We start from the raw sequence: 285,219 nt of genomic DNA on the forward strand, positions 1-285,219 counted from the left end.
GACAGGCCATGCCACCAGGACGGGAGGAGGCAGAAGAGGGGGGAGGAAAGAGGGGGGAGAGAAGCAAACAGGGGAAGAGATGGAGAGGAAAAAGGGAGGGAGAGAAGGCAAGGTGGAAAAGACTGCTTTTGTGACTGATTACTTGGGTTATTATTGGTCATTTTGAGGCTTGGAAATTCTTCGCTCATGTTATCGTTCCAGGAAAAAGCTCAGATTTAATAAACTGATCGCTCGCTGGTTGAAGCTCTCCTTCTGTTTGATCGCTGGTAGAGAGTTACTGGTTTGAGTGGTGCCTGACTGCGAGTGTGTGTCTGTGTTCGCATGCACGTGTGCTTGAGGGTGCACCAGTTCATGTGTTGCATGCCCACAGATCTGTGGCTGATGTGTGTGTGTGTGTGTGTGTGTGTGTGTGTGTGTCTGTATTTAAAAATTGGGATTTTTGATTGACACATGTCGAGCCCCTCCGCACCTGTCTCTGGCATCACTAATGGAGCTGTGAACACATGAGGTGGAGTAAGTGTGTGTGTGTATGTGTGCACTTTAGCCCCCTGGGGGCTGCTTGATGGAGTGGTCCTCTGTGACACACACACACACACTTGGGTGGGTGGGGGCCTCCTCCCTGCTTGTTAATTGCCCCTACTCCATAACCCATTGAGCCGCCATGGGGGAGGAGAAGGAGGAGAAGGAGGAGGGGAAGGAGAGAAAAAGTAGAGGGGGGGAAGGGCGGCAGCAATGTCTGCCATCTGCTCTGACTCCTGACCCCATCCCCCCACCCCCAACCCTCAACCACACGCACACTCACCACCCTCCTCTGGTCGCCGCTCATCCACGTCTCCCGCCTTTTTCAGGGTCCTCAGAGGATTGTTCCCTTTATTCCACCGTGAAAAGAAATCCCTGTGTGTGCATGTGTTTCTGGATGTGTGTGTGCATGCGTGCACAGCTGCCACCTTCAATGAACAAGTGACCCACCCCCTAATTACATTCACACTCTTTGCAACCACAAATGATGCCCACGTGCCTCTGTGTGGTTATTAGAAAAACACACGCACACAATGCACAATGTACACTCACCGACACAACAATAAAGACAGTCCCTCATACAATACTAAAACCACTCACATGCTCTTTACACATGTGTCTGTGCAGCTGTGTGTGTGTGTGTGTGTGTATACAGTGGCGGTGGTGACTCATGTGCACAGCGGCACGCGTGCAAACACACACACTCGCAGTTTGAATCAGGGCATTCATTGAATTAAAGGATGGAAAAAGCACCGCCGCCACAAAATACACAGCGGGAAGAGGGAGAGGTAGGTAGAAAGAAAGGAAGAGGAAAAAAGTGAGGGTGAGGGAGGGTGAGGCAGAGAGACAGGATCCTCAGTGAGAGTGGTAACAAGTGTCTGGCTCTTTGTGTCTTGATGTATTGTTCCAGTGGCAGAAAGAGACAGCCTGTCGTGGCTTGTGATTGACAACTAGATGAATTGTGGATCAGCCTTAAAATAGGTTGGCCGGCTGTGTGAGTGTGTGTGCGCACATGTATGTTCCATTACGGAGCAGCTCCTCATCCATTATTGACAGTGGTGCAGTGCCCGTTCAAAACATGCCTGTTTGGAACAGTCTGAGCGCCTGGCCAGCGGATTTCTCAATATCTTCGACCCACAGAGCCGGAGAGCCCCTGCAGCTCCAGACCCACAGTTTCCTTTTTGAAACTTTATTAATATCACAGTGATGTTGCAATACACCACCAGTTTTAGACAATTGTTGAAGTGTTCCCAAAACATGAGCCACACCTAAATCATTAAATCAAATAATGATCATTTTTGTTATTTCTGCTTCTTCGCTGAGTGGCATGTAATTGACTGAATGTAGGCCAAGGGTTAACCCTAACCCCGTCTCTGCATGGCTCGACATGACACAACATAATCACTGACTGGCGCGTGCAAAACCATGTTTGTTAAGAACTGCTCATTCAAACCACTTCACACTCAACACTGCACTTCCTTCAGCCCTCAGCAGTACACCGGCCAAGTGTCATGTCAATGAAAGACAAAGATTCCTTCCACTGCAGATGTAGTTGTCACTGTATATACATATAGAATAGAACAGATTAGGAATCATACAATCCATGGTAAACCATTAATACTGAAGGATGAGTTTGAGGCAGGATAATCCTGAAGGAATTCAATTAATTTGATGGTGAAATCACTTCACATTGTTGTCACTGTTGTGTGTTTGCTTATGATGCCCCTGAGAGGGATGCCTTAGCATTGCTTCACTATATTGTAACAGAAATTAATGAATGTAATCAAGGTCAGCAGCATGGCTCTGTGGATGGCAATGTCAGTTGACTGAAATATCTGAACGACTGTTGGATGGATTGCCATGAATTTTGCTACATTCGTGCTCCCCATACGATGAAATGTAGTGTTTCCTCTAGCGCCATCAAAATTTCTATTTGTCAGATACATTGATTTATGACTGAAGACATGCAGATATAATGACCCATCAGCCTAAGCTCTACTTTGTGTTTAGTGCAAATCAGCAAATGTTTGCATGCTAAAATGCTAAGATGGTGAACATATATGATACCTCTAACTACTGTACTAACATCAGCAGGTTAGCATTATCATTGTGAGCATGCTGCCATGCTAGTATTAACATTTAGATAAAAAGCATTGTTGTGCCTAAGCACAGTCTTACAGAGCTGCTCGCTGATGGAAAATGGAAAAATTTTTATTTCCTCAGCTGTTATTGCCGCAGATAGGACGCTCTGCATGTACAGCATGACAGCTCAGCATGCATACATTGTTGGGGGAGGGAAAGAGTGGATATCTTATTCCGCTGGAAAAATGGAAAAACTGGAGAGAAAAGAAAAAATGTGAGGCACAGCTGATGTATAATACGTTCAGCGTTACTGAAAATGCCACCTCAGCATCTCTGAAGGTGTTGGTGTGTGACCTCAACTACCCCTCCTCCCAAACGTCCACCTCTCCAAAATGGCAATTACGAACAGTCCATCAGTGCTTTGGCATTAATGGGCTAACCCCATGCCCCCATGGGTATTGTAGTATAATTACAGGGCATTCACCCTCAGGGCCACTCTGATGTCCACGCCGGCAGCTTCTCCCAAGAGGGACATCACAAAATGCGCTGATAGGACTTCCACCGTTTGAAATCAGGTTTGTTTAAGCTGAACATGGCTGTCAGCTGCATCACACAGGCAGGCCAGTGGGCTAGACAGTCACAGAGCATGACTAAAAAGCATGCAGAAATATCACAGTATCCATACATGCATACATCACAGCGAAGCGTACGAGTTGTAGCTGCGTGCTCCCTGAGGACGTACGCCTCGGAAAGGTCTGAGGGCCAACAGGGCCAAATCTGGCCCCTAAGGTGACAATAATAATAACGGCTCAGCAGCGGCAGTGCGGCTTGTGAGATGGGGGGATCCAACCATCATGATTACAGCAGAATTGAATTCCCACAGGGGCCCTATATGTGAGAGGACACAGGCCGGAATATAGGCCAACCATATGGATATGCTGTGATGATGAAAGACATTGCTGTGGAGGTATACAGTGTTCATCCCTCAAGCTAAACAATGCGGTGGTCCTCCTTTGTTTTTCACCATTTACTACATAAAGGCCAGTGAGTTCATCTGCCTTTCTACCAGTGCTGCAGTGTAACTGTAGTGTGTGGTGGCTGCCAGGGCGCCCTGCCAGTACTGTATTGCATTGCATATACTGTAAGGACTGGAATGTTGGACGAGACCCAAGCTGAGTCACAGGCTTGATTTTCCTACAGGAGATTATCTGCAGGAGAATAAACGTTTAGTGAACCTTAAAGGACAGACTCACATTTTATTAAGTCAGTCTTAAAACAATGCTCGCATGCTGATAAGTGCATTGAAACAGAGGCTGGAGAGCGGCTATGAAGAGACCCCTCCCTGAAGCCATTTCAAAGAGGGAATTTTACACTAAAATGCAGTAACTTTGGAAGATACCCTCTTTAGTTGTCTAATTGAGACTGTTGAAGCCTCAGATCAGCAGACTTTTGAATGCATTTTTGTGCAGAACTGTGGATTTAGTCCCCTGTCACTTCCAAATCTGTGAAAGAAAAAAGGGATGTTGATGCTTTTTAAGAATATGTCAATATTGATCTTTAAGCATCTAAAAGCATCAGATAACAATACATCAACCAATATATGTTTTATACACATATTGTAGGCAAATATATGTTTAAGTGATGAAAAATAAAACACAAACTATCAATACTTGACTGATTTCTAATGTATGAGCTGAACGGGATTTGTTTTTTACTGTTGAAGAATAAACTTGTCAGTGCTCTTTCCTGCACGAATTATGTAATGAGACACTGTATCTTGTTGGTATTCAGCCAACTTACACACTGATACTGAGCGATCTGTGAAGAGCTAAAATCAGCCAATAATTGCAACAAGACAGATGTATCATTTGGGCTCTGCTGGAAATTTGAAGCAAAGAAAAACTGTTGGAAATGCTTCTCTTCAGAAAAAAAAAAAAAAAACCTGCACCAAATGCCTATATTATGTGATATGCATTAAAAAAAAAAATCCCATATGGAGGTTTCAATGCATCTTTGGCATTGCCTTGGAAATAAAGACTAGCAGTATATCACATATACCATATGTGAATACCAGCAGTGAATTCCTCCATGTGTTATAATAGAATGACATGACGTGTGCGTGTTTGTGTGTGTGTGTGTGTGTGTGTGTGTGTGTGTGTGTGTGTGTGTGTCTCCCAAACTTCTTCCAGTTGGTTTCTCTTTCACAGTAACCTCTTTTATCCCCGTCTGATTTATCTTTTCCAGCTCTAACTTTTTTCTTTCCCTCCCCTTGTCTCTCTTTTTCTCCCTCCTGTTAATAACTGGTTTCTCTTCCTCTCCTTTTCTCTTACCGTTCTCTCTCAATTACTCAGTATTAGCGCACACACTCTCATCTTTCTTTGATGGGATCCTGGCATCTTGCATAGAATATGACTGAGGTCTGGTGCAGTGGGCCTGTACCGACAAAAGCCATTGTGCATGGGGGGTTGGCAGATCCCTCTGAAGCCATGCCAGTTCCTGTGCCAAGCACACACATGCAAACACACACACACACACACACACACACACACACACACACACACACACATCAGTGATTATCAAGCAAAGCCCGACAAGTGGGGAGGTTATAGAACAGCAGGAAAGGCCTGGCACTCATCCACCCACGGGCCTCTTACCCCCACCCCCACCCTCTCTGCTTAGCACACAGTGGGGGGTCAGTACACACACATACACACACATACACACACATATACACTCTGTCCACCCCCTGCAGAAGAAACTGCTTCTGTATTGTGTTTCCGTGTTATTCTTCTTTTTTAGCCAATCCCAGCTCTCGCAGTGAAGACCGGAGTGATGTGCACTGGCTGAGCTTTCATTCTGACAAAGACGTCTTGACCAGATTAAAGTATTTGAGGGCTCACACACACACACACACACACACACACACACACACACACACACACACACACACACACAAAACAACAACAACATGCAACATGCTCTAATCATGTTGAGTCACATCAAAACGTAACCAAAACACAATGACATATCTTAATATGAAGCCATGAGGTGATGGAGATGAAAGGGTCACATAAAGTACAAAAATGTCAGATTTCTTTCCTTGAACTGGTTTTGCAACACAATTTCTGTCTCAGTTTTTTCTTGTAACCCCAGGATGCTCAAAGTGTTAAAAAATTACATTCAGGAGAGTGAAATCACGACATAATAATCCACCTACCAGCAGCAGATAAGAATGCTTGTTGCCTGGCAGATTCACAGGCTAGCTGCCTCCAGTCTTTGTGCTAAGCTAAGCTAATCAACTGCTCACTGTAGCTTCATATTCAACAGACACATATGAGAGTGATATCAATCCTCTCATCTATCTCTTGGTAAGAAAGTGTATTTCCCAAACTGCCAAACTATTAATTTACGGTGTTTGTCCTGACATCATTGGAAAGGAAACTTTTGAGTCCAAGTTTGTAGTTTGCCCTCTCTTTATGTGCTGAGTGAGCTCATTGTGTCCTACACATGTCTTTACCATTGTTTTGTTTCCTTTATAGTACTGTACTGGTACCCCTGTCCACCTGCTCATGTCTCACGCCCACACACACACACACACACACACACACACACACACACACACACACACACACAGTGGAGTGTGGAACCTCCACAGCTGGCCAATCGGCACGTGGCCTGACCTCAACTATTGAAATGTCAAGGGTCACAGGTTGCCTTCCAGCAGATGGACTCTCTCAGTGTGTGTGCGTCAGGACTGATTGTTGGTGTGTACTCACTTGGATTCAACGTGGCAGCAAACTCAACCTACGGGAGGGGCAGGAGTGGGGAGCAGGCCTGGCGTGTGCCGGGGTCACGACAGGTCAGAGGTCAGTGAAGCTGACAAAGGCCAGTGACTCCACTGAGGTCACTAGCCAAGGGCTTCATTTGGCTTTTCACAGCCTTTTATTGCTGTGCGACCGGTGACCTGGCATTTGTGGTGCGTTGCCTGATGATTTGACCCAAGTCCTGTCAAAGATGAGTGAGGTGAGTGCTAATTAAAAGGCAGGAGGTAAATCTAAAGGTTAGGTCCCGTCACGTGTGCGGGGTATATGCGCGTATCAGGGGAAGTGATACATATTCAATGGCTTTGATTTGCATTTACTGAGTCAAGGGATGGAAAGAACCGCCACCACGGCCACAAAATATTTCCCCCCTGTATAAACACTGAGCAGGGAGAGAGAGAAAGAGCGGGAGAGCGAGGATGAGAGGGAGTTGCCGGTGTGAGAAAGGGAGGGTTTTGGAGAGACGGCAGAGGGGTGACAGAGAGATAGGAGCCCATGGAAAAGGCCTTGTTTGCCAGCTGGGAGAGGCATGAGATCATTGCCCCGTGCTACTCTGCACCATTATCCCCCTAAACCCTGCACTCCTCCTCTCTCTGCCTCCTATTATCCCCCCCTCCTCAACACACACACACTTACACACTCATCTGACTGTTCTGTTTATTGATGACTCAAGCTTGCCGTTTCTTTCCGGATACACAGTCAACACTGGAGCTCTGGCACCTCAGGGCCTAATGGACTGATCTCGACTGTTTACAGCTGTGCCCTTTCTAGAATGACTCACAAAGGAACAAAGAGGCCTCTGTGTGCGAGAGAGCTTTTCCTATCCCCGTCAACAGGACCTACCGACGCGCACTGTACTTTTCTTCGAAGGCCCTCCTGTCTCCCCTCGTTTGACAAGTTTGTCGTCTTCTCTCCGGGCAGCCTGTCTGCTCGTCCCCTCAGTCTGACAATCCCTGTCTTTCATCCCATCATCCGCTGGAGGTTCTTTACCTTGTCATCTGTCACCACTTCGACCCACGGCACCTCTTACCCACTTCCTCCTCCTTTTATCCATCTATCCTCTGTTTATTACTCACATTTTTCCCTTGTGCATTTCACCTAATAGCCTATAAACACAGTGGCCCCAAATGTGCAGATCTGGACCCTGCAAGGCCTAAAATCTTATGTGTTGCTTGAAATGATGAAACTGCAGATGTAAGACAAGTTTACCAGATAGCATATTCATCGTGTCCCTTTAAGAAGTAATCATTCATGAATGTACATTATAATTTGGTTTTAAGGCACACTTTGCATCTATTTTAAATGTTAATCATCAGCATGGCCTCTCCCGCTAAAACCAGATTCCCCTGCTCCCATCCCCCCATCCATTCTCTTTTTTTCCACCCTTGAACCTTTCACCTTTGTCCCAGTTCCCCAGCTCTCCTCCTACGCGCACCTATGTGTTCTACGGATATGTGTGTTTCCATGCATACTTGAGGGTGTGTGCGCTCTGTGTGTGAATACTTGCCTGTTTGACATCAGGTTTCCACTCTCTGCGGCTCTAAAGGCCCGTGTTTGTTTGTGCAGCGCAAAGCCCCGGCGCGAGCGCTGCGTCGGCGCTCACCGATTAGCCCGCCCGGGAACAACACCCCATCGGAATGTCTGGAATTATACACAACAAGGATTAGCTCATCCCTGTCTGTTGTCTCTGGCTCTCCCTGTTTGTCATTCTTTCACTGCATGGGCTTAGAGACAGAGATGGACTGACAGATAGACAGAGTCCAACAAAGAAGCATGGTTGTTTTTTAGCCAAAGGCCTTAAGCATCATCTTATGAGCCACAGCTGAGTTGAAAAATGCTTCGATTTTTTTTTTGGTTCGTGCTTTATTTTCTAATCATTTTGAAGGAAAAGTCCGACAAAGACAGCTGTTGGCACTGCACCTGGCATTTTTATCCCCGTGGATAACCGGCCATGCTTAGACAGCATGACATCATGTTCAAATCATTCCAGCAGAGCTACAATAGAGCTTCATTTTAGGAAACGTTTCAACAATCTAAAAAGATCAAAGGTGAGCACTCAGACCGTGTTCTTTGGTAGACTTTTGCACTGAGAAATGCACATATAGACACGAATGTAATTCAGCTTCAAGACAGAATGTATCTGGGATATGAGGTGCAGTTGTCACTTTTTCTTAAGAGGAAAATTCTCACTTTCCTCTGCATTGGAATCAGTATTCCTAATTTTCTATCCATCTATATGCAAAACCTGCTCCATGAATGTATTCAACCGCGTAGACATTATGCAAAAGCATTCTGGGAAATATAGGAAACCCCTAATTGAGGTTAAAACACGCCAAGAAGGTTAAAGGAAATTTAAATACAGAACTTCATCACAAAAGGCTAAATTAAACAACACAGACTGATATGTCCATTGGATTTTTATCTTCAGCATCGCAGTCTGGCTGTCTTCAAGGCGTTTCATTGTTCAGAGGTTTCCTTTAAGGTTAAATGCCTTGCTCAGGGGCACTTTCAGTGTAAATATTCAGCAGTAGCTCTACCTCAGACAACACCTTACAGTGGTTTTTCAGTTGGTTCCTCTGGTTCAGCTGTCCTAGTTTTCTCATTAGTCATCAGTGTGACAGAAACCATCCACGTCTTGTGCGTTGCCTTCACGCTCAAATCAAGACTTGGTGAACATCGCCATCTTGTGGCCATTGTGGAACAACATGTAAGGACTGAAGACCTACTGGACAGTGAAAATGTGGTTAATGGTAAAAATACATAGAAATAAATAATTTATTAGTCACACACAACTCAGAGGCAGCACATGAGCATGGAATCATATTCACAGCAAATATGTTTGTCTTTCACAGTATAAAAAGTCTTTAATCCATATCAACTACTGTGTATGAGACTTTTAACATATTATGCTGCAACAAATCAATCAAATCTTTTTGGTCTATTCTTCTTTCCAGCATACTGCATTATCATTTGCTTTGGGACTAATGGACAATGGGTCCGTCTGAGACACATTGTCTCTGCTTTAAAGTGTTCTCATATTGGAGAACTTCAGGGGGAGCCCGTTAATATTTATAGCTGTTTAAATGGCCAGAAGCACGATCGCGTAAGAGTAGTTCTTAAAGAATAAAATGAAAAGAAACAAGCGCTTCTGTTAAGTAAACACTGGCCTGAAGATGGCGCCATTCACCATGTATTTAACAAACTATATTGTACAGGCCTGCAGCGTTTTCACCATTTCTCATTAGGATACCATTAATTTAGAAGTTAGAATCATGAAATGAAGTTAAATTTTACATCCACATAAGAAAAATAAAGTTTTGCTCTAAGTTTCAGAATTTTGTGTGACCTGTGCTCATTATTTTGTGTTTTTAATGCTGTTTCCCTGTTTCACAGTACATCCTTATACATACAGTACTGTGCAAAAGTTTTAGGTAGGTGTGAAAAAAATGCTGCAAACTAAGAATGCTTCCAAAAATGGTAGTTTATTTTCATCAATTAACAAAATGCAGTGAATGAACAGAAGAGAAATCAAAATCAAATCAATATTCGGTGAGACCACCCCTTGCCTTCAAAACAGCATCCATACTTCCAGGTACGTTTGCACAGTTATTGAAGGAAATCGGCTGGTAGAACTAACCACAGATCTTCTGTGGATGTAGGCTACCTCAAATCCTCCTGTCTCTTCACATAATCCCAGGCAGACTCGATGATGAGATCAGGGCTTTGTGGGGGCCACGCCATCACTGCCAGGACTTCTGCTGAAGATAGTTCTTAATGTCATTGACCTCTCTGGACAGTAGATGGGTGTACCTGGGTCCCACGGGTTTCTGCCAGTTCTGAGCTGATGGCCTGGACATCTTCTGATTTCAAAGGGAAAAAAGTTTGATGTGTTTTTCATCTGCTGTCCTAGGTCTCCTTGGCTGACCACTGCATCTACGATCCTCAACGTTGCCCGTGTCTTTGTGCTTCTTCGAAAGAGCTTGAAGAGGACACCTTGAAACCTCAGTCTGCTTTGAAATCTTTGTCTGGGAGAGATCTTGCTGGTGCAGTATTGTGTCTTGTTGCTGTCCATGTTGTATGACCTGTGACATGAAACTGTCTCCTACAGTCTCACCTTGGAAGCAGAGTTTGTCTGTTCCTCTCCCAGTTTAAAGCCTCCTACACAGCTGTTTCTGTTTCAGTTAATGACTGTGCTTCAACCTACATGTGAAATTGATGATCATTAGCACCTGTTTGGTATAATTGGATGATCACACTGAGGATAGTAACACCAAATATTGTTTTGATTTAGATTTTTCTTTTGTTCGCTCACTTTGCATTTTGTAAATTGATAAAAATAAACAATTATTATTTAGATTTTTGAAAGTAATCTTAGTTTATAGCATTTTTTCACACCTGCCTAAAACTTCTGCACAGTACCGTAAATACAGACATCATGTTGTACACAAAGCATGCCAGCTTTAGCAGTGCAATTTTGACCCCTTTTTGTGCATTTGGTCATAATTCCATTTACCTGCAGCCTTACTTTCACAGTGTGATAAGACAGTGTTGCACCAGCACGTACCGACCTGCACCTTTCCTTTGACTGAGTGAGACAAGCATTGGAGCATTCAGTAAAGTGATGCTGTGTTTATGATACAGTACCTGATGATTGCTCTGCTTTTATCAGTGCAAGCTTTCATTTCAAATCTCACACAGGTGGGTTACCAACCGAGCAGAACGATGCTCTGCTCCCTCTCCCTGACTTCCCAGAACCGCAGTGATTTCACTCCCTTGAACAATGCACTTGGAATGTGTTTTTCCCAAAATGTTTCTTTTATGCATTGAGTCTTTGCGACATTTTTCTCTTTGTTGACATTTGTTGGTTGGTGTTTTGTTCAGGTTTAGACGCATCTTTCTTTCTTGCGCTGATTTCTATCTTTCTGTCTTCCTTTATGCGAGATGTCTGTCCTGGTGATTCTCTGCCAGGTGAGGAACATTAAAACAAGACCGGAAGTTACCGGAAATTATTATTATTATTATTATTATTATTATTAGGCAAGCATGGCTAAGAACAAGCAATATGCATCTCCAATGTTCTGTTTTTTTCTACAGATTTTTGTTGTTGTTTTGAGATCTGTGGAGCTGCCTGAACAAACAGGACATTGATTCTGGAAAGACAGTTTCCTGTTGAGTTGATCAAATATTGACTAGTCAAGGCTCTCAGCAGCACAAGTCCACCTCTGATGAACTGGCCTGGTAGATATCTCAATGGCAGCTGTCCAAATAAACACTACATGCATGTGATATCACACATAGTCAGCAGGAAACCTTGGTGGACTCATGCTTTAAGAAGGTGAGCAAACAAAAATCACATCCGGACCATTTGCCAACATTTGTTTCAGGCCTGGGATCCTTCGAACACACGACCCCTGCTGTGGATTTCTTGCTTTGTCATGATGAATCCTGACTGCACTGTCAGTCAGATGGGCGTCAAATTGAATCATTTCCTCAATGTGACTCAGTTATGATTAATAATGACACACTGATATAATGTGAGATAAAAGTCATTGACATTTTCCCAAGATACACGTGGCCATGTTTTACAATTCAGCTCTTCTGCTATGAGGAAATGTTCCCTGGAAATACAGGTTTTGGGAAAAGGCCACATGAGCACACATGACGTTATCATGCAATGTTTTCAGTCCTTGTGTGTGTGTGTGTGTGTGTGTGTGTGTGTGTGTGTTGCGGGGGGAGTGGGTGTGTGGTCTGTGAAGTGTAGAAATGGACACTTCATTTTCACTCTCCTACTTCCTGTGAGGTGATGAGTTGCCTCAGTTCAACCTCATTTTCTTCTGGTGTCTCATATTTCTCTCACCATGTATTACGTTCTTGCAAACTACGCATTCAAAACCAATCTAACAAGGAAATCTGTTGGAACACACCAAAGATCTGACCCACATAGCGTTTTACAGTAACCAGTTCCTCCTGCATAAAAGCCTGGTCACAGGGTGGATTCTGTGCTTGTGCATGCCTGCAGGCCTTCTGCATAAGTATTTTCACACAGGGGCCTCTGTCCACTCCCTAGTATTGGTGTGCTGTTTATAGCATTTGCCTACGCAAACCAAGCAGAAATCATTTGCGTACAGAGAGAGATGTGGGTAACACAGTAAAGTGGCAGGGGAAGAGATTATAGCAGGAAGGGAGAGATGTAAGCACCTTTCTTTGCAGACAGCTAAGATCTTTGGCTGTTCTCCAGAGTTCTGTGGTGCACCAGAAGTCAATCTTTACATCCAAACCATCAAAGCTAAAGCACTCGACTGGAATCAACAGGAAAAAATAGACTTCATCAGGTCTGAAATTATGACTTTGAGGCTTGTAGCTGACTTTAAGTGGATGTAATGAGGGCCAAAGCACAGCAAGACAACTTAAAAACTGCGTGTGTTTGTTGGGGGGGGGGGGGGGGGGGGGGGGGTGTCATTCAAGAAGTTCAAGAAACAGAGATAACTAAGTCACATAAACCCAAATCTATAATGTCTCCACCAACCTCAGATTGCCTAATATCTAAAAAACAGTGTGTTTCAAAGCTTGATTTCATAGCTGCCATCATAACAATCTACATCTCCATGAATCATTTGCTCATCATGGGTATATATGCATCAGCTGTATTATTTAAACCTGCTTTAATTGATTTTTCTGCCACATACGATCATCTGTCAGGAGATATGGTGAAGACGGCAGCTAAGAATTGCTTATTTATACATTCAGCAATCACAAAACAGAATTCATCTTGACTTGTGTTTCCGTAAATTATGTGAGGGTAAGAAAAATATGTATGCATAGCATGAAAGGAGTCACTTCAAAGGACATGACTGACGCTGGCTTGTCTGAACAAGTGTGCAAACAAAAAGGTGTGAGAGCTCCAGTGAAAACTCATTTCTTGGAAACTGATATGTCTATATACCAAAGAATACCTGTTGCATGTGGGTGTGCGCAAAATAATGCACTACATTTGGACACAATAGTCGTAAATCCCAGTCTGGCATCACCCTTAGTGGTGATTGTGTCGTATTTTGACATTTCTGTGACATAATGTTGTGAGTGATCTGCTGCATGTAAGGCTGTAGCCACTGTGTGCTTTTAATACAAGGAAAATTAAATAAAAATAGATCAAAATAAAATTAAATGAATTTAAAAATCAGATTTTCTTTCAGATGTAACTTTTTTTTATAGAAAATAGACATTTAAATTAGGACGGAAACTGGCTGTTTAGCTGCAAGCTGAATGAATATTTTAACTTTAAACCTGCAGTGAGGAACTTTTGTCTCCCCCTTCATACAGTGGAAGTAATTACACAAACGCTGTCAACGCACTCTTCAAATCTTCCTCCGGCAATTTCCGTTTTTATGCGAAGCATCAGAAACCTTTCCTGGAGGCTTCATAGGTTTTTCCGCCACAGTCGCGTGCTCCATCGCTACGGTTGCTCCGCCCTTCAGCTCAGGCAAACCAATCATTGCTGGTTGACGTAAAACACATCACTACCGCCGTGAGAGATTTACCTGGCAATGATAGGCTTAATCAGCATTGTGTGAACTCCTTTAGCAGTGAAACTGATCTTCATTTACATGCAAAAGTTACACACTGCAGGTTTAAGACACATGAACTTTCACCTGAACACAGGATACATGAACAACAGCCAATAACTCTAACAAGCATAATAAGCAGCACATATGTATACAGTAACATGCGTAACATTTGAAATATCTGTATCAACATTGTACACTGTGTTCAACAGAGAACTTATCTGGTTTGTGTAACATCTTTACAGATTTATACTGTCACATTACAGGTAACGTTTTTGACCTGAGCACTGTTCTTCCGTCAGTCAGAGATTAAGTTGGCCCTCTCGGCGTTCACGTACTGCAGTGAATCAGGCACGAGGACCCCTCCGTGGAGAACAGGTTTAGTTTGTAATACAGGGACCACACAGTCAAACGCAGGATCTGACAAAACAAATGAGGAGGTTCAGGTTGTAGGTGTTTGATAGCGCACATGTTGTGTAGTCAACAAAAGAAAGCCTGTGGTAATCTTACCTGTTTGCTTTTCAAATGCACATCCTCCATTTCTTTTTTGTTTCCTCCTCTGATGCACTAAAATAGAACACAGTGAGAAATGAGGAAATAGAGCAATATCATGACAAATTCAGTGGCTGGTTGTCATAGAGTTCCACGGTACCTGGGGATTTAGGTTACCGTAAGGTATCCAAGTCCTGCTAACCTCGGTCTATTGCAAAATGGACTTGGATAATCAAGCAGCTAACACTTTGCAGACACAAATGTTCCGCTAAGATACAATGCCCCAAGTCTAAAGAAGGCAACAGCTATGTTAGCTCTGGTATGAGATATACAGTGATGGAAGTCCCTGTTGGACTGATCAGGAGCGTAGAGCGAAGTCTGTGAGCTTGAAGGGTGGACACTGTATCAGCACACACATACATATAACAGTATGTCTACAAAGAAGACAATACTGCAGGCCTGAGCATAGCTGTCTTCATACTACTTACCGGTTAACAGAACATGAAGCACCACAGTGACAATTATGATGCCAGAGAGGCAAACACCAGCTGGTACCACCACCCAGGTCAAGCTCCAAGAGGACTGACTGGAGATGACGGGTCTGAGCTGCGATGATTGATCTGTGAAGAGAATTTATCAGCTTTTGTACATGTTAACCAAACCAGACATAACATGTACATTAGTGGGCATTAAAGGTGCTGATAGTTGGAAGCAAGTAAGTGAATTTCCCTAATTTGTGAAGTATTCCTATAAATCAATGTCTCTTGAGGATAATGAAACAATTCTCCATTTTCATTAGACTTATGACACAAGCAGTCTGCTCCTGTTTCTCAGTGTTCCTCAGTAAGGACTGAGGAAATTGGAGCTCAAATGAAAACAGTGCATCAAAGATCCTCTGTGTTTATACATAATGGTGCGATCCATCATTACACACAAAATTTAGGCAAAGGATGCTCGTACAAAGATTCCTTTTATTTTTCAAAATGATGCCAAGAAACCACTTAAGGCGAACTTCAAAGGCTCATACATTTGTGATTACCCTTTTAGAAATAGCGTGACGGTAAACATACGGTCTATTACCACCGAACTACGTTTAAAAAAAGAAGTGGAAACCATTAACGCTTCAAACCGATGTGGCGCCTCAGGGTGTGAATATTTAAGGAGAAAGGGAGGAAAAGAAAGAGTTAGGATGAATGTGGAATAGACCACACAGGATGAAACCAAAGAAGAAGAGAAGAGGAAAGAAGAGAGGGATAAGTCATCTCTAGGGAATAAGAAGCAGGAACGCCACACTTACTGCATTGCTGAAGACAGTGAACGACTGTGGCAGCGAACTCCACATCGAGCCTCTTCACCTATGCAAATACAAAGTGTGTATTCAAAGTCATTGCCTGTCTAAACGCGAAGGAGCACTTTACCTCAAAGGATCTATGAACTGGGCAAACATACCTGGAGACAAGAGTCGCATAGTTTCCCTGCCATGTTTAAGCCAACAGCTTTATTTTTCTCCTGAGAAACAGACAGAATACACAAAGCTCAGCGGTGCAGGTGTTATTGAAGCTGTCATGGCTGGCATTCTGTTCTGCTTTTGGTTTCTTTTATGTGCTGGCAGCCATGACACTATTTAATAGTAGAGATGAGAGAGATGATTGATTGATGAAGCATTAATGTCAGAGTGGAAACATATTTCCTGCAAGGAAAATACCCGAAAACATGTTGCATCTTTTATGTGGTCGATGTACTGACAGAAAGACAGTATTTCCTATAAAACATCATTTTAAAGGAGTTATTACCTTTGGCTGCTTTGTAATTACAAAAATGGGTTGGAGCTACGACACCGTCGTTAAAACTTGTTGCTTCCCAGCAACAGGAAGGAAATACAGAACAACAGTAATTGGATACGCAAGAAGCTGTCGTGCAATCACTGCAAGCATGTTGTGGCAGCTTGTGGAATCAGCACCGCCGGCATCCCCGCGAAATTCACAGCAAGTGTGCGATACCTACCACATGTATGGTGTGTGTTTCGGTGGTCTGGCACACAGCAGAGCCTTTGGACTTCTCACACAGCCCCACAGAAAACGTTGCAGTGATCTGTGACAACATCTTCACGTCCTGGTGACCTTGTCCTCTGGTCACAACCACCTCCCATGCTGTAAATGATTGCACAGTTATCGTTATACTGACAAATCGCCCCATTGCATAACCTCTGTCATATCTTCAAAACATAGTATAAAAATGATTCTGAAATGACTCTCAGGTTGATTTACTGCCACGCACTGACAGTGTGGCGCCACAATCGAATGATAATCGTACGTGATTTGCATGCGAAGTGACAAAAAGTGACACCTTGGAATCTTGTTTCAGCAAAAGGGCACCTGGTCCAGGACTGAGCACCTGCAGTAAACTGAGGAAGACAGAACAATTAGATTTTGCAGCAATCTTCATCCAACATATAAAGCTCATAAACATAACCCTTTGTTTCGAAGAGGTGTGAGAATGAGCAGCAGGGAGCCTATTAAAAACAGAATTCAATACCCATAGAAGACAGTTCCAGTGAGCAGTTTAACCACTGTTGAATCAGTACAAGGATCTAAAACTACAAACAATAGAAACAGTACTTCTGCTTTATGACTGGATTATCAGTTAACTCTCATTGCTGCAATGAGCTGGAATGGATGAGGATTTGAACACAGCTTCCCCTTTTTTCTCTATAGTTACAACAGTAAACACATGCTAACAGACTGTGGGGTGTCCTTACATAGAACCGGCTTCACAGAGGAAATGCAATTAACAGAGGCATCTGATCGTTTTTATATAATATCTGCTCAATTTTAGCACCCTGTAGCTCTATACCACCAAAGATTAACATGTAGTTACATTTATGTTGAAGTAAAGTGTGTTTGAAAGTGATCATTACCTTCATGCACAGTTGAGGATGCGGATCCACTTTAGTGAACGTTATCTGAAAAGCAAAGATTGATTAAACTGATGACAGTCTTCATACGCAGAGCAGTGTCACTACCACTTTAGTGGATACTTTTAAGTTTAGAATGACTAAAACATACACTGCTCGTGTTTTATTTGGTTTCATGCGCAATCAAAATTTTTATTATTTGAGCTTTCAGATAGGAGACTCCATGTGTCGCTTTCTATTTTTATATTGTATTTATCATATCAGAGATCCTCAAGCGACGCGTCCGGGTTTATTGTGATTTCAGTCTCTGATCAGAAGAGTGCATGTCCTTTACAGGACAATAAAAGAAAGATGAATCAAGTAATAAAATCAATAAAATGTTATTGAAACATAGCACAAAAAAGGTGATAAAGAAGTACAGTATATAAAGTTACATAAATACACACATGCACACACACACACACACACATTGTCGTACATACTAAAGACATACTAAGCCATACTAAAAGGATGTTCATCCCAGAGTTGTGGGACCCCTGCAGTGAAAGCCCCATCTCCTCTACTTACAAAATCAGAAGAAGCAGTCCATAAAAAATCTATTTCATACTCAGGGGCCAGTCCAAGATGTGCTTTAATACACAATCAATTCTAGAGAGAGCCGATGGCAAGAAAACTGCAATCTTTGTGTCACCTGAGGACTCCCAGCTGTGCAAGCTCTCCCTTTGCTCTTGCAACCACACTGTGCATGTCAGCAACTGTTTGGAAAAGCTTTATGTAGGTCTGGCACTTATGATAACAACATAACTCAGCATCTATATGAGCTGAAGCAAGAGGGAAGATAAACTCACTTTGATTCTTTCCTCTGTATAATATATATATCTTCTGTATACATATATACATATATATACATACACACACACAAACACACACGTATGTATGTGTGTGTATATATATATATATATATATATATACACACACACACATTTTAGCATCAGTGACTAATCTGTGTGTTATGACCTGACACAAGACACGCTGGTTTCTGAACCCTCAGTCTCACAGAATCTTGATCCATTCGTTATCTGTGTGGCATTTCTGGCACGCCTAGTATGTGCAATGATTGTGTGCATTGTTGGCTCACATGCGCACCAGTTTCAAGTGACTATAACAAGCTCGCAAGGTAAACACAGGTGCTGCTTCAACATGCCGGAGGCTTGTACCTTTTCTCTGCTGACATTCTGGGACGCGTGAGGCAGATCCACGCACACGCCGTCCTCTCCTTCCTGACACAACACGACCGCAGCAGTCACTCGACAGGCGGGCTCCCACGACAGCGTCCCCTCCAGTGGGTCGAAAGTTATCCCAAACCACAGCTCCTCCAGGCCTGTGGGCAGGTTAGGTTAAATCTTTTCAGCTGATATGGCATCAGTTTTAAAGTGCTACAAGCACGTGCTCAGTTTACAACCAAATTGAGACTAAAAGCAATCAACTCACGGTCTTTGAAGGGGCAGACCTGAACTCTGGGGGCATCCGTCACAGCTGACCATCCCTGTGAGGAGTTTGTTTATGAGTTTCAAAGGTTCAGTACTTTTTTGTGGAATTGATTACTAATTCAAACAGATGATAAGTGCTTAAAACCCAAGAATGTTGCTGGAAACTTTACCTCGATGCAGAGGCAGGGCAAAGGTCGGGAGTACTGGAGGGTGGTGCTCTTCACAAGTTCCTCCTTCTTAATCTGGAAGGTAAACAAAGCTTTACAACATTCATTCACCATTCTTCCATCCTCCTTTGGCATGTGTGCACGTGTGTGCATGGGTTGTTGTTTGGCAACTTTTTGTGATTCCTGAGTGAAATGATTGATTAGCCACTTTCTTCCACAGACGGAGTCTCACACTGTACGAGCAACCTATGAGTGTTTTCAAGAGCTTTCAGACTGAGCATCCCTTTTCTCAAGTGGAGAATACTTCTTAATATCAATAGCGCATCAGGCAACAGCATCGCATTCGTGGCAGTCACGTTTGGCATCATAAAATTAACAGAGAAGTAAAGAAGGTCAGTGAGTGATCACGTTTCAACTTTATCTCTGCTGCTGATTTACAAAGGGGTTAGCAGGAGAACAAAGGTTGCTCTGACATTAGAAATTCATTTATAGGAGTGGTGACAGTTTATAAAGGATAGGGTAATTTGTGTAAAATGTGAATTAAGATATATAAGTGTTATCACATCAGAGGCAGGACTTCTACTACACACAAAGTCATCTATGCTTCAACTGTACCAACATGTCCTGTTCAGGGTTGCAGGGCAGAGGAGGCTTCCCAGCACCCAGTGGGTAAGAGTACACCCTGCACAGGTCACGCATGGGCACGCAATTTAGAGTCTCCACTTCACCTAACTTGCAAGCCTTTGCAGGGATGTGTCCAGCAGGTAGCCACCCCAAGTGCCACATTATTGTCCTAAAGTATGATTGTCTATCTGCCCAGTGTATGAGTACTATTGAATGTGCACATATGAGTGTGGAAGGTTTCTATAATATTTGTATGCTGCCACTCAATTGGGTTGAGATTGGTAGGACTATTTATCTTTTCAATAAAAATTAGAAACCCAGGGATGTAAGAAGCTGTAAGATAATGTGATGTAGTAATTAAAGTAGATATGAGAAATGGTAAATGAATGCATGTTCATTTCCAATAAATAGCGGGACTTACCACTGTATTCGCCCCTGTGCCAATGCATATGAAATCCTTATGGCACAGACGGAGGTGGTAGTTGTGGTCTTCCAGCATGTCTGCCACGCTGACACTCAGCTCCTTCCTCTGTGGGTTTATATCATACGACAGCCTCCCAGCTGAAAGAGACATTAGTTAGATGTTAGTGTCTGAGTGTTGGGGGGGGTCGCAGAATGAAGAAAAAATCTGACAAAATTAGATCTTTCTGTCTTATCTCTAAAATGTAACCATTGTATTGTTACATATTGGGTAGTTTTACCACATTAAGCCTGTAAAATGTATTCAAATAAAACAATCTCAGAGGAGAAAGTCACTCTTTAACTGACATATGCAAGACTTATAATACTGTACATTAGACATAATCATGCATTGCCTTGTTCACTGGAGAAAAAATATGTACTTACTGATGCATTCTGGGACATGTCTTTGCAAATCTCCACTGATGCATTCTGTGGAGAAAAGCAATAATGCGTAACTTTTGCATAATATCCACCTACTACAGTTTCCTCCTGATGAATCATTGATCTTCATCTTAACATAACTGTGGATCAAAGTGTCAGTAATGGTTTTTATCAGTTATCGGGAGATACTTGGGAGCTTAAATGACATCCATTTATTGACTTTACTTATTTCCTTTTAATACATTGCGGCTCATGAGCCCATGAGTGCGTATTCGCAGAGTTTTGCAAACATGTTCTTACTTGGAGCTTCATAGGTGCCCGTCCAGGTTATGCCGCAGTAGCTTGGCACAGTTTTCACAGTTACTTTGACTTGTTGGCTTGGAGAAACAACAGTGCAATCATTCTCAACTTCCACCTTCAGGAAAAGGGCAGATAAAAGCACCCATGCCGTCACAATTTAGCAATCACCATGGGAAATGATGTACGTGTTTGCTCCATGTCAGTCTACAGAGATGTCATGATTCGGTGTCAAATATGCAGCTGTTGCTTGGAAAAAATATTCCAGATGTTACAGAAAAATAATCAATCTGCTGTTTTGACAATGTAATTTCATCCCTTAAACTATTGTTTCCTATGTGCATTTGCTTTCTTACTATACTGGCAAAACATGAAAGCCTACTCCAACGAATAAAGTCACTTAGAAGTTAGACTTAAAAGTCTGTTAACAGTACCTGCAGTCCAGACATTCTCTGTCTGGATGCTCTCGTGAAGCTGAGGATTCGGCAGGTTGACATCATCCCTGTGGTGACAGTGCAGATGGACACACCATGGATGGACTCTGGGGAGAAAATTATATCAAACTCAGAAGCCAGACGATGGCTTGAAGACCCAAAACCAAGTCGTCAAACAGTAACAGTTCATCAGTTAACCATTCAAAAACTAGTAATGCATTTCAGTGTGAATCAGCATTACTTTGAGTGTCATGCAGGAAGAACAACATGTGTCATACTTTATTGGCCAAGTGGATTAAAAGCTCAAATCAAAGGGAATTCCCCACTGCAGCCCAGACAGTGAGGAAATCCTGCTAATGAACGTGTGCCTTTACACACAAGTTATCAGATCATGTGTTCCATGTGCAGAATCAGGAAGAAAAAACGTCAGTCCACATATTCAGTATGCAAAAGCAGAAGTTTCATGATGGAAAGTGTTGGGTTTTTATGAATGAGACTTCCTTTACTGTTTATCTGCGTGCTTTAAATGTCTTATCATGCACTGTTAACCATTCCTAACCATGCCTAGTCGCATTTTGGTGTGTTTACAGGCAAAGAGGTGTCTGTACTCAATAAAAAGAAATTTCCTCTTCATGAGAAAGTTAAACAAGTGAAAACTTCCGTAGCTTTGAAGGTCAGTTATAGAGAATCTACGTATAGGAGGTCACTGATTACTACATCCTGTTAAATCCTGTATTTACTTTAAATTGCATTGACGTATTATCATGAAGTAAATGCTGATTGCACAATTTAAGGGCTATAGAATAATGATGCCATCAGCGTTTAGGTTGGTTCCCTATGAGCCCCACTGTCACAATACGATTTACATCCATCATAGATTAAATGAATGAATGAACCTACGCTTTTCTTCTACTCCCCCCTCCACCTCTACGTCATCCCAGGCTGTAGTTACTTGTTTGTATTACACATCACACATTGAAAAAAGTATTCAGTTATATTACTGTCGTTACTTCCATCAGGAAGTCTTGGCACGGACAACATGAAACATTAGCCGCTGTGCCCACAGGATAAAACATTACCAAAGGGTAGCGTAGAGGTTAGCAAGACTGTATCAGCCAACCAAGCAAATGTTACCAATCCACTGGTTTATGGCTAGGTGCCAGAATCTAGTTTCAATAGCGATAACTAGATAATTTCCCTGAGAATTTCAATTAATTAATGAGTTTCTCACCTTGCGGATGGAAGTTGAAAATGGAATGAGGTCAGCTAGATGGCTAATTAAAGGACAGCTCAGCACTAACAGAATGTCATGTTTAATAAAAGCATCTACGTAATGCTGTGTGTGTTTCAAGTGATCAAATCTACATACCATTAAGATGTAACTTGGCTTTGATTCTGAGGTGTAGCGAACACTTCTGCCTCCCTTCGCACCTCATGACTGTGGAGAGGTTGACGTTTTGGAACACAGAGGAGGTGCTGAGACCTTCAGCTGGGTTCTGACATGGAGGAGGAAACAAATCTGCACAGGGCAGAGCCAGAAAAACAAAACAAAACATGTAGATACCAACTTTGAGAGCAGTCATACCAAAGATGGCCGAACTTTTTCACTATGGTCCAGGTGGGCGTTTCTGCTGTCTAAACTGCCAATAATATGACATATGCATTGAAGTTCAGTGCAAGTTATCACATTGGGTGTGCACCCTCATGTCAATTGCGCAATCTAATATTTGCATTTCAGTCAGGCAATTGCGCAGTCAAATGTTTCTAATATCTTATGATTGGTTGTGCACTCTCACTTCTCCCACAATGATTTCCATGTTTCAGTAGGAGGTTTGAGTGTGACATGATGGTCTTTATGTGGTTTTACATATTTTTTCAACCCTGCAATTGCCATCATTGAATACAGTCTCTTTGGTAACATAACAATAAACACATGCATATTAAACTGGCTCTTGGCAGCAGCACACAGTATTTGGTGAGTTTTTGTGCAGAATCATGTGTGCGTGTATGAATGTGGATGTGATGTAACAACCATGCATGTCCATACTTACAATCTGGCTTGGTCTTGCACTGAAGGCCCTGCGAGGAGAGCAGAGGAAAGAAGAGGTACTCAAGTGAAACAGGTTGTAACTCTTCTGAGGATGTTTGTGAGGAGCTGCATTGATAAAGTAATTCTTAACAAACAGAACAAAGGCAACAGCTCTGCAGAACAGGGATTTCCCAGACAGCCAGGAGCTTTTTACATCCTCATTGCTCCATCAAGTGAAACCCAACCTGTCTGTATTTTTGCTGCTATTTTAGCTTGTTATGGTCCAACAAGGAGCCAAACAGACAATCTATCTGCTAAAATCTATCTATGAATCAATTACTCCACTCTTCCTGTTGTGCTTTAAGAAGGCAGTTGCAACAAGATCGTGTGCTAATTTTAAATGATGTTAAAATGACAACATTCCAGACAGCGGTGCAAACACGCAACAATGTGCATCACCAAAGTAGGCCACAGCACAATTTGCCAATACGCTCACTTCCAAAACTTTTTAAAATACATCCTTGTTTATTCATCATCCAGGAAATAGGCTGCTAGAAAACTATTCCAAATATTCAGATGTGCTCCTACTCCTGCCCCCAGCGATGACTGACATGGTTTGAGTATGTTTTCTCTTGAATGACGTGGAGAATGCCATTTATCAACTGAATGCTTTGGGATCTGTCTAAATATGGTATGTTATGAGACCAAACAGTATTCCGTATCAGTACATGTGGTAATTCATATGACCTCACAGGTAAGTTGATAAAATGATGTTTTGAAAGTCAACACAGCTCACATTGGAGTTTCAAACTGTGAAAAGATGTCTGGAATAAAATGTTGGGATTTTTGGGAGGTTGTTAGCAGCTATTGAGCACATGCACCTGTAGAGACTTGCAAAACAGGTAGAAAGGTGACTTTATCGTGCATGATTTTTTTCATGGAGCGCGATGTTTAAACTGAAGTTAAATTCCCTGCATGTGCACAAAGACACTTTGCCAATAAAGCCGACTCTGATACTGATCCTGATGAAGAAAAAAAAAGATATAACTAAAATCTACAGAGATTATAATTCTGTTCAGGTCACTGTAGGACTGGTGGTAGAACTATTCAGATCCTTAAGTAAAAGTATTAATACCACACTGTGACAATACTTTACATGCAAAAGTCTTCAGTATTATCAGCAAAACATAATATGAAAAGTAAAAGTATTCGTCATGCTCTAAAATCAGGGGCAGTGCCAAGGGGTGGGGACGGCCACCCTGATACAATCACCGGCCTCTTCAAGCAAGCAGAGTTTTCTCCACCCATAAAGAAACACTTAATCCTTCAGTGTATAAGAAATATTCCAAATCAAAATAACCAAATTCATGGTTTCCATTGGACAGGAAACTTATGAAAAAATGATATCTGTGAGTAACTAATAATGCAATGGAGTAAAAAACACAAAGGTGCTTGCATTTGCGCTTAAGTACGTCACTTGAGTAGAAGTGCTCAGTTACATTTCACCACTGCTGAGCGAGAAGTAAGCAGGCTACAGCAGATCAGCCTTACCCGTCCACACTCCACCCAGTTTGATTGGCAGCTGTTTTGTTTTCCTGCTAAGGCTCCAGTAAATGATTAAGTGAGTATGGGATTAGAAAATGCCGCAACTTTCAAGGACCAGGCGCCGGCTCCTGAAACGTGAGCTCAGCTGCTCGTACAGCGTGCGTGCTTCAGTTTACATGCCAACCTTTGGTGCATCCCTGGACTTTAAAATGTTTAAGTGAGTCAATAGGTGAGTCACACAGTGTCAGGAATTGACTTTATGGCAGCACACAAGAGCCCACTGATTCTTATTTAACCACTCGCATCCTGTTCGGAGAGCCTTCTAGGAAATGCACAGTCATGGTTTACCTCAGAAGCCCTGTCACCCAAAACTGTGCAAAAGAATTAGCAGTATTAGTAGTTGTAGCTGTAGCACTGATATTATTAGTTGTAGCAGTAGACTCAATCACAGCTGTTGTACTGTAGTATGAGCAGCAGTAGCATCAGCAGTAACAACAGGACACATTGACATTTAGTAACTCCAATCTGTGAGTGTATGCTGCTGTTTGGTTTTTAAATGTTCCTGATGATGTGATGCACTTTTACCTGAGAACACCTGGTGTCACATTGCTCTATCCTCCCCAGTCCTGTGCTTCCTGCTGCAGCTCCATTCAGCAGACCCAAACAGCAGAGAGACATCAGCAGGGCAACCCACAGGATCATTTTCAGCAGCCAGCACTGAACACAGACTTCTCCTGTTGCTCTTCTTCTTCTCCTGTAATCTGTTTCTTCTTCTTCTTCTTCTTCCTCTTCTTCTTCTTCTTCTTCTTCTTCTTCTTCTCCCCACACCTCTTATTCTTCTCAGGCCAGGCTGAGTGGCAGGGTCAGATGAGGGTCAGCTGGGAGACTGCCTGGTCTGGGCAGGTAGTTGGATGGGGTGGAGGGTTATTTTGCTCCAAAATGTGTTCAAATCCAGTGTGTAGTGTACTGGGGCAGAGCCAAGCACACAATGTGACAGACAAGCAGCTGAAAAGTGTGGATTTAAATATTCCTCAGTGGGGGCGGGGCTTGAAGGTTGTGAATAAATTTGTTACTGCCTGTGTGTGTAGAGAAACAGATACAAACATGAGGGATTTTCCTCTTCAGCAACACTTCCAATAACTGAAACTCATGACACCCCTTAAAATGTCTACTTGACTGTCAAAGCAATGAACTCTAATTAAGGGGAAGTGGTACTGCCACAGATACTCACACAAATAGTAAAAGGTGTAAATCTGTATCAGGATTTACTGGAAAAGAGAAGAATTTCCAAACATTACAGTATTGCTTCAAGTCACACTGATTCATTCAGGAAAACAAAGCGTACCTGGTACAGCTTTTTCCTGACAGAAGACCTTTTAACACTTGCTGTAATAACTGTAAATCGGGTTCAGTCAAGTCGAAGAGGGAGACGTGGTGGCTGAAACTTGATACAAGTGTAATGTTCATTACGCTGAGTTCACCCTGTGCAACCTTTTTTGAAAGCCAGAGGGCAAGGTGGGGTGCAAAAACAATATTGTTGCTTGAATCTGGAGATTGGGGGCAGGGTTTTGGGTGCTTAAATGTTCATAAGCGGCTCGTGTTTCTTAAGGTTTGGTTGATAATGTCACCGGCAGAAATGCTTTCACCCAGGGCTTCAGTTAGTGACCGCTGACATTTAACTCCCCAGTGGATACATAAAGAAAACTTCCTCTTGGCATTAAGCTACAAGTGCATGACCTTACATGGACAACACACTGTGTGGCTGAACGTAGCTGGAAGGACTGTCTGAAACTGTAAAATCTGAGGAGTATATATGTACAATATAAAAGAAAAATCATTTCTTTAACTTGCAGTGATTTCTTGTTTGGCTATTGGCAGTAGAAACAAGTAGTGAACACTGACATGTTTTTAAGCTGATATGATAAATCTATCCTTATTTACACTTATAGCAGATACAGATTAGCAACATTAGTGTTTATGTTGACTTGTGTTTGTGGGAAAAGTCCAATATTTACTCTCCTTTTAGCTTTCAACCAACACCAGGGGGAAATATCTGGCTGTCTAGCTGCTAAATGCTCCAGCTGCGTTCACCAGGTAGCTGCGTACACTGGGTTTTTAGACGTACGTGTCTGAGAACAGCATCTGCCAAAAACTGCACTAGTAGAGCAGCTAATGTAAACCAAGACAGCAAAATTGTGGGCCCAGAAAACAAAACAAGGAGCTGGAAGAAGCCATGAACTCCATAGAGCTGACGGGAACTGCAGAGTTGGGTGATAATTCTCTGTTGGTTCACCACTACAAATCACATTATACAGCTATTGGACGAACTTTAAATCAATCATTCTGTGTCTTTAAATGATAGGAACGTTCATTGTTTATGTTTTTTATACCATGCATCTTGTATTTTCCTCCAATATTGAGTAACATGCTGCACTTAAACATGTCAAACAGGAACATTTCTCACACCAGAACGATGACATTGCTTCTCACAGCCACTCATAAACAACTAGTACAGCCAGAGGCACAGTGTGCTGTATAGACATGAGTCGTCCACAAAACAACTAAAAGGAAATGTTCTGAGGCAACTTCGTAGCAATCTAATGCTGGGAATGAGACAGGGAAGAGGTTGTCATGCGGCTTCCAAGCACTTTCATGTTACTCTCACTTTATTTGATAGTATGAAGGGCCGCCAATCATTGGTCATTAACATTTAACATTAGGGCCAGCACTGGTGGAGAGTGTCATATTAAAAGTCTGTGTGCCAACAGCGTCCCCATAGCGCTGCAAGAGCAATAGCTTCAGTTGTGTTTTACTGTCAGGCACTGCACTTCTTCTAAATGCTGCGTTGTGCAATAACATCAAAGAGCAGGACCATCAAAGAGCTGAGACGATGGGACAAGTGAACTGATTACTGCCACGCTTAGTTTCAGTCAGGCAAACCTGATTCTTGGAGTTCTTGGCATTAAAAACAGATTTGATCTTTTCACCATATAAACACAAAAGAGTTTAATCTCAAGGATACAAGCACAGAATAAAGAACAAGACATACTGACTTGTTATGACTCAGCTGAACATGTGCCTAATAATAGAATAGTGGCAACTATCCAGCTAGACCAACCACTGTGCCAAACAGGAACCACATGTAAGACAAACATGCACACACAGTGTGAGGAATCACAATCTATTATGTAGATAGCAACACACAGACACTGTGCCAGATAGGTGTAACTTAAGGAGCAAACAATAGGCAATAGAGTAGTTTGCATTTGGCACTCGTGTCGGCTTGTGACTCCTCTGAGCTTCCTCGATGAAAGCTAAAGTGAGGTAAAACAACACGTGACTTTGACCAGGAGCGAAGGTTAACCAAAGAGCTATTGACATAAGACCTTTATTTATTTATTGTAGTATTTCTTCACAAACCTTGTCACTATTTCACAGAGGAGTACGTTAATATGATTTGAAGCATTTCCTGAATAAACACTGTTTTGGCACCTTGCACAGTCATAATCAGTGGTGGGTTAAACCTGCTCATCTCCTTTTGAGTAATGGCTCTATCTGCTGGGATTCAGGGTGTATTACAGTCATGACTCTCGGGAATATTTGCTTTGGGTTTCTGTGTGATAATGATGAAGCTATAAATGTTAGTAAGCCATTAATAATTAGTCTCACGGGTTTTTATTCATAGTGAGCCCCAAGTGTGTAGTCATAACTCTTGGTAAGTTGTTAATAAAGACTCGGGAGTTCTCGTTTTATAGCCACATAGGACACGCAGTCTGCAGATTTTCTATTGTAATAAGTGATTTCTCCACTGGAATAATCTGTCATGGCTGCAGTTGAGGATGTTATTAAACGTATTTTCAGGCTCTGCAGCAATTTTCCAAAACGTGAGAGGTCAAATAGAACATTGGACGGATTTTCCTGCCGAATTAAAAAAAGCTCCATAAAGCAAGTTCTGCTAGAGAAAAAATTTGATGTACAACAATTAATGACTCATTAACGTTCCTCGCAAGTTATATAAGTAAGAAGGAGGCTTATCCCTAATACCAGCATTCTATTTAAGCTTTTCTCAAACATAATTTTAAGAATAAGAATAACGAACGACGAAGAAGAATTTACAAACTATTTGTTTTCAACGTATTACAGATGTAAATGTTTCCTCTTACCTGCTTGTATATGAATAAAATTCTTGAATAAATATCCGTAGTCATCAAATAGAAGTAGAAATTATAGCTGCGCTCTCTCTGCTTTACATTCTCAGGAACGTGCTGCGCGTAATTACGCACGGCTCAAGCAGCTTGGATCGTAAACAGTTTGTTAAATCGACTTGTCCCCCGCGATATCACAAAAACAGGTCATTCCACATACCAGCCTGGAGAGCTGTTTCACAGACAGTGAACACGTACATACATACAGTGAAAATAATTTGGAATAGACTGTAGGATACGCCCTAGGGGTGTCCCCAAAACTGCACCAAAGACTTAGGGACTTTTTCATGGGAAAACTCCAAACCAGTTTCACTTTGGTTTATGAAAATGATTTCTGTCATGATCCTATAGCTCATTTCAACCGTCATGTAAGCGTCCAGTCAAGTGTTTCACTGTAAGAATAAAGTTATTTTCGTTAAGGGGAAGTAGGCAATATGGGGGTGGTCTACTGGACAGCGCGGACTGCAGAGCGCTCATTTACTAAAGGTCAACGCTCCTGTCACTGCGCTTCCGGCACAGACTTGTCTGAGTTTCTGTATAATATCTAAAGGCCTGACTTACCTTTTAACTTGCTGTCCGCCGCCGTAAGCTGCTCATCCCCCAAGAATGATCAATCTTTGCTCATCCTGCGCTGCAAAAAATAACAGTCTAACAAAGTCATGTTACCCTAAAGAGCCTTGAAATCTTGTATTAGAGAAATAAATAAAAATTTGCTCTTAAAAGGTAATAAATTTAATTTGTTTCAAGTAAAGTGGTTTATTGTTTCCAAAACAGAGCTATCATGGTGCGTTCCTCCTCCTGTTGCAGTTGATGCCTGAACATTTGGTTTGGTAACAATTCACACTGGCAAACGGCAGCAAATTACATATATGTATTAAAATTAAAAAAAAAAAAAACAACAACAACCTGACACTGCTGCATATTGTACTTTACTTTATGTGTGTAGTTTTGTATGTAGTATTTCTTTATAATTCCAGTTTCCAAGTACACGAACCCGGAGACCAGACACGGAGGGAACATTTTTTGCAGTGTGCGTCCATGGTTGCATCACATGACCCGATAATCTTCTGTGTATTTCCGCGTTCACGTCGGCCGAGTCGTTATCAATGACTCTCCATGGGGGTGTGCAGGGCTTTACTTAAAGCATCATTGCTGTTTTCATCATCCTCCCCTCCGGCTGCGGCTCTCTGCTCTGAATGAATGAAGCTTTAACCATCTGAGGGTCTCCTCCTCCTCCTCCTCTTCCTCCGCCGCCGCCGCCTCTTTATTCTCCATCGAGCCTGTCGTCGACCAGCGCGGTCGAGCTGGGGGGCAATCCGGGGAAAGGGAGCCGCGGCGCCGCGCACCGGCCGACGGACGCCCCGCCGCGACGCGCCACCAACATGCTCACCCGGGTCAAGTCCGCCGTGGCAGGGTTCATGGGTGGAATCATGGCCGGGGGCGGCTCCGGTGGAGGGAGCAACACTGGCGCTGAGCTGCCGCTGAAATTCCCGTACATGAGACCTCAGTTCCTAGGACTGTCCCCGGATGAGATCGAGTGCTCCGCGGACCACATAGCCCGGCCCATCCTCATCCTGAAGGAAACCAGGAGATTACCGTGGGCCACCGGATACGCTGAGTAAGTAACCCGACAGCAGCTGCTCTCAAAGCGGCTCTTGTTGTCTTTCAGGTGTCATCGCAGCGGTACTCAGTGTGAAGCATCTACTTTGAGGAGGCCCAATAAGTGCTTCCAGGTGATCACCAGGTTCAAGTAAACAGGCAGGTATTCTGGCTGCACCTGTTGTCACCTATACATCCACCTCCTGTGTCAAACTGAAAGTGCGTGCTGGTAGAAATGGATGACAGCTTTCATCCAAAGGATCACAGCCCAAGCTGGTCTTCTCGTGCAAGAGGATGATGCACCTTCTACCAGCAGCATCTGGGAATTAGTCTGCAGCTAGGCTCTACTTATGGCTGGCTGTGTGTCAGTGTGTGATTGCATGTGAGCAGCCTTCAGTTGATTTACTGCAGGAAGCCAGTTCATAAAGATGCAGCCTCGCGTTGTAGCTTGGCCTTCCTGACTCTGGACTGCTGAGTGGTTTTAAATGCAGTTAAGTGAAGGGTTTGTTGTTGCTTATGTCCATCATGGCTGCCTCTCTCTGCATGTAGAGCAATCAGCAGAGCAGCACAATCATGTCACATGTTCCACAGAAGTTTGCTCAGGCACTAATAGAGAAGCTGAGAGAAACCCTGGAAGGATACTGAGGTTTCATACTGAGGAGAATTCCTGAGTCCTGTGGAAAATTAAATGGTAATACCTAATTATGACATGAGAAATGCCAGCAGTCGGTTTGTGAGCCCGTCTCCTGTCATTATTGCACCACTGTTGTGCATGATACATGGCACAGTAGACATCTGGTTGTGTCATTCTGTTGAATACAGTAAGTCAAAAACAATACATGACAGACACGTAAAACCTACGCCTGACACAGAATGCGTGATATGATTAGATTTGTTCATTGCGGAGGAAAAAATGAGGAAAAGGCAGCTCAGAAGTATCTGCTGTGTGTGTTGTTTGCTCAGCTGTTGGAACTGTTTCCACCCTGGGTTAATTTATCCCAAACGTCGCCCCGTCTCCACCCTGATAACAGTGACCTGTGTGGTTAACATTTCACAATAAGTCTTATAGAATATTGAGTAGTAACCACGGACCAAATCTGGACTCAAGTGCCAAATAGTTATTGCATAGCTGCTGAATAACTCTACTATTACTTCACTATTATCGCGCTTAAGACACAAGGAAGACGAAAACCTTTCAACGTCCCCAGATCGCTCAACACAGAGTTATTGCTGCGGCCCGTGATGCGTTTGTGTTCAAGAATTTTTTTGCTGCTTCCCTTCAAAAGGAGGAGATTGCATCGGAGCAGTTTTAAATAGTTCTGCTGTAAAGTGAAGGTCCTTTGAACTGAACTGAAGAAACTTGCTCTCGTTCTGAATCCTGTAAGGTTGTTCACAGACATTTATTATTAGAACTACTCCCACCCTTCCTTCTCTCCCACTGTAACAGAATAATACCTGAATAGTTGGAGAGATTTGGAAAATATTTATTCCTCAGTATGCAAGTCTGCAAGCACACTACAGCCCAATCACTATGAATGAGCAGGTCACAGTATCGGTTTCATTAAAGCGTTAACAAGTTTGCATGATTTGTGTGTTAAACTGTATCTGTGGTCACGTGTTCCTTTTGTTTTCTGTCTCTATTCTTTTTAACACACACACACAGACACACTCAACACACACTGATACTCAGAGCAGCCATGAAGTGTCTCTTTGGGACCAGTGTGGTTAATGAGATCAGCTCGTGTCAGCATTTATCTGTAATTAAGGCCTCCTGTGTTGTCATTACAGCAGCCATTTTGGCTCTTTTCTCTTTGTGGAATAAAGGTAAATCCAAGACAGTTCAAAGTCATGTCGTCACATCTGCTGTCACGGTGTTCACAATCGACCCTTCCTGAACTGTGACTGTCCAGCCATATCTTAGCAACCATAACTGGCCTGTCAATATATGGATTTTTTCCATGTATTAAAACATTGTGTCATGGGGCTGTAAGTCAGAGCAATAGTTGGTATATAAAGAGTTTGGAATGTTTAAAAACCAGTAAGTGCAGAAGTGTAACGAATGTTTTTAAGTTCAAGTGTTTGTCTGCTTCACACCTCAGTCTGGAATCAAGGACCCAGTGTTTCACACTCCATGTGAAGGACACTATCTAATTCCATTCAAACTCTTGTTTTGCCATTTTGTTTTCTTATCTCATATATTCAGGTGGTAGTGCAATTCTGACCAAAAACCTCAAGAAAAGTATGAAATTTGGACTTTTTGAAAGACTCTTTTAGCGTTTAACTCGTAGCTCTTTGGCTGTTATTGTTCCTTTGATGTTGCGAGTTAAACAGATGCAAAGCTATGAGCCATTGTGCTTCACCAAATAATTATCTCATCCTTGGGGCCAATGTCTGGCCCAGAATCTGTTGCCGAGGGTAGAGAAACAAAGAGGGCATTAGATGTCTGACAATGGAGGGGAAAATTAGGTTTTGTTCCTAATGGGAGGAAAGCTAATTGTTCCGAATGGAACAAAAATTTGATTGGCAGGGAATTGAAATGACTATCATTCTTCCTGCAAATGGTGAAACGAGGACAAATTAGAAGCAAGAGCACTTTCAGCCACACACACACACAATAGTAGCAGCTGCAGCGACCATGAAATAGAGTAACACTGAATGATCCACTATTGATTTAACCTATTAAATGCATTGTAGTCATGAAGGATGAGCATCGGATTTGCTAATAGTTTTTACGTTCCGGGTTCAAAAGTTCATGTAAACGTATTTTTTACACACAGTAAAATTATCAGGATTATCAGGAGCGATCACATCATACACACACATGCACAGGTCATCACATTACTGGGTTTGCTGACAGAAGATTACATAAACCAGACAAAGGCTTCCAGGATTTTTGTGTATCAACGAGCTCTAAAGTGGTCGATGCGTCAGAGTGTTTTATGACCGTAATAACTCAGAGGGCATTTTCTGCTGTAATTATGGCTGCAGTGGGAACAAAGCCGAGCTGAGTAATCAGAGCGAAGACCAGCCCTCTGGACACGGTGACTTTTACACAATGCAAGCATGGTGAAGGACACGTTTTAACCAAAGTTGTGACAGTTTCAGCTGAAGGGCTCCCTCGATACCACAAGACTTAACATGGCAACCAGTTCCTGAGTGAATACACTGTGCTTCATGGGAGCTATTGGTTTAGTTGAAGTGCAGATTCTTACTTGTTGCTGCCATTCGTAGTTGTCAGTGTGCAAATATGCATAGTTATTGTATTTCCACAGTCCTTTCAACCTCAGCAGAGGCTAATTAACCATGTTTCAGTAGAGGATTTTAATAGTCTAACATGAAGAATAGCCTCATTTTGAAGAAGACTGATCCCTCTCTTTCACGTCCACACAGGTGCAATGGACTACGCATTGTAACAAAGGAAAAACTGGAAAAATCAGATATGAAATGCAGATCTGCTCATGTGCATAAATATTACATATATACATACATGTATACTCATGTACATGCTATCAATGTATGCATAAATGGTGTGACTTCTGCTTAGTATCTCTACCTCTCTCCTTCAGTCTGTGCTTAAGAAGCATTTGAGGCAGAGAACCAGGCAATGATGCTGCCTAGCAGAAAACATCCAGTCTGTGCCTATAAATAGACCAATTTCTCAACTCACACACACATTCACAACACCCTCCGGAGATGTCTGTCAGACTTGCCAGTCTCACTGGAGCTGTCGCCACGATCTCATTTTTTCACTATTTATATGAGGCTCAAGTAGTATCATTAAGTACTATTCAGGAGGTTTCATGACTTCAGAGATAGCCAGGAAAAGATTTGGGTGACATAGAAAAGCTATGTGCCAGAATTTTAATGTAGAAATTTTTACTCAGTTGTTGTTGTGGGTAGAAACAGGATTATGGTCTTTAAAATGTTACTGCAGTGTGAACAAAAGTCTTAAGTAATGTGACGACTTTCATAGCCGGGGCCGCAGCTGACATTGTGGACATCAAGGTTATGTTCTGTTATTTTGGGAGGGATTTGGAGGGTTTAGCAACCTTTGGGAATTATATTGTACAATTTGATGTAAGACTAAAAGTCTACAGCCACACTAGCAGCTCTGAGCAGTGATTTGAGCTTAATATTACTGTCAGCATGCAAACATGCCGATGTTCAGCAGGTATAATGTTTACTATGTTCATCATCTGAGTGTGTTAGCAGGCTAACATTTACTAATTAGCGCTAAGCTCAAAGTACAGCAGAGGCTGATGGAGGAGGCATCTTTAGTTTTGTAGGTTATTTGATCATGAACCAAACTGAAATTTTGGCTTGATGATGGTGTTTGTGACAATCCATTTGATAAGTGTTGAGACGTTTTATTTAACAGGTGCAGTAAACAATTCTGGACAAAGATAGTTGATTGTTTAGTCTCTTTCCCAGCTCGTCAAATACCTCAGCAACTCCAGCCACCCCAACCCCAGTATCTGATGACCTGGGAAACCCAAAGCGTTGGTATCTGACAACCTTTGAATGACACTCTACAGTCAACTATCTGTCTCCAGGGTTGCTTAATGCACCTGTAAAACCATAAACATCAACTTGGCCTGACCCGAGCACGATGGATCGGGCAAAAGTTTAGAAAAGATGTTCAGGTTCTTGTCGGGGTCGCTCACGTTGGCTGGGCGAGCCAACTTGACATGGTGCTTTCAAGTTCATTTAGTGAAAATATAGGCTTGGAAAATATACAGGGAAATCGAAGTTATAGAGGCATTTGAGTTAAGTCATCAATGCAGATGATAACGAAGCCGTGGGATGTAAAATGTAAAAGGTTTGGGGGCTCTGAGGAGATATGACAGGAAGGACTGGGAACTCAGCCTTGTAGCGACATGTGAACAATTGCGTGGCGGGGTAACACAAACACAGCGCCTCAGCTTACATTAACTGCATCAGGCTCAGGTCTAGTCCAAACATGAAAAGACTCATGACCTCAGTATATCAAAAATCCTGGCCAAAGCCCTGCTCATACATCTATTTCAGGAGTTGTACCCTCTTGTGCTGATTTTGACAACAACACCAAAAAGCTTAAAAGAAATAGAATTTTTCACACGGTTATTGTGCAGCTGTCTTTAATTGTTACTGGGTTACATCTCTTCTTGGTTCCATCTCTCTCTGTGGTCTGCCTAGTTGAATATGGCACAAAAGATGAATAAGGCAACACACAGCTTTGGGCTTTGTATGTACAGCCACACACAAACAAAGACATCTATTTCACCCAGAAGCGACTGTCCTGATGCATCAGGACCCTCCCAGCAGAGCAGTACCGCAAATGAGCTCTCCTCTTTGATCTTCATCAGGAACATGAAACATGCTTCACTGGGCGTACAGATAGGAACCTCAGGCTGTGGCTCAGGCTAATTGTTGTGATCCTGCAGTGAGCCACAATAACCGTGAAAGACTGTAGTAGCGTTTCATCCAACAGAAAGCATCAGATGTCTGCTTTCATTCAGCCGCTTGTTCCAGACCACAGCTGTCAGACTGGGAAATCACAGCAAGTGGTGCATCTGTTGCTTGTAGCAAAATTTTAGCTGGAAAATATGAATCCCGAGAGTGTGTTGCCAAATGTGACTTTTATGTAACGGGACCTCCGAGTGACTGCAGACAAGCTAACAGTCAGAGCTAAAATATGATATTTACTGTCACTGCAGGGTGATCAATGCTGGTAAGAGTGCGCTGAATGAGGACCAGGCCTGCTGCGAGGTGGTGGTAGCAAGGAGGAGGCCAATGAGCTACTGCCCTCCGTCCACGCCCAGCAAAACCCCCACGGCCAAGAGACGCAACTCCCTTCCCAATGGAGAGGGCCTGGGGCTCCGCATGGAGCACGGCAAGCTTGGAGAGGTAAGAAGACACTTAATACATGTAAATACACACTCCACTGAACATGTTGGTGTATGCACAAAGGGTATACAGCGTGCATACTGCATGATGCACTAAACAGGCATACACAGTGAGCAGTGACCTAATGAGTGGAGCTGCCCAGTAGTAAACAGTTAGAGTACATGTTCTCTTAGAGGAAGATCGTAACTAAACCCTCACCCCACGAACCTCACGTCTTTGGAGTTCATTCAGATCTTCCAAAAGTTTGCGTCCACAGTAATCTGTGTCAGTGGATACACCCTCTGCGCTGCGTGGGAAACTTGTACGTACAGTCAGGAATTGAGCTAACGTGTGTTTAAGGTCAGGTAATACCAGGCAGAGTGTGTGATGGCACGGACCAGGTGTGAGAGGGGCCCCTGCGCCGTTCCTGCCTGCAGAGAGAAGGAGGTCTGACCTCTGCAGCTCCCACTCACTGCTGGACAGGATGAGTCATGATGTTTTCTCCTGGGTCTCTCCTCCCAGAGATGACTCACACATATGAGAAATTCAACAAGCAGCATCAGTCCTTTAGCTTGATGGGTTTTTCTTTTTTTCAAATTGATTAAAATAATTACACGATTTTAGCATGAGTGTGGTATGATGAGCTGGAGGAAGGTTTTTTCATACTTTTGTCAGGTTATTTAGATCGATTGGGGTGTTTTGGGTCATTTGCGTCTGTACTTATGTTGTTTTATGATCAGCTCAAAAATGTAATTAAAATGCACTTTCTTATTACTGCAAAATGAAAAAGGCTGTCGGATCATTTTTCCATCAACAGTGATTCATATCAGCTTTGATGCGGATTGATTTACAGTTACTTGTTTTCCAAGGGAGTGACCAACCCATCGACGCAATGCTTTCATTGGAATACAGTTCGTTGCTGCTTAGGAAGGACTGCCCTTTTGTTTTAGCTGACAGCCAGTCGGGGCGTTGAATTTATTGCTTTGGCTCTCGCGTTGGTCCTGCCTGTATTATGCAGATTTTCCACTGTAACTTTGCAGTGTTTTGACATTTTGTGCAATGGCTTCTCTTCCTTGTAAATACGTGGTCAATGGGCTCCACTCCAACTGTTACAAAGTCATAAGAAACAAAATAGTCGTTAGAGCAACACTTTATTAGTCAAAATTGGAAGGACTTTTTCCAGTTACAGCCTTTGAAAAAAAGTATGTTACATGTGGGCGTGGTTTAAGGTCAGACAGATGTTTCTGGACAGCCGCAAAATGTTCTTGAGTCTGGAATTACATGCTATAAAAAACTCCATAATGATTTCTGTGGGACATTCCAGACTCTATATAAAGCATTGTGTATGTGTGCTAAAAGCCACTGGTGAGTTTAATAAATAGTGGTTCTGATCGTCTTATGGATCCTCTCCGTGTGAACTCTGATCTGGTGGTGACAGGCAGATGGTGGGTGTGAAGATATGCAGCTCTGAGCTAAAGAAACTATAATCCCTTTATCATTATTCTCATGACGGTGTGGTTGGATGTGATTATGTTTAACTGAGTTGTTGCTTTGCGTGCTGTTGACACTGTCACCAGATATGACATAAATCTGCGTTTTGAATGTGTGCCTGCAGGACAGTGAAGGACTGGTGTTCCACTACTGGGCCTTGTTTGACGGCCACGCTGGTTCAGGTGCAGCAGTTGTCGCCTCCCGCCTACTGCAGCACCACATCGCCTGCCAGCTGCAGGCCGTCATCGAGATCCTACGCAACCTGGCCTCCCTGCCCCCGACCGTCCTGGGCGAGGAGCCCGACAACAACCCCTACCTCCAGGGAAACACCCCGGTCCCTCACCGAGCCCTGACCCGGGCCGCTTCGCTGCGCGGGGCCGCCGGTGCGCCGGGGTCCCCGTGCAGCACCCCGCCTCCGCCGCGCTTCTTTACTGAGAAGAAGATCCAGCATGAGAGCCTGGTGATAGGAGCCATAGAGAACGCCTTCAAAGAGATGGTGAGAGACAGGCGCAAGGTCGGGATAAATTTTAGTCCACCCGTCCTGATGATGCTTTCACACTCACTGGATTCACTCTGTCATGCATCATTTAGGATTTTGGTGGAGGCTAGAGGAATGTGCTCTGAGGTTGTTCATTATCTTCTTGCAGGGATCAGTTGTCTGACCCTCATCTGTACCACCTATATAAAAGAGTTTTTTAAGTCTGGTGTCCTGGGTGACATTTCCGCTCTGGTGCACTAGCAGTGATGCTTTTTATGTCAAGCAGCAATGATTGGGTTGTCAGAGCCTGATTGGCGACACACAAGACGGTGAAGGGCAGAAAGTTTGACCGAGCCTGTGAATAACGTCTACAACTTATGAGTACAAAAGGAAAACTTCATAGAGTCCTGTTCCCGATATTGTTTGTATATTCCAGCTGTGTGTCACACTTCTTTCATACGTCACTGGTGCCGTAAAGACTTCCGCAAGGTATAAAACTGCATGCTCACTCATTGCTCCTTCCAGCAAGCCTCCTCTCGCCCCTAGAAGCATTTCAGGGCTTGAAACCGATCGATTTCCCGGTCACAGGCGGGAGGATGGAGCAGAGAGGAGACGAGGAGGCGTGGCGGAGCTCGTGGCAGCATAAGCACGCCGACAGTGTTTATGAAGGGGGGGACAAAACACACTGCAGGTTTAAGATATTCAGGCTGCTATGATAGTTTGATGTGTCATAGCAGGAAATTAGAGGTGTTGATACTTCATGAACGGGTTTTAAGGTCCTCGTTCTGTGCATTCATTGTTCAACAGATGTTTGTGTTTGTGTTGTTAGATAGCTGATTCAGTGTGTTGATCTATTTAATTTGCGTAGGAAAGACTTGGAATTGTCTCACCATGAGTTCCATTTTTTCTTATTTGAAGAAAATGAATACCACTGGAGTACATGACATATAAAACTGTATATTTTTGCTGCAGCAACACATGTGTACGCAGTAAACATTTGCACGATATGGAAATTTAGTTCGTAATGGAGCCAGCACATGCAAATAAGCACCGATAAACAAAAGCTGCTATCAGCTGCTGAATCCCTGCTTGTATTTGCTTTCACAATATGACGGATGCTGCACTTACGAATATTCTGACCACATATTCACCAACACACGCACTTGCACAGAGAGATGATTGACCTTTCGCTTCTCTGCTTACAGTTTATTTAGACATCTGGCCTCAGAGAGCTGGGTTATGAAATGAATGCTGCTGGCTAAATGCCACTCAGCCGTGCACACGAGGCCGTGGATTTCTGTCTCGCTGTCAAGTTCAAAGGCAGCATCTGACTAAATTATGTCTCAAATAATTTGCTGTTAAATTCGAGGCACTTAGCCGAAATGTTTGTCTGTTATTGCAGAAGCAGCTACAGGACAGTCAGTTTTTTGTATGTTATCAAATGTGTCCCAAAGTCTGATCTTTTACAGAGATCTGCAGCCCACATCTTATCAAACAGAAAGTCTTTTATACTGTTCAGTTTTGTCTTTCCTCGTTATTTCTCTTGCCTTTTATGCTCCTTCACAAGCCAAAGTCTACCCAGTATTACCACTAGATGGCAATGGAAAACAACCCACGCTGCTCAAGCTGGACCCCGCGGTACCCAGATTTAACAGACCACAGAAAGCTCCTCCCAGATCAACCCCGCCACCCTTTCCCTTGTGGAAAAAGAAGAACTCATACATTCGATTTGACGCTCTCTGAAGGAGACGATCACTGCATCAGTTCAGACTGTGACTCCTGGAGAACCTGCAGGAAAAGAACACATAAGAAAAACACAGATCACTGTCTCTATAATTCGCAGAAGACATATTCGTGTGAACTTACATGAGGCCATTTAGGTGAAACTGATCAGTCGTCCACAACGATGCCGACATATCGTCTGTCTTTCCAAAAAACTCTTAATTCTCTGCATCTTTACCATTCAACCTTATAATCATGTTATGTTATTGACTCAAAGGCCCAGACTTATGTCCGTGTGGGCTGCTTGCTGTGTGGATTTTGACTGGTGTCTTCATTTTTACTGTCACATATGGGCGGATGTGGGTTTTTAAAGCTTTTCATCTCTTGTCTTCTTAAGCAATGCTTTATTAAAGACTGACAAAACTGCCCCCCCCCCCCCCCATCTCTGCCTTTTCCAGGATGCCCAGATTGAGAAGGAGAAGCAAGTCTATAACATTACAGGAGGATGCACTGCCCTCACTGTGGTTTACCTGCTGGGAAAACTATACGTTGGGAATGCAGGTGACAGCAGGTGTGTATGCTTATCTTCTGTTCATGCAGTGAAAGGGTCTGCACAGCAGCAGGATTAAAACAGAATGAATTAGGTTTGTTTGAAATTAATCTCTTGCCTCGTCACATTCCCCGAGCCACTTTGTGACAGAATGAACATGCCGGGGCAGAGGCAGCGAGATGTTCGGCCTGCTCGTTCTTTTGAAAATACAGGCTGCATGTGCATTACTTTCACCTCTTTCTGTGTCCGCAGGGCCATCATTATCAGAAACAATGAGATCATTCCCATGTCCACGGAGTTCACACCAGAATCAGAACGACAGCGGCTCCAGTTCCTGGTAAGAAAACTCTGTATGACGTCTGGTCTTTAGTCTAAAGTCCTTACAAATATATGTAAAAAGGTTATCACAGAAATCCATGTTAGCCGACCTAAAGTTACACACTGTCCACACAGTCAGCAAGCGGACACCCCCGGTACTTCAGCTCAGTTTATTGAGTTGACCAGAGGTTCGGTGCTTGTTGTCAGCCAGTTTCTCGCTGTGTGTTCACACAACAAGCAACACGATCAGCAAGACATTTGAAGTCCATCAACTTCCTGTAGAGCTGCGAAACAGCTCAACAAGCTTGTCAGCTGAGAATAGCTGGCTGTGATTGACCTTTTTATAGTCGGTGGCAATGCGCAGTGACTCATGTGTCTGCACTTCCATGCTCCCTTTTGATTTCATGAATAAATGTCTCACAGGCGCTTGGATAAACAATGCGCACTTTAGTAGGAAGCAGTTGAAAGCTCGTCACCGAGTGCTTTTCTTTCTGCACAGATGTCTGTGTACACAGGATTAAGAAAGAGTGAAGTGGAGCATTTTATCTTATCACAGATATATCAGTATCAGTGTGTCTGCTTGTAAATGAGGAGAAATAGCACAGAAATGCAGAGGTATGTGTGAGGTAACAGTGTTTCCATTATATCCTGCTCAGATTTTTTTTACATCATGTGAAACAAAGGAAGGAACATGCTGTACATGTTACCTTTATATGAAGTTTCTTGAAATCCTTTAAGGTGCTACCAACCTGCAACAAAAGCGCTGAATTCACACAAAGGGTGAGCACTCGCAGATTGTCTGCTACAAACACAACCAGTAGAGGCTCTGTCCTCCTCAGCGCATGTGTCAAGCAGGTGTTTGTTATCAGTGATTATATTGACCTCAACTCCACCCCTCAATCATCACTCCGAGCCTTCACAGCTCCAACGCACGTCAGTCACCACAGCCTTGACCAATGAAAGGAGACGATTTGAGTGCTCGGCCCAGTATGTGAATAAACTGGTTTATTTATGAGTCAAGGCTCTAGAAAATGAACAGAATAGAATTTTCTCTCCAATGTCATTTATAATCAGCCTCAAAACTCCAGTATGAGTCAGGCTCATACGCAGTAAGCGGCAGCAGACAAAAAAATAAAGTGATGGGGTAAAGGGGTGTGCCTCATCACATGGTTCTCAGTAATACCAGTCAAATCAGTCACGGTGGTAATGGTAATGCTCCGACTTGTTGATGTAATGATGTCATACTGTTCTGCACAACAGCAACAAGCATGGCTGAAAGTGAAAGTAGCGCTGCTGCCAGCTCCACGGTGGATCAATTAGTTCTACACTAAAGTAGTGTGGAAGTGGTTTGTCGTCAGTTATCGCAGAAATACCCTGAAATATCACAATATTATTTTAGGGCCACGTCGGCCACCCCTGTGATGGAAGATGACTTCCATTTGATCTGCAAATCTGCCCCACATTTATCTGCCTGACTGACTTGAAGACCATCATTGTCTGTCCTCCAGGGCTTCATGCAGCCTCACCTGTTAGGAAATGAGTTCACGCACCTGGAATTTCCCCGGAGAGTTCAGAGGAAGGAGGTCGGCAAGAGGATGCTCTACAGAGATTTCACCATGAATGGATGGTAAGTCTTTTTCATTTTCTCTTTTACACCCTATTTTCAATGAGCAGACAAAGACCCCTGCCTCCGTAAAATGAGTTCCTGGCGGTGACTGGCCGGCCTTGCCATGAATCATACCTGTAAAATGAAACCAGCTAATGCAACCTGGGAGGGCAAACTCCAGCCCTCTCCAGCTGCAGCCAACTTAAATGAAACAATAATCTGAAGAAGATTTCATTCGTCCGCTGCTTCTATCACTCCCTTTTCCCTCCTTTACTGCAACTTACACTCATCTATACAGTGAGCGCCGAGGAGCCCAGCAGAGAGCTAATGAGGGAGCGGCCTGAGCTGATATGATATAATGATACAGCAGAGATGATCCTGCATGCGCGCCGTTATGTGGGTTAGCGAGGCACCATGCTGTTTGACTGTGGTGGCAGTGGAAGCCAGTAATGAGATGTGCTTTTACTGACACACTCGCTCTCACTCAGACACACAGAGGCACATACAGCACTGTGTGTGTGGTGCTGTGTGATGTATATTTCACTATAAGACCAGCCCTCAGGAGCAGAGCCGTGCCAGCCGGGGATGTGCCACTGCACAGGCTGCTGTTGTTTCTGCTCACATCCAAGCAAGCGAGTCATTTTTATGTATTTTGTCTATTTCTCAGACGGTTACTTCACGTTTGGTTAGCGCTGCTAGCCTGTGTTACATGAGGGCGTTAAAAAACTACAGATAAATAAAGAATTAGCGACTTTTGTTTGTGTTTTTAGTTATTGCTGCCGTTCCACACAGTCATTTAATCCATTGCTAACACAGAAATGTTGATTATAGCAGCTTTAGACGTGTTTTTCTATACAACCTTTTTTTTCATTTAACACAAGTCAAGTCCAAGTTTACAAATGCAACATGTTAAATACATTTTTCAACAAAAACTTGCATACAAGATGTTTGCAGAAATTAAATATTGTTTGAGTTAGAAATTATGATCAGGGAACAAGTAAACATTCTGAATTTGAACAGGCATTCTGTGCAGCTTAGTGTTATTCAATAAAGTAATGACATAGTCCTTTATTCCAGCTGTCCATCTGACTCTCTTTATTTAGGCCATGTTGACATGCTGTGCTGATATATAGACCACTATGTTGGTGCCTATGCGTGTGTGTGTGTATGTGTATGTGTGTGTGTGTGTGTGTGTATTTGTGTACTCATACTCATGCTGTGGGGACATAAATCTGTTTGCACAGTCATATTGTGGTGATTTGCCTTCATTTTGGGAACAAAACAAAAGTCTCCATGACGTAAATTGTTCAGTTTTAGGGTGGACACTTGGGTTAAGGTAAGGTTAGGTTTAAGTTAAGGTTAGTTTAAGTGTTAGGGTTAGGCAGGTAGTGGTTAGGGTTAGGGTTAGGGTAAATATAAAGGAAACAATTGGAAGTAAGTCAGCGTAATCTTCCCAAAACCTTCTCGGAATCTGCTTTTGGCTGCCCTTGAGCAAGGCATTGTTCATATTGACCTCCACAAGGGCCAAAATACTCGCCAACATGTCTTCATATTGCTGGTTTTGTCCAACAACAGTCCAACATTCAAGCACGTTTTAATACAGAACAGAGAAAAGCAGTAAAACCTTCCATGTTTGGCATAATTCTTTTTTTTTTTTTAGCTCTCAACGTGCAGAACTGTGAAATGCAAAGTACGACAACAGTGAAAATGAGCGTTCTCATTTGGCAGCCCTGAACGTCCGAGATAAAACAGTGGGAAGATAAATTAGTGCAGTGTGTGACTCACTGTTGTTTCTCTCTTTATCAGAGGTGTTAAGTTTGATGAGCAGGGATGCTGGGGTGCCTGATGGATGAAGAAATTGTATCTGCACCTCTGCGGCGCATAGGCACAAGGGAAAAGAGCCAGGCAGAGAGAGAATGTTGCATTCAGGTCGGGGAAAGTACACGTCTCGCTTTTGAGACAGACAAATGGGCGGAGAGAGACGTGGACTGACAGCCTCGGCAAACCTTGGTCAGATATGAAGCTGTTTGAAGTTGATATTCTCCATTGACTGGTGACGCCAAGTCTAATCTATCTAGTTTAAGTACATCAGCGTCAGCCATGGAGTCTTTCAGTCTGACTTCAAAGCTCCATTTCTAAGTGTATTCTCAGATCTTCTGCTTCCATTTGCGCACTCCTGAACTCATTTTTTTTTGTTGTTGTTGCTTGTGTTTGCTGGCTCGCTAAATTTTTCAGAAGCGAAAGCGCTTGTTATTGCACTCCAGAGAGACGTTCTTGCAATGAGACACAGGATCAAAACCTACAAGGACAGCAGTGGCTTTGTTTCCTACCTACGTGTTTTTTAAAAAGGGCCGGGCAAGAGCAAGTAGAAAGGAAAAGAAGTGTGTTTCATTCAAAAGAGGTATAACTGACAAACACGAAAAATGAAAGGACTCCACCATATTAACTCATCGAGATCGGTTTGCTCATCGTGGAGTGTTCCTGGATATGAGGCAGGGTTATATCTCCGCTTAGGCTTGGGGACACACATTTTTAACAAAAGTACTCCAACAAGTCCCCAAACTTTTTGAACGTTCAGTACTAAATTGCTAAGTTACATCTTTAATCGTGTAGGACAGCACAAGAAAAAATATGCAGAACTTAAAGCAGACACAGTAAACATTTTGACCACTTGGGGGCAGCAGACACAGAGCAAATATAGCATTCATTTGGAGATACATTTTTGGTCACTTGGTGAATGTCAGTCCATTATTAACTCTCCTTTTAGCTCCGTTTTTGTCTCCACCACATTGAGGTAAATATCTGCCGAGCTAGGTGCTAAATTCTCCTACATTCACCAGCTTGTTGCTAACTTTGTCTGTCTGCAGTTACAGCAGTGTATAGTGAACACCTGCTGTATCTAGAAATGTGGTGAATGAGAGCAGTGTGAGTGAACTGCAAAGCTGTAGGCTGTGAAAGACGCTCAACGCCTCGTAAAAGCTGAGAGTAACAGCAATTAGTGAATGAACTATATTAGTGAATGAGGTTAATAATGAGGTTTGGAAGTGAGCTCCCCTTCCAGATGTTGAGATGGTGAATAAGGGACAAAGGGGCCCAGATGTGGTCAAGGACTCTTGGCAGTGTGTTATGTTAAATCTGGATGGTGATGAGGCACCTGAGGGAGAGGTGTTAGGACCTGCTGACTCTGCCGTGAAGCCAAAGGGAAAACGTTTAAGATAGTATAATTAAGAGAGATCTCAAAGGTCTACTTACCTCTTTTTTAAAGTGTGTGTGTATTTGTGTGTGAACGTATGTGTCAGACAGTGAAAAGATCCATTCACTGTCTTGGTCTGCTTTTCTTCCCTCTCCTCAAACGCAGGGCGTACAAGACCATCGAGGATGAAGATCTCAAGTTTCCACTGATATACGGGGAAGGGAAAAAGGTGAGAGTGTGTGTGTGTCGACTCTGAGTCCTGTACCTCTACTCTAGAATTCAGAACTGCAGAGAAAATCACTCCCACTAACATTGTCAGTCTGACACACACACACACATGCACTACATGCCTGCCAGCCACCCAGAGTGTGGGCGAACGCTTGGTCTCTGATGTGCGAGTAACACACAGTGTGCCTGTGTGTGTCAGTGTGCACCCTCACTAGAAGGGAGAGCAGACGGTCCATCTGTTTCACTCCAGTAGCTACATCTAACACACACGGACATTCAGACAGACACACACCACTCGGGAGATGACAGTTGTCTCTCTGAGAAGCGAAGTTAATTCCCACCGGGACGGCAGGGGAGAGATGAGCAGAAGAGACGGAAAACTGCAAACACTCCAAATGAATTGCACAAAGCGCTTCAAGTTCTCAGTACGCGTCGTGTTTGCTTCATATTTTCAATCAGTTCAGTTTGATGCGAAGAGAGGCGAAAACGGGAGTCTCCACCGGAGAGGAGAACGGCGCCTGACGACCACACGGCGCCATTGTTGTCTGATGAATAGCTGTTCAATTCAGAGAACAGACAGGAAGAAGAGTTTTCACGCAGCGATAAAAGAGCGGCGGAGTAGCGAGAGAGAATTTGATAAAGGAATAGGAAAATAACAGTTTCAGCGCACTCACAGACCTCAGAACAGCATCACATGTTGTGATATTTGTTTGTTTCATGCACCACCAAACACATTTCCCCCCCAAAATGCAAAGCTTTACTGCAACAGCACTGTGAGAAATTACCGGCTCCACCGCCCACTGCTGTTGTAAATTGTGACTGGGAGGTAACAGGGTGAAACACTGCCACTGTGGTTACTGTCAGTCAGTATGGCGCCATTTTCACATCCATATGTTCATTATTCACTAACTGACAAGCCCTGTTTTTTTTTTTTAACTCTGACAGAAATGTATAAGAAACCCAAACTAAGCCACTCGGTGTTTTGCAGGCACGGGTGTTGGCCACCATCGGTGTGACCCGAGGGCTCGGTGACCATGACCTCAAGGTTCATGACTCCAACATCTACATCAAACCGTTCCTTTCCTGTTGCCCTGAGGTAAGAGCCAGCACTGCTAATAGCCTGCTGACGCACGTTCGATCACTACAAAGAAAGTTTAAAGGCTCAGTGTGTGAGATTTGGTGGGATCAAACCTCATCAGTGTAGGACATGTTGGTTCCTTTGGTGACAGCGGGCCAGTGCTGAGTGTCATTTTTTATGCTAAGCTAATGTGGTTGCTGGCTCTGGTTACAAATTTACGATACATATGAGGGTGGTATCGATCTTCTTATTTAACTCTTGGCAAGAAGACAAGTGGAATTAAATCTTTAATATAGAATATAGAGAATTCTCTATATTCTATATTAAAGATTTAATTCCTCAGACGGGGGGTTGTGACCTGTAGCTGGGACAGTTACAGACTTCTTAACGAGCCGGATCAGATGTTGCACACGTTTCTTTTGCTTTCTCCGTTCATTCTAGTTCTTCTCGCCAGCCTCTTTGCTTACCTTGTGTTGTCACATGAATGATGTTGCGTATGCCTGTCACATGGCTCACCCTGCTTCTACCCCTGGCATATCTGCACTACAGTCACTGGAGGTAGCATTTTGCTGCATCTCTGTCTGAGCGAGGTCCTCTGCAGCAGGAGAACTTGAGCTCACCTGTCTGACTGTCTGGCACGGCTTTCAAAGCGCTTTCATCTCCTGATGTAGTTTGTCTTATAGAGTTTTGCATTTTTCCTCCCACAGCTCTGTGCTTGATCTTTAATTCATTAATACCCGGGTTCACGCCAGGTTCACGTGGAAGACTCAACTCCTCTCAGCACTCTGTGTCTCCGTCTGTGTCTCTTTCTTTTTCTCACAGACACAACTTTCACCTCTTACCAAAGGCTCTCAAGTGGTTTCTTGAGATGCTCTCAGTGAATGAAAACTGCATTGAATTCATTAAGTTGTGAAAATGCCATGCACTGTGCTGTGTCAGTATAGATTTCAATATGGTTCAGATACCTGAGTGTCCTTGAACTTGCCAGCCGCTGAAAGAACTCCTTCACTTTTGCATAACCGTAGAATTTCGAGTGTTATTGTTCCAGTTTCTGAGCTTACTTTTCTTTAGCTAAAATTTGCCTCGTTTCACTTATTTTTGCCGCATGTGTAAAAGCAGAGTAGAAAAACCACGATAATTACACAGAAAACATGAAAACAACCAGTATGTGAGAAATGTAAGGAAAAGTTTTAAATCAAACAGAAAAAGAAGCAATAGGAAAACACATTTGTGACTTTGATCACAGAATCAGAATGACACTAGAATGTTCTTTATATACATTTTCAATCAGTATTTTTAGCCTCTAACCAATGATCAGTCAACCGCTTCAGTACTCTGAAGCAGACCAACTTGGCAGAAGACAGGGGAGGCACGAGATTGGACCTTGTTGGTTGGCCTAGACAAGAAGTTGCATTTTCCACCAGAGATCGCCAACACAAATCTTAGGTCAGGTCTTGTGCTTTGGTCCCCCTCGCTTCGCAGAGTGCACATTATTGAGCTTACTGTGCCCTGGGAGGATGCAGTGAAAGAGGCCTATGAAAGGAAGTCCCTCAAATATGCTGAATTAGCAGCTGACGCAAGACAGCGTGGCTGAAAAGCAAAGGTTCATGCAGTTGAGATCGGCTCCAGGGGCTTTGTGGAAAGATCGACCAAAGTGCTTCAGTTGCTCAAGTTTTGAAGATCTGAAGCTTCAGGATGTCGAGCGACAATGAGTATTTTTAATGAAACCCTTCACGTGTTGTGCTCTGGCCTGCAGGTTAAGGTGTATAACCTGACGCAGTACGAGCATGGCGCTGATGATGTTCTGGTCATGGGAACCGACGGCCTCTGGGACGTCCTCTCCAACCAGGAAGTAGCCGAAGCCGTCACCACGTTCCTCGCCAACTGTGATCCTGACGACCTGCACAGGTCTGCTGCTGTGAATTGTGCCACCGTGTTGCATCTTTTATTTAACAAGCATTGCTTCCCTATCAAGGATAAATTCTAGCTTTGGCCACCAGTTCACATAATTTTCACACTTTTTATTATATCTGCAGATAAAGTCAGAAATAGAAATTTTGTCTCACCAGTGCAGATCAGGGCCAATATCTTCTCATCTCAATATGGCCTGTTGTGCCACATAGTATAAAACAACTCACAGTTCAGTGGTTATGGGTTTTATTATTGTTTCCTCTGTTGTCCAGGTATACAATGGCAGCACAAGACCTGGTGATGCGAGCACGTGGCGTCCTTCGGGACCGAGGCTGGCGGATCACCAATGAGCGTCTGGGCTCCGGAGATGACATCTCCGTCTTCATCATACCGCTGATGTATGGCAACCGTCAGCCCTGAGGAGCCCGGCAGAGATGCTGCGGTTCAAGGACCTGAAGGGCATGTAGGCTCTTAAACCAACAGGGCTGATTAGTCCTGGACTGAGATTCCCCCTTCAGCCTCCTTAGTGCTGTTTGCACATTTCTTTTCTTCTTCAGACCAAGGATATACTAATATTTGGATATTTAGATTGTTTCACATCTCTATAGGAATTCAGAATTGGTCAGCCACCACATTTGGCTGCTCAGGGGAACAACAGTCAGCACTTTTGTTGATTTTTAAAGCCTCAACACAAACATTTGGTAATTTAATTTGTCGTGAATCAAAAGAAATGATTTGGCCCGTTGATGAAAGTGATGGGAATATCTTGAGTATTAGTTAGAGCAGTTCCAGGATGCCCCTGAACTTCTGCAGAGATGTGACAGCTAAAATAGACGAATGCACTTCCAAAGTGAAGAAAAGACCTTTCATTTCTTTCTTTCTTTCTTTCCTTCTTTCCTTCTTTCTTTCTTTCTGTCTTTCTTTCTGTCTGTCCTTGCAGTGCTGTACAATACTTGGCTCCTCCTCTTCCTCCTCCTTTAGCCCCCCCCCCCCCCCCTTCTCCTGTACTGTACTGTCAACTTGTTTGTAAAAAAGAAAGGAAAAAAAACCCTCCTTCGTCTCGTGACCATGGACGGAGCTGACAGGTCAGCTGCGTTTTCTGTTTGCCACAGTGTGGCTTTGAAGGGTTCACTTGCTGAAGAACTGCTTCCAGATTGCTTTTCAGATTACAGACTGATCGCACGCAGAGATTTTGGCTGGTACGAGCCCCGGAAACCTGAAATCAGTTGTCACATGGAAAGTTGCCTCTGTTTCACGTGCAGTCGTTTTTCATTTTTCTCAGACAGTGCACAACTGACCAGTGTGGACGCAGAGGGAAGGAGACGAGGACCTGAAGTTATAGTAGCAAAGCAGATCAGGCATCACTTTTACTGTGGAGAGAGCGTGCATGGATCCACAGAGGGGACATAGCTTGATACGGGTTGTGACAAGAACATTTTTGAGTCTTAAAATTCAAAAATACTACTAAAAATCAATCTCCAAAAAAAGCACTCAATCAGTTTGTTGGTTAGCAGCCATGGTTTTGGTGTTTTAACTTGGCTGGGTATTTCATTAACTGACGCGGGGCTTGCTAAGAAGCTAGCCAGTTAGCTAAGAAGATCAGTGCCACCCTCATATGTGTGCTACAGCCAGGAGAAGGTTAGCTTAGCTTAGCTAAAGACTGCAAGCAGGCGGGATATAGCTCATTTTGCTCTGTCCAAAGGTAAAAGCCCTTTAAAACCTCTAAATGAATATGTTGTATCTCTTTTGTAAACAAATGACATACTACATGTTAGCTTATGTGCTGGTGGACAGCCAGGCTAGTTGTTTCCTGCTTCCAGTCTTTAAGCTAAGCTAACAGTTTCTTGTCTGTAGTGTCCCATTGAATGCACAGATACGAGAGTGGTGACAATCCTCTCATTTAACTAAGACTAACTAACTAAGTTACCTGTCAGGAACTATTTCATACAAGCTAAACTGTACGCTGGGAAACTGCGAATTTGAGTTTTTCCAATTGAAAAATAACCTCATCAGAATAAACCTTAGATGTGATTAATTGTACGTCAGCGTACTTGCACTTTAGGCTGACCGGTATCATTAGCCAAGGAGCCGTGATTTATGAAATGACAAACAGACAAATATTCCCTGCAGCAGGGAGGATTAAATTAAATTTCTAATTGTGATTTTAAAAAATAATGAAAACACTATCGACGTCATGGTGAAGAAAAGTTTCACAGAGAAAAACACCCTGAAAGCTTTCTTTTGCTTTGACATGTTTTGCATGTTTCATAAGCTTTAGATGCGCGACGCGGATCACATTTGTCTTCAGAGGGACAGGTTTGGGAGTAACACTATGCTATGTTTGGATGTAGTGATTTACTGTGTGTCAGTGCATGCAGTGACATATTGTAGGCCCGGGAACATGAGCGACGGTGCAATGGTTTACACTGCTGTTTGTTTTTATATGGACTGAATTTGTATTTCCGTAATGTATCTAAGAGTTAGTGTTGATGTTATTTGTTTGTAAATGTGCAGAGACCATGCATATATTTATAAGGTTATTTAGCATCCCCGACGTTTAGCACAAGAGCTAAGGGTGCGATTGATGGTGAAGGAAGGGAAAAACGGAACGGAAGAGGGTAACACGAAACCAAATCATGTGTTTTTTTTCCCCCACTTGTGGGGTTTCAGAAAGAAGAGCAACCATGAAGAATTCAGTTTGTCTGAAAATAGTGTCGCGGCCTCAGAAACTGACATGCATGTGTTTTTTTTTTTCGCCACCTCCCTACATAATTATTCTGTGTTCGTGCAGGCCACACTCCTCAGCCAGCCACACTGGGTGAACATGCAGGAGATGAGAAGCGATTCCATTGCATGTTTTAATAGTCAAGTCCTCGACTTGACTTGACTTTCCTCAGCAGTGGATATGTAGAGCTTTGGAGTAGCACTGCTGTTCTGACTTGTGAAAACACGTCTCCTTATTTTATAATGAGTCCAAAGAAGTTCAAATGGAAATGGTGCCGTGCCAGGATGAGGAAGCCATTGTTAGAGGAAGAGTTCAATTTTTGGGGAAGGACATTTACTTGCTTTAATGGGAGGATTAGCTTAGCATAATGACTGGAGAGAAGGGGAAAGAGCTAGTCCAGTAAATTGAGCTTTAGAGCCAGGCTAGCTGTTCTCTCTCTTTAAGCTAAGCTAACCGTCTCCTGGTATCAATCTTCTCAAAGCAAATAAACATAATTCCCCCAAAACGTTGAACTTTTGCTTTGCGTCACATGATATGCGCCTTCATGTTGCCTGGGCTGTTTGGCATCATAGCTCGGACTTGTTTGCAGCAGACACTCATCGACATTCCTCCGAGCAGCACTCATTTACATCTGCCTGGAGTTCGTATGGTGCATTTGTCCTCCTGTACATTCCATGAAAGAAAGATTTCATTTGGAAATGATGTATTGTAATGCATTATTATTTGTTGTTGCATCTGTTCTTCCATCAAATAAGCTATTTGACAGGAATTCTATATGATTTATTGAATGTCTGTTTTTATTTATGCTTTTATTTAGTCGTTTTATTTAATTTTTTTTAGTAAAACCTGTCCTGCCGCCACCTCAGCGTTGTCATAGCATGTGACCCAGTTCAACAGAGCGGTTACAAACAACCAGACTTTCAACATAGAGAGCGAACTGTGAACATGTCGAGACAACGCCTGATCGGGGCATCAGAACCTGTTGAATGTTCATCCTCATACCCGTCATTAAGCCTTTTCTCTTAGATGAATGTCAAAGAATGACACTATGATTTTACTTTTGTCATCCTACTGTGCCACCCAGCGGCTGCGCATCAACTCAGGTTCAGTTATCATGTGTAGTTAAAGTGGGCGAGGACTTTTCTAAAGGCAGGGAGTCCTCCAAGGTGGGTTATTAGTGCCACTGTGTTTGTGATGACATGGGAGTGGATTGTTGTGTTCGGGAAGCTCTTAGACTTGATATTTTGCTTTGTCCCTTCAGCCCAAGTGTAGGTTTCCCTTTTCGAAGTTGCTGTATTGTAAAAGTAGGCACTGCTGTTGTTTTTTTCTACCTATAGAATATGTGGTGGGAAAATGAGAAGAGCTTTTTTTTTCTGTAGCAAAGAGGAAGTTTGAAGCCCAGAGGGAAACCATTTTTAAGTGACCATTGTGCTACCTTCAACCTATTCATTTGTGAATGTGAAATGTACATTTTGTATAACAGAAAGATCAAAAAAGAAATATTTTTAATGTTTCCTTGTGCAACTTTTGGGAGGTGGAAAACAATGTTTACCTTCAGTGTTTCTTTTGCAGAAATGAACTTAAAAGAAAATAAATGTTAAAGATCAATGGAAAAGATGTAGTTTGTGTCATGGAAATAGAAGAATGTCATGTAAACTTTAGGTCAGCATGCAAACGGTGTAGTTAAGAGGGGCGCAGTTCCTTCCCTGCTTCTTCTCAAAGACCATCAGCCCCTTATCAGTTTCTCGCTCCCCAATCTGAAAGACCAAGGAACAAAAGAGGAGAAGTGCAGAAGCACTAATCAATAGTGTTGCTGTTTCTATTCCCTGGGTTCTACTTGAGGGAAAGCAAAAGCTAACAAAAACAGGGTCAACTGGCCTCCATAAGGCTAGTTAGACAGACAGCAGAGGGATTCATTAGTGGAACTACACAGTGCTCACTGAATCTCAAACATTCAGAGACACACTGACAGAACAGGGTCAATTCATGCACTATCCTGTGGACTCACTGGATGCACAGAATAATCCAGACGCAGCTCTTAATGATGGTGAGGTTAATAATAATAATAATAATAATAATAAAAACTTTATTTACATGAGGGAAAATAAGTATTGAACGCATCAACATTTTTGTCCATTAACATATTTCTAATGGGGCTATTGAAATGAATTTTTCACCAGATGTCAGTACCCAACCCAAGTAATCCACAAAGAAATCCAAACAAATAAGTCCATAAATTAAGTGGAATGACACAGGCAGAAAGTACCGAACATGCAAACTGAAGGTCCTGTGAGAGCTCTTTGCTTTTACCCGTCATGAGATGTTTCTTGTGTGACACCTTGGTAATGAGAAACCTTTTTTTATAGGCCATCAATGAGAACTAAACCAGCTGATATTAATTTGCACTGATAGGGGGCAGGATAGCGTTCTAAATACTGACAGGTTTCAGCTGCTTTCTTGGCTTTCCATGCCTTTTTGCACCTCCTCTTCTTCATGTGTTCAATACTTTATGCCTGTCATTCCACTTAATTTCAAGAAGCTTAATTTATGGACTTGTTTGGATTTCTTTCTGGTTTTTGTCAGTTACTTGGGTTGTTACTGATAGCTCCATTAGAAATATACTTACTGACAAAAATGTCAGCTCGTTCAATACTTCTTTTCCCCGCTGCATATAACATCTTTGAAGAAATCCTGAGTAAAAGCTGCTATCCCAATTTGACCTCCTGTATATCTACATTAATCACAGATCACATTTTCTATAAGATCATCATGTGTTTACAGGTCCTGTGAGAACCACCCATCTCTAAACAGTCATGAGTGCAGAAAAGCAGCCTGTTTTCATCCCAGCTAATCCAAGAATGTTTAAAACAGTTTATTGTAAGAGGGAGGAGAATTTTCTCATCCAATGAAAGAACAATTAATCCTTCAGTTCATCATGGTTTGACTGGACAGGAAGGGTAAAACAAAATGCAACAGTTGCAGCCTGAGATGTAGTGAAGTACAAGTATGAAGTTCAACAAAATGGAAATACTCAAGGACAAGTAACTCAAATTTGGATGCAAGTGCAGCACTTGAGTAATTGTACTTAGTAACATTCACTCCCTCCCCAAATAATTTGCTTACACTCTCTAAACTTCTAAGTTGCACCAAACATGTGATATAGCCCAAATGTGATTTCCAGTGAAATAAAGAGCATTTACAAATTAAATCTCTAAATTACTAAAGCGGACTAACTGGATAAAAACATGCCAGTTCCTTTAAATGCTGGACACACATTCGTTGGGTTATCACGTTTTCCTTCAGGATCGCTTGAGAAAACGGTTTGAAAACACAACAAGAAGTGAAAAGAAAACACAAACCCACGTGACAGATACAATCAAAGTCACTTTATTTCGAAGTGTAGCATCTAAAACCAGAGATGTTTGAGCTTTACACGTGTTTCAAATGAACATATCTGTCTTTACGCACAACAGTTTCTCCAGGAGATGACTGTTATGTAGGTATGTTCGTCTCCATGCGGTGTTTTCTGTTGACAAACAACACAGTGAGCTCAGTCAATTCACGTTGATCCGGTCGGACTCCTCTGTGGCAAGTCACCAGCGCCGGCAAGGCAGTAGATTGCGCAGTCATCTCCACAAGGGGTAATATGACAACCCGACCAACAGCACAAACTACTACCTCAACCAGCGCCTGGCCCTGTTTTCTCTCTGCCTCTCCTTTTGTCCTCTTTGGGATCTCTTCGCTCCACTCTCAGTCAGAATCTCCGTTCAGTCTGTGTCGCTGTGCGTAAAAGCGCACGATAAAAAAAAAAATGGCGTGCGCGCAAAACGTGGCCGCAATAAAGCGAGACAAAAACCCCACCCAAAGAAAAGAAGGGGGAAGAAACCCGCACCTCCTGTACCTTTCCCGTACTCTCTGCACCCGCTGTTCTCCTCAGATGACCTCAGTGAAAACGACATATGGCAGGTAAGGACGGCGGGGCTCCCCGACTGTTCCCCGTGTGGCACGGGCGACATCCATCAGCAAGTCAGATCACAATAAGAGCCTGTGATATTAACGTTGTTCTGAAATAATTACATTAGAATTCAGCCCGCATAACGTGAATGAGTCGAAGGAAGAAAACAATTTAGGATCTCTACAACGCTGTTGTCGCCAGACAGCAAAACATGAAATTACGCGTGGAAAAAAAAAAAATCACCATAAACACACCACAATATTTACCAATTTTAACCAACACCAAATAAAACGTGCATTTTTTTAAGCATCACAGGGGAAAAAATGTGATTATAAAAGTCTTTTGTTTGCGTAATGAGCCACATGAGATTAGCAGACCACCGAAAAAAAAAAAAGTCACAATAAACTCACAGCTGAAATTCGACAGAAATATTACCGGGGTTTTGTTGGATCTCAGAGAGCGTAAGAAAATTCCACATGGACTCGTTCACCTTGCAGCTGAACTGCAGCAGACTGTTTTATAATCTATTGTTGTCTGTTTCTGTCTCTGCGTCGTGACGGAAAGTTGTCCCGGCATCCAGCCCACTCGATTCAAAACACGAGAAAGGTGTGCGGATCCACGGCGGAGCGACGTGCGGGCTTTTCCTTCTCCTTTCTCCCCGCGAATGCCGCATGACAGGTAGGTGTGGAAAATGAGTGGAATTGGCGGATCGGCGTGGATAAAATTCGCGGGGAACGTCAAGACGGGTGTAGGCACGGGCGGAGATAAGAGAAAAATACAGAGGTCTCACTCGGATGGGTTTTCCAAGCACCGGCAGAGGAGAGAAAGTGGCGGAGAGCGCCATCAGCTGGCTGGAAAGAGCACTTCATTTCTTTATAGGGAGGTTCTATGAAGTGTTCCAGATTCTCCTCACAGCAGCTGCCAGACGCTCATTTGGACTTAAAGCTTCAGTTTTAATCATTATTTCTTTCTTTCTTTCTTTCTTTCTTTCTTTCTTTCTTTCTTTCTCTGCAGCCTTTATTTATTTTTTTCCTGCTGACTTTTATCTATTGATTCTTAACGTTGTCTTCATTTTTGGTCTTGCAAAGTTTTTATCGTTATTTTGATTTTTGTTATGTGTATGTGAGTCACTTTGGGCTGCATGTTTGTATGAAATATGCTTTATCAATAAAGTTGTACTGACACTTTGCAATAGCAGGATGACACAAATTCTTCCCGTAACGTAAATTGTCACAATAAAATCTGACAAATATGTGAATATGTTGGACCTGTGTGATGTTTACTGACAAACATCAGCTTGTTGAAGAAGGTTTTTGTTTTTTTCTTCCTTGTTTTTATCACAATAACATTCCTATTTTTCTGGAACGATGGAAATAACAATAAATGGTCAAAATGTGCTCCATGTGTCATTAAAATCTGAAAATAATTATTATTCCAAGAAGTTAACCGTGTCGGTTTCGGTCATCGATCACTTTCATTGACATTATGTTCGTTTCCGTTTTCTCCTCGCGAGTGATCCACCGTTCGGCACACAGTCGATCCCTGTTCTCCTCCCTCCCATTGGTCAGACGGATGAGCCGCCGCACGGGGGATCCTCCCAGCTGCGAGCGGGCAGAGAACCCGTCGGAACCCGGAGAGAACACCGTGTTCCTGCTCAGGGATCAGCCTGCAGCCGCAGCGCACACTGGGGCGGAGAGAGTGGAAAATAAAATGGAAGACAAGCTGACTTACTTAAAAAGAAATTAAGCGATGTAGGTGGGATTCATGGGGTGCGAGGATTCTTCTTCACTGCTGTGGATCTGTGGATGCTTTGGATGAAAAGGAGTGAAGAAATGGAAAGCAGGTTGAGCTTCAACAGCATCATCGCTTTTACATTAAATGATAATAATACTGATCATTTCAGGCAGGACTTGATTAAAAAATACATCTTTTGGTTTTGCCCTTAACTTTGATTCTGATCAGCAGCAGCAGCCTTTTCCCGTCCCCCAGCTGAGAAGAGAACCAAGGAGCATACCTTTGATTATTCATGAAAAACACACAGAACACCACATCAGGGACTGTGTTGGGGGGTCTGGCAAGAAAAGGAGACACACACGCTCTACATACAAGAGGCACTGCAGCGCACAGCCAGGAAAACCAGAGCAGGACCCACAGGAAGCTTTACACAACTTTATTGAAGATTGTGTATAAATACACATGCACATTTCAAATGTAAACCCAAGTGAACTCAAGTGCAGCCAAACCTGGAAACCCCCGTTATGTCGTCATGCAAGGATGTCTGGATTATTTTTACAAAAAAACGTCCCAAAATGACAGAACCATCCTTTCTTTAAAAAATATTCCCTCCCTGACAAGAGCACAGGCAAGACTTTGCAAACTAGTGTGTATGTGTGGACTCGAGCCACGGTCCTCCCCCCCCACCCACCCACCCACCCACGACCCCACCCTGCCCCGCCCTGCCCTGCCAAGGTTTTAAATATATTGTCTGTTTATTATTAAATGCTTACATATAAATAAATAAACTTTATCAAATGTGCACTCACAGAGTGAACTCTTATGTACAGTATTGTATAAGCCTATAATAGCAATCACATCTCACTCAGTCAGGATGGGGTGAGTCGCCCAAAAAGCAAGGCAGCGCCGAGGCAAGTGAAAGCACAGAGATGCTCATAAAGGCATGGTACACGTCTGATATTCTGAGGCGGCCACGACAGGTACGCTTAATGCTGTTTACAATGGAAAGAACAGGTAGAAAAAAAAGAAAAAAAAAGAAAACGGAACACTCCACCATGGAGAATAGTTTTACATCGATGGAGGAATATCCTGCAACAATCTGCCACACAATATTTTCTCTGTATCACGTTCCCAAAAGCTGAAAGGCCTTTAAGGCAGACTCACCCCATAGTTTTTTTTTTTTTTTTTTTTTCTTGTCCCATTCTTCCCTCCCCATCCTTGAAGCTCAGGACCGCAAAGACGTACCCCCCCCCCCCATCCCGCCCCTCCCTTCCCTTCCCCTCTCTGGGAAAGAGACGCATTCAGCAGTACCCATGAATTCATACAGCTAATATCAAAGGCGAATAATCCATTACCATCACATTCAACCAAACCAGGAAGCCATGGGGGGAAAAAAAGGAAAAAAAAAAAAAAAAAATCTGGCCCTATAAAGAATCAAAAAGGCATCAGCCACATACATCTGGTCAGTGTTCATTCCATTCAGCATACATTCTGGCCCTCTTGTGGGTTAAAAAAAAAAAAAATAATAATAATAAAGTTTGAGATGACGTGGCTCCGATGGAACAAGCGGACAAAATACGGACATTCGCACACGAGCGTTGGTGCGTGTGAGAAGACGGTGCTGACGGCGACGTGCAAAGAAAAGGCGACTGCTCTGAGATTAAGAGTTAAGGCCGAGGTGATGCAAACAAGAGATGACCCATCTGATGTCAGCGAACTCACCGATGTTTCTAATCTCACAGCGCCTTCGATATGGGGGGGGGGCAGAGCCGTGGTAAAGCTTTAAAACACCACCGATGAATAACTTAAGAGGGAGAGCTGAGGAGAGCGTTTGTGGTGTGGGATCTGCGAGTCTGCCAGCTAACTTTTCCACAGTTACCTGCTGCCATCCCTGCACACGATGGATGTGGAGTGAAGTCATTTATTTCTGCAGGTAAAATGTGTTGGCTTATTTCGCAAAGTTAGCTGACTGGCGTCTCAATCCTGCTTTCTTTCAGGTCTTAAGAAGGATAAATGATCAGCAGAGGAGACACCAAAAAAAAAAAAAAACAGGACCTGAAATCTCAAAGGTTCATGCTGCTAATAATCTGTCTAAAAACGCAAGATCATCGCAGCAGCAGCAGCAGCAGCAGCAGCACAAAGCTGGGAGAGTTTGGCTGTTCGACACGTTTTAAAAGCGCACGACTATGAGCGTCACTTTACGTTGAGTCCGGACTGTAGACACGTCCCTCCACTGGCTCACTAAAGGCAGCTTTCTAAGCTTTTCATGTGAGAAAACCCTCTGAGAAAGTTGTTGCAGTATGTCTGGCAATTACACATTTAAAAAAAAAAAAAACAGGTGGATGGTTGGTGATTGTGCAAGTTCAAAATGTTTCAGCGCATCATGAAAACCCGATATAATTCAGTGTTTAAAATATTTACAAGGTCTAAATGATAATAAAATGATATGCCGACAATGCTCTCAAAAATAGATATAAAAACAACAAAGGAACACAAAAAGCAGGAGAGCGATTCAGAGCGCGACGCCACAGCGCCGTGAAGCCTCGAGACCAATCCCTGACGGCGTCCAGGGAGTCTCTTCAGAGAGCGGGTGAGCAAATCGTGGCGACACACTCACACGCACACTCACACACACACACACACAGACACACACACACACACAGTGATCCAACCACAGAGGAGGGCCCTGATTTCTTAGAGTTGCGTACCCCGGCAGCTCCCCGACCTCACAGCCGACGTCATCCCCGCAGAGGCTCCGCCTGTCGAGCGGCCAAGTCCGAGCCGCTGGGAGGGACGGGTGGCGCCCGCTGCCATGCTGTGTGTCCATATGGCTTTGGATGGAAAGATCCTAATCTCTCTCTCTCCATTTATTCCTGTCCTCGTTTGACTCAGTTGGTTTTCATGGTGACGTCTCGATTGGGCGCCTGCTCCTCCTCCTCTTCCTCCTCCTCTTCTTCCTCCTCCTCCTCCTCCTCATCTTCCTGCTCGTTGTCGTTCTTCCTGCGCCGGTTCTCATTGGGGTCCTCCTCGTCGCTCTGAGCTGAGGCAGCGGAGGCAGCGGCGCCCTGAGCGGAGGACGCGGCCTTTCTCTCCGGCCTCCCCTCACCTTCGTTCTCCTCCTCGTCCTCTCCTTCCTCCTCCTCCTCGTCCTCCTCCTCTTCCTCGCGGTCGAGAGCGAAGTAGCCGGTGCCCTTCACCGTGTCCTGCCGCTGGTAGAAGAGCACGTAGCCTGCTTTGGACTGAAGGAAAAGACAACAAAGTCATTCAGCGACACAAATAACCCAGGATGCAGGATTCCCTTTTTAACTTGGATCAACACTTTCAAACGCACATTCACCTTCTGATAGCATGACTGTGCAATTATTATAATCCTTTGATAATGAGTCAACAGGATGCCGGAGACTGCATTAATTACAGCTACCCCGAGGATAAAGCGTTAGCCGACATTTTTCCAGACACAAACCTCCTGCAGAACACCACCTGAATTCTAATTGGTTAAACAAAAGATGACTAATGGGTCCGTCCTGGATAAGTCTGGTGAGATTCTATGTTTTTGTCACCAATGCCTATGACAAAGATCAGGCTTTGGATAGATGTAGAAGCCTGTGTCAAGCCTGCGTTTATGCAGTGATATTTACGATGATTTCAGATCATTCAACTATTCCGCGTATTCATACCAACATTCTGCATTTTCACGACTCCCTTCAACGGCCGCATGGACTCTTCACACATTTCCAAACAGCGGAAGGTGTCTGCTACCTCCATGCATGTCATTAAAAGTATCAGCTGTGATAGCAGCAACAAAATACCCCAGAAAGAGCTCTCAAGACTAGATTTTTGGTGGTATCAGCACAGTTGGACGTCTTTGAGCAATCAGACCTTTTTGCCATCAATACATTAACTTAATTCCATTTCCTTTGATCAAATGAACATAGCTCGTGTCCAGCAACGCTGCCTTTGATGCAGACACAGCAGGACGGTTGCCTGGCTTTCTCGAATGAGGACGCTCACCACTATTTGATCTTCGTTGGCAGGAGACACGCTGCTGTCGTCAAAGTTGTACCACTTTCCGTCGTCTTTGTTCTTGGCGTAGGCGGTGTCTGAGCGGGACGAGATCAGAGGACAGGAATGAGGTATTGCACAAGTTTCCGTCTTTACAGGTGCGGCATTCTGCTGTCGCTGCTGCCAGACATTTTGTTAACAGAGGACCCCAGCAGAAAAAGTAAGCAGATTAGAGCTACATGTTGTTCTTGATGGTAATAGATCTACTTTACACATACACACTCCAGTCCCTGTTGGCGACTACAGTGAAAGGCGTACTCAAACAAGCATATGGCTGACTACAATCATGACAGAATGGCAATGCAGAATGCAGTGAACCCCTGCTGTAACGCCTGCGGTGAGTTTCAGAGTGAGACGAGGCGCCGCTTGATAAGCACCTACAACCATCAGTCAGAACTGACTTTAAACATCCAGCTTGTTAGCCTGCTGCAATCACTGGCTTTCAGGCGTACGATAAATACCACACTTACACAACATGCGTCTTGATTATGCTGCAAGGTTTCGGCGCATGAAGGAACACATAGCTACAATACAAACTATAAATGATTTGAAGCCAACGTGACACCAAGTGCAACGCTCAAACAACAGAAAGGAGGCTTTTAAACTACTCAGCGATCATGTGGTCAAACTTACAGTGGCCTCCACCCATCCCGCCGTAGTGGTTGGACACAGCGATGAGGTCATAGCGACAGGGCCCAGCGTTGGGGTTGATCAGGAACTCAGACATGTCCAGGTCTCTGCAGGAAGGACATCAAACAGCGTGCTGTAAGTCGTCATGCGTGCATGAGTGACAAGCACATGTGGAAGACGGTCAAAGAGTCTTACAGCTTCACAGCAAACATTATACAGCTCTTTATTTCTATAAATAGCAACTTCCTGAGGTATTTCAGGGTATTAAAGCTATTTTATGTTTTGGGCCAATAGCAATACACAGCAGTGCCAGCAAATGCTGCTGTTACAACTGTCAAATGTCTTGTGTTGTGCACTTTCACCGCGGTCAAAAAACTGTATTAACAAGGCGGAATGACACCAATAAGCCAAAGGGCGCAATTATTGTCTTATTAGTATTTTCTGCCTTTATTAGATTAGCCTCCTGCCTACATGTAATTATGTCAACAGACAACTTCTATCCATTGAAGAAAGTTGATTTCATTTAAAAAAGACTCATTTAATCCCATGAATGACTTCATTCAACTTTCGTTCAAGGATTTGAACGCCTGTCAAACAAAACGAGGCGGATGGAAATCAAATGCGTCCAGCAAGCCGTAGTTTTCATTCATCGTGTATCTTAACACTAAACAAAACTTTCAAATGGAGCTTACTTTACTGATGAAAATCAGTAAAGGTGTCAGTAATTACACCTTTGATGTGATCGAGACATCTGCGGATGGAGTAAAAAGGGGTATGGAAAACCAGAAACAATGGACAAATAGCTGAAAACGCAGTGCTCTGCTGCAGTGATTTCTAGCCTTTTCTGTGTGTGTGTGTGTGTGTGTGTGTGTGTGTGTGTGTGTGTGTACCGGAGTGGGAAATCAACAAGGGAGTCCAGTTTGTCCCTCATGTAACGACTGTAGGAGAAGCGCTTCAGATGGACCACCAGCACCGGCGGCAGAGACCACAGGTCCAGCTTCTTAGTGGCCTGTTGGTGCTGCTTACAGTTTGGACAGTACCTGCCAGACGACATACGCGTTTCATGTCAGCGGACGCAGCTGATAGCCGGTGTCGCCACCTGCTCATAAACTTGTTTCCACTGTTGTGTGACTGCTTCTCACCATGGGTCCTCTGCTCCCAGCTTCTCCTTGGTGGTGAACAGCTCGATGCAATCCTTCAGCTTGAAGAAAGCTTTCTTCTGAGGCTTGTACTCCATGCTCTCATGCTTGTCAAAGTCCTGCTCTCAATCACACACACACACACACACACACACACACACACACGCATGCACGCACGCATGCACACGCACACAAATGTTAGAAAATACTTCTTGAACCAGAGAAAATTTAGATTTGACGTGGCCCTATATGAGTTGAATGCACTCACAGGTTAAAATATGGATCAATAAAGTGACTTCATTAAATTCCAAACAAAACTATTTTTACAGGACAGCTTTGGTGCATGGATGAAAGAGCAAGTATTTACAGTTTACTGACATCTGATTTGATTATATGCATGGATTACTGCAGCGTTATTAAAATTGTGTTATTAAAATCTTAGAGGCATAAACACAGAACAGCGCAGCATTTTAATTTTAGCCACGAACAGATGTGCTCATTCGTCACATCTTGCTGTCAGCAAGGTGGAGGTTTAACACCTTTCTTAAGGATGCAGTGGCTGCTGCAGGCCTCAAATCTGCGACCTTCTGATTACAAGAAAGTCATGCTTGTTAGCAGTGCTTCCTGCCGCCCCTGTCTGTCGCCATATTGTGTAACATGATTTCTGACTGCAATGCAAAGTGAAGCAGCTGCTCTGCCGCATTAACACGGTAAAGTTGGATATCCGCATCAGAGAACATCTTCAGCTCCTGATGTTGGTTTTACCTCAACGACGGTCTCATCAAAGTACTTCTTCTTGATCTCTGGTTCCCAGTCCAAGGAGAGATAAGAGCGGTCTGTAAAAAGGTGGACAGAATGTAGATGCACGAATCAGATGAGTCATCCTTAATGTTACAGTCATCATCATTCATCAGTTATTTCATCCATGTGCCTACAGAGTCATTCATTCTGGTGCTCATATGATGGGTCTGAATGTATTTTGAGGATATTATGTGTCTTCATTCACTCCCTGCTTCACTCCGGTTCCTACCACTGAGTCGGAGGTGTCCCTCGTCGAAGCGGATCTGCCTGGTGTCCTCCTTGATCAGGGAGAAGTCCGTTTTCCCCATGTTATTGAACTGGAATGTAAAAAGTCTCTTTCTGTTGTGCCCGGCCGTCTGCAGGCCTTTGGTGGAGTTCTGAGGCCCGATCACACCGTTCTCCAGCTCGTTGTCCCCGCCCACAGAGTCCTCTGACTGGCTGTTGTCGTTCTCGGAGGGCAGCTCCTGATCCTGACTGGACTCGTCATCCTGCTCGTCCGTCTCCATCTCGCCTGAGGGAGGACAGACGAGATTTTAATGCACTTTAATGACACGAAAAGACAAATGCCGCATGGCAGAAATGAAGAAAGGCATTTTAAAAGATCTACAGGTCAAGCACTCGATCGTAACCCGTCTGTGTGCGTGGGTGTGCGTGCACTCACTCGGCGACCCCTCCTCCAGCAGTCCATTAGTGGCGTTACCATTGACAGTGTGTTGTTTGGCTGGCTGCGTCTCTTCACAATCCTCTTCATCCTCCTCTACTGAAGATCTAACAAACCGGCTGCAAACGCAAAAACAATTTTAGCTTTAAAACCGATGAGCTAAACAGGCTAAACTCCTTTTAACTGACAATCATTAGGCCAGTGTATATACTCAGTAAGTATGACTATATGATCCAACAGGGAGACAAATACCATAGGCGCAGGAGCAGCATGTTGTAGAGTTTGTCTTCACTGAGGGTTCTGGGGACGGCGATGAGGAAGGGCTGTCCGAAGAGTGGCGTGCTGGTGTGGTTGTACCCCGACTGTTTGTACTTCTCCCTCAGGTGCACTGGGATCACTACGTGGTCTGTGTCCTCTACCCTGTTCACCGCCAGCTCAAATCTGCAGAGAGAAGCGTGATCAGTGTTGATGTTAGCAGCACATGTAAATGAAATCCTATTTCCTCCATATGTCCTTGGCAAATAAAGCGATGTAAATTGGTGGAACGCCAGCTGTTCTGTGCTTTAAATCTCTGAAGTCACAGAGTCAAAACAATCAATAGATTTATCGGGGAAGTCTTCAGAGCAATTATAAATGAAGCTAAACACTAAATCTGTGAAATTACACGTGCTAAACAAAGGCGGGAAACTTCAATGGAGTCCAAATTTAGATAATGCTGTTTTGAGCTTTAGATAACAGCGCATGCCTCTCCGCCGAGCTCGACACTCACACATAGATATCATCTCTCTCCATAATGCTGCTGAGGTTCTCGTTGGTGGCGAAAATTCGATGAAAACGGTGGTTGTAGATGTCGGTGACAATCATCTGGGGGATGAAACAAAAGACGGGAGAAGAGTAGTCAGAGGAAATGTTGGGAATGCAGGCTGATTACACTGATATATGATCTATTCCTGAGGCAACTTGGCACACTCGTATAGCAAAGATTGCGAACAGCATAATTCAATATGTAGGAGAAAAACCTTATGAGCTTAGTTAACCGGTCTGGGTTGAAAAGCGTTATTTCATTTGCACACAGTGCACTTATTTACCCCTCTTACATTTTATCCAGCTCCTTATCCTTCTCTTGATCTAAAGAAAAAGGACACAAACGGTTTTTTTTTCCCCACTAGCTGCTGAGGCAGGTTGTGCTGGGACAGTTTAAAAAGGAATTGTCTATTTTGGTCTGTGCTATGTGAGGAGATGTCAGCATTATCTCGTGATGGCTAATAAGAGAGCAGGGTTAGTGCCTGAAGCAGTGCTGACTGTGATGTTTATACCTTCTCAGCAGGCACCCCAGACAGGTTGGAGAGGGAGGTACACAGGTCAGAGATGTAGCCCACCTTTGGCACGGTCAGCTTGTACTGAAATGGAAACATGTCACTGTAACCTCTGCCTTCACATGGAATCTTAATGTCAGGGTTCTACACTTCAGGTGCTCTCCAGCTCTGCATGTTACCTGCGTGGGTTTGGCCATAGGGTCCAGCCGGACCAGGTAGACCTCCAGTGTGCGCTCCTTCTTCATGGGCAGGGGCAGAGTCAAGTAGCAGAAAGGATCAAAGGTCACCGAGACCTTGGAGCACACAGGACACACCAGGGTGGACTTGAAAAGGCCGTGGAAGATGTCCACAATTATGGAGTCGTTTCTCTTGATGTGGTTCTCCCACGCCTCCTCTGCCACCACCTGAGATAAACAGCAAAACACAAACCAGCCGACTGTTTGAACAATCAATTCATAAATAGGTATACAAATGACTCACATGTCACCCTGATCTCACCTTGTCAGGCCTGCCGTTAGCGTCCTTCAGCTGGATGTAAGGCTTCTTTCTGATGCGGTTCAAGTCCTCATGAAGGCCATCCAGGAGAAAGGCCAGCAGCTCGTGAGAGTCCTGCTGTTGGTAGCCCGAGAACTGTGGAGCAAAGCGGCCCACCTGGGTCTGGAGGATGGAAAGCGCATAAAAAAAATGCCCAGCATCAGAAATCGTTAAAATGATAACGTTTGAAAGGTAACAGCCACTAAGGCTGACTCAATGCTAGTGTTTTTAAACACACTCCTTTCCAAGAAATGTTAAAACAGCAATAATCTTACAATCTTTGCGACTAAAGCTTTTCCAGGTAGTCACCTTGAAAGGCCTTGGGGTGACATAGCTGTATTTGCCCAACCACAGCTGCTTGATAAGCTCGGCGTAGGCTCTCGCGATCTCCCCCTTCATGCCCAGCGGGTTGTCCTCGTTCAGCTCGTCCGTGTACTTGTCTTTGAGGAAGTACTCCGTCAGTGGAGGGATATTGCTCAAACACTGGGGGAGAGGACATTAATCAGCAGAGGATGGATTTAGGCTCTTCACCAGATCTGCATTTCAAACTTCCATACTGTTACTGTAGTCTTTTTAAATGTGTCATAATATGTACATATACAGACATGGAGCACATCAATGCTTGGGTCTGTAACTGCAGTCATACTCATTTCAGCAGCACTCTTCCAAATTCTACTAGACTCTATGAACAAACCTTTGAAGACTTGGAGAGTTTCAGAATAACTTTCCATACTTTCCAACACTGTGCTGAGCTCCCTGAAGGGATGCTGTTACCTGCACTGCAGAGTTCATGAAGCAGGTGTTGCCTAGGTTGGAGAGTCCACAGAGGCCTGAGCGCTCACTCTGCCTGCTCTGGTCTGAGTAGTCATAACTGTTGCTGTAGGGGTGGTAGGACGGCAAACTATAGCTCGAATTCTTCACACTGTGCAATAAATATACAAAAGCACAAACAGGCAGGTTATATGGGGTCAGATAGAGTTTGTCTCACTGCTACAAGCAAAGGAAAAGTGCTGTTGTACACATAAATGAAACCCTGCTACATCTATGTTAAGTTAACTTGGTATACACTGTTTTTATCAAGATATAGTTGTTAATACACTCAACAATACATTAAAAATACCACCAGGCAAACACACAGCTTCAGTTTCCACTAACTCCTCTTTGACCAATAAACAAACTACAATCCAAACCTACAATATGAACCCCCCCAGAGAGAGTCTCTCAGGCTTCCTAGACAATCAGAGAGCTTAAAGCTAGGCCAACTGCAGCAATCAGCAAACCTCTGGGAGGGCTGCAAGGCAGTGTTGGTCGTTTCTGGCTCCCACTGGTCAAGGGAAACAGCTGTGATGGCGGTGGAGGCAGTGGCCTCGCAGGTCAGCACACGGTGGTGGTCCACCCTCCTGCTGTCCAGCTCCACCGCCTCAGGCCTCAGGCACCACCAGCAACACAGGAGCATGACATCTCAGCCCCGCCCGGCCCGCGCCGGCCCACATGTCCGCGCGAAACCGAACGACCGGCAGCCTGGACGGGGTTCAGATGGGCTTCGGTTCTGAGCGTCCGGCGCATGCAAAGCCTGGTTCTTAGAGGCCAGTAAGGAATGTCCAGCTCCAGTCTCCACTGTTGAGTCCGAATGTTAACTCAGCTCAACCCAGTGAATGCTCCAGCAGCAGTTTGGATATAGTCCGAACCAAGTTCAGGCCTAAATTGGACTTCCAAGTCCAGCACAGGCCAATGACCAAACCACAGAACGCATAAACACACAAAAACACACTCTTCCTCTTTCCTGGAGCTAACTAAGCAGCTCCCCTCCTCTCTTCTCCCCCCTTCTTCTTTTTCGGGCTCGACCGCCTGTCATCTTGTTATCCTCTCTGCCTCAGATCCCGTCCCCCTGTCCTGTCCCTGTCCTGTCCTGTCCCTGTCCCGTCCTCTGGTCTTCTGCTCCTCCCTCTGGCCTGCCTGCTGCTCTCTGCCGCTCTACGGCTACCAGCAGATATTTATAGCAGCATCAGCAGCAGCAAGAGGATGCTCAAGACTACTGCTACTGAAGCTAGAGGTGCACAGAGAGAGAGAGAGAGGGAGGAAGGGAGAGGCAGAGAGAATGGGGGGGAGGGGAGGACAGTACGGGGGGGCAAGGGGGGGCTGACAGAGGAGAAATGAGATGGGGATGGAGGGAGCAGCTGATCCACTGCATCCAGCTGAGGCTGCAGTATTCACAGGCCTGACTCTGTGTTAGTATCTCTCCACCATCCCAACACAGATATACATACACATTAACACATTTGCTCATGCCGACACACCATTTATCCCCCCTTTTTGACACTCGCACACACATTACATTGCATTCTCTCATCTCGACACACTGAAATATAAATCCTCACTCTCGCACACACACACGCACACACCTCTGCTCCCTGTTCAATTACAGCCTATGACGCCCCTCTTAAGTCAAACACACACTTTGACACTCCCTCTCTCATCCTTTTTAATATGCCATGGCTGTCTGTATGTACGCTTTTAAAGGGGAAGGCCATCTAAATAAATAAACCAAAATCTGAAGGGAGGGCTGCTTTCAGCTCTGGGGGCCGGTAGGTTTATGTGCATGGAGGCAGGCGGTGAGAGGAGTAGATGAAATGCATTCTGAAGGTCACTTAGACTGCAGAGTGTGTGCATCGCAATGAGCTCAGGGGAGAGGAGAGGTAAAGACACAGAAAGAGAGGGAGAGGGAGAGGGGGAGAGAGAGAGAGGGTGAGAGAGAGAGAGAGAGAGAGAGAGAGAGAGAGAGAGAGAGAGAGAGAGAATCAGAGGACGACGCCTAGTAAGACGGTGACACTTACTGCTGTTACATCGCTACCAAGGCTAAACCGACCAGGCCAAAAGCCGCAAAATTGCAAAGACAAGGGTTATGTAATGCGGGAACACTTCATATGAAAAAAAAAAAGAAAAAGAAAAGAAAAAATGAGGCCCCATGCATAATTCAGAGAAAACGACAGCTCTGGCACTAAGTGAATCAGGGACAGGAGAACTGCTGGGAGTGAAGATCCAATTTCCCCAAGTCACCCACTTTGTTTCGCAATCCACCAGCAGTGTGCAGGAAAAAGATGCCACTGCTATCACAGCTGCGAAATGACAATGTGTAACCTCACTCCCAACTATATAAATGTACGTAGAGTAAAAAGCAGTGCAGGAAAATAATTGGCGAGTTTCTTTGTGAGTGTAGGAAGAATAGGCTCACTCAACACCTTCCTTCCTTCTTTGTCAATATTGATTTTTCAGGGTGGCCAAGCTTGAGGCTATTATTTCTGCATTCCAACAGTATACACAAAAAAAAAAAAAAAATGACGCACGCACACACACATACACACTCCAGCATGCAGCAAATCACACACAGAAAGGTGGTAGGAGGGGACAGTAAAGTCTACTGGACAGCAGAGGTGAAAGCTCCACCCACAGTCCAGCAGTGCTCTCTAGCAGACGGCTGACGGAGCCGCTGGGTCCCAGTGCTTCAGCGACGCTAATGCATGTAGCCTACGGTGACATTTTCAGAAAACAGAACCCAAAAGTTGGAAACTTTCTGTGATTTGCTCACATATGCAACACTCCAAGCTCCGGACAACGTAGGCTCGCACTCGAGCTGCATGATTAAGCATGCTGTGATTTTCCTTTTCAGTGATTGACAATAACTTTATTTGTTTAGCGAATGTTGTGATACCTGAAACTCCTGATGTGGTAGATCAACCTCCATGACACGCAGGGACACTGGGTGTAATGACTCAGGAAGTTGGAAAGGCTGACTTTAACAATCGTTCAATGTGTACAGAGAAATGAAAGTAGAAACTAGAATACAGACAGAAATGTGGGGAGTCAAATCTTACAGATGCATGTAACTAATGCTGACTAAGGAACCCAGAGGCCATTTATAGAGAGCACCGCTGTCACTGAAGAAATTTCCAGAGAGATCAATCCCCTCGTAAGCCCCTTCCCCCTCGCTGCTATCAGTTCTTACAGCTGAAACTGCATCATCCACGATAGCTTTAAGCCCCCAACCGCAGCCAGAGATAGACCTGTACACGGCAAAGTTTGACCAACGTCATCCTGGGACAGTAGAGCATAAACTGAGCAGTACAGCTGAAGTTCAACTGAAGTCACTTCACTGCAGGAATTTCTTCAACCCACCACCACTTATAAGCCAATTCCATCTCCAGCGAGGCTAATGTGAAAGTTTGTCCTGAGCAGCACTCCAGAGTCTATCTCTGGCTGCTGGCATCCAAACCCACCCCTCAGCTCTACAACCCACTACTAAGCCTTACTTCCTGCTGTTGAAGCTGCTGTTATGATTGTTTGTGAGAGATGAAGGCGAGATCTTTGGCAAAGCAGAGAGATTGGAAGCACCAGATGACCTTCAAAAGATAAAGAATAGATCATGAGTTAGAGTAGAGAAAATAAGGAGCTGTTCCAGAAAAGGTGTGCGAGTGTCAATTAAATCAAACTGAGATGAATTAAAATAAACAGTGGGATATGTCAGCAACGAAAGGTCAAGCAAAAGAGGAAGTCCAGGGCAAAGTCATAGAGAGAGGAAATTTTTGAAGATGATGAGGTGCTGTCGTGACATAGCAGGGAAACTTTAAAAAGGGCAACATAGTTCAAGAAAGGTTGACCTGAAAGGTGTTTCAGATAAGCTGCCCAGATAAGGAATTCTTGTGCTGTGTCACCTCTGACCAAGTTAAAAAGTCCTTAGCAATACAATGATACACTGCCGATGTGAAATCCTTTGGGAAATCAACAGTCGTGTTTGGATACAGTGCGGAAAACTGCATTCTGTGTGGTAACGTTTCTTTCCTTCAGTCAGCAAAGCCAAACTTAAGCCAGGTGATGCGCCGTTCACTCACTTGGGTGCCGTGGAGCCTCGGGGCCATGAGCCATCTTCATTCTTCTGCTCTATTACGAGAACCTGTGGGAGACGGCACAAAGAAAACAGGGCTCCATCTGCTTCCACTAGTTTAAACGTTTTAAGTGTTGGCATCCTATACTGTGGTCTACTGAAACAGAAAAGGTCATCTGCAATCTGAGCCAAAAAAAAAAGCTGTGTTTGGTTGCGTTTCTCTTTCGATGAATGGCAGATTTTTTATTAACTTCAATTATTATTCAGATTTGACCAAAATATCAGGTTATACTCTGAAACTTCCAGGCTGCAAACTGCATTTTGACATGAAATCAAGTCTGTTTTAGGCACATTTTTAATAAATAAACACACAGGAACAGGTGTGTTTTGCCTTTTCACACACTGTGTAGATCTGCCATTGCCAACGACCTGTTAAATATTTGTTTTCCTCACATAATGTGGTGACTGCATTTTTAATAGGGAAAGACAGGGAGCTGGATGGATCTGATCAGCTGTTTCTTGTCAGACTCTCAACAATCCTCTGGAACAGATGCTAGTGAGCGGGACGGCCCTTGCGATCTGAAGCCCGCTGGCTCACCATGGCCAGGTGTCTCCATTAATCTCAGCTCGTATCGAGGCTGTGTCTGCTCTGGTTGACTGCCAGGTAGATGCCAGGACATGCGTGCAGAGTTTAAGCAGCTTACAAGGAGAGGTTAAGTGCCCCCACGTGGCAGCTGATGCACAGATGTTGTGGGTTTCGAAGCTTTAACTATCTCATTTACAGGAAAAGATTTTTTTTCTTCCTAGAACTGCGAAGACATGACCCGCACTGCCTCTGACTGGCTTAAACTGGGTAGACAGGACCAGCAATGAAGAGAAAAAAGTCAACCTAACTAAGAGATCCCAACTTCAACAGAAAAAAAAGTCACACTACCAGTGTGTAAGATTTAGGGGGATCTGAGGTCGGACTGGCAGAGAGCACAAATAAGGAAAAGCTATCTGATAAGGAAAATTGAAACTAGAGCATATTTCACTGAGCTCAGGAATAATAACTGTCTACATTGCAAGCCATATTTGGACAGCCCTGTGTTGATTTTGTCAAATGCGTTTTTTTGGGCTGACTCCATTCAAACAGTTTCAGGTAAAACCAGAAAAGTCCCTACCTGTCCTTGGTAGAGGCCGGCGTCCTGAATGGTGCTGTCAGGTTTGTTGAGAGGCTCAAAGGTGTTGCTCATGTACCTATTCCACAGTCTGGTCTCCTTCTCATCGGCGATGCTGAACAGCTTCCTCATCTCCTTCTCTATCATGTCTGCAGCAAAGTGTAAATATCATCAAAAAAGAAAAGACTGTGGTTCACATTACATGGTTAAAAGCAGAAATAACCCTGTGCTTAAGAGAAAAGACTCCAAATGTTCAACGGCAAAGGAGGAACTAATCAGTGAATTCATCTATTGTTATGCTTGCAACCTACTCAAAGAGCTTCTAGTGCGGGGGGGTTATTAGTGGAGAGGACTAAAATAACAACTAATGGTACCTAAGATCTTTCATCAGCAGCACACCATATTTGTTCAGACATTATGCGATTACTCAAGAATAACATGACAGCTGTGTATAATAACTCAGACTTTTTGTGCATGTGAACAGTATGAGTGTGAAAGAGTGTGTCTGAGCATGTTTGACTGTAAAAATCCTCTATTTCACAAACAAAATCGCTGCAGTTGTTAACTAATGAGTTGATTAACATTTTAAAAGAAAGACAGCTGTGGTAAAGAGCTATCCAAGTTATGAAAATATGGAATCTATCTGAATTCAAGTCAACTTGGACATCCTTGCCGGCAGTGTAAATACCTATTGTATCAGCTTTACTGAAGCGCCTGGTGATCACATTGTCCATGTTGCTGTCTTCACAGAGCTTCAGCTCTGTCAAGTACACCTCCACCTTGCAGTGCTTCACAAACATACCCTGTTCCACCACCTGAGAGAAAAACACAGGGAAGCTATTAACTGTGCACATAATCTAAAAATGCATCTGTGATTGATCAAATATCAACATATCGCAAACATCAATATTAAACACGATATGTATCGAGAAAGAGCTGGCAGAAACTGTGCACTACACTCTTACTATGCTAAAGTGACTGCAGTGAGAAAGACACAAACATAATATACTGGTACCCCTCAGGATGCTTCCAAATCGTCTCAACTGCACCAAATAAAAGCGTGGGACTTGAAAATATTATGTGGCAAGCCAAAACACAAGACCCAATGTGGCCAAAACCAACAGGAAATCTCTGCTGCCACTATATCAGACGGAAAAACTTGACATGATCAAAACTCAGGACACAAAAATGGAGCTTTTACAGACAGCCAACCAAACACGGCATACCAAAACCAGCTGGTTATTCTTTGAATAGGAAGTAGTAAACGTGCTATCAAAGCAGGCCATCAGGTACACGTCTAACATTACCCCAGTCTAAATTTTTATCTGCCTTATCTCTTAAGTGGTGAACAGTGACTGGTAAATTTGGGGTTGTACGAGCTTCTGTGCCTCATGGAGAACAAAGTGCAGGCTGTTGGCCTGGTTGCCACTCATCTGGTGTCCTGATAGAAGCAGAGTCAGAGTGAGGTGCCTAAATTAGCAGCACCTCGTGGAAACAGCTGAGGGGTCCCAACCTATTTATTTCCGCGCTGAGCCCCTCCGACACACAAAGTACCAACTTCACAAACCTCCCTGAGAACAGCGATAGTCATGCACACTCACACAGCTCAGATTCTCACCCCCACCTCTCCCCTACCCACCTCGATACCCCGGTGGGCCCCCTCAGCACAACTCCCATGTGTTTGTAAACTCGGAGCAAAAGCCCAACTCATCAATAACTCTGACAGAATTTCTTAAATCAGAGCTGAGCCAAAACCATTTACCCCACCCACCCTTCCTCCTCCCATACTGGTTATGCCTCTCGCACTCCTCTCAGAAGCGTTCACAGTTTCTCTCAGTGTGACCTCAGCTGGCATTCCTCCACTTCAAAAAACAAGGACACGCAGGAGCACTCCACCGGTGTTGGCAATCAGACTAGAACAGGACAACGGAGGGAAACATAGCGACAAACCCGTGACTACAATCCTCCTAAATCCTTTTTAGCGCTTGTGTTTCCCCCGCACCTCAGGATGACAACCCCACTGAAGAAACAAAGAGTTGAAAAAAAACAGGAAAACTAATAGTGAACCTCTTGCATGTTGTGTCTCGCAGATCGCTCCATGTAGCTTTTCAGTCATCCAGAACGTTGCCTGAAAATAGAAACCCTACAGCCACCCGATACGTCCCACGACATACATGGCAAAATGGGAGGGTCAATGGAAGGGGGGAAGGGGGGACGAGAGAGCAAATGATAGAGAAAACTCTTCTAGCAGCCATGATGCCATGACTAGTGAGATTTGAAGAGGGGATTTGATACTGTAGGTCCTGTTAAGTTATAGTCGCCATTATGGAGTATTCCACTGACAAATCAGCTATAAGCACACACATCCATTCAGCGGCTTGTTTCACTCAACCAAAATGTGTACAAAAGTGCTTATTCACCCTAAAATAAATAATTGCAGTTCATGACAGAAATGAATGAAAAGCTGAAGGAAATGAATGAAAAAAAACACCAGAATGGTTACTTATTGTTCATGCAAGGTAAATCTGCAATATATCAGGATTTTCTTCATTTGCTTCAGCTCCTGAGCACCGTGTATCTTTGAACTTCTAACTGGTAAATCAAATCAACCAATCAATACATACTACAGCATTTCTTAAGGTTACATGCAGGCAGTACAGTATTTCATTCCAAACTAAATGCTGTGCCTAACTCTTTCTTCCTTGTTAAAAATGTAGACACAATAGCACTGGAGCCATATCAATATCATCATTAAGTTTTATAGTTCAGGTGTGTCTTCTATGATTTTATGGTGAGTAACGCTGGTCCAGAACTCAAGTTTCCCTCACAACTGTGCTGCACTCGAAATATCCTGATATCAAATGGCCGTATTGGTGCACTTTTCTCCCTTTCAACCCAACATAAGCCACGCTGCACACAATAGCTGCCAACCACAACCATTACACAGCATTAGAGAAAACCAGCTTTGCTGGCATTATATTATGTAGTGAGCAGAACACTTTCCACCAATCAAATCCGTTCATAGTCTTGCGCTTGTAACTGAACCCTTACCTTGCGTGCAATTGGCTCCTGACCCTCTGTCAATCCATACCAACTGACAAGCTTATTCCAGCCCTCTGTTGGGACTAAGATGTAGTCAAGTTCATCGATGAGGTGCTCCTTGATGGCCAGCACATCCCCATCTAGAGGCAGGGAGGGAATGAGAGAAAGGGTGACAAAAAGGCCGACAGCGGGAGGGAAAGCACATTGTGGGACAACACTTACACCAGTGACCCTGTGCTGACTGTCTCACAGGACACAAAACACACAAAGAAAAAGGTATGCTGGAGAGCTTTCTATGAACCCCCTGCCCAAAAGGCTACTCTATGGAGTCGGTCTATAATGTTGTTTTTTGTTCCCTTTTCCCCTGAACTCTTTGTTGCTACTTCCAGAATGATAAAGCAATACTAACCAGGGGTCTGCGGTGTTGTGTTCACACATTATTAGGAATATATTATGGTCTAATGAGGTGACACATCCTCTGTCTTACCTCTGAGAAGACCAGAGTTATCAACTGGTCCTGGGTAGACATTCTGGTCCCCCATCTGGTATTTGTCCCAACTGTCAAATCCCACATATTTCTTCCACTGTTTGAACCAGTGACTGTCCACCAGGTACCTGCAGAGAAGGCAAGCAGCATTTTTTCAGCTCTGATAAAGCATGATGGGGCACATTTGATCAGTCTACATTGTCCTAAGGGTCATCCACCAAGCTTTGAGTGGTAACCACAGCTTTTATATTTACTTTTACACGTTCTGCGGTAAATAACACAAGTACCTCGGCAGGTGAAGGCTACCTTGCTATCAGCACTCTAAACAAATCTGACTATGCGAGCCTAATATGACACAGATTGATAGTTGTAATAGTAGCACTGTTGACGCCGACTTGAGTTCAGGTTGCGGCATGCCTGGCCAGCTGGCTCTGTGATTTTGACAGGTGCTTCTTTTTCCGACTCCGCCCTGCCGAAGTCGACGAACGAACCCACTGACTGGCAGACCACTTGGAGCTTCGGTAGACTAGCCAATTAGCCATTAGCCTGCTAACTGGATCAGGCAAACGAAATGTAGCCTCACTGAGATCATGACATCAGATAAAACGAGATATTGTTATTTGGAAGTAGCGAACATAATCGCCAGAACAAAAATATTTAATGTAAAGGATACGTGAGGAGTGTATCGTTCTTAACTAAGACTTTAATAGCTAGCTTTAGCTGAGGCACCGCGAGTCTGCCAACCTGACACACATGAAGCTGACAGGATCCCGTTAGCTAGCTCGGAGCTAACTGTCAACACGGCCCGTCACCTCGGCTTTCTTATCCTTCAAGGTGTTGACAGCCTCGGCAAAGCCAGCCAACGGCCACGCGGCATCTTTGAAAAGCTTTCAGTTCAAGTCTTACCAAGTGTCTCCCTTTCTTAGCTGTGTTTTCAGCAGTGCCGCGACCTCTCCTCTCTGGGTATCCAGATCAGCCGCTCCTCCTTCCGCCATCTTTCCACAGACACCACCCGCTGCATGCTGGGAAAGTGCGGGGCGTCACCGAGGTACGTAGAGAGTGACGGTCCTGCTTCAGCCAATCAGCAGCTCGCCGACAGAAAAGGAGAAGCATGACACCCAGTGGTAAAATTATTCTAGAAAAGTGGTCCAAAACTGCCCCATCATTGTGCTGCACAGGCGTCTTGATGTCTACGAAGCTGTACCCCCTTAAAAAACAGTCTTCACAAACTACACACCTCTTTATCAAGCCAGGGGCATTATATCATTTGACATTTTTTAGTATAACATATAATACAGCCAGTAAAATATCTCTAAGCAGAGTCTCATTTCCTAAAGAATTTGTTAGTGGAGTTGGAGCTTCTTTTTTGTCCTAATTATCCCATTATTTTCCTGTTCAGAAATTATACATTCTTTCCTATTGTGAAACAGTAAAATGCACATTTCCTGCATCTTGCTGAGGGCAGACTGCAAGTCATATAAGAGAATGGCTGGTTTGGGAAATAACATCAATGACAGCATGTAGGTACATTACGCAAACTATGGGTCTGAAAACTTTTTTTTTATTATTCCTCAGGCTTCTCCCTCCAGACAGATTAAGATACACAAGTACAACACTGCATAGCACCAGTAAAACAGCTCAAGACAACATAAAATTTTGCATGTTTATTTAAAAACATACTTACAAGATTCACATTTCTTTGTACAGTCATATTATGTTACAGCACAAAATATGAAGCTATATTTCACGTTAGTCCTACAGCTATTGCTACAGCATTTTAACTTTTACTGCCATTTTATCTTTTCATTACACAGCCCATTCATGCAAAACATTTTATTTCAATGCTTGTAAATACAATAAGGAAAATTTCCCCAATCAGTTATGATAATACAATATATGATACAAATATGGCAAAGGAACCATGAAGTGATGTCAGATGGACTTGAAAAACTATCTTACATAGTGCCCACTTTTAACAACCCTACTATGCAAACTAAAACATTTATTTTTACACTGCTGGTGGAACCAGTGTTTCTCTCTCTACATCTGCCACCTTTGAATGAGATGAAAATGCCATTAACTTCTCTTTTAAAATTGTAACATTTTCTCAGAACATGGCTGACTCATAAATTGCAGCTGACCTTGAATTAGCTCATTTGCATCACCTACAAAATGCAGATCTGAACAATTTAGGCCAATGCAAGAGAGTGAGTCGGTTTGAGTAGAGTGAATGACTTTTGTCCCTGAAAAAAAGCCCTTGTCCCCTTTCAAACGTCTAAGTAATCCAATAAATGACAAATAACATGTGACTTTTTTTTTTTTCTTTATCCTTCTTTATCCCATTACTGCCATGCACTGAAATGTACAGATGCTGCCAAACCCAGCACACTGTAGGCCTATTGTCTCCCGAGTCCTCCATATCTGTTGTGTATTAAAGTAGGTGATGTGGCACTTTATTTCTCTTTCCCTGCTGTGATCTATGAGATGGAGGCAAGGGTGCAGCAGGTCAAGGATGGAACAAAAACCCCATGTGTTTTTCCCATACCCATCACCACCGTGGGCCTCATAAGTTGGAGTCTCTCTCTGAGACAGGATAGTAGCCATTTGTAGTCAAGGTGGCATCTCCCTCAGGAGCGAAGATGGCCAGTAACCTCTCCTGCTCCCTCTTGGTTTTGGGTAAGCTGTCCGATGGTGTGATGAGCAGCTGGATGCGCTGTAAAAAAGATAAACCAGTGTTAACCGCTCCAGTCTCAAACATCTTTTCTGAGCTAATTCCACAGTAGAGTAAGAGCGGCTGGGGGCACAGGAAGTCTGATTTAAGACCAAGACCAAAACTGGCACACAGATCCTGCAACTTCAGACACTGATGGATCACAAAGAGCTCTATAAGGGGCAACTCTTACCTCTCTGAGCGTCCCCTGGGTGGTGCTGATCTTGTACACCATCCAAAGCGGGATGCAGACCATGGAGGCGAGAGCGAGCAGCCAGCCAATGACATAGCCCCACCATGGGTACACATACTCATTATTGTACTTCAGGGGAGTGTATTTGATGAGGGAGAAGGCAAAGGTACCCTGCAGGGACAAGCAGACGTGTATGACTGTTGGTGAATTTCTTTTGATTTCTGCAAAAGAGTAGAGGAGGCCTCAGGTGCTGTGAGCCTTTGTCATTTTTGGATAGCATTGATGCTATGAATTAGTTTGTTGATGCTCACAATGCACGTGGCTGGAGTGAAGAACAGCCAACAGTACTTGATGTAAGGTCCTGGGCGGTAGCCAATCATGTCCTCAATGTTATCATAAAAGCGATCTGCACCTGCAAAAACAAGTAAAGACATTTCTCTCTTTGCCGCCGCACCATAAAAAAACTTAAGCTGATGATGAGTGTCTGCCAGTGATTAGAAAAAGCACTCTTTGATTAAAACAAATAGGAAAATCTTTTATGTTTGAGGACGGCTTACCATAGACCCATGCAATGCAGACAGACTCAAAGATGGCCATGAAGAGAAGACACATGCCACTGGCTGCGTAGTAATCGAACAGCTGGAAGACGTACATGCCTCCCTACAAACAGAGAGATAATAAAGCCTTTAGGCATAATTATACTGCAGAAAACCTTTGACGTGTTTGTACTTACAAAATGAGTATATGTGTGTTTGTGTTTGTGTTTGTGTGTGTGTGTGTGTGTGTGTGTGTGTGTGTGTGTGTGTGTGTTGTGTGTGGATGAAACACATAGTTAATGACCCTGTAAGGAAAAATACAATGAGGAAATTTTAAGACGGCCATCTTAAAAATACTGCAGTGAATGCTTGCAGATCTTTGTCTCTGTGCATGCAGCTGTGCGTGTGTATAGTCTGCATCTGTGTGTGTGCGGTCCCGAGTGTGACCCCTACCTCCATCAGCATGGTGAGGCCCATGAAGAAGGAGAATAGGCTAACAGCTAACAGGAAGAGCTCCCTGCGGTTCTTACGCCGGAACACAGCAGGATACATGTCAACTACCGCTGTCACGAGGCTCTCGACACACACAAACTGGTGGGAGATGTGAGGAAAAGAGGGGGAGAGGTAAGAACAGGAAAGTGAATGAATCTCTAATATCACGTTAGTGCAATTTATGCCGTGTTCACACTGCATTTGTTCAGTAATCAGTGCCATTGTGGAAAACAGTGCGTGTGTGATAGTTAACCATCTACCTGGCTGTCAAGCCCCAGAAAAACAATCATTATGAAGAAGAGGGCAGCCCACAGGGGAGAGAAAGGCATCATGGACACAGCACGGGGATAAGCTATGAAGGCCAGGCCAGGACCTACAGAGACGAGTACAACGACATGAATGATTACCAGAGGTAACAGAGGTTATACAGGTTTATTCCCTTTCTCCAAGCCTTGAATGTAGTTGATGCAAGTCTCACCAGATTCGGCCACTTCTGAGATGGGAACATTTTGCTCATAAGACATGAAACCCAGGATGGAGAAGATTGCGAAGCCTGCCACGAAGCTGGTGCCGCTGTTCAGAAAGCACAGCGACAGGCAATCTCTGCAACGGAATGGACATCATCAGGCTTCAGAGTCACACAGGTGGTCCATTGCATCTCTTTTAAGCAAATTTCATGGACCAATTCAGATTTTTGTTTGACTTTTTCCATACTGAACCATGTAAACATGTCCTCCTTCATATGCATATAGATTGTTTACATACTTGTAGCAATTATTGTTGTATTTATTATAGCTGCCCAGAGCCGTCAGCGACCCTAAACAGATGGCGTAGGAGAAGAAGATCTGGGTACCAGCATCCATCCACACCTTATGCAAAGGAAAAAAAAAATAAGTCACTGAAACGAAAGTGGCGCTAAATGATATGCACGAGTACATCATGCAGTGTTTAGATAATCCAGAGGAGTTCACGTGCTGAGTGTCAGTATGTATGATCATTGACTATTGTAGTTTCACATCAGTGAAGAGTTAAAGGTCTGTCATGGATTGTTTGTCTCCACACTGATTAACACATATAGAGAGTGCGGGATCTGAGACGGATAGCAGAACGAGTCAAAACATCAGATACAAAAAATGACCACATAACGGCATTGTGTAAGAGCATAATTATGAATGAAATGACACACTGAACTATTAGTTTTGTGTGTTTACTCTAGTACAAGTAATAACAGCACTTGATAACAAGCGAGATAGATAAGAGGTTGATCAAGGGACTCTGACAGAGCTCTTCTGATTGGACCGTTGCCGGTCTGAGTCAAGCAGAGCCAGTTAAAAACTCTCTCATCCTCCCAGAGGGGGGGAAGGCTGGTTATCCGGTGGTCTGCGGCTCAGCCCTGGTAGAGCTCATGTTTACAGTCCCTGTGGTGTCCTGGCCCCACATTTGATCCCTGTGGCCCCTGCCTCTTTCATGGAGAGCAGATGGACCCAGCAGAAACTAGGCTCCCCAGCAGAGAACCATGGGATACCTGCACCTGGTGCACCCTCGCCCATGGGGACCACATGGCTCTTCTGAAGGCCCTCATTGGGGCCACCACGATGATTCGTCAAGCAGACATTAATCAACGGATTCTTTTTTTTTATTTTGGCTTTAATTTGAAGGGGATTCTCTGACATCCTGGTACCTGTGGGTCCGCCAGTCGTCCCAGGTCTGGATAAAGGTAGAACTGTATACCAATGCCAGCGCCAGGGAGGGTGAGCCCTCTGATCAACAGCACAATCAGCATGACATAGGGGAAGGTCGCAGTGAAGTAGACCACCTATGCAGACACACACATGCAGAGATGTTAAATATGCCATGACGAAACACGACAGAAAGAAGAAATAAAGACCAGATGTCATCCATAATGCACCCTTCTGGTAAAACAAGAATAAATACATAAAAGAAAGGGTCACCTGGAGTTTTCACTTGCGCTCTCAAAGAGGTCCCTTTCACCCACCTTTCCCGTGGATTTCACCCCCTTCCAGATGCAGAAGTAGCACATGATCCAGGCGATAAACAGGCAGAGGGCCAGGTCCCAGTTCAGGGAGCCCATGTGGTCAATGCCGGGGGAAATCCTCAGCGCTCTTCTCCTGCAGAGACGAGGAAGAAACACCGAGATGATGCGTCACTGTCATTTTCAGAACAGCAATGTATGACCAAGCGGCCAGAAGAACTCACTCCCAGAACTCGATGACAGGAGAGGTCATGTTGAGGTTGATCGGCTGGTTGATTGAGGTGTTCCTCCTCTGAAACTCCACGCAGTTTTCTGGCGAGGGAAAAGAACAGAGTGTAGGAATTCTTAAATGTTTAAAAAACACTGGAGGAACTTCTGTCGGCTTTTGAAGTACATTAATTTACCTGTGTTCCATGTGTTGTTGCAGGACGACCAGGCCAGGTCCCAGGAGAAGGAGTAAGACAGGTAGAAAATCCCCCAGGCCAGAACAATGATGTAGTAGAAGTTCAGCAGAGTCACGATCACCTGGGTGCCATAGCCAAGACCTGAAGAAAAGACATTTTAGTAGACGGCACTGAAAACACACAACCAGTGGAGGCATTTTCCTGCAAGACGGCACACCTGTCCTACCTACCTTCAAACAAGGGACTGATTTTCCTCCAGCAGGTAATGCCTCCCTCACTGGTGTACTGGCCAAGGGCTGTTTCCAGGAAGAAGACGGGAACGCCACAGGTGAAGAGGAAGATCAGGTAGGGGATGAGGAATGCACCTGAGTTGAGACAAAGGAAAGCATTTCAGGGTAAGAGCTGGTTGACCATCTCCAGCTCAGCTCCCGGTGCCGTATGCATACACTGCATGTTGAGCAACATTCTCCTTGTATGGCTGTTTTTTTTCCTACTCAGGGTCATGGGGGGGGGCGAAGCCTGTCCAAGTGTGCATTAGGTGACAAGCGGCATTCATTCACACATAACTTCAAGAGGTCAGATCATTTACTTAGGTAACATTCTCTACTACAAAAGATACAAATTACAATGAATTATGAAGAAAGCGCATTATTCCAACTTGGTGTGAACCTTCTCTCTCTCTTCCCCCTCCCACCCTTTCTTGGATCACTTATTGCATATTATGTGTTACTTATTACATGCTCATTTTTTCTGGCTTCAAATGAATGTGTTGCTTCTGTTCACACCAGATTACATTTAAATAGTTGGGATTTTAACCAAATTAAGGTGGCTTGAACAAAGCATGTAGAAGTGCCATAAACTGAATTGGTCTGAAGCTGTATTGTAACTTTTGATGAGAACAAGCACAAAGAGACATGTTTCTCCAGTGTTCCTTTCTTTAGCTCCAGCCACTGCCACTCTCTTTCGCCTTTTGAGTTTGACGCCCCGTCGGGCGGCTGAGGATGCTTGGTGCACTCAGATTTCCGCCTCTCTGCGGGGACAGCTGCTGTGAGCGAGGAGCAACAACAGCTGCCTGACCCCGATCAGCCCTGAACCCTGAACCCGTGCTGCCCCATGGAGGGAGGATGAGGGGTGTCCAATTTAGCAGCTACACAGGCATGTCCACAAACAAAAAGGGTGAAACATTCTTTGGGGTTTGGTTAATTGTGAGTGCTTGAATTTAGATGATTTTATTTCTTTCACCTGAGCTCAAGCGCATCTAAAAAAAAGGAGCACTCGGGTGTTCTGTCATGCTTTATACTGTGTGTTTTTGCATGTGTTATCACCAGTAATACTACTGATTGCATGTAAAAACAATACTGCATGGCTGATTGTAAAAGTGCAAGACTGAATTCTTTAAGCCTGACATACAATTAAACTATAAATGCAAATCTTCATGTTTTAAGTTTAAGCTATACCTTCTGTCAGTGCTGATAGCCATTAATGAATTTACTGAACTATTCAACCCATCTTCCATCCACTCAGTTCACCTTCCACTCACCTCCACCGTTCTTGTAGCAGAGGTAAGGGAAGCGCCACATGTTGCCCAGGCCGATGATTGAGCCGGCGACCGAAAGGATAAACTCGATCTTGTTGCTCCATTGGCCACGCTCCTCCATCTTCTCCGGGGAGGAGGAGGAGGAGGGCAGCAGGTCCTTGGTCTGGCTGGTGCCATTGGAGAGGCCTGCTTTGGCAGCGTCTCCTACAGAGCAGACAGGGAGGAAGGGAGAGCAGAGGAGGATTGCAGCAGGTTACAGAAGCTATAAGATATGAATGTGTAGAGCTGTATAGATAGAAAAGGGGCATGCATGCTCAGTCCTTTAAATCTCTTACAAGATTCACCTAAAACCAGACACAAAAAGATTAATTTGGTGCTTTGTATACTTTATGGATTGTATCAATTTCGTGTAAGTGCAATTCAGTCTTGTCATTGCCTTAAATAAAAAGAAAAATACAGCAATCAACATGTTAAAAGAAATGACTTCAATTAACTTGAATCCATTGAAATCGCAGTAAAAATCTCCATATGCAGTTTGTGAAATGACACTTGCACCTTACCTTTCATCGCAGTGCCACTTGCTCTTCTGTGCGTAACTCTTGTCTCAAGGCTGAAGCAGTCTCTGGAGATTTATCTGTAAATGCTCAGGTTTTAGTATTTAACATGACCGGAGCGAAGGGGCGGGGGTTTGTAATGCTAAACTTAGGCCAGCCTCCACTTCCTTTCCCTTTCCTCTGCCCCCTTTGGAGCAAAGTACATCACCTGCCATGGCTACACGGCTAGAAGAAGGTGCAACAGGAGAGTCCAGTGGGATGACAGCATGATCAGCACTGTCAGTTTCTGCTGTGGGAAATGTACAATACAAAAAAATATTAAAACAGTGTTTTAGGGAACTCCTGCAAAAAGTATGAGCAGACAGGCACCCTGATAATAAGCCTTCCTCTCTGCACTGTAGTACATCCTAAAGCGTTTACTGGGGCTATTTGATGGAAGGAACTGATCCCCACATTATGCTCACATAATGGTATGAGAGGCTAAAATATCAGAGGAGGGTCAGATAATGTGAACACTGACAAATCTTCCATGTTGTGTAACAAATAACTGTCAGTGTGACAGATAAGTGCATCTGCATTTGCTGATTTAACACAGTATTAGTGCTACTATTACTACACAGCTGATGGAAGGAGCTGGACAGTGTGTGATTATGAAAGGTTTTTTGACCATTAAAACAGTTTCAGTCAGAAATTCCACTCAAGGATCAACACAACAAACAGCAGGCGATGAAGACGGAGCGGCATGAGGTGACGGCGCAGACGTTATGTAATCTATTATGTGCCATTACGGTTGATTTTGTTGGTGCCTTGCAGCCCCTTGAGATCGCTATTTCTGACGGCCCCGGTCAGAGCGATGACAGACGTGAGTCACAAAAGCAGCCGGGGTCAGTTCACGCCGGATTTGACTTGGCTGAGTTAGAAGTGGACATCAGCACAGCCCCCACCCACAATCCTCCCCTCCTTTGCACATAGTTGTTCTGTAAATTCAGACATTTGAGTGTGAATCCTATAGAATTGTTGCTTTTTTCCTCTCCGTTATAAGCAGAAAAATTGAAATTCATACATCTTGTGTGAAATACGGACATTTCCCGACCTTCAGCTGAGAGGGAAAAACACACAGAACATGGAATTCAGCATGCAAGTCCTCATACCGGGGCTCCACAACATTCTTCCACATCTCCCCTCTAATTGGGCTTAATGAGTAACACAGGAAATGTGAAGCTTAACTTGCCACTTGAAATCAATCAACCTCTCAATGACGTGACTGCAAGTCACCACAGAGCCCTCGGGATGATTGGCGGGTCAAATCCTGACATTTCAGCCAAAACCTCTGCCTCTTAAAAGTAAATCAACAAAGAAAAAAAAACCCATCCAAATTATCATTTGACTAGCAACAGTTTATTAAAGGTGAGAAAACAAAACAAAAAAAAGCCACAATTCATTTGTTTAATTGCTTAAAAGTATGTACATTATAAATAATTGCACTACATTACAACCATTTGTGTTTCCTAGTCCGGAGTCCTACATACTGAGATGTTACTGTCCGAGGAGCCAGGCGGAGGGCAGAGGGGAGCGGTTCAGGATGTCCAATAAAACACGACTGGGGGACACGTCTGTTTATCTGCCTGTTTGGACTGAACACAACAGCTGGATTAAGTGGGTGTGTGGTTTGAGTGTAAGTACGTGTACCGATGAGTTGTTATTGTTCCAGGGAGGACCAGCAAGTAGCTGGTGGATGTTTCTAGGCCTAAAACTGTTGGAGGAGGACTACATCGTTTCTGCGTACTAACAACCTTTTCAACAGATCTTGGCGCTCAGAGAGAATGAGAGCATGTCATTGGTGGAGCCTCGGGGTGACAGCAGGACTCTTCTCTGCCTTCCAGATGCAAGTTGTCGTTTTGTCTTGTGCTCTATAATCCAGGCGGTTACACAGACACCTCCATGTTTGTCCTTCCTTGTCCAAGTTCACTCAGAAAGGGCCCTCAGATTCTGTTCAGTCTTACAGGTTGAGGGGTTGAAACGCTAGCTGGATACTAGGTTTTGTGTTATGCTCATTGCATGAGGTACAGTATTCAAAGTCAGTCCTAGGCTGTTTTTTTTTTGTTTTGTTTTTTTTTAGCGCTAACTGCCCTGCTGAGGCTCTTGCTGCTGCTGTGAAGTTGCTGGGTTTAGATGAGAGGTGGCGGGCGCGTGAGACCACGAGGCCACGACAGACGACGACTGCAGACTCTGCACGCCGCTGCACATCGACGTCGACAGCACGACGACGCTCTCCTCCGCCACCTCCTCCACAGTCATCCCTCCTCCCCCTCCCCCGCTCGCCCCGGCCGCCTTCCGAGAGCAGTCCACGCAGATGTAGTCTTCGTTCTCGGCCATTTCGCACGACACGCCCACGCACACCTGGTGGAACCACTCGTCGCAGCCGCCGTCGCACTGCACCCAGTCCACCTGGAAATACACACAGGCAAGCATGTGAGCGAGGACTAAGGAGGGACGACAACCAGGACGCATTATGACAATTATTGAAAAGAAAACATGTGGCGGTGGTTTGTCAAGCAAAGCACACAACTCCAGAAAAACATCATTCATGTGTAATTTTTAACAGCATGTTAAAGCTGCAAGTCAGTCATTGTTTGATTGATATACTGAACTGAAAACAGAGCCGCCACGAAACAGCCCAAACACTGATGGGCTACAGATGATCTTGGATATGTTTTACACGGCACTCAGGCCTGTCAGCTGATTTACTGTGGAGTGAAACACACTAGGCACAACCCGCATCTTTCAAGTCCTTCTCCTCTGCTTTTCTTCATCTTCAGTGTCTGTCAGTCTGTCTGTCTGTCCCTCGATTATACCCACAGCCATATAGAGAGAGACTTACAGTTAATGCTGGTTATACCTAAATGAGGCATCAACTAATGTGAGTTTTATTGTCAATGTTTTGATCACCCTATGCAGTGGTTAGTTATCATGTTATTAAGGTATCCTATGTAAACAGCAACCTGGGAACCAGCAATAACCTGTTAAAGTTAGAATTCAGAGGCAGGGCTTTTTTTCAGCATCTCCTGTAAAAGATGAAAACGTTTGCCTATGATCAAATGCAAGTGGTATTTTGATATTTTCAATACGTAAACACATTTTGCTTTTGGCCTACATTCAGTTGATTAAATGCCACTTAAAGAAACAGGAATGGCTCATGTTTTGGGAACACCTCGGTAAATTGTCTATTGTAATAACAGTGTGATGTTAATAAAGATTGAAAAAGAAAACTGTGGGTCCGTTGCAAGCAGCAACACTGGAGGCCAGGCGCTGGGACAGTTCTGAACAAGCTGGTTTTGAACGGGCACTGCACTATGAGCCCTTTGCTAAGAGGTCAAACATCACTTGTTTCGTACACGTGACATCCAAACATACTGAAAAACAGCAAAGGTTTGTTGACTCACTGTCATCAAATACATTTGTCAATGTGGTTAGGAAGTGCGGTCCTATCTGGAGCAACATTTGATATCATATTATTATTCATATCTCTATATTTCTATTGTTTTAGGAGCCTGAGCCCCATCCCAGCATGCAGTGGGCTACTGGTAGGGTACACCCTGGAGAGGTCTATCAAAGGGCTAACACACAGAGACAGAATGAAATACCTCCTAAAATTCACATCTATGGGCAATTTATGTCCAATTTGCATGTGTTTGGACTGACACAAACATAGAGAGAGCATGCAAACACAACAAACAAACAAACACACACACACGGACACAGAATTTGATTCATCAATTACATAATAAGCAAATACAAAACATGAATCTTTTGATTGTGTCATCATCCCAACTTCAGGCGTTGTCAGCCTAGTTTGGCTCCTTCATAATGTCAGTATCTTTACTCCACCCACAGAGATGCATGCCTCCCTGTTTCTCTGCTCTGATTGGTTGTCCCCGCAGACACAGAAGAGAAGGAGACTGGCCACTGGTTAACTTGGTGGACAGTCTGCAGTGCTGTCTCCGAAAAGGACCACATTAGAGTGTCCTGTTAATACGTTATGTGTAACTCTCTTTAAGGTGTTCCAGTGCTGTTATCAGCTGTTGATATTCAATAAAGTTGCATGATGTTCATTTTGAGAAGTGTTCGTTATTAACTTGGCAAACAAAAAGATGTCGACCAGAATTTACCATCTCTCTCAGTGCGGCGGGGATGTTAGAATGGAGGGCCAGGAAGTGTCTAACTGACAAGGTAGCCTGCCAACATCATGGTGTTGTGCCATGCTCCGACAGCAGTTAAACAGCTCCAGTTTAGCAAAGCATCGTGTCTGATTTCATTAGGTTAGTCTGCACATCAAGCTCGGATGAAGGAACTCACACACTTGCAACTTTACAGACATTTTAGGACAGGAAAGATAGAGAAAATGTAAAAATCTCTTTTGCGGATAAACATCTAATCATTGAGTTTTGATCTCCTAGGTGTGAGACATCTCTACAGGCCTGTTCAAATTTGAAAACATTTAATACACCATCCAGCCCCATGGATAGATGTCTTTTTATCATCCCTCCAAATAATAGTATGCTTAAGGTTCTCATACTGAGTATCACAAGTCTAAATGTAAATGATTACAAGAGCAAGTTAACTAAATTTTGTCAATGTGACATCTTACTGCTAAGTTCAGACCAAAGATTCATCAGATGCAACCTTCTAGAAGGTTGGAAGAAAAAGCTGAGTGGTGCAATCTGACCCATCTCAGCTCAGCCCAAACCAGCTGATGGCACCAAGTCACCTGCGACTTGGCTTCTCGAGTCGCCAGTGGCTGGTTTTACAGTGGAAGGCGCATCACCTGTTTCACTGGCCAATCAGTTCGCAGCGGAGTCAGCTGGTCAAGTCAGTTACGAACCATCCGCTGGATAGTTTTGGAGTGAAGAGAGGATCGCCTCACATCAGTTTGTGTGAGGAACAGCCCCGTCTGTATGACACAAACCTGAAGGTTTCACTGCTAAACTTTTCTTCTTCTCTGCTCACATTCGCCCAAAATTCCCTGCTTCCTCTGGTTTCTCCAGTGAAAGGATTTGCTACTTTTCTGTTTCACATCATTGTTAACTCAATGTCTTCGGGTTTTAGACTGCTGGTTGGACAAAATAGGACATATGGAGACACACCTTGATTACTCTAAAATGTAAATAACAATTAGTTCCAGCAGTTCTTGATTTAATGGGACATTACTGAGTGCAATATTTCAAAATGTCAATATTAGACAATGCTGAGATAATAATCACATGCACTTTGTCCATATTCCCTCTAAATACATGGCTTTAAATGTATATTTTAACAATAATATTTTAAAATACAGACCTTTGAGTTTTCAACAGGTGCACAGTCACATGGTCGCCTTTGACCTCTGTTAATTGCTAAACTGTTGCTGTGTTTATCAATCATCTATGATTCACCCCTCGTGCCTCTTTTGCTGCAACACAACCTCTTGACACAATCTCGATCTGAAGTGCTGAAAGTCAGACTTGTATATGTGGGAAAGAACATACTTCATTACCAAACCACAACGACATTTATCACATGTACTGTGGAGGCCAGCGACATGATGAGTCCTCACCTTATCTTTACAGGGTCTCTGGCAGTTCTTGGCTGCACACACAGCGTTCTCATCGTTGGAGTCCTCAGCTCCGGACCAGTCGTACTTGGAGGGAATGTCGAGAATCTTCTTCTCCTTCCTTTTCTCCAGCCCCTCCCTAATGGCCTCTGCCTTGGCTGCTGCCTTCTCCTTTCTCTTCCTCTCCTTCTCCTCCTTGGCTAACCGCTTGGCCAGCTGCTTCATCTCCCGGTTCTTGTCCAGGTTGAGTTTGAGTTTCTTCTTCTTCGGTTTACCCCCAAGACCCAGTTCCAGACCCACCCTTTTCAGCTCTTTGGACTTGGCCGGTCGCATGTCGCCCATGGCCGAAGCCCCGCCAGCAGCAGCAGCAGCGGCCATCAGCATGTGATGGTGCTCGGCTCTTTCTAGTTTCCTTTTCCTCTTCTTCTCTGAATCTTTAAGCTTGATCTTCAGCGGCTTCTCCATCAGAGAGTCGTCGGGCTGTAGGAAAGGAAGGAAAGATGAAAATGCAGGAATGTTTGACCTGAATCTATGCATCTATTCACAAAATCAGAACAGACCAAAACCCAGTGTTTAGTCACTATCTAGCATTTGTCATGGGGTCCAGCTGCGCAATCAGGTTGCATAATGGATGACCTCCCTACCTCCATGACCTGCAGGAATCTCTCCTCAGAGGGGGGGTGCGTGGCCTGCAGGATCCTCCAGATGTGCTGGGTCTCATCCAGGGACACCTCCAGCAGGTCTCCCAGCATCATCAGCTCCTCCAGCTGGGCCTTAGCCTGCGGGGACAGCTCGAGCACTGGCGGCTCCAGGCTGCGAGGTACCAGGGGAGTCTTCCTGGGCTGCTTTCTGGGTGTGCCCACATCTGAAATGCAAATGCTCTCAGTATGCGATGACGGAGATATTTATTTGAGAGGAAACCAGCAAGGCGGAATCGCTCAAATTAATTAAAATGAGTATTACAAATGCTCAGAATAATTGCTGTCTTTGAATCATCCGTGCACAAAAACAACAGGGGATGATGAGTAATCTGACTCAAGGCAACAGACTCACTTTGCACGCAGGACTTGGAGGCTGAGGAGTAGGCGTGTTCGGCGCAGAAGGATGGCGTGGCAGCCGGCCACATGTGACTGACCACCTCCTCAGACTTCACGGGAATCTCTTCATCGCAGAACAGGTAGGGCTTCACCTCGCCGGGGTCCTGCAGCAAGAACAGACACTGACAGATAAGAATCCCACGCGCTTGCACACGCACAGCATCACGCACTGCTGGCTCACACACCTTCATGTCATAACCGTAAGTCTCCCTGATGTCCTCGTCTGAGTCCGTCTCTTCATCATCGTAATCCACGGACTGGCGAGGTGATGTGGCCCTGCTGAAACCGGACTGCTGAAAGGTCTGGATGTGGCCCTGGGGAAGAACAGAAATATAAAAACACATATTTAAAACATGTCTCTAATGTTTCTTATATTTAATGAGATTCTTTGCCACAAATAATGTGGACAAAACAAAGAAGCTTTTTCTAGCAAGATACCAGGATTAGACACCAGATACCAAAAAAAGCTGTTATTATTTTCACATTTTTAGAATGTCAATCCAATCTTGTGTTCCATTTCATATTTACACATTAGTGCCCTCTTCTGGTGTATTGCATACTTACACCCAAAGCTGCAGTAAAAGCCACAAGAATTACTATCGGCACCTCTAGAAGCTTTCTGGTGTTATAGAGCAACGCGGAAATCAACAAGAGATAAAAGACTGAAATACCTGCAAGTCAGGATTGGCAGCAGCTTTCTGCAGCTCGGCATTGATGATCTTCTCCGTTTTCTCCCGAGCAGCTTGCTCCACCATGCGCTGGCTCAGCACAGACAGCTTAGCCAGGGCTGAGGACAGCTCCTCCGTGGCCAGAGCTTGACGCGCTCGGTCCTGGTACGAGTTAGAGCAGTAAGGACGGGTATTTAGAGTCGAGATCAAATGCAAAACGTTTAATAAATTAAATTAAGCGTTCACAATAAAGCAGCTATAAATGAGTAGTCATATTTGTGCATACCTGCCAGCTCATTGCCCTCTCTGTCAAACACTGGAGGGCTTCTCCTTCAGGCAGGCGCACTGGCAGCTTCTGTAGAGACACCAACAGCGACAGGATGGTCTCTAACCTCGGCCTCCTGGACCGTTGACACAGCGGACACAGGAACTTGGAGTCTTTGCTATTGTTCTGCCAACCGACACCTAGCTTCTTCTGAGATCCTGTCTTGGGTAGGGGCACGCATGCCCCGTGGAACCAGTCCTTACAAAGCTCGCACTGCAACATGAAGCCGCTGGCCGTCTTTCGACACAGGCAGAACTTAACCTCCTCGATGCGGTCGGCCATGGCCATCTTGGCTAGATTGGCAGCACGGAGTGAGTGGATGGACTCCACTTCTTTCTGCTCCTTGGCTTTGAAGGCTGCTACAACGGTGGAAGGGTCTCGCACCTCTTCAAGGCTCTCCTCCAGGTCGCTCAGGGCATCTGGGTCAAAGCCTCCTCTCTCCTTCTCCATGAGCTCCTTCACACGTTTCCTCTTGCTCTTGCTGTTGCCATAGACCCCGATGTCCACACGAGGGCTGAGTACCTAATAGGGTAGCAATGAAAAAAGTTTTTACTCTGCTTACAGTATTTATTCATCTACTTTCAGCACAAGACATAATCACTAACCGTAAGATTTATACATCTGACAGGCAAGCATCAAATCAACTTTTCTCATGTTGGCCCACCTGGAGCAGTGTATATGTGGAGTTCTTCTTGAGGAAGGTGCGAGCGGTCCTCTCCCTCCAGGCTCGAGCTGCAGCCACCTGAGACTCCACCTGGGCCAGTGGATCAAGGCGGACAGGGATGGAGCGGCCCCTGGCCAGCAGGCTCTCCAGCTGCTCCAGGTAAGCATAGCTGCTGCCACTCTGCATGAGGCGGATGCACGAAAGGAGAGAGGTTAGAGACAGTTTAGATGATCAGAGCGATGAGCATTGTCCTCAAGAGGACACACAGCTTCAGATATGGCTTCTAGATGATGCAGTGTGTGCGTAGATAGTACCTGGATGGCTTCCACCTTAGCTGTCCACTCCTTGGCCTTCTGTAGCGCCTCTCGGAGGGCCAAAATATTAGGTAGGTATGCTGGGATGTTCCTAGCTTCCAGCACAATGCTCTCCAAGGTCACCATGCTGTGTCGAGGCCTGTGGGTTCAGAAACGCAAAGGATGATAAAGTGTGACTCAGGTAATAGTTTGCTGAACGACAAACAGCCGAAGAGCACAGCAGGAAAGTGCAAATGTGTTTGTATGCGTTTGTATATGTGCAACCTCACCTGGCCTGCAGGCAGGCCCGAGCCTTATCCTCCCATCTCTCCGAGACAGTGAGGATCTCTTGCAGTTCGGCCATGGCCTTCTCCACAGCGTGGTGGGGTGCCAGGCCCACCCCAGAGTCTATCAGCCTCTTCATCAGCTCCAGGGTGACGCGGTGAGGCTCAGCCAGGGTGACGCGCACCTGGGACATGATGAGGACAGCACACCTTACATGATGAATTACATCAATTAAAGCAACTCCAGCAGACCACACAAACAGGCTGTGTTGTAAAAGCCCACCTCATCGAGCCAGCGGGCCTGCTGGAGCTCTTGTTTCAGTCGGGGCAGCTCTGGCAGCTCGACGTCCAGACCACTACCCAGATCCAACAACGCCTGCAGCTTGGAGGAATCGGGCATCTCATCTGACAGTGCCACCTGGGCTCGCTCGTGGAAGTCCTCCACATTCTCCAGTAACTCCTGGGAGCGAAGGATATGAAGCAGGAGTCAAGTACAAGTTTTAGCAGTAATTCAAGAGTGAACCAGAGCATGTGGAAAAAAAAGTTTTCAATTAATAACATATGGTCTTACTGATTTATTAGCTTAAAGAAAGATTACCTTAAGTTTGAGTTGAGCTAGGTTTTTTTTTTTTTTTTTTTTCTAAGTAGCCTGAGAAGGAACCAAGCAAACTCATGTTTTATTTGTAAATTATTCTGACTAGTGTTTGGGCAAAAATTAAAATACAATGAGTTTACATGGAGAAAACTGAGTTGAGCACAGAGCGATACTGAGCAGAGCAGCTTTGAGACGGGAACAGAGCAAACGAAGCAACTCTGGAAATTCTCACTGCTCCACTCTGCTCACATTCACAGGTTTTAACTGTATTTCACTGATTACTGGGTGTCTGGGAAAGAAAATAGGAATAGAGCGGACTCACTTTGACTTGTCGGGCCTGGCTGATGATGCAGGGCAGCCTGTAGAGCTGATCCACAAAGGCCTTGAGCTCATCCACTGTCAGTTTGGTGCGGTTACGACTGCTCTCGGAACGCAGACGGCTGCTGCACACGCACACGGAAAAAGAGTGACAGTGTAGTTCACCACAGATATACAGTATTGATTTGCAAATGGAAAAAAAAAATATTCAAGCGTGTGTACATGCAGTGCAATCAGTACATTTAGGTGTATCCATGCTCACTGACCTGTGCCTCTGTTTGCGGCTGAGCAGCAGCTGAGCTACAGAGGAGCATGTCTCCGCTTCTTTGACCATCTCCCTCAGGCGACGGAACAAAGCTTTCTCAGGATACTTCCTGTCCTCTGCATCCTCCAGCAAAACCTTGAGCTCAATAAGATCTATGAGACACACAGAACAATCATGCAGTTGCACACAGACACACCACCATAAAAACACAACCATTCAAAATGCGCGCAATTCGACCACATTTTGTTGGAGGACCAAGATAAACAAACCTTTCTTGTTTTTCTGGTCAGCAGCCAAGGCCTCGGTGACCCTCTTTGACCAGGTGTCATAAGACTGCGCGCGTGTCTTGACCCCATACAGCATGGAGGGAAACTCCTCTAGATCGTAGCGATACCTGAAATATATTGTGCAGATATCTAATGAGAATATGGTGTATGTGGTGAATATGGAGCTTAGCATGTAATGCTAACAACAAATCAGATTTCTTGAACACTACACTTATTTTTCTTGCTTGACACTGTTTGTACAACACTGAAAAAAATCTCTCACCGAAGACACTTGTTGCCGAGTGGACAGTCACAGAGATCTGCTGCATGGTGGAGACAGACGAGGCGCTCAGGGCTGCAGGAGCAGGTCAGTGCAGACAGGAAGCAGGTTGTCTTACACTTGTGACACTGGCGCTCATCGTCAGGTAAAAGTTCAAACACCTCCTGCTCTGAGGACAGTACCCCCTGTAGATGAGGAGGAAAGAGCATTGACGATGACGTCCCTAAATATACTGTGAGCACAGAACTTGTACAAAGTGAAAAGGACACAATATGTATGCAAGTTGAGGAAGTTGTATTAAAATACAAGGCACAGGTTCAACGCCAAATTACCCTAAATCACCCAAAACAACAACAAAAAGACACTCACAATTTCTTGGACAGCCTGCCTGAGTTTCGTCTCCTCCTCCATCATTTCTCCCATTTCCTTGAAGACAGCAGCAGCCAGTTCCACGTCAAGACTCTCCGGATCAGCAGCCATCTTGCACAGCAGCTCCTCGTGGGAGAAGACGCAGTAGCGGTGGAGGCGTCGGTAATGGGCCACACACTGACGACCCATGGGTAACTAGTGAAGGGCAGGTGTGAAAGGTCAACACCCACATTCAATGAAAAAAAAAACTTATCTTTTTAAAATGGAAGAGGATTTTTTCTTTTCCCTCACCCAGTCAGCTGTGCAGAAGTTAACGGCCTCTGCGAAGTTGTAGCCCTGGTTGAAGCCACTGTGGTAGGCCCTGGGGAAGGTCACCACAAACTCCCCTGCACACTGATTGGTCCTGTACACCTGAAGGGCGGGAAGTGCACACATATATTTGACTAATCAACATGGATCAGATCCAATATCCACTCCACCAAACATCAAGGCTCAGACTACATACAGGGACACCGTGTTCCATGAGGACATTGGGATTCATGATGGTGACCAGTTGGTGGAGGAGGTCAGGCTGGGAGTCAAACAGCTCTGGAGCCAACTTTTTCATTACGGCCTCCAGCTGCTCCGCTGCAGAGGCCGGCACTCCGTACCAAGTCTTCGGTTCACCCCTGGAGACAGAGGAATAAATTAGCATTGAATACACTTGGCTGATGCTCTTATTCAGAGCCACACACGAGTGGAACAGAATATGGTTAGTTTCACGAATAACTCAACAATTTTACTTTTTCCAATTGTAAGCAGTATTGTTGCTTTTAATGGTGTATGGTTTTTTTTTTCCACCAACAGGCATATGGTCAGAATTGTAATAAAGTCCTTTGTTCAGTCTCACCAGTGCAGAAAGTTGATGGAGTAACTCCAGTGGTCCTCGATGTGCCAGCAGAATGAGGAGAAACACATTCCCACATAGAGCCAGGGCACCTTCATCCCCGAGATGTCCACATTGATGTGGGTGAGCACCGACTGCTCCAGCACTGGCATATTGTTCAGGTTCCAGCCTGAGTTGGCATACTCCTAACAAGAGAGGAAACAATGTTCCTTCTTTCACTTCAGGGCAAATGTCGTTTCTTTACTTAATGCAGCACCATTAAGTTAAAATGAAAAAAGCTTTTAGGGGATCTGTTAGATGAAAGTCTGATGAATAAAATTACTCCTGACACAGGGGAATCCCCATCAGAAGTACTTCACTTGTTATACACCTCAATAAGACATGTAACAAAATAATGAACTGGGCTTATAATTAAGGTCAACATGCATCTACTCCAAATTGTCATATTCAAAGACAATATACACAGCGCAACAATCATCTCACCTCTTCATCTCCAAGTAGCCTTCTTTTACCGTCCCTGACAGGAAACCCGCTGCCCACCTCCTTGGAGCTGATGTCAGCTCCGTACTCTACGATGACATCCTCCTCGATGCTGCTGACCAGACGCCAGAACTCTTTCTCAACCAACTCTGTGGGGACCATCTGGGGGCACAAAGCGGAAATAATGAAATCTCCATGCCTTTCTGCAACAGTGAAAAGCCTGTGAGCAACGCATTTAACCTCCGATTGTTAAAGCAGAAAGTTTGGCTGCCTGGTGATGGAAGGGCGCCCATGTAACCGTTTACATATTCCAGCAGACTGACACATCAGTTGATTTTACGTACATGAACAGGCATGTTGAAGTAGTCAGACTTGAATTGGTCAGCCATTTCTCCAAAGCTCTGGAGACTGTATTCCCTCACTGCCTGCTCGAAGCCAAATGCCTCCCTGGGCTTACTGCACTCCTGTGGGGGATGATAGACAACACATTCATTGTAATAGAACTTCATACCATGTAGATGATGCATAAAAAAGGTTAAATACATAATGAGAAGATGGAGAAATATGTAACAGCGCTACAGCATTCAAGCCTTACCTCAGCAACACACTTCGGGCAGCGCCAGTCCCCCTTGGGCACATCCTGTAGAGGTGGGATCAGGCAGAAGGTGTGATAGCTGTCGTCACAGCCGTCACACAGTAGGAGTCGGTCCTCCTCGTCACCCCGTCCACACACCAGGCAGAGGTAGAGGTCAATCTGCGGGATCAGTGCCACAGAAGACAAAGGGATGTCACGGCCACAGTCTCCAAGGATAAATATCAGCCATTCGGCAAATGCTGAACACACTGAGGTGGCACTCACAAAATTGACCTCCAGCGTCTCCTTGCGGGGTCTCATTTTGATGGCGAAGGCCTGGGCTTTGAGGTGACGCTGCTTCTTGTTGAATCCATCATCTGAGTGAAAGGGCAAAAGTGCCGATGTCAGGATAAAAATGCTCACAGTTAAATGTTGCTCAGCGCCGGTGCCGTGTGTAAAAATACAAGTCAACCGAAAATGATCCTTACCAGCTGATACAATCTCCAGGCCGACCATCTTGGGACTTGTACCAAAGATCTTTAGGCCTTTTGGCTCCTTGTTTTCCCTCTAGAGAAACACAGCGACAACAACAGCAGTCTGTGAAACAGAGTGGTCTTGCTAAAAGGCCAAATGTTAGACGGCCTCTGGGGAGCATGCCTGCCGCAGCTGGGAATCTGGGAAGGGGTGGGAGAGGGATGCTTAAAGTTCCCCTCCACTGAAAAATAGGTTTTTTTCTTCTTGTTCCTACAGTTGAATGTTTGAGCTTCTCTGTACGTTATGATGGATGTGCAGAGTGTGACACTAGAAAGATGTTTTTCTGTGCTTACTGAAAATCCCTTTCTCAGGGGTGGGGTCACAAATCGTTCGGAAGCCAATCCTGGCCCAATATTCAACTTGCAAAAGTGTGGTATGCAAATTTGAAGCCTCCAGTGCACACACACTGAGTGATCAGCTTGGCAAAAAGGTGAAAAAAACTTTTCTGCAGTGCGTCCCAATCTTATTGTCTACCCACTATTACAAACATTTATTTTTGCAAAAACACTTCCTTCCAGTTTCTTTTTCTTCTTTTACCTCAGACTTAAGGCGCCTGGAGCGTCTCTCAGGCAGAAGCCTGTCTTTCGTTTGCATTCCATCACCCTCCCGATCTTTGTCCTTATCCTCCCCCTCATCTTGCTCCTCTTCCTCCATTGCCTCCTCACCAACTCCCTCATCCAGCTCTTCCCCATCATCTCCTTCTTCATATAACCGCTGGATGCCCTGGAAGGAGTTGAGTAAAAAGAAATTAGGTTTTGGAAACATTAAGATCCATCCATTCCAGGCTTTGAAGAAACAGGGCTATTATTACTGCGACATTTGGCCTGAGGCTGTCTGCAACGTGTTTGATTTGGTCAGGCCAAGTTTGGTCGGTGTGCCACAGCGCAAAGTGGTCCAAGACTGAAATTTGAGAGAGACGCGGGGAACAGCCAAAACACATTTAGCTCAATGGGGAATAAAACTAAAGTAACCAAATAACAACACCCACTCACAAAATGTTCATGTACTGCAACTTCTGTACCATACATTCAAAACGTGTATTTTGTATATGGAGTAAAATGATGAATACCTGGAAAAGTACACAAAAATATGCACAAGTTTAGGTCAACAATATTGTGTTTACATGTTCCTGGTTGTCAGAGCTTCAATATTGAGGTTGGTCATAAAGCACCCAGACTGCTACTGAGCAGCTGTATGAAGCTTGTCGAACTGTGTTAGCTTGTTAAATTGGTAGCACTCACAGTCAGCGTGGCCCCAGACTGGAAGAGTTCATATGGATAAAGGATCCTCTCATAGTGAGAGCGCAGCAGTGAGCCGGTGCCTTTCCCAGGTGGGAAGCCCATTCGGCTGGCCACCTTGGACCATATCTTCTCTTTACACACCGTCTCAAAACCGCCCTCCGATGACACAATCTGAAACACACACGTGTCCAACATGAACTTTTTTTTTCCAACAGCATGAACAGCTTAAATTTATCAGTCAAATACCACACAGGGATTAAACAGGCAACTGGCTAGAATCAGTCAAATCAATTAATGAAAAACAGACACCTCGTAAAAAGCAGTTGATCTAGTTTTACCTTGCTGAGCTGATAGAGGTCCAAAACCTTTCTCTCCACATGAGGGAATCGGATCTTGGATCCCTGCAGCTCCCAGAACTTTGCGATTTGGTCCAGAAAGTTGAGCTTAACCCGAGTGAGGGCCTGGACAGAGAGAGAAAGAAGACAGGCTCTAAGTGCAGGAGCGTACCGTTCTGCTGTTATGCACACTGGACACCTCGGGCAAAATTATGTCTGAATGGCTGCTCTTTGATACACGGCCATACTTCTCTGGTTATAAGAAAACCTTATAACTCCAGGACTGGAGTTGTCCTGCTGCTCTTACACTGAACATACAAGGAGAAGAGGGTTTGGAGAAACACACATCCAAACCTCAACAGGTGTAAGGCAGAAGACATTGTAGGTGAAAGTAAGTCTGTACTCTGGTCCCCTGTATAAAGCACTGATGAGTTCATTAACAACACACAGTGTTCAGCTGTCAAGTTTTTGTTTCTCCCTCCCAGATGAGTCAATCAAAATTTAATGAAGTCAGAATAATTTCCATAATACATGCTGCACTTGTGAATTTATTTATTTTGTGTGAGTGTGTGTGTGTGTGTGTGTGTGTGTGTGTGTGTGTGTGTTCTTCAGAAAACAACACCGGAGACACGCCTTCACAGTATTATTGATATGATGACATGACAGACGTTTTTCCAAAACTCACCTCGAGTTCATTCAGTCTTTGTACTCGAGGAGTGAAGCGGAAGTTGCGTACATCGCAGGCAAACGGAGGCTGCCAGTCCTGACGGACAAGAAGACAGAAACATTAGCTCTTCCCAAAACGTCAGCAATGAGGAAATGACAGCAACTTTGAACAAATCATCATTTCTTAAGAAAAAAAGAACATGAGCAGAGCTTATTCAGCAAGGCTAGGGGCTATAACTAGAGCTGTAAAGACTTATTGATTAGTAGTAAATGATTAAATTAATAGCCAACTATTTTGATAATCATTAATCGGTTTGAGTATTTTTTTTAGGGGGAAAAAAGTCAAATTTCTCTGATTGCTTTGCCTTAAATGTGATTGTTTACTGGCTTCATCAATCTTTCCAGGACATCATCTCGGGCTTTCGGAACACTGATGAATGTTTTTCACCATTTTCTAACATTTCATAGACTAAACAACTAATCTATTAGTCGAGAATAATCAACAGATGAACTGGCAATGAAAACAATCTTTAGTTGCTGCCATGGTTATAACTATTAAACGCACAATACGCTTTGAAAAGTGCAGTTGAGCCTATTTTCGTACAGGTGCAAAAAAACACTGCCCATCTGAAGCTATTATTTTCAATAAGTCATTCAGTCTATTCCGAAAGGGTATTGATGCTTTGTCGGTCACACAGTCAGGCCCCAACTCGTAAAGGTCCTAGAAAATTCAAATATACGCAAATGGATGCTTGTGTGTCTGTTTAACATAACATAAATATGTGGTTGTAGTCTGACAGGAGCGACAGGCCTCCCTGCATGTGGTCCTATGTCGCATCTTCGCAGCTAACGTGGTCCAGTCACTGTACTGTAACTTAGCTAGCCACGAAGAAGAAAATAAAAACAAAAAAATTATAACCGGAACTGTTGAATTTATCCCGCCTTTCCAAAACTTTTCTGGACAATAAATGAAACCCAATCTCACCCGAGTGCAAAATAAGCACAGTTGAGTGCACAGAAATTAAGCCTATTTGACCTCTATTAGAGTAATGGCAACTAGTAATGTCGTTGCCTATCGCAAATTTCACGCAGGCCCTGGTAAAGCAGCACTAACTACGTAGGAGCATAACAGGCAAATCCTCGCACACTTTAATCCTGTGTTTATATGATATGTCACTTTACCTCGGGGGGCCGGATCTTGCAGATGCCCGTTTTCTCCGCGATGGGTCGGATCTTGTTGATAAATCCTAAAGGATCCGAGAAATCCTCCCAACTCGGCTCAAAAACCGGGCATTCCGGAGGGGGGACGAACTCAGCAAATGCAGACATTGTTGATGTGGTGCTCGTGAAACAGTCTTTAAAAAATAATACCTGATAAAATGCACCGAGTTGAGCTCAACAATCCGTGATTACTTCCAACAATTTTCCTCTTGGGGAACTTCCTCCGTGTCCATCATGATTCTTCAAATCTCCTAAATAACAAATCACTACAATGACAGGCCACTCCAGTCGCGATGGCGAATCATGGTCTGGTTTGAAAGTGGATGCATAAACACAACAACCGGTCTGATCAATGTTTTCCCATCATCCGCAAACAGCGGGCCGGGCCAGGCCGGGCAGTCCGCACCACCACTCCCCTACCTGGGACGGAGGGCAGGGTCAGCCCGGAACGCCATCATTCCTCCTCACAGACGACAACTTCAAAATAATCAACCCTGCAGTGAAGACTCGGGCCAGGGGCGATCACAGAATTTGAAAAGAAGTTTGTCAACAAAAAACAAAACAAAACAGTGTTGGCTGCAATGTTATGTTACGCAAGCTAATATTGCTATTGCTACGTCTGTGTACCTGGGTAGTGCATGATTTCTTCGTGATGATGCATTTCGAACAAAGTTATCCACGGTTGGCTAGGTCCCGTGGCAAGCTGGTAATGTTCACTAGCTAACGTAATCACGCTCGCTCCCTCAGATAAACTGTTGTCTTCACGTCCACTTCGAGCACCTGATAGCTAAGTATTAGCCAGGCAGGACAACAACAAGGAAGCTAGTAGTGGCAATCGTACATTGGTGGCTGGTGTCTTTACTCCGTGCAACAACCCCCATTCATTGAAGCATTTGAAGCAGTGGAGAGCTAGCACACAGCTATTTTGGTTGGCTAAAATAAGCTTAGCTACCGCTACCCGTTGCGCAGCTAACATTGACGTTAGCTGAGAAAGTCGACTGAGCAGGATAGTCCACTATGTTTTGAGTAGGTTAATCGTAATCATGTAGAAAAAAAGCAATATTCATTTTGCTTTGTTTCACCGGGTATCACTTTCCGTATAATTAAACGTCGTCTGTAGGTATTGTACCCGCATTAGCTAACGCGCTAGCCACAACTAGCAAGGTTGTGGGAGCTGTTATGGTGCCTTCAATAACACTCGGAAACTTTTTACTACTTCCGAGGTCGCAGGTTTTAACAGAAGTCAGTGATATGCCTGTAAACATCTATTTGCAACAGCTTGTGCCAGGAAACAACGATTTGTGGCTGCTAATATGTGTTCTATCAATACAGTGCAGGTGAGACCATGATATTCAGGTAGTAATTACAGATTCATGTGGCAATCGTACTAATGTGTGGTTGCATCACTTTTAATAAGCCTCCCTAGAGTAGTTGCTGGCTAAACGCCACGTTTGAGCAACCGTGTACCTGTCTGTAGAGATAGGGTGGTGACAGTACCATTCAAAAGGCTGTGGTAGTCTTTTGCAAATATAATGTCTCTGTGGACATAAGGACACAAAGAGTACTTACAGGGCACGTCTACTACACGATACAACCTCAAAACGGTCAAGTCTAGGAAAAGATCTTAGGGGGTGTGTCATGTAACCTGCGAGACTGCAGGGAATGCAAAAGACCCCTGTCATCTGTTGGGTCACTTTGACCTTTTCAACAGGCGTAACTTAAATATTTCCTACAGCACTTTAAGGCATCATTTGTACAATGGTTCGTGGCAACCACGAAAGAAAAGTGTGTTCAGCTTCAGCCTAATAGCTTGGCTTTACAATCCAATTTAGATAAATATTAGCTTGTTCCAAACAAAATAATAACCAGTATTAGTACTTCCAATGTTTCGAGAACAGTTTACAGTCATGGAATACGGCACCCATCCGCCACCTCCGTCTCAGACGAAGAGCTTGTTGTAAATAAGGAGGCTGAGAACAATTTTTTCCAACTGTCTTTACATCAGTCACAAAGGCAAAAAACATTGATACAGAATTGAAATAATCAGTTTTCCTGCTCACCTCAGTTAATTAATCAATTATAATAAGTATATGTCTGACATATTTCATGAAATCTACGACAAAGGGGCTATAATAATTCATTTTCAACTCAAAAGCACAACACATAAAAGCAAAGCGAATAAGCCAACTTATTTAAAATTCAATTTTAAATGAAGTCTTGGCGTCTAGTAGTCATCATGGAATGGATACTCGGGATGATCAGACCACCTGTTGAGTCAGTAAGGAGAAATAATATTAACTAGTTCATTACAGGATCACAGCATCACTCACACATTGTGCACCAGACTCACATGAGAAGTTCCACAAAGCGAATGTTCTTGTTCAGTCCCTCAATTGCCTTCATCTCGGCCTCAGAAAGAGAGAAGTCGAATATCTGCAGATCGATCACAACTTATTTATTTATTTATTTATTTATTGTTTTTGTTTTCAAACTGTACCCCACATGCCGAATTGCTGCCTGAACAGATGCTATACAAACAAACCTGAAAGTTCTCCTTTATGCGAACCGGGTTGAAGCTCTTCGGGATGACCACCACTCCTCTCTGCACGTTGAACCTCAAAGCCACCTGGGCTGAGGTCTTGTTATATTTTTTAGCCACTGATACCAGCAGCTCATCTTCCAACAATGGGGGGCATTTCAAGTTTACCCTGTGGAAATGGTCGGTACTTTAGGTCTCATGAAAACATCTGAACTGGTTTAGCTGAGAACACGACATCTTTCAGTGACTGCGATAATGATGCGTTTCTCTTGCATACAGTACCAGGATGCATCTCTAGATGTCCCCAACGGGCTGTATCCCACAATGACAATATCATTCTGCTTGCAGTAATCAAGCAGCTTGGGCTGAGTGAAATAGGGGTGGCATTCAACCTGTGTTAAAAAAAAAAAAAAAAAAGAGTGCTTGTTAGTTGCTGAAGACAGACTAAATTCATTGTGATTCTTGTGTGCTGCATTAGCCAATATTTATGTACCAAGCCTGTTTTCTCAAGGGTGTTTTGACACTTCTGTGATGTAATTTCTATTCAGCTTGTTCAGCAGAATAAGTCACTGACTTGGCACATTTTCTTGCATTGGTCAGCCATTGCTTTCCTTTCTTTGATCCAAAGCTCAATGTTTTCTTAGAATTTGCATTAATTACTGTTAACCTATGTGTACCTGGTTTGACACAGGTTTGTGTTTCAGCCCAGGTTTGTTGAGGATCAACTCAAGTTGCCGCTTGTTGAAGTTGGATACCCCAATTGATTTTATCAGTCCAGCATCTTTGCAAGCCTCCAAAGCCTGTCCAAGGTGGGGGAAAAACAGGTAAGAAAGCGCTCAACACAGCATACTTCTAATGATTCTGCTCCTTACCTTCAGCATGTCCATTAAATATCTCTTTCTACATGTACCATTGACAGTTAAGTCTGAGACAACTGCAGGTGTGAATGATAAAAGGGTTTTTGAATACAAGTCAAATGAAGGGGGGAGCTGATTTTCATCATTAATCATTGATTTACAGACAATGTTGCCCAAAAATGAGATGAAAGATTAAACGTTCTGTTCTTGAATGCACAGCAGGTTAACATGCCTCACCTCCCATGTAGCACAGAGATCTGTGTCGTGATAAATGTGCTTCCCATTCTCATCTTTGGGGTAAAATGTGTCTCCTGGCTTCAGAAAATAATCATATTCAGTCAGGTGAAATGATTTTGGCAATAATTGACAGCATGTTAAATAAAGAAAAAAAAAAAAAACACTGTACAACCCCAGATTCCAAAAAAAACTGGGACGCTGTATAAACAATACAAGCAAAAAAAAAAACCAAACAAACAATCATTTGCAGATTTATAGTGTTCCTGAGCCCATGTAGTAATATCCTTTATACAACCAGGTGTTTACAAAGTGGTGAACCTTGCTCCACCCTTGCTCAGTTGAGGATGTCCTTTCCATAGCCAGTCATGATACTATCACCTGTTACCAATCAACCTGTTTACCTGTGGAATGTTCCAAACAGGCATTTTTGAAGCATTCCACATCTTTCCCAGTCTTCAGTTGCTCCTGTCCCAGCTTGTTTGACACATGTTGCTGCATCAGATTAAGTATAAGCAGATATTTACAAAAATCAATGAAGTTGAATTAAATTTAATGTGTTGTCTTTGTACTGTTTTCAATTGAGTATGTGTCAAAAAAAGATTAGTATATTATCTCAGTCTGTTTTATTTATGTCTTACACAGTGTCCCAACTTTTATGGAATCAGGGTTGTAAAGCTGTTTTGGCAAATTCAACATGTATCTTTTTTTTCAATTTGACATTAAATGATGTATACCTTGAAGGCTGTGGGCATTTCGACAATGTAGAGGTCAACATAATCCATCTGTAATGTCTTCAAAGTTTTCTCCAAAGCAGGTCGTACCAGTTCTGGGGGGTGAAATGTGTTCCACAGCTGCATGACCAATGCACACGGAAAAGGGATTAGTTGTTGCAAAAGTCCAGGAGTCACTTAGTAGATATAAAGTTCACTCAACTCTGCAGGAAGACCAAAGCAAACATTGCAAACCTTTCCACAGTAAAAGATGTCCTCCCTCTTCACAGTTCCATCTGCAATTTTCTCCCTTATGGCTTGTCCCACCTCATGTTCATTGAAATAGACCAAGGCCCCATCTATGTGCCTGTACCCTGTTTCGATGGCCACTTTGACTGATTCATATGCAGTTCCTTTAGGGGTCTATCAATAAGAAACAGACCTTATGAGTGAATAATATCTCTTAAACAAACAGACTAAACTCACAGCCTGAGCAGTGTAAATATTTCAACTGTTTCTATGACATTCAGGTCAAGTATTACTTTATGTCCTACATGTAATCTGGCTCAGTAATAGATTTTACCGTGCGGGGATCCCCGTAAGTTCCCAGTCCCATTAACGGTATGCTGTTTCCATCATTGAGAGGAATGGAATGACTCCCAGCTGTCAAGTTCATGCTCTTCAAACTTCGTGTTGTCAGTCAACTTTGGCTGTGCTGCTGCTTGCGTCTTTATTCAGCCCCCAGGCTAAATATACTATTCAACATAAGATATTTTTTTTTTATGGGGTTTGTCCTGTTGTACTTTAACCACAACCGAGACTCCTCCCATGAAGAAAGCGCAGCCTCCCACACTGGCAAATCAGTGACAGAATGCCAGAACAGCAATATCTGACGCACTCACGCCCAGTTTGATAGTTAGCATTTTCACCGTATTAGCATTTAACTATTTTTAATCTGGTGCTCCATGTTCGCCAAAGGCCACTGACCATTGGTGGAAAAATGTCAAACTATAAGTTGCCCTCTTCCAATGTAGTTTGGCCTCAACCGGGCACTGTAGCTTTAAAATACCGCAGTGCCGTATGGGTAATATATGGTCTGTGTTTTGAGCGAAGAATTCACAGATGGTCGCCTTTCCCATGGACATATGAGCTTCAAAAAACTATGTATGTTGCGAAATGTTAATTTACGAGCGACTTTCCGCTGTTATCTGTCGCCTGTTTAGATAAGAACTGCCACAGACTGGAGAATATATTATGTATTGTCTCCAGCGTACGTGCAATTAAAATAGGCTACGTTGCTAATTTAGCTCCTAGGACTACACTTCAGCTAAAGCGGTTATCGCACAGTTTAATAAGCCATCTTGAATAATTAAAGGACTATGTCTTTAATGTCGTGAGGCATAATGCTAGTAACGCTAGTTACAGTCCCTATCTGCCTTAAGTGAGGATAGTCTTAAGGCTATCCTTTGTTTCCCATCGCAACGCTACATTGACTGGCTGCCTGGAAAGATCAGGAAGTAGCAGACAAAAAAATGGATGAAAGTGCTGAAAACGTTGACAACGACGACATTGTCATTATCGTGGAAAACGAGGCGGAGAGTTTGCCGGCCGAGGAAGAGAGGCTGAAGCAGCAAGGCGCCTTCGGGCTCATGGACACTTGTCCGATCTGCAAGTTGAGCTTCCACAACAGAGAGCCCAAACTCCTGCCGTGTCTTCACTCCTTCTGCAAGAGGTGTCTCCCCGCTCCCTTCAGGAGTGCTGACCCGAGGCGTGAGTCGCAAGGTCAAGGCGACAGCAACAAACCACGTGAGAGAATTGTCTCTTATTCATTAGCATGCAATGGAAAGGTGATAAGACATCTTGTACCAAGGTGTGAATGTTGCAACTGTGGCAGCTCGTCATAACAAAGATCGTTATGTCAAGCTGGGACAGAAGCAGGCTGGGCTAGCAGTGATCTAAGTTATTACATATTTAACGTGAAGGGTAGTGTCATGTTTGGACCATGCAGCCTGTGTGTATGTGTGGCTGAATGATGAGGACAATACAATGCAATCACTGGATATGTTTGATAAAATATAATGTTGATACAATGGGATAATAATGAGACAAATTTGGCAGTGACTACTTTTCCTCAACTGAAATGTAGCCTTTAACAGCAGCTGAACAAACTTTAATTATGATGTGTAACTAATCTCAAACCACCAAGTCAGTACCATGGCTGCCATCTCTGTGTATATACCATTTTAAAATAATAGATGATTTCATGTAGTATCACCCAGCTTTGTGTTTGTTTTGAAACAACAAAGTCATGTTAGTAGTTGTGAGCTCACACCTTCAATATTGGATCTATCTATCAATCTGGTCTCTCGCCCTAGTGGGTGCCATCCGATGTCCAGTATGCCGACAGGAATGCTGGGAGATGGACGTATTGGATAATTTCTTTGTCAAGGACTCAGCTGAGGTGCCGAGCAGCACCGTGGAGAAGACCAGCCAGGTAGGTCGTTCCCTTCCCTATCCCGACCCGTTCACAGGGCAACAGGTTGTTTCTGTCGACACCACCCTGCCAAGTGGCGATCTCTCCCGCTGATTTGTTCTTTTACCTTTCGTCTTTGGTAGGTGTGTATGAGCTGCGACGACAACACAGAGGCCACAGGCTACTGCGTGGAGTGTGTGGAGTTTTTGTGCGTGACGTGTATCGAGGCGCACCAGAGGGTCAAGTTCACCAGGGACCACACCATACGCCAGAAGGAGGAGATGTCTCCAGGTAGTAGTTTAAACACTGTTAAATACTGAAATGACAACTCTGCAAATAACCTGAGGCAATGTAGACCGTACAGTGTGTTGCCTTTACACCTTTCACCCAGTTACAGAGAAGAGGGATGAATCACACTCTTAAAAATTGTAGTGAGGGATAGGACTACTGTTAGCAGCTGTGCCAAGAAGACAGAAACCCTCGTCCTGTCTGACGGGTTTTTTTCTACGTGCCAGTGTTGTGAGATATTGTAGACAAACTGCACTGGCTGGATGTGCGTTATGATAATGAAGGTATACATATTTTTAAAAAGCTCAGCCAACATTAAGTTGACGTAAGCTGACTCTACGTTTCTTTATGTCCTTCAATTTCCCCGTTGTCTGTATCTCAGAAGCAGTAGGTATTTCCACACAGAAGCCTGTGTTTTGTGACATCCACAAGCAGGAGCCACTGAAGCTGTTTTGTGAGACTTGCGACCGACTCACCTGTCGAGACTGTCAGCTGCTGAAGCACAAAGATCACAAGTAGGCTGACTTTTTTGTTTTATTTCCTTGCAATAAAATGATGTGTTGCTATACTTACCTTTTTTAATTATTGGCAGTACGTGTATGGTGCTAGGCTAACTTGAATTGGACCAAAAACACGTTACCGTTAATGCAGTAACACAGTTATTAATGCACATGTGCTTTGTGTCCAGCTACCAGTTTCTGGAGGATGCATACAGGAACCACAGGCAGTATCTGGAGAACATGACTCAGCAGTTGCAAGAGAAAAGAAAAGCCATTGAGGACGTGTCCAGCTGCATCAGCACTGGGTAAATTCATCCTCTACAATTATTTTTTCTGTTTTTTTCCAGATATACTCATATTTATGTGTGATGTAAATTTGACAAATTGCTTCATTTGAAGCACTAAGAGCTATTTCTCCAGACTTGGGTTTTAGCTAATGTAATTACTTTGAAAATTGTCTGCATGTTGTCGCCGATGCTGGATTCATTTTCTGCCATCTATTCTCTCAGACTCCAGCAAGTTGATGAAAACCGGAAGTCTGTAACTAATGAAATAAAGAAATCCATCTGTAACTTGATTATGGAGATCAACAGGAAGGGAAAAATTCTGGTTAACCAGCTTGAGGTAAGATTAATCTGCCAAGTTAAATGACTTTTCAAAGGCGATTGTCACATTTAGAATGGTTAGCAATTCATGCACACGTTCTCTCCTAGGCTCTGACTAAGGACCATGAGATGGGTTTGAAAAAGCAGCAAGAGGATGTCAACTCTCTGAGCAGGCACCTCGACCACGTCATCAGCTTTACCAAATGGGCCACAGCCAGCCATAGTGGAACAGCACTCCTGTACTGCAAGAGGCTGGTGAGTGACATCAAGCATCAAACTATATTACTTATCACTATTTTTTACATTAATAATTAGATCAAATTCTACAATACTTTCATAACCTCAGTGATTTTTTAAATTTCACTGTCCTTTTGTCTCCTAGATCCTTTATCAGATCCATTACCTGATGAGAGCAAGCTGTAATCCCTCCATCGTCCCTCAGAGTTCTGTTCGCTTTCAGTGTCGCTCCGGTTTTTGGGCCACCAACGTAGACCTTGGTAAGACTGGCATCACCTAAAACTTGCAGTAAGAGTCAAGTGATTGCTGACCGATGGTGCAGTAACAAATGTTTCATACAGATTTGAAAATCAGGGCAAAGTAGTCCTTAATAATGTCATTCACAGTCGTAAGACGCGCACAGGCCCCTGTTGGAACTTTTTTTGTGATGTTATCTTGTACTTTAATTTTATCGTTATCTCCCACTGTGCTCTTGAATCTAGAAAACGAGATAGAGTGTTGTTGCTTCTCTGTCTTCCAGTGCGTGAATCTCATCTGGCCTAAATAACTTTTATATAATCTCGTGTTTCCAGTTTACACGTCCGTCTCATCTCTTTTATCTTCATTTTTTTGTTGAGCACATGTATGCACTTTCTTTTCTTAAACAGGCTAAAAACACCTGCATGTTTTTACTTTGCACTCGTTTTTCTAAACCGACGCATAAAGCTTCTCCTGTGCATGTGCTTGCTTTAACTGCTTTTTGTGGGAGACGGTTTAAGAGCAATAATGTAACAGTCATGAAATCTCTTAACCACTTAGATAAATTTTACTATGAGACATGACTGCGGTCAATATTTCGAAATGTCCTGGGACTCGAGCTTTGACTCATCCATGCATGGAACTGGATCCACCCCTCCCACCCTCTGTGTTTTTATGGAAGTACACATATTTCTTTGCAGCCATTCCTCCACTGAGGTTTACCACCACTCGTGCTTTCTAGCCACCTAATGATGAAACAACAGCTGGTGCAACTTTAGCTGAGCTTTTCCAGAAAACCTGTGAGTCAGATTCTGAGCATCCCTTTGGATCTTCTCAAACTTGCACTTGGTCAGCAACAAATGCTAGGTCACCTAACTTTCTCGTTCAGCCTTTAGTCACCAACTAGGGCCAACAGGTGCAGGTCAATGATTATCATAGAAGTAGGCAGCATGCATGTTTGTCATTCCTGCTTGTAATGGAGCAGAAAATGTTGATTACATCTAGATTTAATATAATGATTAATTCGGTCTGCACACAGTAAAACAGGGCTATAAAAGTATGTTCAACTTTCTTTCCAAGTGAAAAGCAGAAGAGGTTTGGTCGTTGAAGAGGAACTCCACCAATTTTACAACACAATTTCACCTCTTTTTTTTCTTTTATGTAATTGTCCATCGTGAGTCAGTGTCATAGGAGTGCACTGCTTAATCAGTGGAATATTCTGCTGAAGTGGCGCAGTAATGTAATGCCAGTCTCACCCAGAGGACTGGGCCACAGTTCACACTCTATTTCTTAATTGTTTGCTTATGTTCTCCAGGTTCTCTGGTAGTAGAAAGGGGCCCGGGCCGGCCGCCCATCACCAACCACCAGCCTGGTCCCAGAGCAGAGGCGCCCACTGGAGGACTGTCAGCAGCTCAGCAGCGACAGAGCACCCTGGCACAGCTCCAGATGCAGGTAGGGTTTCATCACAGTCAGTAGTTTTGGTAATTAGACCGAGAAGCATGAAAAAGCTGTTGTTCAGGCCAAAATTGAAACTTTATACTTTTTGCTGACTGTACCAGACTACCGTACTAAAATCTGTGCATTTATCTATGCGTTTATTCCTCTGGCCAAGGTGGACAAGCTGTCTCAGCAGCCCCACAGGCAGCCCCCTCCTAACCACTGGTCCTGGTACCAAAATGTCAGGCTTCCAGGACCCCCCGGCCCCCCACCCCCAACCAGACCCATCCACGGTGGTTCTTCCCCCTCGCAAGGCCCCCCCAGTTTGGGCCAGCCAGGACGCAGATACGGAAACACCCACCCGAACCCTAGAAGCCCCACATCGTCCATGCTTCACAACACAGGATTCCCTCCTGCACAGGTAAGTTTTTTCTACTGTTTCTAGCTTCAGTCGGACAAAGTGACTTATAGTTGATGCTGAAATGGCTTTTCTATGCTCTCAACTTTATTTTTCTACGTCTAGTCTCTGAGAGATCTGATCCATAGCTCCAGCTTTCCTCCTAAACCCATCGATGCATCGCAGGGTACGTCCCGCTACCCGCAGCCTCTGTCCACCGGAGCGGCTACACAGACGTCACTACATCAGGTTGGTAGGAGGTTTTCAGTCTCTCACGAGCATCGTTTCAGAGAGACAAAGTGCTTGATTTGTGGAACTTTTCTGAAGCTTTAATTGTTTTTTGTTTCCTGAAGCGGGGCTTCACTGAGTCCTCCTTCCTGAAGAGAAGTGAGACTGGTGGATCGGTCCCCTCCATCACCATCTCCATCCCCAAACCCAGCTTCGCCCCAAGTGTGGCTTCAGCAACTGCGGACAAAACAAGTGCGATCAATCACATAACAGGTCATTATCACTTCTCTCGTGTTGCAATAGACCTAAAGATCTGATCCTGTGTGAGCATTCATGTTAAATAAAGCTTTTCACGCTGACCTCTCTTCTTCTCCTCTCAAGTCCAAGCAAGGCAGAACTCTCCGATAGCCAAGCCGTCTTCCTCAGACAGAAGCACAGGGTAAGAAAAGATCCTGAAATCTGTCCTCAGCACAGTTCCATGTTGGAAAAGCTACTTGCTGTGTTTGATATTTGATTAGAAGCCTTTTTATACAACAGTACAATAGTTAACAGCAGTTATCTATTTAAATAGTTAATATCCAATATATTAACTCTGACCTTTTGACACTTTTTTCACTAAATTCATAACGTGAGATTCATGTGATTCAGAGGACAAACTTTCACAAGAAACACTACTTCCCCTCTCCTCTCTCTGGCAAACTCCTCGCTGAAGGACGACGACCTGGAAGCCGTCTTTTGAGGCTCCGTCTGCCCCATCAGCCAAGCGACGAAGAAGGTCGTCCCCTGGACCCGTCATCGTCATCAAGGATGAACCAGAGGATGAGGATGAAGTTCGTTTTGTGAGAGAGTTACTTGAGTTGCACAAATCCTGACTGTAGCATGTACAGTAGGCGATAAGGTGTCTGTCACAATATATTGCTGCATGCAAAAGGTTGCATGCGTGTTTTTAAAGGAGTCTTATATCCTGCGTCTTCTCTGCCTGCAGGTGCAGTCCAGCGGAGGCTCCAGCCTGCCTGACAGCAGCACCGGAGCTCAGTCAAAACCTCGGCAGCAGCTCAAGGCGCCCGCCCCAGCACCGGCCCCTGGATCGGAGTCCAAAGCTGGGAATGAGCAGCAGCCTCAGTCCGCAGCGCAGCCGGAGTCTGAAAAGAGAGCGGAGCCGGAGGAAGATCCCAACGAGGACTGGTGCGCCGTCTGCCAGAACGGAGGGGAGCTGCTCTGCTGCGACAAGTGTCCCAAAGTTTTTCATCTGTCCTGTCACATTCCCACTCTGAACGAGTCCCCCAGGTGAGAGACACGTTGTCTCTCAATGCAATGGCTGCACAGTTAAATGATGATGGATGCATAAAGTACATGTAATAATTTCTTATAGGACGACCGTTGCTGCTATGAAGACGATGTCTACAGTTTATCTTTGAAAATGATTATTTTATTATAGTTGTTACTCACCAAGTATATCATCTTGACGGCTTTAATAATTCTTAGTGCATTAACATTTTCTGTAATTTAAAGCATGTTCCATTGTTAGTAATGTGCCTAATCTGAGGAGTGTGCTTGAAAATCTTATCGTAGAATCGTTTCCAGATTAGTCTTCTTATTATATTTCACTGCAGCTGCAATATTAGTTTGTGATATTGAGAGGTTTGTTGCATTGGTTTACAGTGCAATCATGCAATGATAATGCATGGTATACAGTTTGGACTCATTTCACACAGATGTGGAGTTTTCTTTTGGTTGCCCAACAGTGTTCAGACACTGAGAAAGTCTGTCATGGTTCATTGTCATTTTTAGTCTATTTACTGTCCAAGAGTCAGTCAGAGGAGTAGTTTGCAAAAATGTTTACTGATGACAGGGATTCTGACAGCCTGTTCTCCAGCTCTCGTTTGCGATTGAGATCACATCCAGCAGAAGTCGGCCGATCTTTGGCATCTGTCCTAACAGCCTTTCCTGTCATGACGCGTCTCCACAGCGGCGAGTGGTTCTGTTCCTTCTGCCGAGACCTCGTCTCTCCTGAGATGGAGTATGAGTGCAACAGCAAGGATGACCCCGCCCCCGAATTCCCGCCGGTCGACAGAAGGGTACGTTCACTCAGCTCTTCCTGTATCCCATCAAAGACGGTTGATCAGTGAAATGTGTGATCTGATGTTTCCTGTTTTTTGGTTGTTTGTGTTCATATGCAGAGGTGTGAGAGGCTGCTGCTGCGCATGTTCTGCAACGACTTCAGCACTGACTTCCAGCAGCCTGCTTCTCCATCAGTAAGTTACTGTCTTTAGTGTTTGAAACGTACCTCAGGAAAGGCAAAAATGACTGTTTTTCAAACCGTTGCTTAGTTACAGTAACCAATGTACCAATCAAAGTGTGTGGTTTTGTTTTTATCATTATACTTTTTATGTTATTTTAAATAATAAAAGCCTGATTTCAAGTAACTTGCTTTTTTGATTTATAGACAAGAGACACTAATAAATGTATAAAATCTCTCACCTACTTTGAAAAGACATATAATATTTTGTAAGATCTCACTGAGCTGTAGTTGCGTTTTAGCATAAAAATTCTGTTTGAGGGTGACTTCTGAAAGATCTTATTCTCATATGAGTTGTGTTGGATGCTTTACTGTCTTTTCTAATGTAGGAAACAAGAAAGTACAAAGAGCTGATCAAGACCCCGATGGATCTGTCAATAGTGAAGAGGAAACTGGAGTCGAAGTCGAGGGAAAGAGAATGCTACAGTAGTCCGGAGGAGTTCGTTGCAGACGTCAGGCTCATATTTTTCAACTGTGCAAAGTACTACAAGGTAAATATCAGTTTCTAAAAATGATCAGTTTGGGAAGTCATCTGCAAGAACAGAATGATGATGAATGAGATAACACATTTTCTGCTTATTGACAAATACCGCTTAGTCATTTTGAGTTCTACCAAACCACACGCTCTTTAATTTTCCCTGATATTTCTGTGCACAGGCGACCTCAGAAGTGGGGAGTGCAGGCTTGTACTTGGAGGACTACTTTGAGGAACAGTTGAAGCAAGTCTACCCCGATAGGGTCTTCCCTGGAGGGAGGGAAGAACAGATGATTCCTCCTTTGGAGGACGAGATAGATGAAGAAGAGGAAGAGATGATGGCGGAAGGCATGGCTCCCATTGAAGATAATAAACAGCAAAGTCCTGCAGGACAAGGAATCCCCCCTGTAGAGGAGGACCTGCCACCTCTGGAAGAAGCGTCAGCCCCGGAAGAGAAAGGCAAGCCAGGAACAGAGGTGAACAATGCAGGTGATCAGGGGACGGACAAAAAAGTGGCAGCCGCGGAGGGAGGCACGCCTCCTGCAGAGGAGGTGGAACAACACGAGACAACGAAGGAGGCGAAGATCTCTGCAGCTGCTGATAGCGAAACAAAAGATGGCGAAGCTTCCAGCTCCGACAAAAAAGAGAACCCTCAGCTCGCTACAGATAAGACTGCAAATCCACCTGAAAGCCAGGAGAAGGAGTCGACTCCTGCAGACACAGCGACAGAGGAGAAGGGATAGATGGATGACATCAGAGAGAAACTAGAAAACATGGATGTTTTCAGTCTTCCACAGAAGTGGCCCCAGTGGGGACCTACATTTTGCTGCAATCAGACATTTTTTTGTGATATATTTGCAATAGGAAGAAAAGGGTACTGCGATACTAAATAGACTTATGTAGTAGCAGTCGTGCATAGACGCACAATGAAGGACGCAAATAAAGCTCTTTTTGTGTTTTTGCTGGACAGCGGTTACAATTTTACTGTAACGTAGAAGGTTATTTTCTGTTACAACAACTCTGAAAAGCACAGAAAAAGATATTCTTTGTCGATAGGATCGCGTGTAAGTTATCGTTTACCTTACTTATCACCTGTACATAATGATGCCGTTAACCGAAGGCACAAATGCTGCAATCGAAGTAAGAAAAAAAGCAAGATTTTGGATTAGCGATGCATGTCTTGATATAGTTAATAAGGCCTTCATTTTTGTGTTTATAGACTTAAGCTCACTTGTACTGGCCATTTGGCTCATACACAAATAGTTTTATTGCAATGGTATTGTTTTGTTTTTTTTTAATAGTATGCTATGTGTGCAAGAGATAGGGCAGCTGTGTGTGCTGTAGTTTTTGTACAGAAGGAAGTGCAACGTCTGTCAGCCACTTGACAAAGCTGGCATTTTAAAGATTGTGCTGCTGGGTTGTTTAAAAACAGAAGTGAATCGCCACTGTCATGGTTTCATTTGTGCGTCGCCAGTTTGAGGCCTCTTATTCCCCAAATCCCAGCAGTGTTTTTATCACACAGCAGCCTTGTTGGGTTTTATCAGGAGGACAGTTCTTTGCTGCTATCAGTCCAAGATAATTCAGAGACACGATGATCACTTTCTCGTCATTAGCCTCTGACCGCGGTGTGTTTTCCAGATTGTGTCCTTGCCCTCCTGCTGCATGATTGCTTTTGCATAAGATTAGGCCTGAGCCTTACTGTTTTAATCACTTTCAGTCATGTAAAAACCAGTTGGACAATTCAAGGAAAAACACATTTCTTTGACTAAACTCTCCTGTATGGACATCAGCTCGCTTGAGGTGAAAAGCTACGGTATGCATTACGTTGTCCAACATCATTATTTGTATTATTTATTGAGGGAACACGGGACCTGTAAATGAACTCTACAAACAATGTTCTGCATAGAAACCCCTGCATTTACAATATTTGTAATAAACAGGGTTACATGTAAATCTCACCTCCACCTGTGTCATCTTTCTTCTGTTTCTTTTTAGGTAATGCAACATGCTGCACCATGAAAAGATTCATAGTGTAGGAGTGGTTTCCAAGCTGTGGTCTCAACCCCTACAAGGGGTCATAAGATTCATTTGAGGGGTCATGACGTGATTAACAGAGAGAGACAGCAGAAAAGCATTAAAGCTGCACGATGTAATGCTCATTTTTCATACTTTCCTCTAACTTTTGCTTTTTTAAATTTATTATAAAAGACTTAATAATTAGCCTATTTGCACTCTGCTCTTTAAAGGCTGCTGGTACTTATTTTAACATGTTTTGGCTGCCTCTAACCTCTGATCTGTCCAAAATGGGCTTGACACGGATCAAAAAGCAAAGTGTTATTAGCTGGCCTTACAGCAGAGGAACAATTTATTTGATTGATAAAACCATACTTCATTTTACATATCAGTGATTCTAAAAACACTTAATAAAAAATCCATCCTAGCTCATTTCAAAAAACTGAACCAAATAAAAGAGAAGAAACAGATCACTAAGGGATTTTTAGACACTTAGCACCTTCTCTTAACCCTCCTGTCTTATTTATCTGCTACCCAGGCAGCAACTACTTTGGACTCCCCTCAGTAAAAGCAGTTATCGGCCGTGTGTTTATTATTCAGCAGCACACACACCCCCTCCACCCCTCCCTCACCGCCCCCTAAGCTCACCGTGCGCGATCGGTGTCACTTTGAGGTGTTCTACGTCTTTCCAGAGGAGACGCACACCGTCTGCTCTCCAGCCGCCGATCGTCCAAGAGATTGATATCATCGTCAAATTTAGGCGATCGGAGCGCGACAACACTTCAAACAGAGTCCGATGGCGCAGTGGACGCTACTTTTGTTTTTTTTGTACGGAGTTCTGCAGGGACAAGGTGAGAATGCGCTTTGGCGTTGAGGTGCAGTGTTTGAATACATTTAGAAACTGTGAATGGTTTGAATAACTTTTCAATACTTCGTTTGTTTTGAGGAATATTGTAGTGTACGTGTCTGAGAGTGTGAGCCCGTTTTGATTGAGTCAGCCACTGGCACTCAGGGAGCCTTACTATTTTTTTCCAGCTCCTGTGCTGCATGCCTCTTCTGTCTATTTCTAATCATGCCATCATCCCAACACTGCAGAGATTCAGCCACCCACTGTACAAGAGTGCTGTCAGGATGGGAGGGATCGGGCCCTGGGGGGACAAGACTGTACAATCCTCCCCCTCATCTCCTCTTCCCACATCTGCAGGTAAGCAACACCTGGTTTCTCAAATGAGCTCGGCCCCCTGGAGGGTCACAGAATGGGGCCCAGGGACCAAGGAAGGGTTCAGAGAGGGAATATATGAAGTTTGTTGTATTTATACACCGTGTATTCTCTCCACAGTGTCACTTCCGAATGTCTAAGTTAAACTCTTTCAAATGAAAGTGAGGCATGTTGCATGGGGAAATGTGTGTGTCCTGTCGGCCAGCGTTTGCAATGGTATTTTTAAAAGCAGGAAATACCCTCGGGGTCGCAGGCCCCAAATCATCTCCACAGCCCTCGACCATCCATCCCGCTACAGGGGAGGATTGCCACATAGTAACTACACCGTAAGTGCAGGCGTTAAGTGGCCCCCTGGAGCATTTTTAACACTCAGGGTCCCTGTTTGACTGTTAGAACATGGAGGTGGTGATTGATGAAACAGAGGAACACCTGGTCAACACATGGAGGTCAGTGGAGGGAACAGTGGCCAAGGAAAGGAAGGGAGTGAGAGGTTTTTGTCCAGAGCAATGTTATGTTATGTCTTTGGTGGTTTCTAAGCTAGGTTACTTACTGTTGCGACTAAATATGCAATGTATTACAACATAGACTTGCAGTCGGCTGATTGACTTTATCTAATGTAAATAGGAAGTATTTCTTCGCATGCTTCTTACCCAACTCTTTCCTCAAGGAGCAAAGAGTGCAGTTTCTCTTCCGGTTGATACACTTTCTGACCCTGACTTCCAGGATTGCCCAGGAGCAGTGCTGTGCAGCAGTAATAGGAGACCAACTTTGTGACAATGGCATCAAGATGGCCCACGAACAAGGGGCCTGCGAGAGGCCCTTCTTCCAAGGAGACCCCTGGGAAACCAGAATCTCTAAGGTTGTCCTCCTAATGTCAATATCTCCAACCTTTACACGACTCCTTATTCTTACGCACACAGACAATACACTTCGCCCTTTCTAAATCAATATGTGGTGGGATTTTTCTTCTGAGAACACTTGAGATAAGACTTCTTTCTATTTCGCCCTCTCCGCCTGCTGTTCAGATGTGTTGTGACTGCTGTGTGTTCGGTCTGATGACAGCGAGCCGTGGGTCGAGCTGCGAGCTGCAGGGGCTGTTGCTGGGGAGACAGTGCACGCACACAGCCAAAGCCTGCTGTGGCGAAAACACAACAGAAGAAATGAAACCAAGTGATAAAGGTAAAAAGGTCGTCTGTGTCTTGATGAGCTCCACTCTGTCTTATCATGAAAGAATGGCTACTGGCTCTCTGTGACACTCAAGACAATCAACATGCTTGGCCGGCTTACAACTGCAGGCTTGTTGGCTTTTTAGGAGCTGGGGAGTCCATGACCATTTTTTTACACCCATTGCCATCATCATGACTGTAGAATTAACAAATAGAAGAGTTTTGTTTTTCACAACCTGGCAAACCAAATTTTGCTCTTATTAAAACAGTACTCCACCAATTTAGCATGATACTGTCAGACTCGCAATTTAAAAAAATCAAACCTTTGGGCTAAAGGAGCTTTCAAAAGAAGTGAATGCCTCACATGAAAACAGGCAGCGTGACGAGGAGCAGAGAGAGCGGCCCTGTTTCCATAGAGGGCTGGATAAATGGCCTTGGTGTGGCTGCTGCAGAGCACAGACAGTCTAGGTCACGGGGGTATTCACTACTAGACTAATCTGTAGACACCTTGCCAAATGGTAGCTTGGGGCCAACTGGTGTTGTGGCTGTAGCTTTTGTCACCAAGCTGGCTTCAGGTGAAAAACACAAACGTGTGGGAGGGTTAGAGCTGAAAAAACACTCGACTTGAGATATTTGCGAAGAAAAGCAAATCGGTGCCTTGCTGATGTGGAGTTGCAGAGATCTGTTGAGCTGTGCTGTGTGACAAGGTACTGAATATTTGCTCATATTTGGTTTTAATGAGGTTTTTTCCTCCTGTAGAACCAGTGACAGAGAAGCCCAAGCCCAGCGTTACTGCCAAGCCTCCAGAGGGATCAGACACCTGTAGAGGTCTGGCACCTTCCTTTCTTAATGTGATCTCCTTTTTAATAATTAGAGCTATAAGAGGCTTAAGTGTCAGCCTCTCAGTGGCTTTGTCTTCCATCAGACAGTGACATGATTCCTGTGATCTAGGACACAGGCTGTGATGTCTACTTCTTCTTCATGTGTCCCTCTGCTCTTTTCAGACTCCACTTGCTCACAGTTGTGTGTAGGTAATGGCACCTGTGCATGCCATGATGGTTATCAACTGCAAATGGATGGAGTGAACTGTGAGGGTAAGTAATGTAAATGAATGCATGACTTCACAACAGATCAGAAATGTAGTCCTTCTAAGCAGCATGGTTCTGAGAATGGCTGTCTCAGGGTGACGGTTCATTGGTGGGCCATCTCTAATGACAAAACTAATGACAGTCCCATCAGCCTCTACACTTTGTGTTTAGTACTAATGTCAGCATTTTTGTGTCTTAACTGTACCATCATAGGGGATGGTGAGGCGAGGGGTAGTCAGTTGGTTGCAATCTGCAACTTCACCACTAGATGCCACAAAATTGCACGCGCTGGTCCTTTAATATACGGATAGACTGCTTTTCCTCATTTTGAACTCATGTCTCTCTCCTCAGATGTTAATGAGTGTCTGACTGGCAGTCACAACTGCATCACTGGTCAAGTTTGCATTAACACAGAGGGCTCCTTTCGCTGTCAGAGGGAAACCGGATGTGGCACCGGTTATGAACTCAAAGATGACAACACTTGCCAAGGTAACAAGTTAGGAGCACTGTAGAAGTTAGGCCTACAAACATAATAATAAAGACATGACCTGTAATTTCTATGATTTGATGTAAAATATTTATTCAATGACATTTATGCATAGTATGTGTATGCATTCATCATTCTTTCCTCCTTGCCTGTTCCAGACATAGATGAGTGTACTCTGGGGACCCATAACTGTGGACCGGAGTTTGTTTGCACCAACACAGTCGGCTCATTCCGCTGCCATCCAAAGGAGAGATGCGCAGACGGTTTCATTCAGGACGCCGCCGGCAGCTGTATCGGTGAGTTCAGTGTCACACTCAACTAACAACATCCCGCAGGTCAAACCTGAGCTGCCTTGCTTAATGTGTTTTCTCATTAGATATAAATGAGTGTGTGGCCCAAACCAGTCCATGCCTGCCTGGCCAGACTTGTATCAACACAGTGGGCTCCTACACATGTCGCAGGAACACAGTTACCTGTGGACGAGGCTATCATTTAACTGAGGACGGCACACGATGTGAAGGTAGCTACTGTCCTAATAAACCCATTTTCTGTTCGGGAAGTCTCTAATATATTTTTTTGCCGCAGGAACTTAATGTGTTTCAACCTTATTTTCCTTTTTCAAAGTTAAGAGGTGCAATTTCTCCCCTTCGTGTTACAGATGTGGATGAGTGTCGTGTAGGCAATGTGTGTGGCGGCCATGGTTGTATCAACCTGGTGGGCTCGTACCGCTGTGAATGCAGAATTGGCTTCATGTTCAACAGTATCACCAAACTGTGTGAAGGTACAGAAGGAATTCAGCACTGTCTTTTCCATCAGCCATGAATTGATGTGTTTTCATGATTGTCATATGAGCTCTCATGTAGTCTAGATTGGAGCAGTGTTGGGATCTGTGGTTTATTCATAGTCTGCCCCCTGTGTTCTTTAGATATCAACGAGTGCAGGCATTATCCTGGACGACTCTGCGCCCACAAGTGTGACAACACAGAGGGGTCCTACCAGTGCAGCTGCACCACTGGCTTCAGACTGTCCCACGATGGCAGAAACTGTGAAGGTAAAGCTCACTCACTATATGATATGATGAAGATATCTCCCGATGAACATAGACTAGTAAAGACACACGTGGCGTCTGTGCCTGTATGCTGACAGATGTCAATGAGTGCGACGCCAACCCTTGCAGCCAGGAGTGTGCCAATGTCTATGGATCCTACCAGTGCTACTGTCGCCGTGGATACCAGCTGAGCGACATTGATGGGATAACATGTGAAGGTACTGTTGGGCTTCATGGTCTATCATCATCACTCAGCATAGACTGTGACAGATAGCGCTCATTTTGCTTTCTGTTGTCAGACATTGATGAGTGTGCTCTGCCGACTGGAGGGCATGTGTGCTCCTACCGCTGCTCCAACGCCCCAGGAAGCTTTTACTGCACCTGCCCACCCACAGGCTACACCCTCGCCTCCAATGGACGCACATGCCAAGGTCAGTAGAAAAAAGAATCTACCCTTCCCCATACCTCTAAAAACCGAGTTGTAGGTTGCTGTTAGATGCCTAACCTACGCCTCCCCCCCTGTGTTTTCAGACATTGATGAATGTGCTGCGGGGAGCCACACCTGTTCCATGACTGAAAGCTGCTTCAACATCCAGGGAGGATTCCGCTGTCTGTCCTTCACATGTCCTCCAAACTTCCGGCAAGCAGCACAGGGGTGAGAGCTGGTTGAAACAAAAGGGTTGATTGTCCTCAGCTGAGTTTAGTGTTAAGACTCCATGCGGCCTTCCCTCTCATTCCTCTCATTTCTTTTTCTTACTTCACTTCCTGTGACGTGGATTTGTATGGTTTTCGCCTGCAGTTCCCTGCAGTTTTCGGTTCTCTCTCAGTCTCCAGCATCCATCCATTACTTCCTCTCTCTCCGTCCTTTCCCTCCTTTTCCACCCATGTGTTCCGCCCTCTGTCCAATGAGCACTGTATTTTTCCCTTTCAGCCGTTGCGAGCGCGTAACTTGCGAGTTCACGCGGGATCCTGCGTCGTGTTTCTTGCTCCCGCTGAGAATCTCCTTCTACAACATCAGCTTCCCCACCAACACCCCCGTCCCCACTGATGTTTTCCGGATGGGACCTTCTAATTCTGTGCCAGGAGACAAAATGCTGCTCAACATAGTCTCTGGAGACGAGGAGGGATATTTCATGGTGAAGCAACAAGCTCATGGAGGAGAGATCTCACTGCGCCGTGCCTTATCCCAGCCCCGGGACTTCTTTCTGACTGTGGAGATGAGGCTGATACGCTATGGGACGACCCATCTGTACCTGGCCAAAATCGCCGTGTTTGTCACAAACGAGCAGTCCATCCGGCCCTCAAGAACATTTCCGCATTAGAAGTCTGTGAAATTTAAAGGAAAAGTTTGGAATGTTTGATGTCCATCCCAATTTTGGACTCACTACTGATGAATTATAATTGTGGCTTTCATTTTCATCAATCTTTTCCTTTGAATCCACTGTTCCAGCTTTCCATCTGCCCTTTAATGCAGTTAATAAGAGGCAAATCTATAATTCTTGTTGAGTGGAAAAACACTTCATAATTCACCCAAAGCTAAACTGATGCAGCAGCCGTCGATTATGGTGAATTTGAGTGGCTATTTAAAAAAAAAAAAAAAAACCTATTCATTTTTATAGCTAGATAATGCGCCTTCTTTTCTCCAAAACATCTGAGATCTATCATTTGTTCTTTTGTATATTCCAGCTTTTTGTATGAATCCAAAAATGGGGATTTTAAGCTTGTCCCTGATTAATTGCGATTGAGCTCTAGATGGAAAGCCAGAACTGAATGGTTCACATGAGGGAAAGAACGGATTATTGTCCAACCAAAACCTCCTCATTGTGATAAAATCCTTTGGAGGATTAATTAAACATGTTTCCTTTCTGAGAATTGGTTGAGAAGATTGATACCTTTCTCATGTCTGTATGCTAAGAACGAAGCTACAGCTAGCATTTGATTATCTCAGCAAATTGGGAAGAACAAATAGCCGGGTTCTCTCCAGTTAATGCTTTGGGAAGTCAGTATTCCTGGCCAAGAAATACTCTGACACATTTTTGACACGTTTTTGGAAAACACTTCTTGTTTCGTCACTCTAGCAGATAATGTAGCCGTAGATATTAAGAATATTAGGGCATCGTACCACTAGGTGGGGCTCATTAGCTGTTGAGGGCCCCTATAACGCTGATAGGATGTATTCATGTACATTAATCTGCATTAATGGCAGCTCGCTCTACCTCATGTCTGTGCGGCAGCTTCCCTTCGTGTGTACTTTCTTTGTGTTTTGAATTAAAAAGTGACAGATAAAAATGGCTTTTCACTCTTTAATATATAAGCACACACACGCGCGCGCACACACCGGCAATGGTTTCTGCCACTGCTCTCGTGCTTCCTCCACTGTGGTCATTTCTAATGCTGCAACCAATTTTTCCAATGCTCTGTTCCAAGCGGCCTCAGCTTCGGATCAAACAGGCCTCGCCTTAGCGGATAGCAAGAAAAATAAGCGTGGCACTTATTTATGGGCACCTGGGGCTCAGCCAGCATGGGGGCTCAATTAGTGGTGGAGCACCATTACAGCTCACATGATGGATGGTGCTCTTAGTGTTGGTATTGGGTGGTTATCAGTTAATTTGCTGTAAATGATACCAAGAGGCCAGTAGCTGTGTTGGTCAGCTGGATAAAGGCAGCCAGACAAATTTTCCACTGTTCCACTTTCGGCCTGGTGGTTTTGGGGGTTGAATGCATGTATAGCTGATTGAAAATGCAAATATATGAAATATATGTGGCAATTATTCTCTTAAATCTTTGGATTATATAACCACTTACTTTCCAAAATGCTAAGTCAATTATTTTGAATAGTAGAAATAGTGACATGCTTTATGATGATAATAATAGTATCCATATTTTTCAGAGTCTTACTTTGGAGAGACACATTTATGGTGATTCTTTTGCTGATTCTGTCAAAATTGTGATTCTTTTTCCTTAATCTACCATGTAACTATGATGTCATTGGATCATGTCAAATGGCATTCATTCTTACATAGCCACGTGTGGTTTTCTACCATCCCGTTTTTTCCTCGGTGGCATTTCACCACACAATCATCTCTGCGGCTTTGGCCTCATGCTTAGCGAACAACTTGGACTCACCTGCTTGCTGCTAATTACATGGCTCTCCTCCCATTGCAGCTTTTGAGGTTATGTTTGAAAGCACTACTGTCTTCACGATGGGGAACCCCACAAACATGATTTTAGCTTGTGGAATCAGGGTTTGGCCTCCTTTTAAGGCACCCGGTCTTTGGTTAACCGTGGAGGTCTATGGGGCTATTCAGGTGTTGCCAGGTTCTTCTTACCCAACTCAACTGTGGAGCTTTGGTCAAAACATTTTCTTATGAATACTGGTGTATACTGCATAGGTTATAATTGTGGGAAATTCACACTTCTTCAGATTCTGTGTATTCCTCTTTCTTTGCCATGTGTAATATGTCTCCCTTTTCCCCCCATTTCCTTTCCTGTCCTTTCATCTTGCCTCATTTCCATTGGCCTTTTCAGATCCAGAAAAGATGCTTCAGTCAATGCGCGCTGCATCAAGGCCTGCCAACCCAACGACATCGGCTGCACTCTCGACCCTGTCCACCTCATCACCCACACCGCCCTCTCTCTGCCTACCTTCAGAGACTTCAGTGAAGCAGAGGGTAAGACAAGGTGGAGGTACAGCAAGATCTTAGAAACAGCTTTGTATAGCAGGTCTTAATAGGGGAAGATGCTTTTTATTGGTGAGTCAGAAAGCTTTGTGACAGGGTTTGACTTCCTTGACCAAAATGTTTGTCATTGCACTTATTCGATGTTCTTTCAGTTCTTGTTTGAGAGATTTTTGCCCGTCCTTCCTGAAAAAAGCTCCTATTTCTGTGAGATTCTTTGGCCGTCTTGCATGTGCTGCTCTTTTGAGGTCTACCCACAGATTCTCTATGAGGTTTAGGTGTGGGACTGTGAGGGCTAGTGCAAAACCATCAGCTTGGTCCTCTTGAGGTAGTTGATTGTGGATTTTGAGTTGTGTTTGCGAACATTATTCTGTTGTAGAAGCCATCCTCTTTTCACCTTTGGCTATTCTTTTTTTTTACGTGTTGTGTGATGCTTGCTTAAAGAAATTTGCTGATATTTAATTGAATCCATCTTTCCCTCTACCACTGACTGCAACACAGGCCCAGAGCATGATCGATTCACCCTCATGGTTAACAGTTGGAGAGTGTTCTTTTCATGAAACTCTGCATCCTTTTTTCTCCAAACATGCTCATTGCGGCCGAATAGTTCTATTTAACTTCATCTGTCCACAGGACTTTCTTTTCAGAATGCATCAGGCTTATTTAGATGTTCCTTTGCAAGCTTCTGATGCTGAATTTTGTGGTGAGGATGCAAGAAAAGTTCTTCTAATGACTCTTCCATGAAGGTCATATTTGTGCAGGTGTGGCTGTACAGTAGAAGAAGGCATTTTTACCAGGGGTGCCCAAAATGCATCTGTATATAGAAAATCTTTCATAAATCTTGAGGGCAATTATTCATATGAAACTATTCTTCATTTGCAAATAGTCCTGGTTATTCTGAAAAGGAAAATGTGCAATATGTCTGTATTTTAAGTTACTAAGAGATTTTGAGAGGCTGTTAAATACAGAGTGTTTTGCCTGGGGCTAAAAGGGTTAACACAGTAGCTTGTAATAGCAAATTCTAAAATTATTTGCAGCCTCATTGAAATAAAACTTTCCGCCCACCAACCTGCCACAGCGCATAAGATTCGATGACTTACTTCAACCCACAGACCAATTGTTTAATCGTATCATAAATATCTGAGTTGAAGACCCAAATGCATGTTGTGGTTTATGTCTATCAGACGAATAGAAACTGTATACCAATTCTTCCACCAGATATAGTTTTCCTGCGGACAGTTGCGGTGGCTCACCCTGCTCCTATACCCGGAGCCACTGATGTTTTCTTTGACATCGTGGCTGCAGATGACCAGCTCTCTTTTGACGTGCAGAAGCGCTCCCACCAGGGCATGATTATGGGTAAGAGGAGGAAGTATTACTCAGAACCAAGCGGTCAATTCTTTATCAAATTGCCCATAAACATATTACATCTACTTGTACTTGTCCCACAACTGAATTTCACTCAGTAATTCTGGTCTACATCCTCCCACAGGTGTGGTTCGGCAGGTGAAACCTATCATTGGCCCCAGGGACCTTGTGTTGGAGGTGGCTATGAACTATGTCAAGTCAGGGGTCATTTCCCATCGCAACGTCGTCATCATCCACGTCTTCATCTCCGAGTTCTGGTTCTGAGCTGAGTTAAGAAGTGAATGAAAATGCTGAACTCGTAATGCAACATCCAACAAATATAATTTAAATATAGTTTGGAATATCAGGAGGTGCCACACTCATCTTGCTGAACATTTAAGAACACCTTAACTGTTAATGTCATTGCGGGCAAGATATGATAAATCATTAGATTTGGTTCATTTGCAAAATGCACTGAAAGAAGTTACAGAAGTAGTTTGCAACCCATCCAGGGCATTCATTTACAGCAGAGTCTACAGCCACGCTAGCAGCTCTGTGAGGCTGTACAAAGGCACAGCAGTGTTTTGAGCTAATGTCAGCTTGCTAACATGCTTGCAGTGACGATACTAATGTTTGGCAGGTGTAGTACCATGTTAACCATCTCAGTTTAGTCTGTTAGCATGCTAACATTTGCTAATTAATGCCTAACACAGTACAGCTGAGGCTTATGGGAATATTACTGTCATATTTGGTGGGAAACCAAAGTATTGGATGAATTTTGACCTCATGATGGCGCTAGATGAAAAGTGGAGTGATCATCAAAGTTGCTAAAATTCATCCTTTGAGGCTCATGAATGTCTGTACCACATTTCAGGAAAGTTCAGCCAATCACTGTTGAGAGATTTCGCTCAAAGCCACAAATGACAACCTCATGGAGGCAGAAGAGGAGCAGTCAAGGGAGCTCCAAAATGATTAGTTATGATAAACATCATGTGTGATCCATTAATATCTGTATCAAATTTTTGCCACTCCATCTGAAAGTTGTTGAGATATTTCAGTCTGGACAGACTAACCAAGCACCATTGCCGTCCATATGAGCAATAAAGTTATTTTTCACGCCACAAAATAAACTCATTCCTCACTTGATACCTCAGCCACGGATATGGTGAATGTTACATACCTTTTATAAGAGTTGAATGAAATAATGGAATAGAGTAACAGGGTGCAATCATCTTCTTAGCCACTGTCCTCTTTGTTTAATTTGAATCCAGACTTTGTTGTCATGAGTGCAACAGTGATAGACTGTTGGTTGACCTGTGGAGCTATTTGATATCTACTCCATTTCATCTGTTTGGACGGGCCAGATGCAACATGCTTCATTTGACAATATGCTTCATCTGCGGACTTGCTTTGAACATTGATTGTGTTTTGTAGCCTACCATCAGACTGTACGACCATCTGTGAATAATAAAGACTTCATGTGGTTCATTGTGTCTATGTTTTTCGCTGAAACGTTCTAGACCCTCTACCACTGCAGACTAAACTAGCCGTCTTCTAGTTAGCATAACTGAGGTTTTCAGAATAACTAACATCTGATAGGATTGCCTGTTTTTCTTGTAACTGAACTCTTCAGCTTCCCCGTCGTACCACTTCCAGTTTGTGAGGATATTTCCAGTTATTCCCCTCAAAGAATGAATAATGGCACTCCTATACTGGGACTGTTTGGACCCTTGAATACCTCATCTTAAAGCTGACAAATTGCTTGAGGTGGATACTTCTTACCATCCATAATCAGCTCTCTTCCACATTGATCTGCCTTTAACCACTGCTGTGCGGTGCCTGGCCAGTGAAAACACAGGGGACAACCATAGGGAGGAAAATCCTGTAATCTGAAATTCGCCACTCGACATTGAAATCCCAAGGGCTTGTCCTGTGGCTTTGTTTTTGCAGCTGCAACAATTGTGCCACAACTTGTCTGGGTTACATGAATTGATCTTCAGACCTTTAAACATGGTTTTAGGTGAATGGATTTCAGATGCGAATGCAGCTACACCTCAGTACTCAGTACTGTACCGAACTACTATCTCAGAAAATGTAATATTGTGGGTATGTCTCAGTATAGGTAGACAGTGATGGAAGCTCTCAAACATTTAATCTCACAGTGGATATAGACTAATATAAGCAAATGATGTTTAGTAACACTGTAAAACATGCTTATTACGAAACATTCCATGGCACAATAGGGATGAGAGGCCGAAATCAATCTCAATAGACTATCAAGTAAATTGCAGAAAAAATGATGACCAAAAGAGCTATAAAAAAAAAAACCCTGAAAATGTATCAGCCATTGCTGAAGCTGCTGTATTTAGCATTTAAAAAACCCTCTATAAAGGCTACCTTATTAGAAGGTCCTACTGTTTCACCCAACAGCAAATTGCCTTTTGCAGATGATAAAGTTGAAGCTCAAGGTGTCAGTAATAGGCAAAGTACAAAAGAATCAACCAAGAGTAAAAGAACTCATGCTGCAGAATGACCCGTTTCAGACTAACGTAGCCTATGATATTGATTCTAATTACTGATGGAGTCATGCTTACATCATTCTAATGTTGTAGCCTATAAAGGTGGGGCTGATTTTTATTACTTCATATATTGGTGGGTAGCTTGTTAATTTAACCCTGGGATCAATCAAGGTTTATCTTAATAATACATCAAAATTTATTAATTCATTATATTTTTGGTATAATCTCAATGTAGTGGAGTAAAAAGCAGGTTAAAAAAGTACGTACAATACTGGAGAAAATGTATCTTCTTACTTCCCACCACTGTTAACCCACTGTTAAAGAATTAATAACATTTTCAGAGTTCTCACTTTAGTGTGTCTCTTTCAGTATTTTTGACACTGACACATGACATCCTCCACGGCCATGACTGTCTTCTCGGAAGCTGTGCAATAACACCAGCACATGCTCTGACTCCGCCTTTATCCTGCATTGAACCAATAGCTTGTTAGACTGCATCCGGACGTCCCACCCACTCCGCGTGAATCAGGGAAACATGGCAGCTAACATCAACAGCAACTTGGACATCTCAGCATCTTTCGCTGGCATTTTGAATGAAAAACACTGCCCTGAACACTTGCGGCTTTTAAAAACATTTACGACTACGTTACGGGACAAGGAATACAGGTGTGAACTAAGCCATTTACCGCATATTTATGTGGAAACTGTGGGTGTTAGCTCATCGGCTAAGCAGCTACGTACTGAGAAATATTACGCCCAGCGTAATTTAACGTTACGGGTTCTTTACTGCTGCTATTATTCAGGCCCGTTTGTTGTCGTTTCTGTGTTTAACAGTAAAGTGAAAGTTCATATTGCCATCTAGCCGCAATATAGCTGACTAAGACGTATTCACTTCTCTGACCGATTAATTCCAACAGTTGTGTAAGTCAAAGGATGCCTGTCAAAGCTCTCTGTGGCTCTTTAAGTGTTGAGTCGTCATGGCAGGACACTTGCGGCAGTCATTACAATGCAAAGCAGAATTTGATAATGTTATTAGCTACACTTGTGTTTGACAAACTAAAATGGCTGTTCAGCTTCCTACATTTGCCCCTGGCTCGGCACCAAAGTAACCATGCTGTCATCCTTATGTTTTTCCCAGAGATGCTGTGGAGGCGGAGGCATTCTCCATTCTTTTAAAGGTCTTTTCCCAACTGCGTGATGAGCTGCAGGCTGTCAGCAGTGAGGATCAGGACTTGCAGTCTGTCCCCCTGCAGCTGCAGTTGACCGCTGAGTGCTTCAGGGCTCAGAGGAACGCCTGCGTGCAGAGCACTCGCAACCAGAGTCTGCTCAGGTAATTCGAGACACAATGCAGATAGTGGGAAAGATTATGAAACTAGCACGGTGTTCGTCAGATTCAAAGATCAAGGACTCAGGATTAGTACATGGGAGAATATGGGAAAGATCTAGGAACATCACAGATTGTAGAGTTAAAAACTTACACTCTCAACCAGCATTTAACTGTATGTTACAAAGTTGTGGGTGTTATTTTAGTGCTATTGTGCTCGATTACATTATGCAGTATTTGTTCACGTTACTGTGCCCTAAGCAAGGCAGCAACTGAACATACCCCATTTAATGATATAATTCTTTTTTTTCTCAGGGAACTTGGCTTTATTGAGGTATCTCTCCAAGTCCTGAGCCTCCTTCTGACCGTAGACTTGGAGAGCAGAGATGACATATGTGAACGTAAGTCAAAAATTAGGTGATTGGTACTTAGTAAATGTTTTTGACACTGATTTTTTTTTTCTTTTTTTTCAAATCTTCCAGCACTTCGTTGTGGGATCCAGTTCCTTGGTAACTTGGCAGTTGGAAACCAAATGTGTAAAGATGACATTTGGCAACTGAGCTTCCCAAATCTTCTATTGTAAGTTTTGTGTGCCACAGTTACAATTATGTTTTCAACACAGTAAGGAACGCTTTTTGAAAAGAATTTACACTCATATACATTCTGTATCAGTATTTGTATGTGTGAAAGCTTCAACACAGACCTTTGTAGCCAAGCTAATTGTCCTAACACTGAGTGAACCCAAACATGTCAACAGGGACCTGCTCAGTGTTGATGATGAGAAGGCGTTAAACTATGGCTCCATGGTACTCCACACATGTCTGGATGAAACCAAGGTGGAAGAACTGTCTGAGCCGCAGAACATCCATGTTGCTCTCAGGGTGATGGAGCTCTGTAGGACTCAACCTGACCTGGACTGGACGTAAGCCTGTGTGTCTGTGTTGGTGTGTGTAAAGCAGTTGTTAGTTTATATGTGTAAGGAGTTCGCTGTGTGTATATCATTTCAAGGTATTACCAGCTGTTCTCCTACTATTTGTCAGTAAAGTTTTTATTTGGTATTTGTTCATTGTCAGGGTTCTTACTGCTACCCAGCATTTCCTCAAGTCCTCAGCTTTGGTGGAGAGTATGTACTCTGGGATGTCTCACCATGAAAGGTACTTTATTTAAAACGCCCTTTAGTTACACAGAAACTAATTAAACTTCTACTAAAAGACCTTTCTCATACTGCAGAACAGCAAGTTGATGTACCCAAAAAAGCTAATACTACCTATTATGAGTACTACTTAGTACACATAGAGAGTGCAAACCTGATTCCAGAAAAGTTAGGATGCTGTGTAAAACAAATAAATCAGAATTTGATCATTTGCAACGTGTGTGTGTGTGTGTGTGTGTGTGTGTGTGTATTTTAGAGTTACTCTATTAGAGCTACTCTTCGCCCAGTTAAGAGAGGAGGACTCAGAGGAGTGTGGCGTCCCTCCCAGTGTGGCTCGCTTCCTGGCTACTTCCTTCCAGAAAGGTTGTGGAGCTGTGCTAACACTCACCACTGGCTCTGCTTCCAGTGATGAGGTACGGATAGTTAACGTGACTGGTGTATCTTCCCCAGGCCTCAAAAACACAGAGGGGCATGAACATGAAGCCAGTTAACTGTGTGTGACATTTGGAAAGCTTTTTCCAGTTTTAGTTTTACATTTTCTAACTGACGCATGCCCTCCCTAACATGATCTCACACAACATCCTTCCTTCAAGTGATTGACACCTGCTTGTTGCAATCCCCTGTAGGTCCTGCAGGAGGCACTGACAGTGATAAGTCTGCTGGACGTGCTGTGTGAGATGACCTCAGACCACAGGCAGTTCATGTTCTTACAGGACCATCCTGACCTTCTAAAGACCACTGTTGGTAAATGAAAACACACACTCTCACAGCTTCTCTGACCAGGTTCACAACTGAACTTTGTAGGCTGAATTTGGCTATCGCACGATAAATATGTCATCTGTACACAATACACTGTACTTGGTGAAACAGCCAGACACAAATAAAACACAGTACTTAAACAACATGTCAATAGTAAATTAATATACTGTATTTTATATACTGTAGAAATCAAATTTCATAATTCCACATTCATTATCTGAGTAATTTGCTGTAATGACTTGAACTTAAGTTTACTGTATATTCAATGTCTTTTCTTCATCTCCCCACTCTTTGTGCTTTCCCGCTTTTCACTCTTTGCATTTTCTCTGCAGAGCTCCTGGAGCAGGTGCATGCCATAGGGAAGGCCAGTAAGAATATTTTCAGTGCTGCACAAAACTTCTCGTCCTTCAGTGGAGACGGAGGCTCTTCCTCCAGTTCCCCTGTCATCAGCTTCAAGGCCCACCTCATCAGGCTGATAGGAAACCTCTGTCACAGCAACACCAACAACCAGAACAAGGTTTGGAATGAGTGGATGGATGAAAGAACAGAAGAGGGAGTTTTCACACCTGTAGTTCAGTTCAGTTTGGTCCAGACCAAGGGAAGAATTCTACATTGGCAAAGGTGAAACATAGGCTTTTGTTCACATTTAGAGAGTGAGCATGTGAGAAGGATTTTTTTAAGGAAGTCTGGGGCTGATCTGATGCCACCTCAGATTACTCACACGCAGGTTTTGTTCTGGAGGACAGAGATCTATTCTCAATGTAACGGGAATGCATTAAAAATACCGGGTGTTAACACAAAGGAAAGATCAGACCCTTTATTATTCGGATGTCCCGCAGTGATATGCCTTGTTATTAGTAATATCATATCCAATATAAATATCTGCCAGTTGAAAATGTGATCGAAATCAGCTTCTTCAAAATGACTACTGGTGTAATGAGGGGAAATGATATTACATTTTTTTTTCTAATCTACTGGGATCCCTCTTCTAATGGGATCTGGGGCCTTTTAAGATGTAGTAAGCACCCTTAGTCTAACACATTGGGTTCATTAGTCAAGAAGAGGTTTGAAAGGTCCCCCTTGTTTTGCTTTGACAGACCTATTTCTGAACTAAATTAGCATGTTTAAAGTGCAGGTTCTAGTAATGGGCATCAAACCACATGATCTCCTGAGGATTGAGGACCACAAATGAGCATAACATCTAATGAAGCATGAGGCTGTGTGTTTCTACGACTGCAAGCTCACAAGCTCTTTCAACACAACAGTTTGGCTTTGCACTGAAATGTGAACCATTCCCTCCCTCGCTTTAGCGATTTTATCAGTTTCACTCCATCGCCATCTGTCAGCATCTCACTATTAACATAAAGCACAGATAGACAATAAAGGGGATGGGGAGGAGTTGACCTCTATCTATGGCACATTATAGACCCAGTCCTACTTAATAGAAACAGATTTGTGGAATGCTTGTGGGATGGCCACCCTCAGTTGGCCTCTCTATAATATTTATGGATGCTGATCTGTGGTCTGTCAGTGGTCAGAAATCACCCCATATCTGTTTTCACTAAGATCTCTTCCAGTAAACCAAATGTCATTCTGTTCACCTTTGGGAGAGATTGTAATTTCAGATGTGCATGCAAAGCGCTGAACTGCGTGTACCGGACTGAAGTCCGGGTCCAGTCGCTTGTTATTCATCTCTTTATGGGTTTGGACATAATGTAAGCAACTTCAGACAATCATTTTGAAAGTGGAAAATGCAGACCTGGGTGCTTGTATAGTCAGCGACTTTGTTTCTTTGACAGTATAAATGACATTTTCTCAAACTCAGCACTTCGTCTTGTTACGGAACTCCTACCAGCATGTTTGGAGGGTAACCACAACGGCAAGGGGAAGGCAACAGCAAGCAAAGACAACAATTAAGCCTATAGAATGCGACACATGATACAGAGCAGATCACCATGTTGTGACCGTCTTAAATTAACCCACAACCACACTGCTGCTTTTGCATGGACGTGAGGGACACTTAGGTCCAACGCATTTCTTGCCTTTAAATGAATTTGTACTGTTTCTCTTTAAAAAGTGATTACTGGCTAGACTGCACTGCTGGACCAAATCTTACACTTTTGCCACGCCATAGAAAGCACTGCCATCAGAACTGTGTGGCGAAACCTGCTGGTGCTATTGATACTGCTCTCATCTATTGCTGTGAAAATGCTATGAGAGGCTGTCAGGAAAGATACTGATTAAATACTGAAATTAGCTGCCATTGAGCTAAGATATTTGTCATCAAAGGTATTGTTCCAGACCTGGTATTAAGTTGTCATAACTACTGGAAAAGTTTCAGTGATGCCAAACATGGAAAGGGAAAACAAACATCTTTACCAATCCATTCTTCTACGTCTTACTGAACTTGTTTCCTCAGGTGAGAGAACTGGAAGGCATCCCCCTCATCTTGGACAACTGCAACATAGACAGCAACAACCCGTGTATCCTTTGTTGACAGAAGTCGATGGTCTGGAAATACAAACACATCTGTGTTTATGTACATATATTTCAAGTTTATCTAAATCATTGTTCATATTTCTACCCAGAAGTCATTGTAGTCATTGTGTATCTTATTCTGGCACTTGCAGAATTGAATTTGGCATGTTTGCACAGCAGAGCTGGTGGGTGTGCAACCAGAAGTAAGTGTTGCATCAAGCTTTGATTGCTGCAGTCTGCGTGCGAGCTGGCCAACCGAACTTGTTGAAGTTTTCACATAGCGTTCACCGCCTCTCAGTGCATCTTCAGTGAACCGCATCCACTGATTGGTTGTGCTCAGAATTGACGTCTTTCGGGCTGCTTGTAAGTGCTGCCTCTTGTTTTGAAGAACGTTCAAGTCAAGTCTGTCACCGTAACAGAGGATTAAGTCAATTCTATGGTAATTATTGAGACCACAGTGGTGTTTTTGTATTAGATTGCATTTTGATATGTGTTTCTACTGTTTTGCCAGACCCCTGCCTGCATGAGGGCGGAAGGATATTTAAACACCTCTCAATATGATGCAATCCAGTACAACAGCATTACAAACACAACCTCAAAAATGACCATAAACTTGAATCAACATCTCTCTGAAACACTGGTTAAGCTCCACAAAGATAGGAGTTATTGAAGAATTTGGGCATTGGCTTGTCTAATACAGTGAAAACTCTCTGCACTGTAAGTTGAAGGTTTGTGAGGCTTTGAGAACACACTGATTTCTGTTTTATTTGGAGTACACTGTCGGTCACTGAACTGCAACCCCTGAGTCGTTCTCATGTCCAGCCCCCGGTGGGCATCCTGCTACCAGTTGGTATTAGCTGGCTAAAGAGAGGGCATCGTGCCAGGTTGTCTTTTAACCAGGTCAATAGTCTGAGCTGAGCCTTTGTCCCCGTGCCTCTCTCTCATACATGCTTGCACACAATGGCCACTCCGTCCATCTTTACATGCAGGTGTCAGCGTTTGTTTCTGTTAAGAAAAAGATGGTTTATGTGTTTTTTCATCAAGTCCATTTTGTGAATGCATTCCTGTTCCAATGACTTGCACATGCTCATGTCTAGTGTTGGATATAATTTGTGAAGGTCTTTTAAAAGTGGTGCAAAGCGATAGTGTTGGTTTTATAGTCATCTAAAATGATATTGGAGCATGACAAGAAAAAGCCCATGCTTGTTTTTAAGATTATGAACATCAGCTATTGATAATGAGCTTAGTTGTTTTAAAATAACATAACTGCCAGAAAACATGGCTAAAAACAAACAAAACATGCTCAGAAATACCAAAAGAAGGCACGATGTGTTTCAGTCGCATTGCTGTCCTTAACCAGATGCCTCTAGTTATCAGCCAGTGGGCCATCTTCGCCATCAGAAACCTCCTAGAACACAACAAGCAGAACCAGGAGCTGGTCGCCACCCTGGAACGCCGTGGCACCGCTGACTACTCTGCGCTCAGGGAGTTGGGTTTCCTGGTGGAGGAGCGAGATGGAAGCCTGCTGCTCAAAACTGTGAGGAAAGACTCTTGAAAAGCTTTGAGGAAACAGCCAGGAGAGAAGAGGCCCTCCACCCCTGCAAGCAGGTTTTCATGTGCAGTATTTAGAAAGACATAGGGTACATGTGCACACATAAATGCTTGTGTGAACATGCACTCTTGTTGTACTACAAGCCCCTTAATGTAACCTAATAGTTAAGCTTCATCTACAGGTGAATAACATGTCCACTAACAACACATAAAATCTGTGCCTGTCCACAATAATTGACAGCCACACTGGTGTTAGATTAAGCAGCTTTAGAATGAGATATTTCTATCAGAGAAGTATGTCTAATTACTTTTCTACCTCAGTAATGCTTGCACTCATGCCCAGATGGGGCTTAAGGTATTCTTGATACACAAAAGGCCCATGGGGTCCCCCAGGCATATAAGCAGGAGCTCTTGTTTTGTCTTGACCCGACTCCGGGAAATGAAGTGTTTGGGAGTGGCGAGCCCATGCTGGTGCCTTTTGGCTCGGCTGATGCTTTGTGTTTTAATCCAAAGACAAAGAGCACCGGAGTGTCTGGGCTTTTCGCTTTTCTCAGACACTGATGTTACCAGCAGGGGTTGGGGTTTAATCCCAGACCCATAGTGACTTCTGCAGTAACCGTGGAAGAGAGAATGACCAAAATATGATGTAATCAACCCCTCACCGCCTTACCTATTTCAGCGGCGGTGTCTTTGTCAGAGGGAGAAAGACTTCTTTTTTTCCCCTCATTAACGCTTAAAATAACTGCTTATCTAAACGGACATAATATTATTAATATAATCTAAGGACAGCTAAGTGTAATGCAATACTAAAACGAATAATAACTGAAGCTATGCATGTTTTTGTCATGTAAAAACAATGCTCAGTATACAGTATGAGCTATACTTGCTTTGCAGGGCTTCTTGTGTTGTACTGAGGTTCTAACAGTAACAAGTTATGCTCTCAACATCGTGTAGTGAATATCATCTTAACTCTTCACAGCTTCTATTTCTCTCCTGTTGCACAATACTATAGATCGATAAGGCATGTAGTCGAATGGCATGTCGGCATAGATCATTACCACCTTTAAACTCACAACACTGAGTTATGTTTTACACCTTAGACCGCCTCTCTTTGCGCCAAACAAGTTACATTTGAGTTTTACTAGACTTTCTTAGAGACTTAGTAAATGCTTTGCTTTATATTGAGCTCCAGCTGTGTGTTTGCCTGTTTGTGAGATAGCGATTCTGGATCAGTATACAATGCATGAAAGCATACTGAATGTGTACATCCGAAGGGTGAGTGAGTGAATCAGACCAGAAGCATTAGTTTGCAGAATGACATCCCTCCCTGCTCCTCCTGTTGCTGGATAAGCTGAACGGTCCTGACACCTCAACAATGCAGCGCTTTACGGGCCTGCCCACACCCTGCTCCACCCTGTTTGCTCTGCCTCTGATTTTTAATGACAAAATGTATTGAAACAATCGGCTGGACTCTCCCCTCAATCCGCCGGCATAGTGAAGGGAGCTTATGCGGTTCCGGTCCCCAGGATTTCAGACAGCTAACAAAACAGCTGTTACTTGCGCTCGACTGGCTGGCTGCAATGCTTTTCAGCCCCACAGGAAAGAGGCTGTGCGAGTCAGCCGCGCTGAATTAGGTGGCATGGCCGCGGCCGTCTGTTCACCTCCTAACACATTAGCACCACATCAGCCAAGGCCAGAAGTGCTGCTGTTTCCCATATCAGCGTTTTATACCACTGGCCTCTGCTATATTGTGTTTGTGCCTTCTGGTTTGACTGGCCTTCAGCAAAAACAAAAAAAAAACACTTTGTCAGGGTGTAAAGTATATGCTTCATGTTTGGGTCAGATAACGTGTTTATTTAATGCATAATAAAGTGTTGTGTGTGTGTGAAAAACTGCTGTTGTAATTATTTTAAGAAGGCCAATAAAGGCCACGTGTGACATAAAACTCAAGAGGCGTTAAAAAAGGATGCTCAAATTTTATTGGTAAAAAAGAAAAAATACAACTGTCCATGTTTGTAAGTGATGCAGACTTTGATTTCGCCACAGAACAAATAAAGAAACTTAAATTATCTGTATTTGAAGTCACAACCATCAGTTGTTCGGAGTCACTGAAAGCGCTATGAAGACAACCGGAAACACAGAAATCACTTTGATCGAACGCTGCACAGCTGGTCGGCTGAAGCTTCCGCTGTGTTACTCAAATACTTTACAGTGGTTTCCACAGAATGTCCTTGACTTTCCAACATTTGATGAATCGCTCGCCTTTTATAAGCTACGTTGAATTGTGAGGGATCATATCAAGATGGACAATCCGGGCTACTTTGGTAAAACACGTGGAGTATTTACAATTTAGGAACTTTGATCCAAAGACATAAATTCCAAATAATTTATAGCTCTCAAATCTGAAAACAATGACATTAGAAAACACTTTTAAATAGTGACTTTCTTTTCCATCTATAAATGACATAAAGTGCCACGTTCCTCATATAAAAATATACTCTTCAAATTGTTTTGTAAGTTATATAAAGCCTAAATAAACATTTCTGAATACATTAAGGGTGCTGTCCAAAAATAGCTTTGAGGCCTTTGATCCTCTCATACCCCCTTCTGTGTGGTTAGGGCACATGCCATCCACCCAGGCAGGCCTAAACCGCGCTGGAAGGCCTTGTGTAAGCAGAGGCCATCATGTGGAATTCCACGTCTCTGCCGTTCATGGGAATGTTGGATGTATCTGAACCTGATTGCACCTCTATGGAGTTCCAATGAGGCTTACATGCTTTTCTCAGAAGTCAAGAGCCCTCCGAAAAGCAAAACAATGAACACGCTCAGGGTGGAAAGTGCCATTCAAACTGACATGTTGGATGCTTAAAATAGTTTGGGAATATTTTCTGCCTCTTTGGCTCTTGGTGTAACAAAGGGCTTGGGCTTGAGGGGGGTGGGGGGGGATATGTCCATGAGAGAGATGTCAGCACAGCACTCAATAGCACAACCCCCCAAATTACTGATATCTCATGAAAAAGAAAGAAATGTGACTATGTGAGTGCAACAGAAAAATAACTAATCTATATCAAAATACGCCACTGACAGCTGATAATGGATAAAACATGAAATAGCAGAGGGTTTTGCTGTTTAGTGGCTGTAAATGTGACTAAATGTGAGTCCATGTGACCAAAAATTGGTTACTCCCAGCTGGAAATGTATCAGTAGCAATTGAAGATCATATAAGAGGAAAAGTGTTAAATCCGTCCTATAAGACTTTAGGTTTGAAAGATATTTTTTACATAAATAATTTTGTTTTATTTTCAGTGTTCAAACAGAATACAGTGTGAGCATACAGTTGAAAGTATTCCACTGCCATCTTCCATCAGGAGTCTTCGTCCATGGCGGCCTGAAGCGCTCTGCTGTCGCGGCGTTTCCAGTTGGCACGTTGCAAAAGTCTTCTGAAGATCCAACAATAGTCTTTGTTGGCTTTTCCTCTCGCGCGTAACAGCTTTGCAATACGTCGTCTTCCACACGTCGCTTTGCTGGAGGCGAAAGGAACATCGAATCCTTTCACCTGCACCACAGTCTGACGATTTTTTAATCACTCGTGTCTCTTTTTTTCCCCAACACTCTCCAAACCTCATGTTCCTTTCTTTAAAGAATTACAAAATAGGATGTAAAAATGTGCAAATTGTTGAATAAATACTTCCAAGTCCTTCACTTCAAATTCCACTTTGTCATAACCCCTCTTATCTTTGGCCGTCGTCCTTCTCCCCCCAGCCTCTCCCCACGCCCTCCACTTCCTTATTCCCTACTTGCAGGTGAAGACTTCTGATTTCTCACTGCAGGTGTTGCACTTGACGAAGCAGCACCAGTGGAACTTGCAGTTGCACTGCCAGATGCGCGTGTAGTGGTGCGTGTTGTAGCCCCGGCCGCAGCACATCACGTTACAACTGTCTGTGTGGGTCGAGGTGCCGTTGCACAGCCTGCCCCGCGTTCCCGTGCTTCCTGTGGCTGTGTCCTCTTCGCAATAGTTTGGCGAGCGCTCCAGGTACACCAGGTCTGTGTCCGTGGGCTTCTGGTAGCCCCGAGCCTCTTTGAGCCGTAGGAAGGAGGGCTGGCGGAGCCGCGAGGCCCGGACCGGCTCTACTTGAACCGCGTCACTGTAACGTTCCTTCAGCAGGTAGCCAATCTCTCTGAACTTTGGCAGGGTGATCCAGCAGGTCTTGGTGGTGCAGGAGCCGGACACGCCGTGACACTTACATTCCAGCTTCATCCTCTCCTCTAGGATCTGATCACACAGAGAGTAGAAATTAGGTCTGTATGAATTAAAAGAGATAGTGAAGAGCTGAGAATAGATTCTGTGTGATGCACACACGCGTGCGTTGCTTGAATTTGAAACAGTCAGGGGCAATTGCACAGTCTTCAAATCTGTCTCTTTTGGTAAGCTGGGCTTTCTGCGGACACTTCAACTTTCAGCACGCTGACCGGCGTGCCAACTTTGTGTCAAAAACCTGGGGAAAATAACTCATAACCCAAGACTGTAGTCTCTAATTAACTTTACCTTTCTTCAGACCACATAATGGCGTGACAGCCCGAGAAAACTGACCAGAGCTGTTGTGCAACCATATAGAATTACATTGTGGTTTGAGCCAGATTTATATTGTAATGCCATACAAATACTCTCAGATGACGGTATTGACAGGTGACTGTTTGCCCTTGTGACTGAGCTTGATGCCAACATGACAAAAGAAAGCTCACAATTAAAACATCTTGTAACTTGTTTGTCCAGAACACTGCGCAAATCACTCACTCCCCTTCATGGCTATCACATTCTGGGGGAGTTTGCTCTAGACTTTGGTTGGCTCAGTGTGTGCGGTGGTGCAGAAGCTCGGTCTTTGGTGCTGCCACTGAGAAAGGAAGAGAGAGAGACTTGCAATAATATCCTCTAATATCCTCACTTAATGCCGGGTAATTCGGTGAATGGACTGTCGAGGCTGTGGCACAACTCCATTTTGGCAGCTGCGTCTGCCAAGTGTTGCATTTCTGTCACACACGCACGCTCACACTTGTACTCTAGTGTGCAGGAGCTTTGTTTAATCATTTCTGCACTTGTACAGTTTAGGGCTGATGCATTTCTAGTAACTGATGCAAATACACAAGCAATTTTACAGAATCATGGATGATCTATGGCCAATTGAGCTATTTTCCTCTTCCTCCATAATGTTGCATGTCCTTATGCTTGAGTGTGGTGTTGCATGGTGTATTGTATATTTGTCCTTGGTGCGTTCAAATTGACTTTGCTCATGTTACCTTTCGCCCTGCCTCATTGTTGTGCAGGTTCATCAGCCGGCGGGCGTTTTTCTTGATCTCACGGGCGTCTACAAAGCGGCGCGAGAACTCCACGCCGTACTTGACATCGGCCGAGCAGCCTCCCCACTTCCAGCCGTCCTCTTGGTAGTCGTGGTAGCCCTGCTTCTCACGGTCACAGCCGCACTGGCTGAGGTTGCCTTGGCTACAAGCCGTGGTAACTGCGTGGGCAACTCCGGCTGCGGTGATGGCATAAGTGAATGCTGCCTCCCTGCTGCCTGAAGAGAAGAAAAGGATTTAAGTTGGAGGGGAAAGTAGTGGAAAGTACCATAATAGAAGTACTCTCATTATTTCAATTGAGTAGATCTAAAATCAGAAATCCCAGTGCTCTGCATGCCTGTCATACAGTCATGCTGCTACGCTACAAGCGGGAGGATTTGATTTGTTTTGACCTTCGTCCTATGTGAAGGAAAACACATTTCACATTAAAGGAGCACAGATTTTACACATGAATTGCAGCTGACTTGTCATCAGAAGTGCTGCTCAGCCCGTTAAAACAGCTGTACAATATCTCCTGTGAAACAACCCTGATGATGTCATTAGAGTTACTAAACTAAGAGACTAAACTTGAGACTAACTGGACTTTTGCTGCATTGATTTCTACCATTCTTAAAGGAACTGCACGCCCACATTGTTTACGCTCATTCTGCCCAATCAGACCTATTTTCAGGTTGGAAGTTGGGCAGAGCTATGCTGGAGCTACACGAGGTAACCAAACTTCATTAACCAATATAAAGTAATGGCCGTGTAATTTCTCCCGCCCAGCCACATGCAAAAACACTAACAGGAGGTCTGGAGTGTCAATCAAGCCTATATGGTCTGAAGATGAGGTCTAATCAGGCAAGTAAGTGAAAACACCTGTGTGGGTGGACTATAGCTGCATGTCATGCTTGTCTCTCTCTTGTCCCTCATTTCCTTTCTGCTTCTACACAATCAGCTTTCCAATAAAGACAAAATGCCAAAGAATCGTGTTAAATAATTGTGCAATACTAAGTTGCTGCACTGCTCCTTTCAGGAAAAGACAGCCACCATTCTGCAGTGCGTCACTGATTTAGAGATGGATCAGTTTATAGAGTATATATTAACTGCTGAGAGGATATTGAAGTACTCTTATTTACCCTATATTTATTAATGTCAAGCATCAGGAGTTCAGGGGGAGATTGTAGTGCTCGTACTTCATTTTAAATACTGAATGAGGCAGAGGTTGAATTTGAGGTATTCAGAGCGTTGTTCAGGGCTTCTATATAATCTCATAAGAATTCACAGATTTTTTTTTTTTCTTTCTGCCTCGTTTTATATCTCTAATCTGCATCAGGAGTCAGACGCTGTTTCAGCAATAGTCAGCACAATGAAGAAAACACAAGTGACATCTACTGGCTGACTAGAGGAGCTTTTTTTTTCTGGAGCTGCTGTGTCTTAATGTTTCTCATCAATGGAATTTCTCACGCGGCTTAAGTGTCATTCTGTGTCTGTCCTAGGCGGTCCACATTATTATAGCAAATGATACTCCTGTGTTGCATGTTGAAATAATCTGTGGCCAGGCTTAACTCAGATGTGCACGTTTCCAAGCTTTTGTATGTCACCATTTGAACTTCAGAATAAACACATTTATATTTATGGTGTGGAGGGGGAAATGAATTTATTGGCACTACAATTGGTAATAGGATATCCTCCCTCTCCAATCAGGATAATGCTGGGCCTTCGTCCTTCTCAACAGCCCTGAGTATTAATGCATGGCGTCTCTGGTAGAGGCGATTCTTATGGCTCCCTTCCAACCTGACAAACTCACTCGCAGAAACCATCGGGCCTGCGGTTCCCCTGGTCCATAACTCATAACAAACTCTGAAGTCTTCTCTCATCAGGCTAAATCCGTGACCCATTCAGATATATTGTATGGTGAGCATTTCTCAAGGCATCAGGCGCATGCAATAGCCAAACAGCCATCTCCTTGCACTGTGATTTGTTTTGATTGTACAGCAGTGCATGCAGGGTTCCATTGTTGCCATCCAGCTGCTGGAGCTGACTTCAATTAGTGGTTAGCATGAATCTCTCTGGTCTTTCTCAATGCTTAATGAGTTCACAGGCCCAGCAGGTCAATCAAATGAAGCAGTGGATGGCACATTAGTGGCACAAGAGGGGGTATGGCCCTGGCTTGCGTTTCCATTTTTGCACAGAGATGGCAAACAGAAACCAATCTTACTGAGAATTGAGGAAATCTGACATGCTCAGTATTTGAGTTTTCACGTTCATTAACAGACCTAATTAGTTTTTATACAGATCTAGTAAGATTTAGTCTTCCACAAAGTTCTTTTTTGGTAAAACTCTCTTGATAGGGAGGACATGAGGATCAAAACTTGGTCCAAAGTGTCTCCCCCAGTTCGTTTACACACCACAAGAGAAAAGAGACATTTCCTCTGACAAAAGAAATAAAGGGATCCAGACGTCTGTCTGCCTGTCTCCCGTGTAGAAGAAAGTGATTGCTCCCAGAGCTGCTAGATTAAACATGGTTCCAAACCCACTGCACGACCGCAACAAAACATTTCGGACTGAAATACAATTTATATAAGAGGTTGACATTAGGAGCAAACAGGCTTCTGTGAGAAATAAAACAGGGAAGAATGTCGACTAAAACTAGGGAGACGTGTTGGTTTGTGTGTTTGCAGATCGCGTAGGTTCAATTGAGGAGGTGGCACACCCAGACAGGCATGAAGCCCTGCTTCATAAGGAAGTCTTCACATTCCGTTTATTGCTGCTTTGCTGTGACAACGTGTGTTGCAAGCAGAGTGATGTCACACACGAACAATGGACCGAATCTCCTCTGGGGGCACCAACGAGGCCTTTTACTTGCAGTTTTTCTGTGTTAGTGTTTAAACGAAGCAGAGAATCCATTGTGGTCCTTGCATGTGGTGTTCCAAAAATGCTTTCATTAAAGCTTCGCCACCCATCTCGAAGTCTGTTTCATGCCACTTAGTCGAGCTATGCTGCGGCTTTTTCTCATGCCACTGACGACGGTTACAGGAGGTTCGAGAAGAATGAGGAGACGGGCCGATGTCAAACCGCAGTGCTGAACTTTGCTCATCAACATGCATACCGTAGCACAGCTCTTTCAACTTCAAGGACTGGGAGATCGAACCATACGGCTCACTTTGGTTAGGTCAAGCCAATTAGCATACCTGATGACACACCGCAGATGAAAGCAACACCGAAAGGAGAGACGTGTCGTCCTGATCACACAACAGTCCACACTCCTACCTCAAGGCTTGTTGTGTCTAAATTTAGTTTGATCTAACTGACTGTCGTGAAAATGTTGATATATACAGCCCAGGGATTTACTTTGTGGGCCCCTGGCCGAGGGGTTTAAGGCGCCAACCATGAACCGCAGTGTCCCCAGTTTGAGTCCTTTGTTGCAGATCATTTCCCATCTCTCTCCACTCATTTCCAGTCATCTATCAACTGTTGAAGTCTCTCATATAGGCATAAAAATGCCAAAAACAAGCCAGAGAAGCCTTATTTAGGACCCCTGGCCTCAGCATCTTTCTTCCCCTCGCTCGGCCTACCTTCCTGCTGTCTATATTGAGAAGAACGTATTTTAAACTCTCTTGATGAAAACTAAAGAAGCTGAGTTTCAGACAGACTGACCTACTCTCAGCTCTTGTCCAAAGACAGTCCTCTCGCCCAGGGCCGAGCAGTTCCAGCGGCCATAACGGAACTGGTACTGACACTCATTGATGCCCAGCTGGGCGCCTTCGCCAATGACGATGATGGCGTCAGGGCGGCTCTGGCAGAGGGCTCGCTGACGGGGGGCCAGTCCCGGGATCTTGTTGCAGATGATGTTAGCACCTAGAGCTACCACAGAGGACAGCGCCCTAGGCAGAGAGAAACATCGATTAATGAGAGGGACTTTCAAAAAAAAAATTGAGATAGCAGCTGCTTTTCTAAGAAGGAAAAAGGGGAGGACTGATAAGAAATGAAGCAACAAGAAAATGTACCCTGGTTGAACATTACCTGCCTACAATTTGTGGAAAAGTTTCTAACAAGCAACAGCATTTTTGCTAAACTTTTCATGACAGTTGACAGTGCGTGATCACAAGGATCAAACCAAATGAGAGGATAAGAGCAGACTCTGCTGGATTCATCCTTAGCCCACATCACACCAACGTCATCTAATGGGCCCTCATGAAGACATGAAAGAGAACAATAGTTATAGAATTGGGTCCAAATCTAGTCCATTTCTGCCTCTCTCTCCCCTCTATGTTACAGAAAACATGAACCACCACAGCTATTTTTAAGTTTCAGGACCTGCCCATGTTATGAATGAGAGGCATGCATGGTGCAGCAATCATTCTCTTTGAGAGGGGCCTGGGTCTTTTAATGCCCTAAGAAAGAGCTCATTACTCGGGCCTGCGCCTACAGGCAGAACATGAAGTCGTCCAATACGACTCTTTTCCATATGCTGCTCTCCAATTATGGCCCTTGTTTGACGAGGTGCTCCTATGACAAAGTGGTTCTGGTGTAATGTGTAAATCCACGAGGGCAGGTTCTCTCATCATCTGCGCACATATTAGAACATGCAAGAATCATGCAGATTAAATACTGGCTTCATCCTCGCAAGTCTTCATTGACTATTTATTACTGCTCGATTTATGGCACCATGTTTGAATGAAAATGACATAACTGCTCACTTTATGGGAATAAGATCCGCAGCTCTTGTAGCCTGTGGTCCCATAGTGGAATAAGATGATTAAACGACACAAGTCACGCATTTCTTACCCACGTTCCCAGACTCTGGTTGACTGGATATTCCAAGTTACATTTTTTCCATTTCCACAATAATCTGCCACAGCAGTACGAAATATAGCCACAAGAAAGATTAACAATGTGGCCGTTTGCTTTATTCAATACGTTAGAGGCTTTTTATTTTTATCTGTGATAATCCTGTTGAGCGCATTTCTTCGTCGTAAAACACCTGCATCAACCAGCTCATGCGTTTGAGGTGCGATCTAACTTCACCGTGAGTTTTCCCGGTGCGTAATTGCGCGTAAGGCACAGCTACTTTCTAGCAAATCAAACCGACTTGCGTCAGAGTTAAGCAAGTGCATTGATAAGAAACCTACAGGTAGCTACCGCTGGTGAGGATGAGGAAGATCTGCGGGTAGTAGACGGACAGCAGCGCACTGCGAGACGAGATGATGAGCATGGTTGCGCATCGAACACAACTGGTTCTGCTCTCTTGCGGTTTGAAAAGATAAGAAGAAAAGGGAGGAGGCGAACAAGTATATCCTTTTATCTGAAGTCCCAGTGGATAAGAACGAAAGAGCGTCTCTTCTTTCCGCGGCTGAGACGTGCTGTCTTCAGCTAGTGGAGCCGTGGCGCGCTGCGGCAGCTCCAAGCTCCGCTGTCCATGTGTCGGAGATGAGAGGCTGCATCCCACGGCCGAAGTGCGCTCTGCCACCTGGACTGATAGAGGACGGGGTGGGAAAAGAGTGAGAGACGGGGGGGAGGGGGGAGCGCGAGAGAGGGTGGGGGCAGATGGGGATCCGGATGTACGATACGTGCCACGCACGTCTCCAAAAGTGAGACTGTTGTGGCATTGGAAGGGTGGGAGACAGTGGCCTCTCCCGGTACACCAGCCCCCGGGATGAGTCTGCACCCCGCATCACCCCGTCTCCCCACCCCCGACACACCTCTTTCTCCCCCCCATCCAGCCCTCTCAGTAATGTTTTTTTGTTGCTGAGGCCCAAAGTAGTGAAGTTGTATCATCTGTATTTACATGCATATATTGGGTTTTTGCTGCTTCTGATTAGAAGTGCAGGCCTGTTTCAGCTGTGATTGATTCACTGTCATTTATCTGGGTACAAGTATGCCACCATCCATGCCACCCAAAACTCAACTTGAATGGGTTTTACATGGAAAAGTACATTTATATAACAATAAAACGCTAACATAACAATTCTTGCCGGTATAAGAACGAGTATAGTAACTAACAAGTATTGTCAACCATAATGAAGTCACATCTTCCTCCTTGTCCCTGAATAAGTAAATGTTAGTGACATTTTACCAAAAAATGACACACGACTCAATTTATCATGTCACACAAAGCTCCTGCTGAGAGAAAATAATGTCAAATTCTGTTTTTCTTCTGGGATTTCTGTTGACGTTTCAAGATCATTTGTTGATCAAAGCGGGCTCGAACAAAACAAGGCTGGTAAAATGTAGTTTGACTAGAGGTATAGAACAGAGCCAAAGTGATTAGTCGATTAATGCATTTCTTTACTGATAGAAAATTATTTTGCAACTATTTGAAACATGAATTCATTGTTTCAGTCATTTTTTGAGCAAAAATGTCAAAAATTTATCAGCTGCAACTTCTCTGATGTGATAATTTGATGGGGCTTTTGCCTTATTTGGTAGTGAACTGAATACATTTGTGTTTTTGGACTTTTTCTTTTCTCTTTCTTTTTTTTTTTTTTTAGCTCTTTCTGACACTCTATAGACAAAATCGATAAGTTGAGAAGATAACCACCAAACAAATCAGTATTGATAATAATGGCTGATGATGAGAGAAGACTGTGAATGTGTGAAAGGATCAACTTTTATATATGCATGAGTTTTGAAATGTGTCACCTGATGCTCTTTTTCTTTATTTAGACTTAGAACTGAAGTGTCAGAGTTTCAGTTTTTCCCTCATTAGCTCTTCAGCTCAGCAGATGCTGACCGAAATACTTCAGACAGTCAGATGATGAGACTCTTTGGTCTTTCAGCTCCCATGTTCTGCTGGTGCATCACCAGCAATACGCCCTCATGTGGTAGCATGAAGGAAATGTCATTGCTCCAAAGCATCTGGCTAAAAATTCATGTCGGAGAGCTCAGCAAGTGCTGTGGTACATACAAGCAGTAATTTATCCAGCTCTACTTTTTGATTGAGAGAGGAACGGCTGTTGCAAGACTGTTTTCCCTTCCCTTCGCAAAGTTCGTGATTAATCAGTATGTGAGAATATTTTTCTCCAAGGTTTTGCACTCTTGTTAAACCCATGTACTCTTTGAAGCGCCCAGGTGCAATCAGATGGAAAAGCCAACAGGGACTAAAGGAATCTCTGCTGTTTCTTCCTCTTAAAGACGTTCCTCGCAAACATCACTGTTTGCTGTGGAACTTTAAAGAGAGCGAGAGAAGTACAATGGGAGGGAATTCCACAGGACCTTCAAAGGACGATGAGTTTTATAGGTCTGCTTCACAGGGCGGACAAAGGACAAAGTACATATTCTCTTTGCTTGTTGCTGACATTTTGGAGACAGAACATTGGGACATTCTGAGCTTGGACAAGGAGATAATACCGATAAGCTTTGGTCCAAAGTGAGATATCAATCGTGTGAACACAAGTGAGACCCTCTCTCAGAAAATGATTGAGGGCAGTTTTGTGGGAAATGAACCTTTTAATTTAAATTCCCTGTAGCTGCCAGCAAAGCAGTTTGAGAGATAGCAGTGATTTGGAGTACAACAGAATAAAATACCCATCATTGTTTGGCTGTCATAAGATTGGCCTGATTCGTATGCCCAGTGAGCCTGTGTGTAACTGTAGCTGCGGTCATATATACTCAGCACTGTAAAGAATGAGAAGCAGCTTTTCCACTAAATCGGACCATCTTGGCTGTTGAAACTTCGGTGCACGGTCTCAATCTACAGCTATTTCACAGGACAGTTCACAGATAATGTCCCTGGCTCGCGTTCAGCAGAGGCAGAACCCTTCATGTATATGTGTCTTCTCTGTGCCTCATACTCTGCTCTTCCCTCCCTCTCCGTCTCTCTTTCTGTCCAAATAATCCTCCTAAACCACAATTTCCAAAGCCAAGATAGCACTTAAGCAGCGTACACTCACTGTCCTGGCGCTGGCACAGTGATATCTGTTTCTTCTCATATTTTTGCGCAGAGGACGAGGTGAGCGTGGAGACTGGGGAAGTTTGCGTAGGAATTCTTCAGGACGTCAGATCAGGGATGACACTGGCTGTAAATCTAACATGACTTTTGTTTTATTTGCTAAATCTATTGGGACAGCTGTCTGTTTGACAGAGAAGGTTTTGATAGCATCATCCATACGGTGATGATGAGTGACAGGGCTGGAGAAAGGCAGTGACGCACAGGGGCCTCAAGCTGGAAGCAAGCCTAAAAAGATTAATAATGGCTCTTATGGCTCTGTGGGCCTTTGGACCTCTTGTCCTTTGAGCCCAGAATCCCCATGCGTTCCTGAGTGCTTGTCAAGGAAACAGTATTGGTGACCAGTAAACGTGATCATTCATTTTAAGTGACATCTTTCTGTGGAAGAGCAGGGCTCATAGGTGAAAGTGTTAAATATTAAGCAGCTGGAAGTGGAAGGGAGCACGCAGGCCCATCACCAGTTCATGAATTTTGGGGCAGGGAAAAAAAAACAACACAGAATAGTAGAATTTAATATTGTGTGTTTTAGCACTGGGTCAACACAGAGATGCCAGACTTAGAAATACTTAAGAAAGCACTTTGAACCTTTTTAGAGTATGTGGAGCATAGCAGCAGTTCAGGCGGAGCACTGACGTCATGCTTGTTTTAGCTGATTGGCATCAGCGGCTTCATTCATGCTCTCCATCACTGACTCATTCACAGCTGTTTGGCTACCAGCTGACTAATAACCATGTTCATGCAGGCGCACAGCATGGCCATTACAACCTGACTCTTTTTACTATTACTCTGCTTAGCTCATGCCGAATTGTAAGTGTGTAAAAGTCAGTTTTCTAATGTGTGTCTGACTAAACTGTGCATTTGTCCACACACAGTTAGTCTGTATGAAACCTGAATGTGCTTTTTAAAGGCGTTCACGCTGTTTACTTGGAATTTTGTTAGAAAAGACAGAACTGATTTTAACAAAGTGTTTTGAGGACAGAATTTATAGTAAAAATATTATAAACCTTAAATCATAAACTCTAAACAATTGCAAAAGTATCGTATTGGACTCGAAAAGCGTCTGTTTTTAATGTCCCTGAAAACCAATTTAGTGTTCAGACAGTAGTGACAAATGGATAGCACAAAGAATAACAATGAATAACAAATAAAATACCCAGCGCATCACTATCATCACTGTTACCAAGACCATCTCAGAAGATGAGAAACATGTGAAAACACTCCAGGACCAGCCCACTGTTGACAGTCACTGCATATTACATGGAAAATTACACAACATTTAAAGGACAATAGCTGACAAAACCAACAAAATGTGGTGAATGTTACAGCTGACTATAAAAAAAACAGTTATAAAAAAAAATTGCTTCCTCAAGCAAAATAATCCAAAGTGTTTTTACTGATGAAAGAAGCCAGTGAACGCCTCTTTGGTGTTAACCCTACACATATCAAGTTGGACAAAGTATCTAGAATATTGTGATCACAGTGTGCCTTAAAGCCTTGTAGACCTACTGCGTATGCAGCTTTAATGTTATGTTTAAGCTCCATGCAGCTCCAAAACCCGTTAAAAACACATCAGTGAGTCACACCTGCCTTTCCTGCATTGCCATGAGCGTGGGAACTGTTGTCAATCTCATGTTCACCAGCCAGATGCTGTAAACACTCACCAGCTCGTACTAATCCCCAGCAGAAAGCAGACCCCAACAAATACACCATTTAGGGCAGTGTATGCAGTGTTTGCTAAATTGTGCAGGCCCAGCTGTTTTAAATGTTAAACTATATATACATGTGACCCATTTTTACAGATATGCAAAAAAGTGATGTGCTCGGGGCTGAGACACAGACTGTATTGAGACATTGTTGGTTTTGATCTTTTCGTAGGATTTATTGACAATAAGAAAACTGCAGAATAGCACCAGCCTTAATCTTCAAATATTACATTTGAGTTTCAATACGACCAAAAGGCCTTAGTCCTGTATATCATGTGTGTCTCTGATCCGCTTAGACACCCTGATGGCTTTAATTTGTTTAGGTCAGACATGTGCATACGGACAATTTTGGCATGCAGCTACATGCAACTCAAATGGTTTTCAGGCCTTATAGTACAGGCTTTCTGTGAGAAGAGGAGAAGAGGAGAACCTCTCACAAATTGCTACAGAAAACGTGACAAATGTTTCTTCCTCATAAAAGTCTCCTTTATAAGCATTGAACATGACAACTGCCTCTCCGTACTTCCTTGTGACATACTCACTGTGCAGCTTGCAGATGTCCATGCATGTGGATCCAGGTGTCTGTGGGCTGCGCTGAACAAGTGTTAAACCATCCAGCTCGTACTGATGAACATGGCCTGTGACTCCTGAAAGGTCAAGTGTGTGGAGCGCCCAGATGGCATCTGCTAGCTCTGGCTTTTGTGGCTGTCGAAGCAGCAGGGAGGTGTCAAACAGCGCTGGAGGTTGACTTCTTAGCCCCTACTTGAACACTGATGCCAGGTCTGTGAAGCTTTTGCAAAAGCTGTGAGTTGCTCGAAAAGTAGTTGAGGATCCACCTGCACTACTTCACCATCAATATTTACTGAGAGTTTGCAGTCACAGTGGTTGTCTGATCCCTCTTCTTAAACGTGTACTCAGCATTAGTATGTCTGGCCAAGGTGGCGTTTCCACTGGCCTTTGCCTTATCAGCATTCACAGAAGGTCAAGACACTGTGCAAGCTTGGATTGGAGGTTTCTTGGAGATCAGAACTGTGAGCGTGTCCTTCATGTCACCCCTGTCAGCTCTTGCATGGCTTTGCTAACTTCAGCGCAAACTGTCATGGGGAGCAGCTCCATCATCCCTTGCCCTCTCGTGAGGGCATACTTCTCATCAGCACCTGCTTGATGCCGAGATCTATTGACAGGCCAGCCCACAGGCGATCACTTCTTCTGACCACATGGGATCCCTCTCCAAATCTCTGGTCGACATCTGGATGTTCCACCTGGAGCTCGCACACTCGCTGCACATAGATCTGAGCAGATTTCGTCAGGAGATTGTGCCCAGATGCTGCCATGAAAGGAAGCATTTCCGATACTTCCTCAAGGGGCAGAGACCCTGTAGACACCTGTAGCCAATTCTATACAGTAAGCGCTGCATTAAAAAGTAACTGAGTAACTCATATCCTGAGTATTTTTTCAGTACCACTACTTTTACTTGTAGTGGAGTATAATGCCTGTTATTGAGTACATATTTTTCAGTACTCTTTCTGAGGTTTTGAAAAAAAAAAAAAAAAAAAAAATTAACATTATACTTACATACATCTTGCAGTGTAAAATAATCTTGGTGACACTGTTGGACTTATGGGACAGAGTAAATTAAAGCCTGTCAGTTACAGCTCATAAGAATCAAAGGTTTCTGTAAGATTAAATGCATGTGGGTTATTTTTGACCCTCCTATGCAAACTTGCGGCGGAAATACAAAAACTACAATTTCTTAAAAAGTGTAAAAGTCTTTTGAGGAATACCTGAAATATGAATGATAAAAGCTTTTCATTGCAAAGATCCTGCAAAAAAAAGTGGATCATTTTGACCCACTTTTGCATCGAAGGGTTAAGCATTTGATTCTCTACTGCATCCAAACTCCCTTTCTCATTAAAAACTCGGCTTGTGTTTGATTGTGGACACCATTGAACCCTTTGTGTGGTCATCAGACAAGAAGCCATGCATAAATAAGAATTTTAACATGGGAAATAGGAAATTGTGGTCACTGATTTCAGTATTTTCCAATAATCTCCACCACTTTGATATGTTATAAATGAGATATTTCTGAGACTAGAACAGTTGAAAGCATTTCTGTCGCAATTTGTGTGGGGGTCATGTCGTGTAATGCCTGTACTATTACCGCAATGTCAGCGGCATTGTTTAGACTGTAATATGGCAAGACAAACACATGGTGCTTATATGTGTAATGGGGTAAAATGCATGCTGGAATGCACAAGAAATCTGAGTGTGGTTGGGGAAAATGAATGTCCCCCCTTGCACTTTGAAGATTACGGAGTGTTACCGATAAAAAACAAAACTACCCCGGGGGTGAACAGGCAGGAGAGTATTTATGACACAACTAAAAGAAACTACTTTGTAATCAAATCTAATTTACACTGTTCAGAGCATCCATGAAACCCGACAAAGCTGACAGGGGGAAATTGTTTCCATGTTGCAGAACAACAATTCCACTTTTGAGCAATTATTGTCTTTGAAGCATCTTGAACCTTTTTGAGAGCAGATGAAGGGAGGGCCATATTTTCAGCAATGCCACGAGGCACATAAATGTCTTCAGAAATGATTCCTTTTATGTAAACGGGATTTATGTTTTTGGTGTAGAAATACAGATTTGGAGTTGTAAACATGTTGCAGATGTGGAGAAAATGGACACACGGCATCACCAGAAGTGGCTTTGAAGTCAATGCCGTGAGCAGCTAACAAAGCCGAAAGGGGAAAAATGACAAAGTAAAGTAATACATAAGTTTAAGATTCATGTAGGAAAGAGGTTCACAGCACCTTCAGACAAGCTGGTTGAAAGTGCTGCTTATCAGTTATCCATGTGTAAGTTTTCATGGATTTTATTACAAAATGTGTTGTCTAAAGGGAGTTATAACTGGCCCCAGATCAGGATGCTCTATCTGTGTGGAATCCCAGCCTAAAATATATGTAGGTTTTGTTTTATGAGCTCCCAACAAGTGGAATTATAACCTGTACTGATGCATGGGAATGAAAACCTGCAGAGTGCTCAATAAGCTGCTTTGCTATTTTTTCCACTTTTTTTGGGGGGGGGGGGGGGATTTGCAGCCTTTTTCATCTCACTCTGTCACTCTTTGATGTTTGAGCCGTTACAGCTTCTGCCTTTGCACTGCTGTGACTGCAGAGGGAGACAAAGCACCAGAGAAGGTCTCAGTTCAGCTCAGACTCCTCTGCTTTGGGTCGGTCATGTTCGTTTTACACCAGCTTTTTTGTCTTTCATGGCATGAGAACAGCAGCTTTTGTGTGCTTGATCACAACAGACAGTAGCAGTACAGTACTAATACGCCAACAAAGGGTTTCATCATCACATTGCACCATCATCATTTAATATTAACTGACTAATGCATGTTCAATAGATTTCTTTCTTCTTTCTTTTTCCAGGTATTTCACATTCTTTGCATAAATATTGAGTGTTGATCCTGAGGTAGGTTTGACTTCACCGTGTGTCAGCTTTTCAGAGGCACAAGTGTATAAACTGAGTAATTCTGAGATCCTCAAGGGGGCTCTTTAGTCCTATTTTGCGAAGTACAGGAGGCTGTACAGCAGCCTGTAGTTCCCACCACCCCTTAGTGGTTCCACCATCTTGGTTCCTACCATCGAAATTTCAAATGTAACCGTCACGTTTGTTCGTGTAAACATGCACGTAATGTTTTTCTGTTAGGATCTCAACGCTTTTAGTGAACCTAAACTCAAACTGTAACCGTGTTGATTGTGGCTTTAAAAAGAGAAATTAAAAGAATGTCCCTACACTTTATTCCAGCATTAACTTGAGCTGCTATCAATTAGTTTGTGCTCTCTGAGGACAAGAAGAACATCACATGTGAAAAGGTCAACGTGTGTGCTTTCCCACTGACAGAATCTTCATTTACAGTGCTGTGACACACAGTAAGTGTCTTTATGCACAGATAGACACATGAGCCAGACGTAAGTCTTGATGCAGAGATTCAAAGTGTCCACTGCAACTGCAAGCAGACAATAGTGCATATTAGTAAGATTTACTTAAGTAAAAGTCGTGAGTCATGCACACGTAAATACATACAAAATGTTCATAACTTTGAATTGTGGTTGAAGAGCGTGTGGTGGTCATCAGACCCTTGATCCCCCTGTGTAATCCAGAGTTCAAACCCCATCTGCCGCATTCTGTGCCGGTATCTGAGTTGAAACTGCCAAAAACAAAAACGAAGTCGCTCCACATCCTGCTGCTTCAGGTCAGCTCGCAGCCAATGATTTTCATTTTCTTAGCTGTGCTTCTTTTAATACACTTTTTATTTTTCATCATGCATTACTTCTGGACAAAGGAAAATATGTTAAAAACATGTTACAAGCTGCTGTTTTACCCCTTTTTAACCCCTCTAGGTGAAGAAAAAATGTGTAGGAAAACCCCTTTTTTTCTGAGGGAAGCTTTGTTAATTATGGAGTTAATTGTATTTGTTCATGTACGTCACTAAAGATTGTTATTCCACTGCAGCTGGTATGATGCAGTGCAACTTGATTTGATCTGTTAGTAATTCATATGTGAAGAATTATTGCACTGGGGCTTTGGGAATCAAACATGTGCTACACTTCTGTAAGTTTCTATTCCCTTGAGAATACTTGGCCCTTAATGGGTTGGGCCTTACTGTCGAAACACACTAAAAATCGCTTCCACTCTCTTTCTCTTCCTCTCTCTCTCTCTCTCTCTCTCTCTCTCTCTCACTCACACACACACACAAACACACACACAAAGACACAAATTGATAAAACCACAATCTCTTAACCGGTTTTAGCAGGCTCTAATAGCTCAAATCAGAAGAAGTCAAGAAAAAAACCCCAAAAAGTAAGAGTCACATCATGTTTGTGCTGACCTTGCTGATTGAGTTTGCTCACAATCACACGGGTCAAGGCGGGGGTCAGGCCCATGGATCATTTAGTTTAATGGCTGTTTCCTGCCTGCTCAAATGTACTGTACGTGCCACATTGTAGGAAACGGTGAGATGCAACCATATTATTACAGGACATAATGCGGCAGGGAAAAATGGGTGGAAAAAAAAAGGTGAGGAGGAAAAGAAAAAACGACAAGCACCTATAGAAAGAGAGAAGAAGGGGGACAGAGAGACAGGGAGAGAATGATGAACAGCAAGATACTGAGAGCGAGAAGCAAAGAAAAAGGTAGTGACAAAGGCAGAGAGGGAGAGCTCTACTAATTTTGTGGCCTGTCTGTGTCACCAGCACCCTGTTGGGACGACAGATGTGCAGATGATGTCATGTAGAAAGGGGATAGGGCGGGAGGGTGGAGCGATCAGAACGCGGGAGGACAGTGGACAGGCGGAGCCTCGATCTGAGCGAGGGAAGGGGGAGAGAGGGAGCAGGGAGAGAGGGAGCAGGACTGTGGCAATCCTTCATTGCCCTGCAGTCACGCAATTATTCAGTTTTCATAAGATGTGACTCAGTATAGTTTAGAAAGTGAGAGCGTTTTCCAAAAAGAGCTACTTGTGCTCCTTCACAGCCCTCGTCGTCACTTGAAAGTGTTTGCATGAATGTGAACTGTACCAACTGAGAGGATGAAAAAACAAAACAAAACAAAAAAACGTCTGCATTTGCCGTGTCGTCATTTTGCACTGCAGAGGCAACAAATGTGCTGAACTGGTGGTTTTAGTTGCAGGACCTCTCACAATGTGCAGCCCCTCCAAACCACACAGGCCATTGGAGCTATAATTTACTTAGTGCAGTCATTGCTGAAGTTTACCCTCCCATCCCCTGACCGGCCACAGCATAAGAACCCAATTGTTCTCGTGGTCTGCAGTGACAATGGCTGTTTGTGGTCATCCAGCGAAAAAGAAAGTGAGAAAGAGAAAGGGAGAGAGTAGAGCCATACGATCCAGTAATTTGTACCGTTCCCTGCTAAAGATATAGTCAGGGTCAAGCTCAGAGTGGGGGGTCATGGTGACCGCTGAGCCCTGCTGGGATCGCCTCAAGGACACCATTTTCCCAACAGTCTGCCCCGTGTCCTGTGCTTTAACCCATCCAGCCCTTGCGCAGTTAGGACTCTGTGACCGACTTTAGCTTGCTTGCATTTCAGCAACAAGCTTCCCAGCCTCTTCTGCCCCCCACCTGCGCCCTTTCAGGCCAATTGTGCTGGCATGGCAGAGGGAGAAATTGAATGAATTAGGCAGTCGGATGTTGCCTAATGGTCGTACGGCACAAATGCAGCCATTCCTGGCATTGTTATGTGTTTGAGTGAGACTGAGAGGGATTGTGTTCTTCGGTCCGGCGCAGGAAAGCAGCTAATAAGTGAGACAACCTGTGGGAATTGGCCCAAACCAAAAGAGGACTGAGGCAGATTTTCCCCCCCTCTGTATAGCTTTACTTTTGGGGCCGGCTTGTAAACACTATTGATGTGTAATGAAGGACAACTGTCCAGCCATTGATTCATTGATTCAGCCATGGCCGAACACGTGGCAGCTCTGTATTGAAGAAAAAAAAAAAAAAAAAAAAGCCGAGGTAAACATCATGCTAAAAAAAAGAAAAAGAAAGTTCATGTCGTCACTTCATAAAATGCAGCGTACTCCTGAAGCGTGGCTCTGCCCATAATGAGGCCTGCGTGCACAATGCAGCATTTCAAGCAAGATAAGACGCTGATAACCGCACAGGCCTAGAATTACAGATGGCAGCTGGGGCTCATGGTTGTCCCTCTCTCTCATGGGGAAGTGGTTCTGACCTGAGCTTGAGGACACCCAAGGCCCTCTGGGTAATTATTGACCTGTTACCTGTGGCAACCAAGCCACAACATACTGCACAACCACTGGACTGCTGATAATAAAGCGATAACGCAGGTGCACATGCAGACAATTTTGCATGCACGTGTGCTCACGCTCTTGTTATCAGAGTCCTTAAAGATTCAATTAAATATAAGTTACACTCATCTGTTAGTGGCATGTGCTCTTCTCAGTAAGCTCCAGGAAAAGCTATTATCCTTCGCTCATTTTCATTACTTCCCTTAACGCGGTGTTGCAATAATAACATGCATGCTCAGCCAACCTGCACTGTATAAACAAAACTTTAATAAAAGATATGCAGCACATACCAATCACAAAGGACGGGATGCACAAAGAGAAGCTTTGAAGCAGCTTAGATGTGGATGATATAAGGGATCTGTCTTTCTTCTCTTGATGCTGACTCTGATGCTTCAGCTTAAGGTATCTGCTGAGTACCGATCTGATACCAGTGATCTTTTGTTCCCAGAATTAAAAGCTGTAAGTAAGTAAGTAAGTTATTATGAGAGTTGGATTTCTGTGGCACTAAAACCTGTGTCATTGTCAAAGAAGCTGTTTGATGTGGCTCAGACATGTCATGGCTGATGTCCGATCCGCTTAACAAAATGAGGATCTGGCCCAATACAGATGCGGTGTACGGGATCAGTTCACCCCTAGATGATACTGTACTGCATGTCCTTTATTTGGTGCATGTGCAGTAGCCAAATTGAACTGCTCACCGGTTGATTGAACTTCACACACTTGGAATACTTACCTTGAATCAGAATTAACTCAGAGGTGAAAAAAGTCACAATGGGCTCTTCTGATCAGAGGAGTGTGATCGATCCAAATCTGGAGTCTTTTCATGGCGCTAGGTGGGGCGTGGCACCGCACTGCAGCATGCTAGAGGGGAACAGGCCGGGGTACCGTCCAAGAAGAGGAAAGAGCAGCGAGAGGAGGGTAGATGGAGAGGGAGATGGGGGAGAGACAGCAGTTTGGCCCTCAACAAAGCCTCCTCCCACTTTTTCCACACCTCCCCTCGCCTCTTTTCCTCCTCCTCCGAAACTTGCTCCTTCCTCCTCTCCTATAGCTTTGGGTGCTCCATGCAGAATGGTCTGTGTCTGAGAGCAGTGGCCTGAAATAAAACTAAGAGGGGCCTTGAGAGGCCGAGAATGCTAGCTTTGTCTCGGCTGCCATCCACACTGTCTTGAGACATGGCAGGGATAGGGCTCAAGGAGAGTGTCTGATTGCAAATTAGCGGAGCCAAATGGAGCGCCCTGGCCACCTCCATGAGATTCAGCTCCCTTCTCTCCTCTCCTCTCCTCTCCTCTCCTCTCCTCACCTCCTCGGCCATGTTGCAGATTGACTTGACAGATTCAAATTATGGAAAAAAATCTCATCAAAGAAAGTTAACGGTGGAGTCAGTACTTGTCCCTCGTCAGTACTTTTTTCTCAATTGATGTGAGTGATTGGCTAGACAAGAGGAATGAAATGAAAGATTGATGAGTCTTGAGTGCTGAGGTCCATTTACGTGTAAAGTTTTGGATGATAAGTGCTTAATATCATATCTACAGTATGTCCATTCGTGGGACTAACATCTCTTAATGTCATACTTGAGGTGATTTATGACTTTACTGCTTTCCTTTACTGTATTTTTGTTCAAGTTTGACAGTTGCTGCTCAGGAATGTCAGTAACTGGGACAGTGCATAATTATTTCGACCAAAAAAAGCAACAAAGAACAAGAAAAATGTAACAATCTGTTGCCCAATTATGGTTCTTTTATGACTTATGCATATTAATTTACATATTTTTAAAAATGCATCTTCAGCATATAGGAAATTAAACACAATTGCATCAGTTAAATCCAAATAACAAATAGCTTTATTAGCAATCCTGTCTTACAATTAAATTATATAAAAAGGAAAAATATATATATTTATAGATCAAATCTACACATTTTAAAGTTGCATGAACTGCAAGTGTTAGCAGCATACATCTGTATGTTCCACAAAGTGTAATATATCACATATAATAATAACATATGGACCATTAAAAACACCAGTAGCAGGCTTGTATGTATATGTGTTTAGAACAAATACAGGCAGCTGCATAGAAAATATCTTTGTTCACTGATAAAAGTCATTATTAACTATTGTGCATGTTCGAAAAAGTCCAATTAGTTTTACATTGTTAGAAATACTTATTTTCCTCTATAAAAGTTTTGACAAATAGTGCTGCAATTAATGACATACTGGTGATACCATTACTCTTAATTGAAACATTTGTTAGGAATCAGCTAAAATAAAAAAAAGCAGTGAACCACTCAGTAATATAAAATGTTCACACAGCTTCCATTTAAAAAGCAGTCTTTGGAGCCAGTGATCCACCCAGTTTTTAATACTTGTTAATGCTGATCTTTAATTTACTTCGATAAACTGTACAAATATTTGGACATGAAAATGTGTGTGTGTGTGTGCACGTGTCACATCAGGTGAATTTCCTTAGTATGAACTTGTGTCACCTTCTAATCCCTGTAAGATATAGCCTACAAGCTCAGGGCAGGAACACACACACACACACACACTCACACACACACACACATTTAATCCCATAGTATCTCTCTGTGCTGATGGATATAGGTGTACTGTACACAGAGGATGGTCACTGAGTGCAGCTGTAATATCGCCTATCAATACAGATTTACCTCCACTCAATACACTCGTCTCTGCTGTTCAGGTTCACAGTGGGACTGACGGTGTTTCGACTCGTGTCCACAGATCCCCCTCAAAAAATCATACAACACACAAACAGTGACTTGAGCATGAGCAGTGCCATATAGAAGCCTGTGTCCAACTGAACAGCAAAGCTTTGCCTTTTTAGTACATTATTAATTTGGAATGAAGTATTTCTGTTTCTTTCACATGTTGTAATTACAGATCACAATCTCATCATGTTTTTATTTGATGCTTTTGATTTAAAACCTTTTCTGCAAACCAATTTTATTTAAAGGGATAATCACTTTTCTTAATAGATTGAACTAAAATTCACCACAAGGGGATTTTAATATTTTTTTCATTTAATAATTGACTTTTGGTTACTTATTTACTAATTTACATCACATTAGTGAAGGAGTGTGTTCTTAAACATTCCAGGGGAGCCCATATTAAAAGTTAATTTTTATCCAGTCCTTTAAAAGGTATTAAGGCTAAATCTGAGAACTGATGCACTTTATTTAATATGCACTTTAATTTCTGTCTCTACATTTTTAAATAGTGACTGCAGGGGTCTATCCTCACCAGAAATGGAGGACAGTATTTCATTTCCTCTCTCTACATTATCAGTTTATTGTGTGATGTCTTTATTCTGCTGAAAAGCTGATTTTTATAAAGTGGATAATATCTATTTATCTATTTGTGTCTGTGTTTGCTATGTAGTATCTTTAAAAGTAAAAATATTTTAGAGACACCACACACACAAAAAACATAAAGGTTAGAACAAGTAGATGGAGAATAATTTGCTCTTTTCTGTTCCACTAATATTCTCAATCCATTACAGGCAAACTGCAAATGAGTCTATTTTTGTCCACTGTTCCCCAACACACGCAAAATATTGTTCACTTGAGGTCCAAGATGTTCCATTAAATATGTTTTATTCTGATCTTCTTAAATTCAGCCTAAGATGTACCTTTAAATGTCCCCACGCTGCCAGGTTTTGATGTCTGGGGTCATGTTTTAATAACGTCTTGCATGGCAGATTTGGTCCTTCAGCGACTCCGCCTTGCCTCATCACCTCATCTGATTAATCAATGAAGTGTCTGTGAGGCAAATCGGGAAACTCAACAAGTCTGGGCTTGTCCTCAAGTCACCTGTGGTGCTTAAACTAGGCCTTGATTAAGGTACAGAGGGGGCCGCAACTGAATCGAGCTCATTAACGCAGGCCAACAGGTGTGAGAGACGCTGCATTAAATCACGTGAGTGTTTATTAGCTAGCATGAACAGTTAGCAGCTAGCAATGGAGCTAAAACCTGTTGCTAGCATATCAAATTAACTTACCTGTCTGTAAATGTGTTTTGCCGGTGTCTTTTAGCATTGTTGCAAGGTGATACAGCCATATTTAGGGTGTTAAGTCTCGTTTTGTTGGTGCTAATTTTCTTTAAGACGACGTTTGCGACTATGAAATACATATTTTAATATGAAAAAGGCTTTCTAGCTAAACTCTGTGGCTAGCTGCTGTTTAAACAGGTGGGAGGGTGACACAAACGAAAAAAAGGTATTTGTTTTCTAAAATAATCCAAAAGTAAGTTGAAGAGAGTGTAAGAAGCTAAAATTCTGACTTATTATTGACCTTGGCTCTCTTAATTTAATTTTTAATCTCTTAAAACAGCAGTATGGGCCTATTATTCCTTTAATAGCACCATGTGGTAATGAACTGTAGTTTATAATTTCACGGCGGTAGCTTTGGTTATTTTCAGCCCAAAGTAAAGCGAAAGACAGAATAAAAATGTCTTTTTCTCCCCCATAAGGCTGACATCAGGTAAGTTCACAAAAGCAAATAGTGCTTTTTAGATCCGCGGAGGGGGCCGGAGGGTGGGGGGGGAGGAGGCGGGTGAGGCAGCCCTTAATAATCATCTCAACACAAGCCGAGTTTTTGCAGATATTTCAATGTGATGTGCCTTTTCTTTTTCTTTTTTTTCTCCCTTTAGGACACATTAAATAAGCAGCGCGATAGTGCAGGCTGCTGCACACCCAGGCTGGTTGTGTAACGGGGCTTCACCTCAGCTGAACTTGACGCATCTGGTTCATCGGCGGCGCAGGACGCGCGGCGCAGTCTGCAGCCCGTGTGTCCCCGCTGAACCGAGCTGCGCGGCCGCGGAGAGAGACGCAGGGACCGGGACTCTTTCGTGGCCCGGTAGCCGCTCACGGAGACCGTCTCTCAAAACACCCAAACGAGACGACTTTTTCAACAAATACTGTCGCCTTGTGCCTTTTTTTTTAATTTTTTTATTTTCTGCTCTTCCTGGGTCCAGACGCATATAAGAGGAGCCACTGTCTAGCAATTATAAAGCTCGTGGACAGAGGAGATGGACACACCGGAGGAAGAGACCATCCGACTTGAACTTGAGACCTGTCGGTGCGTAGTCTTAAATCTACCCTTTTGTCTTTGTAAGACGAATTTTTTTAGAGGTTTGCGTAAAGTGCGTAAAAATGACAACGAGGCTTGTCGCCGTTGTTATTTGTAAACGTGCTTTTTGAAGCGTAAGCATGTCGCGATGTGTTTGCCCCAGACTGGGTCAGGGGATATTGACACTGTTATGACTGAACCGGTCCACGGTCCTCGGGGGGGAAGTTTCCAGGGTGCGAAAAACAAGCGCTTTCCGAATAACCTCCTAACAGCTTAACATAATCGTCTGTAAATTTGAGAACAAGTCCCAAACATCTCCCAGCCTTTGCACGGAGATGAAATGGTTGCCAGACTGTAAATTCTCCCTTCGCAATACAAGAAAAGAGGTCGCCTTTTCGTGCCCTAGTTTCCCCTTCGCGGAGAGGCATAATCTTTCCCTTTGTTGTCCCCGATGCAAACAAAGATAGGCAGCCGGGCAGATCGCGTCAGTCCATCGGAGGACATCAGCGCTCTCCAAGTGGCCAATTTATAGGATTTCAGCAAAAATGTGCATTTAATTAGAAAAGCGGCGTCCCCCGAGCTGTTCACCCCGAGATAATCAGTGTATGTAAGGCACGAGGACATATGGCAGAGCTGTGCGGTTTCCCCTGATGTGTCACTGTGGTTTCCCTCAGAAGTTTTTGATGAAATTAATTCATTGAAATGTGAGAGGAGCTAACTCAGCAGTTGCTGAATGTATTTTTAATGGTTAAAAGGCCCGCGTGGGCTTCCAGTGTGTCCCTCAGGTGTGCAGTGAGTGTCTTTGAAAGCCTAAAATATGTCCAGTTTAACTTCAGCCTGCTTGCAGAAATCAAGGGATGATCGTATTTGCTTGGAGTTACATGTGAGCGTGTGCCTGGACAGTCAACAGGAGCTGCACAGTGATCAGGAGGGACATTTTGCAGTAAAGAGCAGAACAAATTAGGCGTTTTTAGCTTCATGTGGAGTTCATCTTTTAGCCTGAATGTTTTCTTCTCGTGGCTATAGATTATGAATTGATAAAACTGCCCATTTTCCTCAATAATAATCAATTTGAGCTGTCATCTCTGTCTGGGCAACAAAAGGAAAATGCAACAGTGCCTTTGAGATCGTGGACAGAGTACTGCTTTGCAGTAGAATCACGTTATTTTTTTACTCTGTGTGAAAATGCAGGATTTAAACCGTGCGCGTCCGCGTCACCATGTTGTTTGTGAGACTCAGTGTCTCTTCTTGCTGTAGTTGTGTCAGATCGTGCCACAGATATCCTTCAGGGCGAAGACGCCACCTTACGCTGAAGTCAAAGTGGCTCACACATGCCACTCTATATCACTTTATCTTAAAGGGTTGTTCGTCGTTTCCGATCATCTGTGGCGTCGCGCACACCTGGCCATGTATTTTGCCGTGTGTGTGTGTGTGTTCTCAAAGCTTCGTCTGCAGACTGGCCAACCGGCCGGGTAAGACTCTGCTCATACTGGAGTGTCAGTCGAAATTGCAACGTAGCAGCGTTTCCCGAGAAAAGATCTGTGTTGGCTGACAGTACCGTGGTGTTGTGCTCTTCCACACACCCCCCCCTCACCGACATGTCTCCTTTCCTCTGTCTCTTTCACTGGAAAGAGGAACAGAACTGTCAGAAACCGCAAAGAGAACAGGGTCACAGCGACCTTTGGCCGCAGCCCTCGGTCACAAACACACTCTTATGAGATGCATTAATGCTCAGATGTTGCATGTTTATAAAGCGCTGTCGCTGCTATAAACAGGAAAACGCCGATTGTGCTTTTGAGAAAATGGAGCAGAAACACAGGTAGCCCTCAGACAATGGACTGGGGCTCATTTCTCCACTGTGAGTCAGTGGGACAGGAGAAAGCACATGGCTGCGGAGTGAAAATTGGCGTGATTATCATCTGATTTACCGTGCCACCCTGTAGCTCAGAGCCCCGTTGTGGGCCATGCTGGCAGTGGCCATTATGGAGAGGAGAAGAGGCTCGGATTCACCCAAATTTTCTCTCATTTGCTTTCAGAACAGCTTCATCCTCCCTCCCACTCTCCCTCGCGCTCTCTCATATCTCACGCAATTGATTGAAACCCTAAACGGCAAGATCAGGCCGTGCGCAATCCAGCCTTTCTATGAATAGTTGATTGGATGCGATGGTGATGTGGTGTGTTGTTTCTTTAAGGCCGTTTCAGGTCAGAGGGCGGGAGGCGGTGGGGTTGGCGAGGGAGGCGGGGGGGGATTTTTGGTGTGCACGGCTGATACAGCAATGTGGCGCGTTGTGCTGTCCCATCCTGTCCTGAGCTGTGTTGCAGAGGCGCACACAGACTCCTGTCACTCCCTAATCAGGTCATCTGGCATTTTGAGAATGCGTGCACGTATTGCTTTAGCTCCTGCCTGTGAGGGGACTTAAGAGGTGTTTTTCTTAGCCTTTTTTAAATACACAGCATTTATTTCATTGTGTGTGTCTGAGCCACCTTGTCATGTTCTAATCTGCACAGATGGATGGTGTATTAACAGTAGGAGCAGTGGGCGTCTGTCACCGATTATTTCAGGTTTTTTTTTTTTTTGGTATTAATAATGTGGCAAGGCACGAGCCGACACTTAAGTGTGTAGCTACAGTAGTGTGCATATCCGAGTGCGGCAAACGCTTGTGCGCGCGCATGTTTGTTGTTCCGGCAGGCCATAGCTGTCCCCACCAAACACTTCATGTTTTAAATCTCTGCGCATCTCAGTGCAGGGCATTTAAGTGCTTGACCTAATTTCTCTGGCAGTGAAGAATCCACTAGTGAAGGCCTTCCTCTGTGTGTCTGTGTGTGTGTGCGTATGTGCGCACGCGCGTGTTGCTCTGGGTGTTTCCTCCTTGCCTTTCTAACAGGAAGCTGATGTGGAGTTCAACTGAGGACAAGGAAAAGGCCTTTTCTTTCCACTGTGAATCATTTGAGAGAGAGAGAGAGAGAAAAAAATGAAAAAAAAGAGAGAGGGGAGAAAAAAAAAAAAGAGAGACCAGGCCGCTGCATTGATTCAACCCTCTGCAATCTGGCCTGCTTCTCTCTCTCTCTCTCCCTCTCTCTCTCTCTCTCTCTTCATTCTCTATACCTTTATTGTCTATTCCAGCTTCTTTTTCTCACTCTTTTGTTTTGTTCCTAGTTCGATTGATGTCGGATAGACAGCAGCGTTCTGGAGGGAATCTGCGGGTTTATGGAGAGTTCACGAGTCCTGTGAGAAGATGGGGAGGGGGCGGGGGGGGGGGGGGGGGGAGGCAGGGGAAAGGAGAGACGAAAAGCAAATGAAGCAGGGCTCTGTGGGGAGCAGTGCAGGTTCTTCCGGTTCAGTCTTAACATACCCACAGCAGAAAGAGGCTGCCCGTGTGATGTACTTAAGAGGCAAAGAAAACCATAAAACACCTACACAAACTGTACCACTGGCTTTATTAAGGCCAGTGTTAAGGCGCTTTGAAGGATTCTCATTCCCTTTGTATTCCTTAAAACTGGGATTGTATGCAAAGAACAACCGCTAAAAATAACTGATAAACCCTCCTGGGTGAGAGATAAATGGCTAAAATATTTGAATAGGTTTCCTGTTGCAGCCACAACACAAAGAACCAGGATGATTGAAAGCTGGTTGTGTTTATATATATATATGTATCGAATTACTGACATCTCAAACTCCAATCATTCTTTGGTCATAGACGTGACATGGATTAATTCGGTTTGAAGGTCACAGAGTTTGAATTTTGTTCTCAGACGCTTTTCATGTTGGGTGACACTTGTTCCAAGACTCAAATACAGGCCAAAGCAAATGTTAGAAATGTTGAAACAGCGTGACCTAAACCCTAATTGTACATAATCTCATTTTCAAGGTTTGTACATATTGCAGTAAAAGGGGATTTTTAGGAATTAAATAGGACCAGATATTCTGACTAAAACCACCTACTCAGCCTCTTCATGTGTTTGCAGAATCTTTAACTGTTTGATTTGTGTGTCTACAAGATTGAACCGGAGGGACACACAGCCGCCGCAGCACGACACAAATGCTCACGAACGCACGATCGGCAAAGAACGGTTTTTAATGAACGCGGCTGTTCATGGAGAAATGCAGTGGCCTTTTCTTTGCCTTTACTTGTATGTATGCAGAATGTCGTATCAATATAGCAGAGGGGGCGAATTTGCTCGGAGAACATGTCCACTTTAGCCGCCGGCTTTGCCCGCAGACCTCCAGCAGCGTCAGGGCTGAGGTTGTCACTGCCCTTCCTGAAGGGCAGAAAATGAATCGGTGAACTGTTTTATTATTGTGCCATGTGAACTGACGCATGTTTGCTGTTGAATGGCTGCTTTTTTTTGCATCCCAGTTGTGTCAAAAACAAAAATATTGCCGTCAAACTCGTCATACATTTCCTCTATTAGAATAGTAATAGCGTTTACCTCGATTCAGCTCATCGTTGTACTTAAAGTGATAATTACTAACAAAACTTAAGGTTAAAAAGAAGAATGAATAAATTCCAGCTGCTGCTCGGCACAACAACGCTGACATTTAGCAGCAGAAATGTTCCAGTTAGAATGTCCCGTGCTCTGCTTGTGTTGGCACTCTGTGGGGGAACGACACGCAACGAAACTGCGCACGACACGTCCTAATCAATCACTGATCTCGATAAATATTCACAGGGCGGGTTGAAAACAACGGAGCAGTGGCGCTCCACACTTCTCATTTGTGATTTGAGTCTTTCTCTGCATCCTTGTGTTTTTGGTGCAGGGCAAGTGAGGGCACAGGCGGACGCGGAGCCACGAGGCCTCGGATGCTGCAGCGCAGGTGAGCACATGGTCATGCTAACACACAAACAAACACTTTACGTGCGTACAAAGACGTATGTACGGTATGTACAACTCCAGCTGAGGTCATTATGGTCACGCTCTTACTGAGGATCCATACCTGAAAGGCAGAAGGATCAGAGCTACTCAGTATGCAAGCTTTTCCCTCCAAAATGTAGCAGATGTACACATTTTTGATATAAATACCATGTTAGGTTAAGTGCATCAGTTTAACCCATTTGGTTTTATGCTTCTCTCTCTCAGCCAGACATCTCTCAATAAACAGATTGTAAATCTTAAAGAGACTAACTTGGTCAAATGAAATTGGAAGAATAAAGTGGAAATTGAAACCTGATCCCGAAAATCAGCGTTTCTTAATATCTCTAGAGTTTTGAAACAGAATGCGCTCCAAATTGAACACACACTCTGAGGATCGCTCCTCAGGTCTTGTGAAACCGAGCGAGAGCAAGACAGAAAATAAGACGATTAACGCTCAAACCGACAGCCTGTGCGTGATGCTTCAGTACAGACGAGTGTATCTTTAATAGACCATAATAGCAGAATCAGGTTTGTGCGATGAGCCGCAGTTTTGTCCAGCAACACCGTCAGCACTCTGATTTTCCCAGTGAAGGAGGAAGATGCCTGCCTTTAGGTTCGGAACGTAGTAATTATGTAGGAGAGTTCGGGGGATTTGATCACGGCGGATTTTGTGTAAGAAGACTCTCTGGGATGAAATAAAATTGCTGCGTAATAATTTGTGATCTTTATTTTCTTCCATGATTTGATCCGAACATCACGATATCTTTGACTTCCTCGTAAATCACAACATTATGCTGTAGTCATGGAGTTGATGCCATTTGAAATTGTGCTTTTGAGTGAATTATGCAGTGAATGAGGACAGATTTATGACTCGTGTAGAGCAAAGTTTGTCACAACGGTGCATGGACTCTGAAGGTGACTGACCGAATAGCATTTTTGAGAAAAACACTTGTAACTGGTGTGTTCCTGCTTGCAAGGAGTTCATCATGTTTGTTTTAACTCGCATTGACAACCACATGGGAGGAGTTTATTGGTGCAGTATAATTCCAGTAGTGTAAGATCAATACCAGGCACAGAGTTCACTGAAGCTGCTCGAAACTTGATGTTCCTCTTAATCTCAAGCGTTTCGTAGGTGGAAAAATCCCCTCCTCCACACAAGAAGTTGTTACAAACATACAGTAATTCTGTATGTGAGGCTTCACTGAAGCCACAGTATTTACTGCTGGATGCTTTAATGCTAAAAAGTGTCTTTTTATGGCCCCAGCATTACACAAAATGGACAACTTTTACATGTCTCTAGCATGAATTTATACCATTTCCCCATGATTAAGCATGACATTTAGTTTATTTAGAAACATTAGGAACTTGGCTGTAATGTGAAATAATGTGGGTTTGAACAATGTGTGGCAGCAGGATATGCTTTGGACAGATGGAGAGGGACAGAAGAGTTTTTAAAATTTCTATTTTTTTGTGGAAGCTCAGCCAGATCATTTCCCTGTGATGTTAAGGGCCTGAGATTTGACTCATGGCCCTCAGCGCACTTTAGCCCTTCTGTCGTGTCCAGTGGGAAAGACGTTAAAAGGTATTCAGATCCTTTGCTGAAGAGTACCACCACAATTTAAAACCTATCTGTTGAAATTGTCCATGCTATTTTTTTCTTTCTTTTCTTTTCTTTTTTTTTTTTTAGAAAAGGTAAAGAGAAATCAGCAGTGAAATATTCCAAAAATTCAAAAATGAAGTACTTATTCTGAATAATAGTCCAGTTGGTTAAATAATGGATTTGTAAATTATTGATTAAAGCAGAATTTTAAGACTAGAAAAGCACTCTTTAACTTCAGTCCATTAATATTGTAGCTGATCCAGGTGGCTCTGGACTTAATGACTTGCAGTGTTTGATAGTTCAAAGTTTAGGAATTATACGTGCATCATGTAAGCAATATTTTTTACATATAAACCCTCAAGTGTCAAAGTAACTTGTAACCTTGGGCAGACAGATAAATGTGGAGGAGTTAAAAGTACAAAAAGTATTTTAAAGGAGTAATAGCTATAGAAATAGCTTCAGTACTTGTACAGAAGAACTAAATGCATTTCAGTTTTTTTTTTGTGTGTATCTACGTGATAGTTACTAGCAAATAAAGTGAAATTTTAGTATAGAACTATACTTCTCTAACCCTGATGCACTCTTCCTCTTGTTCTTTACGGTAAAATGCTCGGGCTGCTAGGACGAGCTGTGTGATTTCAGACTGGTCCGTCACCTCTCCGTCTCTCTCTGGTGTGCCTCTTCCCTCTCCACTTCCTCGGCCTTTCTCCCTGCAGAGTTTTAGCTCATGTGTGACCTCTGCAGGTGTCACTCCACATACAGCACGGCCAGCAGAGCCACTGCAGGATGTGGGGTCAGCTTACTTTTCTTGCAAAGCCTTCAGCTGGGTGGGGAATTAATGCAGTACTAACTTATCTCAGCTTAATAATTACAATTAAATCTGTTTCAAGTTGCCACAAATTTAAAAGAAAAAAGCAGAATTGGGATTTTTTTTCATAATTTTTAGTATGAAAGAAGCTCTTTGTGTTGTGTTTTGTAACAGTTTTAAAAAATGTTTTGTAAAAGTTTTGTAACATGATGCTTTTATGAAAAAACAGGAATATGTAAGTGGATTTTTTATGGGCAGTTTATGCTTTGGCCAGAATGGTTTATAGGCTCAGTAAAATGAGGAAGGGGCATGATGGAGAATTGCAGGAGCACAGGTTGCTGTGGGGCAGGTGGGCGTGTTTTCATCTGCCCATTGGACAACTGATGGTGGCACCTAAGAGTAAGAAACAAGGTGAATTGAGGTCACCCTTCAGTTTTTGTGGAGACCATTCAGGTGAAAAAAATGTAGCAACACTTTGGCTGAGCGAAGCTTGGGCAGAGGAATGAAATGAGCAGTTTCAGGAAAACAGTGTACAACCGCAAGAATGACTGTGTGACCATCAGAGGGAGGCAGGCCAGTGACAAAGTCCTGGGAGATGAGCAACAGGCAGCAGTTAGATGAGCAACTGGGGAGGTTGCAATAAACTCCTGAGTGTCCTGCTCCATCAAGGAGCACCCGCAACATTGGCATAGGTGAGCCAGTCTGCGTCCAACCACAGGATGACAGGCCAGGCCAGAGGGGAGTGCCCCCCACTGGAGGACCGGCAAGCCGAGGTGAACTGGGAATAAAAGGCGATCAGCAGAACCACTGGGAGCTGTTCAGTGAGTAGCTGCTTTACCTAATGTTTGATTCCTCAGGAGACTACTCCCATCATACAGGAGGTGGGGGAAGATCTCCACAGGCTCAGCAGAAGTGTCCGTGAACTTGAACTCGCAGGGCAGGGTGTCGAGCTTCACATTGTTAGATCCTGGCCAGTCGCAAGGTGTGAAGTTGAATCAGTCAAAAAAACAGAGTAAACCTGGCCTCGTGAGAATTCACATGCTTAACCGTGTGGATGTATTCCAGGTTCTTGTGGTCAGTCTAGACCGTGAACGGCTCCCTTCTAGTGCAAGCTAGACAGTTCACAACCGTAGTTCTCTACGTGAGAATGCTTTGAAAGGGAAGAACGAGAAGGAGCAAAGCTTCTGGTCTCGGACAAAGGCCAGAAGCATGAGGCGTCGAGAAGGGTGAGGAAGGGAGCTGTGATGAGATGATGCTTTAACTCCCTGAAGGCCACATGAAGGGGGCAATCTGGAAGATGAGGGCATTAAGAGGGGGCTGCCACAGAACTGTAGTTCTGGATGAAGCAGCAGTAGAAACTGGCAAATGCCAGGGAGTGCTACAACTGCTTGCGAGAGGAAAGGAACGGCCAGTCCATCTGGATGCTGCCTGCAGTGACGATTAACCCCAAGGAAAAGATCAGGATGTCATCCAAATATACAAAAAACAGATTTGTTCAGCATGTCCCAGAGCAAATCATTTACGAGGGCTTGGAAAACTGCAGGCGCATGGGCTAGACCAAAAAACATCACCAGATTTTCATAGTGGACACACTCTTCTTCCCTGAAGTGCACAAAGTGATAAGCATTCCTGAGGTTTAACATGCAGCAAACTAGAGATGCACTGATTGCAGTTTTCTGGCTAATACGGTTTTCGGATTTCAGAAGTCTGACCTGCCGTGCCCCATTTCTGCCGATTCTGATTTCTCTCTTTTTTGGAATTAAAATTGACAGCATACAAAAAATACCTTTTTTTTTTAATGTAGATTCAGTTGTATGTATAATAAAACATTGACTATTAAGTAACATTTTCTCCAAAATGGCACCAGGTTGCAGGACCTACTCTCAGTCTCACTCTTAGAAATCTCAAAGTGCTCCAGATTGTCGGGCAGAGTGTTTTGTACAAATAAAATCCAACTCAAAATAAATTGCAGTATCCCATTTTATCTAACATTTTTTTACTTTCCCAAAACAGGCACGACAGAGCAAACGTCCCAGTCTCTGCTCTGCAGTGTGTGTGTGTGTGTGTGTGTGTGTGTGTGTGTGTGGGGAGTGGATGGGCAAAGCCCCACCCTCGGTGAAACACACAGACAGGCTGCAGAGGAGAGAAAGCTTTCAGAAAACACAACCGTAAATGACATTAAAACGCAGTTAAGACAGTCACATTGAACGGAAATATAATAAGGTAAAAAAATAAATATTCATTTCTTTCAGGGGGCTGGAGGTGCGATTTGGGGGGAGGGCTGCATGTATGTAAAATTGACCAGCACAGAATCAGATCTGACACTGATAGGCCACTCGCTGGTCATGGCCGATTATACTGAAAACTGGCTCATTCTGGTCAGCAGCCAATCGATCGGTGCATCTCTACAAAAAACAGAGGCCCCTTGAAGCAGAGGGGAGAGGTTACCTATTTTTTGATTTCCTGTTTTTGAGACCCTGGTACTTGATGCAGGGACTTGGAATTTGTCCTTTTTTGTGCACGAAGAAGCAGCCGCTGCTGGTGACGGCTGGGTGGAGGCCTGCCCGGGAGGAGGTTGATGGCACGATGGCAGGGACGATGGCAGAGAGGTGGCTTGAGCTTTATTAAAGACCACTTTCAAATCCAGATATATGGTGGCAGAGATAAGCAGAGGAATCAGTGGGAGTAGGAGACAGGGCAGATCCAAGATACACAGCACCACAGTGTCAGCTCCAGCCCAGAATAGCTCCCTGAGACCAGTCAGTGTGTGGATTATGTCTGACGAGCCATGGAAACCCCAGAATGACAGGCAGCTGAAGTGCGTCTCTCAGGTGAAAGGTGAGTGCTTCATGATGATTACCTGACATGCCCAGGTGGACGGGGATAGTTTGGCGAGTCATTGAGCAGAGGAGGTGTCCATCAAGGGCACTAGCTTCCATGGATTTGGCAAGGGGCTCCTGGCCAATGCCCAGTTGAGCGGCGAACACGCTGCCCATAACGCACAAACTCCGGCAGGCATGGCAGATGACTGCAGCGCCAAGGCAGGAGCACGCTACACGATCTGATGGGGAATGAATGGAAGAGGGCTGGTCAATATGAGGGTTGATAGGAAAAGTGGGAGCAGGTATGCAGGTGGGCGGGGTGCGTCAGGTGATGAGGAATGGTGGGACCACAGGGGCCACTGTCGCAGGTGGGAGTGGATGTGAAACAAGAGTTAGAAAGTAGTCGGAGAAAAAAGTAGACAAGGAAAATGTGAGACTATGTGACTCATGGAAGTCAGTACTTTAGTAATTTCATACTGAATATCTCCAGTATTGTCTAAAATCCAAAAGTTTCTTTTCTTTTTCATGACATTTACTGATCAGGTGAATCCAGACAGAAACCATTATGCCACTTACAAAGGAAACGATTTAGACTCAGAGAAATCTTTCTAAAACCTGAAACAGTTGAGGTGTTAATTATGCAAAGGAGCTGTCACTCATTATCAGGATTTTTAGATTTCCTACATCAAATTAATGCTCTGAATTTAGTTTCTACACATTTACAATGTATTAGAATGAGAGGATGAATGAAGTGACCAGGGCTGGTTGGTTTACCTCCCACCTCATCGCCACTTTTGAAATAAAACCTTTCATTTGATAGAACCGGTCTAGCGGAGGTCCAGTAGGCAGCGTACATCAGATCAGATGTTGCCCAGATGTGCTGATGAGAGCCATCCTCAGCCTTCCTACCAATCTATTTGGACAGAACAAGAAAGTCTTACAGAAATGACACATTTTCGCCATATTTACAGTCTGGTGAGTCTCTGTCCTGCACATACAATGCCATATTTAATTTAAAGGTTTGGCATTTTGATAGATGTTTTCACCCCAAAGCCTCCCACAGTGCCGTGACTGCATTTATCTTCACATTCATTCATTCTTACGTGCAGAAGAATTTTGTTTTTGTAACCAAGTTAACCCAGTTGTGGCTTGACTCATACAGATCTCAGTTTGAGTAGCTCATACTCTGATTGTGGAAACCTCGGTTGGGTTGTCTGGCTTTCTTCCATTTCTGTGGCATGTAAACACCTTGCTTACTTGCTTGGGATTATTTGTTTCCCCTGTATTAAACTTATTTGAATTATTAGTCCAAGAGGGAAGCTGCTCTCTCATATTGTTGCGCCTTATTTATTCTCTGTGAGATCATCTCTGTGTTTCTGTGCCACTTTCTCCCCGTCTCATCTCAGCTTCCTACTTGGTCTCTCGCTTCATTTCCTATTCTTTACCCCTGGACAGAATTTAAAACAAAGGTACAATATTAACCACGGGGACACACCGAGTACCTTTGCAAGAATTAAGCAGTGTCTGATTATCAGGCATGACACCACAACAGGAACAGTTGAGGTCCACTGGCGTCCAATTACAAAGTATTACGTGCAAGTTAATTATGGGGTTAAGTTTATGGCAGTGTAGCAGTGTTTGCAATTTATTAAGGGCAGGGCTTACTACAAAGGTGTAAGGCAACATTATCTTGTCTGTGTGTCTGTGTTCATGGAGGAGAAGTAATGAGAGTGGATGGTTGCTCTCCACCAGACAGCCAGAATGAACTGTGCAATGGTTAAAAGAATCTCTCTCTCTCTCTCTCTCTCTCTCTCTCTCTCTCTCTCTCTCTCAGACTGGGGGCTGCCCTGCCTCCACAGAGTGCTCGGCCACTGCTGCATTGTGGCCCGGGGCCTCATTTGAATGGGCCTTTAGTGTTTTGTGTGAACAAGTCAGCGCCATTTGCATTTGTTCCAGTCACAAAGGTTTAACAGGTCAATAGGGACTCCCTGGCAGAAAACTAACACGCTAGGGTACCTTTTTTTTTTTTCTTCTCCTCCCTCCCTCACGTCTGCTCTGTCGCTGTGGTTGTCAGGCACCCGGCTGCCTTGTCCTGGTTGTATGTAACTGAAGCATGTGGTGTGTATACGTGTGTATAAGCATGTGTGTATGTGTTTTAGGACATGGTTGATGACAGCAGGGAGCAGGGTCAGGAAATGGGAGCCAATACTCTCCAGGCTATACTGACAAAGGTTTAATTAACATACAACTTATAGCAACAGCTTGTTTGAGTGACAGTGAGTGTGTGTGTGTGTGTGTAAAAGACACGAGAGCACACACACACACATACACACACACACACACCAGCGCATTTGTGGCTGCAGGCTTGTAGAGTTTCATTTCCTGATCTTGGAGTATTTACACTCTTCATAAAATTTGTAACGTGGTGTGGAACAATACGTGACGATACGTGGGAGCTAATTGCACCTCACTAGCTTCAAGTGTGAGGGCAGGAGAAATGACAATTGTGCCATTTATAAAGAGATAAAGTAACACTTTCCTTTAATTTGATACTTCTCCTTTGTGGGAACTTCACATATTAAAGAAAAAAAAGTAAGAAAAAAAGAAACGTGCTGCATATTTAGAAGCAAACAAAAAACTTTTGCATTATTGGCATTCCTACTGAAAACTTATGGAGGCTGTCAGCTTTAATATGTTAAGCTAGCTTCGGGCTAGCAGTGCTCACCCCTTTTAAAAAGGGTGCTAACTTTGCTAACATGCAATTTTTTCCATGCCAATCTTAAAAGTCTGTTTCTAATATGTTATTAGCCTTATAAAAGCATCTAATGAGTCATTTTAAAATACTTTGATATGCTTAAGTTAAAGTGCTCTTAGCCAAGCCATTACAGTATGGGTCCTCACGTTGTCAAACAGTTGTTTTTGTGCCTATTTGAGAAGAATATCTCGAGACTATCATCTCATTAAAGAGTTATTATGATTGTTGGAAGGATACGCAGAATTAACTTTTAACGGAGTGTAGCATCTATAGCTAAGTGGCTGTTTTGGGACTCTCACAATCCGAAATCAACAGTATTTTTGCATCAATTAAATGCTTGAGTATGTAAAAAATTTTTGAAAAGTTAACTCGGTGCAAGCAGTGGGCTATGTGCTTGAAATAAAAGAATAATGCTGGATCACCACAGCATTTCAATCCACTTTATGTGGGTTTTAAGTGCAGCTCTGACAGCAGGGTGTCCTAGTGCTCAGAGATATTGTCCTGCATTTAAAATGTCAAAGGCTGCGTCCTCCTAACAGCCAGGTGTGCTGCTAAAGGGTCCTCAGGCAGGACCGCGAACCCCCCTCCTGTTCACTCAATCTGTGTAAAAGCTTCCACCTCAGCACTGCATGAGTGAACGTACTGTAAAACCGTCGTGTCAGATTTTACCCATGGTTGACGGCTGCCTATTGTATTTCTGTTGTTATAAATAGGACAGTACCACTCAATCAGCCTCAGCCTCTTTTACCGCTTTTTCTGTTTACAACATGGTTTTATCAGAATTTAATAACCTTTAACGCACACAGTCGGCATCTGATTTTTTTTTTTCTATGTACTGTGTAGTGTGGAATGAACCAGTCAAGGTCAAGTTTTTGTTTGGCATAAATACAGACATAGGAGGGGATTTTCTTTTGCAGCGCATCATTTGAGCTGTATACTTTTGGATTTGTTTGCAACAATAGCCGAATCCCCATTTGTGTAACCCTTAACAAAGAAATAAACTTTTTCATTGTTTGTGATTGAAAATATGAAATTGGCCATGTAAAGCTTTTGAAAAGTTTTGGTTTTCGGTGCGTATAAGAACGCGTTGTTTGTCTGAATGCAGGTAGGAAGCGCATACTGTGTGAATAACCCTGAATACCATATATATGTGTACAAAAAGGAATTTTCTCTTCAGCGTTGAGGACAAACAAAGAGCGAAAAACTGAGGAAAAAAAAAAAACATTTTCAAACCCTTCTTGGTTGTTCAGCTCTGTACTCTCTATGTAAAAGCTCGTTCCAGGCATTAGCTAGTTTAATCACTGTGTACACTAACATGCACACTATAAGGAACTTGGCTTGGAGACTTGGCGCACGTAGTGTAAATATAGCAGAATATACAGACACACGCAGACACACAGTGTATATAGTAGGATACAAAACTATGTACACATCATGCACAACTGTACACATGATTAAAACATGGGCTGGTTTTATTTATTTCAGCACGTTACAAGTAGTCTTGAAGACTATTTTACAGGAGTATTTGACAGACAGCAGAGGAGGGAAAAATTGAATATTTTGTGGCAGACCTGAGTGGGAGGCATGCTTACAATTGCTTCTGTCATACTGATCTGAGCCGGCCTGGCTACAGCGCCGCACTCTGCTGTGCTGTATTTGGTTGTGATTGTTTGTGTTGAGCTCCGTGACCCACTATCTGGACTTCTGTTCCATTATCTTTCAAAAAACTTGCTGCACTTGCGTCCCAAGCGAAGAAAAGCAAAGTGAGAGCCCAGCGTCAGGTGCTACAAGCTGCTGGCTAGGCCTGTAGCCAGGCCCAGAGAGCCAGACCTGGCAGCTCCGAGGCTGCGACGTGTGAAACACTGCACACAAAGGAGCTCGCTCCATCTGTATGCACCCTACATAGGCAGGCTTTTGTTGCAGCCGACAGGCACATGACTGCTAGCATCTTAACCCCTGAGAGCCAGCGTCTCTTTTCCCCTCTCACTAGGCTGCACACTGCAGCAGAGACCACAGTGAGTTAATACTTTAAGGAAAAAAAAAAAAAAGAAAAAGAAAAGAACGCTTGATTTAAAGTTAGAGCTAGTGGTTCATTTGTGATTTATGTGTTTGGCATTTATGTGGACATTTTGCCCAGTAAAAACTCCCCAGAATATATATCAAGACAGAAGGTGTAATGTAAATATCACATATCATCGTATGGTTGGAGAATAAAGTTTGCAGACTCGTGCTTTAAATTCTCTGACGTGCACTGTGTGATAACGTTCAGGCCAAACTTTGTCGCAGCAAAATGAATGCTATACATTGTTTGAAGAATTGGATCAGGGCTTCATTTTTAACAATGATTTGAGGTTAATATCGAGGTCAGTCATGAATGGGGAAAGACCGGAACACAAAACAAAAAAAAAAGTGTTTTCACGTGAAATATATGTAAAAATATGCAGACGAATATTTCCTGTGCTGCTGTATAGATTTGCGAAACAATAATTATGCAGGTCAGACGTAGGATGGTTTTCACATTTCAGCTTTAATTGCATTTTCTCCTCCAACTTTGCTTATTTGTCTGTACATTTTGCATGAAGTTTTAGGGACGGTCGAGAAATGAGACCGCCGACTCCCACTGGGAGACCCCTCTGTAAAATCCAATTAAAGATAAATCACCAGCATCACCACTCGACGGCTGCCGCAGTTAGGAGATGCTCCGACCTATTAGCACTCCTCATTTTTCAATTTTTAGCGTGCTATGTGGACGTCCTTGAATCGATCATTAAGTCACACACACATGCTCTTTCTCTGTCCGGGAATATTTTCCTTATTAAACATCCAGTAAACCTGCAGGAAAAAAAAAAAAAAAAAGATCTGAGTTATCTTCTAAATTCATAGTTATTTTTTGTAAAATTCCTGCCTGTATAAATAGCTAAAGTTGGTTTCATGTAGACTTGCTCACGTGTCTTGTGTTACCCTGTGGAGCCCAGACATCTCCAGACGTGTGTGTGTGTGTGTGTGTGTGTGTGTGTGTGTGTGTGTGTGAAGCCGGGTTGTAATGTGTGTGCAGACTCGATATGAAATCAAACAAACACTCTCTGCATAGCGTTCCTGAAGCCTTAGTCAGCTGAATTGGACGCAGGCGACTGAAACGAACATGCTGTCACACTCAGTCAGATAAAAGCCTGATATTTAGAAATAAGAGGGGAAATCACAGGAAGGACAGAGAGGCTGCAGTTCAAAAAATAAGTCACGTCTTCACATCATCCCCCACCACTTTCTTTGGGTGAAATGTGGGTGTATGGTCCCGATGGGGGCTGGGGAGCGAAGGGCTCCTATCTGGGCCGAGCTAGGTCACGCAGGCCCATCCAGGCTGCAGTGGCTCTGTGACGTGGCATTAAACTAGAACCAACAGCAGGTCCGAACCCTTTAAGAGGTGGTACCACTCCCTGAGAATGCCCCAGACCTGCGTGTAAGCTGATGTTTGATAAGAGCTGCAAAAATAATCATTTATTAATGCGGGATGGACCCCGAAATGTGAGCAGCAAGTGGCTGTGAAGCAGGAGAGGGGTGTGTGTGTGTGTGTGTGTGTGTGTGTGTGTGTGTGTGTGTGGGTGTGCTGGGAAGAGGGGAGAAGAGGGGTAAGTCTGACATGTAGTTTAAAAAAAAAAATCTGAAAATCTATTTTGGATTGAAGGTTTTTGCCTGTCCACAGTTGGTAATTTGCCTTTGTTTTGAATGCATTGTTTCTGAGTTATTCCAGAGTGCCAGTGTTCACAGACAGACAGAAATGTTTAAGCTGAAATGCTGCAGGCTCGAGAGCACTTGACTTCACATTCAGAACATTTTTCCTGTGTCGTCTTGCACTGCAGAATATTTCGATGCCTCACAATGAAGATCTATTTAAGCGCGAGCTCGAATAAGACCAAGGTAATAAGGATTGCAGCATCAGTTTTGTGGCGAATTAAATTTTTTTGCCACCCTCCACAATGCTGTGACAAATTACAGGAGGAAAAAGCCCTTTTTGCTCAGGATCACAGTGATGTTTCTTTGTTCCCTGGATAATAATTCCCTGTAATTACATTTTTTTTAATGTCCTCGAGATGGCCAGTGTATTCTGTTAGCTAAATTAGAAACCAAACTTTTCTAATAAACCTGGCAGTTGCAAAATGACCTAGAGAGGGGAGTCTCATGGTTAACTGAAAGTAGGACGATGGTTCTCCCAAAGCACTGCCCTTACTTTAATGAGAGAAGAGCTGCGAAAAAGGGACGAGCCGTGAAGCTGTCAAAGTGCTGCTTGTTTGGGATTTATTGTGTGTTTGGCTGTTTTTAAAGGCTGTTTAGGACACTTGTCTGTAGCGAGCGCAGGTCCATTTGGTCTCTGCTCTGTTCCAACCTTTGCTCTGCTCTGCTCTGCTGCGAACGGGCTGCGTCCACGCAGAGAAGCTCGGTTTTCAGAGGTGAGTGGCTTAATGATTATCAAAGAATTGCGTTCGTATCAAAGTGCTCAGTTAGTGCCCTTGATAAGTGTCAACTGTGTTCGGAAAACACTCGAGAGGGTTTTTTTTTTTTTTTTTTTTTTGACCTTGCAGGCGTGCACCTCTTTGTTTATTTAGAGTTTTAGTCAGTGAAGGACTCTCTTATATATTTGTAATGTAAAAGTTTTTTTTTTTTTTTAAGAAAACTCCTTTTTATAGAGTAAATAAAATTTATACAAGCCTTTAATGCTTCAAGTTCAAATGTGAAATAATAAAAAAAGACTGATGGAAGCAATTTGCAGTAATGAGGGCTGCATTTGAAAAGGATGATTTTTAAATTACACATTCAAAATGTCTGAAAGGGTCTGAAACTCGAATGATTCTCGACGCGCTGACGCCCGCTTATTTTCCCGACAATTGCAACACGTTTTTAGTGTCCAACCTTTCTAAAGCGATTTAAAGTTTCATGAGAACATGTTGTGACATCCTGGATAACAGCTTTCTCAATACACTTTTAATTGCACAGGCTGAGAGAGAAAATCCTCATTCATTTTTCAGCGTTTCCGAATCAAACCGATGCTCGAGTAGTTTATAAAATTGCCATATCCTGATTTTTAAACAGTCATCTTAATGGATAATGTAGGTTTTAACATGTTAAAGCTGAGATGGAAAAGGAGTACACATGGTTTTGAACTTTGCCTCATCACTTCCCAGAGTTCAGTTCATGAAAAGAGGTCAGAGTTAAATTTATTAGGAAATTCTGTCTGGAAGTAAGCAGGAAAAACTCAATGATCATCATTTTGTTGTTGAAATACACACATATCTATTCAGGGGAAAAGTTTGTCCTTTTGCAAAGGTCTCAACCGAGAAATAAGAAAAAAGAAAAAAGACTTGTATTTTCTTTTATCTTATTAGGTTCCGTCACAATTTAGAATTGAGCTTTTCTTTTGAAATAAAGTTCAATATTCTGTCAATGAATTCATGAATTCATTAATTCTTCCCGGGTTTTTAAAAATGTATCTGAAGCAGAGAAATGATTTTGATCCCTGCCTGAATCTGCCTCCTTTTTCCTGCTCTGCTGCTCTGACATTACCAGTTCCACACAGTGTGGCTTTTATTTCACTCTGTTAATTATACTGGTCGAAATATGTCAAGATTAATATTTCTGTACATGTGTGATGTATATATTCGATTTCTCTCTTTTTTTTTTTTTAAATAACTATATTTGCTCGTATTGAATATATGGCATTTTCTGAAGAAAAAGATGCTTTTAAGTGTTCAGCTTCTTTCTTTTCTCCTTCTGACAGGAAATAATTCGATTTCAGACTCGTTCGAAACTTTGAAACGATCGAAACGCTTCATCCGCCCGCCAACATCTCACGCGCAAAAAAAAAGAGGAAATCGATAAATGTGATCGGAACAAATCAAAGAGCTTAAAAAGCGTGTGCCCACGTCGTCCCTCGTCCTCCACAGGGTGCAGAGGGTTAAGCTCTATCTGGTCCCAAAGTGACTGAAGGAGTTCATACGTGTGTCTGCTGCAGTCCACTCATCTGTCGGTAACTTTGCTTCACATATAGCATGATGTGGCATGACGGACGACCTTTTTGTAGCGATCTGGCAAGTTATCAGCAGTGTGTGAGTGACTGCATCACACGGGCCGCCATGTTGTCTCCTCCTGTCCTCCATTTTGTGATCCTGTCTCTCGGTTCTTCCCCGCCTGCTTTTAGCGAACTTTTATTTATTAAAGTTAAAAAAAAATTAAATTCTGTTGCTTTCATGCGATTTTCAGATGTGCATTTAATTTTTTTTCGACCCGTCGGGCCTTTGTTTTATTACAGCCTGTTATCCGACGGCTTTTTGCTCCGCTTTTTACCTTAAAGTTCCTCCTTAACAACCTCAAATCAGCCATCCACTGCAGTGAGGTGAAAGCCGCCTGGACAGGCGGAACTGCTCTATAGGAGGACTGTGTCCTATTTGACAAGGCGTTTACCCTTTACAACAATTTGTCCATGTAATCAGCAACACCCGTGTGAGAGGTTGCATGCGACGTTGGGTTTTACAGCTCTGCAGCGTGAGCGGCTGTGACCCGTAGCCCCATAATGGCCACCGGGGGTCACGGAGGTTAATAGAGACTGATGTATGAGGCCCCAGAGTGACATCCCAAAGGGGATGGCCCCTTAATCCTTATTAGGCCTCTGCGTTAGTGATCCTTACCTTTCAAAGCAAACAGCACGCTCCCTTTGCCGTGGGGCCCCGGCCTGCCCCCGGCGTTACACTTCTGACCCCGGGGTCGTGGCCTTTGTTCAGAGCCCTTCAGAGAGTGACCTTAGGGGTCACGGCTGTAATAGAGAAGTTGTCGAGGCGCGTGCTGCCGAGGGGCCCCTCAGCAGACCACCTCGTAGAGGGAGCCGGCACTCCGCACCGGTCACTGAGGAGAGGAGGAAGCGTGTGTGTGTTCGCCGGAGTGTGAACGTATAGATGGCTGTAACTTAGTGGGTGAATACAGCAGGGGTTATACTGTGGTCCTGCCACAGGACAGCGTCTGAGGCTCGTAAATTAGACCCAAACTTTAAACGCAGTAAGTCGTGTATTCACAGGAGTAGCTGCTTCAGAGGGTCCTTCCTACGTGCTTCTACTTATTCGGCTGCTTTTTATTCACTGCTGATCGAAAGCTACAAATAATATATTGAAGGAATCGCATTTTTTGTGCAGAAATGGCTTATATTTTTTAACACGTAATTTTTTTTGCTGTGTCTATATGATGAACTTTGTCGAAGAGGAGGCTGTTGTCAGTGAGTCTGTTCTGCTGCCAAAAAAAACAAATGATTTGTTATTTAATTGAAATGTGTGTGATTTGTCTATTTTTTTAAACTTGTAGTTTTTTGCAAAGGAGTATTAGAAATATTGCAGCTCATATTATTCTCAAGTGCTTTATGTGTATGTGTGTGTGTGTGTATGTGTGTGTGTGCTATAAATTTCATTGAAGCATGTTGATTGGTCACACACGGGATGATTCATATGGATATGAAGGTGCCGAGTGCCTGATAAGACCACTCAACGGCTCCATTGTTTTAGCTCACGAGTGAACTATAACTCTGTGAGACATTCACTGCCATGTCGCCACTGTGCAACACAAGCTGTGCATCATTGACACATTCGCTGCGGTCGCTTGATTTTTTTTTTTTCTTTTTTTTTAATTTTTGCAGATGTGAAAGATTTGCTGAAGCCTAATCACTGCAGCTTCTCCCCTTTCGTCACCTACTGCGCTCCAGCTGAAATGTGCCCCTAAAACATGACTCACAGCCTTATTAAATATCAACAGTGCGACATGCTTTCACACACTGACAGTAAACGTGTGGCGAGGCAGAGATTGGAGCGGAGGTGAAGGGGCTCGATGCAAAAAAAATAAAAAAATAAAAAATTTGCGGTCGTGGACTCTTGGAGGTGTCATAAATGAGGTTGTTAATATTGGAGTTTCATCAATGGCAGCATTACGCAGGCCGCTCCTGCAGGGGCGAGGCCGTGCAGAGGGCTACAGTGTCAGAAGTTGGCAGCTGAGCCAAAACCAGAGTCGTATCCTCAAGTGAACTCTCCACGACGTACGGTGCAACAGGCTCTGCCAAGTTTTTTGAATTCCTGCCACATGTTAGATGGTAAACAACTGACTAGCAGAAACACTGTCGCAGATAGACGAGGAGGCCTGAGAGACTCTTCAAATTGCTGATGAAACATGCATTTGTTTACACTATTGTTTGATTTATATTCAGCATGCAGTGGTGGTGGCGTTTTTTTGCTAGGGGCGATTGCAATTGGTTCAAAGGCATGGCGAGATGTGACGTCACAGGATTCAGCCGGATGACTGTTTGGTGCTTGATCCGTTTTTCTCATCAAGGGACACGAGTGGATTCACATCGTGATAAAAGTGCACTGAAATCACCCGAACCCCCGAAGCAGCCTGATTTCTGTCTCACTCGCGCTCCTCTTCCACGTTTTGGAAGTTGTCGTTTTTTTGTTTTTGTTTTTTTTTTTTCCGCGTTTGTGCGTTGTGTGTTTTCGATATGCGGATGGTGCAGCAGAACACAGAACACAGGGAATCTGAGTTTCATTTGAGACTGTGGAAAGCTGAGGAGAGTTAGGCAAGACAAGTGCACTCACTCTCTCCCTCTCTCTCTCTCTATCTCTCTCTCTCTCCCTGGGTCTGTCCTCCGAGGTAGAAACACACACACACACACACACACACACACACACGCACACACACACAGCAGCGTAACGCCTTTTCTTTTAGCCTCCAGGACTGAGAGCGAGGAGGTAGGAGAGGCTGCAACTAACCAAGCGGCCATATTAGTTTGCTGTTCAATCGCTTCATGCTCGCTCTGGTCTTCGTCGTCTTCTCCACGCTGAAAAGCACGAATGAGAACACGGTGAAGCGTATGCAGGGAGGTTTTCCCACCTTTATTTGTGTCAGTGCGTGCGATTCCCCTAAAGACAGATTGAAATCACGACCAGCTAGCCGTGCTCCATGATGTGAGATCTGTCGTTTCTTTGGACAGTTTTCCCTTTTTCCCCTCTCTTTTGTGCGGCTGCTACTTTGGGGAGAGAGGAGGGGAAAAAATTTGCCTGTGTTGAGTTCTGGGTTTCTTTTGGGAAAGAGAAAACTGGAGGGGAGGGGAATGGCGTCCAAAAGAGAGGAAGTTGTTTTTTTGCCATGGGGGAATCTGTTGCAAACAGCTAAGGGGCATTACAGCACTTTGGCCACAGAGAGAAGGGAGGGAAGTCGGGTGGAAACCGGACGGGTGTGAATAACCTTCAGCAGGCTGATGCAGAGGTTGGTAGGTGTGCAGGAGACGGGGGGGCGGGGGTGGGGGGTGGGGGGGGGGAGCCAGCAGGGGTGGTATCTGGCACAAAAAAACATAAAAAGATCCTCCTCATGCAGGCTTAAATTAACACTAGCTGTTCAGAGTCGGGCTGTTTATTACTGTAGACTATAACAGTGCTACTGAAAGGACAAGAAAGGGTGGGAGACAGAACAGGCTGGACACTGGAGGGGAGGCGGAGAGGGAAGGAGGGTGCGGGACACGAGCAGAGTCATCGGCAGAGTCCATTTTATCGTTCGGCTACTGCCCGACATCTCTCCTTATTCGCGCGCAGGACCGCCGCTGCTGCAGATCGCAGCAAAGGCGAGGGTGGCCTAGTAATGGCACATGGCGAGCGCACTGCGGTAAATATTACAGGATTTTACAGCACAGTTCACTGTTGCAATCAAGGAGGGGCAGTCGCACCCAGGTGCTTATCTGGCTTTGATTGCAAGCCAAAACAGTCAGTGTAGCCTTTCGACTCATTACGTGTCCGTGGTCGAGGAAAAGAAGCAGCGATCAGGGCGAAATTCAGCAGCGGTCAAGCCAGACTTTGTTTCTCGGCCTTTTATTGGTGGGACGCCATTGCTTCCATTGGCCGCCTGGAAGTTTTGCGATAAAGGACACGTAGGTCAAAGTCAGGCGTCTGCTGCTGAACTCCGAGCAGCTCTGAAATGAAAAGACGAATCGTTAATCTTTTCCATGAATCTCAAAGTTAGGTGTTGCAAGTTGTCCCAGAATCCTTTAATCATTTGCGAGTGTGTGTGTGTGTGTGTGTGTGTGTGTGTGTGTGTGTGTGTGTGTGTGTGCTGTGACTCTCCTCTTCAGGAGAAGTGCACTGTATGCCCCCCCACACCCCCCCAAGCTCCCTCCCCACCCCGCCTCGTGCACGCGCACGTCACGCCGGTGATGAAAACGCGCAGTGCGCACGCACTCCCACACGTCCCTGTTTCATCATCAGCTGAGCCCTTTCTCCTCCACTCACAGCTCTTCTCCCCTCCCTCTCTCGCCCCCTCCCCTCGCGGCTCTTGCTTCTTTTTCTATCCATCGCTCTCCTCCTCCTCTCTCCCTGGGTCCCGGCCACATGCGAGAGGGTAGACTAGGACGCTGCAGCTCTGAAAAAAAAAAAGAGAGGGGAAAAACGCTCTGCTGCTATTTCTACAGGCGGGCCCTCCCCTTAGCTACTCTGTGCCAAAAGAGGGAGGGATTTTTTACTACTCCCAGTCCCAGGATTTTAACCCTCTGCCTGCTCTCGCCTCTCTCTGAAAGATCTGCTCCTCAATATCATGCAACAAGTGGCTTTGCTTTACTCCTACTTCGACATCGCTGCGCCATTTGCGAAGACGTTCTCCGGGACCCGCGTTTTCTTCACCTGGCGGGCGCCGCTCGCACGCATTTTGTCGCGTTTCGCCGTTTTCGGGTTGTTGTCAGTCGAGTTAATTAAAGTGGACCGGGGAGAATCAGTGGTTTTGGTTTGTACCCTGATGCGAAGGCTTTTCGAGCACGTGCTTCTAGATTTGCTCGCCATGCTGCCTTTCCTCGTGAGTCGCCCCCGAAGCTGAGGAGGGAGACGGCAGTTTTGCTTTTCGAGCGTGGTGCTTGACCAGCCGCTTGATTTCATGTTACCTGTGCATGTACGTGTGCATGTCTCGATTTGAGCAGATGATTTCTCGTGTATTTTCCTGTGCTCTTATCTCCTTCGCCCTCCTCCTTCCTCACCCTTTCCATCTCTAAACCTCTCCCTCTTTTGGGTTTTCTGCCCCACCCTCTCTTCCTCACGCTCTCTCCCTCTCTCCCTCTCTCCTTCTCTCTCTCTCTCTCTCTCTCGGACAGTCTCCACTGAAAGGGGAGCAGGAGGGCGGAGCAGCGACGGGGCTTTTTCTGGGACAGGTGCCAATTCCAAACAAAAGACACAAAAAGCCAAAAAAGAGTGAGATAGCTCCCAACGACAGGCAAAAAGAGGCATGTTTCAAGAACTGATGTGTAGTAATAACGTGTGTGCGCATGTGGAACTGCTCTCCTGTCGCAGGACTTTTTTTTTTTTCATCGTTGCACGAGCGAGTAGCAGCACAGATCTTGAATCCTCTCTCTCCCCCCTTCTCTGCTCCCTTGCTCCCGTGAAGGCATTTGAGTTTCGAGCGGGGAAAAGAAGGAGGGGTGGGTGGAGTTGGGAAGGGGCAGTGGGAGGCGGAGCCTTGCCTCCTCTCCTCCCTGTGAGTCTTCTGCATTATTCATATGCCCGGGCCAGTGCTGCAATCTGACTGGCTGCCTGGCTTAGCATTCACCCGACATTCAGCGGCTCTGTTTGCTAACATTCCTCATTCAAAGCCTTGTTAACTGCCAGACGGGAGGAACACGCGACTCCATGGGAAACCCACATGGCCTCCTTATTGTGGCGAGCCCTGACAGTCTCAGACTAGGAGGTGGCAGACAGGGGAGAGCGAGGGGAGCCGCTTTGCAAATATTAGAAAGCAAGTTAGCTGAGGTGAGGCAGGTTACCCGAGGCTCAGAGGCAGGGTTTGGGTTAAGGTGGCCAGATTGACAGGGTAAAGCCCAGACAGAGGGGCAGACAGATGGGCAGACAGACATATAGACAAGGCGCTGAGGCGGACAGGGAGGCTGGCACTTTGTGGGACTCTGAATGGGTCTCTCGTTGGCGTGCCCGCCTACTCCTTGCAGGGAGTGCAGAGCTGTGTGACTGAATCCGAGCTCCTTCTCTGCCCTTCTCTACAGAGAGGATATGTGGACATACTGCGTACAGCTACGGAGGGAATCCAGCACAATGAGCGGCGGAGATTTCGGCGCTTTACCCCGGATAGCTGACTGACTGCGGTGTGAGTGCCAGTTGCCTCAAAGTCTCACTGGGTAAGTCAGAGAGCATGTGTGGGTGTGGAGGTAAGTGTGTGTGTGTGTGTGTGTGAGTGCATGGACGCCTGTGTACGTGTGTGTGAGGCATGCACACATGCAGAGGTCTTCGTTTGACAAAAAAAAAACGACGAAACACAAAGATGAAACCGGCGCCACGGCGCGGCTTCGTTTTGACCCGATCTCCATGTTGGTGTGTTTAAGTCTGGGTGTTGTTTCCTTCGGGGCGGCACGACTATCCAGAGAGAGGAGGCTTAACTGAATATAGGCAAACCCGGGGGGGGGGGGAAACGTGGCACGGGCTTTGAATTTCAGACGAAATCGAGCTAATCTCTCCTCTGGTGCGTTCCTACCTGCAGTTTTGCACTCCAGGTCGGCCTTTTGTGTGTGTGAAAGAGAGACGGTTTTGGAGGGAGCAGAGAGGGACGAGTGCTGTAATGTTGGGCCGAGGGCCAGACAAGGCCTGCTACACAAGGCCGAGCCCCACCACAACGCTCCCTCTCCCTCTCTCTCCCCCCTCTCTCTCTCTCTCTCTCTCTCTCTCTCTCCCTGTGTCTCTCTCCCCTTTTCTCTCCTGGTCAGCTATCAGAAAACTATTAACCGTGATTCTCGTAATGAGTTTTCTCATTAAAACCTCATCTCGGCGAACGCGAGCGAGGTTTTTTGTTTGTAATAGAAGGTTAAACATTTGAAAATGGGTCACTGCTGACACGTGGCCACACGTAGCGTTGATACAGCTCGAACAGGCCTTTTGGACCAAGCGTTTATTATGCTTTATCCCTAATGTGGCTCACGTATAAGCGTTCGTTTACATTTTTTACATTTTCCTTCACGTGCGTAAACAAGAGAAAGGCTTCAAGCTGCGGACGATTCTCTGTTTCGATCGGTTGTACAGTTTGAAGACTCAGTGAAATTCAAAGCAGTGTAACCTAATTTCACAGTATTTGGGTTGTGTATTTACCGGAATAGAGCAGTCCGCTTTTTAAAGAATTGATAAAAGTTAAATTGTCATTTGCATCAGTATCACCCCTTCTTCATCCCTGAGGACGAATATTTGCTCTAAATCTGACTTTTTAACGTCATATTTTCCACAGAAATAAAAAAAATCAATACGCCACACCCCCCATAGATGTCTTCCAGTGTGGCATCTTTTACTCGTCGCCCATAAATCAGTTTTTTCTACCAGGGCTAATTGAAAAATCGGACATTTTTCCCCCCACACCGCCTGTCGAGGAGGCATCATGTTGAACACCTCAGCACATCAGAGTCTTCCATGACCAATAGGTAGGAGTGGAGGCAGCCTGAGTCATCACAGATAGCTCTAGTCATCCCACCTACGTCCTACGTTACACACTACAGGGTCTTGCGCGAGCTCCGCCATCACTGTCACCACGGCAGGAAAGCCCTAACTTCCCGCATTAGGTGTGTCCGGACCCCTCTTCCGAGACCCTCAGCCCGCTGATATTACGAGCTAATACGTCAGCATTTGAAAAAGCAACGCGTCACTGCTGAGCACCAATCGGCTCGCAAGGTGCCGCAGCAGAGTCAAATGAGGGATGAGATTGTTTTTTTTTGATTTTTCGCTGCTCTCCTTTTCTATTTCCTTCCTTTCTAGTTTATTCCATCCCAGAAACGGGGCGATAGAAGGGAAACAGCGAGAAGCGCGCCTCAAACGCGCTTCGTAATTTGGAAAGCGTCGATCGTTTCAGCGACTATTGAAAAAACGTCGAAAGTTAATAGTGTCCGAAAAGTGTCTGTCGGGTGGATTTATGTCACGAATAAGAAAAAAGTGTAATTCCTCAAAATGTTGCCAGTCGAGAGAGAGTAGTTCATCCTGACGCCATGAGAAAACACAAATCCTGCTCGATTTTGGAATTCATAAAAATAATGTATTTTTCACATAAAGCTGGCAGTGAGTTGCAGACTGTTGTGCGATTTTATCCAGAACACACCGATTTCCCTTCAAATATTCTCTCACCTTTAATGATGGACCGCTGAGGAGTCCTGCATCGTTTTGTTTTTTTAAGCCAAAAAATAAGTAAAAATTGCAGATTTTGCCTCCACGCTGAATCTACAAGCCTGGTTTAAAAAAGCAATCACATGACGTGTTAGACACTGTTAGAAAACGACCAAACTGAAGGAAATGTGAAAGCTAGCACAAAGAGCATCACACCACATCTTGAACCAGACACACACACACACACACACACACACACACACACACACACACACACACAGGCAAACACCCAGACACATTTGATGCTATGTACCCCACAATGAACCCTGGCTCCTAAGATGAATGGGGTTCCCACGCCTCTCCCAAGGAGTGCAGGGCACAGCCTCCTCCTCTGAGCTTTCACACACACACACACACACACACACACACAATGCACACATTACAGATGCACCACATGGTATTACTCAAACACACACAGGTGCATTTGAGTATAACACAGAGACACACGCTGGCACCGAGAAGGCAGTCATTTTAAAACAGACATACTTAAAATATTGATTATTATTCAGAGCGCTGACACCAGTGACGACTGCTTCGATTTTAAAGATGGAGCGAGGCACAGCTCTATCTCTGTCGCCAGCGCCTCGGCCTTTTGGCATAAGAAGCGGCTTCTAATTTGTCAAACAGGAAGGAAAATGAGGTACGAGACGGATTTGAGGTGTTATTCTTTCAGTTACATTTTCGGATACACCTCCTCTTGTTCCAGTGTGTTTGAGAACGTCTGTGTGTGCATGTGTGCTTGTGTGTGTGTGTGTGTGTGTGTGTGTGTGTGTGTGTGTGTGAGAGTGAGAGAGAGAGAGTGTGAATCAGTCATAAGGTTTTGTTTTGCAGGAAGAATTTAAATGAAGCAGAAACAAAAGTTCATGGGAAAATCGAACAATTCATTTCATAAGGGTTCTTCTGTGTGTGTGTGTGTGTGTGTGTGTGTGTGTGTGTGTGTGTGTGTGTGGTTTTCACATGAATATATGTATGTGGCTTGGTTTCAAACTCAACAATATGAGTGTTAAATTATAAAATAGATATATTTTAAGATTTGTTTTTGTATTATTTTATTTTCTTAAACGCACCGGGCCGTTTTTTAAAAATCACGATTCATCACAGTTTATTTTTTTTCTCCTCTTAAAATAAGAGCATAATTCATTCTTCGAATATACACCATTTATTTTCATATATATCGAATTTAATTTCTTTAATTGTTCTTTAAAATAGAAGACAGAAGTTTTTCTAAAGTAATGTGTGTGTGTGTGTGTGTGTGTGTGTGGGAGGCGGTGGGAGGGGGCTGTAATATTTATTTATATAATATACAAAGAATATTTTCACATTTTTTAAAACAGTATTTTAGTAAAAAATCTGGATTTTATTTAAATCTTAATTAAATGCTTGTTTATTAATGTTCCATTTTTCCTTTGATGTTTTTAATATATCAAGCCCTTTTTAAATTTCAGGATTTCACTTTAAGAATAAAAGTGATTATCGACAAGACAGACAATTAGAGAAAAGGGGAATAAGCGCAGAATAAAAAGCCACGGCTCCGTTCGTCCTAATGCGCGCTGTAATATAATTCCCACTGGTCGTTTTCTGAAGCAAATGCTCTTCTGAGAGATGAATCTTCAGCTTCTTCAACACCAGCCAGTTCATGGTAATATAATTATCCAGTCTAAATTCAGCTGCAGTATTCTGAGCCGTGATCACTCTAACATATGTTACATCAGCCTTAATGATACACTCAAGTAGCTGCTTGGCAGGTTTATGACCTGAGGCTACATGGACACCTTAGCGTGTGTGTGTGTGTGTGTGTGTGTGTGTTTTGTGAATATATCTGCACAGTATTATGTGTGTGTGTGTGTCGACATGGGTGTGTGTATGTATAACTGTATTTACGTCTCTGTTTTTCTCTTCTATTTGCAGGCTCATTATTTGGGAATGACTTAATTTTCCTGGTCAGACCTCAAAAGGGTTAGTTTCAAAATCCGATTAATTTTCTACATTGTCAAATGTATTTCTGAATTGTCCAAGTATATATTTGCTTCACACTCGGCGATGCGTTCAGCAGTGTGTTTGTGTCCCCGTATGTGTGTGTGTGTGTGTGCGAGTGTGTGCGCATGCCATCACACCACTGAATTGTCAAAGGCAAAATCATTTCGGTGTCACTGGAAACGTGCATCCTCCGGCTTCCTCTTCCTGCAGGCGCGCAACACAATTAACACAGCCAGTCGTTGGTTTATCGAACACAATCCGCCTCACGTTGTTCCCGGCACGCAGCAGCAACAGCGGCAGCGAGTGACGCGTCCCGTCAAAACCGGGCCCGGCGCGTTTTGTGTGTCATGTCATCTGAATCAGTAAGTCTGTGGTGCGGCTCAAAGATAATCTCCTCAAAGGAAATTAGTCGGGGAAAAAGGGGGAAAGAAAAGCCGTCAGCCTAAAGGTCAAATGAAGATTAGAGGGAAACAGTACACGAGGGCACACCGGCTGGCACCCGGAACTGCACAAAGGCCTCATTGTCACGGGAGCTCAGCTCCGCACACACTCTCCCTCCGTACTTGGGGAGACATGACACCTGTTGGTGGCTCTGGTCAACTGCAGGCGGAGTGACCGGACACCTTCACAGGGCAGCAGTGGTGGTCAGATGTCAAGTCTTTCATGGTTTTGAGCACACTAAAAAAGGTTTACCAAGACTCACACGTTTACAGTGACCTTGGACAGAGCACGACTCAGCAGACAAACACGCTCACAGGTTCCTGTCTCACGTCGAATTGTTTTTAATCTTCCGCCACCTTCACCTCAAAGAGTCGCCTGCTTAATCTCAACTCATTTTCAGCGTCATTCTTGACAGTTTAACACAGTTTTCAGCTCCAGTTCAGGGTGCTGTGCGTCCAAACGCTGGACGAATGTGCTTTTGGACGGTTGGTGGCTGCAGGCTGTTCCTCAGTCACACCTCTCATCAGCTAATGACACCATTATATTTTTGACAGACGTCATGCTGGTCACTTTGGAGTGCGTTGATATGATAACACACTCTGAACGTGTTTGAAATACAGTTTTTCAAATAGTTGAAAAGGTTGCTGCTGTACTGAAGACACACAGTAAAATATACAGGATGAATTCATCGCTCTGCTGATGTGCACACCAACAATGAAACATTTCATCGTTAAGTGTTCAGTGTTAAAGGGTTAGTTCACCCAAATCACAAAAACATCCTTTCTGTCTTATCGCTCATCATTTCTGTGCTCGCCGTGGAGGTCTTGAGGGACCTGCCCTCACCCCAATACAGCGTAGGAGTACAGAACATCGTTTGTAGTGTTCACAGCAGTGAAGGATTCCTTTTAAAAACTGTCCCTGTTACTCGGGATAATCCACATGACGAGCTGTCAGTAGGTTTTGTACGGACTATTTCTTTTGGATAAAGAAGTTCCAATTCTGAGTGATTTTTCAATGCTGTGTGCACCGCAAATGAAATCCAGTTCACCTCCACTGTATCAGGGTGATAGAGATATTTGTACAAATCGGTGTCTGTATGACAAGACACCTCCAGAGGTAAAGCAGAGACTGTGTTTTCTGTAATTTGCATGAATGAACTCTTGTCCTGTGCAAACGTGATACCTCGCCTGCAGTGTCAGTGAGGAGCGGTCTGTTATACCTTACAGGCTCGGACATTAAGTGGCTCGTGTAGAGATTTGTGTGGCATTTATGGGATAACCGACCTGCAATAAAACAGCCGCAAACCGGTGCGTGCGTGTATGCGTGCGCGTGAGGAGTTAAGGCAGTGACTCACTTTCATAAGCCGGACCCCACCTCGCTTCCTCACGTCTCCCCCGTCGCTCCCCAGCTCAGGGGGGAAACCGCAGCAGAGCCGCAGCCTCTCCCTCCTCACTCAGGAAACTCCCTGAAACAACCACAACCTGTTTGGCCCTTTAGCCAAACACTCACAGACACACAGATGTGCGCTGGTTTGCACCAGGTCTTCCTGTGACGCACACAGACGGGCTGCAGACGAAGCACGACAGGTTATCTGCCGAGGATTTAATTGGCGAGTCGTTTACCGTCCATGGGTGTGTTTGTTCACTTTAGAGGTGTTACCCAAGCCACCAGGTAACAACACGCAGATTGCCAAACAGGCTGCTCATAAATAATACAGACTGAAGACTCCGTCACCCCTCTGCTCGCTCACGTGCGTGCGTGCGTTCGTACAGCTCTCTGGGTCTGCTGCGTTGGCTCAAGGTGGAGCGCGGTCATTACGCGGCGCTCATGTGTGAGACACGAGGTGAAAGTGTGACCTTTCGACACCCGGCAGCAGCTCACTCTCTCCTCTCATTTGTCTCCATCAGGCCGAGGAAACCTGAGAGGAGACGAGCTGACAGACCGCACAGGCCTGAAGCCGCCGCCGCCACCGCCGCAGAGGAGAGGTGACCTGTCACACTTAGGTGACTTCTAGGAAGTGTTTTGATGGCTTTCTTTCATTTGCAACACTTGGTGGGTTCACTTGTTTCCTGTAAATATAGAAAGAAAGAAAAATAACCACCAAAAAATCCATTTAAAAAGTGATAAAAACAAATATCAGTTTCATAAATACAGTGACTCATTTAGAAGCCATTCAAATTTTTGGGGGGTAATTGATTAAAATAAAAAAAAGGATGTAAAATGTGTTGATATATTATAACATTTGAAATGAAGAACAATTGAAAAATTGGCAAGAATCTAAGTGTAGGGCAGCAACATCCTGACAAAAATGTTGCGATAGAGAATTAATTGAATTGTCTTTATTATCAATTAATTTGAATTTCTTTAAAGCTATTAAAACTCCCTGAGGCCCACCTGTGTGTTCAATGAATAAAATATCTACTTACAAATAATATAATAAAGTAATCTAGCAATAATACATGCATGTTTATTCTTGAGCCTGGCAGCAGTATCTGTGACAAAATAATTATCTCAGCTCAAAGGCCCACTTACTCAGCTTTCAACTGCAGCTCAGTCTTCACTATCTTTTCTCTCATAAACTCGTGTTATCATATAAAAAGCCTGTTTTAGTTGCACACTTCGCTGTTTTGTTTCATGCGTGTTTTCCTGGTTTTCCGAGCGTTTGTCTCTGAGTTCGTCTTCCCGCCGGTCGTCCGTCAGCCACGTGACACAGGAGACTCCTGCAGGAGATGAACTGTCCTTTGGGGTGAGGTAGTAGGTTGTATAGTTTTAGGGTCATTCCCAAACTGTCAGATGACTATACAACTTACTGTCTTTCCTGGAGCGACTGTGATGGCAGCGGCATCATGACAACGGAAATACAACTTCACCACTTCTTCCTCTTTTTGATGAACAGTCATGTACCCCTTGTTAATCTCCTTCATTGAAGTTAGACCAATGAGAAAGGGGGTGATGTAGAGGAGAAGCTGATAAGTTAGAGGGCATGCATTTTTAAAAGTTTACATCCAGAGCATGTTGCTGAAATATAGACCTTTAAACAGAACTGTTGTGCTTTTCTTGGTTTCTTCAAATGTGCTTATTGTAATTGCAAATGCTGTAACAAAATGCCTCCATTAGCTAATGTTTGAATAATGGTTTTTAGCTGTGCTGAAATGTGACATTTTCCTTGTAATGCTCTCTTCCCAAACCTTGCTGTACTCGCTGTAACGACAGCTAAGTGGTTCTGTCTTCATTTACACAGTGAGCAGATGTGACCTTTGCACACACCTACACATCCAGATCTTCCTCCTACCCGCCCGGGTGACTTATGGTGTTCGTACAGGGTGAGGTAGTAGGTTGTGTGGTTTCAGGGTTGTGATTTTACCCCATCAGGAGCTAACTATACAACCTACTGCCTTCCCTGGAGGGCAGCAATACATCACAGGAGCACACGGCAACCTTCCAGTAAACTGACAGACAGTCTTTAGCTGAGGACTGACATTTGATAGCAGAGGTTTCATTGAATGGGTGAGTGGTGCCAACAGCATCGACATTAATTCCTTTACAGATACTGTCTATGTATGGAAACGTGGAAAGTGCAGTTTTAGATTTTTTACTATCAGTGTTTTAACTTTGTACTGTTTCATTTATCAATAAATAAAGAGTGGATTAGAAATGATGTAAGAACAAACAATGACTGGAGTCTCATCCTTTCAGTGTGTACTGAGTGCAGAGGAGCAGCAGTTTCTTCTTCTGTAATCCTTGTAAGGAGCTCATTTTACTTCAAAATACCAGTGTGAAGAGTCTCTGTAGCTCAGGTGCAGACGTGTATTTTAGATGTACAAGCCCAATTCCAAAAAGTTTGGATGCCGTGGAAAATGTCGAACAGAATGTAATCATGTACAAACAAACTGTGTTTACTGATAATGGTTTTACAGAGTGTTCCTGAGCCCATGTAGCAGTGGCCTTCATACGGTCATGTGTTCAGCCAAACACTCATGCGGTGAACCTCTTTCCAGGATGCCCCTTTCATCCCCAGTCACGATGCTATCACCTGTTACCAAAGAACCTGCTTACCTGTGGAATGTTCCAAACAGGTGTTTTTGGAGCATTCCACATCTTTCCCAGTCTTTTGTTGCTCCTGTCCCAGCTTGTTTGAAATGTGTTGCTGCATCAAATAAGCAGATGTTTACAAAAATCCATGAAGATGATGAGGCAAACATTAAATATATCGTCTTTGTACTGTTTTTAATTGACTAATGCCGAAAAGGAAGAGCAAATTATCACATTCTGTTTATGCTTTACACAATGTCCCAACTTTTTTGGAAGTTTGTGCATCCTTTGTCTTTACTTTTTGTACTTTCAAACAAAGCTAATTGCTTTTTCTCTGCAAGATGTCGATAATGTGTTGGATGAAAGGAAAAGAAAATTCTAGAAAACCATTTGAAGCTACAGAATTCAAAGTAAACAAAAAAGAGCCTTAACCTTGATTGCAGCAAAGTGGTGTCTGAACAAATGTTCAGCATTTTGTAACACACCTCAAAGTGTCGTCACAGGCTTTGAGCTAAGTTTTCAAGTTGCCTCTCAAACTTCATCAAAGCTGATATCTGGTTCATACAGTCTCAACTCAGCTTCAGACTGTCTCTAATTCAGAAAACATGAGCGCGTTCGTTTCCCTCACAGATGGAGCGAGACGCCAGGTGCTGAGGTACCAGCAAGAAACTCATAAATTATCACCCTCCCACTTATCTGTGTGAAAACACACTGAGCATCCTCGGAGGAGCTCTGCTGTCTACCTTCACTGTGGACGATGACAAGATGATGGCCAAATACCCCCAGAGAGTCTCACACCTCAGTGTGGGGACACATTGCTGTGAACCCATACACAGTAGATGGCGCCAGATATTACATGTTGGCAGTCCACAGGTCAGTTCTCATTTATAAGATTTATTTTCCACAAGGCTGCGAGCTTATAAAGACTATGGAGCAAATAGAAAGCAGGAGTGAAGTCTGTACTAAGTACTGTGTGCTTACCTGTAACCAAAGGGGATACCTGACAATGGAGAAGTGCATTCTGCAGACTACACTTCACTACAGGCCCCTATCCCATACTGATTTGCTAAATTGTGCTAATAGTAGAGAAGCAAAGAGTTTTTTAGATGTGAATCAGGCAAAAGCAAGCTGTAAAGAAATGTCAGGTATACACACACACACAATTAGCACCTCAGTCTACTAATTAGTCCACTAACAGGATAACATGGTGTGGCTCCTTGGCTGTTGCATTGTGCAATGAGCACTACCAGTGTGCCCTGGTTATATTGTCTGGTTTACTGCTCGTCCCATAAAGATCAAATCAGGAGTTACAAGCGAAGGCCTGGACCGCACCTTCCCCCTTAACCTACTGACACTCCATTGCTGCACAATACAGTAACACCTATGTATTACACACAATACATATATTGTTTTATACGTATTAAAATGTGCATTTTAATTCAATATATAGTAAAATCTATATTTTGAATATGAACACAAGATTGTTATTGTTATTAATTTACAATAACATATAAGACATACAGTATATGCAGTGCTGGAGTAAGTAAAAGTATCTATACTGCAACCTAAAAATACTCCCTTACATGTAAAAGCCCCGCATAGAAAATATCACCTGAGTATCATTCAGAAGAATGAGTGTTATCCTGTAATATTTTATCTTATTATTACTGATACATGAATGAGTCAGTGGCATTTTACTGGTGTAGGTGGTGAATAAATGTAGTCGAGTAAAATGTGCAATGTTTCCCTCTGAATGTTATGAAGTAGAAGTAAAGAGGGACAAGTAACTCAAATTATTACTCATCTTCCGTATCCGAAACACAGACTATGGCCAGAGTAGGTGTACAAAATCGTTATCACGTCATTAATGTGTAATGTTTTATGACCATTTTATTGTGAAAGACGGTGTTTTTTATTATAGTAAATGACGCTATTGACCTTTAATTACATAAGTGATTTAAAGTGGCTCCATTGTAAATGCTTTATTAGACGATCAGCTGACATTGATTGGACCGTGTTGCGTTTACTGACATCCTGTATTTTATTACGGAGACAACGTCGCCGACAGCACGTTCCACGTCGCCCTCACACATCCACACCGACCCGTGACATGTCGCGCCACCAGGAAGTGATTGTGTCCTGCCTAAAGGGCGGTCACGCTCTCAGATCCCCGCATGTCCATTGGTCGAAACCATAGGTGTGTCAGGGGGGTGTGTGCCCCTTGTCGCCGTCCGTCGCTACGTTACTTCCTGTGGGCCAGGATGAGCGCGGGGCCGACGGCGCGCGGGGAGGCGACGCTTCAGAGCCGAGCTGGATAAGTGTGCCGGAGCGTCCCGGGATCAAAACACGTCCCTGCTCCGGTAACAGGCGACCGTCCATCCCGGTGACAGCGTGCGGAAATGCTGCGGATAGCACTCTCTGAGGTAATTCATGAGCTTTCTTTCCAGACTGTGCTGTTATGTAATTCTGATTATTAAGCTCACTTGGCTGTTTTTAACTCACGTTTGTTGTGCATGGATATAAGGTAATGTTGATCCCTCCTGTGAGAAAACATCAGTGAATTCGGCTTTTAAAAAGACCGAACTGTCATGCAGGCGATTGTTCTCCGTATACTCTGCGCTCAACTTGAATTTCCTGCGCAGCTCTCACCTGTTTTTGTGATAAACCACACACCGCACATCATTCTGCTGAGAAAAAACATGAAAACATATTTGTTTATCTGCCTTGAAATTCCCCTTTCACCTCTCCATTAGATTTCTATTTCCTTGTCTGTGCAGCTGCAATACCACCAGCTACTGAAAGGCAAACATGACGGTATGCAAATGCAGAACTTGTATAAGTTAAACTATGGGAGCTGGTCGGGGGACTTCCTGTGCACCTGGTTTTTGGTGGCGCATGGACGACCTTGTTGGGGAGAGATCAAATCCTGATTCACTGACAAATGGGAGACAGCTGGTTTTTTGCCCTGAGCAAGCACTTCACACATTAGGCAAGTCTTGGGTTGTAAACGACAGGTGACAACAAATGTAAGAGCATCTATAGCCAGCTGCCCTGCAATGCAGAGTTTTGGAGTTTCTCTGGATTGTTGTACCCTCGCTGTCATCTGTTAACGTGCTTTGCTGAGTGCAGCTCCTGTTTCCTCTTCCCCTATGACCTAAAGATAGCAGCCCTCTGTCTGGGATTATAGTTCCTCTGGGATTTTAAAACACAATGTCCTTTGAGGTGATGGGGGAAACATGGGCTGGGCCACGGTAATCTATGAAAGGGGAAATAAAGTCATTTGAGCCCAGTTAAAAAGCAGTTGTTGACATATTTTAGACAAGGTATGTCAACACACTGACCCAGAAAGGCTATATTATATGAAAGAAATAGACTGAAGCTGTCGCCATCAACGAAATCACCAGTTAAATCTTTACAATAATTGAATCCATTGATTGTTTGGTCTATTAAACATCAAAAACTGTGGAAAAGGCCCATCACGCAATCTTAGAGCAAAAATATATGGTCAGCAAACAGTTTAAACCCCCAAAATATTCAACTTAATGTAAGAAAACCAGCAAATTCTCATATTTGAGAGCCTGGAACCTCTAAAATTTTTGCCATATTCACTGAAAATTTTCCTAAACGCGGCTCAAAATAGCTGCAGACTTGTTTTCAGAGCAGATCTGGACACACAAAAGTCAGATGCACACGGTACAATCAAAACAAAAACGGACATGGAAATAGGTTGTGGGCTTGTGTTGTGATTTGATGCTGCATATTTTGGTCACAGCACAACCACAGTGCAGGAGAGGACGTGCGCTGGCCCGAGATTCAAGGGAAAAGAGGGCTTACGTTTAAGGTGAACTCAGTGCACCGAAGTCCGCGCGCTGTTTATTGTGTTGCGGAGGAAAACACGTCTGCCTCATCATCACTTTGATGGAGAAATCTTTGCGGGCTGCCAGGGACATTAGGTTGTGCCAGGGCACATGTTGTCTGTTTAAAGCAGCTCGACAGACCAGTTAGACAACAGTTAGTCTCCAGCTACCTCAGTCTGTATTGTCTTCATCACGCACTCCTTATGGTACAGCATTTTATAGGTACAAGCCGGAATAGTTCCACTCACAGATCCTTGCACAACCCTCACTTTGGCGTGCTGTCAGGACCTGTCCTTTGACATGCTGCAACCCAAAGGCGACAAACAAGAACAGGCTTGATCAATCATGCCCTCGCTGTCTGGCGAAAATAAATCAGAGTTGACAGAGTGCACGTTTTCAACCGGAACAGATGAAGATAGTGTTTTACCCGACTGCCACGCTCAGCCGTTAGTTTCAGCGGTGAAATGTAAAGTTACACAATCTCATTTTGGTGATGTTTCTTCTGCGCTCGGCTTACAGATGTATGCAGCTGTGTAAACTGAGATTTTGCTCCACGCTCTGAGCTAGCCCCACAGCCAAAACTCTCTGTATATTAGATATCCTGCCTAGATGGGGTAATAACTTTGTTAGCATTAGAACACAGATGGAGTTTTATGAGAATAATGTAAGAGCAGGGGGTTTAAAAGATTTGGACGGAGAGAATTCTCGTCTTTTTGTGCCTTCGTCCTACAGTTTTTGTGCTCATGATCACATCATGGAGGTTTTACAGACAGTATGCTTTGTAGCGCTGTCATCTGATTAGCCAATCAGCCTACAGTCAATCGAACATCAACTCTTAACATCTGCCGCCATGAATTACTGGAAGTTGCACAGAGCGCCGTGAGCGTTGACCATGGTGCTGGGATGATGGCTCAAACAGATGTCCTCTACCCTGCTGTGAGCAGCTGGGAGCTCCACCAGTCTCCCACACACACATACTTAGAGCTCCACTCTCAGAGGACACACAGCCGCAGACAGAGACCTAGAGCTGTGTGTCCATACATGCAAAGCTATTCCTGCAGTGAAAACACCAGTGTATGATGTGCGGCGCGAGTCTGTTTAAAGTCTCTGGAGCATCAAAGTAGGTCAATAACCCAGAGTTGAAGCGTTGTAGCACATTGGTGGTTGTGTACTTTGTCTGGACAGGTTGGAATTTAATCAGTGAATGATGCAGATGAAATAGTGTGCTAATGTTGACTCAGTGCGCATGGTTCACTTATTAAACAATCACCTTCATGTGGTGAACTCACCTCTGATGGAAAAGTTATACTGCTAAACACAGCTGCGGTGAACAGTTTGTGATGTTACACATGATACGGCTGTAACCAGGTCAGTTTTGCGAGCCGCCGTCCTTCGTCGAGGATGAATATCCTGCGGGGAAAAGGCACCTCTGAGCTACCAAGTCCAAAAAAGATAGATGCACCCTCCGCTCCGCTCGTGAAGAAAAAGGGTTGAAATCTTTCAGCGTGTGCAAATGTGCAAACTCCAGGTGCTCACGCGTAGAGAAGCAGGAGCATGTGGTGTTTTGATTAAAAAAATGTTCATTAGCTCCTTGACAATTTCTTTAAAATGTCTGGTTTCAACCTTAGTGGCTTTTTATGCATTCATTTATGTCCTGATGAGATAAATGGGAGATAATAACCCTAAAATTCACAAAGCACACCACAATAAATCAAAAGGAGGAAAATAAAGGAGCTACTATACTGGTGTAGTTGTAAGCTGCAGTCTCATTGCCTGCCACCCGGGCTCTTCCCCTGTGAATTGATGGCCCCATTAAACACTAGTAAACTCCAGCAGGGACTTTTGTGGCACACAGCTTCATTTTCCAAAAGCATGCTTTTCCTGGTCCACACTGAGGAACGGACAATATAGATAATTATTGTAAAGGATGAGAAGACGTGAAATGAATTCGCTGTTATATGATTTTCGTGCAAAAATATCCTGTCCTGCTCAGTGATTTGAAACACTGCAAACTAAAAAAAATCCTGCCTCAGGCCTCATCTTTGCTCTCTCTCCCCCCTCTTGTCACAGTCTGGTGAGTGAGGGGTTGTTCCTCCCAGGTTTGGTTCGATCTCCACCATGGCGGGAGACCTCTTCAGCCCGCCGTCCCCGCTGGGGGATTCCCTGCTGGACAGTCCGCTGTGTGGAGACCTGATGGACGATCTTCGTGACATCTCCCAGTCCATAGGAGACGACACTCTGGGATTTGATTTCCCAGAGTACCAGAGCACTGGCTCGGGGTCTGAGAGCTCCATCACGCTGGGTGAGTAGTGCATCTCATTCTTGAGCTGCTGCTGACAGGTAATGTGGATCATTAGGGCTCCGACCTTCTGACCTTTTGGCTCCATTGTCCCGTATATAAATGCACTAAAGAGGTCTATGTAAACCACTGTGTGTCTGATCACAGAAGATTAGATACAACCTTTCTCTTTGTATCTCCTCCATGATTTTGTCTCCAAATTCCTGAGTAGCTCTTCAACACATGACCCACGCCTTCTGTAATTTAACGGAGACTCAGCAACTAAAAGGCCTCACAGTCTGCAGGAGACACTTAACTAAGACAGACAAACAGGTGTCCTCGGTGTATAATGTGAAATACAGTTTCTGCCAAGGAAAAAGTGTGTTTCCCGCTCCCCTTTGTAGCCTAAATAACTGCTCTATGAATCATTTTTTTCCAAGTAGGTGTCACATTTTTCCAAAAACTGTACATGTCAGTTGGATTGAATGTGTTCAATGGGAACCCCCTTGAAATCACTCGCAATTGTCTCCTTTCTGCCTTGTTGTGCGCTGCAGACACGTTGACCCCAGCCTCCAGTCCGTCATCGGGGGTGTGTGCTGCAGCACCAGACCCAGAGGAGAGCTTCACCCCCCTCAGCCTGGAGTGCCGGGTGTGCTCAGACAAGGCTTCAGGCTTCCACTACGGCGTGCATGCCTGTGAGGGCTGCAAGGTGAGACGTGTTGGACTGAAACAGGTGTAGCGCTGCCAGATAGAGTACATATGTATGCATGTACTGACACACTGTACGGATCAAAGGACATAAAGGCCACACAGAGATATAAATGAAAACATAAAGACACACACACAGACCTGTTCAGATTGATGATAACATGAGCCTTAAAGGTAAATGTTGTCCCTGCATGTAGCTGCGCAACTGTATCAAAGGGGAAAAACACCACACAAACACACACACACACACTCATGTGTACGCATGCACATACATGCCCACACAAACACACGCACGCTTACCCAAACACATACAAAGCTTGGCATGCAGAAGCACCTGACCTAGAGGCCAGTGGAAAGTTTCTGAGACAAGCAGCCGGGTCATGTGAGGTGGGGGATATAGTGGCCTTGACTGACTTGTCACCTCTCCCCTGCTTGGCACGGAGCCCAGCCGAGTGACGTTAATACACACATTTGTACACACAGAGCTGCTGCTGGCTTAATACTAAATATTAACTTCCTACGGAGTCCACTCTGTGATGTAATGATGAGACCGCTTTTTTTTAAAGGTCTCATTATAAAGATCATCATAAAGATAACTCCTTCAGGCCGAGTAGAAAAACGTCATTAGGAGACAGTGACGCTGAGCTCAGCAATCAATTCTGTTTGTGCGTTAAAACCTTCAAAGATCATCACGACATCGTCAAGTCATGTGAGCTTGTCATAGTCTCATACCTCTCTAAGCTGGTGGCACATTGTTGCGGCTAATCCAGGCCTTTGTCTGCTATTTTTGCACGACTTTTGAACTTCTGACCTTGCCCGCTTTAGTGTCCTCCCATCAGCCGCAGCTCCTCTGCATTTTTTTATGCCACAGCTACATAACGATCAAGTCATCCAGACGGAGTTGTTTCAGTTGCCATAGGTGTTCTCCTCTTTCTGCGTCTTCTATAATTACTTCTTTTTCCCCTGCTGGAGACAATCAGTTTTTCCACTTCTCTGGACTGGCAGTGTGCCTCCACTTCCACTCTAATCTATAGAAGACAGCAGAGATTGACACTACCGGGAGGCTAACGTTTCCCAGTTTTCATTTCTCTTTCCAAGTTTTGCAGAATGTCCTGTCAGTTGCTCAATGCACGTCTGTGTGTGTTTTTTGAGCGCCGCTGAACTGGCCATATTCCTGCAGGGATCTGGTTTACGACCAACATTTCACTCATCAGAATCAACACAAATAATGCTCATCCTGTCAGCCCTCTGTGTCTGTGTGCTACAGCAATGACATGATGAGCCGCTGCACATGTGAGAAGCTTATTTTGACCGCACTCTGTTCCTGAATTCTCCAACGGATGATATTGCGCCATCATGGAAAAGTCTGGCTTGTGATATGTAGCAGTCACAGTTCACGCTTTCCATGCTGGACAGGCTCTGCATAGCGTTTTCAACACCTCGCTTTAAGAGACGAGCGCTTCATAGTGGGAATGTGAATGGAATGTGCTGTGATGCTGTGGTGTGAGGGCTTAAGTCTGTGCTGATGATGGTATGACGTGTGCGGGACGTTTGGAGCAGCGGGACAGTCAGCGCAGTCAGAGAAGGCCTTCAGTAATGGAAAGGTTAATTGCAGCACATCTTCCAGCTCAATCGGTTGAGGTGAGTTTGTTGTGCCACAGAAATGTCTAAATTAAAACTTTTCTCTCTGTTTTGCTAACAGACGTTTGCCCTTAAGGAAACATTGCACAAGCTCTTGTTATTCACCTCTCACAGCTATATATCACAGCAAAACACTGGCCTCTGGTTGTGTCTGCACACTCATACACAGGCATGCAAAGACATGCATGCTGTAAACACACACATCTGTTTTTTTTTCCTCCCCGTGCGGTTCTGTTGTTTCGTAATGCGTTTTTGATGACTATCACATGTCACGACACTAAATGCCCGGACCTTCACATTTCTCCCCGCAGTGTTTTCATGAAGATTACAGCTCGCTCTCCCCGCAAAGCTACTTTTTTGTGGTTTCAAAAAAAAAAAAAAAACAGCGACGTGTGACACATAATAACTCTTAATAACAACACGTCTTTAGCATAAAGGCAGACAAGACCTTCTGTGAGATGATGGCTGAGGTATCGCGTGACTGTGTGGCTCCAGATACGTTGCCAGAAAATCCTTATTCACTTCTTGACGTTGAGGGATGAGGAATGCTCTGATTGAAATTTCAGCGATGCACATCGGTGTGCGTGAGCGTACGTCAAATCATAAGTTCTGGCACACGTGTGACATCTGTTAGCGCGCGTGGGCCCACTGCTATGATCTCTCAGTGTGTGTTGGAGGGCTGCAGGATGTCTTGTCCAATCAGGGCTCTTCTTCAGAAAGGTCAGAGCCCACCTTAAAGCATATCCCTCTTAAAATATAGATGTAATTGCAGAGTAAAGTCTAATCCAAAATGTAATATAACACTGGCTCTTAATGTACAGAATGCATGTACAGTATTATAAGGTGCTGCAGACATATGGTGTATCATCAGATGAATAGCTTTACTGAGTGATGTTGACCTTTGTGATCAGATTTCCTGTCTCTTGTAATCCTCCTGTTGTCCTAAGGATCAAAAATAACCTGTTAATGATTAGAAATGACATAAATTTGCATTCCTGGACTTCCTGGTTTTTAGGGCACTTTAGATGCAACATTTCTAAAATCACTTACAGATGAAATGAAATGTTAACAAACCATTAATAACACATACAAAGCATAGTAAGGAACGAAAACCACCTCATTATAAAGGCAATTAGTGTCAGTGTGACAATATCTTGTTTGCCTGAAGCCTCTGCAGCAACATATGAGATCCACCTGATCGTGATCCACCTGAGGCTGCAGACGGAAATGTTTCCATATGATCTGTAATTGGAGCTGGAAATGAAGCTGATAGCTACAATATTTGTCACTGTCTCTACCAGGGGTTCTTCAGGAGGACCATCAGGCTAAAGCTGGACTATGACAAGTGTGAACGTCACTGCAAAATCCAAAAGAAGAACCGCAACAAGTGCCAGTACTGCCGATTCCACAAGTGCCTCTCCGTGGGCATGTCCCACAATGGTAGGAACTGTTTGAAGCTGAACTGTGTCACTTTTGCCAAATAACAAACATAAGCGACAGTTACAGGATGATGGTGAATAGGACTGTAGACTAACAGTAGTACAAGCAGGTCAGAGTCAGTAAGTGCACTTGCTAACCTCAGTTACAGTGCAATATAAAGCTAAAGTTGGCTAATGAAAGTAAGCATGCAGTTACATAAAATTCTACACACATTGTCCTCAATCGACATCACAGTAGTAGGTGTTCTTTACAACAACAGCAGAGCTCCTTCTGTGATTTGGCTCCAGTTCATTGTGCTTTCCATTGACTGGGTTTTTATAGAACAATGTCCTGCCGGAGCCTGCTTGACATTGAGAAAACACAGTCCCATATAGTGCCACATCTGGCCTGTCATCTGCACTGACTGCTGAGGGGGGTCATCGGGTTTGTTACGATGGCCTCCCACTGCAGACAGAACAGTGGAAGAAACCTGAGAGGAGGACATGTTGTCCTCAGAGGGGAGGAAAGAATGTCGAATTGGGTGAATGTTTGTGTGTGTGTGTGTGTGTGTGTGTGTGTGTGTGCGCGCGCATGTTCGCTGTAGCCTAACGTCTCTGTATGTAATCTCGTTGCAAAATAACACCTAGCATTTAGCCGCTGCTAATGACAAACGTTTTTGCGCACCAGCCATCCGGTTTGGTCGGATGCCTCAGGCGGAGAAGCTAAAGCTAAAAGCAGAAAGCAAGATGGTGGAGAAACAGAAGGCGAGCCCCATGCTGGCAGACCACAAGATTCTGGTCAAGCAGATCCACGAGGCCTACATGAAGAACTTCAACATGAACAAGGCGAAAGCTCGGCTCATACTCACCGGAAAGACCAGCAAGCCGGTACGAGAAAAACATTAAACAAACGACAGACGTTTGAGCATATTCTTTATTCTGTATCCTCACCTACCAACATCCTCTTCTCAGCAGCCTTTCATCATTCATGATATGGAGACGTTCCAGCTGGCAGAGAGGACGTTGGCGGCCCATATGCTAACCGGTGACTATCTGGAGCCCGAGAGCGGCCTTCAAGAGAGGGAGGTGGTTCCGGCTGTGGGGTGTGGGGAGCTCCAGCAGAGGGAGGCTGAAGCCAGGCTCTTCCACTGCTGCCAGAGTACCTCGGTGGAGACGGTCACAGAGCTGACGGAGTTCGCCAAGGCAGTGCCGGGTTTCCAGAGCCTGGATCTGAATGACCAGGTGGGTTTAACGATGCTCTATCCGTCATTTGCCTGCCTGGAGAAAGAAGATTTCCTGAACTTGAATTAAAGCGGGCATCTGAGTCATATGAGCTGTAACCTTCCTACCTGCCTGTTTAGGTGACTCTCTTGAAGTATGGAGTGTATGAAGCCCTCTTCACCCTCCTGGCCTCCTGCATGAACAAAGACGGCCTCCTGGTGGCTCGCGGTGGAGGCTTCATCACCCGAGAGTTCCTCAAAAGCCTCCGGCGGCCATTTAGCGACATGATGGAGCCCAAATTCCAGTTTGCTACACGCTTCAACTCCCTGGAGCTGGACGACACTGACCTGGCCCTGTTTGTGGCTGCCATCATCTGCTGTGGAGGTGACTGACATCAAATGCAAAATTCTATTTAATTATACTTAAAAATGCACAAGAAACTGAGTCCTCCGTCTTCTTTCTCCCTCTGTCTGATCCCTCCAGATCGCCCAGGCCTGGTGGATGTGCCTCTGGTGGAACAGCTGCAGGAAAGCATCATTCAGGCACTGCGGCTCCACCTGCTGGCCAACCACCCCGACGACAGTTTCCTCTTCCCCAGACTGCTGCAGAAACTGGCCGACCTCCGGGAGCTGGTCACCGAGCATGCTCAGCTGGTCCAGGACATCAAGACAACGGAGGACACCTCACTGCATCCGCTCCTGCAAGAGATATACAGGGACATGTACTGAGAAGACAGGACGCGGTCCTGAGCAGGGAGATACTAATGTATGCCACTGAAAACAGGGTGCACATAAATACTTAGTGAGAGTATTGTGCATATCGATGTACTGTTAGTAGCTTATTGTGTAGCTTTTGTGGATGCACACTGCTGTGATCTGCAGAGGTTGCATCGAGATTGTGTGACTTTCTACTGGAACAAAACAAGTGAAATGGGGAGAAAGGCAGCTCTTGTAGGTGGTGTGACTGCCTCCATTAAAAGGGGGACACAGTGGGAGACTTTTTGATCTGAGGCCATAGATGTAGAGATATTTCTTTAAATGCTTTTGAATTTTGAGCGCCCATCTGCTATGAATTGGATCCTGGTTGCCAGCTTTTACTCTACAGACACACACAAGTCTGCAATGCAAATGTGCATAGCATTAAAAAATGGGCATACACATAGTGAACATACATGACTGTGGCAGTCACACATGCACTGATGCTAAATAATCATTTTTTCCAGCGAGCAATAAATCAAACAGATGTCTTGAGAAGCGGACACATTAGAGAATTTAACATTTTTAACCTTTGAGGCAACTCAATACCAGACGTGTTCCTAATATCTTGGATATTTAGTGCATCTGATGTTCTTTTAAAAGCCATTTGGATTTGGTTAATGTCGTTGTCGTGTCCTTTTATCATGTGCTGGTGCCTTATTGATCTCCCTTGATCATTTTGATGTTGCTAGTTGAAGAAACACCTGCATCAGTATTCACCAAGTGCCATAATGTCTGCCTGAGCTCACGTTACCTCTCCTTTGACCACACCTCATGCCTTTTTAACCATGTGTAACAATTTAGTGCTGGACCAGGGAATGTTATCTCATATTAAACCATAAATCAGGAATTTTAAGTAGGCAGTGAACTTAAAGGAGTTTTACTTCTACTAGACACAACTGTCATTTGAAAATACTGTAATTTCAGCTGTTATGTATTTATTTTAATCCTTCATCATAGTTCACCTAACCTATTTTCTCTGATCCGTGTTGCAGAGGACAAAATGTTTTGTACAAATCCTGCCGTCAAGACAACCTGGTTGCAGGATAAAACTACATTGGCTATTGAATATTTTGACCACAAACACAATAATCTGTTAAGCTGGTTTAGGTTATATTTTGTAAATATAACAAGAATGTGGTGAGCGCTGTGAAAGGGATGTGTGGATGTGCGGACAGTAAATCAGGCCTCAAAGAGAGAGGAGCTGAACGCCTCATTTGCTGCAAAGAGATTTCATCTCCCAATGTAGTGTCATTGTTGTCATTCTGGAACGTTTATATTTTTTATCATGCTCTGCAGTGTACAGAAAAAAAAAGCTTTTGCTGTTCCAATAAAAAGAATCATGTCATGTGGTAGTCTAAAATAAACTAATATATTTAACTTAGTTTTATTTGTAATGCCTGGACTTATTTACCTCCCTAATGCCAGTATTATCTGATCATCTTATTCAGACCCCACCGTTCAGACAAATGCAGTAACAGGTAACAGGCACTCTAGACATTTTGAGTCGTCATAGCAGGAAAAGCACAAGTGGAACCAATAATGTTAATTACAGCTTTGTTCTATCATGTGTCCTACTAAGCCAGTAATGATATTAATTAAACCTGTGCTTTTCCTTTCATGACACCGTTGATGCATTTGCTGTAATAAAAATTATTATTTAAAAAAAAATAGGTTGGCAAAGCTAGAATCCCCCGTCTGTACATTTGTAATGAAATAACTATAATTACTATATCATTTAGAACCGTACTCCGCATAGAGTCGTTACTCTGCTCCCCCAGTCCAGTAGGTGGCGGTAAAACTTCATGAAACAATGTGGCTTCACCCGATGGGAGAACCAGGAACTAACTCTGCCTTCTCCGAGCGATGGAGCACACTACAAGTGAACCCCTTGAAAAAACATTTACTTGCCAATTGTGTGATTTAAGCAGCCCTTTTACTTACTACGGCCAGAAACCACCAAACACCAGAGCCATTGTGTAAGTGGACATGAAACAAAATGCTCCTTTAGCGCTCTGGAGCTAACGTTAGCTAAGCTAAAGCTAATGTTGTTAGCAGCAACGTTGAGAAAGAATTTGCATTTGTAGCGATATTTGCCATGAATTGCGCTTCTGTTTTGCGTCTGTGAACTAGAAACTAATATATAATACAACGTGTGTGCCTCAGGTTGCTTGAGGAGTGTTTCGTGACCAAGGACCCATTCAGCCCGGACAAGGAAAAGTTCCTGGTGTTGGGCTCTACTTGCAGCCTGTGCAGCATGCCAGTCTGTGTTGGATCGGTAAGATGTCTCATGATTGAATTGCTGCGCTCTGTTTTTGTGACGGACTAAATTTGTGATCATGTAATTCAGTTTATCAAATGATAAATGCCTGGTGTGCAAATCCTGGCATGCTCCTTCAGGGGCAAATGACAGCAGCTGATAAGAGTGTGCTACGTGTCTGCAGAGGCAGACGCTGTGTGAGTGTGTGTGTGCGCTCCTGCTCTCGAAATGCATCTGAAAATCTGTAATATTTTGGGACAGATATAAAATAATCCGGGAGCGCTATCATCATTTAAAAGTGCACTTGAAAGCCGATCTGTGCTCCTGCGACAGTTTTCCACTTGGCACGATCTTTATGTAGTATGGTGTTTTCCTCAGATGACTCTGTAATCATGTGGCATATATATGTGTAGAGAGAGCTTCAAGGCTGTGATGCCCTTGAAATGACTTAATGCAATTTCACAAATAGTAAAACATGTAAAGAAAGTCCAGTGTTGATATGAAACGGGAACATCGATGCCTGACTCGTGCTTTCTCTCCCCTCAGGACTGCAGTCTCTTCTACACCAAGAGGTTCTGCATGCAGTGTGTGAACAAGCACCTGGACCAGTTCCCACATCAGATTCGGGCCGAGCTGGCCAAGAAGAAGCAGAGCTCCAAGGATGCCGTCTCATGATGCTGGACAAGAGGTCGACGACCTGCTCACCGATGGGAGAGAAATGTCTGACTGGTCGTATACAGAGGCCTGTGTGTCAGGGCGCTGGACCCACACTGGACCAAACTGCAAAAACATCAAAAAATCCAAACATCCTATGACTTAATAGCGTAGCTCTGGGTGCTTATTGTGTGGGTGGGACTTTAACACCATACATAAGAAAAATACCTTTCTGCTTGTGGCCAGTAAAGGTAAGCTGCCGTATGAGCCTACAGGGTGTTATTTGTTTATTTGTTTCTAGAGAGTTTTATAGAAGCAAGCAGTTGGTGTGATTAGTGTAGCCGGACCCCTGTGGGATTGTGGTTGCAGGCTCAGACTCAGACCTGCTGGTTTGCTCCAATTAAAACTGGCTCCCAATTTAAAATTTGATGTCATGTAGTGAATGGGCACAGTTGCCCCGCAGTTGCTCTGAACAACAACAACAAAAAAAGTTATTGCTAATAATCTGCTTGTTCAGACCAGTTCACCAACGATTCTGGGCTTTTTACACACTGCTCAACACGTTATATTATTAGAGCTATGTAGGACTTAAAAAAAAAAAAAAAAAAAGATGTGGAAGTAATTGCATTCACCAAGATCAGTCGCTAGGCAAATTAAAAAAAAAACCACATTCATGTTTCCAGTGTCCTTGCAATACAAAGAAATTAATAAGTCATACAGTTTTCTCTTTGTACTTGATGAATTATGCCTGTTGCACAATGTTTTTATGTGCCTCTTTATGAGCAAACTCGTTTTTATTACTTTTCAGGAACATATGGTAACAGTAACATTTCTATGACTAATTCTCTAACTGTGGACACATGTTGGTGTTGATGGTGACACCTCCTTTTTAAGAGTGCATCACTGTTACCCCTCTCATTTCTGCATCCAGGTCGGAGGCTGCGCTGTTGACTTCTGTGGAGTCACAAAAAAAAAAAAGTTATTCTGTGTTATCTTAAACTATGAAAAGACACATACAGTGATCTCTCTGTGGTTTTGGATCATAATCCGTGTGTGTACAGTCGCATCATCCCACTCAGTTACATTTAGCTGTCTTTTCGTCTGAGGCTTTAATGAGCCCTAATATTTCCTAATGAGCAAAGACGAAACATAAAAAAAGTGTCCATACAGAATTGGATATGCGCGCGTGACCCAAACAAAATGTTCTCTTGCCTCGTTTTCCAGCCGCCCGTCGTAATCAGCTTGATCAAAATCTGTTTTCATCTCAGGGATCACTCTGTACAACACGGGGCACAGTTCGCAGCAGCATAAACACATTATGGATTAAGTGTGATCCCGACGGTAACATCGATATAACAGACGGCCTCGCTGTATTCATCATGAGATGTTTGACTCTTCTCAAGGATTAATTGAAACAGCATGGCCTTAAAGGCAGGCCCAGTGCTTTTTTTTTTTTAACTGGCAAATGCTGCAGAGGAATGCAGAGCGACACTCGCTGCAGAGTTGAAGTTGGGACATTGTCAACTCCTGTGCGCAAGGAGCGCTGATGCATTCGCTCCATTGCCGCAGGAGCTCCGCGCAGCTCGGGGATGGACAGATGATCAAGTATTTTCTTGAGTCAGGAATTTTTAAGATGCAAGCTGAGAAGCTCACACAAAGGGAAACGGTTTTTTTTTCTTAAGCTGCACCACTTTCTGTTTCCTTGGTGTTTAAATTCCAAGCACACACAAGCAATTACAACCAGTCGAGCACACAAACCACCCCTGTGGCATCAGTGGCAAAGTCTGACAGCGATAGGCACCGAGCCAACGATGACGGAAAGCCTTTCTGCTCCGGAGCTGATGTCATCATTCGCCAGGAGGCAGATCTGTGGTTATTTTCTGTTGTTTTCCTGCAGAAAACCTCATTTGAGTGCCTCATTGTCCTTCAATAACCTCGAAGCTGTAACTGAATGGATTTACACTGATTGCATCAAGTGTGCCTAAGCAGTTTATGCGACAGCAAATCAGATCAGGCAGTAATATCTTTCAGCATTCATACGATCATTTGATGATTGATTGCTGTGATAGTATTACCAGTCTGGAGGGGAGACCTCAGACCTGCAGGGAGAAGACCGTTCCCAATGCTGCTCTCTTATCAGGTTATAGCCAGGTCATCTTGCAGTGCATGAACACAGCATACAAATGACCGTTAATGAGGTCAAACGATATCTTTGCTCTTTGGGTGTTCGGTTAAGTGTCCGAACTGATGCCTGCTGTGATACATCAGGTGCTAATGGAGTGATGAAACATGATCACACCCTCTACAACAACCTTCCTTTGGCGGCTGCCTACGTATTTGTCTAATCAAACAGATGAATTAGGCCATATTCACATGTGGAGAGTTGATCCAATCCAGCTCAGTGTTGTTGCCCCTGTTCGACTTTAAGAGCGCTCTGTGGGCGGTCCTAGTGCGCAGACCAATGAATCGCCTTCTCTGTTTAAATAGTCCTTGATGTCAACTTTCCTTCTTCACTCAAACCTCCCTCTAACGCCATGTTGGCTGTTATGACTTGACTTGTTGTTTTCATCTGCTTTACTACGGACTTGACAGGAGTGGCTTTCTTAAACCCCCTGCGCCTTTTGGAGACGCTTTAATCCATTTTTGCGCCTACGCGTTGTGGATGATACGCGCGGAGCATGCATGCATCACTCCTGTGACTTTGCTTTTGAGAGGAATACTGCTTGGAAATAGAAGTTTGAAAGGGTTCGGTTGTTATTTGTGTCAGTTTTTTGCCTTGTCGTATGTGCAACAAAATGTCAGATGTTCGCCTTTCTAATGCGAGCCCGACATTGGAGAGGGTGGATGCGCGGCATCCGGACAACGTCAGACCTCCTGTCCGCAGAAACCTTTTCGGCTCACGGTCACCTGACCGAGAGGAGATACGGAGGTATTTGGCGGCTGCGATACAGGAAGATGTGCGGGATTTTATGGAGGAGTACAATTTCGATCCCGTCAACGACAGACCGCTCACTCCGCGCAATTACGAGTGGCAGGAGGACAGTGACGCAGCGGAGTTTTATTCCAGACCGCCTCACGGGAGCCAGAGAGATGTGGACCCGCACGGTGATAACAACCGACCGGGTGCCGAGGGGAGCAGCGAGCGGCAGCCGGATCGCCAACCGCGCAGAGACGGCTCGAGGAAAAGACATCCAGGAGCTTCAGGTGATTTACCTTCACTTATTCCGGCTGTCACGCATTTTGGTTGTGCCGTGCCGTGCAGTGCCGTGCGTTTGCGTGGTGCCACAGTGCAGGGGCGCGACGTAACAGTTGTGTCCGGGGTTCAACCGCAGGCTACGATCGGTCGGTCATCCTGCAAACAGACAGAAGTGTGCTGGAGACAGCCCGCGAGAGGGGGAGCAAGCTGAGAGCTGACTGTACAGATGTTAAAGTCATTTGAGCTGATGGTGGTAGTGATGGTGACAGTGTATGACACACTTGCTCAGGAGACCAAAGTGTCCTTGACTGCGTCGTTTTGCTCTCGGTGTCACTGCCGCGGATGTCAGGTGTCTTTTCCAGTGGACGTGCCGCTCCGCACACCAACCTCCTGACAACTTTCTCTGCGTGCTCTCTTTGTCTGCCAGGTCCCTGCTCCAGCGAGTGTCCGAGTAAAAGGTCGCATACCGACGGAGATGATGATGATGAGGAAGACCAGTCGGGCGGTGCGGCAGGACAGGCGGTGAAAGCCGCGGAGGAGAGACCGGGCAGGCCAGAGAACAGCGCGGAGGTCCAGTGAAAAACTACCAGGTTAGAGCTCATGATCTCTCTATTCGACTGTTACTAATGAATGTGAATTGATTACAACTTAAAGGTTTTCAGTGTGTGAAATACTCATGATCGGCTCATATTAGATGCCAGAAGAGTTTTTTTGTGCTTGTTTATCATCAGCATCAGTAACGCACGAAAACAGCTGTAAACACACATCTGAGGACTAACACGTCACCTGCCCTTCAAACGTTTTTTTTTTTTTTTTTTTTTTAAATTTCTCACAACTACTCATGCCATGGCTGTGTGTGTGTGCGCGCGCGCGTCTGCACGACTGGTATCAGGCATGAGCCACTGCTTTTTCAATTGCACCATTCAACAGCCTGTTTCCTCTTTATGTCCCACAGAGCGGGGAGACCTGTTGCTGGTGGAATACTGTAGCCTTTCTCATCATCTGACAGATGGGAGAGAAAACATAAAAGCTGCCTTTTCCTGAAGAAGGAGAGGAGGAGAGGCTGCACAAGCACTGAATATGTACACTATCAAGTTTTGGCACTCATTTCATTTAAATTGCCTCAGAAGCAGCAGACAATGTAGCAGTGTGCAAATGGATTTTTGCTCATTTTCTTTTTTTTTTTTTTTAATCTACTACCTATGTTTCAGATGTAGCACATAAAAAAAAGCATATTATGCTTTTCATACCTTTTTGTTAAATGTATTTGAATACGTGTGTGAATTTGACTCGGGAAGTTGCAGTGCAATTTCCAACAGAGAAATATTATTTTGTTAAAGTGGTCATATTGTATCTTTATTCAGGTAATTGATGTAAGTTAAAAATGCAGATTTCAGAAGTCAGGGTTATGTGGAAACAAAATGTCTTTCTTTTTCTATGGCTTTATTTGTCCCAGTGTTATATATCTTGTTTTTGAAGGCCCAGATGGCCACACTGTAAGTTGAGGGTCCATCTAACTGGGAACAGCCATGACAGATAAAGTTTACATGCAAATAATGTCTCTCCCCCCCCCCCATTTTTCTTTCTTTCTTTCTTTTTTTCTGGGTTTTTGCCAAAGTTTGTGCCTTTTTGTTCTGAGGGAGAGGGGTGGGGTGGGAGGGTAGCTAAACTGCTGAGCAATATCCAACCAAATTTTAACAGTATTTGCTAATAATCCTAAGAATTAGCTTTTATTTTTAAATTAGGTGAGTTCATATTTTAGTGGCTTTCAGGTCACGCATCCCACCCTGTGTTATAAGTGGTGTAGTCCAGGTTAACATAGATAAAATATGTTCAAATCACAGGGCTACTTATGCAAATATGTGAATCAAAGATTTGTGGTGTGGAATTCATGTGGAACATGTAATTGCACTATTGTTAATTTTTCTCTTTTTTTTTTGAAGGCAGAAAAACAAAGTGACACTGCCTCATTTGGTAAAACTTTGAAGTGTACCTGTGTGCCTTTTTTTTTTTTTCTAAAAAAAAAAAAAAAAAAAAAAAAACACTGAAAAAATTATACTAACTTATTTATGTTGAGCTTTTTGTTGTGGGTGTATGTATAGCTTCCCAAAGCGACATTTTTGTAAATATATATTTTCATTATTGTTTTTAAGATAAATAAACTTTTGCAAAACTGAGCCTAATAATGGATTTTCTATACCGTGTATTTTTGTGGTTCTCCTTGTCTTCAATCTGCAGTTTGATTGGTTAAAAGGCAGCGCTGGTGTGATTAATGCATCTGCTCACTATTCTGATTGCACAGCACACGAACACCCTTAACAAACACTTTTAAAGTTCAGAGTGATGTGCACAGGTAAAGTGGCAGACTGATCATAGTGATTACAAAGTCTTCCATAAAGACCTGATGGAGATAAAAACAGGTTATTAAACAGGCTTCATGTGCTCTTCAGTCTGAGGGATGACAGCACTGACAGGATCAGTAACTATACTATATGACATCTAAACACTAATAAATACCCTCATAAAACAACTTAATGCCTGTCTACCAAAGCACTTCTACAACAGTCCCATAATTTGCCATTACAAACTCTTTTTTCCTATAAGTTACTGCTCTACCACTAATGTTTGCTACAATAAAATGATATCATGTGTGTGGTTGGACTAAAATCCGGTACACAGTGTCCATCTTGAGTGCAGACACAGTGCCAGAGTGCAGGCTGTGACTGTGCTGGATCGTCTCAGCCCAGCTCTGCCTCTAAAGTTGAAAACAACAAGGGTAGGTCCTGAGGAAAAAAGGGGGGGGGGGGGGGGGGGGAAAGCTCGTCGTTATTGGCTTTCCAAAGCTCCAATCACAGCAGAGAGAAGAAAAGCAGACCACTTAGGAGCCAGCCAGTCAGAGAGCGGTGGGAGGGAGCCCAGGACAGCACAGGCTGTTCTTTTCATAAAACACACACACACACACACACACACACACCACCCAATTAGTTTCATTGGCTGCCTCTTTCCTGTTGATACCAGCGTGTAGGAGTCACATACACAGTGAGCGGGAGAGAGAGCTTATTCCTTTAATATCTCATACTGGCTGGACTGTGTTTGCAGGAATTACAAGTGAGCTCAGGGCATTTTGTAATCTATTAGAGAGGATTGTAACACATTTGAACACATCGATGTTCTCCCTTTGACAAAGCACATGTTACTTTGTGACACAAGACGTGTCAAATGACGGTATCATGCTAAAATGAGTCAGTGTTAACATAATGCTGTGTTGAAAAGCAGTGCAAATAGATGTTGTCTTAAGGAAAATACATCATTTTTGGATCTTATCTCTTCCCCTTTGAGGCAATTTTCAGTCCTGTTTGTTTGTGTCTACAGGGACCCATAATGGGCAAACCAAACACTGGCTTTGGAGAGCACCTTTTGCATTTTTTTAGTGGCCACCGTAGTTTCTCCTGTCTGCTTGGAAGGGAAGTCGAGGGGTTTTCAGTTGGTTGCAGTGTGCAACCTTACCATTATTTGCCACTGAACCCTCCACACTGGATATTCAATAGATGTTAACCAAATATGGTGGAAAAAAATATAACTTTTTTGTGCTGACCTGGATACAAAAGTATCACCATGGGACACTTTGTATTTGACATTTACGCAAAAGTACAAGCACATGTCTTTTCCCAAGGAAATTTTGTTTCTTTTCATTAATCTAACGCACAAGCACAGAAAGTAGTCCACAGGAAACTCCTGTAGCTGTTGTAGCGAGTTGCAAAAACAGCCTCTTTGGGACATAATGTTTTGTTCAATTACATCTCATTTGAGTTGCACTGATTGTAAAATATGAATCTACTTGAAGTAGATGCACAGCAGAGGTGTGTTACTGATACATAATGTATGCTTAAAACAGTCAATTTTGGTGACCAAAGGTAGTCAAATTTATATGGAAACCATCTTAATACACCAAGTACCACTTTATTTTAGCTTAAACTTTAGTATAGTCAGCAATCAGAGTGTGCTGAGGTAAGTCCAGATGTATGCTGATGATATTGTATTATGTTGTAGTAGAAGTGAAACTGAAAAGCTTGCTGATTTACTACAAATGACAAGTTTTATTTCAAGTGAATTCACTGTTGAGTGAATCAGTTTGTTCGTCACCAGTGTTGGGAGTAACTCATTACAAAGTAACTGTAATTCCACTACTTTTGGCAATCACTAGATTAGTAATTTAATGACTTTTTCAAATTAAGGAACACAATGACAATTATTGAAACTTAAATGGGATGGTTACTCCTGTGTCTTTCTTTATGGTAAGCTAAGCTAACAGCCTGCTGGCTAACTCTCTGCAAGGAAGTGAATCAAGTGAAATCCCCAAAATGTCGAACTAGTCCTTGAAATATGTTGGAATTTTGATCGACATAAACCTCTCTCACTGTCATAGTGAAACTGAATCGAGTCAAATAGAGACAGTTTCTGATGCATAAGAAGCTACATGCAAACTGAGGCCGCCTGCATGCACATTTATCATGTCTCATTATTTATTGTTCCACAAGCGATGACAGTTTGAGCTGGGAAAACTTGATTGAACATGCAAATGTCTTATATGCAAAATTACACAACCATAGCAGATTGTTATGTATTGTAAATTATACATATGATAAAATAGGACATACATAAAATCACATGCTTGTGTCTACTTTCAATGACTGTGTTCTCGTCTTTGTTATTAAAATGAGCCTTTTGGCTGTTTGCAGCATGCTGACCCTGTAAACCAAATACACTAAAAGGTAACTGGAAAGCTGCCAAATACATTTCCGTTTTGTCACACTCGTCAGGAATCATCCATAGAATATGCCATGTAAAGAACATTAAATGAACAAATTACTACCCTCTCTTGTCTAGTTAAATCAAGCCCTTCACTTCACTTCAAAAGTCTTCTATGTTTAAGTGACTCATGACATTTAGCTGATGTTTGTTGCAAGTGACAGAGAGTTCTGGTCACTGAAACGCCAATTTCCTCTTCTTGTTCTCAAGTTTCCAGCTACAGTATAATGAAAATAATTCATGGGGCAGAAATGGTTCGACAAAGTCAAAACGGCTGAGTGCTCAGAATGATCTCCACTGTGGGCAACTACTGTAGAGGAGTACAAAACATTAAATTAGTGAAATTATCTTTCCAAATCCTTTACCACAGCAAAACATAACCTCATGCCATGACGTTATGTTGCAAAAACATACATAACTCAGGCGCTGTCAGAAGCATGCTGACTCTAAAGCCATGTTGGCCTATCAGAAGTCTGAAAAAAAGCTATTATTGGTTGACTACATGCAACTAGAGGTCCCCTCCAAAGTGTTGGATTATGTAGCAGTGACCTCATGCATTCTGACGCCTCTGTTCCTCAATATAGTGGAAGAGTAACTGTACATTTATGTGTAAACATGGAAAAATCCTGTTAGCGACTTTAGCATTAACACTGTTGCGGCCATGTCTGGCTTTTCCCGCTTGTCCTTATCCCTGTCAAGCGGATCATTTGGAATTTCCCCTCGCGGGACTAATAAAGGAATATTGAGGTGAATACCTTCTTGGAAGGAGCTCATGGTCTGCAAAAAATCTGACCTAAAACTGGGCTTGTGTGTGGACAAAAGGCCAAAAAAAAAAAGAAACCTGTGTGGTGGACTAGGCATTAGTTTAGGATTTGTCTGTTTGGGCCTGATGGGCCTGATTCAGGCGATTATAATTACATTGTCTTGCTTCGTGTCTATGTAAAGGCAAATGTTCTCATTGTTAATAGTCCAGATTGCACTGAATGGCAGAATCAGAGCTCATCAGGAAAGACAAATGAAGAAATGCCACTCACTATCTGTGAAAAATCTGTATTAATCCTTAATTTAACAATAAAGATACCTTTGTTTAAAAAGTTTACACAACCTTTGTTCAGGTGTTTTCACCTGATAAGACCTCTTCTCAGCACTGTGTGGGTATGTACACACATGACTGACATCTCCCTGATTTGCTTTCGTACCTGACAGGGCGTGGGATAAGTTACACCTTTATCACTGAAGTTTGGTGTCACCACATGACAACTCCAACCTGAGCACAGGTCTAATTATCTAGAACTCACATCACCTGTGTGGATGTGCAGAGGCTTTAAAAGGTGACATCAGTTGCTTTGTTTGGTGCTGTCAGCCCCTTGTAAGCCTGCTGACACACTCCTTAGAGCCCAGGATTTCTGCCACAGTACAGGAATGTCGAGCTAAATAGTGAAATCTGGGAGGATATAAGGGTTTCACCGGGAGAATTAGAATGCAGTTCTTGATTTAGAGCACAGAGAGCTTAGAGAGGAACAAAACAGCAGGTTTTTTAAATCCGAAGAGGGCAAGAGGTAAACCTTTGACCTCAAGGTGGTGCAGGAAGAGAGGCAGTAGCTTGAACAGTATGCCATGATGCAGATATGACCTCAGCACTGTAAAGAATTTCAGAGAGTGGTGCCAGGCATGACCTCAAAACCACGGCTGATACAGGGTATGTGTGTGTGTGTGTGTGTGTGTGTGTGTGTGTTAGCCGAGACTGACCCTGTTCATCATTGCACTATAGCTTGGTGAGAAAGACACCCACACAACCCTGCACACAAAGCCGCAGCCTCACGTCAACTCTTACCAGCCTCTTCTACGTCTCAAGAAGTACGAGGAGTTTAATCAGTCCCTGCGCACGCCGGTACACCGTGAGCCGCGCAACGTTTGCTTCCAAGTTAGGAAAACACTTCCATATTTCCAACGTTAAATTCGCAGGCCTCTAATTGTTGCTGCAGATAAACGAGAGGAGAAATGGGTCATAAAAGTCTGACATCTTGGAGCTGACGCTATGAATGGATATTCAGCAGAGGGCCTACAAAGTATGAGCTCATAATTTGGCAAACTGCTGAGGGTGGAGGGGTGGGGGTGAAGGAGTGTCTTTTGTTTTTTTACAAATGTCTTGTTTTATTCTGGAAATACAACTTCCCCATCTGTTTCGTGTTGTTATTAATTTGTCTGATTTTTTTACTTCATTTAAATTTTTTACAAGGGCAGGGCTGCTTTATTTTTCCGCTTCACTCTGCCTCATGGTCATGTGCTTTTGGCAGCGGTGAGAGTGGGAGCGATGAAGTGGAGATGGTGAGGGGGGAAGAAAGAAAAGAAGGAAGCAGGAGAGGAAAAAGAAGGAAAGAGGCTGAGAAGGATCGAGTCATGGGGAGGAAAGAGAGGACAGGCTTTTTGGCCACGTCTTGCGTCAGCCTGGCCAAATCACGTCCAGTGCAGGATGTAAACAAACTAATCTGCCAATGTGAAGTTTTTACACATTTTGGTTCGCCCTGGACTGTGTGACTCATGCAGCCTGGCTGTGTGGCCTCAGATGCTGGCTGGCCTGCTGCTACAGTGCTGGAGTGTTTAGTTTGCCTTGCAGCAGGGGTCACCAAGACGATGCAGGCTGCAATGCTATGATGTTCTCTACTAATGCATACAAATGCCCTTTGGTAAAGTGGATAGATGCTATTTAATTGCACTAATACCACTTGTCCTTGTTCCTATAGTTGAGCTCCACTGTGCAGAATGATGTTTGACACTAGAAGGCATTTTTTACATTCATCTGCTGAAAGGTGGAAAGTTTCTCTGTGCTCACTGAAAATCCAGGTTTAAAGAGACGGGCCTATGAACATGATTTGTGACATCACAAATAGCTTGGACGCCAATCCTACACAAGCATGATGTGCAAACTCAAAGCCTCCAACATACAAACACTGAGTATGGACTTTGAGTAAAGTAAGAGACATCTGCTGTGAAGTCATTAAACTTTTGAAACCAACCATATTTGCATTATCACAGACGCGGGACGTTTTAATGAGGGAGAAGTCAGTGTCATTTTAAGGATTTTAACAAGATGGGAGAACTGAAAAAATCCTATCAGAACACATTATTCATCAAAATTCTGTGTTTTATATATATGTTTTAAAACATATCTGGAGACGATCTTTGACCTGAATTTGTAGTTTTCGGTACAGGTTGATCTGGCGACACCTGTGGTTAGTGGCGGTAACAGCATAATGACAGAATGACAGTTTGACAGTTGTATAATTGTACTTTCACTTGAGTATAGATTTCAGTACTCTACCCAGCCCTGGCTGGATTTCATGCATGCATTGTTACCCACATTTTGAATCCAATGTGGGAATGGCAGAGTCTGCCGCTAACAGTAAACATGACTATCTTTGCTGCCTCCAGCTCCTGGCTTTCTTTAACATATATGGTAATAAATTCAATATCTTTGGGTTTTGGACTGTTAGTAAGACAAAACAAGGTATTTGAAGACATCGCCTTGCGATTTGGGAATTTGTGATGGCCATTTTCACCACTTTGTGACATTTAATAGCTAAAGACAGAATCAATTCCTCAAGAAAATCGAGATTAGAATAGAATAGAGAAAGAAGATTGATGTCAGGTAATTACATTTTCACAGGATGAATCCACCGTATATAAATGTTACAGAAACAAACTGACCTCAGGTCAATTGAGATTTCCCTGAGTTTTCAAACACGTGAACACACCACCATAGCCCCTTTTCCATCCCACTGTGGGTCACATGTCTTCGATTTCTTTCATCTGGCCCTGAGGGTTCGATGACATGTGTGTCTCAGAGGAGGGAACAACAATCAACTGCTGAGGTGACTCGTGCTCTTTTTAATAACCTGGGGCCATGTCTTTTCCTCGTATACATCAAGGTTCAAGCAGCTGGAAGATGCACGCAAGCCTCAGCCAGACAGCCGCCAACAAAGTGTGTGTGTTTGAATGTGTGTGTGTGTGCGCTGAGGCAGTGATACTCACCTATGAGTTGTTCTCTAATCATTACCTAGTTTAACTAATTGTATATGTGTGTGCATGCTGGCGCAAACGTGTCATGCAACCATGTATATTAGGATATATGAGCATGCATTCAAAAGTGAAAAGTGTAATTCACTGCCCTCCATACTTCGTTACTGATACGGATCAGTATCTGGCAGGTTGTATTAATGACGCTGCCAAGACACATTTATTGCTGGCTACTGTGCAATGTACCAGTCAGCGTGTCGCCTCAACTACATATTAACCAGAGTGTCTGCATCTCGCGAAGGAGAAAACCTCTTTGAAATGAAAACTGCTCATGGATGATCTCTGAACACTTGACCTCTGTGCTGGGGTTTGTGGCGGTGAGTCATGTTTGACCTGAGGACAGACGTGTGGCTACGGGAAGCATCAGCACTCACAGGTCAGCGTGAGGCCAAAACAAACCCCTCTAATGTGTGTGATTGGAGCTCTGATTTGGCGAGTTAGGGTCACGACCCTCTGAGGGGGCAAATGTTATGGGCTAAATCCCAACGCAAAGGCTGTAGGGAGATTGTTTTCTTCTAAAGGAGGGTGAGAGAGGCTCAGAAATCATGTGACCAGTGTGGTATGCTTTGTTAAGTCACACTACATGAGGACATATGAACAATATGTGCCTCTCTTTTCACCCAAAATGTTATATTTTAGCCCTTTGGATGACAGTCATCTGCACAGCTACTTAAAAAAGCAAACATTTCATAGACCATGCTTGGTTTTTTTTGTTTTTTTTTTTTGTTATGTTTTTACCCATAAACTTCAAATCACCTGTTTAATATCACTACCACCCATTTTCCAAAGCATGCCTTAAGGTTTTACAGTGATTTCCTAACTTTCTTACAGCCTGTAATTTCACTTCAGTACAGTATGAAAATCAAATGACTGTAACTTAAAACTCCCTTCAGACAGGAAATCCATCACAATCTATAATCATTTTTTATTTCATTTTCTAGCTTTATCTTATTATTGCTTAGTGATGCAGCTGGAACAAGGGACGAGCTTGAAAGCTCTCCATGTTGGCGAATTCAACGACTTTCCAGCCTCCCAGACCTGACAGTTGAGTGCTGAAAACCAACTTGGTCATAAATTATGTTATCAGAAAATTAAACCCAGAGGAGAAACAATGAGCAAACGGTCTACAGACATGCTAGCTGCTCTCTGAGGCTGTAATTAGGCACAGTGGTGCTTTCATGCTAACCTCAGCATGCTAATATGCTCACAATGACAATGCTAACATGCTGATTTTCAGCAGCACTTTTGTACAAAGTACAGTTTGAGCATCTTATCCAAGGTCATCATCAATGATGGTGGGGTGTTTTAGCCCCGAGTTAAGCCTCCCATGAAGAACTTCCTCTGACTGCATACAAATTCAGACTCCTTTGCTCAGCTTAGCAGACCATAACCAGAACCACGGCCTTGCGTGTAACCTTTACCCTGTCCATTTTCCTGGAACGTGCTGCCGTTAATGGGCTGAAACCTGCAGATGGGACAGATTTTAAAATTAAAACTGAAAGGTCATCCTGCTGTGTCAAATGTATAGTGCAGTATGCGAAGAGTGACATTTAGCATGTGACTGTCATCACAGCTTCTGCCGCGGTGGTATGAGGGCGATGGCAGAGCATGGATATTAGAGTGTCTGTGCTGAATGTCAAGACTCATGTGGCTGAGAAAGTGTGAATGAGCACTGAAAAAAGGGCAGAGAGAGATGCTTATCAGGGGCATGACGCAGTAGATGACACCACCTTGGACTGCGGTTTTCTTTTCCTTCCCCTCCATGTTTTTTCCCATTTCTTCAGCTCTTTCCTACACACAAGCACAAGCAGAGCAGAAAGCTTTAAAGATTTTAAAGTTAATCTCCCTCTCTCTGTTTTTTTTTTCTACACACTGAGGTTTTCACACAAGGGCAGGGTAGGTGAAAGGCTGCAGTTTCAGGGTGGGGGATGTTCTGAATCTGAACTACTTTCCTTAATACAGAGAACTGACCTCTGTCAGGGAAATCCAACTTGGCCTGCAGTTGACGCCAGTGTGTGTTTTGACTGTGAGTAAAAATGCATGACCCTGGCTGACCGACAAATCTACTGAAACCCTAGTGGGAGAAGGCCGTGAACTCTTAGCAAGCAGCCAGATCTGTAGAAAAAAACTGCATCCCCTGTTTATGTCTTCATTGTAACACTCGTATCCTCCATTATATCATCTGAACATTTATCATCTTGTCACATTGACATAAATATAACTCTATGCGTTAAATTAATGCTCAGCTTGGACTTCTTTCTGAAAAAACAGACTGTGTTTCCGGAAAAAACAAACAAACAAAAAACAGACTTGTGTATATATATTCATATTGTTATATTTTGTACTCTTATTTTTAGCAGATGTGTCATACACCAAATTCACCACAACAAATTCCTTGTATGTGTAAAATCATACTTGGCAATAAAGCTTTTTCTGATTTCTGATATCTGTTTTCAAGGCATGACAAATACTTGCAAAAATTAGTTTAATCTATAAGCAAGACCAACAGACTACAGCCATGCCATGGACGTAGGCACAATGGTGCTTTGAGCTAAATGCTAATGTCAGCATCATGCTAATATGCTCCAGGCACATTTATTTTTAAAAACCAGACCATATCTCCAACAATATACTCATTATAAGCTATTTAACCACTTTTTTTTTTTTTTTTTTTTTGCCCTTTTTTTGTTACTCCCTTGAACTTACTTGAAATCGACCAAGAATACTGTCCAACTTTCAGTTTGGCAGAGTCGTTACACATGCACAAACACAACCCACACTCAGTCCTGGGAGCTGCCCAGTTCAACCACAACCACAGATGGAAGTCCAGTTCAGCGAGAGGCAAGCGCATCCCGTTCACCTCCACTGCCCACATTTATCCTGACTGTCTCAGTTTACCCGGAGAGATGATTTACAGATGTTGAAACCCCACATCTGCAGCTTCAGCTCGGCGCTGCTCTTGATTTGCATCAGCATTTTGCTGCAAGAGAAGATGAGCATTAGTCATTGTGGCTGGTTTGCCAAGTTGAAAATAGTTATTGCACATTATTGTCTTGATGTATAATTAACCACAGCAGAAGGTGAGATGTGGAAGTCAGAGGTGTAAGTCAAAGGTTGGAGGATGCTTTTGAAAACTCTTGCAACATTTTAGTTTTAGCACAATGTTGGCAACCCTGAAATATATGCAGCTTATCGTTCCTTGCTGTGTGCCACGGGTTGGAGATGCATTGCTGCATGGTGAGAGATGGACATGCTTTTTTGTTCAGGTTGGAGTTTGTTTTCTGGAGGTATGAGAGTAAAACACAGAGAAAGAAAGATGACAGACATCTGCAGGCTGTTTTTTTCTGTATTTCTGTGGTATCAGGGTCACTGATGGCCCACACATTTAACATGCACTTTCACACTGCAGACACACACATGGCCTAAAGCTACTGCTTCCCACACACTTTCACTGCTGAAGCAGCTCTTCTATCTGGTTTGTAGTTAGAGACTAACATTTTGATCCACGCAACTCATGCAAAGGGGGTATCCGACAACTTCTGGCATCGATCAGATCAAACAAGGGCAAAACCTGCACCCACGCTTTGCAGTGGTGAACCGTGTGTGTGTGTGTGTGTGTGTGTGTGTGTGTGTGTGTGAGAGAGAGAGAGAGAGAGGAGGAAATGGCGAGAAACAGAAAACAACATGTCTGTCTCCTGCTAAACCACAAGCCAAATGTCACATCCAGTACATCACCGTTGAAAGGAAAACCACTCCACCGAGTTCTTTTTCTCACAAATAAACAAATATAATTCAGTAATTTAAGCAGTTAGAGAGATACTTTGGATTTGGCTGATTCCTTGAAGAAAAAAAGATATAAAATAACAGACATTTTTAAAAAGAATGGTTTATTATATCATTAGTCAGGGGAAACAAATCAGCATCTTCAGCAGCAGCCGCCTTTGTCCCACTAACCATCTGTCCACACAATCTACAGTGAAATCAACAAGACACACCTGCACGTATTTGGGCCTGATCCAAAAGCACGGCCTCCTCTTTTTTATGATTGATGATGATGCATTTAGCCTCTGATAAGCTGTAATGTGACCGTATTGGTCGATTATTAACTGTAATTAAGCTCCGGGATCACACGCAAGCAAATGTACTCAAGTGCTTCAAGTGCACTGACACAAAAGGCCGTCTACTGTACACAGTCTACGGACAGATGGGCCAAGAATCAAGCTCAAAGTTCAGGAGTAAATGGCAGCAGACTGTTTCTCTGATGAAGTTTGCCTTTTCATGACTCCTAAATCAATCAACTCTCACGTCAGGCTTTATATTGTAAAAAATATCAGAATGGCTTTTTGGTTTGGTTTTCTCCCTTCTTAAGACGAAGCTCTCCATATGTTCTTTATTGTCTTAATGTCCCTGTACTATTGACCCATTCTTTATCACAGTATCACATCTGTGTTGTGTTGACTTATGCTGCAATTTATAACACCTCTGCTCTTCTTTCTACTTTCAGCTGCCAAGGTTTAAACAGCGCTCTTCTGCAGAAGCGAGTTTGTGTCCTGACCAATAGCAATGACAATTTATAATAGAACTGAATGAAATTATTTCACTTACATCTACAGTATGAGAAAATAGTGCCACTTTCTGTGATTTATGGAGTTCAATTAAAGTCTTAAGTCAAATTCCTGTGTGTGTTGCAGCCAGATAGGTTGGCTTCCACCATTTGTTGTACAACTGTGATAATTGGTTGTCAAGCAGCTGCAAACAGTTTAAGATAATTTTTGTTCATTAAAAATGGAAAACTTGAATAAATATTTTTATAAACGCAGCCTGAGTTGTGATCCACCGGTCATATTAGTTGAGATCGCTGAGTCAAGCTGGAAAGCAACGTTTTCCAGCTGACACTGAAGATGTTTTACAGTCCTTTAAGTGATATTTACTCTGAGGAGAGCTGCTTTCTCTTATCTGTAGTCAGCTTGTCCAAAGCTGGCACAGAGAGCCTGTTGTCTTTTGTCTAGAGGACGGTTTACTTGGCTACTATAAGCAAGCTTATAAAACAGGTTACAGCTGTCACTCACCTACTGTTGTGGGCACATTGATTGGAGACACGTTTTCCTTACTGGAAGCATAAGGCTGGCAATATTCTGTATTTTCTTACTGTCAACAAATTCTACCAAAAGCCCGAAACTGTTCTTTTTTTCTACTCCCTCCTGTCTGACTTCCCCAGCATGTCTGTGGTTCCCTGCTCCAAGCCCATTCACTCATACTAAAGACATAAATCTTTAAAATGAGTCACAAATACAGTATATATTTGCTTCTTTAAATAGGGTCAATTATTTCCTAAAACAACTGGGCACTGCAATTTTTAGCACATGTAACTCCAAATCTAAAAAAGTGCATTTGTTGGTGACTATTTTCAGCTACAAATTTGGTGAGTTAGTGGGTGTTTCCAGCTGCAGGACGGCATGTGTGTGATGGTGCAAAATAAACCACAGTGTCCATGTTCACGGCAATAAAGGAACATGTCAAAAGTGTGGCTCATTGATGTGTTTTTAGTTTTTGGACAATGTAGGTCTGTGGCAGAAAACATAGAACAGTGCATCGTCTACAAACAAACACCAGACAAACAAGACAAACAACATCTACCAGGAACCGCAGCCACAGACATTCAAAGTTACAAACTCATGAAGTGAAGAAAACAAATCTCTTCACATCAGGTGAGTTATTGTGCTAACTATTGAACTACTGGCGAGAGAATCCCATTGGCTAGATTGCGTTAACTAGTTGTAGTTGGTAGGCTATTAGTTCATTTGTATATTATAACCAGAAAATAAGAACTGTTGTGTTTTCGTTACCTTAGAATGTGGTGAGCTGAGGGGCATTCAGCTCACCACTAGATGCCACTAAATCCTACACACGTCCTTTAAGCCATAAAGGCAACAGTTTCTGTTAAAGTTTGAGTGTTTTTTGTCATTTCATGTGCTTGAATCCGTATATGTGTTTTTGTCTGCTCTTCACTGGTTAGAGAAAGGTGGGACTCGGTTGGGAAAAGATGATGTCATGTTCACCAATCAGAATTGAGCAATATTTGAATGAAAGTACGAAGACAATTGTGGCCTTTTCAGTTATGTTGCCAGGTCACTGTTAGTCAGCGCTGATCAAACCACACCCATACAGTCATTAAGAAGCAGATTAGCTGAGTTTCTGGCTGCTCTCTAACCAAATAATGACTGAGGCTAATTTGTTTTTTCAGAACTTTAAACTTTTAACTATGAATTTGCACCATTTGTGTCTGATATTATCTAGGCTATAGGACTATCTTTTGTAAGTGTCTGTCACTGAACTCCATTTTGTCATTAGCCTTGGAGACTATAGTAAGAATTTTGTCTATTTTGTCTACAGGCCACAGTGGTCGGTGAATCTTAGAGATGTACTGCCACTTCCACAATTTTACCAGCTAACCACACAGAATAGAATAGGACCATTGACTGATCCATTTATCTATCTGCCAAAGAGATTGGTAGACAAACTTACAGGCCACAGCAAAAATTTAACCAGAGTATGACTGGTGGCTGTTGTTAATTCCCCAACCTGTCTGTCACCCAGGCCATTTTTGCAACTGAGTGAATTCTGAGCTTCCTCTATGGCTCCAAAGAGGCCTATAAAATAGCCATAATTGTTATGTAGATGAGCGATGAGGTTATGTCCTCGGGTGTATAAATATATCTTTATATGAGAGCATGGTAGGTAATGAGCAGTCATTATGATCGGGGCTGTCTTAGATTGCAAACTGAGTCACATCCCAAGGGCTACACACACACACACACACACACACACACACACACACACACACACACACACACACACACACACACAAACACAGTGTGCTGGCAGTTTTTCTCTGGCCCACAAATGGATAGAAGGAAGGAAAAGGAACGAAAGAAGGAGAGCTACCAGAGAGCAGCTATCTGCTCTCTGTTAGCTCTCCACAGCCTTTCAGTGGCCTGACAGAGAAAGGGAGATAAATGGAGAGAAGGAGTTAGACACAGAGACAGAAAGAAAAGGCAGTGAAAGAAATAGAGAAATCCTACCACCCAACTGCAGGAATGTCTTGGCATTCTCAGACAACTTCTGCCATTACTAGAGAAAGACAGGGAGGACTGGCGTGCTTGGCAGCAGCAGCCTCTAAATCAAACACATGAGCTACAGCGAGGGGAAACCACTGCAAGGAAACCATGAATTTGATTTTGACGTTATCAGTGTCAGTTCTCCTATCTTGTGTTCCACTACTGGAGTTTCTGCGCCTCGTGCATTAATCTTACGTTTACACACTGTCTGATAAAGCCATGAGGCCTTCATTATCATTTTCACCACCAGAGCACACACACACACAGATTTGCACAGCAGCCACGCCCCTCCTCCACACAAACACACAAGCACTCTCTGAACTCTCAACCACATTTGCGCTCGTACGAAAAACACTTACAAGAGCAAATAATCATAATCCTCTTGTAGTGTTTATGTAGAATTAACTGAACCTGCTGTAAATTAGGTTTTCCTGTATTTTGCCTTCAGGTTAAAGAGGCTTGGCATTGTAAAGGTCACTGCATAATTATTGGATAACAACAAAAATCCACTAAATCCATGAATCCATAACCGTAGATGCTAACACAAAAGAGGCCATCTTAAAGCCACACTCATCTATATTTTCATAATGACAATATAAGTGTAAAGTCAAAACTGTTTCTTTTGACAAACCCATCTTTCAGCTTATTGTTTCAGCTTTTTGGTCTTGTTTCTACCCACAGCAGGTAGTTGTTATAAAAGCTGTTTGTGACCAGCTAGTGAAAACAGTGAGAGCATTTACCGGCTAAAGAGCCAGATATTTCCCTGAGGAGTAGGTGGAGCCCAAAAAAGAGAAAAAAAAAACAGAGCAAATATTGGACTTATGCTAACCAGGTAGACAGAAACATGACTCCAATGAATGCTAATGTAGCTCTGTGCCTGCTGGATGTGTAAATAGGTAGCTGTAATGTTAGAAAGAGCAACTTTATAAGGTATGTCTGTGTTGTGTGGCATGGCACGTATGTTTTGATGAGCAACTCTGTTTCATTTGTATCTTATCCGCAATGCATGTAAGTTGTAAAAACACAATAAAAACAGGCGACATTAGGGCGTCTGTCCTGACTGGAAACATCTAATCAGTTGCAAATAAGGTCTGCGCACCCACTGCCCAATGTGTAGGTAAATAATTAACTAGCAGAGACTTGCCATGTGAATTAAATTACAAGGAGGACTTTATGACGTCCCTCAGTTTCATAATATTTGGCTGATTAACAGCTGGTGGCAGTGGTGTGCCAACAAATGCAGCAATGTGCCAGCAAAAGGAGGAGAAGAAGAGCACTGCTAGCTAACAAACATGGATTTTTACAATGCAGGTCACTCATTTCCAAAGCTTTTTTTTTTTTTTTTTTTTTAGAAATTTAAGAGATGTATTTGAAATATATTTATATATATTTACCTACTATATTTACTGCATTTAGGTAACTGATGGTCAGTCGTTTCTCATTAAACCACCTTTTCATCGTGTTATTTGCCCTGGGGGAGGCCATTTTCTCATCTAGGTCTATCCATAAAAGGAGGGAGTGGGTTTATCACTGGTCTCTCTAATGTCCAGCGTTGTTAAAAAACCTATCCACCTCTGGGCAGACTGCCAGTCTACTTCAAAAGTAGCGCAAGGTCAGCGGTCAAACTGTTTGTCTTCCTCCCATCAGGAGTGCAGTCAGTGGGCCGTAGAGAAGGTAGATGGAGGGAGAGATAGGTGGAGATCTTATCAGGGCTGTGCATGTTTTGTTCAAGGGGAAACTCAAAGTAATCCATATCATAGCAATCATCACATTGCTGTAAAAGAAAGAGTTTGTGTAATAGACAAACCCTCTGTATGTGTGTGACATCTTGTAACCTGCTCAGTGGGTTTTTGGAGCTTTTTGTGTGAAAACAGCCCTTTATGCCCGAAAATGATGCTTTAAGAGCAACGAGAGTGACCCAAAACAGTAAAGTTGAGTGCAGGAGAACCAAAACAATGAGCTAAAGTCTAAAATGCTTCATAGACCTGAGAGGAACTGCAGGATGATTTTCCCTCTTTAGGCTCGTCACCACGAGCAACCCCTTTCCAATTATACATCGTCATTTGATCCATCATTATTATGAAAATATTGAGTATAGCTGCTAGTAGATAGAAGATAATAGATGTTGTCTTAAATCCATAAATTTAACCTTGACCTTACCTACTAAATCCACATATATCCCCTCATGTGTTTTGTTCCATATGTAGTGTATATTCAGCACTTTTGTATTATACAAGATCACTTTGGGGACTGAAATGAGCTACGCTAAATGCAGAAAATGGGGATGAGAACACAAACAAGGCATCTATCCTAAGCTGACCATAATATTCATCCAGGGTCAAACAGGGAAAAATGAAAAACAACAGATGGAACCTGCCGTACACTACACGAACAAACACTGAATAAACACAAATTTTCTTTACTTCCGTCCATTTTTGGACCTTACAACTCAAACAAAGCTCGAGCTGGATTATTTATCAGCCTGTGATGCGATTCCCTCCAGCATCATCATGTTAATCACCGTTTGAAAAAAATAGTCACTGAAACTGATTTTGCACATGTTGATGATTAGCGAAATGACAGTTGGATGCTCCGTGTTTCAGAAAAGCTGGAGCTGACTGATGAGCCTCAGGTAATGTTTCAACCCCAAAAAACTGACACCCTAACATTTTTGGAAGTGAACCCCTCATATGCTCCAACCACCGTGCCATAAGTCATCTGCTGGTAGGAAATCGTGGAGAGTATTGGGGCCCAAATTCATTCCTTGTCAAAACAGGACATTCTACAGCGGCCATTAAATTGGGAGGAATGTCGGGAGCGCGTCTTGTAATTTCTCTCTCTGTCTCTCTTGGCCTCCACCTCTCTCACTGGCTCTTGGAAAGACCAAATGAAAGACAGGCGCTGGTTCGCGTGCTCAGGGTCTCACCGCACTGAACCCTGAGGGCAAAAGTGTGTGTGTGAGTAAATGCTGGGTGATGAAGGGCATTTGGAGGGGACAAGGAGCACATTTCACAGGCGAGACAGATCAAAGAGTGACGACGTGGTTTTATTATTCAAGGTTTTCTTTCTTTACCTCTTTTTCCTCTTTATGTTTGTCTATCTACCTTTTCTCTCTGTTGTTTGGGCGACTATAATGTCCACTAATCTAATTAGGGCCTGCTTAAAGAGACCAAGTGGAGCCTCATGTGGAGAGAGAGCTGGTTGTTTTTTTCTCTCGGCCTGTGGTTTGGAAAACATCCAGCTTCAATGGTGAAGCGGGGATCTTTCTTCCTGCCATTGCTTCTGCTCTCACCTCTCATCTCTGCTGTTTGACAGCTGCTCAGGCACGATGTGGCTCTGAGGCTCGCTTCTCTGAGGACACGATCTTATCTCTGACAGCTGTCTAAAGCGGGAGATCTCTCCAGGTCTCCCAAAGGTGCGTCATAAAAGTCATCTGAGGTGATCACATAACAAAGACACTCAGAGATAGGAGGTGAGGCAACAAGTGAAAGATAAGGTGCAATTGTGCACTACAACAGGAAATTAAAATTTAATGGATTAAGAACACAGGAGGGTTTAGATTGCTTGCCAATCTTTGGATGGGCAGGATACAGTGGATTTTATACACTAGTATACAGAGGTATTTGATTTCCTGCCAAAAAAAATACACAAATGCCACATTATTTTCCATACTGTGCAGCCACATATGGCTGATTAATAATGGAGACAGTGCTGGCACTCACATACCGCATGTATACAATATGTTCAACATTCAACCGTCCTAAAACATGCCAAGTCAGCATGTCAGCTATTGAATTACTATGTGACAGAAAGTGTACAATTGGCCCAAGCTTTCAGTGGTCAACTTTTTTCTTGCATGCAACAAGATGTTAGAGCTGATAATGCAGCACACATTGCCATCTCGCTACAGTCGTTTTGCACCAGCAGTTGGCTTTTGTTTGGGTTGCGGTACGATAATGTGTGTGATTTTACTACGACAAGGGTGCGGCTGGGCTTAACTCCACCACACATACACATGCATGCACGCATGCAAGAGCACGGCGCTGTTCGGCCACTTGAGTCATGAAAATGTGGAGTTCAATAAAGCAGATCCTGTTTTGCCCCCTTCTTCCCTTTGTCTGGTGGCAGAGGAAATGAAGAGTTAAAAAAAACAAAAAAGTAAGAAAAAAAAAAACAATTTCACAATTATTGCATAATGATTGATGCAATCAAAACTAAAACAGAGGTCATTGGTTCAAATCATTTCATGTAAAATTCTTATTATGAGGTTATAGTTTGCACAAATCCAGTATCTTGACAACTTTGTACAAAAATATATCCATTTGTCTTCTTTTTCTCTGCATATCTTGTTACAAAAACAGCTGTTGAAGTGTATCATCGTGTCATTTGTTTCCATTATTAAACCTGCTAATGTTTCTCGGTAGATACTAACTTCGTTTTTAGCTTCAGTTTTGCGTATTTGGAATCAAGAGCTCAGAGTTTTGTGACTTAAAATGAGAGAAAACATGCACACAAACACACAAGAGGAACAGATTTTACTACTCTCACTAACAACCAAACTGGTCCAACCAGCAACTCAACTGGAGCCAAATTATTTCCCTCCAAAAACTGCTGGGCGGAGACACAGGTGCAGAGGGTGCTGGCAAGTTGCCCTTTCTGCTCTGCAGGCAGGGGACATTTCAAAACAGATAGAGGTACTTTTCCAACCCAACTGCAAAGCCTGTCCGGGAGGGTAAACCACTACTGGAATCTGTGCCAGTGTTTTTCCTTGCATTCCTCCAGAAGATGTATGTTAAGATGAATGTCAAGTCGTAGCCGAGAGGCAGTAATGAAAAACAGTGCTTCAGAGCTTTTATTGTAGTCTGACGTGATACAAATGAGATTAAATGAAGGAATAAAAATAAGAGACACCTGCATTCACCCACCAGCCAGGAGTCTGTGTGGACAAGTGTGTATACAGTGCCAGTGCATTTCATTCTGACTGGGTGTGCCTGTGTACCTTAGCATACAGGATTTGCTCATGCGTAGATGTATGAAGTTGTGTATGTAGGTGTGTACTTAAGGTTGTGACAAGGCCGTGACCCTGAATAGTTACAAGATAAATATGAGTATACCTGCATGTGTGTGTGTGTGTGTGTGTGTGTGTGTGTGTGTGTGCGCAGGCAAAGGGTGTAAAGTTTACAAGTTACCCATAAATCAAGGCATGCAGTTGGTGATTAAATGTGCATTACAGTCAATAAGCGTGTGGGATGTGTTCAGCCCTCAGTAGGAATGAGATTACCTAATTGCCTATTTATATATTTTATGAATTTATTGATCTGCTTGTGCTAGCAGGAATTTAAAGAGCCAAGGATTGAGGAACAAAAAGATGCCTGTTTTACAGTACCCTTCAACTGGGTGTTATTAATATATATGGCTTCCCTTTAGAGTTCATTTAAATGTGAGTTAGCTTCCTTTTACTGCAGACATGTCCTTTTATTACTGTTACATCAACACATTTTTGAAACAGTTAAAATTCACTGCAAATGTTAAACTAACCCAAATGAAAATTCTCTTTCTACTTGTTTCATCGAAGACAATCAAAAGTGTCAGTGTGACGTCACAATCATATTGTGTTTCTTTACTCAAAGCAACACCAACTGGTATTTCGCTATTAACAATGGATCGAATAACTACATGTAATTTCAAAGGTATCTCTCGAGTGAAATGTTCAAATACACAACCCTGTAGCTACTCAACCAGCACCAAACAGCTCATAGGTGGTGGAGACCAAACCAGAGCTAAAAGGAAAGTGAAGGACACAAGGTGACCAGAAACATAGTGACAAATGAATGCTAATACTGCTGGATGTGTAAATAGGAAGCCGCATTCTCGCATTTCCATCCCAAAATCAACTGTTGCTACTTTAATTTCTCATTGAGACTTACAATTATCTGACAACAAGGTCAAAGTTTGTTCACAGGTGATGGTGTGGTGTCTATATGAACTCATGTCATACAAAAACCACTTTCAACAAAAAGTATTTATTCACAGGTTTCTGTGTTTACTGCAGTATGTGCTCTTTTCGCACTAAGCACCGTCAGTAACAGCCATGTAAACAAATAAAGTCTTTAGAGTAACAAACAGTAAAGACCAGTTTTCAGTTTATAACAAATCTGTCCAGAGAGTCTTGTAGAATTACCTCCTCACCTACTCCAAAACACAGCACTGGAGTCAGCGTGACTATTCATGGTTTACGATGAAGAACTCCACCTCCCCCATGAGCATGTGAGCAGGCCACTGCAATACACAGGCCAAGATAAGATTACTCCCTCACGCTCTGTCTATGCTCCCTCTCTCCTCTGCACTTTACTCTTCCTTCCACCCCCATTCTGTCTCTATACCTCACCCAACCGCCTCCATCTGTAACACCCCCAAGAACTGCACAGTTCTCCAGTACTCCCCACCAGTCCCTCCCGGTCATCAGGAACACCATACCTCATCATACTTCTTGTTATCTCTTTTTCTGCTCTTACTCTCTCGTCATACCTCCTTTATCTCTCTCAGGCTGGGTCATACAGGGTTAATAAGTCATTGTGAACACCAAGGCCCCATTTAAGGAACATGTGGAATATGGGTGTCCTGTGGAAAATAATTGTACATTATAACAGAGAAAGATTGCAAGCTCACTTCCTTAAAGATGTGGCATCAATAAGAACTCAAGGAGCTCCACATTTTTCTTTCACTCTGTGGCTAATACAATAAAATAAAAATTATTACCTGATAATAAAGCTATAGCCTTGTAAATTAGAAATGTCTTTGCATCTGTGTGATCCACTACATCTAAGAGAGTAGATGGAATCTGCAATAAATGGATATAATGTCAGGAATAAACAAGGTAACCTTGATTTTGGTCGAACACGTCCCTGATTTTATGTGATTTATGTGATTCTGTTGCATGAAAGCATGAAGGATCACTGGGTTGGAAAACTTCTAAATTAAGAAAGGCAAAAAGGGAAGATAAGTTTTTTTTTCTTTGTGTTTGTTGGCCATCTGTCAGAGCGCCATGGAAACCATGGGTGTTGGTTTTGGTAGCCACAGATGTCCAGAGGGGTTTTGTCTGGCGAACGCAGATGACACAGCTTCACTATCTCCTTTTTTTCCATGTGCATTCACAAACATGCAACAGCAACAGTAACAATAAAACAGTCAATCTGGAGTCATTAACACCCACTGCCACAGCGACAGCAAGAGTTTGCCTTTAGGTTTGATGTTTGAATTTTGATGGAGTGGCAAACTGGATCAAAGGGTTTAAGAATAGAGGCAGCAGCAGATGTAAATTGCATAATCAAAAACCAGAAGGAATTACAACTGTTCCTGACTCTATGCAAAAAGGTCACGATTTTACTACAATTGACCCATAAGGTGTTCTTTGATATTTAACTGTAAATTAATCATGCAGCCAGATGCCAAGGTATTCAGGATATATATCCCTCTTGACATTACAGTCACAATAGAGATATGCAAATTACTATATCTCTAGATCTTGGGAGCAGCACGTACTTTATTTGCATTTCCTATTTGCATTACTGTAGCAGTATCTCACAGTGGGTTGAAGGTGAGATGTAATTTTCTGTAAATTTCTTTGGATCTTTAATTAATTTTGTGTCACAGGTGACATGCCATTGGGCAGCGGTCACTGAAGTGAAAAGGAAAAGCACCACTAGAATTATAATGGCGTGGTCTGTTGGTTAAGGTAATATCCAAGAGCGTGGCCTTTTCTGTATTGTTTGGGTGTGGTTGAGTTGAGGAGAACATGACCTGCATTTTTAACAGAAGCGTTAGTTTACCACTTCATGTTCATATCACCCAGCACAAGAATTTCTGAACAATCATATGTGGATATCAGTTGAAATGAAACCCAATAATTGGTGTTTTATTTTTCCCTAAACAAAAACTTGAAGCCAATAACTCAAACCATTTCAGCTTGAATACAGAAGTAACAACAGAGACACATAAACTACTTTTGTAAAAAATGGCAACACCACCTCCCTTAGTAGTCACATCACATTGAAAAATTTTTGATACAATATTATGCAGGTTTGTATGGACAATACCCAAACCTTGCAACACAAGAAGCTGCATGCTAAAATCAACATACTGTCTTTCCTCCAAATTTGAGTCACTACTTCTGGAGCCATATGCAGAGTTACCAGCTGTAGCAGAGTCAGGCTTAGGATGGCTAGTTTTTCAGAGACTGTGTTTGAGAGTCTGAGCACACAGTGGCAGGACACACACTGTTAGAACTGGATGCAATTGTTGGTGATACAAAGGTCTGGATCAAGTCTTGTCATGGTGCATATCAGTTAAAACCTATAACCTGGATGAGATTAGAAGTCAACTGTTTTGTTCCCTTTTTGTTAGGATGCACACCGTGTGCTCTGTACGGGTTCGACACAGTCCAAAAGTGATCAGAGTCTGAGATGAAGTCATAACCTGCTGCTGAACAGAATTTTTTAACCAGTGGTGGAGACTGAAAAGTCGACTAAAATTTTCAGAGCTTTTGAAGAGAGTTGGGATGGGGCCAGACATAAGACAATATTTTCCCAGACTCTCGGTTGTGTAGCACAGGGACTCAAAGTCTGCGTGTAATTTGCTGGAATTTCTAGCCATGATGTCATTCATTGTCATGTGTGTTAGAACAACTTTGACAGAGGGATGCAGGTCGATGAGAGTTGGAATGAGCTCAACGACCTTACCAGTTTGTCTGGAAATGACAATCCATAGAAGTGCTAAAAGCTTAAAAGCCTCAATAAAACTGATTGGCTAGTCTAGCCACCCACTGAAAACAAACTTAGCCAAACTAGCAGCAACAGTTGAGGCAGTCCAGTGAGCTGTAACGAGCTGACAGCCACCTTAAACATATAAATAACTTAAGATCCAGATTTAATTTACTAAAATTATTTACCTTGTTCATAATAGAGGTAAGATAATCAGGTAAAAGAAAAAAATGTGCAAAATAAACTGGTGTCATCTGCATAAAGATTAATATGACATATATTACTTACGAACAACCAAATGCCCAGACGAGATTCCTGTGATATGCCCTCACTTACTGGCAGGAATTCATATTGTCTGTCCGATCAAAATGAATTCAGATAAGCTGTCCCTGCTCTCATGCAGTTTCTGTCTGATAAACACCTCTTGAACCAGTTAGGCCGCCCTTTATGTAGCTGACAGCACATAAGGATGATCAGCAAAGACTGTCCATGAATGAGGTAAAATGTTTGTTATTGTCTAAACCAGTAGTTCAATAATTAAAAACGGCTAATGTGGTGAAATGATTGCCTACAAAGTTACACGGATGTGGATTTCAAGTGCTGTACTATGATTAGAATACATTCGGTTATTACGTGGAGATGACTTGGAAATCATTAAAGTCACTTCTTCATCTACCCCTATTCAGAGAAACCAAATGAGCTAATTTCCACAAGCTGTAATTGCTTTTTTGCAGTAAGCACATGTGGTAACAGCAGTCTGTTGAAAGCCAATATCCCTCTGACTTAATGCTAAACTGCAATTAGATTACTTGGAGGTAAAGGGATGGTAGATTTATTTTTATTGAAATTGACTGCTTTCCAGAATTTGGCCAGGTCTGAGAAGGAACATGTGAATAAGTTCAAGTTGTATCCTCGCTTGGCAGCTTTGACAGCTTTTGTGCATATGCTTCTCAAATGCTTAAATCCATTGGGTTGGATCCCCTGTGCGGTCACCACCCAGGTTGTATTCCTTTACTGCCAAGTCAGGAGAAAACCAGACTGTCAGTCTATCTTTTATTCTAAACTTTTAGCCACACCAGCCGCATGACTCTGTGGATGGCAACGCCGCTCGGTCAGTCGGTCAACCGCTTTGATCCTGACTGAATCGTCCCAACAACTGTCAGGGATGGACAATAATGAAGTACATTTACTTGAGTTCTGTACTTAAGTACATTTTTTCAGCATCTGTACTGGCCATACGCTGTGTTCACCACAGGAGAAAAACCAACCAGTAAATTTATTCCTCCTACACCTGCCAGGCTTTGGTGAATTCAGCCAGCAGTAGATTCTACAAGGTTTATGTTCCACAGCTTCTACAAGCAAGTCAGTGCATTCAGTGGGTTGTTTGAGTCATTAGCTTCTGTAAATGCATTATAGCCACAGTACAACAATGCACTGACATTAAAAATAAAAAGTACGTTTGAATAATTAAGTATCTTTAAAAAGCAGGTACTCCAGTGTTTCAACTCAAGTAAAAAATTGACTGATCAGCTGTCACTTGTACCAGAGTGATATGTGAGTTGTGTACTTGTTCCACCACTACATGAAAAAGACTGTCCAGACATTCATGGTTCCCAGACTTTTCCTTTACTGCGCTTTTTAATTTGCCTAAAGCTTTGGTTGATGACCAAATACCTGTGAAATGATGCATCAGCCTCAGTTGTACTTTGTGTTTAATACTAATTATCAAATGTCAGCATGTCAATATGCCAATAAGATGGTTAACAAGGTAGACGTTGTTGTTGTTGTTGTTGTTGTTGTTGTTGTTGTTGTTGTTGTTGTGAGCATGTTTGCTTGCAGACACTGGCATTTTGCACAAAGCACTACTGTTCCTAAGAGCAGCTAGCATGACTGCAGAATGTTTGTCCTTTCAATAGACACATGCTTGTTAATGACAGACAGAATGGCACATGCAACAAGATAGGACATATCTGATGTCACATTTCCCTTGAACAAACCGAAGTCTTTTTCAAAGTTTTTCCTGTGACATGAATGTGTATAAAGTGCCTTTTATGGTTAATGGTGCACACTGAAAACAAAGGCGGCCTGGAAGTCTGGAAACCAATCTGAAAACATAGTGTTTGCACTGGAAAAAGGTCAGCAGAAATGTGGAGTAATGTGATTTGAAGTTAATAGGCTAAAGCATGCAAAACAGTCTGCATGGTCATTAAAGCAACACACTGAGCCTCTCATTCTGTGTCAGCTAAATCTAAAAGGAGCCGTAGTTGATCTTTACTCAGCAAGATCTTCTCTGCTCTACAGGGGAAGCTGACTTTATGAGCATAAATCAGCAGGAGACCATCCATTCCTCAGACTTGATAGCTCAGCTTTGCCAAAACAGCCAAAAAAAGGGCAAACTCTAGAATAATTTTAAGTGCTCATGACTCCGGGATAAGTCAGCCGACAAATTTATCCCTCATTAATGATAATAATACCCTTCTAGGGCTATTTTCAGCCAACGGTGGTTGCCATCAGATGCATTTTTAGCCTGCTTAAATGCTCCATGCTTTTTTCCAACTCTTAGTTTCAGAGGGAAAATAGATGCTGGTGGAGAGACCTCAGACCGCAGCATGGAACTACGTCAGGCCTATTAAAACGCCAGAAGTTCACTAAGTATAGGGAGCAGTCTTCATGTTGCACGCTGTTCCTCTCTGTCCCTCTCCCTGTCTCTCTCTCTGTCTCTCTCTCTCTCTCTTTCTGTCTGTCCTTCTGTCTCTCGTTTTCTCTCTCTCTTACTACGTGGGTATGTGTGTCTGGTGTTTATGACGTCCAGGTTTATTTGTCAAGTCAAGAGGAGGCCGAGAGTTTAGTGTGATGATGTAAATTGACTGTCATTCAGTCGGTAGACCATCCCTGGACTTCTTGCAAACTATCTATTTTGTGGTCGACATTTAGCTCTGCTAGCTATCCTGCTTCTGCATCACTGCTGTGCTATGAGTGCATATTTGGACATAGGATGCCTGGAATCGCTAATAGTCCACACAGAACGTCTTCAAGATTTTAAGCAAGATTAAAAAATTATTTATGTTTATGTTTATTTTGTACAAGGCCAAGTGATGAAAATTCCAAAGCTTTATAAACACTCGGACTCCTCAAACCTTGTCCCAACAATCAGCAGACATGGGCTCCTCTCAGCAGCAGCACAGCACTCTGAAAATTAAAATAGCTGATGCCCACAAAAGCAGGAGAAGGCTGTTAGAGGACAGCAAAGCTTTTTCATGGAGCTGTTTCCTCAGTTTGTGATGTAATTAAGAAATGGCAGTTAACGAAACAGTGGAGTTCAAGTTGAGGTCTGAGCGACCAGGATAGCTTTCAGAGAGAATTGTCTGTAGGATTGCTAGTAAGGCAAATCAAAATCCCCGTTTGACTGCAAAAGACCTTCATTCAAGAATTAACAGACTCTGTAGTGGTGGTGCACTGTTCTACTGTGCAACAACACCTGCAAAAATATGACTTAAATGGCAGAAAAGAAAACCTTTCCTGCAACCTAACCACAAAATTCAGCTTCAGGAGTCTGCAAAGGAAGCTCTAAACAAGCCTGATACTTTTGGAAACAAGTCATGTGGACTGATTAAGTTAAATAGAACTTTTGGCCACAATGAGCAGAAGCATGTTTGGATAAAAAAAAAGGATGCAGAGTTTCAAGAAAAGAACACGTTTCAAACTGTTAAGCATGAGGGTGAACTGGTCATACTCTGAGCTTGTGTTGCAGGCAGCAGCACAGGGAACATTTCACTGGTAGAGGGAAGAATGGATTCAATTAAATACCAGTAAATGTCACACTACCTGTGAAAAAGCTGAAGATGAAAAGAGGATAGCTTCTACAACAGGATAATGATCTCAAACACACCTTAAAATCCACAATGGACTACCTTAAGAGGACCAAGCTGAAGGTTTTATAGTGGCCCTCAAAGTCCCCCGACCTAAACATCATAGAAAATCTGTGGATAGACCTCTAAAGAGCAGTGCAGGCAAGACAGCCCAAGAATCTCACAGAACTAGAAGCCTTTTGAAAGGAAGACAGCGGAGGCTACAAACACAACTGTGATACTTGCCGAAGGGGGTGTTAATACTGACCATGCACGGTGCCCAAAATTTTGCTTTGGGCACTTTTCCACTTTTATCATTTTGAAGCTGTAAAAGACTGAAATAAATAAGTAAGCTTACTTAAAATATTAAAGAAATGTGTCATTATTCAAAGAAATTCAGAAATTTTGCCAATATATACTCAAGCTATCAGGACCATAACAGCACACCACACTTTTGTCTGGTGTGGGATGCTGAAACCAGAACTGCGTGACACTCAGTTCATAAGGCTCTCTCTGCAGTTATTCATCAGTCCCCTTTGTCTTCAGCTCAGTGAACACTGACATTTAGATCATTACTGTGGTTATCCTTGACCTTAATCAACCCTGTTTCTGTTATGTGACACATCATTACAATTACTTTGTTTTGAGGTGGGTGTGGCAAACTGGTTCAAGAAACTAGGTCCAAATTTTTCCATTTTCTCAAAGTAATCTATTTTCTCCATCATTTTCCAACACAATTCACTGGAGTTTGTCAGCCTATGTTATAATCTGCTCTTTAAAGCTCATTCCATTTGCCCTCTATGTTACTGAAAGATAATGGAGAACCTGACTTTTAGTTCAACTTCTGCTTTGGAATCTTACATATTCATTGTGAAGAAAAGTTAAGTGACAATTTGCCTTGACTAACACCAACATCATCACAGCATCATATCAGCTAAGAAACATTCACACATGGCCCACAGGTTTACTGCAAAATGATTGATACCAAAGGAAATGAAAGGAAAACTAATAATGTGAAGTGCAGTGGGACAGACGAGAAACTAGTGCTTGGCATATCTTCTGTGTCAAAAAGGTGTGACAGCATTTTTGTTTCAAAAGTAGGTAAAGCCATCAGCTGATGTAGCACACCCTCTGACAATCCACTGGGTGGGTCACACCTTTTGGATACCAACAGCTCTGAAACAGGTTTAAAAGTATGACATGGCCATCTTACCATCTGTTTTTTGTTGGTGTTTAGATTTAGAACACTTACACTAAGTCATTTTTTAACATAACTTCACTTTGTACTGCACATATTTTTTTTTTTCCTCAGTACATACTGTGCACTGAGTATTTATTTACAAAAGGTGTTTGAGGTATGACTGATTACACACTGACAGCATAAGAAGTTGAACAAGTTACACACTATAGCGTACTTGTGCTGTACTTGTAAACTCATTCATTGCAAGATAATGGTCAAAGATTACCTCAGAGCTTGAGGCATTTGCATACCGCCACAACAAGCTGGAAACAAGAGCAGGGTAAACTTTGCTCACATTACCCTTTGGATACAGTTTTTTGGCCTGGTGCAGTGTGGACAGGAATAACCTTGACGAGTTCTTACAATGAATCCGTGCTTGTTTGTTGTAATGCTGATGATATAGCCAAAGAACTTTCCCTTTCAAAATTACTGATGATACCTCTTGAGGTGTGGATGCGTATCAATTGTGCTGTGTGAATAATGTTTATACGCATGATTGTCTGTTCAAAAAACATTTTTGTGACATGATTTAGAGAGAATAAGGGTGGGTCTGAGTGACCTTAAAGGTGCTTAATTCCTATTGCAGGCAAACAGTCACACACATTGGGATGACACAACTATTTTAGCATGATGATTAAGAGGAGAGCGTGGTTTTCTTTAAGGGCTGGGCCCAGGGACTTTTCTTGATGAAAGCCTCTGATATCTTGAGAGGGAGGGAAAGGGATGGGTATCAAAGGAAATGAAAGAAAATCACTTGCCAAGTGACTGAGCCAACGTGACAGACAAGAACTACTGCATGGCGAATGTAACTCAGCAAGCAGTTTGTTGGAAAAGGTGTGACAGCTATGTTTTAGCCGTGCCCTTCATCAGCTGATGGAACACACCCTCTGCCATCCGCACCTCTTGATTGCCAGTAGCTGTGAACAAGTTTCATTTTGAAAGAATGACCATCTTACCAGATGTCTGTGCTTAAGATTGATTTTTGTGCTGTTTTCACTACTGAAACATGCATATAAAGCCAATGATCAGGGCCAGTGCTGAAAGTATGTGCCCTTTACCATCACAAACAAGTAAAATGGCATGACCTTATTATCCTGGAGAAAATGTGTTTGTGACACATTAAAATCTGAAAGAATGCAGTAAACTTGATGGTGGAAGCGCCCTGTTTGTTGCCCATATAGTGCTACATTGTGAGCAAATCTGTGTTGAAATCAGAAGTGGGAGAGCTGGTTAGCTGTTAACAGCCAGTGAGCAGCCGGTTGGGTCAATGGAGGTAACAGCTAAAAAGGCTAATCGAGCCAATGGAGCTAATAGCTTGAAGCTAATGGACAAAATAAAGCTAACAGAGAAAACAGCTAACAAGAAGCAGGAGGCATACATAGTGAATTTTCATTTTCATTTACCATGTAAACATCTTAGCAGGAATATTGTTGTGTTTGGAATAAGGGCAAAACCCAGAATATTTTGTCCATGTAAACTAGAGTGTGGGTCAGGCCACATTTTTCTCTCTGAACCTGACCCAAACCCCAGAGAGTAGTACCCAAGGCTGACCCCAATCCAACGGGCATTCATGTAAGCTGAAGCACCGAGTTTGTGTTCACCTGTTACGCAATTGTTGTTAGTCAGCCTGCATCCTGGACACTCTGTCCACATGCAAGACTGATTCCCCAGTCTTCTTTGTTCTTACTGTCATATCACATACCGGACCAGTCTGTCAGTCTTGGGTTGGATATCCGCACTCTCATGTAAACACAGTCATTATGACAGAACTTGGAAAACACGTAGAAAAATATCAATTTATCTGGATACCCTATCAGGCTATTTTTGACTCTTAACATATAGCAAGTGATGTGCACCAGTGGTATATCTCTCATTCTGTCCTGGTTTTACAGTATCTAGACACTATTTACACGCAACCATGGTCAAGATAGCATCAGCTTTTATTGCCTTGTTTGTAACATTACTCAGCACTGTACGGTGTAATGGGGTGCAGGTTTATCTCGTTTTGCCAGATAGGGCAGTGAGATTCTTTTGCAGTGCAGTTTGGCAGCTTGCTAAGTTTCATTATCAAACCCATCAAGGTGAACAATTAATTTATGACAAAGGAGAGAAAATAGGGCGAGGTCCTGCCTGCGTACATTTTACCACTCTAGTGAACTCACCTTCTTGTAACTCTGGAGAGCTTGTGTAACCAGGTTGTTGTTTTGCTGTTGTTTGACTCCAGTAACTCACTCTGATGTAATGTGATGAGAAGTGTCCATAGGCTGTATGTATTCAGGCCATAAGCTTCACTGAACAAACAAAACTACAATAGGGGATACTCTTGTCATGCTTAATTTTTTTAATATCTAAGAAATTTCACATCCATGAATCTGGGATACTGTGAGTGAGAGGCATTCATTCATCTCATCCCATTCGTCTCAGTGGGCTCTGCTTCCATGGTAATATCCTCAATATTATGCTGTATTCTGTTTATTCAAGCAACAGGAACTCAAAGCCCCGGCAGTGAGACAGTTAGAGGACATTAACCTTTCTTACTTCAGTTCACTGAAATCACACATATGATCAGAGGTCAAGTCTGCCTGCCTTTCACAGCCACTTTGCACAAGAAAACAAACTCCTTAGTTACTACAAACTACACTTTGGTTGCGTACTGCTAAAAATAAAAATGGTCAGGAGAGGAAAAACATCATATATATACCTTGTACGGTCCAGGCTACTGGGCCTTTATAGTTGCATATAAAAATAAACAAGCGTGCTGTCATCGCAGAGGCTGTTATATTCTAAAGCCAGGCAATTAAAAATGTGCTGATAGTAGCAGGGCAGCAGCCGAGAGCTGAGACAGTGCCAGGGCTCCATATGTGCGAGGGGAAGAATGAACTCACAGCTGAGGTCACAGGAAAGAACAGCACACGTGGGTGTACTTGCTGGATGGCATTGTGCAGTTTGTGCACGTCGGTGTTTGTGTGCAGAGGACGTGCATGTGTGTTTGAGTGCGTGTATATTTACTTAATTTGTCAGTATGTAAATGCTTTATACTGTTTGCTTACTGTGTGTGCTACGCGTGTGTGTGTGCGTCTGTGAGTGTTAGCAGCACACCAATTACTGTAAAAAAGACTCCCATTATGGTAAAGATTATAGGGTGAGTTCAATGGTTGCACCGTGACAGCTTAATAGGGTGTGAGCAGGGCTGCATTGTTTGGTTTCTACCCGAGTTACTCAGAATGAATGGCGTCTCGCACACGTACACACGCATACGTACAGGCCTGTTTGAGAGGTGGCGTGTGAGCAGGCCTATGCTGATGACAGGTTGCACACACGTACACACACACATGCCGGATCAGAGCCTCACACAAACTCCACGAATATGCAGCAGTCTGCCCCAGGAGAGCGAGTTCACACTTCACACTCTGTATTCTGTAGCCAGGGTGGCCTGCACCGCTGCCCAACACCTGCCGCACTCTGCATTTAGGTAAACAAAAAGAGGAAATTCTGTAAAAGCGTATGTGGGGTTTGCCTTTCCGCTGTTGTGCTTCCAACTGTTTTGAAACCAAAATTAGTTTGGGAAATGCTGCACATGAATTTTGGTCCAGCAGATTTGCAGCACAGGGCTTTTGAAGGGGTGGTTCACGTTGCAAAATACACAAACGAGGAGTAATTCATGTTTACACTGTAATCAAAGCTGAGCTGAGAAAGCTGAGAAAAGCGCATCGTGCACATTTCCACCACAGGGCTTTTTTCTACACTAAGTCGCCCAGGACTTACATTTTATCTGCACATAAATTTTAAAACTAATCATTTAGGGTTTATTTTCATGTAGGTGTAAAGTGCAACTTTTCCATGCTGAGGGTTTTTTTCCCTAACCTGTCACTCAGCATGCACTAAAGACTCATCATGGCTGTTTGGGTAAAATATATACAATTAGCTCAATTAGGATTAGGGGAATTATCATTTAATGCAGACATGTAGAAGTTTAAATAGACTATTTTTGGCTCTGCTCACAGGTTCTGGGGATGTCTACATCAGTTGGTCGGATGGTCCACTGCTTTGGTTCAGAGTGAAATGTCTGGACAACTATTGGATGAATTGCCATAAAAGTTGATCCAGCATGTGAGAATGCAAAGAAGTGCTGGGATGAATCGCAGTCACATGTAATTGAATGCAACCTTTGTAGTCAGTGAAGTTAATAAAGCGAAAAAACCCTGCAAAACACTTCCACCCTATTTTGACTTCTATTTTATTAATGTGGTAAAATGTTATTAACAAGTGCATCATTGGTTATGAAAAACATGATGAAATTTAATATGTTCAGAAAAGAAAAACAAGTTAGCAGCATATTTTCCCTGCTGCACTGTACATCTGCATATGTAACTCACACAATAACTGCTCCATTACCACACCTTTGGGGTGTGGAGAACTTTACAGTGAAAGGGGATGAGAGGAGCTAATACAATTGGCCATGACTGTCACCAACCTTTTACCACACCCACTGATAACTCAGCATGAATGCTAATTGCGCCATGTTTACACCCCCCGGGTGTCCTCTCTAACCCTAACATTGTCCTTGACTGAACCTCGTATCCTGTGTCATTAAATTCAAATTAGCTCACTTACAGAGCCTAAGACTTCAGACCAGCATTCCCCGATGTGTTTATGTAGCAATCAAGAATTTTTTTTATTGTACAAAAATGTACCAAAAGAAAATGTATAAAAGCGTGAGATAACTGCTGCAAGAGTTCCAGGAATCCCTCAACTTTGTTTGCGAGAGCACTGCTGAAATAAACTCACATGCAGAGACACACTGAGACACACACGAGCGAGTCATAAGTCTGCCGTCTGTAGCCTGCAGCATTCAGGCCGAGATGGGGAGCGAGCTCATCCCCTCTCACAAACACAGAGCAGCGGGCGAAAAACAAACCAGAGCCTTGGTGTGTCTGAGTGCTGCAGACTGAGCAAGCAAGAGTCCTGTTTGATAAATGATGTCACCGAAACTCAGCTCGAAGAAAGAAGCGGGAGCAAACACTGCTGCCGTGCTGAGTAATAAGTACACACACGAATACGCACACAGATCTGTGCCGTCTTTGCCTTCCATGCCGCGGTGAGGTCATCGGGTAAAGAAAACACTCCTTTCAATTCCTCCTTATCTGTGCTCACTTATCTCACTTTTTCACAGTCATTTATAATAATTTGAAGCTTCAGTCATTTTATTTTACCCGTATCATTCAGCTTTAAAATTTGCCATCATTCCAGGAACTCGATCATCAGGTCGCAAAAGCGGTTTGTTTGGCACAAATTAAGGAAGAAGTGGGCAGCTAAAGCCACGAAGCTTAAACAGACAAAGAAAAGAGCCGCACCTACAGAAACCCTGTACAGTCCATAAACAACTAGAGGATTACATGTTTTACTTGAAAATAAATATACCACATTTTGAAATTAATTCTCCTGACGTTTTAATTTCTGTCCAGATAATAACCAAGAGGAGGTGAGCTGAGGAAGCCACTTTGGACGAGGCCTGTCATTTGTTCCTGTGACCGTCTGTGGCTCGTTGACCATATAATCTACAGGGTGGAGTGCCAGAGGGTTTCACCAAGAGCCTTTGTACTGTTCGCTTATTTGATCAAAAAGTAAATAAACAGGGATGAGAAAGCATTTTTGAAGAAGGGAGGAGTTCTGTGTCAGTTGCCGCTGATGTAGAAGACAATGGAACAGCCTTAGAAGAGGGTGAACTGTGCTTGGATGTGTGCATCCACGGTAGTTAAAGGATTAGTCTTGTGAGATTCTGCGTTTTTCTTGTCAACAAATCCTACGAAAAAAGCAAAACCAACAATGAATTGATCCAACTAAACCGTACTTGTCGTGTAGCCAAAGCCTCATATAGCTCATCCCTCTGTGCCATAGGGCTCCATTGTTATCCAAAAACAATTGAAAACACATCACTCAGCCACATAGTTGCACTGGGTGACATGTTCCTTCTTTACAACAGGCATGGGCATTGTAGTTTATTTTGAGTCAATCCCACAATCATTCTGTTGTTGTAAATGCTCGCTCGGGCACCAAATGTATACTAATCCACAGCTGAAAATAGTCCCCAGTAAACGCTCTATTCGCTCTGGTTTGAGTAAATTTCAAATGTTGTATTTATGACCTTCTTCTTCTTCTTCTTCCATGGGAATCAGTGGACTTCAGGCTGTGTGTAACAGTGTAGTAGTGAGAGACAGAGCTATTCTGTCTTCCTGCTACCATGTCTTGGAGCTACAGAGCATGCGGCTCCATCAAAACTGCAGCTTTTTTTTTTTTTTTTCAGATCCACTACCTAAAGCTAAATAAGGACACGCTCGCAACCAGCCTACATATTTCATCCTCAAAAGCGGGACATTTGCAAAACTAATCACCTCTCACTCAGAACACTCAAAGGGGACAGAGAGACGCAGAGACCCGACCGCACTTAATATGGTTCTTTGCAGAATACATTTACCTGAAGTCATCTCAAGCTTACCAAATGAGCCGGGAAACTGATCCCGCCAGCCAGCTGGTGCTGGCAGTCGGTGTGTTCAGACGTGATGAGAGGAGGAAAGGGAGGGAAGGGAGCAGAGGATGAGGAAATGAGGATGAGGAGCATAAGGAACATATTGAGGTGGTTACATTTTAATGCGGCTGTAATTCTGAGCTTCTGCGTTGCTGTATCTGCATTTTTAGATGCTAATGCAGCTTTGACTCACACCGAGGAGGAAAGGATGGAGGGGAATATTACTTTAATGCTCAAAAAAACAATTAGAGCGATCTAACTGAGTGACAGACTTCTTAGTCTTGTATGGCAAACAACTTTAATTGCCAGGCAACTGATGAAAAGCCCTCCTTCCTCACTCCACCTTTCATCATGTATACTTTTCTCCTGTATGCCTGCTTTTACTTCACCTCTCTCACCAGCACACACAACCCCCCCCCCCCCGCCCCTCCCCTCCCTCTCTGTCGTGCCTAGACCAGTCTCTGTTTTATATGCCCGGGGAGAGGGGTGTACGTCTCCCTGTCTATGTCTTTACCATGTCTGAACCACAGGCAGCACACGCGACTTCCACTCATCCATTAATGCCTCAGGATCAGGAACAGGTGGTTAATATAATTCCATTTGAAGGCTTTTCCAATGCTGGCTGCACGCTCTGTACGCAGGCCTGAAGTGGAAAAAAAAAATATATTCTGGGACTTATAAAGATTGCGTGAGCAAACATTTGTAGTACCTATAAGAGGCCATTATGGGATTAAACATGTTAAAAGGAGCGCTGTTCTTTTCGCAACTGACAAAACTACACATACATACAAAGAGATGGGTGTGTTGCGCACTGACAGAGTGGCTGTCAGGACTGCATACCATGAATCTATCCTTGTGACACAAGTACAACATGAATCTTGTTTGACAAGGCAACAACATGCTGTGCAATTGCTTTAATGTGTTGTTTTGCAAGACATAACTCAGATAAGGAGATCTAGATCAGCTTCATGTGTATTGTGGTGGTGTTATGTCTGTGTTAGATTTTAAACATGAATCGGGGAACAGAGTTCTCGCTTTTTATATCCTCCACACCTGACGATGAAACGTGTCATATGCAGTGACTGTAAATAAACAGCAGCAGGTGAGCGTCAGACCTTAACATTAATCACCGCAGAAGAATGCTGGAGTCACGTGAGCGTGCCTGTAGATGGCGTTTATTTGTTTATCCTATTGTTATGGTGATGGTACAGCTGATGCTGAAGGCTAAATGCCAGGACACTTCAGGTCATCTTTTCACACCAGATTCATATTGTTTGAAATGTTACTGTCATGATATGATAACATATAAGAGAAGAATCTGTTTTTAGAGCAGATGGTCATGTAGGGCCAAGTATTCAGATCCTTTACTTTGGGGAAGTTACTGATACCACAAGGTAAAACTACTATATTAGGCACTTATATCAAAAGTTGAAGTTATCACACTGGCTGGCTGCTGTCAGTGTTACATTATCATATATTATATCATTAGCTAATGTGGGTTAAGCTCATTTAAACGCTGTATAGAAATGAAAGTAAGAAAATCTGCAACATGACAAGCAACTACAGGTGTTGTCAAATAAACATGGTGGACTAAAAAGTACAATATTTCCCTCTGAGATGTAATGAAGTAGAATTAGAAGGTAGCAGAATGGAAAGAGAAATCCTTAAATACAAATACAAGTAGTCGTACTTGAGTACTGTATGTCGGTGGCGTCTTTGTGTCAGTTAAAGGGAAACCATATGACTGCTTTGTCCCTGTTTGATTTTGAGACGGAGACTCATTATCCTCTGCATGTCATTGTAAATGTCTCGCCTGACTGGTCGCCTGGGTGTGTCCCAGTGGGTGGGGCTATTTAGTTCCACAACAGTGAGTACAAACTGTACCCTTACATTTTTAAATGCAGCACATAGCAGCACCTGGAAAAATAATGGCTCAGATCCTGGCTCTTATTAACGAACTTCTGAAACTCCTGCATATATTATTTCCCTTTATATGCAGGAGTAAAAATGTAGTTAATGTCCCTTTAAGATCCTACAGTTTGCAAAAAAAGGGAAAGAATCAAGATGGAAGAGGACAGCTTTAATATTAAATCAGTAATTACGTGTTTAAGAGTCTACTAGGTCGTTACAGGGGCATGAGAGATCAGCAATGACGCTTAACTGAATCAGTGAAAGTCAATGGAAATGACTGTGCCATGCCTTGAGGTCTGGGTTTCTACAGAAGCAATAATGAGCTGTATGTGATCTGTCCATTAAAGGCTTAAACATGGAAAAGACATCAGACCTGGGTCACCTGTGGGTGAAGAAAATTAGAGTTTTTTTTTTGTTCTTTCCTGTGTGAGTCTATGTTGGCTTGGGGAAACCTTCAAAGCAAGTGAAGTAATGCCAATTAGAGTACAATGAAGCTGATGTAATAACCAATAGAGTTTCACCGGTTTAATAAAAAGAGGAATAACATCTTTTCTTTGTTTTACAATTCGAGCAAAAACAATAAAGCTCAGCTGGTGAATTTGTTATCAAAAGAGGCCGCATTCCCCCTTTTTCAATCATTACTGTATGACCATGATCTGACCCCTTGGATGGGACGGAGAGAAATGAGACCCACAGCACATCTGAATGGTGAAGTGATAGTGATAGAAATGTGAAAGCAGCCAGTAAAAAGGGGCCTGTGCTTTAGTTGGAGGCCGACCAAGACTCCGAGCAGAGAAAACAGGGGCAGGGGAGCCGCCGCAAAGACAGTTGGGATATTATCCACACTGGACATGTATGCTGAGGTTGATTTATAGCAGCAATGTGGAGCTTGGCAAGCTTTATTTTTCAGTGAAAATCTGTTTTGTGCCTCTCGGAGTTGTTTGCTGGATTGCACTGGCTGCTCTGGCATTTTCTTGCACGCGTTTTGCAAGAAAATCAGAAGAAGGAAATTAGGAGCCATTCACAAAGACGTTTTTTTTTTACCACTGATAATGTGAAACCATGAGTTCTCCTCAAAGCTCCACCTGTGCTCCTCCTCCTTGATGTGGTTTCAAGAGGTGTGCGCTGACAGAGATAGCCACAAGTGGAAGCAAAACAGATGCTGCTTGCAGAGCATGACGCTGCACATAAACAAAAGTGACATAAATCACCCAAACATAGAATGAATACAAATATAAAATATGGTTACAGAGACATGTCATCCATGCTACAGAAAACAGCAAGTATCAGTACATCATTCATGTGTCATCAGCCTGCTGAGATTTAATCATCACGTGTCACATTCACAGTGAATAAAGTGATAAGCATCACTGTGTTCTCTTTTATTATGCTATTAGCAATGTTTTGACCGTATTTTAACAGTGAGTTAAATCATTGTGTATTTGAGGAAGCAGGAGTATTAGGGTGGAGTTTGAGCTCTCCAGCTTGGGGCACTGGGAAGTCAAACATAAAACATACTGCAAGCTTAAACTTCAGCATTTATTATTTGACATTTAGGCAAACAAGTCAGTCAGGCCAAACAATTGTAAGAGGCATTTTTCTTTCAAAATTGCTAAAAGGTTGTTGACCATGTAGACATGTTTTTTCAGGCCTTCCTCGGTGTGGCCTCTCGTGTTAATTGCCCTAATTTGTAACACCTGTCATAGCTTGTTTCAAATGCCAGTCAGGGAGCTGTTCATTTACTGTATGTCATCCTGAGGACAGCAGCTGGTTACAGTGTCAGTCTTCAAAGGCAGAATCTAACCAAACCCCATTCAAATTCCAGCAACTTTTACTCAGCTTGATTGTTTCCTTTCTGCTCTTTATACCAGTGAGCAACAGGTCAAGAAATAATTCCATACAAAAAAACCACAACAGTACTTTATGCCAAATGTAGCTTTCCTTGAACCCTCTTTCTCCCTCTTCAAACATAGTACAACAACTGCTCTGCCTTGGAAAATTAAATAAAGTGATTGAATCACTAGACTCTCCTTAAAAGTGAGAAACAGTATAATCCCATAAAGTTCCCAGTTGGGTAAAGTAACTGGTCATGTAGAGTAATGTGTGCAGCTCATGAGCCAAAGCGATGCCTAACAGCTGATGAGTGGAAACATCCATAGCATAAACGCGGACTCCAGTGCTGTGTGTTGTTTCCCTTCTCCTCTCTCTCTGCTCTGCTCCCCTCCCTGTGTCCCTCCTCCCCTCCTTTCCTGCTTTTCCCGCCAAATGAAATTTTCTCAACTTCATTTCACAGGCATGCTCTCTCTCCCCCTCTCTCTCTCTCTTTCTCTTTCTCTCTGCCCTGTCTCATTTTCCTTTATCTCTCACTCTCTCTATCTCCCCTCCGACAAATAAACAGGTCTCACGTGAGCTCCACTTCCACCGCGTCTACAGAGAGGACACCGCCCTGTCTGGCCTCTGTGGCGACCTGAGGTGCACCGTGATTGGCTGAAACTGAGAGACTGCAGCGAGAGGAACCGCGACTGGCAGACAGGCATAGCAAGAGAAAAACACAGGGCGGCCTGCCAGCTGCTGTCCCTGAGGGGTGAGGACTGGAGATGGAGAACACTGACTGAGTGCCTGGCTGGCTGCTGGACAAGTCAGTGTGAAGGGTTTCACTGCAACACACTCTACATCTGTTTTGCATGCACATTGTCACCACATGTTGAATACTTACAAAGTGCAGATGATTATATCCTTGAAAATTAAAGTATTTTGCTCTTGACAGCCAGCCGAAGGATCGCATAGTAACATTATTTCCAGCAGTCATTTTGTAAGGGAAGATGTTGCAGTTTTTAAACAGATATCAAATTCAGGAATGAAACCCGTCCCTCGCGGACTGGCTGAGTGATGAAATGACTAGACGCTTCAGCGGATGACAGATGCTTGAAACGCCTCGTGGAAAAACTAACTAAATCACAGTTTTTGTCAGTTATAAAAGACGTCTGGCAATCAGGGCTCTAAATGTGACTTTTCAAAGCAACATGAGACAGCAGAGCTCTATTTTTGCCTCATGTTGACAATTCAAGTAATCTGTTCCCGAAGTGCAGCTGCAACCAATCAAAGAAGCTGCAAAATTATTTAATATGGCACTAGCAGAAAGCCTTCCAAGTTGAGACAAAGAGGAACACACAAATTGAAACCCAACCAACAGGGATGTTATAAACATTAAACATTGCCTGACAGACTGAACAGCACACTCACTGTTGACTGATTAAGTCTCTAATTAAGTGCCTAATTGCCCTACCGAATGACTAATTGTCAGTGTGACTGGTGGGTGCAGTAGCTGACTTACTAAGCAGTGGCATGCTCGGTCGTGCAGGTGCATTAGGAGGGACTTGACTAATATTGTACTGGTAATTCAGGTGGTGCGATCCACAACTTTCTGCATAGTCAAACTGCAGCAAAAATGACAGATTTGATTTAGCCATATATTGATCTGATTATAATTTGATATATTGTGTCTGTCTTCTGGCTCTTACTTTATGTCTTTTCCTCTTCTGTGTCTTTCTAGGGAAAATATAGGACCAAAGCGAAACGCATAAAACAAAAGGATCACCAGAAAGGGAGAGAAACGGAGGAAAGATGAGCCAGATGGCCACACAGTCAAGACAGGATGAAACAGGGAGATAGCGAGGAGAAAGATATTTGCTCCAAGGATTTTGCAGGCATCCCCGTGTCTCAGCCAGGCTCCATCTGCCACACCCTAAACCTCCCTCTTCCCCCCCTTTGACTGACAATTAGCATTTTGCTTTATGTGTCTGAACCTGCCAAGATGGATCTGCTTTGTGCTGCGTGTGTCATGCAAACACTCACCACTGACTCTATCATAATCTACACCAATAATAGTGTTTTATTGGGTTGCACATTGGCCAAGTGGTTAGACTAACCTCAGACCAAATCATAAAAAGTCCTTTGGATTACACAAAGTGGTGACATTAGTGAAGACAAAAACAAAAACAGAAAAAAATCACAAAAATAATACAAGAACAGAAACTTAGAAATGTGGTTCTTACTTTAAACTATACCTGCAGAGTTTTCCTGTTTTTATACTCGGAGTCAGAGAACACTTCCTCCTTGTCAAGCTGCTCCTGCCAAGGTGCTGAATGAGCTTTTCACCATCTCATCACTTGATCAGCTAAGACCTAAAAAAATATACACCTTCATCACCTAAAGCACTACAGTGTTTCGGGTGTGTAAACCAAAGAAAGAGGAATTAGGGACGAGATTATACTTCTGTGTGTGTGCGGTTTCTGGTTACATCACTCCATTGACGGAGACAGAGGGGAAAGTCCACACTTGAAGAAACACAATGGGGCCATTTTGAAAACACTTTAAAAGAATCATCTGAACTTCAGAAAAATACATTATATTAAATTACAGATTTTTGGGGTTATTTATTGCCGTCGATCATTGTTGTCATTTGTGTACTTTGTTCAAATGTCACGTCTCAATAGCCAGTTGGCTAATCCTTGCCCTGCTCAGTTACTGTGCAGCAGATTTAGCACCAAGAAGTCTCAGTAAGTTTTGAAGAGACATCATTTCTAACCATTGATCTCGACAGCTAAAATGACAAATGTTGATTGGGTTCACAGCTGAGTGTTTTTGGCTTTAGGGAGGTTAAAAAAGGCACCAACCTCCCTGCTCTTTAGACTATCTTTAACTGCAGCACGCTGCTTCAGCATGTGGACAAAGAAAGCTTCATAGGCCTGCTGATGATAATAATGGCTGCTAAGCTATTATTGGACAGTCAGTGTTTTGCGAGTGATCAATATATAACACAAGTTTTTACTTCAAAGCCAAGGTAAGCTGGTTCCAGATAAAGGACCGCAGAAACCATTATAGCCTACATACATCAACAAGTTCATTTAGTGTGTTCAGGCATGATGCATCATCACAGTGACCTTTGCTCAGAAACTTCCTGCATTTTTTGGACTTCAAAAAACCCCCATGGGGGAGTCTTTGCGTCTCCAGAGCTGTTTGTCTGCCACCAGGATATGATGCATGATGATGTCACCAGATCCCCCCCAAAAAAACAAAGTGAGAAAACATGAACATTCCTGCTGCAGGAATGCGAAGAACGTTCACTGTCAGCCATTTTCGGCCCCGTGGGGTTATCAGGCAGCTGTAGGAACTGACCAAAGTCTTCACAACAAAACAGAAAAGCATCCATCTATCTGACGGCAGCATGTCTCCTTCAAAAGACAGGGTCAAAGGGTGTCAGGGTGAGGTGTGATGTACATGACGAATGGCATTTACAGACAATAGGAGGATCTGTAAAGCTCCTAAGTGTGGATGGGTGAAGGCAGATGAAAGTGAGAGCTCTTGACCCAGGCCAGATATCAAGCTGCTCAGTAATCTGGTCTCATGTAGCACGCGGTGTGTGTTGCTTTGTTTTGATGGTGTAAGAAGTCAAAGCAGAAAAGAGAAGGGATAAGTGAAGTAAAATTTTCCCCAAACCTTAAGCAGATTTCAAGGAAAACGGCGTCCAAAAAACATCATGAGACTGGGACAAATTGGGGATTGAACCTGTAAGTTTTCATCTGGACGTACTTTTGATGTCACCAACGTCACCGAGTGAACCGAAAACAGATTAAAACACAATTTATTTATGTGGTACTTCATGGAAATGTTGTGCCATGGCCAATGCTTCTGCTGTCAACAACAAGAAAAAGCAAAGGCACTAACATGCTGTTTCCACAACTCCTCACATGACTCACAAGCAAATATGAGCCTCACTGATGTCCCCTTCCTCCTCCTTCTTCTCTTTGTTCTAATTTTAAAAGCCTGACACTGACAAATAAATAACCTCTCCTTGGGGTTTCAAATGAGTCAGCAAAGCCTTTCATCACACGCCGATGTGTCAGTGGGTTCAGACGTCTGTAATTCGATCGCGGCTCAGAGAGAGAGCAATTCTGGCCTTTGACCCCGTGGCCAGGCTCTGCATCCTCTCATCTCTCGTGAGACGTGATGCAAAGCTACAGAGTTTAAACGCTGCCAGGCCTCCTGGACATCTGAGGCACTGTCCCCGGTGTGCACCCGAGGGACAGTCAAGTCACAAAATACGTGACTGTGAGAGATGTTTGGCTTATTTCTGTGACTTTGTTCTGTCTGTATGTCTCTCTTTCTTTTATGGTAGGAGGAACATGTTTATGATTAAGCTGTCAGCCACAAACCCTTCTTCCCATTTTCCAGTTTTTATTACAAGACAACGGTGGGGCTAATCTTCATAAACAGATATCCACCACTACTGCAAGTCAGTCTAAATAAGCCTGGCATGAGAACACACTGTGACGTACACTACAAATCAATTAAAGGGGGGCTCCAGTAGTATTACGCTTTCATAAAATTTGAGGACTTGTGTGAGATGGAGAAAAATGCTCAAAACTGATGATGATATCCTACTTTTTAGTCCCTAATATGGGTCAACATCCAAAAATGCTGCATCTTGCAATTTCAATAATGCAACTAAACGGCATTTTTCATCAGACACAACCTGTCTGGTCACAGAGATTTCCAGTTAAAAATGTGACAACATAATCGGGGTCCTTCTTTCAGACTTTAGAAAGCTCCTTCCAGAGCCGCAGAAGATTATACAACTGTTTTTAAGTTGTGGTGAATAAACTGATCTTAATGTATAAAACCTGTGGAGCGCCTTTTTAAGTACGGTTAAAGGTACCCTGTGGAGTTCTTGCCCACTAGTAGCGCTACGAAGCAATTTTTTTTATTGTTTCTGCTTGTCTTGCATGCACATGGGTGACGTGACATACATCCCTGCTGTGGTTTCACACTATTCCACTGATCTACAGTTGGTGGTTGAAACTCATGAGGAAGCAAAGCAATGTGCCAACAAAGGAAGAAGAAAATTGCTCTCGTGCAAACATGGATGTAAACAATACAGCATTTAAAATTTCCAGAAAATTGTCTTTACAGGTTGTTTTATGAAGAAGGAAATGCATTTGAAAATAACCTTTCTTTGTTTACAAGAGGGCTCCCCAGGGTGCCTTGAAAGATGTCAATATGCAAAGTAAATTTGCTTGATTTTTCAGTGTGCTGTTGATGGACACTATTGTCTCAGAGCGCAATGCACAACAGAAATGAAAAACAACCACTCACAGCTGGAAATAATTAAAACAAATTGTGGACAGTGCTGAGACAGCTCTGGGGAGAGATCTTGGAAAACAAAAAATATGGTATTGCATCTCTGGAAAAAATCTTTGGTTTTGGTGCATTGATCCAAATGTAAAATCAGCAGTAGCTCTCCAAAGTTCCAGGTTGATTGATGTCTGTCTGATGTCTTCTACCATTTCCTGATAGTACAAAACAGTAAAGTGCATTCATTTCATGTATGCTGACTGCAAAAGCATCATACAATGAAGCCTAGCACATACTCCTATATTTAAAAATACAGTAATATGACATTGAGACATGCCGTTTGCACACATATGAGCATGTACAGCACACACACACATGCATACACTCAGGGACAATGAGTGGCTAAGCACAGCTGTGACAGATTTATGCAGCACATAACCTATGTCACACTGATAACCAGACGTTTTCACTTAATGTGAAACCCTGACATTTGAATTTTGTTGTTCACTAGCAGCTGTCTGTGGCCTGCTCACCCTTCCAAACCATTTTAATGAAAACTGAAGCACACAAGTACACTCTTCACAACACTTGTTTGCATCTCGAGTGGGTTGTGTTTGAATGACAGCGCGGGGCTGGTGTGTGATACAGAGAGATATAGACTGTTGATAACTGCTGTCTGGTACAGCAAACCGCACAGGGCTGTGAAACCACTGCTGAGGTCTGAATAATGAGGAACTTTAACTGTCAAGTTCAGACCCCGGACACACAAATACACCCAACATAGAGCCCTCACCGGCCTACAAAAAGGTTGTGTGGGCTGGTTTTAGGTAGAATCCCTCTTCCAAAATGTAGATGAGAATGATGTGAACTACTACACAACTGGTTTGCAAAGTCGATGACTGACGTGTCTTAGTGTCTTCAAAGTTGGCAAAAAAGTGTGTGTGCGTGTGTGTGTGCGTGTGTGTGTGTGGAGCAATTGCATCATTCAACTTGTCCTGATCAGCCCTTTCTACATCAACCGCAGACACCTGATCAATACTAAACACACACACACATACACACGTGCTCCATGCACACATACCCTGCATGCACGCCAGTACACTGCAACACATGACTCACATGCTGCGGCCTATTATTAAAAATGGGTACATGATAGACATGTGGTGAAAGGAATGGCAGGAGCACGAATAGGAGAAGAAGGAGGAGGATGACGAGGTCAGTGGGTTCCTCCATGCTTCACTCACTGGTCATACCACAGAATCACTTCTAGCTTCTCCTCCTCATTCTCTCTCTTCCCAACAAGCGTGCAGCCTTACCACACGCTAACGGTCTAAGTCAGAGAGTGGGCTGCTTATGAAATCCAGGTTTGCCACATCGCCCCTCTCTCAGTCAGATAAAAAGAGACATAAGTCAGCTCTGTCTTTCAGCACTCATCCCAACTGCAGCGCCAAGCCCGTTCACTGCCATTATATCAGTCCCTGCAAGATGAAAACCAGACACAGGTGATGTGTGTGTGTCTGTGCTTGTGTGCAGGCCTGCGTGCTTGTGGCCGACTTGTTGATACACGGACCATTTCATTTACATGGTCCAGCTTGGTCACAACAGGCTGGTTGAGCAACTTGAGGCATTTGGCAGGTGTTCAAAGGCTATATGGACTGACCTATTTTATAAATCTAAATGTGGCAGTACATCTTACCACTCAGATCAAAGGTTAAACCAGGATTTTTGGCTTTTCTTAAAGGGAAAAAAAAAAAATACTACCATACGATCCAAATGCTTTGCACAGAGACGTGCAAGTAGTCCGTGCACAAAGTGGCGCAGTGGGATATATCAGAGACATAAGCCAAAGCTTGAAGGAACATAGCGCTGCTTTATACAAATAAAATAAACTAACCACACAATTAGAGTCAAGCTTTTAGGGTTTGCTTTCAGTTAAATAAACACAGAGGAGTAACAGAGCAATGTAGCGGGTATAATGACACACAATTAGTTTCTTCAAAGTTTACATGTTGGTGTAGTAAAAGTTTCCCATCATTGTGAGCATTCAAGTTTTCCACGAGAGAACAAAACTGAAGCCTGAGATTTGCAGCTGTGGTGTAAAGACATTGTTTGCAAATGAGCTGAACATAACAGTAATAATGCTAAAAAAAAAAAAGAAAGAAAGAAAGACAGCACAAAATCAGGAGGAAAGATTCTGTCTTTCTCTGTCACATAAGCTCAGGCTCACATTACTGTGTACACATCTTGGATCGAGGCCATAACTAAAGGTGGTACAACACACATTAAGTACAGTTTGAACACCACTTTTATTGAGGAATTGGTTAATAACACCAACATATACAGTGTCAATATCAGTCAATAAAGCCTGTATCATCCAATAATCCAGCTGTAGTAAATGCAGTATTGACATATCATGTCACTGGTCAAGCATGCAGTGTCCTATGACTCACGCTGCTCCCAGTCAATGATATTTACAATCTACACCCACCACATCCAACTGCTCGACTGACCTCACAGACAACAAAACCTTTCTAAGAAGTGACAGTGACGATCAGTTACAGCTAAGTGTGCATGCGTGTGTGTACTGTATGTGTTTACAGCATAAACTGCATGTTTGTGCTTTCATGCAGTGTGCAGATGCACGCAAATGTGCATGCATCTCGAGTATGTTTATGTAGGGCAGATTACAACCCCAGCTAAGAAACCTGCTGAATCAAGTTTCAGGAGAGAATGAAGACAGATAATAGCAAGAAAACTGGGACTTGCACCCCTCATTTCTGGATTCTTGTATTCTTCTGTGATGAAGCATTTATCCACTATTGCACAGATTGTTAGTTACAGTATGGTTTCACTCTGTATAAAAACAGCATTACCACAAACTGTGAAATTAAATGGCCTTTTCCTTGTATGAACTCACTGTCCTGAGAGAAAGCAACTCTATATTCACTTCCAGCTGAGTGAAATGATTCAGAAGAACAGGACATGGAGTGTTATTGATGTGAGGTTGCCTCGGGCTGAGTGACAGACAGATGGCACAGAGTGGAGAGCCCAGTCTCACGCCATGGCGTGTAATAGACCCGCCGATCCACAAGAGGATAGTGTGTCAGCGTCACGTTTTGCCTTACGTAGGCATGAAAACTGGCATGAAGGTGCGGCACCAGCAGGGGGCAATGAAGACAGGAGGAAGGACAAATGTAGCATAAAAAGTGACAAAGGTGATGTCGGGAGGAAGACAGGATGAAACACAAGAACGGTGTTCAAACCCTGTGTGAAGCCAGTGGTCAGCATTGACTGTTTAAGGAAGTACTTACTTTTATCCAGACCACGATCGTTTCCCAATCCAACGTTGCATGTTTATCATTGCTAACTTGACCACAGAATGGGAAGATGCTCTTTTGACGCCCAGGAGAGGCAACACGTGGCGCTGACGCAGTGGACTGTTACCAACGTGGCATCATGCCATGGGTTGGCATGCAACAAGTAAACACGAATTATTTTTCTCTTTCTGTACTTCATTACATTTTTAAAAACAAATAACCAAAAAGGTCCTGAAGACTTGTCATATTTAATGTACAGACACTGCTCATGTGGCTTTTATTCTGAAGGAGCATAATTACCACAAATGTGGTTCATAGGGCTGAGTGCCTGTTACCACCATGAGAGGCCTGACAATCAGAAGAGTGTGTGAGCTTTTAAAGTAGCGTGTGGCATAACAAAAAAAATATGCCAGAACGCAGGATCATAAGTCAGAAACAAAAAAAACCTGAAGAGCAAAAGGAAATTATGACAACATCAGCCCAACAACCCGCTTCAACAAAAAGACACCACAGTCACAGATTAGAAATAAACAAACAGGGCTATGACAAACATGTTGTGCATGTCATGTGTGTAAGTTTTGACAAGTGCCGCTAATTGTCATGCGGCCACCGTAGCAGTGTTTGCAAAAGGGATTTAGCGACTTAAAGTCCTCTTTCATGTAGTGCCTGCAGTATTTCCTCCACCCCGTATCTAACGTACCCAAAGAGAAAACTAATGGACGTTTATTTCCAGAGAAATTTTTACATAATAAATCTAAAGGAGCTGATCAAACCGGTAACATGATTCTGAGGTCTCAGTTTCAGGAAAAACAAGAAAACTTGAATTCAGCTCCTGAGGAAATATTGAGTAATGGAAGAATGAATAATGGTGTTTGTCTCTTCTAAACCCTCTCTTCTCCCCAAGAAACCACTTCCCAATCTCCCATTTCCTTATAAAGATGTAGTCGCGATTGGCAGGAACAGCCTGATGTGCTTCCCTCATTCTGACAGGTTTACAGACTGAAGGATACTGTGGATAACAAGGCCTGACTAGCACCACCCAGCCACATCAAAACTACATCCAGTCCCACTGAGTACATGCACATTCTTCTTCTTTTTCTTTTTCTCTTTTTTTTTTTTTTTCACTAGAGAGGAAAGCAAGAAAACAAGGATCTTCTATCGCTGCCTCGCGGCCAGTAATTTTCCTTCAGGGCACCCGTGGGAGCCATACATTTTCACATATGGCAAACCGAGTCTGGATTTTATGGGGTGAATTGTTTTGGGATTCTGTGAGAAGAGAAGGAGTAAAAATTTAACTGTCTGTGGCAAGACAGAGTGGGAGAGAGAGAGAGAGATGTTTTGATCCTGCTGTTTTTCTGTTGTGACATGAAAAACAGGTCCAAGGTCAAAGTTATGGACTGTCTTTTTAATACACATAGCAAACTAAAAGTGTTATAAAAGAGAGCACTCTATACTTTGATGTGAGTTTCCTGGAGATTCTGAGCAACACAGTTCCAAGGATTGTCCCACCCAAACATAACTCCACTTCTCCACACACACACACACACACACACACACACACACACTTAGAGGAAGGGTGGCCCATTTAAATTCAGCGTTGCACTCTGACTAAGGTTAGGTTCAGTTCAGGGCTTCTGTTTGCAGAGACAACACGTGTTGACACGCATGCCTCTTAATCTTCATAGTTTGATGCAATCTTTGCACACTGATTCCTACAAGATAAACATGCCTGATCTGATGGCAGACATCTAGAAAGAACTTCCTTGAAATGCAATAAACAAGCCCAAATACAGAAATCCAATCCCCATTATGGGTCCGAAGACGTAAAGAAGAGTCAAAAAAATCCTCCGATCCTTTGAGTTTATGTGAGTTTTGGAGTAGATGCTGTGTCACTTTTCTTCACACAGTAAGTGGGGGCCTTTTCACTTGACCTCAGTAACAGTGCAACAGGCAGACAGACTTGAATACACTGCCCCCTAATGGTCCACCAACTAGAGGTTTTAAAAACTTAAAAGATATCTGGACTAGCTTATTTTTAATGGATATTTTAAGAGAAATATATATTTATATATGTGGAGTCTGGAAGCCAAATGTCCATTTCCCTCTCTAGTAATTAATAGCTGCAAAACAAACATCAAATACAGCTGCACTTGCTTGCACAACATTCGTACTCACACACTAAATGAAACACTGTCTAGATTTGTTTGTCTTGAACTAACATGACCTTGCAATAATGAAATCATATCTGGATGTCAAAGATAAGTGCACTCTCAGTTTAGATAGTGTGCAAGAAAGACAGAGGAGAAATGTTTTCTCCCCTGATTACTACATAAGATTTAAGGAACTAAGTCTAAGCACACTAAGCACACTGTGGGTTAAAGGCGCTGCACATCTGTGATACACACACACTATTTTGGCTGATTAAATCTCTTGAGTCTCTACAGGCACTTTTTGTATCATTTTTATTTTGATTGAGCTTTGTTGGAGGGAGTCAGAACAAGAATTCCAGTGCAATTAATGTGCATATGACAAATACAGAACTTAAACTAGACTGTTTGCATGACATCTCCTTGGCTCTTGTGTTAGCTTGCTTGCACCTGTTAGAGTGGGACAATTTACACCTTTATCCTTCCAGTGACACAGGTATGTCCCAGCCCCCCTTCAACCTGAGCAGTCTGTGTCTGTTTGCTGTGTGCACGGCCTTTAAAGATTCTCCTAATTCCTAAAAGGTCGCTTACAGACAGTCGTTGTACAGTTTGGTCTGACAAATGCATGCCCAATGAAGTGGCAGGAGGAGGAGTCGCAACACATCAGTGTGATGGAGATGGATGCAGTGATATGTGTCCTTCAATAACCTCTAGAAGTTGGCTTCAGACTTCATGAAATCTGCACTGGTGGGTGAGTTCTCATATATGTGACATGGTTAAGACACCAGTTCCATGTCTCCCCACCTCTATATCTGTGGTATAAATGTTTGCCCAATTGGCTGAGGGAAGTGGAAGTACACACTCTGGTAATTCAACCATCTGGACTAGAATCACCTGTTTTAGGCAAAGTGAACAGCAGGTCTGGGAAAGCCTCCCTTCATCTATCATAATTCTCAGTCCTGAAGGATTTTTAAGTACAACATGGGGGCATCTAGTTGGGGTGATGGGGATCAGAGTGATGAAAGGTCAACCAACTGAACCACAACCTATGACTTTTATATCAACACATCCTCATACCTGAAAAAATCCACGTAGGTCTATTGCCAGTGACACCCAAAACGATTCTGTGTATGACCATTGGACAGTAGCTGACAGTTGGTGTATAAGATCTTCGCTGTACCAGACCTTCAAGTACGTTATGATAAATTAGATGTCAAGTCAGTGTTAACAGCGATCTCCTGGGTGAAAGTCCTGTGTTTGACTCATCCATTCAACCCGTCTCCTAAATATCCAGACTTTCTTGCTCTATTTACTACACCTTTGCTCCTGTCATAATTACTAAGGCCACTCAAGGTCATTGCCTAACAATAAACATAAATATTGGTCATAATAACCTACTTGCACCTACTTGCGGCCATTTTTGTGGTGACCACTGGCTGTTTTATATAGCAGAGTCACTGGTATCGATCATCAGCCCTTTCAGTGCCATGCGTATTACATCATGGTAATTTTTTCCAATGGGGCTGTAAAAATTGGACTTTTCCTTTAACAACCCTTGAGGACGTTTCTTCAGAATAACCTTCTGTTAAGTTATGTCATTTTTTCTTCCAATAAAACCACACCCTCGTCTGGGAGGATAATGTCTCCCACTTCCCGCTCATGCTCCTACTTCAGACTGTGCTACATTAAAATAAAATAAAAAAATTAGCTGTCCTTCCTTTAACTCTGCCTTTGCTTATGTATACTTAGAAAAGATTTATGATTATGTTTTAACTGTGTTATTTACTCATGCTCATTTTGCTCAGTTTATTGTTACACTCTTTTGGTCTCTCTAAAAGGAAACTGCTAATCTCAATGGGATCCAGCAAGGTTAAACGAAATAAAGTTCTACTCCCACGTTCCTTCCACTCCTCCCTCCTTCCCCTCCACCCTAAACAACCTGTAAACCTCAGATTTATTGTTATTACAGCTGAGCTGAATCAAAGAGTGGCAGGGGCATAGACAGGAAAGGCAGTGAGGAGGGAGGGACTGACGTGGCCCTGGGCTACGATCCGCAGACAGTACACTGACTTTTAAATGGAGTAGGCCGATATGGCATTTATACGTGTCTGTTGCAGCAACCTCCATTTCCTCATGTGAGCCAGTTGTCGTCTGGTAGGAAATCAAACTCATTTCAAAAGGTTCAAGGACAGAGTCGGTATGTGCTGTGATGGGGATCCCTGCATGGGTCGTATATATGAGTGATAATATGGAAGATAATCAGTTAAAAGAAGGGAAAACTGAGGTGACGTGTAGAGGATTCACCAAACGATATTCTACTGCCTACCTAGATACCAGAAAGGTTGAACTATTTCTGATGGAGTTTACTAGATAACCACAGGTGCTGAAACCAAGATCAGGGAGTCCTGCCCTAATTATTTATTTCCAAGCATTATGTGCAGTGTAATCATGTTTTTTTTTTTGTCATTTTTTGTCCAAATGGAAGTATGACAAGTCCGACAGCGCAGACCTCTCTGTGCCAAAGTCACAATTATTGTTCAAAAGCCTGGAGAGCAGTAATTGTCCAGATGTTTCACAATGCTGACCCTCTTTCAACATGATATAGCTGTATACAGCCGTGCTGATTGACTGACTAATTCATTCAACAAAAACCTGCTGGGAATATGTTTGCAATCAGAATGTATAATCTTTTCAATATGGCGAAGAACAGTTCTCAGATCAGTGATGTTTCCTGGCGACATCCCATACGTTTGTTTTTTGTTTTTTTTTGTTCAGTGATGTAAAAGTTCATGAGTCAAGAGCCTTTAAAAATGTACTTTTTCATGTTCAAGAGGCTTAAAACGTTTATATTTTAGCCTTGTTCTGTATGCACAAAGCACAAAAGACGTTGTTTACATTGTTGGTGACTCCATGTAAATTGATTCATTGGAGGTTTAATTTTTCCAAAACCAGACAAGCACTGTGTCACACAAATGGCTGTAATGTGTCACAGGCCACCGGGGGTTACCTACAGGTTATCCCATTCTCCACTGAGACATTTATGCATCAGCCTGATTGGTCTCTTAACTCACATTTTTTAAAATACTTTCCACTTTGCTTGCATGGCTCTAAAGGTCACAGTTCAACCAGATATTGTGTGTGTGTTTAAATAAGCAAATGTAATGTAAATGTAAATCAGCAAATGAATAATAACACGTTTAGATGCTGAACATTGTATAAATTTTGCCTGTTAAGCCATCATCATCACTTACCTCTGAGCAGTGTTGCTGCCTCGCCGAGCTGCTCACATGGCTGTATTGATTTAAAGCGCAGTGAAACAGGAACTGGCTGGGATGTGGCTGTAATGGTGTGAAGAGACTGCACATATCAGTAGTGTGTCACCACTGATAAATAACCCATATCTCAAAGTATGGTTTGATGGCCTAATAAAGTTGTCACTGCTCTTTTTATACATGAATTCTTGCAGTTACAGCCTGTGTGTTTAATGGGTTTCAACGAAGCACGAGTTATAAATCTTACTCACCATATAGGGAGCCATGTTATCTTTCAAGTCAGTGAGAAAATGAACAGTGCAGCACATGTGTGAGAGTTTTTTCACCACAATACCAACACTTGCATTTGTCCCTCTCGACCTGCTGTTTCCTGCTTCCTAATGCCCACAGTTTCACAGGCTAAGTTCCCATCATCCATTCCTTTGTCTCTCCCCCGCTACCACTTTTCCTTCCCTCCATGCAACTGCCTCTGCTGCCCTATATCCACTTACAGCCTCCTTACACACCTAAATCCCTCGTCTCTTCTCTCACCACTTGAACCCCCTCCTCCATCACTTCTTAGCTAATGCCCCCTTTCATTTTCTCAGCTCTCTGCTCTTTCTCATCACACTTCTGTCCTCCTTTCTTGTCTCTTCCCTTGTTTCCCCTCTTCTTTCTCCTCTCCTTCTGGCATTTCCCACACTGTACGCTTCTCATCTCTCTGACACCATATCTACCTTCTGCCCTCCGCCTCAACCGTGAAATCCACGTCCAGCTGAGTTCTGCTGGGAGCCAGAGCTACCAGATGGCACCAGGCAGAACCCAAACATCTGCGTTACCCAGCTCGGCCCAAACCGGGCTCCGAAGGATACGCAGCTGTATAAACAGCTTGTGTGTAAAAATGCAAGCTATGCAGCCGAGCACAGGGGTCCTCACCAGGTCGCTATGAAAAGAAATGTTATTAATAATGATAATAATGACAGAGGAAATACCTACTGTAAGCTTGGGACGTGACTTTGTGCTCGTGTGACAGTGGGGCATGGGAAAGATGACGGAGGCCTCGGGCTACAACACACACACACACACATATTACTATGATTGGTTCAGTATGTTGCATTAAAAAAGGATTCTACTGAAGCTATATTTACATATCAATAATACTTAAAGAACTGATAGTTGAAAATTTTAGGATTAATGCATTCTGATCCCTGTCAGATTTTTTTTTTACCATTGATGAACAGCAAAAAAACTTAAAACATGCTAAATTCTTGGTTGGCATGCAAATTTTCTACATTTTATGAAGGTGTTGAATTTAAATGGTCTCCTGAGAAGCCCCTGAAGTTCACTTATCTGTAATCAGAATACAGTATTTTTAGTTTGTTTTTTTTTCTTTTTTCTTTTTTGCATTTAAAGCATGCAAGAGCATATGAAAAAACTATGGTACTCCCCGAACTTTCTAAATGCAACCGTGGCAGTTTTTTTGCATTTACAGTATGCAAAAAAAGTATGCGTGGACTGTTAAACGTCTGGTACTTCCCGCACTTTCTGAATACAACTATGCCTGGTATGAAAGCTACCAGACGCACACACACACACAAAGTACCCAAAAAGTCCCCTCTGGTGAAAGTTGAAGCGTACACAAAGGCCAGGATATACTGCAACAATAGGGCAGCACACTGTACATGAATGACTAAGCCACACTAGATGAGTATGGGCTAAACTAGGATTACCTGCATGTATGCCCAAACACAAGTAACTACTCATATGCAGCCTATCAAAATTCAACAAAAGCATTATCTGTCGTCTGTCTGTTCAGTGTGCATTTTGAAGGAACACAGATTTGGTCTGTGCTTTGTTTGTGTGTTGAGTGGATTATAATAGCTTATCTCACAGGGAGCCATTGGCCTATTCTCTTTTGCCTCAAACTCCAAAACAACACTCAGGCCCACTTGAGAGTACTCTGGGCTTTGGATGAGTTTTGCCTTTGGCACAGAGTCATCGGCACAAGAATCTGGCTGCCCTCCAAAGACAATATTTGTCAGAGTAGCCTTGTTTCAAACCTTTTCTGTTTATTACATTCTGCAGCCTCCACTTTTTTTTTTTTTTATCAGAGATGGGGTTTCAGATTCAACCTTAAGATTCCAGTGAAAAGCCCTTTCATGTTTTTAATCACTCTAAAAATCTTCAAAGGGTTCAGTAAGTGTTTTTAATCAGCGTGCACAGCTGCACGGAGAGTGAAAAAACATGTATTAATTTTTCATTCGCATCATATGGTTCAAATAATTTCTTTCAGTATTCTTTGGGACATTGACTTGAAGAGCTTCCACTTCGCATGTCAGCCCAGTGGAGAGGGAAGTGTAAGCAATCTGGATTTGAGAGCAATTATGGACCACACTGAAAAAATTAACATCTCACCCAGCTTTAAATTCTTACTTTTCTGGAAAACATGCCAGCTTGATGGAAAAAGTTTCACTGCAATCCAGATTTAGTCCACCTCTCAAGTTACAGTGAGTCTAGAACAGCAGAGTGGTCATCTGTATTCATCAAAATCAATGAGACATTTTGGATTTTTATAGAGGAAAAGTGCAAAGCACATTTTGCTGTTAATTCATAGAGAGGAGAATCTCAAAACAACACAATCTAAACCTCCTGACCCCTCCTGCTGTTTGGGTACACAGACATTTGGCAGGTGGAAAGAAATTGGCTCCTTTTCAATTGAATGCTTCATGGAATGCTTAAAAAACTTCACAGACAATGCAACAAGCTTTTTAAGTCAACACTCGAGTATCAAACGGCGACGTGTGATAGACCCAAATGTGCCCCGTGTTTAGAGCTGTCAGCTTCCTGCACCTGCAGGCTCGGCATATGGCAGAAGTCTGGACCTCCCGTGATAAGACGGTCACAATACTGCAAAAAAACAAGCTTCCCCCAAATGTGTGTGTGTGTGTGTGTGTGTGTGTGTGTGTATGAGAGACAGAGACCAAAGGAGAGAGACTTTTCATTTCACCGTTCTTCGAGCTGCACTGAAACCACTTGACTGGGTTGAACACATCATTTCAAGAGTCTCACCACAAATTTCAAAGGAAATTTTAGCTGTTAGGTTTACTTACAGTGTTTTTGTGTTATTGAGATTTCCTTTGATATAAACATCAATGATTAGCCGTATACTTTCAGTGAACATTCCTGTTTTTGCATTCATGTTTTTTGCTTTTGCAGCCACCTCCACTGTTAGAGTCAGCTCCCCGGGCCTTGCCTCTAATGGATAAAACACACCACAGGATCAGATTATTCTGTCTTTTCAGTAAGAACGTCAAGCTGCTTTGAAGATCAAAGTGACGTGTGCGCCTTCGCATCTGAGCGTGTGCCCTCGAATGTGTTCGCTGCCAGCTCCTTCCTCTTAACTGTGGCCCGTGCACCGTGCGTGGCAGGCAGCCACGGCTCAGGTTCTCCATCATAAAGCAACGGAAACCCCTTCTGTCCATTGTTTGAAAGCCCTCCCAATGGCACACCGACCGTGGCTCTCAACAGCGCAGATTTGAAAATGTTCTGTGTAACGTTAATAGAAAATGAGTGCTGAGGTCTCCCTTGAATGACTTTCCAGCACATTAGTGCCAGGAAGCCGTTCATTTTAATGTCAGGGGTGTATTAGCGCTGCTATATAGTGTTTTGACTGTAACTATCCCAGCATTTACTCTAAATATACACACAGCATTCTTCTTCTGTCGAGCATATCTTTAAGGCATAGTTAAGTAATTACTGGAGATTTTAAAATAAACACATCCGGTGCACAGACTCGGTTTTGTTAACAGGACGATGGTTACCACCCTTTCATGGTGTACATCCAGCACTGTATAACACTTGAGTCGAAGCCCGGAGAACATGACACATGAGCTCTCTCTGGAATGAGGTGGAGTACTGCTCTGGGCTTCTGTCCTGCATTTCAGCTCCGCAGTATCCTTCATATTTCACACTGTCTCAGTTAAAGAACTATTCATTTTTAAGGCCCCGGTGTCCTGGTTACTCAAGCAGGCTGGCATGTACGGTATGTGACCGCAGTGCTGTGCATTTAAATCTGGCCCGTGTCAAGGCCCTCCGTTTTTTCCTCTTCCTCTAGTGCTTTAGTGCAGAAGTACACTAAGAACACTAGCTGATCTGACTTTGAATTAAACAGAAAAATTACTGATTTGCTGATCTGGGAGGAAACATCTGAATCAGGATATGTCAGTGAAAAGGCTGTAAATATGCAGTAAAATCCACATCTAACTAAGTTGGGCTTCAACAAGCAAAAGTGTACAGCAGAAGAAATATGTATGTTTGTAAAACATACTCATATGTCATACAAAAAGTACGTGTTTCTGTGATAATCTACAATTAACAGTTCTATCACATTACTCACTGGGTAACTGGTAATTCATTCAATAAATCCTTTGACTTTGGTTGAGATTAATAGCCTTGCCATATTAATGGATCTATGAGGTTGTCAGGCACAGGGATGCTATAAGCTTAATGCTAACATCAGAATCTCATACAGTATCTCCTTTGAAAAGGGGGGTTTTCAGGTTGCGTTGGTATCTGTTAAAGCCATTGTTTCCTCGGTCTGCGTCGTCTGTAAATTCACTGTCTTGGTATTCAGCCTGGCATCCCCTGCGCTCAGCTATCATCGAGGCCAATCCCCGCAGTCTGGCACCAGTCAAAGGTATTACAGTAACATCCTGTCCTCTCTTCACAAAGAATGCTTGTTTTGGCATACATTTGGATGTGCTCTCCATTAGAGGCTTTAACACTCTCAGTCCCCGCATTATCTGCACTCATTAATGACTGTCAAAACACGGGAGGAAGGTTACAGTGCCAGACGTAGAGCAGGATACTTGACACCACTTCTAATTTTTGTCTGCTTGAAATACCAAGCAGAAGTAGGTGAACTGATGGTACAGACAGACAGAGATTGTTGAAATGATGATTAATGGCAGTGAAGTGGTTTCTGTGCGACTTGTAGAGTAGCGAAATGGAGCCTGAGTAATCCATCGTTTGAGTGACTTCTGTATAACGCCGCATCTCATATTTCTTTCCACTTTTAACAGACCAGTCATGTTTATTGTGACATTTTTTTTGTGCAGTGTTCTTTAGTTGCTTTGGGTTTCAGTCAGTCAGTCTTGTGCAGAGACAAATCAGTTTGGAAAAGAAATGCTCACAGTAGTAGGTCTTCACTTTGCAGCTCAGTGATTTTGTGCTGTAGGTTGTCAGGCACATCAGCTTCCTGTGCATTATAGAGCTTAGCAAACATGCTCAGTTCCTTTTTGTTTACTTTCATGTCCTAAAACCTCTCACCAAATGCCTGAAGGAGTTTTTACACTCGTATTCGGATGTCATAGCAGGCTTTTGTTCTTGCAGAGTAGGAAATGCAGTGTTTCCTCTTTCCAGCTGAACTGGCCACAGCTTTAATTTCACTTCAAATGATTTCATATGTGAAAGCAGAGAGCAGAGAAGCTGGCAGGAGCTTGACGTTCAGCTCTGAGAGGTACTTGGTAATGTCCACCATGAACGCCAAATCACACAGACACTCGCTGTCACAGATAGTTTTCCTTCATATCTGTGAATTATTCCAGACAAACTGACCCTTTGGAACAGTTTAACATTATCTGTTACTAGCATCTCCACAGCAGCAACAAGGCACTCCTTCACAATCTCTCCTTCTGTATGAGGTTTCAGCTTCTTAGTTATTAGCTTGCAAGCACTGTCTATGGCATAATGTGGTCTCGAGAAAGCTACTTGTTGGGCATCCAAACTCCAGCAGTGAGTGTTAACTTTATCCAGGTGCATTTGCTGTTGCAACTCATCCAACTTAAAATGTTTCAAGCTGTAACGACTCTTGAGAGTAGCCTTTTTTTATCACTGTGAGTTTGTCCCCACAAACTACCTTAAATACACTGGCTTGCCAAAACATTTTCGTTTGTGTAATTGCTTTTTTGTATTCATGACCTGCCTCATGAGCCGAATCAAAGAGTCTCTCAGGCTGTGTATGGCCAGGAGGCCAGAGGCTCCCCACTTTGGGTTTAGCATAAAGACTTGAAGCAGTGGAAACAGCTAGTCTGGTTAGTGTACATTTACGAGAGTGGTTTCAATCCTCTCATCTATCTCTCAACAAGGAAATTGCATTGCCCAAAATGTCAAAGTATTCCTTTGAAGAGCAACAAAATGCCAAAAAATACATTGACCAATATAAATTGATACCTGTTGTACTTTTTAGGAAATTATCTTAATAAACTTGAGCACATTGGTGTAATTTTTGCCAAAAAATGGTGATGCATCCTGATTAAAAGACTCATGTGATAACTGGACCTCCCTGGCATTTCCTCTCAAACACCTGTGTTTCAAATCTGTTCTTGATCGGGTCAGGTTAATTTGACCAGACTCCTGCCCCACATGTGCTGCGGGTCCTACCAGATCCCTCGTAATTGCCTGCGATAGGTGAGGAGGTGGAGCATGCTATTAGCTGGGAAGCAGAGTGGTTGGAAGGGCATGTGGGGTCAGCCAACTGCTAACTCTGATGGTAATAGCCTGTAGCACCCTGTGGCACATTCTGGTACAGGTTCTTTTCCTGAGCTGAGGCTTTGGTTTCCTGTTAAATGTTTGTGTACACACTACAAAAGCTCACGCGTTCCTTAAAATTCAATCTGAGGTTCTTTGTTTTGAGACAAACTAGCAAAGCAGATGATAGTGATTGGAGGCACACTGCATTATTACAGTTCATTCTGCGAGCTCTGTTTTCTGTTGCTTTTATAATGAGCTGGTCCTGGACCCAAACCCTTGGGAGCTGTATAATCACAGTTTAATGAGCTGTGTCAGGACCAGGGCCGAGAGCTAAGGGATTTAGAGAGTTCCTGACGAGGCCACAGGCCATACAGTACCTGTTACCCCAAATGCTCCCATAACTGAACATCTGGATTTAATGGCAATAAAACACAATTCGTGTGACCGTTATTTACGCCTGTATTAGGTTTGGCCAATCCACTTCATATTTATCCGCAAACTGGTTCCAAAAAATTAAGGGCTAAAGAGTTCAGTTGCTTCATTTATCTTCTGCAGCCGTTCTCCAACTGTTATACACATAGAGAACCACAGGTGGTATGTGAAGTGGCCCCAGGCTGTACAGTAGTATATGTAAGTTTACATATACTACAATAAAGAGGATATTTTTTCAGTATTATTTTATTGTTTTTCTTCTCCATTATTTTCTTTTCCTACTGCATACATCTGTTGCACACATTAGTGCATAGTGTTGAGAAATAAGGTTTTTGTCATGCTTGAAAGCAGCAGACACCAGCAGAACTGACCCATCAGATACAGCCAATGGGTCATGGTCAACAGCTCTTGCTCCACAGTGGAGGCTGACACACTGTTTCTAGCAAAGTGGACTCAACAATCTCAGACAGCACAATTATACCTTGAGAACATCCAGTTCTAAAGCACAAAATCATCAAAGTTGCCAAACTTGACGACAGATTGCTTAATCACCAGTGGTTGAAAACTGCTGGGTGATGGTCAAAGAACAAATACATTTTACCCCCTTGCATACGTACTGTCTGAAATGCCATGGTCTCCATCGCCAGGTCAGCATGTATTTTGGTTCCTTCTGAGTGGAAACTGACTGGAAGGAGACCCTTCCCGCGGAGGCAACTCTCTGAGCCACCGACAGCCAAGACGTATAAATGGACAGAGTCTGTGTTTGTACAAGTGTTTCACATAGCACCAGCCCCAGACATATTTGTGAATAAGACTAAGTGACGGACGAGTTTTGGAATCACAGCTTTTTTCCTCTTTAAAGGGTCCAGTCAGATTCCAGGGTCTTCAGACGCCTCACACTCATTTCTTGTCTGGATGTTAAGAGTGTAAACATTCATGCATAGTCTTTTGGTCACTAATGGACATCTATAATGGCACCAGTCATAGTTGCTTTGACATTTTAGACGCAACAAATGACGCTCCAACAACTAGACCACCTGTTCTCAGGTTTATTTGAACTTTCGACATCTGATTGTAAGAGCTGCTGAAATGTAAACTGCATTTTTGCAGGTCGCGCCAAGTTCTGTTGTTTACTACTGTTGCTCTCGCTTCATATCTTTGGGTTTGGAAGGGAGAAGACAGAAAACTATGAGCAATCGGCTCCATCACACTGTGGATCCATATACTAATTGATAACATGTGTATAAGGGGGTAACTTGATACGAAGCTAGTGTACGACCCAAACACAGGCCACCTGCTGCGGTTTTGGAGAGAGTGGAGTTTATCTCCCACCACAGCGGAGGCCTTTCTGATTCAGACAGTTCAGATGAGGACACACTGGCCAGAGTCCATAAGTCAGTCAGTCAGCTTACTCAGTCTGAAGTCCAGCGCTGAAAAGGTTTGGCCAGAGTGGGATTGTTGCCTTTGCAGCAGCAGAAAATGGAGTCCACTTCCAAGATGCAATACATTTATTTTAGAGGGGAAAAAGACTTTTGGGGAAAGTCATTAATCACAGTTCCTAAAATAAAGAGAATCCAACATGTAAAAGTGTTTTGTCAATGTAAGTTTTTTCACTATTTCATTCTGTGCTGCTTGGCAAGACGGCATTTCACCTTTTTCCAATAATGGATATCTCATTTTGGAACAAAATGTTCAAGGGTTATTGCAGCCAAATTGACCCATATGTCATTCAGAGGATTTCATTAAATGTCTCTGGCCTGTAGGTCATTAAATGTCTTCGGTTTGCTCTGTAGCCAAATACGCGCTTATGAGCTAAGTGCAATTACACTGTACTTTCCTTTACAACATTTTTTTTCTCTCTCCGGACAGTTTTGTACATATCAACTCACAGTGCAGTGGAACATCCTGGGGAGAATGAGCTAAAACCTCTGTCTCTCAGGCTCTCTCTGTTGTATAGAGAGACAGGCCTGAGGCGGCTGCCAGCTACCGCACACACAACTGTGCTTGTCACTCCCGGGACACGGCACAGTCAGTGGCTTGGACAGTACACAGATAAGATAACACACAGCCCAGCCACTTCCCCCTTTCCCACATTTATCAAAACAAGAGCCAGCTACCTCATGTGAACTGTACATACAGCACAGTACGTCCGCCACGATGTCTGTCATCAGCCAAAAATGGTGATACATGTTGCAGTCGCTATAGAGTCAGAGCATAAAAATAAATTCTGATGTTCTTTCCAGGCTGCTTTAGGTGATTTGAGTCAATGGTTTACACAAGCAACTTGACAATATGGTTACAAGGAAAATGTCTTGAATTTAAGAGTACTGAATGCTAAATTTTCAGAGTGGGTTGGAAGTGAACTCTTCATTGTGAAGTGCAACACACAATGAAGAGTTTTCAATCTTCCCTGAAGGTCTTTCCACCTCCAGAAAGGGCTGGTGTGGATCCTGTCCCTTAATGACACCACTGTTTCCAGAGGAGAAGAGTCGACCAAGGCCCCGTTTGTCTGGTGTAGTTTGAATCAAAAAGTCAGAGAGAGGACAAATGATGTTTCAATATAGAAAATGTTGTTAAGGCCAGTTAAAGTTTGTCATCTGTCAAGACCATGAGGGACTTTGAATGCAGACCGTATCTGACACCTAATGTGTGAACATGTTCCACCATGCAGTCCTACAGACAAACGCCATAGTCACGCTCATAAAATGCAAGAACATAGACTTGAAGCGTAAAAACGTGGTTCAGGTCATGTTTGGGCACTGTGACGTAGACATTAAAACCGGAGTGCATCCGCTCCCTCAGGCATGCAGAAAACCGCAACTGTCCTGTTAATCAGACTTGGATCAATGGTGGCCAAATTTGTGAATATTCACATTCTGTGCATTTTGGCCTAAACATACCCAACCTAACAAACAGAACAGGTTTCATATTGTTTTTTTAAACATGTTTTATACAGAAAAGATTACTGTACTTACAATCCCCTCATACAAAACATCTGATTAATTTTAAATAAAACACATGCACACATGTGTGTCCCATGGGTGCGTTCGGGTGATCAGTATTACAACTCTGTGTGTCAGTGTCCCACTCAGTGTGGCAAGAGTTATTTGTTTTAGCAGCTGAGCAGCAGATGAGACCTGGAATTTGTACAAAACTACGCTCAAAGGAGGCACACAGCCACACTTGCACCTCCTCCTTATTACTGTACACTTCAATGTATTTGCCATGTGCTTGGGAGCTCCTTGCCAAGCTTTTACTGTTCCTTGCTCTCTCTTTTCTGAACTTGTCAAATGATCTGAAGTGAATACATGTCGCATATATTTCAGCCCTTCATTTTTACAGTAATGGATTTTCAGTATTTAGCATCGCTCTGAATCACATCACAGTGGGGTTGTAAAAACCTTGTCTTTGACCTACAATAACTAATTCAACACCATCTACAATCTGCACCGGTGGAAAAAGTTCCCCATAACCTTTTCCAGGACTTTCCATACTTATGCCGGTTATAAACCTACATGAACACAAATCACTGTGAAGACTGGCTGAAGTGGAAAATCAAGAGGACCAAGATAAAGCAAAACAATGTTTTGTTTTGTTTTTTCATCAGAGCATGTTTTCTATTACTGTCATCTCAAGTGGAGAGCCGCAGGAGCCAACGTATTACAGTAAAGATACAACATTTGGAGCAAAGCAATATACTGCATGTCTTCAGAGACGTGATAGTATCTTGGCAGGATGTACGAGAAACCTGTGGAAAGTTTCAAGGTTGCATAAACCAATAAAACAAAGGCGCTATTTACTTGTCCAAAATTCAAGTCAAATACTGATGAATTGTGGTCTTTTCCAGGATATTATCATCCACAATCAGAGGGGGAAAAAAAATAAAGCATACAGAAAAGCAAGATAGTCGAATAATGAAAATCCTACACCTGAGTGGAGATGTAGATCATCCTGGACACACACAGAGACAGCGGCTAAAAGCGCTCTTGTGACAGCTCTAGAGCAAAATAAACACGGCCACCAAGAGATAAGCATTTCTAATCCAAGGGAATAAATACATAGGGTGATGAATGGCTGAGTGACAGTTTAAAGACAGAGCCTATTTGTATGGGCGTACTTCCTCATGGCAACATTACTCACAGGCAGCGCGTACAGTTGTCAGGCAATTTTCTCTCTCTGCAAATAGCACCACTCTCTCAACACACTCGGTAAGCTCTGCATGCCTGCACATTAGCCCTGTTTTTAAAAACACCCTCAATTACTGCTGTTGACATCAGCCCAAAAAAAAAAAAAAATGAAGTTACAGTCAACATACTACCACAAGTGGCAAAATAATCCCTGATTTGTTATGCACACACACAAAAAAAAAAAACCCATGAAACTCGCACACACTCAAACATAAGCCTTAATGCGAAAACCACACGTTACTGTATTATTCTCCTCTTTATACAAGCAGTAATTGTCAGTCAGGTTGTTTTATATCATGCTGGCCACTGTAAAACTGCAAGTGTGCCGGAGTAAGCGCCATCGCAGGTATGAGTGGATCACATTTCATCTACATTATCTTTCTAGCAGATGGTAGACTTACAGGAAAAGATATTATGATTGTTGTGCACTCTGATTGGCAGCCGCACTGTTAATGTTGGCAAGCTAACTGAGAGGGAAGGTGAAAGGTGAAGAGAGGGAGCGCACAGAAAGAAATGGGCCTGTGTGCACGCACATGTGCACGCGTGTGCAAACAACACGCAGCGTGCACGCCATTTTCGTCATGCTAGCATTGTGGCTGATGGGCCAACCAAATAGGTTACCTTCAAAACTAATGGCATTCCCTTCAGTCCCAGTTATTATTTGTCTTTATGTGAGCATGCTACCTGCTAAATGTCTATACCTGCATGTTATCATGCTGACGTTAGCAGAAAGTAGAGGTGTTCCTAAGCAGCCTCACAGAGCCACTCCTTAGAAATCACTGACTATCCCTAAATAACTCTACTTTTCTTGTCCATTTTGGGGATTTTTGAGGGCGCTATTGCTTCAATGTACCTCTCAGAATTTGGACACAGCCTTCGTCTTGTTTCACAATGAAACAATTTTCAAAAGCTGTCTGGTTATATCTTAAAATAATTTTCTAATCAGCTTGTTTATTACACTGTGCATAATGGTATGACATATTTGAGTTCCTGGACACACACAAAGACACTCAAGACCTCACATACAAACCACATGAAAAGAGATAAGTCTATGTACTGACACTTGCAGACCAGACCACCCTGCAAACTATTCTGACAAAGACTCCCCAGCCGACTGGTCTACATGTGCGTGAATGTGCGTGTGTCTGACTGCGTGTGTGTCCGCTCCTCAGGCTCCAGACTGACTCCACTGCACGTTAAACACAGACACAAAGTCAGACGATGTAAGGTGAGATAGGAAAAATGTAAAAAATTAGGGGTGTGACCCTTTAAAAGGTCCTCTGAGCTGAATGGATGAGCGAGAGGCAAAGCCGGAGAGAAAGGGAGCAGGATTTTAACCCTTGTCATCAGATGCCATGACTAATGGTGGTGTAATAGTGGTGTGGATAAACTTGGACACATACAGCAGACCACATGCAGACAGGCCTGACTGATGCACCCTCAAGCCTGGAAATCGATGTGTGTGGCCTGAGTCGCCCCCCCCCCCCCACACACCCACACCCACACACCCACACACCCACTCTCCTTCTCTCGCTCTTTTTCATACGCCTTTCTGAGCCTCTATCACCCTTTTTTCTTTCTTTCAAAATTTGAGATTAAAGAGTGAGAAACAGGCCACAAAAAAGGGTCAAACTCACAACCCACAATGGTTTTGCTCTCTTCAAACTGCCCATACTTTGCATGTCCAGCACCCTCCGCTGCTCTCCCTCCCTCCTCTTTTTTTCCCTCCACTTCCTCCACCCTCTTTGCTAGCTCCTGGTCTGTGTCCACAGTTTTAAGGCTTTGCTGTAACATGGCTTAGCAGCAGGGAAATGGAAATGCTCCACTACTAATCCTTTTTTCTCTCCTCTATACTTTGTACCACTTCACTTCTTCCCCTGTCAAATTCACCTCTCCTTTCCAATCCTGCCCTTCTCCTCTCCCACCTCCTCCTGCTGTTATGTTCTCCATATGCTTTGATGGCTCCTCCTCTGAAAGGGGGAAATGATTCAGGCCCCTGGCATGCATGGCAGGGCTGCAGCTGGACACTGCACCTGCAGCTCCGAAAAACAAGCTGACGGGTGCATGTTCGGGAATTTTTCAGTGCATGTGTGTGCATGTGTACTGTGCACAAGTATTTTTCTCAAACTCCTGCTCTTTTTCTGCACCCTTCCTCTCCGTTTCCCGCCCTTTTTACTTTCCTGCTTTTTCTCCCGTGTTATTCCCACACTTCAGCTCTCACACAAGCAATGTCAGGCAAATTAAAATCAGTGTGAGATGTTTAGAGGAGCGGTGGACTCTAGAGTTCCCAAGATCCAGCCAGTCACGAAAGCACTCTATGGGAACCTGCAGGTACCATATTTGTGTTGTGATGACAAAAATACCGGAGGCACGCTGGCATAATTTGTGCAAAATTGCATGTGGCACCTGGGAGTTACAACCACCATGACCTCGAGCTTTTTAGCAAATTCACCCCTGCCAAAACAGCCTTTTTGATTGAGGGTTGTGCGAGAAGAGGTATAAAAAGAAACTATGAAACAGAATGACGGAAAATGACATTAGACTTTTCATTCTGATTGATGGCAAGTGCTGCTTAGTTGCCGCACCCCCCCGCCTCCATAAATTACACCATAAATCATGTAATTAGCAGAGGCAACCCTCAGAGAGTTTCAAATACAAGTTTGCAAGCCTTGAAATGAGGTCAGTAAATCTCTGGAGAGACTTTATAATTGAATCGGTGGTTGGTTTTAATGGACCGTGCTGTTTGTATGATTTTATTTCTGCTGAGAATAATTGGCATAACTACATTTCACCGCTGAGTCCTGCAGCAGGTTCTCACTTGCAGGTAGATGTTTTCAATTACCAGCATAATGTGGTATCACTGTGTAGCATCTCTTAAAGGTGGAATCCAGTCAGGTAATGGGGACCTCTGAAAGGCACTTTGCAGGGAAGATTAGTGTTTCAACAAGCCATTGTTGTTTCCAAGTGGCAGATAAGAGTGCTCTCTCTCTCTCTCTCTCTCTCTCTCTCTCTCTCTCCCTGACTGAAAACACATGACATATGTCTTTGCAGTGATGAAGAGATATTCCACAGGGAGGTTTGAGTGGAAATACACCAGTGCAGGATGTAAGACTTTGGGGGTCGACCCCTGCTGACTGGAATTAATCGAAACCATAATTACCTCCGCACTAACGAGCCAGTTGTCTTGAGCAGCAGCCAGGTGTTTAGCAGGAAACAGTATGTGACAATGTGGATTTGGTGTTCGCCCATCTGCACACAAACACAACCGCTTGAGAGAGCCAACATTTCGGCAGCCGTCAATGCTCTTCTCTCACCACATCCATTCATCTTCCTGAGAAGCCTCCTGTCCCACAGCACCACAGCTTCCCCACCTTGGGAGCCGGATAGGAAGCTGTGGTATGATTTTCACATTAGTTACTGTGTGACAGCTTCACTGAACCTGTGTGTTTCAGAGTGATGGTTCCCAACTTTTTGTACCCCACAGCGCTGTCAGATAAGCTACCATGACCCCTTCAATGACAGCAACCATTACGCTCCAAATGTGGTCATTTGAGTTGATTTTTAACCAGATGTTACTTCATTCTAGTGATTAAATGGTTTGGTCAAGTTTGAACAGTGGACGTTTCAGCCTTTTAGTTTTAGCTAATTCAGCTATCTATGCTTTTAGCTCACAATTTCATTTGTTGCTTTTAGCAACCATTTCTCAGATAGTTTCAGCCAATGCTAAATTCTAACAGTTTGTGCATTAGCCCATAGCTCTTTATTTTATCCATTACTGTGAGTATTTAACCTTTTAGCCTATACCTTTAGGTAATATTTATTTCAGTTGTTATCTGTGGACTATATTCATTCATTAACCATTATTTATTAACTTTAATTTTTTTCTAAATTTATCCATTACTTTTAGGCAACTATTTCAACTGTTTATCCATTAGTTATAGCTATGTATTTTTTGGTTAAACCCCATTTATCCACAACAGTTATCTAACTATTAGTAACTAATAAAGAGAACTATGTGAACTTATTTGTTACTTTTAGCTTTAAAATTCCCAGCTTGCCTGTTAACTGGCTTTCATGGACTCTCAGTGCATGACATGTAGCCTAGTGTTCAGGTGTTAGCTGACAATATGTAGCTCAGATATGTCTTTGTGAACCAACTACTCCACGATCTTTCCATGTGGCCTCTGAAACTGCAGATTAGGAATCAGTGTGTGTGTGTGTGTAAGCCTGTATCTGTTTTGTTCTCTGTCCTCTGTACAGTGCATCTGTGTATATGCATCAACATCTGTGTCAGCAGGTGTGTGTGACCTCGCCACCAACAAGGTGACGGGTTAGGTGCTGTGCGATGCCCCGGGGCCGCTGGGCTTACTCAGCATGCACGAACTGAAGCACACCAGTCCTCAGACAATACCCTACTATGCTCTGCTCTGCACCTGTGTTGTGTTTTCATGCTGACAAAGATGTGCTTTCCTCTTCATGGGCTAAAGATCTGCTTTGTTTCCATGACTCAGAGACTAAAATAGTAAAGCTGCCACCAACTCTGAACCAAGGCTCTTTGTAGTAAAAAGGCCAAATAACTTCGAACACACAAACACAGCAGTGAATGGTTAGCAAATGGGTGGTATGCGGATTACTCACTGTGTGAAACTGGCACAC

At 43.4% G+C, this 285,219-nt stretch overlaps 13 protein-coding genes and 1 long non-coding RNA gene across 21 annotated transcripts; 8 read left to right on the plus strand and 6 right to left on the minus strand.

Moving 5' to 3' along the window:
- Window positions 1–13,544: 13,544 nt before the first annotated feature.
- il17rel (interleukin 17 receptor E-like) lies at window positions 13,545–29,605 on the minus strand. 2 transcript variants are annotated; one of them, XM_076722526.1, is made up of 19 exons: window positions 29,586–29,605; window positions 25,405–25,895; window positions 23,297–23,324; window positions 22,615–22,764; window positions 21,246–21,352; window positions 20,815–20,929; window positions 20,518–20,562; window positions 20,093–20,232; window positions 19,051–19,122; window positions 18,882–18,936; window positions 18,608–18,771; window positions 17,394–17,438; window positions 16,823–16,880; window positions 16,481–16,626; window positions 15,926–15,985; window positions 15,774–15,831; window positions 14,965–15,096; window positions 14,495–14,551; window positions 13,545–14,404 (listed from the first exon to the last, which is right to left on the minus strand). In XM_076722526.1, the coding sequence occupies exons 2-19, from the start codon at window positions 25,519–25,521 to the stop codon at window positions 14,283–14,285; spliced, it is 1,671 nt and encodes a 556-aa protein (XP_076578641.1). In that variant the 5' UTR covers window positions 25,522–25,895; window positions 29,586–29,605; the 3' UTR covers window positions 13,545–14,282. The 2 variants fall into 2 exon arrangements, with proteins under 2 accessions (XP_076578641.1, XP_076578640.1); XM_076722525.1 differs by lacking the exon at window positions 29,586–29,605 and adding an exon at window positions 28,983–29,087.
- A 498-nt stretch (window positions 29,606–30,103) lies between these two features.
- Window positions 30,104–50,091, plus strand: LOC143315045 (protein phosphatase 1H-like). Its single transcript, XM_076722467.1, has 10 exons — window positions 30,104–30,642; window positions 36,320–36,509; window positions 38,104–38,475; window positions 40,638–40,750; window positions 40,982–41,066; window positions 42,556–42,674; window positions 46,012–46,075; window positions 47,063–47,170; window positions 48,909–49,060; window positions 49,336–50,091. The coding sequence occupies exons 1-10, from the start codon at window positions 30,407–30,409 to the stop codon at window positions 49,481–49,483; spliced, it is 1,587 nt and encodes a 528-aa protein (XP_076578582.1). The 5' UTR covers window positions 30,104–30,406; the 3' UTR covers window positions 49,484–50,091.
- An 8,088-nt stretch (window positions 50,092–58,179) lies between these two features.
- Window positions 58,180–77,185, minus strand: usp15 (ubiquitin specific peptidase 15). 3 transcript variants are annotated; one of them, XM_076722131.1, is made up of 22 exons: window positions 77,095–77,185; window positions 76,189–76,316; window positions 75,711–75,841; window positions 73,348–73,474; window positions 72,663–72,808; window positions 71,507–71,568; window positions 70,928–71,017; window positions 67,395–67,542; window positions 66,930–67,103; window positions 66,585–66,743; window positions 66,266–66,490; window positions 66,087–66,170; window positions 65,540–65,634; window positions 65,023–65,211; window positions 64,771–64,889; window positions 64,339–64,620; window positions 64,074–64,144; window positions 63,312–63,427; window positions 63,060–63,209; window positions 62,173–62,276; window positions 61,489–61,577; window positions 58,180–60,716 (listed from the first exon to the last, which is right to left on the minus strand). In XM_076722131.1, exons 1-22 carry the CDS (start codon window positions 77,181–77,183, stop codon window positions 60,366–60,368), a joined length of 3,129 nt encoding a protein of 1,042 aa, XP_076578246.1. In that variant the 5' UTR covers window positions 77,184–77,185; the 3' UTR covers window positions 58,180–60,365. The 3 variants fall into 3 exon arrangements, with proteins under 3 accessions (XP_076578246.1, XP_076578247.1, XP_076578248.1); XM_076722132.1 differs by lacking the exon at window positions 70,928–71,017; XM_076722133.1 differs by lacking the exons at window positions 70,928–71,017; window positions 71,507–71,568; window positions 72,663–72,808; ... (2 more) ...; window positions 76,189–76,316; window positions 77,095–77,185 and adding an exon at window positions 67,901–70,919.
- Window positions 77,186–77,838: 653 nt separating this feature from the next.
- Window positions 77,839–84,679, minus strand: LOC143314988 (sodium- and chloride-dependent GABA transporter 2-like). The gene is made up of 15 exons (XM_076722372.1): window positions 84,614–84,679; window positions 84,057–84,257; window positions 82,747–82,881; window positions 82,517–82,657; window positions 82,337–82,424; window positions 82,116–82,248; window positions 81,801–81,935; window positions 80,885–80,988; window positions 80,598–80,722; window positions 80,380–80,492; window positions 80,081–80,218; window positions 79,649–79,751; window positions 79,403–79,503; window positions 79,092–79,262; window positions 77,839–78,901 (listed from the first exon to the last, which is right to left on the minus strand). Exons 1-15 carry the CDS (start codon window positions 84,618–84,620, stop codon window positions 78,752–78,754), a joined length of 1,845 nt encoding a protein of 614 aa, XP_076578487.1. The 5' UTR covers window positions 84,621–84,679; the 3' UTR covers window positions 77,839–78,751.
- Window positions 84,680–85,985: 1,306 nt separating this feature from the next.
- Window positions 85,986–102,756, minus strand: kdm5a (lysine demethylase 5A). Its single transcript, XM_076722812.1, has 29 exons — window positions 101,520–102,756; window positions 100,357–100,434; window positions 99,675–99,797; window positions 99,337–99,507; window positions 98,633–98,818; window positions 98,050–98,128; window positions 97,847–97,938; window positions 97,583–97,741; window positions 97,332–97,451; window positions 96,991–97,149; window positions 96,511–96,692; window positions 96,127–96,289; window positions 95,913–96,032; window positions 95,622–95,816; window positions 95,256–95,437; window positions 94,976–95,100; window positions 94,708–94,858; window positions 94,446–94,566; window positions 93,812–93,988; window positions 93,535–93,713; window positions 93,266–93,404; window positions 92,952–93,131; window positions 92,249–92,809; window positions 91,966–92,124; window positions 91,480–91,608; window positions 91,251–91,398; window positions 90,842–91,062; window positions 90,201–90,677; window positions 85,986–87,055 (listed from the first exon to the last, which is right to left on the minus strand). The coding sequence occupies exons 1-29, from the start codon at window positions 101,664–101,666 to the stop codon at window positions 86,729–86,731; spliced, it is 5,250 nt and encodes a 1,749-aa protein (XP_076578927.1). The 5' UTR covers window positions 101,667–102,756; the 3' UTR covers window positions 85,986–86,728.
- A 788-nt stretch (window positions 102,757–103,544) lies between these two features.
- LOC143315222 (aldo-keto reductase family 1 member D1-like) lies at window positions 103,545–107,017 on the minus strand. The gene is made up of 9 exons (XM_076722816.1): window positions 106,485–107,017; window positions 106,157–106,324; window positions 105,926–106,042; window positions 105,192–105,269; window positions 104,775–104,897; window positions 104,380–104,489; window positions 104,101–104,266; window positions 103,909–103,991; window positions 103,545–103,825 (listed from the first exon to the last, which is right to left on the minus strand). The coding sequence occupies exons 1-9, from the start codon at window positions 106,575–106,577 to the stop codon at window positions 103,783–103,785; spliced, it is 981 nt and encodes a 326-aa protein (XP_076578931.1). The 5' UTR covers window positions 106,578–107,017; the 3' UTR covers window positions 103,545–103,782.
- A 416-nt stretch (window positions 107,018–107,433) lies between these two features.
- trim24 (tripartite motif containing 24) lies at window positions 107,434–117,035 on the plus strand. Of its 3 annotated transcripts, none has more exons than XM_076722813.1 (19): window positions 107,434–107,707; window positions 108,277–108,395; window positions 108,518–108,665; window positions 109,045–109,177; window positions 109,351–109,467; window positions 109,672–109,786; window positions 109,876–110,022; window positions 110,150–110,264; window positions 111,557–111,693; window positions 111,854–112,099; window positions 112,202–112,324; window positions 112,429–112,576; window positions 112,685–112,742; window positions 113,016–113,142; window positions 113,289–113,590; window positions 114,273–114,381; window positions 114,484–114,558; window positions 114,932–115,093; window positions 115,260–117,035. In XM_076722813.1, exons 1-19 carry the CDS (start codon window positions 107,434–107,436, stop codon window positions 115,818–115,820), a joined length of 3,216 nt encoding a protein of 1,071 aa, XP_076578928.1. In that variant the 3' UTR covers window positions 115,821–117,035. The 3 variants fall into 3 exon arrangements, with proteins under 3 accessions (XP_076578928.1, XP_076578930.1, XP_076578929.1); XM_076722815.1 differs by having other exon boundaries at window positions 112,429–112,555; XM_076722814.1 differs by having other exon boundaries at window positions 109,048–109,177.
- Window positions 117,036–117,709: 674 nt separating this feature from the next.
- LOC143315198 (fibulin-1-like) lies at window positions 117,710–128,610 on the plus strand. 2 transcript variants are annotated; one of them, XM_076722737.1, is made up of 17 exons: window positions 117,710–117,941; window positions 118,186–118,294; window positions 119,033–119,168; window positions 119,335–119,488; window positions 120,235–120,303; window positions 120,480–120,569; window positions 120,915–121,052; window positions 121,209–121,346; window positions 121,427–121,570; window positions 121,709–121,831; window positions 121,976–122,101; window positions 122,197–122,316; window positions 122,398–122,529; window positions 122,630–122,753; window positions 125,627–125,769; window positions 126,994–127,134; window positions 127,268–128,610. In XM_076722737.1, exons 1-17 carry the CDS (start codon window positions 117,887–117,889, stop codon window positions 127,405–127,407), a joined length of 2,082 nt encoding a protein of 693 aa, XP_076578852.1. In that variant the 5' UTR covers window positions 117,710–117,886; the 3' UTR covers window positions 127,408–128,610. The 2 variants fall into 2 exon arrangements, with proteins under 2 accessions (XP_076578852.1, XP_076578853.1); XM_076722738.1 differs by having other exon boundaries at window positions 117,761–117,941; window positions 118,126–118,294.
- A 1,550-nt stretch (window positions 128,611–130,160) lies between these two features.
- Window positions 130,161–138,975, plus strand: atxn10 (ataxin 10). The gene is made up of 11 exons (XM_076722037.1): window positions 130,161–130,307; window positions 130,780–130,971; window positions 131,281–131,366; window positions 131,448–131,544; window positions 131,723–131,887; window positions 132,039–132,119; window positions 132,375–132,531; window positions 132,745–132,862; window positions 133,210–133,394; window positions 135,297–135,360; window positions 136,726–138,975. Exons 1-11 carry the CDS (start codon window positions 130,177–130,179, stop codon window positions 136,908–136,910), a joined length of 1,461 nt encoding a protein of 486 aa, XP_076578152.1. The 5' UTR covers window positions 130,161–130,176; the 3' UTR covers window positions 136,911–138,975.
- On the minus strand, window positions 138,868–147,687 carry wnt7ba (wingless-type MMTV integration site family, member 7Ba). The gene is made up of 4 exons (XM_076722038.1): window positions 147,373–147,687; window positions 145,898–146,124; window positions 142,202–142,476; window positions 138,868–141,179 (listed from the first exon to the last, which is right to left on the minus strand). The coding sequence occupies exons 1-4, from the start codon at window positions 147,453–147,455 to the stop codon at window positions 140,700–140,702; spliced, it is 1,065 nt and encodes a 354-aa protein (XP_076578153.1). The 5' UTR covers window positions 147,456–147,687; the 3' UTR covers window positions 138,868–140,699.
- A 14,784-nt stretch (window positions 147,688–162,471) lies between these two features.
- Window positions 162,472–195,850, plus strand: LOC143314699 (uncharacterized). The gene is made up of 6 exons (XR_013075818.1): window positions 162,472–162,650; window positions 163,383–163,810; window positions 168,561–168,617; window positions 188,690–188,821; window positions 192,747–192,794; window positions 195,164–195,850. It is a non-coding gene; the product is annotated as an uncharacterized LOC143314699 (long non-coding RNA).
- A 3,561-nt stretch (window positions 195,851–199,411) lies between these two features.
- LOC143314803 (peroxisome proliferator-activated receptor alpha-like) lies at window positions 199,412–210,550 on the plus strand. 2 transcript variants are annotated; one of them, XM_076722001.1, is made up of 8 exons: window positions 199,412–199,711; window positions 203,216–203,447; window positions 203,978–204,132; window positions 207,074–207,212; window positions 207,879–208,078; window positions 208,166–208,432; window positions 208,552–208,795; window positions 208,895–210,550. In XM_076722001.1, exons 2-8 carry the CDS (start codon window positions 203,264–203,266, stop codon window positions 209,137–209,139), a joined length of 1,434 nt encoding a protein of 477 aa, XP_076578116.1. In that variant the 5' UTR covers window positions 199,412–199,711; window positions 203,216–203,263; the 3' UTR covers window positions 209,140–210,550. The 2 variants fall into 2 exon arrangements, with proteins under 2 accessions (XP_076578116.1, XP_076578114.1); XM_076721999.1 differs by having other exon boundaries at window positions 199,518–199,711; window positions 208,163–208,432.
- A 424-nt stretch (window positions 210,551–210,974) lies between these two features.
- On the plus strand, window positions 210,975–213,046 carry cdpf1 (cysteine rich DPF motif domain containing 1). The gene is made up of 3 exons (XM_076722466.1): window positions 210,975–211,145; window positions 211,333–211,444; window positions 211,973–213,046. The coding sequence occupies exons 1-3, from the start codon at window positions 211,033–211,035 to the stop codon at window positions 212,099–212,101; spliced, it is 354 nt and encodes a 117-aa protein (XP_076578581.1). The 5' UTR covers window positions 210,975–211,032; the 3' UTR covers window positions 212,102–213,046.
- Window positions 213,047–214,350: 1,304 nt separating this feature from the next.
- cdkn1ba (cyclin dependent kinase inhibitor 1Ba) lies at window positions 214,351–217,457 on the plus strand. Its single transcript, XM_076722465.1, has 3 exons — window positions 214,351–215,284; window positions 215,704–215,866; window positions 216,232–217,457. The coding sequence occupies exons 1-2, from the start codon at window positions 214,864–214,866 to the stop codon at window positions 215,853–215,855; spliced, it is 573 nt and encodes a 190-aa protein (XP_076578580.1). The 5' UTR covers window positions 214,351–214,863; the 3' UTR covers window positions 215,856–215,866; window positions 216,232–217,457.
- Window positions 217,458–285,219: the final 67,762 nt, after the last annotated feature.

The sequence above is a fragment of the Chaetodon auriga genome, chromosome 22 (assembly GCF_051107435.1).
Source record: "Chaetodon auriga isolate fChaAug3 chromosome 22, fChaAug3.hap1, whole genome shotgun sequence".
Taxonomy (NCBI): domain Eukaryota; kingdom Metazoa; phylum Chordata; class Actinopteri; order Chaetodontiformes; family Chaetodontidae; genus Chaetodon; species Chaetodon auriga.

Bases quoted from the DNA above. Each gene is read 5' to 3' on its own strand.
- il17rel (XM_076722526.1), bottom strand. From the start codon at position 25,521: ATGATCCTGTGGGTTGCCCTGCTGATGTCTCTCTGCTGTTTGGGTCTG. The intron at 20,563-20,814 runs GTAAGAACATGT...TTTTCTCCACAG, and splicing joins GGGCACCTATGAAGCTCCAA to AATGCATCAGTGGAGATTTG. The intron at 20,233-20,517 runs GTAAGTACATAT...TGTCTCTTTCAG, and splicing joins ACATGTCCCAGAATGCATCA to CTGGGAGGCTGTCGTATGAT.
- LOC143315045 (XM_076722467.1), top strand. From the start codon at position 30,407: ATGCTCACCCGGGTCAAGTCCGCCGTGGCAGGGTTCATGGGTGGAATC. The intron at 38,476-40,637 runs GTGAGAGACAGG...TGCCTTTTCCAG, and splicing joins AGAACGCCTTCAAAGAGATG to GATGCCCAGATTGAGAAGGA. The intron at 46,076-47,062 runs GTGAGAGTGTGT...GGTGTTTTGCAG, and splicing joins TATACGGGGAAGGGAAAAAG to GCACGGGTGTTGGCCACCAT.
- usp15 (XM_076722131.1), bottom strand. From the start codon at position 77,183: ATGGCGGAAGGAGGAGCGGCTGATCTGGATACCCAGAGAGGAGAGGTC. The intron at 66,744-66,929 runs GTGACTACCTGG...TCCATCCTCCAG, and splicing joins TCACCCCAAGGCCTTTCAAG to ACCCAGGTGGGCCGCTTTGC. The intron at 65,212-65,539 runs GTGAGTGTCGAG...TTCTCTCTGCAG, and splicing joins GAGAGAGATGATATCTATGT to ATTTGAGCTGGCGGTGAACA.
- LOC143314988 (XM_076722372.1), bottom strand. The intron at 80,989-81,800 runs GTACCAGGATGT...CCTTTGCATAAG, and splicing joins GACGACTGGCGGACCCACAG to GTGTGGATGGATGCTGGTAC. The intron at 80,219-80,379 runs GTAGATGGTTAA...ATCTCCCACCAG, and splicing joins TTCTGGGGCTTGACAGCCAG to TTTGTGTGTGTCGAGAGCCT.
- kdm5a (XM_076722812.1), bottom strand. From the start codon at position 101,666: ATGTCTGCATTTGCTGAGTTCGTCCCCCCTCCGGAATGCCCGGTTTTT. The intron at 99,508-99,674 runs GTAAAACTAGAT...TGTGTGTTTCAG, and splicing joins ACCTCTATCAGCTCAGCAAG to ATTGTGTCATCGGAGGGCGG. The intron at 93,405-93,534 runs GTGAGGTTGCAC...CTGAACCCACAG, and splicing joins CGGGCCTGCCTGCAGGCCAG to GCCTCGACACAGCATGGTGA.
- LOC143315222 (XM_076722816.1), bottom strand. From the start codon at position 106,577: ATGAACTTGACAGCTGGGAGTCATTCCATTCCTCTCAATGATGGAAAC. The intron at 105,270-105,925 runs GTATACATCATT...TATTTTCTGAAG, and splicing joins AAATGCCCACAGCCTTCAAG to CCAGGAGACACATTTTACCC. The intron at 104,490-104,774 runs GTACACATAGGT...TTTTTAACACAG, and splicing joins ACAAACCTGTGTCAAACCAG to GTTGAATGCCACCCCTATTT.
- trim24 (XM_076722813.1), top strand. From the start codon at position 107,434: ATGGATGAAAGTGCTGAAAACGTTGACAACGACGACATTGTCATTATC. The intron at 108,396-108,517 runs GTAGGTCGTTCC...CGTCTTTGGTAG, and splicing joins CCGTGGAGAAGACCAGCCAG to GTGTGTATGAGCTGCGACGA. The intron at 112,325-112,428 runs GTTGGTAGGAGG...TGTTTCCTGAAG, and splicing joins CACAGACGTCACTACATCAG to CGGGGCTTCACTGAGTCCTC.
- LOC143315198 (XM_076722737.1), top strand. From the start codon at position 117,887: ATGGCGCAGTGGACGCTACTTTTGTTTTTTTTGTACGGAGTTCTGCAG. The intron at 122,317-122,397 runs GTACTGTTGGGC...TTCTGTTGTCAG, and splicing joins TGATGGGATAACATGTGAAG to ACATTGATGAGTGTGCTCTG. The intron at 127,135-127,267 runs GTAAGAGGAGGA...ATCCTCCCACAG, and splicing joins CCACCAGGGCATGATTATGG to GTGTGGTTCGGCAGGTGAAA.
- atxn10 (XM_076722037.1), top strand. From the start codon at position 130,177: ATGGCAGCTAACATCAACAGCAACTTGGACATCTCAGCATCTTTCGCT. The intron at 131,545-131,722 runs GTAAGTTTTGTG...ACATGTCAACAG, and splicing joins AGCTTCCCAAATCTTCTATT to GGACCTGCTCAGTGTTGATG. The intron at 135,361-136,725 runs GTATCCTTTGTT...AGATGCCTCTAG, and splicing joins CATAGACAGCAACAACCCGT to TTATCAGCCAGTGGGCCATC.
- wnt7ba (XM_076722038.1), bottom strand. From the start codon at position 147,455: ATGCTCATCATCTCGTCTCGCAGTGCGCTGCTGTCCGTCTACTACCCG. The intron at 142,477-145,897 runs GTCAGTCTGTCT...TCTTCTCTTCAG, and splicing joins TGGACAAGAGCTGAGAGTAG to GCAGCAGGGAGGCAGCATTC. The intron at 141,180-142,201 runs GTAACATGAGCA...CTGTGTGATCAG, and splicing joins ACAATGAGGCAGGGCGAAAG to ATCCTAGAGGAGAGGATGAA.
- LOC143314803 (XM_076721999.1), top strand. From the start codon at position 203,264: ATGGCGGGAGACCTCTTCAGCCCGCCGTCCCCGCTGGGGGATTCCCTG. The intron at 203,448-203,977 runs GTGAGTAGTGCA...TGTGCGCTGCAG, and splicing joins TGAGAGCTCCATCACGCTGG to ACACGTTGACCCCAGCCTCC. The intron at 208,079-208,162 runs GTACGAGAAAAA...TCCTCTTCTCAG, and splicing joins CCGGAAAGACCAGCAAGCCG to CAGCCTTTCATCATTCATGA.
- cdpf1 (XM_076722466.1), top strand. From the start codon at position 211,033: ATGGAGCACACTACAAGTGAACCCCTTGAAAAAACATTTACTTGCCAA. The intron at 211,146-211,332 runs GTAAGTGGACAT...TGTGTGCCTCAG, and splicing joins CCAAACACCAGAGCCATTGT to GTTGCTTGAGGAGTGTTTCG. The intron at 211,445-211,972 runs GTAAGATGTCTC...CTCTCCCCTCAG, and splicing joins TGCCAGTCTGTGTTGGATCG to GACTGCAGTCTCTTCTACAC.
- cdkn1ba (XM_076722465.1), top strand. From the start codon at position 214,864: ATGTGCAACAAAATGTCAGATGTTCGCCTTTCTAATGCGAGCCCGACA. The intron at 215,285-215,703 runs GTGATTTACCTT...TTTGTCTGCCAG, and splicing joins AAGACATCCAGGAGCTTCAG to GTCCCTGCTCCAGCGAGTGT.